At 43.0% G+C, this 288,358-nt stretch overlaps 6 protein-coding genes across 12 annotated transcripts; 3 read left to right on the top strand and 3 right to left on the bottom strand.

Moving 5' to 3' along the window:
• Window positions 1-68,697: 68,697 nt before the first annotated feature.
• LOC106565843 (prickle-like protein 2) lies at window positions 68,698-185,111 on the top strand. Of its 5 annotated transcripts, none has more exons than XM_014133429.3 (9): window positions 68,698-68,891; window positions 69,527-69,613; window positions 173,550-173,733; window positions 178,319-178,432; window positions 178,589-178,726; window positions 179,434-179,637; window positions 180,363-180,549; window positions 181,720-182,580; window positions 183,595-185,111. In XM_014133429.3, exons 3-9 carry the CDS (start codon window positions 173,602-173,604, stop codon window positions 184,515-184,517), a joined length of 2,559 nt encoding a protein of 852 aa, XP_013988904.1. In that variant the 5' UTR covers window positions 68,698-68,891; window positions 69,527-69,613; window positions 173,550-173,601; the 3' UTR covers window positions 184,518-185,111. The 5 variants fall into 5 exon arrangements, with proteins under 5 accessions (XP_013988904.1, XP_082815444.1, XP_082815443.1 ...); XM_082959318.1 differs by lacking the exons at window positions 68,698-68,891; window positions 69,527-69,613 and adding exons at window positions 110,836-110,920; window positions 111,145-111,239; XM_082959317.1 differs by lacking the exons at window positions 68,698-68,891; window positions 69,527-69,613 and adding exons at window positions 154,379-154,869; window positions 160,882-161,059.
• A 19,344-nt stretch (window positions 185,112-204,455) lies between these two features.
• slc2a9l1 (solute carrier family 2 member 9, like 1) lies at window positions 204,456-211,897 on the bottom strand. Of its 3 annotated transcripts, none has more exons than XM_014133433.3 (12): window positions 211,668-211,897; window positions 211,117-211,212; window positions 210,682-210,842; window positions 210,473-210,597; window positions 210,194-210,323; window positions 209,914-210,062; window positions 209,376-209,563; window positions 209,176-209,286; window positions 206,035-206,136; window positions 205,752-205,827; window positions 205,484-205,611; window positions 204,456-204,908 (listed from the first exon to the last, which is right to left on the bottom strand). In XM_014133433.3, exons 1-12 carry the CDS (start codon window positions 211,689-211,691, stop codon window positions 204,723-204,725), a joined length of 1,476 nt encoding a protein of 491 aa, XP_013988908.1. In that variant the 5' UTR covers window positions 211,692-211,897; the 3' UTR covers window positions 204,456-204,722. The 3 variants fall into 3 exon arrangements, with proteins under 3 accessions (XP_013988908.1, XP_045547727.1, XP_013988909.1); XM_045691771.2 differs by having other exon boundaries at window positions 211,608-211,679; XM_014133434.3 differs by lacking the exon at window positions 209,176-209,286.
• A 118-nt stretch (window positions 211,898-212,015) lies between these two features.
• LOC106565847 (26S proteasome non-ATPase regulatory subunit 6) lies at window positions 212,016-223,145 on the top strand. The gene is made up of 8 exons (XM_014133435.3): window positions 212,016-212,312; window positions 219,493-219,698; window positions 219,972-220,117; window positions 220,323-220,542; window positions 220,833-220,941; window positions 221,093-221,261; window positions 221,479-221,556; window positions 222,890-223,145. The coding sequence occupies exons 1-8, from the start codon at window positions 212,168-212,170 to the stop codon at window positions 222,984-222,986; spliced, it is 1,170 nt and encodes a 389-aa protein (XP_013988910.1). The 5' UTR covers window positions 212,016-212,167; the 3' UTR covers window positions 222,987-223,145.
• A 6-nt stretch (window positions 223,146-223,151) lies between these two features.
• atxn7 (ataxin 7) lies at window positions 223,152-257,787 on the bottom strand. The gene is made up of 13 exons (XM_014133430.3): window positions 257,291-257,787; window positions 252,780-252,879; window positions 248,906-249,121; window positions 248,674-248,742; window positions 242,572-242,676; window positions 230,796-231,054; window positions 229,876-230,156; window positions 229,546-229,628; window positions 229,126-229,394; window positions 228,817-229,015; window positions 228,480-228,601; window positions 226,318-227,341; window positions 223,152-226,109 (listed from the first exon to the last, which is right to left on the bottom strand). Exons 3-13 carry the CDS (start codon window positions 249,111-249,113, stop codon window positions 226,092-226,094), a joined length of 2,637 nt encoding a protein of 878 aa, XP_013988905.1. The 5' UTR covers window positions 249,114-249,121; window positions 252,780-252,879; window positions 257,291-257,787; the 3' UTR covers window positions 223,152-226,091.
• A 1,286-nt stretch (window positions 257,788-259,073) lies between these two features.
• On the top strand, window positions 259,074-264,819 carry thoc7 (THO complex 7). The gene is given in 8 exon segments (XM_014133626.1): window positions 259,074-259,152; window positions 259,918-260,038; window positions 260,274-260,401; window positions 260,514-260,540; window positions 260,543-260,599; window positions 260,807-260,887; window positions 264,547-264,590; window positions 264,691-264,819. Coding segments are annotated over 8 exon segments (666 nt in total).
• A 10,405-nt stretch (window positions 264,820-275,224) lies between these two features.
• LOC100136587 (Mx3 protein) lies at window positions 275,225-288,114 on the bottom strand. Its single transcript, NM_001123675.1, is given in 12 exon segments — window positions 275,225-275,963; window positions 276,313-276,558; window positions 276,709-276,785; window positions 276,975-277,133; window positions 277,309-277,450; window positions 277,671-277,793; window positions 277,893-277,971; window positions 278,112-278,310; window positions 278,397-278,535; window positions 278,660-278,814; window positions 279,019-279,156; window positions 287,774-288,114. Coding segments are annotated over 12 exon segments (1,872 nt in total). The 5' UTR covers window positions 287,964-288,114; the 3' UTR covers window positions 275,225-275,738.
• Window positions 288,115-288,358: the final 244 nt, after the last annotated feature.

Below are 288,358 nucleotides of genomic sequence, written 5' to 3'. Positions count from 1 at the left end.
TGCTTTGATTACCCAACCCGAACCCAACAGCCCCACTGAACTCACAGGCCTGGGAGTACTGGACTGTGCTGGGGGGTGCTGGTGTGGGGTGCCTGCCTGTCAGACAGAGTTAGACCTGGGCCTGCTCAATGAACCTGGATGTGAACGTGGCTGCTAACTGTGTACTGTATGCTTGGCTCACAGCGCAGCAACTACCTCTAAATGACACTACCTTCTAATATGGACTTCATCCGTTTAACTGAGGGGCCTCCGCTTCCGTCGCACATTTCTGTACGCTCCGCTTGCTTTCACAAAAAGCAAAAAACGATGCACTGTAGCAAATGTTTTTTGTGTGAATGTCAGTGAATGAATATCTCAAGTTATCAAATATCAAAGTGCTAAATGTGGGAAATGTCTATGTCCAATCTATGTTTATTTGGATTCAAACCAATTCTCATGATCTTATGCACTATCTCATGTTACGTACTGTATTTGCTAATGAAAATGTCCCTAACCTGTTGTGCACTCTGAAGCCCTGTACATGTGAGATATTGTTCTCAAGAAGAAGTAGACTGAAAAACAAATCAAGTGAATGATAAAAGTGATTTAAACTATTCCCATTAAAGTCATAAAGTATTTGACATTGTTCTGGTATTTGTAATCTGTACAACCCCTCCTCTTATAGTGCTCTGCCACCAGTGGTAAAGGATGGAAGAACCGTAAGGTGAGCTGTATGACCCGGTCATGTCGACCTGTTTCAGAGGACAATTGTAAGCACCTGACCCAGCCCAGCAAAGAGAGGAGCTGCCGGGGGCATCGCTGCCCCAAGTGGACGACAGGGAACTGGGGAGAGGTACTCTTTAAACCTGCAATAAAACACTACTGACTACCACCACGAATCACGCTCCAAGTTCAGCACTCTTTTTTTTTTACTTGCTTATTCACTGGTGGTGTGTGAGCATATGTGTGTGTGCACGTGCACTGTGAGCTGGGTATCTGAGCAATGTGGTGTCAGGGGAATTTGTATTATTCTGTACATACATCTGTGACAGTCCATATAGTATGACATATAATGTTACGTTAGGTTACATTATGAATGGAATAGCGGTCGTAAAATATAGTATGAATTATAGGATGTATATTATCATATGTCTTACCCGGTCGTATAATAGCATACGAATTGGATGATTCATAGTATTATACTTCTTTCTCTCAGATTGCTTGTTGCACTGTAACAATAAAGGAGATTTACAGGGAGAATTAACTTTGGCAGTTAGGGGAACTAACGACTATGGTTAGGAGAATTTATGTAGCAGGTTAGTTGAAATAGGTTAAGTTTTGAATAAGGGTTAGGAGAAGGGTTAGCTAAAATTACGCGACTTGAACACAAAACCTTTGGATTGGATTACGTCCACCCATCCTCCCTGACCAACCTCCCTACTTTCGTTTCTGTCTGAGGTAACTAGACCATTAGTAGGTATCATACATCTTGGAGGTGCTCAGAAATACATAAAGTATGTTTTGCATGGCTCTGAGGCCAGGCAGTGAGTTGGCATTTTTTCTACCATGCATGACTGCTCAGTAAGACGTGTCCTGTTGCACATCACATTGTGGTCTGTCTGCTAGGTTGTAGCTCATCACTCTGGCAATTTGACACGATCCCATATTGGGCTGCTATCTGGGACAGTGGGAGGGATAGTCATGCCTCCTCTTTCATCTGAGCCTGGCTGAGGTTGACTCTAGCCAGAATGAAGCTCCCTGTGCTGCTCTCCCTCCCTCCCTCCTCCCTCCCAAACGTGTCAGAGGCTCCTCTCCCTCTACCCCGCCAAAGAGACAATCCACTTACCACAACAGGCCAGACACATTCCCAACATGCACCTCCCCAGCTGGAGAGTCTGGTGCTCTTTCTCCCTCTATTCCTCTCTCTGTCTCTTTCTCATTCTCCCCCTCCTCCACTGATCAGGGGCCCAGAAGAGATACACATATGCCCTCTATCTCAGACAGCTCAATTGCATACAGCACCCTAAACAATCTTAAAACCAGGAAACAGCTGATTTCACTGAATGTACTGTACCATAATCATTTAACACCCTATGGTAGCCATGGACCATTTCACAAGATTTACAAAATGCACACATTTTTTACATCCAGAATTGGCAGATAAAAATAACTAAATACTCCACATGTTAACACCTGCCAACCTGCATTCACACATGTACCCACTTGTGAAGCCATGGTGCCCTCAAACTCAAGTTATTGTTCCACTGCATTTTTTCATTGTTCCCCTCTAATCAGGGACTGATTTAGACCTGGAACACCAGGTGTGTGTAATTAATGATCAGATAGAACAGAAACCCAGCAGGCTCCGGACCTCGTAGGGTAACGGTTGAGGACCCCTGCCATAGTGAGTAGTACCTTCATAAACAATCAGCTTTATTTTGAATGTAATTATGAAATATGATATTCAACAAATCATTAGTAATTACAAATACAGTCTTAAATGCTCTTAATCTTATGAAAATGATGACATTTCAGAGGGGAAATGTTCCTCCTTCAAGCAGGTAAGCTTATAGGAAATTTAAAAATCTGATGTTAGCTTTTTCAGTAATCACACTTGGAATTTCTTGTTTTGATAATTAAATCAATACAAATGATTGAAATATAGAGAAGATAGGTAGCATAAAGAGATGGGACTATTGGCGCTTTTAATGGTTTACATGCATTCATTTAACAAGGCAGTTTCTCACCTCTCTCGCTCTTTGAGCCTCAGGAGGGCATGGACATCTGGATGTGTTTACACACACACACACACACACACACACACACACACACACTCACACACACACACACACACACACACACACACACACACACACACACACACACACACACACACACACACACACACACACACACACACACACACTCACACTCACACTCACACTCACACTCACACACTCACACTCACACACATAATAATGAAAGGCCTTACCTTCATGTGCCGTTGGCACTTAAAATCTCCCTTGGGAAAATGCACAATTAGCAATTATTGTTGGTGCACAAAATCCAATTAAAATGTAATTACAAACACTTTCAGGATTAACAGTATTGAAAGTAACAATTTGGCTTTAAAGATGATAAGCATACACATTAAACATATAAACATTATAACATTTGCATTGTTAATGTAACTCTATGTTTCTAATGTTGTATTTTTAAATACCTAGATAGGCCTGCTGTATATGCACATGTGCAAGGTAAGCCAGGTAGTAGTGAAACATTACCCACAAACCAATATCATACTTTCTACTTACATGTTGGGATTTTCCTCCAGATGTATTTCTGTTGCGCACAGCTGTAAATGAAGTTAATAAAATGTTTTACATTTCTTGCATTTTTGAAGAAGAAAAAACATGGTCAAATCAGCAAGACATTCTACATTCAAAATATGCAATGTCCTCAAGGCAGGGGTTCAAGCTTGATTGTCTAGTGGAGATAACTCTCTCTCTCTCTCTCTCTCTCTCTCTCTCTCTCTCTCTCTCTCTCTCTCTCTCTCTCTCTCTCTCTCTCTCTCCCCCACTCTCTCTCTCTCTCTCTCTCTCCCTCTCTCTCTCTCTCTCTCTCTCTCTCTAACTGTCTTCATTCTGTAAACAGAACCTTGGTTCAACCTTACATTGTTCTTGCACATAAAATCATGTGGCTAGAGCTTTTGAACCAAATTCCTAGACCTATCCTTGTTTTGATAAGACAATATAATGTTATGCAATGATTATGATGTGTTAGCTTTAATTAGAAGTATTCCTGTTGATATTGAAGCAAATTGTAGTGAATGATGTTGAATTCAAATTATAGTGGTATAGCAGTCAAATGTCTAATAATAAGCTGTGTCCTTCAACCTGAAGCAGCATGTTGTCTAAGTCAAGATGCATTACATACACAAAGTACAAACCACAGAGGGGTCTGGTGTGAGTCAAACAAATGTCTTATAATCAACAAACAAAATGACAGAATGATTTATGCTATTTAATTAACTTTCTACATGTAGTTCCACAGGCACATGTAACTGAAGTGGTTTGCTTGATAGTGTAGTCTTGTGCAGGGACATAATCTTATTGAAGACCTAAAGACTTGCTAGCTAACCCAGGCTCAACACACGGTAAGTTAAACTAGTGTGCGAGAATGACATTATAAACTTGATGTCTTTATTGTGGAAAGTAAGGAAGGTAGGCATAGTGTAGCCATGAATCATGCCACTACCTTCCCTGCAACTGCCGCCTGAACTCAATTCAACAGAATTCCACACACAGGTCTAAAATGAGGGTAATGAACATAGAAATTAATAATGATGTTAAAGAGTTCCTCATTTGCATATTTTGTTTCAACAAGTGCACACTTGTAACGTGGGAAGTAGTTGGCTAGGCTAATTGTTCCACTGGAACAGGTGATTCGAAGATACAATTAAAACTAAAGAGAGAGAGATACACTTGTATTGCCATATACACTATATAGACAAAAGTATGTGGACACCCTTTCAAATTTGTGGATTCCTTTATAATTAGTGGATTTGGCTATTTCAGCCACACCCGTTACTGACAGGTGTATAAAGCACACAGCCATGCAATCTCCATAGACAAACATTGGCAGTAAAATGGCCTTACTGAAGAGCTCAGTGACTTTCAATGTGGCACTTCCAACAAGTCAGTTTGTCAAATTTCTGCCCTGCTAGAGCTGCCTGGGTAAACTGTAAGTGCTATTATTGTGAAGTGGAAACATCTACGAGCAACAGCGGCTTAGCCGCGAAGTGGTAGGCCACACAAGCTCACAGAACGGGACCGCTGAGTGCTAAAGCATGTAGCGCGGAAAACTTGTCTGTCCTCGGTTGCAACCCTCACTACCGAGAACTGTTCATCGGGAGCTTCATGAAATGGGTTTCCATGGCCGAGCAGCCGCAGACAAACCTGAGATCACCATGCGCAATGCCAAGTCTCCGCTGGAGTGATGTAAAGCTCGCTGCCATTGAACTCTAGAGCAATGGAAACGCGTTCTCTGGAGTGATGAATCACACTTCACCATCTGGCAGTCTGACGGACAAATCTGAGTTTGACGGATGCCAGGAGAACGCTAAGTGCCCCAATGCATAGTGCCAAATATAAAGTTTGGTGTAGGAGGAATAAAGGTCTGGGGCTGTTTTTCATGGTTCGGTCTAGGCCCCTTAGTTCCAGTGAAGGGAAACCTTAACCCTACTGCATACAATGACATTCTAGACAATTCTGTGCTTCGAACTTTGTGGCAGCAGTTTGGGGAAGGCCCTTTCCTGTTTCAGCATGACAATACCCCCATGCACAAAGTGAGGTCCATACAAAAATGGTTTGTCAAGATCGGTGTGGAAGAACTTGACTGGCCTGCACAGAGCCCTGAACTCAACCCCATCGAACACCTTTGGGATGAATTGCTACATCAACTGCGAGCCAGGCTAAATCGCCCAACATCAGTGCCCGACATCACTAATGCTCTTGTGGCTGAATGGAAGCAAGTCCCCGCAGCAATGTTCCAACATCTAGTGGAAAGCCTTCCCAGAATAGTGGAGGCTTTAATAGCCTTTAATAGTCCTTTACTAGTGGACCGATATAGCCATCTGCAGTGCCAGCAAAAACAAACTCCCTTTGGAATCAAATAACTTATTTGGTGATGGAGAAAATAGGTAGGGAGGAATGGTATCATTCACAGACATTATGACAATCAAGCAAACTTCAAACATGCAAGAGAATAGTTTTTTAATGAGTCCTACCTTCTGTCTTGTTCTGTTTCAGTACTCAGCATCAAGCAGCAATGGAGTACAAGAGCGGCCAGACCTGCCAGGTCACTGACTGCCCCTCTCTGTACTTGTGGAGCGAGGGAAAGTGGCAATCGGTAAGTGCAGCCTTGACGGCTCTCTGGATAAACTCATCCACATGTTCTCCAAAATAAAGGTCAGTTGGAGAGTGGATATTTTGTACTTCTGTTTTAAGCGAGGTGAGAGTGCAGCTGACAGACAGCGGAACCTCGAGCTGGTCCCAGAGACATTCACTGTCAGGAGGGGGCCGAGGGAGCTCTAGAGCGTGCAGAGGCGTGTGAGGAAGGATTGGAGAGCAGCGCCTGCGATAAAATCTAAGGAATCCCTCTCTATCATATTGCCCCTGCAGTGTTCAAACAGAAGCAGTGTTTTGGTAAAATCAATGGGGAAGCCAGGGGAAAAAAGGCTACAACCTATGTGTTGTGATAACTGTGTTGTTTGCTGCTTTATATCCTGTTAGTTCATACGCCACCGTGATATATAAGGCCAAGATAACAAGAAGACAACAGTCACACGGTGGGCAGAATAAATTCAACAACGTGTTTGTTTCATCACAAAACGTTGGGTTACAAATGTAACCTTGGTTCTCTGAGTAGAGTAATGGGGTGCAAAACGACCTATGGGAATTCCTTCCCGTGATGTGATTGTCATGAGTTGGCCTGTGGGTAAGGTTTATGAACACCATAAATACCTTTCTCCCTTTCCTCTCTTGACTCTACTGAAGGACTCTTGAAAAGCCTTTGTTAAACATAGAGAGTCGGGGAACATCAAAAGGTGGGGGGAAAGGAACCATATTTCGGTAATCCAACCAGTTGAAAATATGCGTTGGTACTTAATGAATATGATGTCAGTTCGGTTGTCATCTGAGACATTCTTATTAATGAGAGGACGACATAAACTGTATTGTGGAAAGTCTACACATTATAGTTATGAGATTCACATGGAATTGTTGTACAATTTAAATGTTTAAATATGAAACTCTTTGTGAAAAGATGAAATGTAATTTTAACTTCCAAATGAGAGAATTGGGTTTTCATAAAGTTAGAGCTCTGCTCAATCAGTGGCCTGCCCCTGTGAAGAGACATTGGTTATAAACTATGAAACACACCCTTCTCTCCCTCCACTATATAAGCCCTTGACGAAAATGTAACCTCCTGTTCCGAGTACGCGAGGCCTGCAGCCTCACATTAAAAGGACTCCGATAATAAGCTGTTCCGGGTACGTTAGGGCGACGGTCCGATGTCAGAAGGATTCAGATAATAAGCTGTTCCGAGGACGTGAGGACGACGGTTCCACGTTAACCTGTTGGGGGTATTGTGCAGTATTTACACGGCCGGATAAAAAACGTACCCGATTTAATCTGGTTATTACTACTGCCCAGAAACTAGAATATGCATATAATTATTGGCTTTGGATAGAAAACACCCTAAAGTTTCTAAAACTGTTTGAATGGTGTCTGTGAGTATAACAGAACTCATATGGCAGGCAAAAACCTGAGAAGATTCTGTACAGGAAGTGCCCTCTCTGACCATTCCTTGAGCTTCTTGACTCTGTTTATTGAAGACTGAGGATCTTTGCTGTAACGTGACACTTCCTACGGCTCCCATAGGCTCTCAGAAGGCGGGAAAAAGCTGAATGATGTAATTCCAGCCACTGGCTGAAAAACATTAGCGCTTTTGGCAAGTGCTCTATCAGAGGACAATGGGCTGAGGCGCGTGCACGAGTCGACCCCATGTTTTTATTTTCTTTCGTCTTTGAACCTAAACACAGATTCCCGGTCGGAATATTATCGCTTTTTTACGAGAAAAATGGCATAAAAATTGATTTTAAACAGCGGTTGACATGCTTCGAAGTACGGAAATGGAATATTTTGAATTTTTTGGTCACGAAATGCGCCTTCTTTACCATTCGGATAGTGTCTTGAACGCACGAACAAAACAGAGGATATTTGAACATAACTATGGATTATTTTGAACCAAACCAACATTTGTTATTGAAGTAGAAGTCCTGGGAGTGCATTCTGACGAAGACAGCAAAGGTAATAACATTTTTCTTATAGTAAATCTGATTTTGGTGAGTGCTAAACTTGGTGGGGGTCTAACTAGCTAGCCCTGTGATGCCGGGCTATCTACTGAGAATATTGCAAAATGTGCTTTCACCGAAAAGCTATTTTAAAATCGGACATAGCGAGTGCATAGAGGAGTTCTGTATCTATAATTCTTAAAATAATTGTTATGTTTTTTGTGAACGTTTATCGTGAGTAATTTAGTAAATTCACCGGAAGTTTGCGGGGGGTATGCTAGTACTGAACGTCACATGCTAATGTAAAAAGCTGGTTTTTGATATAAATATGAACTTGATTGAACAAAACATGCATGTATTGTATAACATAATGTCCTAGGGTTGTCATCTGATGAAGATCATCAAAGGTTAGTGCTGCATTTAGCTGTGGTTTGGGTTTATGTGACATTATATGCTAGCTTGAAAAATGGGTGTCTGATTATTTCTGGCTGGGTACTCTGCTGACATAATCTAATGTTTTGCTTTCGTTGTAAAGCCTTTTTGAAATCGGACAGTGTGGTTAGATTAACGAGAGTCTTGTCTTTAAAATGGTGTAAAATAGTCATATGTTTGAGAAATTGAAGTAATAGCATTTCTAAGGTATTTGAATAACGCGCCACGGGATTCAACTGGCTGTTGAGTAGGTGGGACGATTTCGTCCCGCCGACTCTAGAGAGGTTAAAAGGACTAACATGTTAACTACAGAACTAAGCCAACCTCAGCGTGAGCTTTGGTTGCGAATGGTATGAACTTTGAACTCTTATTCACTACAGAAGTGATACCTCCTAGCCGTTGAGTTAGCAGCTGCCACTGTAAACGTGGGCTAGGAAAGGACGGACGACAGATCCAGTCTAACACATGACGATACTACAACGTATCCAATTTACCACCAGAGACATTCTTCAGAGGACAAGGAAGATCTCTATTGGGCAACACGCCCAGCATCTACGACCAACCTACCGAAGCGCAGCTCAGAGTAAATACTTATTGCATTTTCCTTTTCCAAATGGGCGGTAATTTACAATGCATAAGATACTGTATTTATGATAGCATAGCTTCTCCCTTTGTTCCTCAGTCTTCCTGCTCTTTCACTCAAACCCAACCCCCTTTCCTTTGTGTAACCAGCCATCATGTCGGCTCCGTCCACCAGGTATTTAGGTATTTAGTAAATAAATAATTAAACCAAAGTTTGTATTGCTGATTCAACTTGTTAGCCAGGGTTCATGAACATAACCAAGAATTTACAACTTTCAGATGAGACTAAACAAGGTGAGGATTGAATATTGAATGCTGAATGCTATTGATGTAAAAGATTACTAGAGTTTATTCGGAAGATAACAGCTCTCTAAACATTCTTTCGTGGTGCCCCGACTTTCTAGTTAATTATCTACCTGATTAGCTTAATCAGGTAATATTAATTACAGATAAATGATTTTATAGAATAGCATGTCATATCATTTAATCCGGCATAGCCAAAGACACAACAGATCGAGATGCTTAATATCAAATATGTTTATAGTCACGCCACACCCTTATTGTACCCACGTAACCTGTCACTATATAAGGCGGTGTGGGGTGACATACTGTCTATTACTTCACTCGGACCCCCATGGAGGTGGAGGAACAACATAAATACTTGGTGACCCGTTACTCTACTCAGAGAAATAAGGTTACATCCATAACCCAATGTTCTCTTTCGTTTTTGTAATGAGTCACCAAACAATCTATGGGAGAGGCTGTACCAAAGAGGTAATTTGTATAACAGAGTGGGATAACTCACCATTTAACTAAATCCAGATTAGTCCCTCGGATGTCCTTGTATCCACCACAAGATGCAACAGAATATAATACCCAACAGGGTAACACAGAATTTCAACTGAGATATTCAACCGTATAAACAAGCAAGCTGAAAGCTAGAACTTAAAACAAGAGGTATAGAACATCTATCTTCCTGATGGTTGATAAGTAAGTATTACAACGTTCATGGTACGCTCACTTATCTGGGTTGAGAGAGCGTGCCGTGTCTAGAACCACAGACATAACATTGACTCTGTAGTACCTCATGAAAGTCATGGGTGTTGCCCAACTTGCAGCAGCACAGATAGTCCATGGAGGCCTCTCTGAACAGGACCCATGAAGTGGCCACACCCCTGGTGAAGTGTGCTACCAAGCTGTCTGGAGTTGGTCTACCTGCTGCAACGTATGATTTTAACACTGCATTTGTAATCCAATGTGCCAGTACCCCTGTGCTCCCCATAACACACAAAAAGCTGTTCTGTTTGATGAATAGTTGCTGTTACAGCAAGATAGGCACTCAACGCCCTAACCGGGCAAAGTGTATGCAACTCACAACTCTCCTGTGAGGAGTGAGGAGGCAGGTAAAATGCCGTTATGATTAAGGGCTGGTTAGTATGTGATGATGAAAGCACCTGAGGTAAAGCACCTAAGAATGCTGGATTTGCCTGAAGTACTGCCTTATATCCATCTTCTGCTAAAGTAAAGCATGAAGAATTGGTAGAAAGCGCATGTAATTCTCCAACAAGCTTGGCTGAAACAATAGCCAATAGAAAGGCAGTCTTGACTGAGAGCTTACAACACACAAGTGAAGACAGGGGCTTAAATGGTGGGATCAAATCAAATCACATTTTATTTGTCACATGCACCGAATACAACAGGTGTAGACCTTACAGTGAAATGCTTACTTCCAAGCCCTTAACCAAAAATGCAGTTTTAAGAAGAAAAAAAGAAAAAAAGAAAAGAGATAAGAATAACAAATAATTAAAGAGCAGCAGTACATAACAATAGCGGGGCTATATACAGGGGGTACCGGTACAAAGTCAATGTCAATGTGCGGGGGCACCGGTGTCGAGGTAATTGAGGTTATATGTATATGTAGGTTGAGTTATTAAAGTCACTATGTATAGATGATAACAACAGAGTAGCAGCGGTGTAAATGAGGGGGTGGGGGGCAATGCAAATAGTCTGGGTAGCCATTTGATTAGGTGTTCAGGAGTCTCATGGCTTGGGGGTAGAAGCTGTTTAGAAGCCTCTTGGACCTAGACTTGGCACTCCGGGACCGCTTGCCGTGCGGTAGCAGAGAGAACAGTCTATGACTAGGGTGGTTGGAGTCATAAGTGATCGTAGGACAATATCTAACTCCCATGAGGGTACTGAAGGAGCGATACTAGAGGGTACGTCCCTGGTGATGAACCCGCAATCTGTTCATGACCCATAGAGATGGCTGTCATATACACTTTCAATATAGATGGGTACTTCCCTGCAAACTGACGCGCTCTCGAGATTGATCTTCCTCAAGACCTGAGAGAGCAAGGGAATTGGTGTAAATGCATACAGCAGCCCCCTTGGCCGCCTGTGTGATAGGGCGTTGACCCCGAGTGGGCCTGTTGGAACCTTTATGGAAAACCACATAGAACAATAGGTTGAGTCTTGTGATGTGAACAGATCAGGAATGGCCGTTCCGAATTGCGCCCAGATCATCTCCACTACTGTGGGATGTATCCTCCAGTCTGAAGGAAAAGGGCCTCCTCTGGAGAGAAGGTCTGCTGTCAGATTCTCCACCCCGGCGGTGTATTGCTCTGAGGGATGTAAGGTGTCTGTTTGCCCAAAGCAGTATCTCCCTCTCTACCTGGTGCAGTGCCATTGACCTCAGTTCACCCTGGTGGTTGATGTGTGCAACCGCGGTTATGTTTTCAGTCCGTATCAGTACATGTTGTCCTCTCAGTACTGGGAGGAAGTGGAGGAGTGCAAGGTGAACCACCTGAAGTTCCAGTGCGTTGATGTGAGCTGTTGTCCATGGTGCTGACCATACACCATGAACCCCTGACTGGTCCAAGGCTGCCACCCATGTGAATTGCGCCAAGGAGCATTACACTGGGAGTTTGAAGTGCTCGGCTTCAGCATTGTATTGCTCTCCAGCAATTAATTGAAATTGTCAGTTTTTTGTGTTTGTTCCTTTCTGGGACATAGATTGTGTCTGTTGTACCAGATCTATATTGGCTGCATGTGGAGAAAGTCCAACAGTACAACATGGACTGCAGCAGTTAGGAGGCCTAGGAGACTCTGACTCTCTAGTGATGTCACCTGTTTCTCAGTTTCAATGTTGAAAGACAATTTGTCAATGATACCACTCTTTCTGGAGAGAGTGTTGCTCGCATGATTTGAGTGTCCAGTGTCAAGCCCAGGAAGTGCACACACTGAGTGGGGACCAGAGAACTCTTTTCCAAGTTCATTGTTAGTTGCAACACGGAAAGGTGATATGAGACCATGGATATGGGTGAACCAAATGCCTGGTTGTACTGACTGAAGGATGGTTTTGATTGGCAGCATTTTGAAGGGAAGTGCTGAAAGATGACGATTCAGGCACCTTAGGTCCAGGATCGGACGGAGGCCTCCGTCTTTTTTTGGCACCAGAAAATAGATTGAGTAGAAACCGCAGTTTTGTTTCACTGGTCCTATCTCTTCGATTTCATGCTTTTCCAGGAGCCAGGAGATTTCTGAGCAGTGTTTGCTTTTGAGCAGGGTTGCGAGCTGTTGTTTCCAAGACAGCCCTGAAGCGTGGGTGTCACTGAAAAAATTGTAGTACGAAGCCTTGTGTTAGAGTGCATAACACCCATTTGTTGGTCGTTTACCTTTTCCAGCTGGAAAGGGGGTGCTGGAGGAAATGGTGTTGCACTAGAAAGTAGGTTTCATCGGGACCGAGGTTCTGCATGCTGTAGTGCAGAGGGGATGCAGACTGCATATGGTGCACTTCTGCCACTACCTCTTGGACGACGCTGCACTCCACGTCTTCGGTAGGGTTGAGAGTGTCTGTTCCTCCACTCCTGAACAGGTGCAGCGTGAGTCAGAGGCTGGTTTCTTGGTATCCCAGTTGGGCCCCCGGGAGTAATGGTTTATTGACTGATGCATTCTAGGCTTTGGAATGAGGCGCTGAAGCTCCATCTGTGCATCTCTGTCCTCCTTAGACACTTGGAAAAGGTGGGCCACTGCTGGGCCAAATGTCTGGCCAGGTGATATGGGTACACCTAGGAGTGGAACCTTCTAATTGTCAGGGAGCTTGGACTGCGGTGGCACCGAGTATCACAGTGTTTCCAATGATTTCCCAACAATCTGAGCATTGCCCTGAAGGCATTGGATGAGCAGATCTGTAACTGTAGACAGTTATTTCATAGTGTCAGCATCATAGTTTGCGGAGAGGCATGCCTGCAGCTCCTTCTGATAAAAAGCCAGTATTGCTGCTGAATTGCTAAGCCTAGCAGCTGAAGAGGTGCTGTCATGTGTCGTGCGTAGGAAGCGATCAGATGCCCTGTGTCATGTAAAAAATCTTCCCAGCGGGAAATAGTTCCCAATCATTCTGATTCTGTTGTGATTGTAACATCATGTTGTAAAATTTCTCACAGCGTGAAAATCTTCCCAGCTCAATAATTAATTGCACGCACGTCTCTTTGTGTGGATGGCTGAGCTCGCGTGAATGTCTCTCTCTCATCCTACCTCAACCTCAAAAACCTGTTCTGTGGGTGCTTGCATTTGCTACATCTGCAAATCCGCACTAGCGCGCCAAAGTGCTGTGGGTTCATATGAGGAGATTTTTTGTGATTGCAAAGACTTGATAGTACATATGTGTAACCGACCAACTCGATTCGGTCTTATGTAGCAACATTTGAAATTGTGTTTTTTACATTGAATAAAAGTAGAGACTCAGAGCTAGAAAATGGTATATCATACACTACAGTTGAGGAACAATGTGAAAGTAATTCTGCTTTGAAAGTTGATAAACTTGTAACCTCACTTTTGAGAAATCTTTCCTTGAATATTTTGGTACACCTACTGGAGAGCTCTTCTTTGTCTACACCCATTCAGCATCGTTCACACTCTCTAAAGCCTTAGCCCCACCCATCTCTTTAAGGATTCACATGTGAGGCCATGTACTAAACATCCAAAGATTTCAAGACTAAAGGCTGGTTTATACTACAGGTGTGTTTGTAGTAGGGTTGATCCGAGTGTTCTGACTTAACAACAGCAGTCAAGCACCCAAGCTAACTGGCTAACTTTGGCTAGCTACTTCCAGACACAAATGAGGGAACAGCTCACTCTGACCATTTTACTCGCCCTATCAGAGCTGGTTAGGCTGTTTTTATGTTATCCAGAGCGTTGGTGAATGCAACTGTGCTGCTGGTAACAATTTAATTACGCTTTTTTGAGCTAATTCATCAGTTAATCTGTGCTCTGGCACACTCAGGCAACAGTACTACGAAATCGGAGTAGATAGACATAGCTGGTAAATTCACTCTGGCTATCAACAGTTGTCGCAGTGACATCATGAAGATTCTATTGAAATGGTTACTTGCACAGTGGAGTATTTTGTTTAGACATGTACAGTGCCTTGCGAAAGTATTCGGCCCCCTTGAACTTTTTGACCTTTTGCCACATTTCAGGCTTCAAACATAAAGATATAAAACTGTAATTTTTGTGGGACACAATTATGAAGTGGAACGAAATTTATTGGATATTTCAAACTTTTTTAACAAATAATTGGCCGTGCAAAAAAAATTTGCCGTGCAAAATTATTCAGCCCCTTTACTTTCAGTGCAGCAAACTCTCTCCAGAAGTTCAGTGAGGATCTCTGAATGATCCAATGTTGACCTAAATGACTAATGATGATAAATAGAATCCACCTGTGTGTAATCAAGTCTCCGTATAAATGCACCTGCTCTGTGATAGTCTCAGAGGTCCGTTTAAAGCGCAGAGAGCATCATGAAGAACAAGGAACACACCAGGCAGGTCCGAGATACTGTTGTGGAGAAGTTTAAAGACGGATTTGGATACAAAAAGATTTCCCAAGCTTTAAACATCCCAAGGAGCACTGTGCAAGCGATAATATTGAAATGGAAGGAGTATCAGACCACTGCAAATCTACGAAGACCCGGCCGTCCCTCTAAACTTTCAGCTCATACAAGGAGAAGACTGATCAGAGATGCAGCCAAGAGTCCCATGATCACTCTGGATGAACTGCAGAGATCTACAGCTGAGGTGGGAGACTCTGTCCATAGGACAACAATCAGTCGTATACTGCACAAATCTGGCCTTTATGGAAGAGTGGCAAGAAGAAAGCCATTTCTTAAAGATATCCATAAAAAGTGTTGTTTAAAGTTTGCCACTAGCCACCTGGGAGACACACCAAACATGTGGAAGAAGGTGCTCTGGTCAGATGAAACCAAAATCGAACTTTTTGGCAACAATGCAAAACGTTATGTTTGGCGTAAAAGCAACACAGCTCATCACCCTGAACACACCATCCCCACTGTCAAACATGGTGGTGGCAGCATCATGGTTTGGGCCTACTTTTCTTCAGCAGGGGCAGGGAAGATGGTTAAAATTGATGGGAAGATGGATGGAGCCAAATACAGGACCATTCTGGAAGAAAACCTGATGGAGTCTGCAAAAGACCTGAGACTGGGACGGAGATTTGTCTTCCAACAAGACAATGATCCAAAACATAAAGCAAAATCTACAATGGAATGGTTCACAAATAAACATATCCAGGTGTTAGAATGGCCAAGTCAAAGTCCAGACCTGAATCCAATCGAGAATCTGTGGAAAGAACTGAAAACTGCTGTTCACAAACGCTCTCCATCCAACCTCACTGAGCTCGAGCTGTTTTGCAAGGAGGAATGGGCAAAAATGTCAGTCTCTCGATGTGCAAAACTGATAGAGACATACCCCAAGCGACTTACAGCTGTAATCGCAGCAAAAGGTGGCGCTACAAAGTATTAACTTAAGGGGGATGAATAATTTTGCACGCCCAATTTTTCTGTTTTTTATTTGTTAAAAGAGTTTGAAATATCCAATAAATTTTGTTCCACTTCATGATTGTGTCCCACTTGTCGTTGATTCTTCACAAAAAAGTACAGTTTTATATCTTTATGTTTGAAGCCTGAAATGTGGCAAAAGGTCGAAAAGTTCAAGGGGGCCGAATACTTTCGCAAGGCACTGTAGCTAGCTAGTTAGGGACAGACGTTCCGCTAGCGGAATGCCTCACCAATATCAAATGGTATAAAGTGGCGCGAATTACAAATGCCTAAAAAATGCAAAAACTTCAATTTTTCAAACATATGACTATTTTACACCATTTTAAAGACAAGACTCTCCTTTATCTAACCACATTGTCCGATTTCAAAAAGGCTTTACAACGAAAGCAAAACATTAGATTATGTCAGGAGAGTACCCTCCCAAAAATAATCACACAGCCATTTTCAAAGCAAGCATATATGTCACAAAAACCAAAACCACAGCTAAATGCAGCACTAACCTTTGATGATCTTCATCAGATGACACTCCTAGGACATTATGTTATACAATACATGCATGTTTTGTTCAATCAAGTTCATATTTATATCAAAAAACAGCTTTTTACATTAGCATGTGATGTTCAGAACTAGCATAACCAACGCAAACTTACGGTGAATTTACTAAATTACTCACGATAAACGTTGACAAAAAACATAACAATTATTTTAAGAATTATAGATACAGAAACCCTTTATGCAATCGCGGTGTCAGATTTTAAAATAGCTTTTCAGTGAAAGCACATTTTGCAATATTCTGAGTACATAGCCCGACCATCACGGCTAGCTAATTTGACACCCACCAAGTTTGGCCCTCACCAAACTCAGATTTACTATAAGAAAAATTGGATTACCTTTGCTGTTCTTCATCAGAATGCACTCCCAGGACTTCTACTTCAACAACAAATGTTGTTTTGGCTCGAAATAATCCATAGTTATATCCAAATAGCTCCGTTTTGTTCGTGCGTTCAAGTCACTATCCGAAGCGTGACGTGCCAGCGCATTTCATGACAAAAAAATTCAAAATATTCCATTACCGTACTTTGAAGCATGTCAAACGCTGTTTAAAATATATTTTCATGTTATTTTTCTCATAAAATAGCGATAATATTCCAACCGGGCGACGTTGTGTTCATTCAAACACTGAAAGAAAAACATGGAGTCGTCTTGTGCATGCGCGCCTCAGTGTCATTGTTCTCAGAAGGACCACTCACAAAAACCCCTGCTGTTTTTCGCCCAGAGACTGGAGAGCTCTCATTCCACTTTCTGGCGCCTTCTGAGAGCCAATGAAAGCCTTAGAAAATGTCACGTTACAGCAGAGATGCTGTATTTTTGATAGAGATGCCCTAGAAGGAGAACAAATTGTCAGACAGGGCACTTCCTGTATAGAATCTTCTAAGGTTTTGGCCTGCCTCTTTTCCCATGGCTAAACCAACTAGGTTCGTAATTTAACAATTGTATTCATATTTACAGATGGCATACAAGTTTTTTATTAAGGCACATGAAAGTTCACATGTTCCAGAAGGCATTTCTGCCATTTTATTACATTTTTTAAAGTTTATGTTGAAATGGCTCTCCTGTGAAGTAGTGACGCGTGACATACGCCTAGTTTCTTGAAACGAGTCACATATTTGTTCAAGACGGCCATCTCAAAACAGCACCTGGGAACATCTGCTGAAGGAAATGATATACTAGGTAAGTGCTAACTTTCTATCTTTCTCAGTCACAAGTAATCACAAGCTAACATTACTTCTCCTTTGCTAGCTAGCCAATTCAATACGTATCGAGGGAATTCAGCGTTACAGCATAATACAATCACATCAAGCAGCTGAAATGACAGCAAACGGTGCATTTTCATTTCAGAACTGTGCATATTGCAGTTATTATAAATTAAGATGAGAGTGTTTGCCTTTGTTATATTTAATGTGCAGTCGTGGCCAAAAGTTTTGAGAATGACACAAATATTAATTTTCACAAAGTCTGCTACCTCAGTTTGTATGATGGCAATTTGCATATACTCCAGAATGTTATGAAGAGTGACCAGATGAATTGCAATTAATTGCAAAGTCCCTCTTTGCCATGCAAATGAACTGAATCCCCCAAAATCATTTCCACTGCATTTCAGCCCTGCCACAAAAGGACCAGCTGACATCATGTCAGTGATTCTCTCGTTAACACAGGTGTGAGTGTTGACGAGGACAAGGCTGGAGATCACTCTGTCATGTTGATTGAGTTCGAATAACAGACTGGAAGCTTCAAAAGGAGGGTGGTGCTTGGAATCATTATTCTTCCTCTGTCAACCATGGTTACCTGCAAGGAAACACATGCCGTCATCATTGCTTTGCACAAAAAGGGCTTCACAGGCAAGGATATTGCTGATAGTAAGATTGCACCTAAATCAACCATTTATCGGATCATCAAGAACTTCAAGGAGAGCGGTTCAATTGTTGTGAAGAAGGCTTCAGGGCGCCCAAGAAAGTCCAGCAAGTGCCAGGACCGTCTCCTAAAGTTGATTCAGCTGCGGGATCGGGGCACCACCAGTACAGAGCTTGCTCAGGAATGGCAGCAGGCAGGTGTGAGTGCATCTGCACGCACAGTGAGGCGAAGACATTTGGAGGATGGCCTTTGTGTCAAGAAGGGCAGCAAAGAAGCCACTTCTCTCCAGGAAAAACATCAGGGACAGACTGATATTCTGCAAAAGGTACAGGGATTGGACTGCTGAGGACTGGGGTAAAGTCATTTTCTCTGATGAATCCCCTTTCCGATTGTTTGGGGCATCCGGAAAAAAGCTTGTCCGGAGAAGACAAGGTGAGCGCTACCATCAGTCCTGTGTCATGCCAACAGTAAAGCATCCTGAGACCATTCATGTGTGGGGTTGCTTCTCAGCCAAGGTAGTGGGCTCACTCACAATTTTGCCTAAGAACACAGCCATGAATAAAGAATGGTACCAACACATCCTCCGAGAGCAACTTCTCCCAACCATCCAGGAACAGTTTGGTGACGAACAATGCCTTTTCCATCATGATGGAGCACCTTGCCATAAGGCAAAAGTGATAACTAAGTGGCTCGGAAAACAAAACATCGATATTTTGGGTCCATGGCGAGGAAACTCCCCAGACCTTAATCCCATTGAGAACTTGTGGTCAATCATCAAGAGGCGGGTGGACAAACAAAAACCCACAAATTCTGACAAACTCCAAGCATTGATTATGCAAGAATGGGCTGCCATCAGTCAGGATGTGGCCCAGAAGTTAATTGACATCCTGCCAGGGCGGATTGCAGAGGTCTTGTTAAAGAAGGGTCAACACTGCAAATATTGACTCTTTGCATCAACTTCATGTAATTGCCAATAAAAGCCTTTGACACGTATGAAATGCTTGTAATTATACTTCACTATTCCATAGTAACATCTGACAAAAATATCTAAAGACACTGAAGCAGCGAACTTTGTGGAAATTAATATTTGTGTCATTCTCAAAACTTTTGGCCACTACTGTGCTATGTTTTCACATTCTATAAGGTTGAGGAGTGCGGTGTCAACTCTACTATAACATGAAAACGCAGGCCCCTGTGATGCATCCTATCAAAGTTAGACATGCATGGTCTATCCTGTGCATCTATCTCATAAGCCCTTTTGAGAAAAGAACCGTTGCTAGTAACCAATATGCCCTAACCATGACTGACCTCTCCAGCAAATGGCTAATTGCTGAACCCTTGTAGGGCAAATCGGGAACAGAGATCACTTCAATTATCAGCAACAAACCTCTTGATTTTGGACTTGTGGACAACATTATCACTGACAGGGGAGGCGAGTTTGCAAACGATGCATGTAGTCTTACTGTCCATGATGTCAAACATTGGTCATGAAAAGTCTAACATTTTCTAATCATAACCATGCAAATGCTATGTTTTTCACTTTTTTCAGCACAACAGATCCATATATAGACACAATGTTTGCCCAGCTAGAAGCAGAAACAGAGCTAGTAGCAGAAATGGAGACCAAGTATGTGATTATACACAAAATGTGAAATGTAGTAATTCATTTAATGTCTAATGCAAACATCTCCCCTCAGACACCATGCATTAACAGTGTACATTTATCGCAATAGGTGAAAACACTTGCCGTGTGTGCATTCATATTCTGGTTGTGCAGTTGAACTAACTGTCTTGTTACCTGAAGGTATGAAATGCAGATTGACTGAATTACTTCACCACCTCTTGAAATGACTGCCCTCTCCTGATTCATAGTTAGTAATTTATTTGCGAAGGTATTTGAATCCTTATAAACTTTAAACCCGAACAGGATGTTCAGAGAAACAGCAAGGTCCTTCTTCCTCAGTGTGTGGGAGCTGATCCCGTGCATGCGTAGATCAGCTGGCTGGAGTGTTTACGGACATATTCAATCTCTCCCTATCCCAGTCTTCTGTCCCCACTTGCTTCAAGATGTCCACCATTGTTCCTGTACCCAAGAAAACAAAGGTAACTGAACTAAATGACTATCGCCCCGTAGCACTCACTTCTGTCAGCAAGAAGTGCTTTGAGAGGCTAGTTAAGGATCATATCACCTCTACCTTACCTGACACTCTAGACACACTTAAATATACCGCCCCAATAGGTCCACATACGACACAATTGCCATCGCACTGCACACTACCCTATCCCATCTGGACAAGAGGAATACCTATGTAAGAATGCTGTTCATTGACTATAGCTCAGCATCCAACACCATAGTACCCTCCAAGCTCATCATTAAGCTTGGGGTATGGTTCCGGAGTTCCAAATTGAGCAGCAGCAGCTGAAAAATAAGCTCCTACAAATATTGAAGTTTACATGGTTTTTAGAGTAAAGTACATCGGAAAAAATCAAAAGAAAACTGCAAGACTGAATAGGAGACAAAACAAGCAACAAACAAAGAAGATAGGCTTTTGAAAAAAGTTACTATTTTTCATAAAATTGTAGTTATCTTAGCTAGGTGAATTGTTTACCAGTTGCTAAGCAGTTGCTAGGGACTCTTTTGGAAGAAGCTAGCTAGCTAACAAAGAATAACAAAGAATATCTAGTTAACAGAAGAAAAGAAAGAGAAAATCAGGACAGAAGAAAAAGGATATCAAAGTGAAACAGTTCTCTAAAGACACAAGAGATAATAATACAAGAAACAACACTTCTGTACCTTGTCAACTATGTGTCTGTCTATCCCTGTTCTCTCCCCTCTGCACAGGCCATACAAACGCTTCACACCGCGTGGCCGCTGCCACTCTAACCTGGTGGTTCCAGCGCGCACGACCCACGTGGAATTCCAGGTCTCCAGCAGCCTCTGGAACTGCCGGTCTGCAGCCAATGCTACCCTCCAGTCCCTAGACTTCCTGGCGCTGACGGAAACATGGATTACCACAGATAACACTGCTACTCCTACTGCTCTCTCCTCGTCTGCCCACGTGTTCTCGCATACCCCTAGAGCATCGAGCCAGCGGGGTGGTGGCACTGGAATCCTCATCTCTCCCAAGTGGACATTCTCTCTTTCTCCCCTGACCCATCTGTCTATCTCCTCATTTGAATTCCATGCTGTCACAGTTACCAGCCCTTTCAAGCTTAACATCCTTATCATTTATCGCCCTCCAGGTTCCCTTGGAGAGTTCATCAATGAGCTTGACGCCTTGATAAGTTCCTTTCCTGAGGATGGCTCACCTCTCACAGTTCTGGGTGACTTTAACCTCCCCACGTCTACCTTTGACTCATTCCTCTCTGCCTCCTTCTTTCCACTCCTCTCCTCTTTTGACCTCACCCTCTCACCTTCCCCCCCTACTCACAAGGCAGGCAATACGCTTGACCTCATCTTTACTAGATGCTGTTCTTCCACTAATCTCATTGCAACTCCCCTCCAAATCTCCGACCACTACCTTGTATCCTTTTCCCTCTCGCTCTCATCCAACACTTCTCACTCTGCCCCTACTCGGATGGTATTGCGCCATCCCAACCTTCGCTCTCTCTCTCCCGCTACTCTCTCCTCATCCATCCTATCATCTCTTCCCTCTGCTCAAACCTTCTCCAACCTATCTCCTGATTCTGCCTCCTCAACCCTCCTCTCCTCCCTTTCTGCATCCTTTGATTTTCTCTGTCCCCTATCCTCCAGGCCGGCTCGGTCCTCCCCTCCTGCTCCGTGGCTCGACGACTCACTGCGAGCTCACAGAACAGGGCTCCGGGCAGCCGAGCGGAAATGGAGAAAAACTCGCCTCCCTGCAGACCTGGTATCCTTTCACTCCCTCCTCTCTACATTCTCCTCTTCTGTCTCTGCTGCTAAAGCCACTTTCTACCACTCTAAATTCCAAGCATCTGCCTCTAACCCTAGGAAGCTCTTTGCTACCTTCTCCTCCCTCCTGAATCCTCCCCCTCCCCCCCCCCCTCCTCCCTCTCTGCGGATGACTTCGTCAACCATTTTGAAAAGAAGGTTGACAATATCTGATCCTCGTTTGCTAAGTCAAACGACACCGCTGGTCCTGCTCACACTGCCCTACCCTGTGCTTTGACCTCTTTCTCCCCTCTCTCTCCAGATGAAATCTCGCGTCTTGTGACGGCCGGCCGCCCAACAACCTGCCCACTTGACCCTATCCCCTCCTCTCTTCTCCAGACCATTTCCGGAGACCTTCTCCCCTACCTCACCTCGCTCATCAACTCATCCTTGACCGCTGGCTACGTCCCTTCCGTCTTCAAGAGAGCGAGAGTTGCACCCCTTCTGAAAAAACCTACACTCGATCCCTCCGATGTCAAGAACTACAGACCAGTATCCCTTCTTTCTTTTTTCTCCAAAACTCTTGAACGTGCCGTCCTTGGCCAGCTCTCCTGCTATCTCTCTCAGAATGACCTTCTTGATCCTAATCAGTCAGGTTTCAAGACTGGGCATTCAACTGAGACTGCTCTTCTCTGTGTCACGGAGGCTCTCCGCACTGCTAAAGCTAACTCTCTCTCCTCTGCTCTCATCCTTCTAGACCTATCTGCTGCCTTTGATACTGTGAACCATCAGATCCTCCTCCCCACCCTCTCCGAGTTTGGCATCTCCGGCGCGGCCCACGCTTGGATTGCGTCCTACCTGACAGGTCGCTCCTACCAGGTGGCGTGGCGAGAATCTGTCTCCGCACCATGCGCTCTCACCACTGGTGTCCCCCAGGGCTCTGTTCTAGGCCCTCTCCTATTCTCGCTATACACCAAGTCACTTGGCTCTGTCATATCTTCACATGGTCTCTCCTATCATTGCTATGCAGACGACACACAATTAATCTTCTCCTTTCCCCCTTCTGATAACCAGGCGGCGAATCGCATCTCTGCATGTCTGGCAGACATATCAGTGTGGATGACGGATCACCACCTCAAGCTGAACCTCGGCAAGACGGAGCTGCTCTTCCTCCCGGGGAAGGACTGCCCGTTCCATGATCTCGCCATCACGGTTGACAACTCCCTTGTGTCCTCCTCCCAGAGTGCTAAGAACCTTGGCGTGATCCTGGACAACACCCTGTCGTTCTCCACTAACATCAAGGCGGTGACCCGATTCTGTAGGTTCATGCTCTACAACATTCGTAGAGTACGACCCTGCCTCACACAGGAAGCGGCGCAGGTCCTAATCCAGGCACTTGTCATCTCCCGTCTGGATTACTGCAACTCGCTGTTGGCTGGGCTCCCTGCCTGTGCCATTAAACCCCTACAACTCATCCAGAACGCCGCAGCCCGTCTGGTGTTCAACCTTCCCAAGTTCTCTCACGTCACCCCGCTCCTCCGCTCTCTCCACTGGCTTCCAGTTGAAGCTCGCATCCGCTACAAGACCATGGTGCTTGCCTACGGAGCTGTTAGGGGAACGGCACCTCCATACCTTCAGGCTCTGATCAGGCCCTACACCCAAACAAGGGCACTGCGTTCATCCACCTCTGGCCTGCTGGCCCCCCTACCTCTGAGGAAGCACGGTTCCCGCTCAGCCCAGTCCAAACTGTTCGCTGCTCTGGCACCCCAATGGTGGAACAAGCTCCCTCACGACGCCAGGACAGCGGAGTCAATCACCACCTTCCGGAGACACCTGAAACCCCACCTCTTTAAGGAATACCTGGGATAGGATAAAGTAATCCTTCTAACCCCCCCCCCCCCCTCCTTAAAAGATTTAGATGCACTATTGTAAAGTGGTTGTTCCACTGGATATCATAAGGTGAATGCACCAATTTGTAAGTCGCTCTGGATAAGAGTGTCTGCTAAATGACTTAAATGTAAATGTAAATGTCTGAACCCCACCCTATGCAACTGGGTCCTGGACTTCCTGACGGGCCGCCTCCAGGTGGTGAAGGTAGGTAACAACACCTCCACTTCGCTGTTTCACTGCCTGGTACGGCAACTGCACCGCCCGCAATCACAGGGCTCTCCAGAGGGTGGTGCGGTCTGCCCAACCCATCACTGGGGGAAAACTACCTGCCCTCCAGGACTCCTACAGCACCCGATGTCACAGGAAGGCCAAGAAGATAATGAAGGACAACAGACTGAAAAACAGCTTCTATCTCCAGGCCATCAGACTGTTAAATAGCCATCACTAATCGGCTTCCACACGGTTAAGTAACCCTGCACCTTAGAGGCTGCTGTCCTATATACATATACTTGAAATCACTGACCACTTTAATAATGGAAAACTAGTCACTTTAATAATGTTTACATATTTTTGCTTTACTTATCTCATATGAATATACTGTATTCTATTCTATTGTATTTTAGTCAAGGCCACTCCGACATTGCTCATCCTAATATTTATATATTCCTTAATTCCATTCTTTTAATTTTAGGTTTGTGTGTATTGTTGTACTGTTGTGAATTGTTTGATATTACTGCACTGTTGGAGCTAGAAACAAAAGCATTTTGCTACACCTGCAATAACATCTGCTAAACATGTGTATGTGACCAATAACATTTGATTTGATCCTGAGGAAGGGTACCATCCTTTTTGTGCGTGTCCACATGATATATGTGACACTTTGAAGGCTTAAGACTAATTTCCATGTCATTCAAAATGGCTGGCGCATGAAGTCTCATGAGATACGGTTGTATTTAATATATTCAACAGGTCTTCGATGGTGCGTCCAAGCAGATCAGAGTGTATGACTCAAAGGGCTCCCGCCAAGGCATCGGGTAAGAGGGTCTGGACTTGTTGAGGTACCTCAACCCTCTCCATATGTCAATTCCAAAGCACATGGGAAATTGTGGTTGTAGTATATTAACCCTTGGATAGAGTTAAATTGAAATGTTTCTTACAGAAGAAATATAAAAAGCATATGCATAACCATGGTAGCAACTGAAAGGGAACAGTTTGGAGATTATGGGAAAATTATTAGACCAAAGGTGACACGACAATAGCAGGAGCAGAAATATTTAAAAAATCTGAAAATACTCTGAATACAATGAGTAACGTGATAAGAATATGGGGTAGGTGCAACATTAAAAAAACAAAGGAGTGTTAGAGTGAGAGGACTAACTGATGTCTAAGTGACCACACCTCTACCAAGTGTGCACAGTTCCTAAGTAATTTCAATGCACTTTTATGACTCAAATAAGAGTTTTTAACTATAAGTGATTTTTTGAGCTCTCCTAGCTTTGCCATTGAGGAACTAGAGCAAGCACACATGTAGTTGTTTTGTTTGGAACACAACTCTGCATCCTCGCCAGCACACAATTACTGTTGTTTCCGCAATCGAGAAACAGTCCATTATAAATCGCAATCTGGGTCAGATAGGCATCATTTGAAAGCTTGTCCTATTGCCAACATGACTAGCGAAGTTATAAAATACTATATTAGTATTAGGCTTTCACAATGCAATTCAGGGAAATGGTTCATTTTGGTGCTCATAGAAATTAGTCATTATGTGTGCATTCAGGTGTGTGTGCCACGGTGACTTTTCTTCACAATAGACAAACAGGCTAATTCTGTTCAGAATAACCCAAGGTATGGCGCCATGTCATCTTGTAACTGTATATCAAACATACTGATCATAAACGATGACACTGTGTATGATATGAGTTTTATGATATGGAAATCTGCACATTTGGATTCATGGGTGTTTTGCTTGCTTGTATGACATCATAGTTGTATTTAGAATCCTCTGTCATGTCCTGACTATAGTAAGATGTTCTTTTCTATGGTAGAGTAGGTCAGGGCGTGACAGGGGTGTTTTGTGTTTTTCTGTTTTGTATTTCTATGTTGTGGGTTCTAGTTTTCTATTTCTATGTTGTTGTTTTATGGATAATCTCCAATTAGAGGCAGCTGGTCCTCCTTGTCTCTAATTGGAGATCATACTTAAGTAGGGTTTTTTTCCACTTGTGTTTGTGAGTAGTTGTCTTCTGTTTAGTTTTCTGTACCTGACAGAACTGTGCGCTTTCGTTTTCTCTTTGTTATTTTTTCTTTAGTGCTCTGAGTTAAAATAAATATTCATCATGAGCAATCAACACGCTGCGCTTTGGTCCCCTCTTTACGACAGCCGTTACAGAACTACCCACCACAACTGGATCAAGCAGCGTGCCTGGGAGGAGATGGATACATGGTCTCTAGAGGAGTGGCGAGAGAGGATAGACTGGACTTGGGGCCAAGTATTGGACAGATTCAGAAGCCTGCCGTGAAAGCACGAGAGGCTACAGAAAAACCAAGAACATTTATTTTTTTTGGGGGGGGGGGGGCCAAATGGAGCAGTTGGCGGAGCCGAGGAGTAAACCAGAGCCAATCCGGGAGAAGAGGGAAAATTTGGAGAAGAGAGAAATGGGAGAGTTGTTGAGTTGGTGGAGGACGCACGGGTTTTTCCCAAAGGAACGTGTCGTCAGTTTTGTGCCACCTGAGTCAGCTCCCCGTACTCGTCCTGAGAAGTGTGTGGAAGTTCCGGAACAAGTGATACCGGCTATACACACCAGGTCTCCAGTACGTCTCAGCAGCCCGGAACCTCCTGAGGCGGCGGCCTGCAGCCCGGAACCTCCTGAGGCGGCGGCCTGCAGCCCGGAACCTCCTGAGGCGGCGGCCTGCAGCCCGGAATCTCCGACGATGATCTACAGTCAGGTTCCTCCTCCGACGATCCACGGTCCGGTGGTACTGAAGCAGAGGGATCAGCGGGTGGAGCGGGGGTTACGCCCCGGAGCCGCCTCCTCTGCTGGAGGATCTGCTGGAGGATAAGGTTATGTGGAGTGCACTAGAGCCGCCATAGACAGGAGTTACCCACCCTACACTCCCTTTTGTTTTTTGGGGGGTGGGGGGTTGTTGTGTTTAGGTGCGGTCGGAGTCCGCACCTTTGGGGGGGGTACTGTCACGTCCTGACCATAGTAAGATGTTATTTTCTATGGTAGAGTAGGTCAGGGCGTGACAGGGGGTGTTTTGTGTTTTTCTATGTTTTGTATTTCTATGTTTTGGGTTCTAGTTTTCTATTTCTATGTTGTTTTTTTGGGATGATCTCCAATTAGAGGCAGCTGGTCCTTGTTGTCTCTAATTGGAGATCATACTTAAGTAGGGTTTTTTTCCACCTGTGTTTGTGGGTAGTTTTCTGTACCTGACAGAACTGTGCGCTTTCTTTTTGTCTTTGATATTTTTTCTTAAAATAAATATTCATCATGAGCAATCAACACGCTGCTCTTTGCTCCCCTCTCTACAACAGCCGTTACATCCTCATATGGCACATTATTTAAGTGTCAGCCATTGTTGCCATTAGTGCTAGTTTGACCACCAGAGGGCATCTTTGAGAAGCATTTGACAGTCTTTAATATGGCTGTACTAGAGAATTTAAAACCTTTTTTGTAAGAACATAGTGTATGGGATTGATTTTAAGAAATGTTGCTTAATTCATTTGATTAATATTATGGTGTTTCTAAAACAAAACCCTCATGGCGCTGTACAACGTGACCGGTCGGGAGTAGGCTACAGTACTAAGAGCAAAATAATCCTAACATATCTACACCCTAATTGTAGTCTAACCAATACCCAAATGGAGATTCAGTGAAAATAAAAATCTCATTGATTTATCAAGACCAGTCCCCATGCTTGTCTCAGAGCAGTGCGAAACATTGCTGAAATAGTTGACCACACGTGGGTAGGCTATTGCTTCATATCCTATTGCTTCTATCTTCAATATGCTTTAAATTCCACAATGTCACAAATAACTGAACACACACAATTCTTAAAACTCTGAGAAAGGTAATAGGAGGTGATCTGCACTGCATATTAAACGGACATTCTTATTGCTATATTCGACGCGTATAGCTTTTGTATGGAGATGCGGGGATCCGAGCTCAGGCAAGAGCCGAAGCCAGAACCCCACGCCGTAGGGAAGGGGTTCTCAGAGTCATAGATACTCCCTTCTGTTTACCCGTGCTTCATTGGTCTGTTTGCTTGAGGGCCCTCCGATCTGCACTTGTTAGATGACCCTCCGACCTGCAACCGTTTTCTACTGTTATATATGTGTTCCCTTTCTTGTGTATCTTATTGCCCATTTTACTATCATCCTGGGCGTATAGATCTAGACAATCCTTCATCAGATTAACCGCAACATGTCGGCTAAAGCGATTTAATCCATGAATGCATTTGAAAGTTTTTAATATTGTGATAGTGAAGAGCAAAATTCCTCTCAAGATAATTAACATTACAGTTACACCAACTGGTAGGCTAATCACACAAAGTTACCCCTCTACATATACATTTATTTACTGAAATCTCTAAATTAAAATACTGGCAGATCCATAAAATGTCATTGTACAGTAGTAGATCTAATTCAATTTAGAGGATTCTAAATTAATATCTAAGGGCCTTTTTACACTTATAATGCAGGGTTAATAAAAAAAACTGTTTTAAATGTATGTTTTTTTAGTAGTCTTGCTTGTCTCAGAGCAGTGCAAAACGGTGCTGAAATAGTTGACAACACGCGAGTAGGCTACTGCTTGTTGGGGGGGGGGGTTTCACACAGTAGCCGGGCTATTAAAGGTTAAACAGATCGTCTCTCGGAACTCATTAACATGCGTTACTGTGTGTGTTTCGATATTCTCTCTCTCTCTCTCTTATGCACTTGCTGTCTTGACCTCTGAATGCTTGGCTATGAAAAGCCAGCTAACATTTACTCCTACACTCTAAAATTAAAAGGTTCCTGGAGTATCCTTTAGGGGTTCTTCAAATTGAAACTGTGGGGGAACTCATAAGTTATTCGAAGAACCCTTGAAAGAGGTTCTTCGAATAACCCCTTAATGGTTCCTCTAAGAACCTTTTGGGGCACATTTTTTAAACTCCACCCTCCATTATAAAAAAATATTTTACTAATAATAATATTGACAATATTGATTTAAATAATTCATTGTTTATTGAGTGGCACCACAAATGTGAATTAATATTTACAAAACAATTTACCAAACAAAACACATTACAAAATTGCAACATTTCTGCAGACATGTCAGATCATAATAAATAATACATTTACTTTGTATAGTGCTTTTCATTACAATTTCCAGCGAGACTATTCAAGCCATCGACTCACTGATGGTTGAAGACGATGTGCGATCGGCAAATGCAGTCTGGAATCTGCTGGCATCACAGCACACCATCAACATCGCTCTAATCATGGTCAGAAGGCAGTTGAAGAAACTTGAGTGGACTAATGGAAAGGCTCTGTAAGACATATTATATATATATATTTTTTTATTTAACCTTTATTTAACCAGGCAAGTCCGTTAAGAACAAATTCTTATTGACAATGATGGCCTGCCCCGGCAAAACCCAGATGACACTGGGCCAATTGTGCGCCGCCCTTTGGGACTCCCAATCACGGCCGGATGTGATACAGCCTGGATTCGAACCTGGGACTGGAGTGATGCCTCTTGCACTGGAATGCAGTGCCTTAGCAGTGCCTGCTGCGCCACTCGGGGGCCATGACCAATATGACCAATATATATATAATTTAACCTATATATATATATACTTTTTTTCAGAACATTAACCGTGTGTTCTCTTGTTTTGTACTGTTCTGTAGTTTAGACCCAGTGATTCATCTGACAAAGAACTTTGCGTCCTGCAGGCCCAGGCATGGATCAAAGCTGGCGAGAGTATTTTATCATTATTCTACGAACAAAATCATGAAGATGTTGATGAAGAAGCCACATTTGCCTCGGGATCCATCCCAGTTGGTATTCTGTGGAACCATGTGTTTTTCGGTGTGGCCCGTTATCCAGCCCTTTGTCCACTGATCTTCACGGATGGTTGTCAGCATGGTTTTATGCTCTGTAAAACACATTCACGTTGTTAGTACACAATTATCGATTTTATTACACATTATGCCTACACATTGATAGGCTATATACATTTATTTTAAATGCACTGACACCAAAATATTTTCAAGTCTTCTGGTGGTTACAGTCCTAACCCTGGAACGGGTAGCACCAAAATAAATAAATAAAAGACCTACAACATCTAGGCCTACATTATATATTAAAAATATACACTGCTCAAAAAAATAAAGGGAACACTTAAACAACACAATGTAACTCCAAGTCAATCACACTTGTGAAATGTGAAATCAAACTGTCCACTTAGGAAGCAACACTGACTGACAATAAAGTTCACATGCTGTTGTGCAAATGGAATAGACAACAGGTGGAAATTATAGGCAATTAGCAAGACACCCCCAATAAAGGAGTGGTTCTGCAGGTGGTGACCACAGACCACTTCTCAGTTCCTATGCTTCCTGGCTGATGTTTTGGTCACTTTTGAATGTTGGCGGTGCTTTCAAATCAAATCAAATCAAATTTATTTATATAGCCCTTCGTACATCAGCTGATATCTCAAAGTGCTGTACAGAAACCCAGCCTAAAACCCCAAACAGCAAGCAAAGCATGTGAAAGAAGCACGGTGGCTAGGAAAAACTCCCTAGGAAAAACTCCCTAGAAAGGCCAAAAACCTAGGAAGAAACCTAGAGAGGAACCAGGCTATGAGGGGTGGCCAGTCCTCTTCTGGCTGTGCAGGGTGGATATTATAACAGAACTTGGTCAAGATGTTAAAATGTTCATAAATGACCAGCATGGTCAAATAATAATAATCATAGTAGTTGTCGAGGGTGCAACAAGCACGTCCGGTGAACAGGTCAGGGTTCCATAGCCGCAGGCAGAACAGTTGAAACTGGAGCAGCAGCACGGCCAGGTGGACTGGGGACAGCAAGGAGTCATCATACCAGGTAGTCCTGAGGCATGGTCCTAGGGCTCAGGTCCTCCGAGAGAAAGACAGAAAGAGAGAAAGAGAGAATTAGAGAGAGCATATTTAAATTCACACAGGACACTGGATAAGACAAGAGAAATACTCCAGATGTAACAGACTGACCCTAGCCCCCCGACACATAAACTACTGCAGCATAAATACTGGAGGCTGAGACAGGAGGGATCAGAAGACACTGTGGCCCCATCCGATGATACCCCCGGACAGGGCCAAACAGGCAGGATATAACCCCACCCACTTTGCCAAAGCACAGCCCCCACACCACTAGAGGGATGTCTCCAACCACCAACTTACCGTCCTAAGACAAGGCCGAGTATAGCCCACAACGATCTCCGCCATGGCACAACCCAAGGGGGGGCGCCAACCCAGACAGGAAGACCACGTCAGTGACTCAACCCACTCAAGTGACGCACCCCTCCCATGGACGGCATGGAAGAACACCAGTAAGCCAGTGACTCAGCCCCTGTAAAAGGGTTAGAGGCAGAGAATCCCAGTGGAAAGAGGGGAACCGGCAAGGCAGAGACAGCAAGGGCGGTTCGTTGCTCCAGCCTTTCCGTTCACCTTCACACTCCTGGGCCAGACTATACTTAATCATAGGACCTACTGAAGAGATAAGTCTTCAGTAAAGACTTAAAAGTTGAGACTGAGTCTGCGTCTCTCACATTGGTAGTCAGACCATTCCATAAAAATGGAGCTCTATAGGAGAAAGCCCTACCGTTTGCTTAGAAATTCTAGGGACAATTAGGAGGCCTGCGTCTTGTGACCGTAGCGTACGTGTAGGTATGTATGGCAGGACCAAATCGGAAAGATAGGTAGGAGCAAGCCCATGTAATGCTTTGTAGGTTAGCAGTAAAACCTTGAAATCACCCCTTGCCTTAACAGGAAGCCAGTGTAGGGAGGCTAGCACTGGAGTAATATGATCAAATTTTTGGGTTCTAGTCAGGATTCTAGCAGCCGTATTTAGCACTAACTGAAGTTTGTTTAGTGCTTTATCCGGGTAGCCGGAAAGTAGAGCATTGCAGTAGTCCAGCCTAGAAGTAACAAAAGCATGGATTAATTTTTCTGCATCATTTTTGGACAGAAAGTTTCTGATTTTTGCAATGTTACGTAGATGGAAAAAAGCTGTCCTTGAAACAGTTTTGATATGTTCTTCAAAAGAGAGATCAGGGTCCAGAGTAACGCCGAGGTCCTTCACAGTTTTATTTGAGACGACTGTACAACCATCCAGATTAATTGTCAGATTCAACAGAAGATCTCTTTGTTTCTTGGGACCTAGAACAAGCATCTCTGTTTTGTCCGAGTTTAAAAGTAGAAAGTTTGCAGCCATCCACTTCTTTATGTCTGAAACACAGGCTTCTAGCGAGGGCAATTTTGGGGCTTCACCATGTTTCATTGAAATGTACAGCTGTGTGTCATCCGCATAGCAGTAAAATTTAACATCACTCTAGTGGTAGCATGAGACGGAGTCTACAACCCACACAAGTGGCTCAGGTAGTGCAGCTCGTCCAGGATGGCACATCAATGCCAGCTGTGGCAAGAAGGTTTGCTGTGTCTGTCAGCGTAGTGTCCAGAGCATGGAGGCGCTACCAGGAGACAGGCCAGTACATCAGGAGACATGGAGGAGGCCGTAGGAGGGCAACAACCCAGCAGCAGGACCGCTACCTCCGCCTTTGTGCAAGGAGGAGCAGGAGAAGCACTGCCAGAGCCCTGCAAAATGACCTCCAGCAGGCCACAAATGTGCATGTGTCTGCTCAAACGGTCAGAAACAGACTCCATGAGGGCGGTATGAGGGCCCGACGTCCACAGGTGGGGGTTGTGCTTACAGCCCAACACCGTGCAGGACATTTGGCATTTGCCAGAGAACACCAAGATTGGCAAATTCGCTACTGGCGCCCTGTGCTCTTCACAGATGAAAGCAGGTTCACACTGAGCACATGTGACAGATGTGACAGAGTCTGGAGACGCCGTGGAGAATGTTCTGCTGGCTGCAACATCCTCCAGCATGACCGGTTTGGCGGTGGGTCAGTCATGGTGTGGGGTGGTATTTCTTTGGGGGGCCGCACAGCCCTCCATGTGCTCGCCAGAGGTAGCCTGACTGCCATTAGGTACCGAGATGAGCTCCTCAGACCCCTTGTGAGACCATATGCTGGTGCGGTTGGCCCTGGGTTCCTCCTAATGCAAGACAATGCTAGACCTCATGTGGCTGGAGTGTGTCAGCAGTTCCTGCAAGAGGAAGGCATTCATGCTATGGACTGGCCCGCCCGTTCCCCAGACTTGAATCCCAGTGAGCAGTTGTTCCACTGGATATTATAAGGTGAATGCACCAATTTGTAAGTCGCTCTGGATAAGAGCGTCTGCTAAATGACTAAAATGTAAAATGTAAATGATATATTCTTATATACTGTACAATGAGGAATTCAACTACAAAATACTAGTCAAAATACTAGTCTTCTCCAATTTTTTAACCATTGCCCCCACCCACAAGGTGTATAAACAACAATAAATAAGAATAAAATAAGATAATAGATACAAAACAAAAATGTGAAGAACATAAATCAATCAACTCTAATTAGCACATGTAGGACAGTATGCAAGTGTGTGTGCATGGACTTTGCAGATGTACTTCTCACATGTGCAGCACATAATGTTTGTTTTACAGTTCTTCTTTGGAGGTTAGAATTGGCATCTCCTCCTCTTGCCTGCCCCAATTGCAGCCTCAGGTGGATCAGGACAAGATTCAGCCACCTGAACAGCTTTCACAAGCGCTGCAGAGGCTGCTGTGTGCGCGAGGCTCTCCCTTCTTTGAATGTGTGGGGTTACAAGTGCCTTTCCCAGCTGCTCCAGGAACACCCTCCTCTTGTTTCTGCTTATCGGGAATTCAGGTAGGGTTGATCTTGTTCCATATCATGTAGGCATTGTATGAGGACACATCACTGATGTTATGGAAGATGACCAGGGGCCAGCGGGCAGTCATCCTCCTGCAGCTGTAAGTTCCTGTCACGACTTCCACCGAAGGTGGCTCCTCTCCCTGTTCGGGCAGTGCTCGGCGGTCGTCGTCGCCGGCCTACTAGCTGCCACCGATCCCATTTTCCCTTTCATTTAGTTCTGTCTGGTTTTACACACCTGTGTCTTGTTTTGTTGATTTCGGTGGCTTTATATTTCCCCGCAGCAGGTTAGGCTGTGTGCGGGATTATTTTGCTGTATGCAACATGTAAGGGGTTCGTGCCTGCACCACGGGCGTTGTTAGTTGTTTGTACGGTATGTGTTACCGTGGACATTTTGCTTGTAGGCATTACGGAGTTGAGGTTTCTCCCCTGTATGTGTCGTTGTGTTTTTTCGGATCTGCCAAAATAAACGGTGGATTTTCCTGGAACCCTTCTGCTCTCCTGCTGCTGATTCCACACACCCCCCTCCATAGAGAGGCTCCGTTACTGGTCCAATCACCTTGTCCAGGTTGTCCACGCCTCCTTTGTTGTGGTTGTAGTCCAGGATGATGGCTGGCTTCCTGTCCTCACGATCACTGATCTCAGCCGTTTTGTGCAGTGTGCTCAGAAGGACCACATTCTTGTTCCTCTTTGGGAGGTAAGAAACTAGTGGTGGTGGGGGTGAAGGCAAACTTTGATGAGAAGGCCTCTCTACCCTTTGTTGTGAGGAGTGCAGGTGGGAGCTCAGGCTTGTTCTTTCTAACTGTGCCAACCATGGTGATCTTCCTCTTCAGGAGATGCTGGCTGAGTTCATAAGAGGTGAATAAATTGTCACACGTGACATTGCGCCCCCTCAGTCCAACTGTCACATCAAGCACAACACGCATCCCCTGGTTCTTCTTCGGGCCTCCACTGGTCGGCTTCCCTATGTAGACTTGTATCTTCCAAGCATAGCTGGATTGTGCGTCACAGGCCACCCATATCTTGATGCCATACTTTGCTGGCTTGCTGGGGATATACTGCCGGAAAGGACAGCAACCTTTTGACAAAAGAGATTACTATCAGTAATTAGTATCAGTGTCACAGAAAACAATCACATAACTCAATGATATTACAACAATACATAATACAATTAACAGTGAAAATCACTTACATTACAGATATGAAAATAAAAATGTACCTCTGAATGGAACCAGTTGCTCATTCACTGTTACTTCCGGCCCAGGGTTGAAGAGGTATGGCAGATGCTCCATCCACTTCTCCCAGACCTCTCTTCTGGTCGCCAGTTTGTCTCTCACACGTCTTGCAGGTCTTGTCTCACGGTTATCAAATCGTAGCATTCTTGAGAAAGTGTGAAAGACTTTCAGTGGCATCGTGGCACATAAAATCGCCCTTCCACTCTCTGCATTCCAGAGACCACATGTAGCCTTGCCTCGGGACCTATACACACCCTCTAAGATTGGCAGCCCTACTGTATGTAGGCACGCAGGTCAATCTCGTCCATCCTTTTCCAGTTGTCTCCATATTTACGGAAACCCTCCAAATCTGTCATCTCCAAGATGATTTTTTCGATGGCTGGTGTGATGAACATGTAAAATGTTGAGGCAATGTCCTGGGCATGGGCAACTGCATGTCTTGTGGGCCCTGGGGTCATCCTTATGATATTTTGTGCTGTAATTCTGCCTTGGTTGTCATATGGTGACAAGACCATGTTATTTTGCTGTTCTTTGAGAAAAATGTCTCTCTTTCAGCTTGGGGAATTTGTTCTTCATCTGAAGATGATGCATCGTGCTCTGGGTTCTATTTTTCCCCATCTTCTTCTTCAGATACCTCCTCCTCTTCTAAATCATTGTTCTCTTGTTCCTCCTGGACATCTGAAAAAATCTGATCTACGACCTGTTGGGCACTGAAACATGCACTCATGGCTTCAGCAAAGAGAGAACTGGGGGGACTGTCATCTGCAGCACCTTTATAGCCTCTGACTGCATTCTCATTAGTAAACAATGCTTTCAAGAAATATTTATTTTGTCTGAAATTGTTTTTATTTTGTCTGTGAACTTGAGTCATGTGTGGGGTCGTGGAGGAGAGATGCTGCACACACACAAGAAAGTTCAATCAGAGTTCAATCAGTAGCAAACATAATCTCAATTTCTCATTGTGTGTGTGTGAGTGTGTGTGTGTGTTTGTGTGTTTGTGTGTGTGTGCGCATGTGTGTGTGCATGTGTGTGTGTGTTTTTGTTTTTTGTGGTGTGTAAATGATTTTATAACTGCCGGCTTATATGACCCTAAGACAATCTTTATACCCATGTGGTGTACAGCTTTCTGCCCTCCGAATTCATAAATAGGCCCATGTGCACCTTTATCAGATGAACTGCAACATGTCACCTAAAGAGATTTAATTCATGAATGCATAAAATCAACTGTCAGCCTTTAAATGCTTTATTATCCAAATGGGACCCAAAGGCATAATCCGTGCTCTAACTCCCCCTTGCGGTGGTCTGGAGCAATGAAGCAGTGACACAGGGTACCGTACTCAACCACAAATGACCTCTAAGTCCCGCAGCATAATCTCAAAACTTTAGTTGAGCAACCACTGTACCACAGCATTCTGCAGCGATACGCCATCCAATCTGGTTTTTGCTTAGTGGGACTATCATTTGTTTTTCAACAGGACAATGACCCAACACACTTCCAGGCTGTGTAAGGGCTATTTGACCGAGAAGGGGAGTGATGGAGTGCTGCATCAGATGACCTGGCCTCCAAAATCACCAGACCTCAACCCATTTGAGATGGTTTGGGATGAGTTGGACTGCAGAGTGAAGGAAAAGCAGTCAACAAGTGCTCGGCATATGTGGGGACTCCTTCAAGACTGTTGGAAAAGCATTCCAGATGAAGCTGGTTGAGAGAATGCCAAGAGTGTGCAAAGCTGTCATCAAGGCAAAGGGTGGCTACTTTGAAGAACCTTTTTTTTAACGCTTTTGGTTACTACTTGATTCCATATGTGTTATTTCATAGTTATGATGTCTTCACTATTATTCCACAATTATAGAACATAGTAAAAATAAAGAAAAACCATTGAATGAGTATGTGGTTCCAAACTTTTGACTGGTGCTGTACATTGTGTTCAACTGTAATCATCCTCAGTGTGGTTAGGTAGGTTTAACCTAAAACGTATAATTCCTATATCGTATTGAAGCCCATGTATCTAGCTAGATATCTATCAAATCGTTTTCAAAGGGAAAGATGCACATCCCTATTAACATGTATGCTTTTTATTTTGTATGTATGCCACCATCATATTGTAACACCAGCAAATCGTTATTACGGTATGTCTCGCTCATCATGTCAAGTAAATAGGATTTCATAACTGTTTTGCTTTCTTATAAGATAGCCTATATTTCTTATTGTCTTCTTACTGTTTAGGGGTCTGCTTCTTGTTACGTTGTTTGCACTTATTCTTAGCTTAAAGTAGCCTACAGCTTTGTTTACTTATATAATAATAAAGTCAGGCATGCACTGTATACTCTAATCATTCAATGCACATGTATCAAATTCATCCCACGCAGGGCTGAGTGCCTGCGTGTTTTCAGCCTAACCCCTGGCCTAGTGTATGTGGGGTTTTGGTTCTTCCTTTCAATTAAGACATAGACAACCAGGTGAATGGAGTTCCTTACTAATTAGTGACCTTAATTCCTCAATCAAGTACAAGGGAGGAGCAAAAACCCGCAGACACTCGGCTCTCCGTGTAATGAGTTTGACACACCTGATTTAACCTCTATGGGCTAGGTGGGACGCTTGCGTCCCACCTACTCAACAGCCAGTGTAATCCCGTGGCGCGTTATTCAAATACCTTAGAAATGCAAAACCTTCAATTTTTCAAACATATGACTATTTTACACCATTTTAAAGATAAGACTCTCGTTAATCTAACCACACTGTCCGATTTCAAAAAGGCTTTACAACGAAAGCAAAACATTACATTATGTCAGCAGAGTACCCAGCCAGAAATAATCAGACACCCATTTTTCAAGCTAGCATATAATGTCACATAAACCCAAACCACAGCTAAATGCAGCACTAACCTTTGATGATCTTCATCAGATGACAACCCTAGGACATTATGTTATACAATACATGCATGTTTTGTTCAATCAAGTTCATATTTATATCAAAAACCAGCTTTTTACATTAGCATGTGACTAGCATGTGACTAGCATTCCGACCAAACACTGCCGGTGAATTTACTAAATTACTCACGATAAACGTTCACAAAAAGCATAACAATTATTTTAAGAATTATAGATACAGAACTCCTCTATGCACTCGATATGTCCGATTTTAAAATAGCTTTTCGGTGAAAGCACATTTTGCAATATTCTCAGTAGATAGCCCTGCATCACAGGGCTAGCTATTTAGACACCCAGCAAGTTTAGCACTCATCAAAGTCAGATTTACTATAAGAAAAATGTTATTACCTTTGCTGTCTTCGTCAGAATGCACTCCCAGGACTTCTACTTCAATAACAAATGTTGGTTTGGTCCAAAATAATCCATCGTTATATCCAAACAGCGGCGTTTTGTTCGTGCGTTCAAGACACTATCCGAAAGGGTAAATAAGGGTTACGAGCATGGCGCAATTCGTGACAAAAGATTTCTAAATATTCCATTACCGTACTTCGAAGCATGTCAACCGCTATTTAAAATCAATTTTTATGCCATTTTTCTCATAAAAAAGCGATAATATTCCGACCGGGAATCTGCGTTTAGGTAAACAGACAAAAGAAAAGAAAGCATTCGGTCGACTCGGGCACGCGCCTAAGCCCATAGTACTCTGTGCGGCCACTTGCCAAAAGCGATAAAGTGTTTCAGCCAGAGCCTGCCTCGATATCCTTCAGCTTTTTCCCGGGCTCTGAGAGCCTATGGGAGCCGTAGGAAGTGTCACGTTATTGCAAAGATCCTCAGTCTTCAATAAAAAGAGCCAAGATAAAACACACCTTGTCAGACAGGCCACTTCCTGCATGGAATCTTCTCAGGTTTTGGCCTGCCATTTGAGTTCTGTTATACTCACAGACACCATTCAAACAGTTTTAGAAACTTTAGGGTGTTTTCTATCCAAAGCCAATAATTATATGCATATTCTAGTTACTGGGCAGGAGTAGTAACCAGATTAAATAGGGTACGTTTTTTATCCGGCTGTGTCAATACTGCCCCCTATCCCTAACAGGTTAATGGAAATAAACAACATTTCAGCACCTTCTTCAGCAAGGGTTGAGGAAACCACATAGGCTGCGTTTACACAGGCAGCACCAATTCTGATTGTTTTCCTATTAATTGGTCTGTTGCCCAATTATTGTTTATGCCAATAGTTCAGAATTGGGTTGCCTGTGTAAAAACAGCCATAGTGCTGAGCCTTGGTTAATTCTATTATCCTAAATGGTTGGAAGTATACAGAAATGTATTACTTTATTTTTGTTGGTCAGCATCTCAATTTGGTGGGGGGCATATCTACTCATTTGATTAGCTTTTTAATTAATTGAAGCGCTGATCCCGTAACCGGGATCAACATCCAGCGAAAAATCAGAGCGCCAAATTCATAACCAAATCTAATAAATTCTGTTTCTCAAACATAGGACTATTTTACACCGTTTTATAGATACACTTCTCCTGAATCGAACCATGTTGTCCGATTTCAAAAAGGCTTTACAGCGAAAGCAAAACATTACATAATGTTAGGAGAGTACATCGACACAATAGCCACACCGCCATTTTCCGACCAACCACATGCATCACAAATAACCAAAACACAGCTAAATGAAGCACTAACCTTTGACAATCTTCATCAGATGACACTCCTAGGACATCATGTTACACAATACATGCATTCTTTTCTTCGATAAAGTTCATATTTATATATAAAAACAGCATTTTACATCGGCGAATGATGTTCAGAAAATATTTTCCCTCAAATGCTTCCGGTGAATCAGCGCTACAATTTACAAAATTACTATTCGAAAACATTGGTAAAATATAATATTGTCATTCAAAGAATTATAGATTAACAACTCGTGAATGCAACCACATTGCCAGATTTAAAAATAACTTTACTGGGAAATCACACTTTGCAATAAACGAAGTGCTATGCTCAGAAAAATAGGCTAGGCGATACAGGTTAGCGCCATCTTGGAACCATCTAAAATCAAATATACTATTGTAAATATTCCCTTACCTTTGATTATCTTCATCAGAAGGCACTTCCAGGAATCCCAGGTCCACAACAAATGTAGTTTTGTTCGAAAAAGTTAATAATTTATGTCCCAATAGCTTCTTGTTAGCGCGTTCTGGAGGCTACTCATAATGTACGAGGCGCGCGAGACTTGTCGTCATGAATGTGCAAATTTTTTTAATTTACGTTCGTTCAAACATGTCAAAAGTTGTATAACATAAATCTTTAGGGCCTTTTTCAATCAGAGCTTCAATAATATTCAAGGCGGACGATTGCATTGTCTTACTAAACGCTTCGGAACGAGAGAGTACCCACGGGCATGCGCATCATAGTAGTAATGGCCCTCCCCCTATGACAAACTTTCCAGGCCTCTCGTTCGGTCAGTTTTTACAGGAGAAGACTCAAACCACTTTGTAAAGACTGTTGACATATAGTGGAAGCCTTAGAATAGTGCTAAATGAATCCTAACTCACGGTGAGTTTCATAGCCAAAGGCTTGAAAGTGATTCCACAAATCAGATTTCCACTTCCTGTTAGGATTTGTCTCAGGGTTTTGACTGCCATATGAGTTCTGTTATATTCACAGACACCATTTAAACTGTTTTAGAAACTTTAGAGTGTTTTCTATCCAAATCTACTAATTATATGCATATCCTAGCTTCTGAGTTTGAGTAGGAGTCCGTTTAAAATGGGCACGTATTCTTTTCAAAATTCGCAATAGCGCCCCCTGGCCTTAACGTGCGTCAAGAGGTTTTAAAGTGTAAAATACCTGCTATAAGACAGCAGCTCAATGAAATGTGACTTGTTTATGCACGTTTTACATCTATTGCTTTTGGTCTGATATCTGCCAGGGGGAGGATGATAGTTTTCTTTTGGATAGCCTGTAATATCTCTTCCTCTTATACCCTGAAATAAAATCTGTTCACTCAAATATTTCACTGTCAATTTCTGTTATCAATCTATGAATTAAGCATATGGCCATACATGCCATCAAGGACTTGCTTTCTCCTTGGAAATATTCTGGTGACAAACTTAGAAGACACACTCGCAACACAGTTGAGTCTTCAGTTCCACATTATGACAGTAGAGGCCACTCAAGTGAAAAAAGACAGCAAAAACAGATTATTTTGGAGAAATTTCAGTGCCATGGGTTAGTTATATAAATCTTTGGTAATAGTGTTGATAGTTGATTTGGCTTTATCGCTAATTAACATTGCATTTATTTGCAGTGCTGCCAATTACTTTCTACTCAAGGATTGCTCCAGCAGAGGCTACTGTTGGCTTTAGGTAATGTGAGAGGCGGTGGGTAAAGTTATAAGCTAGTTGTGAACACAAGCTAGTTGTTCTAGCTAGCTAGCGTAGCCTAGCATGTGATGCACGGAATGCAGATAGCTAGCTCAATACATTTGGTTATCAAAAGTAACTAGTGGAGATGTGAAATTATTGTTTATACTTTAGCTAAAACCTAGCTTTTATATTTGTTTATTTAGCTATACAAACAAACTAAAACTGCACACCTCTGAGAACATGCCATCTCGACCAACTAACAGCTAATAATGGAGAGGGGGGTGTGAGAGATCCACACGAGCTCAGCCATCCACAGAAGAGACGCGCGTGCAATTATTGACTGGGAACATTTTCTCGCTGTGCACATTTTTATAACATGATGTCACAATTGTGATGTGGTGAGGCTGGACTCAGGTGCAGAGAAGAGACCAGACAAGGAATCAGTGGCTAAGGATAAACATAAATACTTTACTGAGAAACAGTAGCAGCAGAATCAATGTACACTAGAAAAACACTCGAGACCTCACTCAGGAAACAACCGCACACGGTATACAATTCAAGCTTCTGTAAAGGACCACAGAAAACACACCTCTTTTAACAGGGACACCATCACAAAATAATAAGACACACGTGAGTCCAATAAAAGTTTCTAGGGCAGTCTCTGCCACCCTCTTGTGCCAAGAGGAACTATGACAACAATCACAACACAATCAGAATGATTGGGAACTATTTCATGCTGGGAAGATTATTACATGACACCCTGCATTGTTTGTTATGCAGCTTTAGGTCTGAACTGTGATGGAGAGAAGAACAAGAGAAGCAAAGTATTTGTCCATATGGGATAAATGGCCAAATCCATTCTCATCTGCACCATGAACTGTAGCTAAGCGAGTGCATATGCTTGGCATGGCAGGGGTTCTGTCAGTTGGTGTGCTCCAAGTGCATTGCTCACGCACAAGGTCTTCGAACAACAGAATGGATGTCTCAGTCTTTGAATAACTTAGTTCATCAAACTTGGATGTGGATGTGGCAGTAGATGCATGCTCCATATTGAGGTTCCTGCTTGCACTCTCAAAAATTTCAGACAAGGATATTTTCTGGTCGACCGTCACTGCCAGGCTGGCAAGCTGGGACTGGAAGATGCTAGAGCTGTGGTACATAGCATCATCAGAGTACTCATAGACTTTGTCATAAGAGTGGGAGGCTCTTGTGGACAGTACGTCAGTGTCATCTGATTCAACATCCACGCTCCGTTCAGAGGTAGGGGTTGGGTTTGGTACCGGCGGGGGAAGCCTGGCCAGGATGTTCTCGAGGGCAGACTCAAGGGTTTCCATACGACTGTCCAGTGACTTAATCTCCTTTCGTATCTCTCTAAATTTGTGCCATGCAAGGACGAGCGATGGCGTTTATTTGGCGGTGGATCATGAAGGGAGTGAGTCCCATCATTTGACCTGGTACATTTGGAATGATCATTGGACTGTGTGGCAGACTCATCTGATGAGAATCCGGAGGCTCCGCACCCAAAGCGCTCAAGTCAAGATTTCAACTCTCGGTTTGAATTTCTGACAGTGAGAGCAACAGCTGCTATACTGTACAAAATGTGTCCTCATCTAAGGCTGGGAGTTGTTTTTAAAACTGTTGACATGGGTGGAATGACATCCTATGTACAGCACACAAGTGTGTTCCAAGAAAAAGCTAAAGAAATATAGATTTTTGTCTCTATATGTTTCGGCGTATGCTTCAAATGCCTTGATATCAGCTTCAAATGCTTCGGGAGAATGTTATACTTACCGTTGGCTCCGATCCATAGTGCTTTGGGGTCGAGACTCCCGCCTAAATATGTGTCAAGGTGGGCCTCCCGAGTGGCGCAGTGGTCTAAGGCTGTGCCACTAGAGAACCTGGTTCAAGTCCAGGCTCTGTCACAGCTGGCAGCAAACGGGAGTAAAAAAAAAAGTAAAATATAAAAAAAGATGTACCAATGTTTGAAACTCACACCTATATGAAGCTATCTGGCAGGCACAGTCAAGTGTGGACTGTCAGTATCGGTGTTGGTGGACTCAGAGATGGAAATGCCTGACAAAAAGCAATAAACTTTCGCTAGAATGGGCCGGCACAATAACAAGAGCGAGGGGGAGTAGATTAGATAAAATCAACTACTCACTGCACCTCCTCGGGGGTGTGAAGAAAAGACAGTATGTCACTCCACACTGCCAGTTATGGTGACAGGTCATATGGGTACAGTAAGGGTGTGGCGTGACTGTAACATCTTTGATATTAAGCATCTCAATCACATCATGTGAAGGGGAAGGAGATCCCATAGGTTTCTTGGCGACCTGTTACGAAAACAAAAGAGAACCAGAGAGCAACATCTATCCGGTGAAGTCCACAAAGCATATTGCATGTAACAAACAGCATGGTCAAGCAAATGAATGTTTCTGCCATTTTTGGACTACTAAACAACTACTGATTTAGAACCACAGAGATTTACCGCAAGTCGCAACAACAACAAAAAACAGAAGCTGCCTTAGCTAATGTCATTCCAGCACCATTTCAACTTCAACATCATCAAATCACCTATGCTTAGTGACAACTAAAAGATACCAAAAACAATTTAGTCCATTCCACCTAAGCTAAATATCATGTGGCTGTCGATGATACTGATTTCTGTGTGTGTGTGTGTGTGTGTGTGTGTGTGTGTGTGTGTGTGTGTGTGTGTGTGTGTGTGTGTGTGTGTGTGCATGTGTGTGTGTGTGTGTGTTTGTACTAATACCTACCGTCCTCCTCTCTTTCATGTTGCCAAAATTCTCTGACTGTCATGCAGTTACCTACACACTTTTAGTTTTTGTTGTCCTCAACTAGGCTACCTGACTAAAGGGCTTGCTAACTAGCATAACTTACTTTCATTGGCAATGATGAGCCAGCTAACTAGTTAACGTTAACTTACTACATCTAGCGACATATTGAACTTCCATCCTCTCAGGCCAGAGGCACAATGTATGAATTTATGGATGGATCAGAATCACCGTTATAATCACCAAGTCCAAATCCATATCTCCATCCATGGCTAATTTAGGAAAGGGATGATTTTAGCTCGCTAGCTAGCCACCGGAGGACAACGACATAACGACATACAACAATTCAGAGTTTTTTTGTCAATGACGTTTTGCTTTTGATGTGATGTGATTGATGTGAAGCCAAATCCAAATTAGCTTCCCTTCACACGTTTTTTGGGGGTGTGCTAGGAACATTCACAGTTGTGCTCACTGAGTTTAGCTCAACGCTGATTGGCTATTCTTTTATAATAAAAAAAAAATATTAAGGGAGGCCAAATGCTCGCTGCCTTCGTTTGCTATTGAATTCAACGCTACTGGCGGCAACAATGTCATACTCTTTTTGACCAGACAGCATCAGATAGATTAGCCACACATACTGAGACAGAGGGGCACTGTTTTGCTCACTCTGATGCTTTCTCCAGTGGGATACATTCAGCCACTTGCGAATTGAAGGACAATTATGAAACACAGAGAGGTGAAAGACACGTTATTATAATTATTTTTTATTTTTTATTATTGGTCTAATTTTTGGGGAAGGCTGTCTTCCCTTGGCATTCATGAATACACACCACTGGATTCCAATCCTTTACAAATACTGTAGGCCTATATAGTGAATATGAGCGAGAGAGACATACTCTAAAGAAAATGTTTATTGAACATGAAATCTTGACCCAATCTGACCTCATCAACACATTTCTTTGGGTAGCCAAAAGCTCTGATCAACAGGCTATCATACACACTGTTATCAGTCTATGTTGGTTGGGTTTTGTCTTTAAAGGATGCATTAAAGTAGTATTTTTTTTATTTATGTTCAGGAAGCCTTAAATCTAGGTCAACAAGCAGCATGAAATCACTGCACTTAGATGAGAGTGTAGCCTAATTAGTAGAGAGAAAATACCGCCTTGGCACCCCTCAAGCTGCAAACAGCTGAAGGTAATTATGGCAGTTAACCTCATGCTGCTGTTGGACGTTTGGCGGGTCAAATTGCCTCACTGAAAGTTCCGGAGGCTGGAACTCCTCATGCCTCTAGTCCGTTTAGCCACTGCGGTACCAGTGCACCAAATCTGGAACCAACAAGACCCTGAACAGCTTCTACCCCCAAGCCTGAGACTGCTAAATTAAATGTACTGTTAGATTAATGCACTGATACTATGAGTGGGTATTATCTTTAGAGTTAGGGATCTAGCTAATGTATTTTGAGTCTTTTAGTTTTTTTAATTGTTATTTCACCTTTATATTAACCAGGTAGGCCAGTTGAGAACAAGTTCTCATTTACAACTGCGACCTGGCCAAGATAAAGCAAAGCAGTGCGACACAAACAACAACACAGAGTTACACATGGAATAAACAAACATACAGTCAATAACACAATAGAAAAAAAACATCTATACTCAGTGTGTGCAAATGGCATGAGGAGGTAAGGCAATAAATAGGCCATAGTAGCAAAGTAATTACAATTTAGCAAATTAACACTGGAGTGATAGATGTGCAGATGATGATGTGCAAGTAGAAATACTGGTGTGCAAAAGACCAAAAAATTAAATGAAAACAATATGGGGATGAGGTAGGTAGATTAGATGGGCTATTTACAGATGGGCTGTGTACAGCTGCAGCGATCGGTTAGCTGCTCAGATAGCTGATGTTTAAAGTTAGTGAGGGAGATATAAGTCTCCAACTTCAGCGAGTTTTGCAATTCCTTCCAGTCATTGGCAGCAGAGAACTGGAAGGAAAGGCGGCCAAAGTAGGTGTTGGCTTTGGGTATGACCAGTGAGATATACCTGCTGGAGGGTGTGCTACGGGTGGGTGTTGTTATCGTGACCAGTGAGCTGAGATAAGGCGGAGCTTTACCTAGCATAGACTTATAGATGACCTGGAGCCAGTGGGTCTGGCGACGAATATGTAGCAAGTGCCAGCCAACGAGAGCATACAGGTTGCACTGGTGGGTGGTATATGGGGCTTTGGTGACAAACGGATGGCACTGTGATAGACTGCATCCAGTTTGCTGAGTAGAGTGTTGGAGGCTATTTTGTAGATGACATCGCCGAAGTCGAGGATCGGTAGGATAGTCAGTTTTACGAGGGTATGTTTGGCTAATTCTCCACCTGATTAAGTCTCCACTTAAGTCTCTACTTAATCAGGTTGTGAATTAGCCCCAAATACATTTTCTTATGATATTAGAGCACATTAAGATGCATAAAGACTTTAACTTTATATTGTAGGAAAAGGACCCCTAAGTAAGCATTTCACTGTTAGTCTACACCTGTTGTTTACAAAGCATGTGACAAATAAAATGTGATTTGATTTGCTATATCTCATAGTCACTTCATGCAGATCTGAAAGTATTGGAAAGGTAGCTCCAACTTGTGCTCTGATAGCTACACACATGTACATTTGTACCATATGCCCTGTCCTTTCAGGTCTAATGCCTTTGTGAGCTGAGCTAGTTCATCGACCAGCTGTTATATTGCCTTCCTCCTTTGTCAGTTAACCTGAAAGCTTGCGGAAAGGTTTTTAGTGGCAGTCTGTTCTTTGTTTTTCTCACCGTAGATTAACATAACATAGATTAACATAACATAGATTAACATAACATAGGCTATGCCACTCATTCTAATAGCTAGGAGTTCTAATATTTCATACTATAAGCAAGTTCCTCTGTCCATTTGTCCAATATAGTTGTATAGGCTACTTGGTGCTGTTAAAGTTATAATGTTATAGTTGTCATAATGTTATAATTGTTATAATAACACTTTTAGAATGGTTTTACATTAGCCCAAACCCATCAGCGTGCTATGACAGGCTAAATTCCACTAAGGCACAGCAAGGCTGCTCAGCTCACAATAACAATTCCAGGTATTTCATTTGTTTGACAGCGTTGGACGCATAAGGTAGATGAAGACCAGCTGGAGTGCAGTTGTAAGAGCTGAACGTTTTCTGACGCAAGGCAAGGCCTCTCAAGCCCTTCCAAAGAACATCTAAACTTGGATTACCACCATAACACTGTCCAACAGCGTCACAACACTTTTATTTATTTAACCTTTATTTAACTAGGCAAGTCACTTGAGTTACTACGTACATACACTGAATGTACAAACATTAAGAACACCTTACTAATATTGGGTTGCACCTCCTTTTGCCCTCAGAACTGCCTCAATTTGAGTCGCATGGACTCTACAAGGTGTCGAAAGTGTTCAACAGGGATGCTGGCCCATGTTGACTCCAATGCTTCCCACAGTTGTGTCAAGTTGGCTGTATGTCCTTTGGGTGGTGGACCATTATTGATACACATGGAAAACTGTTGAGCAGGAAAAACCCAGCAGCATTGCAGTTCTTGACACACTCAAACCAGTGCACCTGGCACCTACTACCATACCCCGTTCAAAGGCACTTAAATAGTTTGTCTTGCCCATTCGCCCTCTGAATGGCACACATACACAAACCATGTCTCAATTGTCGCAAGGCTTAAAAATCCTTCTTTAACCTGTCTCCTCCCCTTCATCTACACTGATTGAAGTGGATTTAACAAATGGCATCAATAAGGGATCATAGCTTTCACCTGTATTCACCTGGTCAGTCTATGTGGTCAGTCTACTCTTAAAATAACGGTTCAATTTGGTTCCAGGTTCTGTTAATGTTACTTGAAAAATGTCCTTATTTTCCTGTTTTCGGTTCTGTTCCCTGAACCGTTCCAGCCCCTGATTTTAACAAGTACATTTCTTTTTCCATTCTGAAGTTGCTACCCAAGCGGGCTGGTCATTAGTTATTTTCTCATGTTTTAGATGAATGAGACTGAGGGGAACTTCTTTAGACTGTCTGTCTGTCTGTCTGTCTGTCTGTCTGTCTGTCTGTCTGTCTGTCTGTCTGTCTGTCTGTCTGTCTGTCTGTCTGTCTGTCTGTCTGTCTGTCTGTCTGTCTGTCTGTCTGTCTGGCTGTCTGTCTGTCTGTCTGGCTGGCTGGCTGGCTGGCTGGCTGGCTGGCTGGCTGGCTGGCTGGCTGGCTGGCTGGCTGGCTGTCCATTTGAGAACCAGGCCAACCCAGGTCAGGCTTAGAAATAGCATGTCATCTTGAAGAGGTTTTAAATTACATCTCTGGGCGAGTTCCCTCACCCCTTCTTCCTCCTTCCTGTGCTTCCCCAGCTCCTCTTCCTCCTCAGGTCTTCTGTGCAGGAATGCAGACTGACAAGCCATGGGAGTACATCACCCTGACGACCTGAGAGGGAGAGAACTACTCTGAAGTATTTGGCTTCAGGTAAAACAAGCTATGGGGCTGTGGATTACTTCATTTATCATCATGTAACTGTCAAAAGTGCAGAGGACAAATTTCATATGAACTTGATTGAGACAGTATGTTTGCTCTTTTCCTTTCTAGACTGATAGACCCCACACAGTGTCCTGTTACAAGGGCAATGAGAGGGGACTGTGAGTGTAGTAGAGACTACACCGCTGCTGGCCTCTCCACCTTCACAAGTGTATGACCTCAGCAAGATGCACATCATCAGTGAGTAGGTCAATTCAGCAAGGCCATGTAGACTACCCTACCAATTATAGTCAATTATTGCAACACACACACACACACACACGCACACACACACACACACACACACACACACACACACACACACACACACACACACACACACACACACACACACACACACACACACACACACACACACACACACACTACATCATAGTTAATTACGCTAACTTGAATGTAGCGTAGTGTCAGAGTACCATGATTGACTCCCACAACATGCTGTGAAATAAGAGCCTCTTCTTCTCTCCTCCTTATCCCCCTCCTCACAGAGACATTTCATTAAGTCCAAGCAGAGTGGGGTTAATGGGATCAAGATGTCTTTTAGGATCATTTAGGAGCACACAATTAAAGGGCCTGGGGGGATCAGTTTAAATTGCACTAAGTAGATGGAATTATACTGATATTGCCATTATGGTGACCCTAAAAGCAAGGTTTGATTTAGGTTATGTGAAAGTGTACTCATTTTGGAAGATGCACGTTGTTATTTTGCTGGTATATGAGTTTTCATACCCATGCTGGCCAGTCAAAAAGATTGAGCTATGTTCCAGATTCATTTTTACGAAGCCTTTGTCGTGTCTACTAATATGTTCTGCCATTGTTTTTCTCTCTTGTCATTCAGCTACAGAGTTCCCTTCGCCACAGCTGGAGACGGCTACACTGCCCCCTGGTGTCCACAGGTAAGAACTAGGTTGTGAGTTCTGAGGTTAGGACTTAAGACTTCTATTGACCTCACAAATCTAGGTTAATCTTGTTTTCTAGATGTGTCTTTGACAGTGTGTCTGATAGTATTGTCACGATACCAGAATTGCAATACTATGATACCAGATTTTCCTTGGCAAATTAGAAAACACAAAACAGACTTCACTCCATGGTCCTTTAAAACGTACTTTTGTAAAATATTGTGTGTTATAGCTTGAAAAATAAACAAATTTGACTATGAGTGAAAACATAAAGCAGTTTTTTCTAACATTAGGACTGTTTTCCTCAAGAAATTGAGTCTGCTTCATATTTTGTTTCCTTTGCTTCCTTACTTCCTACTGGTATCAAATCAAATACATTTTTATTTGTCACATGCGCCGAATCCAACAAGTGTAGACTGTGTAGATAATGGCAGACTGCTAAATGCTTACTTACGTGCCCTTTCCCAAAAATGCAGTTAAAAAATATGAATTTTAACAAATAGATCAAAATAAAATAGTAACACAATAATTGAAGTACTTTGTACATGTAGGTAGGGGATGTTTAATTAACTGTTGAGTAGGTTTTATGGTTTTTGGGTAGAGACTGTTCAGGAGCCTTTTGGTCCCAGACTTGGCACTCCGGTATCGCTTGCCGTGCGGAAGCAGAGAGGGCAGACTGTGACTTGGGTGGCTGGAGGCTTTGACAATTTTTAGGGCCTTCCTCTGGTATAGAGGTCTTGGATGAAAGGGAGCTCGGCCCCAGTGATGTACTGGACCGTACACACTACTCTCTGTAGCCCCTTGTGGTCGGATGTGTATCGTGACAACACTAGTGTCTGACCATCTAACTGTGCTGTTGAGTTCAATGTGTGCTAAGTTCCAGCAGAACCTCATGCTCAAGAGGTTAGTGAGGTGCTGAGTGTGGTGATACTGTTAACAAAGAGAGCAGGAGTGTTTTCTGTGAGTGGGGACCGAGCAGAGCAGACACACATGTCCTGAGGACAGAGGGGCTTGTCTGTCTGAGGGGAGATTTGGACACACTCCCTGCCTGGGCCAGTCTCTGCAGATCCTATTCGCCTGTGAGAGGAGGCGGCTGGCTGGCACACAGACACACACACACACTCTCCACTCTCTCCCCTCACCACTGATGCTGTGTGTGAGACTGTAATAACCCCATGTCTCTCTGCATGATGTTGTGCAATGTCTGCCTCTCATCTGGGGTCTATCAGAGACAGGGGAGTGTGTGAGGGAGTGCACCTGTATATGGCTGTGGAGGGTATCTGTATACAGTGCCTTCAGAAAGTATTCACACCACTTGACTTTTTCCACATTTTGTTGTGCTACAGCCTGAATTTAAAATGGATTACATTTAGATGTTGTGTCACCGGTTTACACAGAATACCCCAAATTGTCAAAGTGGAATTATGTTTTTAGAATTTTTTGCTAATTAATTAAAAATGAAAAGCTGAAATTTCTTGAGTCAATAAGTATTTAATCCCTTTGCTATGGTGAGCCTAAATCATTTCAGGATTAAAAATGTGTTTAACAAGTCACATAATAAGTTGCATGGACTCACTCCGTGTGCAATAATAGTGTCATCTCTGTACCCCACACATACAATTATCTGTAAGGTCCCTCAGTCGACCAGTTAATTTCAAATACAGATTCAACCACAAAGACCAAGGAGGTTTTCCAATGCCTCACAAAGAAGGACAACTATTGGTAGATAGTTAAAATAAAAAAAGGCAGACATTGAATTCCCTTTGAGCATGCTGAAATTATTAATCACACTTTGGATGGTGTATCAATACACCCAGTCACTACAAAGATGTGGGCTTCCAAGTGGCGCAGTGGTCTGCATCTCAGTGCTAGAGGTGTCACTACATAGAACCTGGTTCAAATCCAGACTGTATTACAACCGGCCGTGATTGGGAGTCTCATAGGGCGGCGCACAATTGGCCCAGGGCTGTCTGAGTTTGGCCGGTCTAGGCCGTCATTGTAAATAGGAATGTGTTTTTAGCTGACTTGCCTAGTTAAATAAAGGTTACTTTTTTTTTTTTTTTAAGATACTAGGGAGATTTTCAGGATGAAAAGAAACGTAATAGAGCTAAGCACAGGAAAAATCATATAGGAAAACATTGTTGAATCTGCTTTCCAACCGACACTGGGAGACAAATTCACCTTTCAGCAGGACAATAACCTAAAACACAAGGCAAAATATACTGGAATTGCTTACCAAGACGACATTGAATTTTCCTGAGTGGCCTAGTTACAGTTTTGACTTAAATCGGCTTGAAAATCTATGGCAAGACTTGAAAATGGCTGTCTAGCAATGATCAACAACCAAGTAGACAGAGCTTGAAGAATTTTTTCAGTTATAATGTGCAAATATTGTACAATCCAGGTGTGCATAGCTCTTTGAGACTTACCCAGAAAGACTGACAGCTGTAATCGCTGCCAAAGCTGATTCTGACATGTTTTGACTCAGGGGGTGTGAATACTTATGTAACTGAGATATTTCATTATTTCATTTTCAGTACATTAGCAGAAATGTCTAAAAACATTTTTTCACTTTGTCATTATGGGGTATTGTGTGTAAATGGGTGAGGAAACAAATCAATTGAATCCATTTTGAATTCAGGCTGTAACACAACAAAATGTGCAAGTGGTATGAATACTTTCTGAAGGCACCGTACGTGTGTACTGTCCATGCATGTATGTTTCTATGTGTACACACGTGTGTGTGTGTGTGTGTGTGTGTGTGTGTGTGTGTGTGTGTGTGTGTGTGTGTGTGTGTGTGTGTGTGTGTGTGTGTGTGTGAGCTTCAGCCAGTGCCAGTGCATGGGTTCTATCTGTATATGTGTGTATATGCCACCTTTCCCACAGTCCCAGCCAGCTCCCAATGTGCGGCACATATGATAAGTCTCCACCAGAGTGTCGCAGACTGCAGCCCACCACAAGGGAAAGCCAGTAAAACAGGAAGAAACATCCTTCAAAGACACCATTTCACCCACTTTCCCCCCACTTTCCCTCCCCTCTTGATGCTGCTTTTCAACTGTAACTCCAGTGTTACGCTAGCCTTATGTTAAACTGGGGACATTGTGTTTCCATAGGTAGGGCTGACAGTGAGGACTTGTGAAGAGCAGAATCAACAACCTCTGCATATACAAAACAGTTGCTTTGTAAGAATGTGTTAAAGTTCACAGTTAACCATTGTTATGTAAATGCAGGCTGAAAAGTACCAGTGTCCTGGCTTTGGCCCCAAGTGAGAGCAGGTTCGCTGGAGCCATGGCCCAGTGAGACACGGGTGCCAACCCATGTAAATGTAATTTTTTCAATCATTTCAGGAGATGTGGCTGAGGCCATGTGTTTCCAATGACCGAAAAAGACCCCAATGAAAACTATTGCAGCAAAACATGTTGGTTTTGATAGGCTAATAAATACATATTTCATTGGACTCCAAGAGTTATTGAACATGTTTTTAATTTCCATTAACACAACACACCTTATAATCAGAAAACGTATGCACACATTTACAGTAGTAATACACTACTCACCATGCTCTGTTAACTTGACAAATACTTCTGCTTCCATAAGAGAGTTCCAAGAGACAACCTCTGTTTATAGCTGATTGTGCTGTAAAGAGTCTGGTATATGTCGCTGGGTTTTGGCGGGGCATATATAATCTGGGCTTTGATGAAACTTAAAAGCAGCTGCGGCATGTAATTGAACTACTCTCTACTGCTCCCTGCTGTTGGCCTTATGGGGGAGGCGCTGAAAGGGTTGTAAAATTCTGGGAACTTTCAATAAACTCCCTGGTTTTCCAGTAATCCTGGTTGGAGACATCCGGATTTCCAGGTTATTCCCTCCTGATTCCGCGAATCCTCCAACCGTGATTTCGGGGAAATCAGGGAATTTATTTAAAGTTCTCAGAATTTTGCAACCCTAGTGCTGATATCTCCCCCGCCCTCTATCTCTCTATCTCTCTCGTCTCTCGTTCCTCTTCCTTCCTTCCTTCCTTCCTTCCTTCCTTCCTTCCTTCCTTCCTTCCTTCCTTCCTTCCTTCCTTCCTTCCTTCCTTCCTTCCTTCCTTCCTTCCTTCCTTCCTTCCTTCCTTCCTTCCTTCCTTCCTTCCTTCCTTCCTTCCTTCCTTCCTCCCTCCCTGTGTCCTCAGGGTCGATTCAGCATCAACCTCTCAGCAACAGGCTTCCAGCTAGCTGAGGAAACCAAGTGGATCTCCCAAGGAAACTATGTAGCTGCTGATATACACAAATCCCAGGCAAGAACATGATGCACATCACATAGCCTGATGCTAGGTCACTTATGATGGCGAGTTTTCATCTGAGATTTACCCCAGTGTTTTACCCAACAGGCTTTTCACATTCCTGATTTCAGACAACTTCATTCTCCACTTTCCCTCCTTCCCTCCTTTCTTCTCTCTCCCTCTTTCCATCCATCCATCCATCCATCCATCCATCCATCCATCCATCCATCCATCCATCCATCCATCCATCCATCCCATCCATCCATCCTTCCTTCCTTCCTTCCTTCCTTCCTTCCTTCCTTCCTTCCTTCCTTCCTTCCTTCCTTCCTTCCTTCCTTCCTTCCTTCCTTCCTTCCTTCCTTCCTTCCTTCCTTCCTTCCTTCCTTCCTTCCTTCCCCTCCCTCCCTCCCTCCCTCCCTCTTGGCTCCAGAGGGTTCTCTGCTCTGGGCATTGGCCCAAGTGGGCTCTGTATCCCAGAATCCTCTGGTGCCTTAAGTGCCTGGAGAGACCGGAGCCTTATTGGGCAGCTGCACGGTGAAGTGGGCCCTCCTGGTTTTGTAATGGAGATCAGGCTGAGGACACTGAATCTGACTCAAAGCCAGTGGAGCTCTGGACACTCAAGGCTGGTTAACTGAATACCGGTTGTTTTAAGTCAAGTGCGGTGGAGGGCACTCACAATAAGTGTTGTCAAACTACAGAGGAGGTGCCACTCCTTTCATTCCGTGGGATAGATTTCTGTTGCATTTTATTATCCTGTGTATTAAGCTGAAAGTGTTCCACATCATTGCTTATGCAAATGCTATAAGATTACTGTGCATTTACTCTACCTTAGAACATCTACTCATTCAAGGGTTTTTCATTATTTTACTATTTTCTACGTTGTAGAATAATAGTGAAGACATCAAAACTATGAAAAAACACATGGAATCATGTAGTAAACTAAAAAAAATGTAACAAATCAAAATACAGTTTATATCTGAGATTCTTCAAATAGCCACTGTTTGCCTTGATGACAGCTTTGCACACACTTGGCATTCTCTCAACAAGCTTCATGAGGTAGTCACCTGGAATGCATTTCAATGAACATGTGTGCCTTCTTAAAAGTTAATTTATGGGGGGGTTATACAGAAGATAGCCCTATTTGGTAAAAGACCAAGTCTATATTATGGCAAGAACAGCTCAAATAAGCAAAGAGAAACAACAGTCCACCGTTACTTTAAGACATGAAGGTCAGTCAATACAGAACATTTCAAGTTTCTTCAAGTGCAGTCGCAAAAACCATCAAGCGCTATGATGAAACTGTCTCTCATGAGGACCGCCACAGCAATGGATGACCCAGAATCACCTCTGCTGCGAAGGATAAGTTCAATAGAGTTACCAGCCTCAGAAATTGTAGCACAAATAAATGCTTCACAGAGTTCAAGTCATCAACATCAACTGTTCAGAGGAGACTGCCTGAATCAGGACTTCATGGTCGAATTGCTGCAAAGAAACCACTACTATAGGACACCAATAAGAAGAAGAGACTTGCTTGGGCCAAGAAACATGAACAATGGACATTAGACCGGTGGAAATTTGTCCTTTGGTCTGGAGTCCAAATTTGAGATTTTTGGTTCCAACCGCCGTGTCTTTGTGAGACGCGGTGTGGGTGAATGGATGATCTCCGCATGTGTATTTCCCACCGTAAAGCATGGAGGAGGAGATGTTATGGTATGGAGGTGCTTTGCTGGTGACACTGTCTGTGATTTATTTAGAATTTAAGGCACACCTAACCAGCATGGCTACCACAGCATTCTGCAGTGATACGCCATCCCATCTAGTTTCAGCTTAGTGGGACTATCATTTGTTTTTCAACAGGACAATGACCCAACACACCTCCAGGCTGTGTAAGAGCTATTTTACCAAGAAGGAGAGTGATGGAGTGTTGCATCAGATGACCTGGCCTCCACAATCCCCCGACCTCAACCAAATTGAGATGGTTTGAGATGAGTCGGACCGCAGAGTGAAGGAAAAGCAGCCAACAAGTGCTCAGCATATGTGGGAACTCCTTCAAGACTGTTGGAAAAGCATTCCAGGTGAAGCTGGTTGAGAGAATGCCAAGAGTGTGCAAAGCTGTCATCAAGGCAAAGGGTGGCTATTTGAAGAATCTGAAATATAAAATATATTTTGATTTGTTTAACACTTTTTTGGTTACTACATGATTCCATATGTGTTATTTCATAGTTTTGATGTCGTCACTATTATTGTACAATGTAGAAAATAGTAAAAATTAAGAAAAACCCTTGAATGAGTAGGTGTTCTAAAACTTTGGACCGGTAGTGTATATGTAATTCATTCAGCGGCCCCATTTTACAGTTTGGTTTAATACCTTTATAACGTTGTGACAGAGAGCCTCACAAAAGGCCAGAGCCTAAAACCACCTTCAACAGGGTTTTTTTCTTCTCATGGCCAGTTGTAAAAGAGATGGCATGGTAGATGAGTGGATACATCATGATTTGTGTTACTGTTACTAAACTATGCTGTATCCTGTTTATTATAGCAGTGTAAACATTGTTCCTTGTTTGTCCACAGGATGGAAGCAGAGTAACATGAATGTGTCGGGGTTACTGTGGGAAATGCACTCCGTCTTCTGGCTCTGGTCTGCTCATCACAGTGGCCTAAACTGACCGTTTAACTGTGTGTATATTACTAACTATTCTTTAGAAATATATATAATGTTATATAATGTTTTATCTCTCCAATCTATTATTATATGTACCACTATTTCCATCCAAGCATGAAACATGTCACCTGTATTGTGTTTGTATCCATAGTACACTCTTAGAAAAAAGGTTTCCAAAAGGGTTTTACCGGCTCACCCCATAGGAGAACCCTTTTGGGCAACAGGTAAAACCCTTCTTGGTTCCAGGTAATAACCCTTTGGGCTCCCTCTGTGGAAAAGGTTCTACATGGAACCAGGGGCGGAAATCCCGGGGGGGACGGGGGGGACACGACCCCCCCATCCTGGGAAAAATATGATTTGTCCCCCCCAATATATCACTGAAACATAACTATGTAATTTAAATAATATTAATAATACACAGTGAAAGCAATTGTGCTGATTATAGACACTTAATAGCGCGTTTTTAAGTTTCAAAAGATTGCGACCCCCCCCCACCTTTTGCCTCACAATGGTTTGATCCACTGCCAGTTCCTTAGTTGGCAAGGTAACAGAGGGGTGGTATCCACTGTCTGAAAGGCACTCAATGAACGTAACTGACGTGAGGTTAATCCAGTCAATCGTGCACACACACTAGCTGAATATGCAGAGCTAGCGGGCAAATATTAACTATTAAGCTAGCTAGTAATTATTCAATTTATGTGGCCTCGTCAAAGATGGAAACTTTGCTATCGTCAATTTATTCCAAGATCAGCATGCAGATGATGTAAGTTAGTGCTTCAAAGTCCCTGTGATAAGGTTAGCGATAAACTGAAGTCCAAACTGAACAGAACTACACTCTCTTCTACCATTGTCTTAAATATATTTAATGGTCTCGTTGCAAAAGCTAAATTGTCGCAAGGGAACTTTTATTTATTTATTTTATTTCACCTTTATTTAACCCGGGTAGCAAAGATTATAGCAAACACCACTGAAACGGAATTGGTGCTCGCTAGCTTTGCAAATTCAGCTATTGTTGGAAGCCAGCCAATATGAAACAAACTATTAAAATTACAAAAGGTTGCAGCATATGTTGTGTAAATGGTGAACTCATACAGCTGTCAACTCTTGTCATTTTAATCCGTTTCACATTTGCTAGCTACCTTTTAGATCGAAGCCCAAATAGAATGATAAAAGATAAGATGATAGAAGCCCATCTCCTACTGTAAATAACCTACACACTGTGTGTGTGTGTAGCCAGCCAGCCAGGTAGAAAAATGGCAGAAAAATAAAAGACGGACATCAGAGTATTTTTCAGTACACCAAAACGCAAAGTAAGAACCCTAGTAGCCTAATATCTCAAAGACTAGTTGATAAAATGTTCATAAGAAAGAAATTCAATTCTAATGGAAATGTTTCACAATGATGTCATTAGGCAGAGCAGGCAACAGATGGCACACAGACAGCAGAGTTGGGGACAGATATACAGGGACAGACTGGCAGAGACAGGGAGTCTCAGGTAAGTTTGTCGAGTTTTTGTTTGGCAACATTATGAAAGGTTCTCAATTTTTTTGACTTGTAAAATAGGAACATAATTGGAAAATGCCATGGATACCCCCACTCTCAACTTAAACTGGTGACTGAACTAAGATTTGTCAAAGGCAATGGTATTGCTGTTGTGATTAGTTGTGTAGTTTTGGGTACCGGTAGTTAGGAGTACGGCAAACCTTATTTCTTTGGTTCCTCAATATACATTTACCATATTACAATGTAGGCTATGTGTTACAGCACTACTTTTGGTGTCCCCCTCAGGAATTGCTCTTGAGAAAATGTAATGTAATTGTCCCCTCCAAAGTTGATATCAGATTTTCGCCCCTGCATGGAACACAAAATGGTTCTACCTGGAACCAAAAGGGTTCTACCTGAAACAAATAGGGTTCTTCAAAAGGTTATTCTATGGGGACAGCCTAAGAACCCTTTTTGGTTCTAGATACCACCTTTTTTTCTAAGTGTATGTGGTTTTGGCATCCCTCTGTATTGGCATCACTCCCTTTCTTCACAGCTCTCTTCAGCTGCTCTTCAAGCCAAGATATCCAACCTCTCAGTGGTGCTAAAGTAACGAGGGTTCCATCCTCCAAATGACCTCTATTCCCTCCAATGTGTAAATATGTCAATATAACAGGTGTAAGTACTGTACATAACATGGTAAATGACTTATTTATTATACAATATACTCAATATTTATTTTTACATTGTAAGATCATTTTAGAATTGTGTTTTTTTTTTTCTCCAACAAACACCACACAGTGTACTGTATTTACTGTGTACCTATCCACATCCCTTCACAATACACTACAACAGGGGTATTCAACTCTTACCCTACGAGGTCCGGAGCCTGCTGGTTTTCTGTTCTACTTGATAACTAATTGCACACACCTGGTGTCGCAGGTTTAAATCAGTCCCTGATTAGAGGGGAACAATGAAAAAACGCAGTCGAACTGGCTTCGAGGTCAAGAGTTGAGATTGAAGGCACTAGAACAAAAGAAATGTGCCTTAGAAATATGAATCATCATATTCAGTCCTGTGTACTGTAGCTGCTTTGTGTTTCTTGCAGTGTTTTTTCTCTCATATTATGGCAGTGTTACGGCCTGGCTCTTCTTTCTCTAATGAGGCAGAAGAAGACTGTCAGTTTTGGGTATGTGTATGAATGTGTACACACTTTGTGTATACTCTCTCTCTTACACTCTTAGCTGTATTACAGTCTCTGCATCCTTCAGCCCTGTTTTTCCTATGCTCTGTGGTGTCACTGTCCAAGCTAGTTAAGTGGCTGAGTGTTTATGGAGCAGTGTAGTAAGTGCTATGTTCCTACCTGTGCTGTAGTTCATGTAATGGCCATTTAGGCTGGTCTAATTACCTGGTCTAAAGCAGCACACACAGTCACCAGCAGTGAGCAGTAGGATGGTACATTAGTCATGTGCCCTTCCAAATGGGGGAGACAGCCCTGCACGGCTTTGGCACAAAGGCGGTGTAGTGAAGCATAGCAAGACAGGCTGATCTGGTGCTGCCGAGGCTATCACAGGCAGCTGCTGCGGACGCAGACTCAGCCAGGTGTTACTACCACAGAGGAACAACCCTGAGGTGAGCCAGATGCAGAGAAGAATGGGAGAGAGTAGGTTAAAGATATAGCTATCCTTTTAAAGTTGAGGTCTCAACTGAGAGAGTTGATGCCTTAAACGTCTTAGTTATCCAAATGCTGCCTGTAGGAGCTGCTTACTGTACTGTACCTCCACTCAAACAACTTCCATTTGTTTCTCATCCTTTATTTAATTTCCTTTCAACAGTCTATCCAGATTTATTTCCATAATTCTCTATTTCCATATGATGTTATGGATATGTTGTCATTCCAGTGTTCATATGGGTGTTTTCACAATCAGGTTACTTTCTGTTTGAAGGTGTTTGCTTATGTGACCTATGCCTTCCATCAGATTTTTGATAGATTTTTATAGAAAATGAATGACAAAAATAAGAAAAACAATAATAATTGAGGGACAGATTTTGAGGACGAAGCCATACTTGCCATATTAGCCTTTTTATAAATGATACCTTGAGAATATCAGCAGGATATTTTCATGACTGTGCACCTATACTTCGTCATGTTTCCATCTAACCTTCAGCTAAATAGGAATTCCACACCATTATATCTGATAGCCATTCAAATTGAGTTAAAAAAAATCTTATTAGTTCCTATTTAATTAAATTCAAATGTTCAATGTTAATGTTAAATGTTTTATTGTCCAAATCTTCCAGTCAGAAGAGATTGATTCTTTAGTCTGACTGTTAATATCTGACGATCCAGATTCTACATGTATTCTCAGGTTTTTAAAATGAACTGATTATTTTAACAATATGCAGTATATTTATGTAACAATTTATATATCTTATTCCACATGTGCCACATTGTTTACGTTTTTGGTAGTTTTAAATTAACTTAAAAGTATTATAATAAAAAATGATATACATGCATTTGTTTAATTTGCTTAAGTTGTGATAGTATTTATTATTCTTTTCAATGTACATAGGCTTAAATCATAAATTATTGTAACGCAGTTATGCCCTAAAGAAAACATACCTCTTTATAAGATGGTCCAGGCAAACCATTTCACCCAGCAGATGTTTATATTTATATGTGTGTCATGTCTGCATAATATGTGAAATAGTTTTAATGCTGCGATATGAAATGTCTGAATTATGTATGAGATGAGATAATAGAATCAGAGGAAATAAAATGACTGACACAGCCCATCCTTGTCTATGAGCACATCTTACGCTAATACATAATTTTCATACACAAACCTTGATGTATCACACTATGAAGTCTAATATCAAATCAAATGTTATTTGTCACATGCTTAGTAAACAATAGGTGTAGAACAACGGTGAAATGTTTACTCATGATCCTTCCTAACAATGCAGAGAGAAAGAAAATAGAGAAATAATAGAAACATAATAACACATAATAATAGCAGTAATAATAGCTATGATCTTGCTATGAATAGACAAGAGAGAAGACATGCCTCTGCCATAAAGCGCTCATTGCTTTCATGATGGTCACTTTAACATTATTGCACTTTCCCCGCCATACCATAAAGAACAGATTTACGCTGTGCATATGTTTCTATGAACCCTCCCCCCCATCTTTGTTTGTCTATGGGGGTCTGCTCTAGACACTCACCTGGTCCTCCAGGTGTAATTACTGGTTGGTAGGTTTTTCTAAGATGTGCAGTACAGTGACCATGTGCTGTTGACTGTCTGTCATACTGTAGCTTACTAACCATACATGAAAGGGACTTGGGAATACAAAGCCAATGCTATGACCATGGGGTGCCATGAAAATGCATTCAAATAAGTTGTGTGCTGAGGCTCCATCTAATTTGTACAAGCCAACAATACACCAAATCTCAGGTGTAATGTAGGGAGCTTGTGGATTCTTTTACAGTGAGGGAAAAAAGTATTTGATCCCCTGCTGATTTTGTATGTTTGCCGACTGACAAAGAAATGATCAGTCTATAATTTCAATGGTAGGTTTATTTGAACAGTGAGACAGAATAACAACAAAAAAATCCAGAAAAATACATGTCAAAAATGTTATAAATTGATTTGCATTTTAATGAGGGAAAAAAGTATTTGACCCCCTCTCAATCAGAAAGATTTCTAGCTCCCAGGTGTCTTTTATACAGGTAACGAGCTGAGATTAGGAGCACACTCTTAAAGGGAGTGCTCCTAATCTCAGCTTGTTACCTGTATAAAAGACACCTGTCCACAGAAGCAATCAATCAATCAGATTCCAAACTCTCCACCATGGCCAAGACCAAAGAGCTCTCCAAGGATATCAGGGACAAGATTGTAGACCTACACAAGGCTGGAATGGGCTACAAGACCATCGCCAAGCAGCTTGGTGAGAAGGTGACAACAGTTGGTGCGATTATTCGCAAATGGAAGAAACACAAAAGAACTGTCAATCTCCCTCGGCCTGGGGCTCCATGCAAGATCTCACCTCGTGGAGTTGCAATGATCATGAGAACGGTGAGGAATCAGCCTAGAACTACACAGGAGGACCTTGTTAATGATCTCAAGGCAGCTGGGACCATAGTCACCAAGAAAACAATTGGTAACACACTACGCCGTGGACTGAAATCCTGCAGCGCCCGCAAGGTCCCCCTGCTCAAGAAAGCACATATACATGCCCGTCTGAAGTTTGCCAATGAACATCTGAATGATTCAGAGGACAACTGGGTGAAAGTGTTGTGGTCAGATGAGACCAAAATGGAGCTCTTTGGCATCAACTCAACTCGCCGTGTTTGGAGGAGGAGGAATGCTGCCTATGACCCCAACAACACCATCCCCACCGTCAAACATGGAGGTGGAAACATTATGCATTGGGGGTGTTTTTCTGCTAAGGGGACATGACAACTTCACCGCATCAAAGGGACGATGGACGGGGCCATGTACCGTCAAATCTTGGATGAGAACCTCCTTCCCTCAGCCAGGGCATTGAAAATGGGTCATGGATGGGTATTCCAGCATGACAATGACACAAAACACATGGCGAAGGCAACAAAGGGGCGAAGGCAACAAAGGAGTGGCTCAAGAAGAAGCACATTAAGGTCCTTGAGTGGCCTAGCCAGTCTCCAGACCTTAATCCCATAGAAAATCTGTGGAGGGAGCTGAAGGTTCGAGTTGCCAAACGTCAGCCTCGAAACCTTAATGTCTTAGAGAAGATCTGCAAAGAATAGTGGGACAAAATCCCTCCTGAGCTGTGTGCAAATGTGGTGGCTAACTACAAGAAACATCTGACCTCTGTGATAGCCAACAAGGGTTTTGCCAACAAGTACTAAGTCATGTTTTGCAGAGGGGTTAAATACTTATTTCCCTCATTAAAATGCAAATCATTTTATAACATTTTTGACATGCGTTTTTCTGGATTTTTTGTTGTTATTCTGTCTCTCACTGTTCAAATAAACCTACCATTAAAATTATAGACTGATCATTTCTTTGTCAGTGGGCAAACGTACAAAATCAGCAGGGGATCAAATACCTTTTTCCCTCACTGTAGCTGTTAGTTGTCAACAGATCCAGCGGGCTCTATTAAATGCAAGAGAGTTTCTACAGTAGCATAGAAGTGAGGAGGGAAAGAGGGAGAGAGAAAGTCATCATTCTACCAAGCAGAAGGATCTGACAGTGCCATGCCACAATACCTTGTGTTTCAACAGAGCTGTTGAAATGACATGACAGATTTCATGCTCACAGGGAAATTATTCTTGGTAGGTAGTGTCATGATGTGGCCCTTTCTGAGTGTAGATCGTGGCATCCCCCTCTCTCTCTCACTTTCTCCTACACCCAGGTTCTGTTATCTCAGGCCATGAATTCCTGGCGGAGACTCTCTCCCCCAGGCCATGCAGAAAGAACGATACAGAGAGGACAAAGGATTTCACATGGCAAACTCCTAAATCTCCATAATGGGAATTTGAAACAAAATGTCCACTTGTGGGAATGGTCCGTGGACACTTAAGGAACTGGTATGATGAGTGTGTTTCATTTGGTGATCTCAGAGAGGACAGGAAACACACATAACTATATCTCTGAATGTGTACATTTCTAAATCATGAGGTTTGCATCTAATTATTGTATAAAATGAATGAGTAAAGATGAAACAATTTGTGAAATGATGTCATGTGATGTTAAACCTTTAATGTGAGAGAATTGTATTCCCTTTAAAGTTTAACTAAGTCATTGGCCCGCCCCCGTGAGCACAGACATGATCTGGCGTCATGAACCGCCCTTTCCTAGTGTTACAAATAAAAACCCCTCTTGAGGAAATGTTCTTCAGACCACAAAAACCTCAGTGTAAGCTAAGGGTGCAATGGTTGTTGAATTCTTAACCATACCACGTGGAGCATTGGCTACACGGGTGGAAATGGTTAAACTCTGAGACTATCGATCCCTACAGAATAAGAGCAAATCTTAGATACTAATTACTAGTCTGCAGCTAGAAATAATGTCAACCTGGGATGCCAAGACAGACAACCGCCGAAAGATCTATTCTATGAGAACATTTCTGAATGGTACTCTGAAGTATCCATTCTAACCACGAAAGACTTTGATCTTCAGGGAAGCAGAGAGAGATGATGAACTGACTCTCCGCAGAAGGACCGGATTCCAACAGAAATCACGACGACACACTGGGCGTAAATATATATTGATTGCAATTATTCCTGAATGAGTGAGCGTTCATGGGCAAAGGATTAGCATTTCAATTAATATAATTATCAACTGTATAGTGATTTCTTTTGTCTTTCCCGCATGTTCTCAGTCCACACGCACTTCCCTTTGTCCACCAAGCCGTCATATCGGCTTAGCCCACTAGGGAACCTCCCCTATCATTTTCTTAGTAACATATCTACTGTGTTGTTTGTTTATGTCACCGTAGTCGTAATGTAGAGATGACCAAGGCGCAGCGGGAATATGAATGCTCATCTTTATATTTTATTAGATAAAGTGAACATGGGAAAAAAAACAAGAAATGCAGAAAACACGACAGGAGACAGTTTTGCAGGCTATGACAACTAGCAGTGCAAAATCAACTACCCACAAAACCCCAGGTGAAAACAAGCTCCTAATATATGACTCTCAATCAGGAACAACGAAGTACAGCTGTTCCTGATCGAGAGCCACACAGACAACAAAGAAATACACAAACCGGAAAACCCCTAGACAACCAAAAACCAGAACATACACCCAAACCCCGGAACACATAAATATAACACCCCTCTACACTACACATAACCCCCGGACCACATAAAACAAATACCCTCTGCCACGTCCTGACCAAACTACAATTACAAATAATCCCTAATACTGGTCAGGACGTGACAGTTTATGCATTTCTGTGATTATTTAGTTAGTTAGTAAATAAATGATTAAGACAATTAGTGTATGGATGATTCATAGTAAAGGCTGGGTTCGTGCAGATAACCAACAATTTACGACGTTTGGAATGAGACTAACGTGAGGTAAAGAATAATTCATTAATTAGAAGACTAATTGATCAGATATTAAAATATCTGAAGAGTTATATTAGGAAAATTATAACTTTGTAATCTGAATATTTTCCTTGGTGACCCGACTTCCTAGTGAATTACATTTACATGATTAGTTTAATCACATAAAAATAATTACAGAGAATTGATTTGATAAAATAACAGACTTCACTTTTAATGATGCCAAAGACACGACAGTAGCCTACAGTAGATATTGCACTCAATGTAATAAAATGAAACCATTTGTTTTAGTGTCCAGACAGTTTGTGATGTGCCACTTCTGTAGGTATGTTGTGGGTCTAACATACAAGGATGGTTCCCTGACCATGTCATTATCTAAACAAAACCACTGGTCTTTGGCAGAGTATCATTCCTCAGAGAGATAACATCCAATGTACTGTAGCAGCCCACATTGACCAGACGTATGGACATTCCCCCAGACCTCAGGTTAAATTAAACAGCCCATTCAATCTCATGTTTTCCAATGTAGGAAGTAGGTCCTCTGTAATATGTTATGGTCATTGGTTCAGCACTAACATGATGCCACAAAAATAGATTACTTTACCTGTAATGGTTATGAGCATTTTATTGATTGTTTTAAAAGCATGTGTAGCTATGTTGCTTAGAACGACACCTCTGCCAGTAGAATGAGTGTGTGTGTGTGTGTGTGTGTGTGCGTGCGTGCGTGCGTGCGTGCGTGCGTGTGTGTGTGTGCGTGCGCACCCTCCAACTCACCTGGTATGGTTACTGTTTACCATCTCCATGGATCCCTCCTCACGTAGGCATGTTCTGTTTAACAACCTGTAAGTCTACGGAGCCCAGGTGCTAGGATCCCACTGTCATTCACAGCTCCAACTTCAATTATCACTGTCAAAAGGAGAAGATCGAACAACTACTCTGACACCTACAAGGTAAACTGGGTCATTTTTTAAATAGGTGAACTTGTTTCTCCAATCACTTTCTAATATGCTTATGAGTTACAATCTCTCAGTGGACACTTATCTACTGTTTTATTTGCATCCTTATCACATGGAATCTGTTTTCATGAGTAGTTATATGAGGTGCTCATATGTTTTGACTTGAGCTCAATCTAACCTTATCAGCAATTCATACACAACCGCTGTTCACATGCTCACTCATATCCTCTGGCAATACTCAATCTGGAACAGACTGCTAAATAAGTGGGTTGATATAGTTATCCAGGTAAAGTGTTTAGCCCAGGGTTAGAGCAGCCGCAGTGTCCCACCTGAACTGTTGCCTCCTCCCCTTCGGGCGAGTTCAGCGTCACTGCACCCTGTATCACCAACCAGAGCCCTGTGCCATGCTAACGAAGTGGTAACAGACAGAAAACCCCTTTGTGTGTTTGCTACTAAAGCCACCTTAGTATGCAGTATTCCATTGGAAAGCTTTGACATTTCCCCCTGCAGCAGTGCAGAGAGAGTTACCTCTGAATTATGCAGTAGAGCAAGTTTAGCTGTTTCCTTCATCTAACCTCGTGGAGCTGTGCTGACGGCATGTTCATATTTTTTTAGAGCACATTTAAGGCTGGGAGTGGTTGGAGTCCCCTGTCAGTGTGGAATATGTGTTTTGTGTGTATTAAGTATAGATTACACGGTTTCATATCATCATCTTGTACTGGAGTGAATATTTAGAATGAATTTCTATTCTTATTCCATGTTTGTATTTTTTATTTTGAACTACAGTTTATATCTAACCATCGTGTAAAATCAGGTGTGGGGGGGTGTATGGTTGTCTGTGTCTGTATCTGTACCTGTGCTTGCATCTGTGTCTGTCTACGTCTGTCTACGTCTGGCCTGTGTGTGCTCAAATCAGACATATTCCCAGATCTTCCCACACAGGTTAAAGCAGTGACCTCAGTCCTTATAGGTCCTGGGGCTCTACTGTACATTCCCAACACATGTGCCCTTTATCCTAAGGACATTTTATTTCTGAACACTGAAAATTGTGAGGTAAAAATTCATGGCATGCCCTGGGAAAAATAAGTATGGGGGAAAAAATATGATTTTCCTTTGATTTGAAACATAGCCCTAATAATTTGTGACCATTGGTATAATACTTGTCCATGTGTCTTTTTGAAGAATATACAGGTGGCTACTATTAGACACCTCAGCCATGATGATCCTCAACCCTGTTTTTAGATGACATCAGGATTATCATAAACCCAGCGGCAGATAAAACACCTTGTAGAACAGCCCCCACCACCATCACCACTACCCTGGGTAATTACACACAGCTTTGAACTGACACTAGGTTTCATTAGCCTGTGTGTGTGTGTGTGTGTGTGTGTGTGTGTGTGTGTGTGTGCGTGCGTGCGTGCGTGCGTGCGTGCGTGCGTGCGACAGGGGTTAAGTTATTCCTCTGCAGGACTCTCTCTCACTCAATCTCTCACCCCCTCTTTCTCTCTCTCTTTCGATGTCTCTCTGTCTGTATAGAGCCTGCTGATGTGGAACATTGTGGATGTTTTAGTCCACAGGTGTGGGGAGGTCTGAAGGTCAAAGCTTTCACCCAGAAACAGTAGACAGCGCTGACTATCTTTATTTTATCATCTGTGCCTCAGTGCTGCTTCTTCATAGTAGTGCAACCTTGTTCCAGATTCAAAAGTGTTGAAAACAGATGTCTGAACATTGTGGGAAGTGACCAAGCTAAGCACATAGAAATGTAGTAAATTGAGTGGTACATGAGCATGTTGAAGGTAGAGAAAAGCCAAGAGGGAATTCAAGGAGTTGTATAATATATTAGGCAGTAATACCATCCTTTGAATGAATTGTAAGAGAAATAAATTGCCCAGTAAAGTGAATAGAGCCCTGAGCATGGAGATTATTGCAGAGATATTCTTAACGTGGCTCTGCTCTCTGTGAAGAATTCTCCTTTGAGAGGAAAGGCCTTGGGACTCAAAGCTCTCTTGAGTGCATTGAGTCTGTCCGCCTGTCTGTCTTGGTAATGCGGCAAAGCTTTTCTCTGGTGGTAAATGGCAAGCACTTGTTGAAGAGCCAACCTTGCCTGCTATACCTCACAGGAAATTGAAATGGGAAATTCCAGAGTGGGAGGAAAAAGTTGGACACTTCATCAAACAAATGGGGGTAAAATGTATAATTTCTGACCAAATGTGACTTGGAGAGAATACAGTAAAGTGAGTCCTCAGTTCTGTGTTTGAAAAGGGGAGTTTCTTGGGTTGGCTTGGTTACAGTCTGATGGTAAAACATTAGCATAGGAAAACTCATGATGGATTCAAAGGCAATGTCAAAGTTTTCCAACAGTAGGCCTATATAATAGAAAAATACTCTCTGACAACTCACTTGTAATGTCACTTATATTTTGATTCTATGTAGCCTAATGAACGTAGTGAGTATGGATAACACTTTACTTTTAGAAATGTAATTAATAACGACAGTGTAAAGTGTTACTTGCAATATTTAGCTGTCAAGATTAATATAGTCTGCGGAATTTGCGACTTCTATAGGAGGCAATAAGGTAGAGCTGGAGTATCCGGAAACCGCGCTTCTTCATTGATGAATGAAACGCGAGGGCAGGGCTCTCTGTTTGTTTGAGGAAAGTCGAGCGCCACGATTTGTTTACGAAGGTGCGCGGACGCTCTTCAAGTGTACCTTTTGCTTTATTGGTCTCCGTTCTCATCCCACTGTCCCGGAACAAGACTGGCGTGTTCACTCGCAGCTCCAAGAAGAGAGCGTCCAGTAGAACGGTGAGTGATGCAAGTTGTCGTTTTTCATAGGATCTCACGTTTTTGCAGAAATGTAGTAAAACAATGTTGCATGACAACGGCATCAGTGTAGTTACCAGTTTCCACAAACACTGTGCTGTGTAAATGCAGTCTGTGGACTGTGTTTCTCAATCGGCAAAGCAGTGCATTCCTCTTTGCGCCGTTTCCCTGGGGAACTTACATCTGCTCGGGAAAGATAACGCATCCACCAGTACAAATCAAAGACGAATTAATTCACATTAATTGGCCCGTTGATGAATAGTTGGTTTGTATTCTACGCCAATACGCATACTTTGTCAAACCTTTCCTAGAGACTTCTGTATTTATGAACTCATAGAAAGAGGCACAGAAATCTAACTTTTTTTCAACATATTTTCTCTTTATCAGTGATATTTTGGGGGAATTTGGCCCAGGTCATATACGGGAGTAGGCCTAATGCACCTGGATTTATGTCATTGTAATGTCTCAATATTCCGATCCCTTTCGAGATCATCTGTAAACCTACTCTGTCCCAATGTGAATTGTTGTCATGTGAGAGACAGCATACTGTATGTGTTTGAGGAAGAGATGTGTGATACAAGGAGGTATCATAGATTGGTTCTTCTCTCTGTCACTAGCTGAACACCCTTGAGGAATCAGAGAGTGAACAGCTGTGTAACGTGTGTTGGAGACCAGTGACCAGGCTTCACTTTGCACCAATGGAGGTAGGGACCCTCTATCTGTCTCCTTCTCTCTTTATACACTTACCCTTACTTTTGCAGGGCGTCTCTCTACTCCCTCCCTGCCAAAAACTTCAGTCAGTATCAGTTAAAAGATTCAGTGGTGGTAGTTGGTAAGGTGGAATAGTGCTTGCTCCTTGTTTGAGAAAACATCCTGAGGAAACTCTGAATACATACTGCTCTTGAATAGTATAGACCATATCTCTATTCCAGTTTGAGCCATTGGATACTTCCTTCTCTGCTAGAACACTGGTCTGGAGGACACCTGTGGGTTACTGAAGCCCTCATGTGTTAAGGTTTTTAATGGACTCAGCCATGCATATCAGAGTCAGCAAGGCATTGTTCATGATCTGTGTGCCCTAACATAAGTTGACTTTAAGAAAGCCATTCATGCAGTATGGGATATTTTAAGCAGTCATTCTACACACACTCTCCACTTGTATTTGTTTTAGAGTGAAAGGAATGAGCGTTGGGTAGTCTTTTATATGCCGCACTTATAAGCTGTATTGTGTTTAGGTATGATTCACTATGAGGCTATATATTAAGACAACATGAATTTTCCAGAACTGTTTAAAATAGTTGAACTGTGTGTGTGCAAAGTGTATTACAAGAGTTATTACTAAAACTGGGTGTGACAAGCAAAAGCTCTATTCAGTGTTAAATCAGGGCACTCATCGATTATTGAAAGCAATAACATTTACCTCTACATGATGGTTTCATTTCTTGGAAGAAAAAGTAGACATCTCTCTTTGTGACACGTCCTCTCTATCAGCAATGTAAGCAGCCCTAATGAAGGCCAAGCCTGGTCTGTCTGTAAAAGAGGGTCCACAATGAGAGAGGTCTCCATTCTGTAAACTATTACAGGGCAACAGCCAACCTCTGGAATGTGCCTTTAATTGCCTGTGTTCGGAGTGCCACAATAAAAGTAAACCTTTTCCCGACAAACCAACCCAACAGCAGACGTTTCTTACAGACGGCCTTGAAAACTCTGCTTTGTGTGTAGAAGCTAGAACAGTACGGGGGAACTTTATGGCTACAAACATCACTGAACTCCTTTGTTCCTTCCTAAAAGAAAACACTCCAACCAGTCTCTTCCTCTCTGGTTCTCAGCAAAGCATGTTTTCATGCCGATTGATATAGATATGGGTGTTTTATTTTGAATGTGGACTTTAGCTGACCTCAGTGTTGGATATTAGGTAATCGGAGAAGGCAGGTGCGTACATAGTATATACAGTACTGTAGCTAGGCTACTATATAACCCTGCTGTTTATTAACTAAGAGTGACAAAACTACTAAGTCAACACAGGGACCTGCAAGACTGCCAAAATCAGACCTTGAATTGTCTCCCTGAGGAATTATTGATGATGGTCATGGTGTATGTGGGATGGGACTGGGCTATTAAAATAAAATAAATACATCTAAATCTGGTTCTCTATAACAGCCTTAAAACAGCCAGTGTTGCTGATGTCAGACATAGTTCCACAACAGCACCCTCTTTGATGACATGCACTGTGTGAGTCTGGAGGAAAGCCAAGGAGGTTGGGAAAGCCAGGCCATTTAAGAACTGGGTTGAACTCTCAGAAATGAATAACTAACAGTAAAAAGGACTGGGCTAAGTAAGCGCTGAGATGCACACCCCCTTACCATTCCCTACAATTTAACGTGTGTATCTCCAGAATTCTCAAAAATATTGATGCTTTTCTAAATATTCAGGAGCTTGAGATTTCAGGAAGAGTTTGCGCCAGTTTTTTTCTTCTTTCCTTCTTCCGTGCTATAAAGAAGCTTCCGCTAAGCTGGTGTCCTGGAGTTTTATGCCTACTCTTCCGCAGTGGTTTTATTGTGTTGGCTGGTCCCATTCATGCCCTATTGAAGGCCCAGTCAAGTGCCATCCATTTTAAATGACTCAGGTCTACTACTGACCAGATTCTTCACCGACCACTGTTGAGCTTTCATCCAACCAATCACATTCAGTCTGGCTTCTGAAAAAGATTGACTAAAGGAAAACTCCAATAAAAATGTGTCACTTTTGTATAACATGATTTGTTCTCAGAAAAGCAATGTATGCAAACAGTAATATATTATGGGTTACTGTGAACTACAGTCTAATGAATAGACTACAGGAGGAATAGACTACAGGAGGAATAGACTACAGGAGGAATAGACTGCTGTATGCCTAGTTGGATTGATTCAGGGGATTAGTTTGATTTGCCTCTGGCTTCAGAACAATTCAATCTGTCCATCATTTCAATAATGCCAATATATTCTGATGAAGAGTAGCTGCACATTACTAACCCTACTGCAAGTGTGTCAGAGAGCCAGTGTAGCTGTGTAACCAGAGTTGGCAGCTCTAGGCAGGGTAGGTTAGGATAGGGGAAGACAGGAGTGGATTTAACTTGCACAACGCGCTCCTTTGAATTATTAATGCTAGCCGTTGGCTTGATTGATTTTCTTTGTGCTAATGAGACTCATTACAGAGCTTATTAACATGAGCACTGTGTGAGAGCAGATATCTGATCAGCCTGATCGTGTGACTCACTTAACTCTCCACGGTGTGTTTTACAGCTGCGTTCAATAACTCACCTAACACTGCCAAGGCATGTTGGCGCACCCCTGCCAATGATAATGGTGCTTGAATGTTAACACTTGACCAGTAGTTAACACAAGGGCAGGTTATAGTAATTTTACTGTGACTCCTGGAAAATGTTCCCATTTGCAGTAATTTCTTCTTGCCCGTACCTTAATTCACATGGTACAGTAGGTTAGCAGTACTGTTTGGAAAAAGCCTGCTCTTATATGCACCACTGGCCTAAGCTGAAACCCAAGTTGGAGTAAAATCAGAGGAGAGGGGATATGGAGGGTGTTTGGGTTTGAGTTTTAACCCGGCCTCAGTGAGCGCCCTGAAAGCCCACTGACGTCTGTCCTCACAGTAACCCGATCTGATCTGCATAACACAGACCCACCTTGCTATTCATCATGTTAACAAGTAGCCCAGTCAAATAAAACTGTCAGCCTGGTTTGACATATGAATGCCCCTTTAAAAAGGACCCTCTCGTTTTAGTTCCGAAGAGGCCACAGCACTACGAAGGCGAGGAGGGGGGGGGGGGAACCTGGTGGCCACCACCACACAATAGGCCTGTTGGATTTACCATGATTCCTCTCTTCTCTGTAGTCTCAGTATTGGCATGGAGATAGATGCCAACCTCCAGTGAAAGCCCTGAAGAGGTTTACTGGTAATTATTGGACCAAATCCCTATCTCCTCCACTCCACTCCCTGTGTCCTTTGAAGTGGAAAGCAGCAACATCTGTGCCGCGTGGTAACACTCATTTAGGTCAGGAGGCAAATGAGATGTTGTGGCGGCTTTTTATTGTGTAAATTTAATGTTTTGTCTTTGTCGTTTAAGAGGATCCAATTTTAAACGCCTGTGTTTTGACAGCGCCGAAGGGTTTTTGCTCAGCAATAATACAAACCCAGAGAACTCTTTAACCCTGAAATTAATCATAGTTTGACCTTTACAGATCCACTGACAGGTTTGGGAGCCTATCCTCCCTCTTTTTTCCCCTCCCTTTCTATCTCTCTTACTCACTCTCTTACTCTCTTACTCTCTGTCTCTCTCTGCATCAAAGGCTGGGTCAAGATCAGTTGCTTCTCTGAAAGCTTCTCTATGGGCTCAAGAGGGAGAGGCTGTCTTTGATTGGCTGTAATTCATTTTTTTTAAACTTTCCATTAGATATGGTGGTCACGGAAACAGGGAAGCATGTGGTAGCCCGCTGAGACACCGAGGGCCAATCAGACGGCTCGTGAATTCCAATGGAGTGGCATGTTTAAAAGTTGAGATGAGCCAGAGTTAGCTGCATCTAAAAGTCACCCCATGTGACGCGAACAGAGGTCATTGTGGAAGGACCCCTCCCCAGATAAGAGCCTGTTTTATTAGTTCAGTGTCTCTCCTATCCAGCGCTCTCCTTTTGATCCCCAGTCATATTGAAATATTGTGTTGTAAGCGCTGGTCTTTATGGTCTTTCTGTGTTTGTCTACCTGGAGAGGGGAAATTATATCTTGAGTCTGGATGAGATCCATGTAGTAATGATGCTGCTATCTATGACACCTCTGTAACAGATGCTGAACGCTGCTCAGGGAGATGAAATTTGTGTGTGTGTCTTCTGTTACAAGGGTGTCATCATTTAAGCTAACGATTACATGACGGATGTGTTTGTATTCTTATTTGTACTATGGTAATCTGATGACTGTGTTGTGACCTAGTGGAAACGTCATAAAATAGGCCTACCTGATTACTTCTTATCCCTTACGCAAGCTCACTGGCTCAGGTAACTCTGAGGGCCCAAAATATGTTATACAATGTTGCAAGAAGCTTCAGGCCAGACCCAACTTGATACAGTGTTTCAAGTTCGTTGCAGACAGGCCGTGTATAACTATACATAGTTAGCAATGGAAATAGAAGTTACTTTTTAGGTTTGTTTAGATTGAATTTTGATTAACCACGTGACAGTGATTTTGAGATACGAAGACTTTATTATAATAATGAAATTAAACCGTTCTAGAAATGTACATATGAAAACCATAACTGGCACGCAGATCGGTAGAAATGGTAAGATAAATTGGCATTACACATGAAAGTTTGCTGACTCCTCATGTAGCCTATTACCGGCAACTTCAGGAGAGTAAGGCAGAATCTGCGAAAACCAGTAGGAGCAAGAGGATAGTCGGGTCAGGTAAAAAAATAAATATGATCTTGATCTCTGGCTCCCTCTTGAGTCATTTGAGTGTTATTTCATCAAACAGTGAGCATAAAGCATCAGACAAGCTCAATGCATACAGTGCCTTGACTTTTTCCACATTTTGTTAGGTTAAAGCCTTATTCTAAAACATATTTTTTTATTATCTACACCCCATAATGACAAAGCAGAAATGTTTGCTAATTTATTAAAAATAAAAACCAGAAATATCACATTTACAAAAGTATTCAAACCCTTTATTCAGTACTTTGTTGAAGCACCTTTGGCAGCAATTACAGCTTAGAGTCTTCTTGGGTATGACGCTACAAGCTTGGCACACCTGTATTTGGGGAGTTTCTGCCATTCTTCTCTGCAGATTCTCTCAATCTCTGTCAGGTTGGAGGGGGCGTTGCTGCACAGCTATTTTTAGGTCTCTCCAGATATGTTAGATCGGGTTCATGTCCGGGCTCTGGCTGGGCCACTCAAGGACATTCATAGACTTCTCCCGAAACCACTCCTGCATTGTTTTGGCTGTGTGCATAGGGTCGTTGTCCTGTTGGAGGGTGAACCTTCACCCCAGTCTGAGGTCCTGAGCGCTCTGGAGCAGGTTTTCATCAAGGATCTCTTTATACTTTGCTCCGTTTGTCTTTGCCTCAATCCCGAATAGTCTCCCAGTCCCTGCCACTAAAAAACAACCCCACAGCATGATGCTGCCACCACCATGCTTCACCATAGGGATGGTGCCAGGTTTCCTCTAGATGTGATGCTTGGCAATCAGGCCAAATAATTTAATCTTGGTTTCATCAGACCAGAGAATCTGATTGGTGGAGTGCAGCAGAGATGGTTGCCCTTCTGGAAGGTTCTCCCATCTCCACAGAGGAACTCTGGAGCTCTGTCAGAGTGACCATTGGGTTCTTGGTCACCTACCTGACGAAGGCCCTTCTCCCCCAATTGCTCAGTTTGGTCGGGCGGCCAGCTCTAGGAAGAGTCTTGGTGGTTCCAAACTTCTCCCATTTAAGAATGATCCAGGCCACTGTGTTCTGGCGGACAGTCAATGCTGCGGAAATGTTTTGGTACCCTTCACAGATCTGTGCCTCGACACAATCCAGTCTCGGGTTCTACGGACAATTCCTGTCAACTGTGGGACCTTATATAGACAGGTGTTTGCCTTTCCAAATCATGTCAATTAATTTAATTTACCACAGGTGGACTCCAAGTTGAAGAAACATCTCAAGGATGATCAATGGAAACAGGATGCACCTGAGCTCAATTTCAAAGTCTCATAGCAAAGAGGCTGAATACTTATGTAAATATGGTATTTCTGTTTTTGTTTTTTTATTTAGTCTATTTTAGAATAAGGCTGTAATGTAAACACATAGGGTGTGTCTATATGACATTGTAAAAAAAAAATGTTCTTAACTGACTTGCCTAGTTAAATAGATTTTTTTTAAAATTTAAGACATGATTTAAAATTTAGACCAATTGGGGACAGCCCTAAAACCCAGACAGCTTTTAGGGAAACACTTGTGATCTCTCGTTGGGTTAAGCCACGGAAGAAGAGTAGCCAGAAATTAAAGTTTAATGTTTCTGCATTGGTACCATCATCAGATTCCTAATGACGTCTCAATTTAATTATTTGCCAACAGGGACAGTTTCGTGGCGAACAAGACACACTAATTTGCCATTGGACAAATATGGTAAGATGAACACATAGGCCTAGCTATCTGTCCATTCCTTAGCCTGTAATTTCAGTAATTTGTGTGGTGTTAAAATAATATTCCGCTAATGTGAAAAATTATGTAGAATTGCATCAAATGTTTATAAAAGGCCATTTTTTCTCGGACCTGCAATACGATGATAGATTCATACAATGTTTTTACTGTAAATGTTATCTTTCCACCCCTATTCTTGTCCACAGTGGTCTGCAAACCCACAACCTTCTGGCCCGCAGCCCTGTGCACTATCAAAATTCCTGCGTTGCCATGTAATGCTTACAGGATGAAGAACAGTTTATAAAACTGTATATCTAAGGCTCAGTTCTGTCCAAGAAGTGTGGGTAAACGGTAGACTTGTTTTCTGCTATCCACTTTGTTTTAATTATTATTTAGGGTATAAAGGAGGGTCACTTGTTTAGTTTTTTTTCAAGCGTTCAGGGAGGGTTTAGGTCCAATATATTTTGCTGATGGGAGGGCCATCCATGTAACCCTTATTATAAATAATGTTTACTCCCTAACATTAATTCAATATTTGAAGTCATTAGTGTATGCTGTGCAAATTTTAACTATACTATAATTGTGGTAGTGTATAAGGCTTCACATTCCTACAACCCATCTACTTGTGCATCTTGTTCTCTAAACAGCCATAAAGCCAAATTGAAGTGCTGTTGATTAAAGTCTTGGCCCGGGCAGACAACATAAGTCGTCTCTCTACCCTGACTTTGACGCTGTGGAGTGGCCGTGTGCCAGTGCCAGAAAACCCACATAATCAGAGAGCCCAGAAGTCACAAGCCAAAACAGGCTCTCTTTGTGTTGACTCGGCATTGTGATGACTTGCATTTTGAGTAGGTGCTTTTCATTCTGGGACCTTCAAAACCTTTTATTCAGTGTTGGGGGTAACTTTCCTCGTTTTCTGATTCTATGGGACTAAATCTTGTTTTAAGCTCTGAGGAGCCTTGTTCTCCACCTTCACTTAGTTGTTTGTGTTTACTGTCTCAGTGCTGAAACGCTTTTGTTTTTCCACAGGGAATCGAACATGTCTCATACAGACTAGACTGGAGTACATATCCTTTGTCCTAAAGGGCAAAAATGGAACAGTCACCTAGCTTTTATTATTGTGTTATCATTTCTTAATAGTGATCTGCAATTACATCATGTTTTTAACAACCAGGAGAGATGGTCCTCATGGCACTGTGTGTGTTCCACAGCTGATTCCTGAACGAAAACATATCGTAATCTTGTGCCAGACTGGGGGTATCCCCATCTATTTTCCTATACTGTTATTAGAGGTCATACTGAACAGGTGCCAAGCACTCTGGGTATTGGACAGAGACAGATAGGCATCACAAAATCCCTCTTTGACCCAGAGAGAGACTGGAGAAGAGGATGAAGTCAGACTCACTAGATAGTGATGTAGACCAGCTTATCTACAGTATGTAGGAGAGAGGGAGAGGGCAAGTGAATCCCAATGTCTGGAGAAGTGCATTTGGTATTCTGAATCAATTTGTAACTTTGACTGTCATTGTTAGTGTAACTTTACATTCCTGTAGGAAAACATTCGTCCTCGTGATTTTGTTCGTTTTGCATACAAACCTTGTGGTTGCTGTTTACATGTTTGTTCCACTCAGAAATTAGGAAAATAAATGGATCAATGCACTCTCCCCCTTGATGTGAATAAACCCTGGATTTGCCTGAGAGCTCCATCCCCAGTAATTTCTAACCATGAAGGCAGTGTTCTTCTCTGCTTTAGAATCTAGAGGACTTATTCAGCCTACATCTCCACTGGTGCTGATCCTGGCTTAATGAACTGTCACCTGGAATAAAGGGGGGAGTCTCGCAGCCGTCAGCCCCACACTGACTTCACTATGTACCACAGCCAACAATTTCCACCCGCCAACACTTGTTAGTGTTTGCACTGTTCATTCATGTCACTTTACATGTTCTTTCCCGTTAACATCAGGAGATGCAGTCATTACCTCTGTGTCCCTTAGGCCAGGGTCAGAGGCCAGCGCTGACACACTGTCACACACACTGGCTAAGATACCGCCACAGCTGTGTGTCTGGTGTATCCAACTTCATCTCTGTCCCCTCACCTAATTACCAGCCCCTCTCCACTTCCCGTGACTATTGGCATGTTCAGCAGTCTAACTTTTACCTTCTGTTCATCTACAGTCCCCTTACTCTGCGCTGGTGAACTCAGATGAGTCCTTTTATGCAGGATGATGAGTTTGCTGTTACACCACCTAGTTGTTATTTAAAGTATTAGGATAGATTTCAGCTCTAGCCCAGAGTCACCAGCAGAGGTCAGTGTTTGTATCTGATGTTATCGCCTGGCATTTTCATCATCAATATGGCCAGAAAGTTAGTTTCTCACTGTCGATTCTATTTAAAAAAAAAAATGTATCCATATAATGTGTGTATATAATCAACATAACAAACAAATCAGAAGAGTGGCCCAAGTCAGGTGGCTAAATGACAAAACAATAGACATTTTCACACTTTCACTTAAATGTTTCCCTCTGGGATGGAAAATTATGGCATTTCCTATTTTCATTATGTTACTGAATCCCATTGGAGCAGTATTCATTTGTTTAGTCACAAAAAATGGATTTGATGACACAACAGTCAGTGTTAATGTATTTGATTGGTTTATTGATTTAGTCAACTGACTGGATATTGGTTGCCTTTAGTAGCATATTGAGCTGCAAGCATGACCAAGGTAGAATTCAATCTAACCAACACAGTGGTATATCACATTGTTTAAATGTTAAATCATATTTGAAGTGGTGTAATAAATGACTGTTTATAAGATAAAATGAACATGTTCTGGTGTGTAGGTTTGCTTGTATCTGGCCCAAGATGTCTTGCGGGCTGTGTTGCATCTATTCCCTCATGCTCAGGCTTTTCATATTGCGTATTCTGCATCATCTGAGGAGTGGGCGAAGTGTTATTTTGGTCCCCATCACATCCACAGCTCACAATGACTCAAAGCACACAGCAGAATCCATGAGTGACGCAGTCGCAGATATCGTCAAAGCTCAACAACAAAACAGAGGAGGATTATTATAGAGACCAGAAAGATCCTTCATCACCGGTCAACATTTTATGATGTCCCAAAGATTCTATTCTGTGCGTACAGAAGCCTTTTTCTCTTGGCTATGCATATTGAGGTGTTTAAGTGTCCATACTTTGTGTGTGTGTCTATTAATAGAAGATGCTAGTGAGCCCTGTGTTTCACAGATGAAAGAGTAGCCGCTCTGCCCTTCTGGACTCTGCTTATCATTCCATCTGAAAGGAGAGGGAGAGGTCAGGAAGTTGCCTCTAATAGGAGGTCTGAGGCACTGCCAGCTTCCTGTGATCAGAGAAGGGACAACGTACGGCTTCCAGAGATCCTGAACACCCCAACACAAATACGCACATCCTCTCCTTCACAACCTCACACACAAACACACATTCAAAATTCTATTTACCCTAACCCTAAATCTATTTACCCTAACCATAACTCTTACCTTAACCCCTAACCCTAAACCTATTTACCCTAACCTTAACCCCTAACCCTAAACCTATTTACCCTACCCATAACCCTACCTTAACCCGTAACCCTAAACCTATTTACCCTAACCATAACCCTACCTTAACCCCTAAACCTAACCACTAACCCCTAATCCTAATTGTAACCCTAAACATAACAACCTAACCCCTAAGCTTAAAATAGCCTTTTTCCCTCATGGGGGTGTGGGAAATGTCCCCACAAGGGAGAATTTGACTATCTTTGTGGGGACCATTTGGGGATTTTAGGTTCCCACAAGAATAGTGTAACCAGTGTATCTCCGTTTGATAGTAATGGCACCACTGGGCACTGTAATGGTCTTCTACCTGAAACTTGAGAAAACATGAAACTTTTAAGACTATTCTACACCATGTTCATGGATGTAACATGTCTAAAAGGCTGTGTGTGTACGTGCATGTGTGCCTGCGGTAGCGAGAGGGAGATGGGAGGCAGCGCTAAGAATATTTCAGAATGAGCATCATGTGGGGTTAATTTAGTAGGCCTTACCAATATCACCCTATTAAATCCTCCATTCCTAGAGGAGAATTATTGCACAAGAAACCAGAACTCTTGCGCCAGCAACTCCGTATAGCACTGCATATCTGAATACAACACAGATGCTCTCTCTGTAGGGACACGTTTATTTGTGTAAATTGACTAATTGCCAAGTAGATGTGTGTGAGTGACTGCTGGTGTCTGTTGGTGCCTTGACAACTGGCCAGCCCAGAATAACATAGCCATTACCATTATTAGGGTGACAATGGTCAGAGAGCCAACAGGCAGGGCCTTTACAACACAACCAGATTAACAGCTAGAGGAAGGAAGTCAGTAGGAGAGAGAGGAAAAATAGCTATTTTGTGAATTGAATTGGCTTTGGACTCCAGTGACCTTGTTTTGTTCTATTCATCTGCTTAGTCATACTACACGTCTGAGAACAGCTCAGTTTTGCTGTTCAGCGTTAGCTTGGTCCAGCTCACTGCATTGCTGTAAAGTTGAGGCTGAGTGAGGAACTTGGATTGAGTTCATGTAGATAAGCTTCAACGAACCTTGACCTTCTTTTTTAAGATAAGCCAGACAGTTCTAAGAATGAAGCACTTTGTGAGGGATAGTGTATGTTTCATTTCAAGTAATTGACATCAGGTAAGGGCACCCTCCTAAAATGTGTCATTGACTCTGCAGAATCAAATCAAATCAAATTTGATTGGTCCCATACACACATATAGCAGATGTTTTTGCGGGTGTAGCAAAATGCTTGTGTTCCTAGCTCCAACAGTGCAATAATATCTAACAATGAAAAGCAGACCCTTTATTGGTCTGTTGAGGGGTTGATAGTTTGGTATGTAAATAAATGACCCACAGTTTGTCTGGACTGTCTCAGTGTAGCAGAGTCACATAGAGTTATTGAACTCATAAAGTATGCCTTGCAATTGAAAAGTTTAGGACCTTGTGTCTTGTGAAATAGGAGACTATATAACTAACAAGTCAAGGCCATTTTTCATGTTTAGGCCACTCAGTGATTTATCTCTCAACCTGATATCCTTGTAGTTTGAGCTAGCAGGGAGCGTTCTTCTTTCACTCAGTTTGAAGTTGAAAGTGTTCAAATTAGCTTTGACTATTCACAAGATGTCATATCTAACGACCAGAATCTATCAGTCCATGGCATCACAGGTTATTGTAAGTTCAGTACCACCACACTGCCACTGACCCAGGAGAGTGATGTGGTGAATATGCAGGTTGTCATGTGTTAAAGTTAACCAGGAGAATACTGCAGGCTCACTGGGGACTGAGACATCATTGCACATTATGGAGGAGGGATTACACATGGTAGGTGTGAAATCATCACTCTCAAACCACACTCTCGCAGGATCCTGATGTGGTGTCACTAATGTGGAACAGCACTTTCTATGCTTTTGGCAGTTTCAAACAAACCAACAATCTGACAACTGTCTGTTTGGCATTCTGTCACGAATAGAACAAACCATACAGAATCACATTGGGGAGGGATTTACCCTCTTTATCGAGTTGACGCTCAGACAAAACCTAGATAATGACTTTATTTAAGTGACAGCTTGCATTTAAAGCCCACACCAGAGAACAGAACACCCTGATCCAGCGAATCAAAAGACTGTTGTATCAATGTCAGAGGTCAGCTTTTAACTAACATCCATTTCCCCTCCATAATCCTCTGCTCTGTGGTCTTCTCACACACAGGACAGTGGACAGAGAGGCAGGCCAAGCCAGGGGGACTCTGTTTACATTTCACCAGGCTGGATCCTGTCAGACACATGCAATGTTGTGAATGTTCCATAGTTGTCTAGTGTACCTATAATCCAGTGGTATGCTTCACGATAACTACTTCAGCTACAAAGCAAGTGACGAACATGGCGTTCTGTTCAGTAAAGTATTGGAAAACCATCCCGATCTCCATTCTCCTGATCATACAGTAAAAATCCAATGTTATAACAAACAAATACCGAATGATACTGACAATATTTTACTGCACGATACAGTATGAAAAGCATTGACACTTATTTGTGCTTTACGCTAGTTTAAACCTTGTTATTCAAAATGTCTCTACCTTTCCACTAAATCTTCATCAGACTTTCTTCTATACGGTAGAGGTGAAGTGTTTCCTCAAGCTGTCAACACCTAGACTGCTGAATGTTCAGACTAATAGTTCCCTGGTCTCTGGGTCTGTGCTCGTGAGTCACGGCTCTGTGCTGCATACTTTTAGAGTTAGGTTAGCTTTACCTCAGTTAAACCCCTCTCTGTAAAGCAAGCCTCAGTCTATATCATCACGCACACATTCCTTTCTGTAGACTGGATCTTGCTCATTTAGGGCAGAGATCAAAGGCTCACATATTTAACAGTCTTTTTGGGGTGTAATTTCTTTCTCGTTTGATTCTAACGAGCAGGCCTGGTCTTATTTATTTATTTACTCAAATCCTCCTCTTCCTCTTTTTGCCTCTTTAATGTCTGCTGATTGAAGCCAAATAGACATATAATGAATGCTGTATACAAGTATGCTGAGTAAAATGTAAACTGTTTAGGTAACAGGGGTGACGCCTTAGCCATAAAAAGGCATTTTGTGACCTATGACTTGGGAATCCACTGTCATGTCACTGTCATGTCGTGTTGAGAAACATCACCTATAAACGGTGACTTAACCTCAGCCGGCCCGTATGGGTTTCACAGTGCAGTTCACCAAGCTCTGTTGCTGCATCTGGCCATCTGGTTTGAATCAGAATCTCTGTTTGCTTGTCTCCTAATGTGTTTTACTAGGGAGGCTGACTATGATGACTCTGGATACAGAGCAATGATGCATGTGTAAATGTTCCTGCACTGGAATCCACTCTGGGCTGAGCGGTCCAAAATATTTCCTTTCACTCCAGATGGACACAAAAGAGTGAAAGTTCTATGTTTAAATGTAGGGTCATTATGGGTTGTGTTGGCAGAAGAGGTGTCTGTATATTGGAGAAGGATAGGCATGGGGTCTGACATCGTCCTGCTCCACTCCTGTCCGAGGTGTTCTCTTTGTCACTCTGACAGGTGGGGTTCGGTGGCATGTGTGTGTCATCATAGGGTGGGGTACAGATGTTAATATTAATTTGATCTGCCTGTTGCAGGAGAACTTCTAGTGTATTTGAGGTTTAAAAAGGCTTCTGAAGTTTGTATTTTCCCATTATGAAATTTCAGACTTGATTTTCCCTTATGAAAAAGGAATCAACCCCTACAAAAATGTCCATTGATTATAATCCACATAATAATTCACATTTCCTGTTGCTGCAGGATTATTTTCCTGCAGCAAACTGGCTCAAATGAAGATCTTACATCTGTACAGGCTGGGGGTGTGAGCAGGTGCTCAATGACTGATCTCGTCCTATGACAGAAGGACGTCCAAAGGTTTGTGTGTGTGTTCCTCCATATTAGGAGGGGGTTTCCATATCTTAATTGTTAAAGAGTTGATGGTTGACACAGGTCTTCTGTCAGCTTGTGTATCTATCCATTCATATGGTCCAATTCAGTGTGTTTTGATGGATGTCTATGGGAGCCCCAGAGAGTCTGTCTGGCCTGTAGGGACTGTTGGCCTGGGCATGAATGTCTGTGTTGTGTAAATGTGAAGCTGGTCCTCCTGAGAGAAACAGTGGCCTTATCTGTGTCTCAAAGTTGACCTTTTATTATTACATCTAAAATAAATTCATCTCAATCAACTGATGGCTGAGACTGCAATGTCCCAGTAGACACACACACACACACACACACACACACACACACACACACTACACATACACATACACAGAGACTGTGTCTTTGTTCCAGGGGTCCAGGTTTGTAAGGGTAGCAGAGAAATCGGCTAGTGACTGTTAAGGCCTCAGCCTCCGCCTACGTCAGCGAGGGACATCATGTGACAGACATCATATCATGTGAAGCCTCAGTTATGCAGACCACGAGCAAAAGATGATTTCTCGCTCCCTTCTATTTCAATCTCTCTTGCTCACTATCCCTCCCCTCCTCTTCCTCTCTCTCTCTTGCTTCCTGTTCCTCTATCTCCCTCCCCTCCCTCTTCTTCTCTGGGTCTCTCACCTTCTCTTCATCTGGTAAGTCAGGCACGTCCTGTATGTAGATTGGAGCCACAGCCTCTCTCAATGCAGACTCAGCCTCTGCCCTGTTTGAATTGTAAATGCTCAACCCTTTTACAGTGAATAATGCATTTGGACTACAAGAAGAATGTTTAATGTGTATATGTGCGTGTGTGTGTGCACTTTGTTAGTGCCTATAGGCCAGAAGGTGCAGGTTTTGAATGGAATAAACCCCGGCCTTCTCTTCTACTGTGACTCACTGTGACAATTCCTTCTTTTACTAACAAGGATCAATATTTGTCAGTCAACGGAGTCTTTAAAAACGATGGCTTTTGTGTGTGTGTGTGTGTGTGCGTGTACAGTTGAAGTCGGAAGTTTACATGTTTTTCAACCACTCCACAAATTTCTTGTTAACAAACTATAGTTTTGGCAAGTCGGTTAGGACATCTACTTTGTGCATGACACAAGTAATTTTTCCAACAATTGTTTTCAGACAGATTATTTCACTTATAATTCACTGTATCACATTTCCAGTGGGTTAGAAGTTTATATACACTAAGTTCACTGTGCCTTTAAACAGCTTGGAAAATTCCAGAAAATGATGTCATGGCTTTAGAAGCTTCTGATAGGCTAATTGACATCATTTGAGTCAATTGGAGGTGTGCCTGTGGATGCATTTCAAGGCCTACCATCAAACTCAGTGCCTCTTTGCTTGATATCATGGGAAAATCTAAAGAAATCAGCCAAGACCTCAGAAAAAAATTGTAGACCTCCACAAGTCTGGTTCATCCTTGGGAGCAATTTCCAAACACCTGAAGGTACCATGTTCATCTGTACAAACAATAGTACGCAAGTATAAACACCATGGGACCACGCAGCCATCATGCTGCTCAGGAAGGAGACGCATTCTGTCTCCTAGAGATGAAGGTACTTTGGTGCAAAAAGTGCAAATCAATCCCAGAACAACAGCAAAGGACCTTGTGAAGATGCTGGAGGAAACGGGTTCAAAAGTATCTATATCCACAGTTAAACGAGTCCTATATCGACATAAGCTGAAGGGCCGCTCAGCAAGGAAGAAGCCACTGCTCCAAAACCGCCATAAAAAGGCCAGACCACGGTTTGCAACTGCACATGGGGACAAAGATTGTACTTTTTGGAGAAATTGCCTCTTGTCTGAGGTAACAAAAATATAACTTTTTGGCTATAATGACCATCTTTATGTTTGGAGGAAAAAGTGGGATGCTTGCAAACTGAAGAACACCATCCCAACCGTGAAGCACAGGGGTGGCAACATCAGGCTTTGCTGCAGGAGGGACTGGTGCACTTCACAAAATAGATGGCATCATGAGGAATGAAAAATTATGTGGATATATTGAAGCAACATCTCAGGACATCAGTCAAGAAGTTAAAGCTTGGTCGCAAATGGGTTCCAAATGGACAATGACCCCAAGCATACTTCCAAAGTTGTGGCAAAATGGCTTTGGGACAACAAAGTCAAGGTATTGGAGTGGCCATCACAAAGCCCTGACCTCAATCCTATAGAACATTTGTAGACAGAACTGAAAAAGCGTGTGCGAGCAAGGAGGCCTTACAAACCTGTCTCAGTTACACCAGCTCTGTCAGGAGGAATGGGCCGCAATTCACCCAACTTATTGTGGGAAGCTTGTGGAAGGCTACCTGAAACGTTTGACCCAAGTTAAACAATTTAAAGGCAATGCTACCAAATACGAATTGAGTGTATGTAAACTTCTGACCCACTGGGAATGTGATGAAAGAAATAAAGCTGAAATAAATGAATCTCTACTATTATTCTGACATTTCACATTCTTAAAATAAAGTGGTGATTCTAATTGACCTAAAACAGTGGATATTTACTAGGATTAAATGTCAGGAATTGTGAAAAACTGAGTTTAAATGTATTTGGCGAAGGTGTATGTAAACTTCCGACTTCAACTGTATATGTGTGCACGCCTCATTGGCTTAGCCATAGAAGAAACCAGTGCATATATTACCCCGAGGCGATGGACTGTCGCGGCTGATTTTAATGGTGTGAGACAATTGAGTGGTCGGTGGACAGGCTTTCCGCCCAAAGACAAAGAGTCTGTCTTTACACCCTGGCCCAGTACAGGCACCCTCATCACTGAGACAGTCATCAGGCCTGGCCTGCTAGAATTGGATTTGGAGCAGCCAGCACCTGTGAACTCCAGTAGGTTCTAATAATGAGGGAGAGACCAATATACCACAGTCCTTCTGTATTGGAAATGGGCCCCGAAGGGCCACAATCATAATATTATTTCAGAGGGGCTTCTCAGGGGTTTGTGTTCAGGCAGACAGCTATAAGTGATCTTTAGGGTCTTTAGCCAAGCCAGTCAGTGAAGTCAGTGAAGTCAGTGTGCTTGGCTAAGAACCGCTGGGATTTCAAAGACACAGTACTGCGTCATGGCAGCTATTACAAAAGTAAAAAGAAACAAAATGTTCCTACACATAGCTTTTGCTCCCATACAACCTTGTTAGAATGGTTTGGTCTGTGTTTTTCTGTTACCTAGCACCTTAGTTCAAAATTATGGGGCGTATGACAATGTTGATTTCAAAACCATTACAAAAGTGTAATAATTGACTCCTCTATTCCTAAAAGGTTGTTTCCTAGCTTTTCACCCACCTATTGTTGAGGCCTTTTGTACTTGCACAATACCTGGGTGGGAGCTATTCATTTGTACATCCTTCAGTCTGACGTTTGTATTGATTGACCTGGGTATAATTCTCAGCAAGCCAGGTTGTTGTGGTGGCCTGTGTGTGTTTATAGTCAAGCCTCTAGTGCTGTTGATCAAGCCAGCGGAGACTGTTGGATATCTATGCTCTCTGCACCCTGGAATTGATGTCTTTCTGAAGAGGCCTCTCTCTCCTCTGAGTTCAGAGCTGTGGATCCACCCGCTACATCAGACGCCTTCTGTGTCAGACCACAGATTATCAGGCTATTTTCAGACTCGCCATGATTCCCCCCTCTCCCCTGTTCAAAGGCTTCTCCCTCCCTGTGCCTCCCTTCCTTCCTGGTGTGATAATGCTCTCCAATTGAGGGGGATCAAAATATTTGTAATCTTAAAGAGCTACAAATAAAAAAAATTCTGAAATCTCTGAGGTAGATTTTCAGGCTTTTGGTTGTGTAATAAGGGGTTCCATAGCTTGGGTAGATCAGATTTGGTGTTTGGTTATGATTTGAAATCATATGTATAGGTGATAAGCCTCTGCTGATCCCAGATCCTTGTTTTTTGAACATGAGTGTATGATTAGGGTCCTCTAAACAAAAGGTTACATGAAGAGAGTTCTTCATTGTATTTGGGTGGGTTTCTTTTACTAGTCACTCTTCAGATTTTGCCTTTCTCTCTCTACACATGCGCACACGCACATACTAGGTTGCATATAGTTCAATAATGCATGAGTAGCTTGGTGATTGCGCTGGAGAGCTGTGCTTAACTTAAACTCGACTGTGACAGAGTTTGCAGTAATCCTTTGCCCACCATCTGTTGTTTGACCTCCTCCTGGTCAACATAGAGCGGATGAGGAACCAGCTCTGATAGGCCCCGTCTGACTGGCTGTCTCTGTCTGTCCGTCAGTGTGTGACTATCAGTCAGTGAATCAGCTGAGCTGGGACCAGGAGTGAGGTGTCATTAGTAGGCCTTGTTTTGGGTTAATAGGGTCAAGCACTAGTCAAAGGTCCACATGTGGAAGCTATTTTGGTGTGAGTGTGTGTTTGGAGGGGGGGGGGGGGCACATACTCAGGTTTCAAAGTAGACACACTGTAGCAATGGATGTAGGATGTGATGTTTAGTGTTGTGTTTGGGAGAAATTATTAGTTATCTGAAATCATGGTGGAAACGGACTTCATTCAGTCTCTGCATGCTCTTAACGGATAGCTTGCAGGACAACAGATCATTTTACATAGGCCTAAACCATTTGACATGTTTGAAAAGTCATTACCTATTTCGATTTGTAATTGACAATCGTCTCGTTGGCCTGCTGGGTAATGGCTACCAAGTTCAGTAATCAGAAGTCAGTATGAGGCTGTAGGACCCTACAGTGAGCCCCTGTCCAGCGCCCTGTGGCCTTCACTTCCCAGTCTAATGACAGCACACTCATATCAAGACCAGGCATCGCTCTGCTTACTAATACCAATCAGATGCCTCTACAGCCCAGTCCAGGTCCAGACCTACTCAATGGCCAATCAGACACATTCATGTAGCCATGCTCGCTCTTTCCCCACTGAGCCTGAGCAGTGTGTGTTTGACTCACATCAGATGGAAGGAGGTCATTACGAGCCGCATTCTTGGTCTTATTGTTGGTGGATTAGTGGGGTCTTAGTTAACTTGTTCTCTGTGGTTATTTTAAGTAGAAAACATTTGAATCCATTAGAGGCAGACTGAATAGTACTTTTCATACTTTGACTGAGGGAGACATTTCTACATAGAGATTTATCATACTGGGAAAGATTTTCTACATCTAACACATCTCAACCTTGTTTTATTCCAAAATGGTTGGATAACATCTTTCCTAGGGGGTTCTGTGGAGAAAGGTTAAGGTGTCGTGAAAGAGATTCTCTGGCAGGCTTCTGCACTGCATGGGCCTTATAGTGTTGGATATGCTATGTGCTTTTCAGAGTTCCACTCCTGTGCCATCACACACACACACACACACACACACGCGCACACACACACACGCACTAGTATCACAAATGCACACAATGCGCCGAGCTGGAAGTCAGGCTAACTTTATTTTTTTTGCATTTTGGCAGGCCCAGCCTTGTGGATCTTTCCAAGCTCTCACAGAGATGGTAATGAATGAAAAACTAGTCCATTCCTAATACCTCTGTCCTAAAACCTCATTAGGACACAGTGAAGGATATGAAGGGTACAGTCTGGGGATGTATACAGAGCTTTCTCCGACGTCAGCATTGTTCAAATCCAGGAGTTAAGGAGCATCGAAGCCACGAGCTCTGCTCAACAGACTGAACTACTTAGTGATTTGTGTTGCGACTAATGTATCTCCCATATGCTGCTGCTCTGGCAGGGTTTGTGAGCAGCAGCATAAGCCAACGGTGTGCACCCCTCACTTCTGTAAAAGTTTACCTTCCAAGTGGCTAATATAAAACGGCTCCACCACATGGACTGTGTATTTGTGTTAACACAATGTTGGTGTGAGTGTAAGTACAGTGTAGGTTGGCTGTTCTCCTTCACCAGTCATAAACTGATTATATTGGGTGTAATGACCCAGGTGGGCTGCATCAGCCATTTCCCGCTCTGAGCTTCCTCTCTGGTCCGATGGGCTGCCTGGAGTGTGAGAGCAGGCAGCCCGGTGTGAAACCTGGGAGAAACAGGGCAGATAGCCTGGGTGAGGCTGGTGAAACAGGGAGGCTGGGTGTGATCTAGGTAAGAGGCAGATGCCAAGTGGACGGTGTTAGCTTTATTTAATGTCATCTTTAATTAGTCCACCTGGCTCAGAGGAGATGCAGTCTGTCAAGAACAGAACCCACCGCACTGCCACAGTCAGTCGGCTTTGAACTGAAGGAAATGGACTCTGACTGCAGGTCCAAGGGAGCAGAACCTAAATCATCGTTGAAAGTTTGAAAAGCTGGTGCTCTGGATATTTCGCAACCTTAACCCTTAACTTTAGCTACTTCCTGAAGAAAAGATTGGCTTTGCTGGTGTGTGTGCGTGTGCATGCATTCGTGTTTGCGCTTCCGTGTGTGTGTCTATATGCACATTTATGTGTGTAAATTGGCTGCTTACAGCAGAGTCTGGGTAAGTCTCCATGGGAAGGGGTATTTATGATGACCTGTTGCATGATCAACAGAAGGAATCATTATCTCACCAGGCCAACACTTTGAAGTTGTGCCCCCTTTCTGTTTATCTCTCGCTCACATTGATTTGCATCTGCTAGTTGCTAACCTTTGTAGTGCAAAAAGAAAGCCAAGTTCACTTCCAGCTAATGAGCTCCCATTTCCCAAAATGTTTATATTTTTTAGGAACGAGGCAGGCTTTTTTCAGGTGAAAAATATGCAGTGCTAGTGTATTTTGTGAAATGGGGCCATCGTATTTAAGAGTTTATTAGTCTGTAACTTTGTGTCATCATGGACTACTGTTTAGAGAGAGCTGTGCTGCGGTACTTGGCCTGTGACATCAGTCTATGGCTGTCTGAGCTCTGAAATAGACTTTCAATAAAGTGTCATCCTTCCTTTGTGTGTGAAATGTGGGGCCAAATAGCTATGTCTATTGATGATTTCTGTTCAGATAGAGAGTATAGCCAGGGGTTAGCAGAGATGGGCAGATTAAGAGAGTGAAGGTGAGAAAGAAGGTCTGTGAGGGGGAGAAAGAGAGGCCGAGAGAGGGAGCAAGGCAGGGTTTCTACACTAACTTTTTCCACTGGTGGCACTGCTGCTACCAACTTATTCAGTTTGTTGCATCAGCACATGATTTGATCTCAACAATTTTTTTACAAAAACATCTGTAATTGATAATGAACTGGCCTATGTCCCGTAATGTGCATGCATTCCAAACAGAACCAGTCTAATAATGACTAGCCATATTTTAAATTAGCATGCCCTATTTGGATAGGTTTAATGTGACAGCAAAGAAAATACACTGTTAAAATAAAGTTCAAAATATTTTATTGCAGAATTTAAAGTGCCATGTGTTCTTTTCTGCGAAAAGGGCAGAATTTGAAAATATTATACTGACACCAAAATGCAGAAGGTGGGGAGAAGGACTGTTCCCCACGTTTTTTTCAGGTTTTCGCTCTCAAAATCACATAAAAAAAAGAAAAGAAAACAACTGAAGTGGATGTTCTAAGTCCACAACAACCTGTTGGGGCTAAGGGGCAGTATTTGCACGGCCGGATAAAAAACGTACGCGATTTAAACTGGTTACTACTCTTGCCCAGAAACGAAAATATGCATATAATTAGTAGATTTGGATAGTAAACACTCTAAAGTTTCTAAAACTGTTTGAATGGTGTCTGTGAGTATAACAGAACTCATATGGCAGGCCAAAACCTGAGAAGATTCCATACAGGAAGTGCCCTGTCTGACAATTTCTTGTCCTTCTGTTGCATCTCTATCGAAAATACAGCATCTCTGCTGTAACATGACATTTTCTAAGGCTTCCATTGGCTCTCAGAAGGCGCCAGAAAGGGGAATGACGTGTCTCCTGTCTCTGGGCGAAGAACAGCAGGAGAGTTTGTGAGTGGTCAGGCTGGGAACCAGTGACACTGGAGATGCGCATTCATGAGAATTCTCCATTTTTTTCTTTCAGCCTTTGAATGAATACAAACTCCTCAAAAATCCCAAAACTTCCATTTTTCAAACATATCACTATTTTAAACCATTTTAAAGACAAGACTCTCCTTTATCTAACCACATTGTCCGATTTCAAAAAGGCTTTACAACGAAAGCAAAACATTAGATTATGTCAGGAGAGTACCCAGCCAGAAATAATCACACACCCATTTTTCAAGCTAACATATATAATGTCACAAAAACCAAAACCACAGCTAAATGCAGCACTAACCTTTGATCTTCATCAGATGACACTCCTAGGACATTATGTTATACAATACATGCATGTTTTGTTCAATCAAGTTCATATTTATATCAAAAAACAGCTTTTTACATTAGCATGTGACGTTCAGAACTAGCATACCCACCGAAACTTCCAGTGAATTTACTAAATTACTCACGATAAACGTTCACAAAAAACATAACAATTATTTTAAGAATTATAGATACAGAACTCCTTTATGCAATGTCAGATTTTAAAATAACTTTTCGGTGAAAACACATTTTGCAATATTCTGAGTAGATAGCCCGGCCATCATGGCTAGCTATTTTGACACCCACCAAGTTTGGCACTCACCAAACTCAGATTTACTATAAGAAAAATTGGATTACCTTTGCTGTTCTTCGTCAGAATGCACTCCCAGGACTTCTAGTTTACACCCAATGTTGTTTTGGTTCCAAATAATCCATAGTTATATCCAAATAGCGGCGTTTTGTTCTTGCGTTCAAGACACTATCCGTAGGGTGACGCGCGCCGGCGCGTATCGTGACAAAAAATTTCAAAATATTCCATTCCCGTACTTCGAAGCATGTCAAACGCTGTTTAAAATCCATTTTTATGCGATTTTTCTCATAAAATAGCGATAATATTCCGACCGGGAGACGTCGTTTTCGTTCAAAGACTGAAAATGTAAAATGGACTCTTCACGTGCACGCGTGCGCCCGTTTCATTGTTCTCAGATCGACCACTATCCACATGCGCTACTGTTTTTCGCTCAGGGACTGCAGAGTCATCATTCCCCGTTCTGGCGCCTTCTGAGAGCCTATGGGAGCCTTAGAAAATGTCACGTTACAGCAGAGATCCTCTATTTTCCATAAAGAGGCTATAGAAGGCCAAGAAATGGTCAGAGAGGGCACTTCCTGTATGCAATCTTCTCAGGTTTTGGCCTGCCATATGAGTTCTGTTATACTCACAGACACCATTCAAACAGTTTTAGAAACTTTAGGGCGTTTTCTATTCCAATCAAACAATTATATGCATATTCTCGTTTCTGGGCAGGAGTAATAACCAGGTTAAATCGGGTACGTTTTTTATCCGGCCGTGAAAATACTGCCCCCTATCCTAAACAGGTTAAACTGTAACTCGGCCACTCAGGAACATTCACTGCCTTCTTGGTAAGCAACTTCAATGTTGATTTGGCCTTGTGTTTTAGGTTATTGTCCTGCTGAAAAGTGAATTCACCTCCAAGTGTCTGGTGGAAAGCAGACTGAACCAGATTTTTTCCTAGGATTTTTCCTGTGTTTAGCTCCATTCTGTTTCTTTTTTATCCTGAAAAACTCCCCAGTCCTTAACAATTACAAGCATACCCATAACATTATGCAGCCACCACTATACTTGAAAATATGGAGAGTGGTACTCAGTAATGTGTTTTATTTGCCCCAAACATACCACAAAAGTGAATTTCTTTGCCAATTTCTTTGCAGTATTACTTTAGTGCCTTGTTGCAAACAGGATGTATGTTTTGGAATATTTTTATTCTGTACAAGCTTCCTTGTTTTTACTCTGTCAATTAGATTAGTATTGTTGAGTAACTACAATGTTGTTCATCCATCCTCAGCTTTCTCCTGTCACAGCCATTAAACTATGTAACTGTGTCACCATTGGCCTCATGGTGAAATCCCTGTGGGGTTTCCATCCTCTAAGGCAATTGAGTTAGGAAGGACGCCTGTATCTTTGTAGTGACTGGGTATATTGATACACCATCCAAAGTGTAATCAATAACTTCACCCTGCTCAAAGGGATATTCAATGTCTGTTTTGTTTTTTTAACCTTTTCATCCACCGATAGGTGTCCGTCTTTGTGAGACATTGGAAAACCTCCCTGGTCTTCGTGGTTGAATCTGTGTTTGAAATTCACTGTTCGACTGAGGGAACTTACAGATAATTGTATGTGTGGGGTACAGAGATGAGGTAGTCATTCAAAAATCATGTTAAACACTATTATTGCATACAATGTGAGTCCATGCAACTTATTATGACTTGTTAATAAGCACATTTTACTCCTCAATGTAGTTAGGCTTAAAATAACAAAGAGGTTGAATACTTTTTGAATCTAGTCATTTCAGCTTTTCATTTTTATTAATTTGTAAAAATGCCTAAAAACATAATGATGAGGTATTGCTTGTATGCCAGTGACCAACAAATCTCAATTCAATCCATTTTAAATTCGGGCTGTAACAAAATGTGGAAAAAGTCAATGGGTGTGAATACATTCTGAAGGTGCTGTAACTTCAATTACTTTTTATGGATGGAAACGCCTAGAGGAAATGTCTGATTTTCAAGGTAGGTTTTTCCATGATGACCTCGCACATCGCAAATATTCAACTGTGACTTTGAACTTTTTAAATACCTGTTTTGCATACCCATTCTTGCCTTAGCATTTACTGGTATATATCATAACTTGGAACATCATTTCTACCGCTTCCCTATCCTTACCGCTGTCGGTCTTCACTCCACGCAACAACCAGCTGTTTGAGAGCAGCGAGCTCTCTGTCTATTATCATTTCTATAGGCTATATATGTGCAGCGCGTGTGATAAATAATCAACAAAATGAACGAACAGCTTCGGGGATCCATCTGTTTTTTTTATATTCAATTATATAGCCTATATTAAAAATTGCATTATTACAATATTTTTTTCACTGGCGGCTGGCCCAGAGGTTTTCCAAAACCTCTCCTGTACGTCGATGTGTATCGCACTGCCAATCAAACAGTCACAAATTTGACTGTTTTGATCGCAGTATGGAACCCTGGAGCAAGAAGGAGGCAGGGAAGACATTGAGCCTGAGAAGGAATGAGGCAGAGCGGTGAATCTATGCTGAATGCTTGTTTCCATGGTACAGACGTGATTCAGGAATCAGGAACAGTACAATGACAGCTATCTAACCTGACCCCATGTGCCCCCTCTCGCTCATCCCTTTTCACCACTCCTGTCTGCTCCTGTCCATTCATACTCATCAGGCAGGCAGAAAACAGATGCAGTATTTAACATGAGAAAGCATAGATTTATCTTCCAAGATAGCTATACTTTGTGCTACATTGTGGGTTTCAGCAGTATCACTTGTCTGGTGTGTACAGTATAAACTGTCAAGATGTGGAGAAAAGACTAGTCTGTGATCTAAACAGCACAAAAGGAGAAGCGAGATAAGACGGTAGTGTTTTCCGTCACCTGATACTGTATTTTTAGCTTCCATGAATGTGCAGAACAATATAAATATCTAATGAACTATTCATTCCACTCATCCATTTTTCCAATCATCAAATCATTCAAGTCATATGTAAAACTCCCTTAGGGCAGGACAAAGCTTTGTTTCATCCCTGCCTCCCTCTCTCTCTGTCTCTCTCTGTCTGTGTGTTTAAACTTTTATCCAATGTTCAAACATCAGATGCTCTGTGTACTTTTATAAGGCTCTGTAGGGTCTGATCGGGCAGACCTAGTCCTAATGTTAGGGTGAAAATGATTAGACACAGAGGTCCATTCGTTTATCAGCTAGATCACTACAGCCTTCCTCAAGACATTAAGGGTTAAACAAGTGATGTGTGGGTAAGAGAGAAGGAAAGACAGAGGGAATTAGAGTGAGTGAGAAGATGGAGTGATCTGGAGATGAGAAAGTAAAGTAAGGATAATCCTACCTAATATTATTTTCTCTCCCTCTGGATTTTCACTTGTTTGACTCACCTTTTCTGTCTCCAGAAATGTATCTTGCTCCCCTCACATGTTTTTGTAGTTTTTGGATAGCTTCAGTACGCACTGTGCTACCAGCACATACTGTACTGTAGAAGGACCTAGCCAGAGAGGCAGAATTCCAAATCTAAAATGAATCATTCCCTGAATTTGTTTCTCCCCACGTTCAACCTTCACCAGGGTGGTGATAACAGATTATACTTTTTAATAAGATTTTTCTGCCACTAGGGAATCAGCAGCTCATCTGAGAGAGTTAGAACCCCTGAACCATGAACAGCCAGACCTGGACCCAGATAGGACACACCAGCACTGAGGGAAAGTGGGAGAGAGTGGCATGTGTGTGCTTGCATGCGTGCGTTCGTTCGTGCGTGAGCGATCACTATCCCCCAGGTCCATAGAGAGATGCCTCACGTCAGCTCACTTGGTGGTGTCTCGCCTGCTGTCTGTCATCCCACAGCTGACATATAAGACAGACATTACAGATATGGGCGCCTATTTGAGAGGGTCCTTATACGAGTGTACCTACAGTGTGCATGCATAATGAGATAGTGATATTGTTTTTGTTTCCTGTATCGAATATTTGTCTTGAAATATTAGACTACACATCATTAAACAAAATACATCCTATTGTTTTGGTGTTAATGGTTATGTAGTCATGTAGAGCAGATTTTTGTTCCGCAGCCAGTCAAATCCCTCATGTCTTTGAGGACCAGCTCTTCAATTGATTACACATATTCCTATTCCATCTTCCATCCAGCCCTCTCCTTTCAAACTGACTTGTACAGGTCAGCACCATCACATCGTAATAGCTGATCTGACAACCACTTATTGTGCCAAGTTCTTTAAATACGCCAGAAAGTAAAATAGCAATTTAATAGCCTTTCATTGGAGAAGTGATTGAATTGTAGGGAGAAGGGGCTGGTTGGCTGGCTGGTGTAATTGTGAAAGAGGGATAGATGGCTACAGTAGCCAGGTCACATTACAATGAAGTGACCCCACCCTGTTGATGCTGCTATTGCTTATTATTAAATAATTCCGAGGTCTCCGCTTTGTGTTCTTTTTTACGTTCATGTGTGTTGGGGCCTGCTGTCCTGCTCCTCACTTCACAGACAAAGGTAGCCTTTGAGCGCCTGCTTTCCAGGGCCCACTGATCATCCCTTTGTTCCTCTCCTACATGCCTGCCCCAAAGACCAGAGGGAAGGTCTATGGCCTTGCTCTAGCTCTCTCCCTAACTCCTTTTCTCCGTCTGTTTGTTCTCTCTCTCAAAGAAAAGGATGTTCGGCTGAAAGGATGTTTGGCTTCCTTGGAGAGTCTGATATATGACATCTGTCTGTGTGAAATTGGATTCTAGCCATCCCATGTGGCACATGTAAATGCTTCACCGGTATTTCTCTGTTCTGTGCGGAGGGGTGGCGGGGAGCAGTATGATAGGCGTGAGGAGGACCGTGCTTTTTGGAGAGATAAAAATTGCTCATGCGTAACTGGGAGAGGAGCTGACACTGGCTTCATGAAGTTTACACGTTGCTGTCAGGGAGCTTATTGCCTTTTTCCATCCTTCTGATAGTGTGTAAAACGGCTCTGTCTTCCTCTGGAGTGTAATTTCGCCCTCTGCTTCCTGTCCAGTTCAGCTTTTAGCCTCACTAATGGCTCTCCCTCATTGCTTACATCTTAGCAGTTCTCTGTCAAAAGAGAGATCTGTTTTTTTTTCTAGGGTTTTTTGTCCTTACCGGCCTACTGTGATCTCATTTTCTATTTTTTTTAGCTTCTTATTTTCCCTAATTTGATACCCTCTTCTTTAAACAGTCACTGCATTATGCGCAGGTTGACATTTTATTGTCATGAGTCTTGTCCTGGAGGCAGAACTGAGCGATTTTCCCCTTAGTTAGGCCAGCTGCAAAGTCAAAATTGGCTACATTGTAAAAATGTATTTAAGGTTAGGGTTAGGCATTAGGGTTAACAGTGTGGTTAAGGTTAGGGTTAGGCATTAGGGTTAGCAGTGTAGTTAAGGTTAGGGTTAGCAGTGTGGTTAAGGTTAGGTTTGAAATGAGATTTTATGACTTTGTGACTGTGCCAGCTTGTGACCACTCTGCAGAGCTGCCTCAAGAACAAGATTCATGACAAAGAATGCTAACCTGTGCATTATGCATGCACAGAAAGTGAATCATAGTAAATTAAATATTTATAAGATACACAGTGGCCCCCAAGGAAAGTATCATTTTGTGCTGTCTGATTGGGTTAGTAGACAGGCTCTATAGACTGAGCATGTGAGGATGTGAGGAAGGGAGAGATGATGTGAAAATGAAAAGAGAAAGATGTGGAGACAAAGATAGAGGATGAAATGTTTAGGGAGAGAAGCATGAAGGAGGATGAGAGGAAGAGTGAGTGGTAACATCAGGGACTCTTCTGGACACTGTCAATAGAGCCAATATCTGCTGATTGATAGTGTCATCGTGTCACACAGTGCCGCTCCCCAGTGACCGGGGGGAGGGGGGGGGTTGTAGAGAGGCGAAGCTGTCGTTGGGCTGGGGCCACGCGTGGGTCTGGGTACACTCTGGTGATCCTGGATGAGAGAGCCACTGGCCCTGCTGCCACATTGTGAAATTCATGTTAAGAGAATTTTATATGGGACTGTTTATGGTCGCGACCACTTGCATTTGTTCGGGCCACTTTTGAGGGAGGCAATGTGTTTTAGATGAGAGGAGGAAGGGAAGGAGGGAGCATGTGTTTTGCATCATTGTAGATGGGGTTTGGAGAGTTTGGTTTGGCTGTTCTCAGATGTGCTTGCTGATGAGCAAAAAAGCATTTCATGTGTTGTTTATACCCCCAGGACTTCAGAAGAAAATACATTGTTAGGATTCGCGAGGCAGTGGTCTTTACCACAGCTCATCACACGCTCTCTGGCTGCCAAACTAAGGCATCTCAAATGTGTGGAAGACACATAAGCAAAAATCATCTTTCCATATTCTGTATTTTATTGCCGCCCCACTCCAGTGAAATAAGCTTGGTCGTTCTCCCAGTGGGTCTTGTTGATTTGTGACCTTTCAGAGGCCTCTTATCCTTGTCCTTTCATCATGACTCTCAGTGGAGACGTGTACATTATTAGAGCATTGTTCATAGAAGACTTACCGTCATCATCCCCCTTAACACAGAGAGAGATAATCCAAACACACTAACTAGAGTTTGCTTACTTAGTGCATAACCCATTCACTGCTGTAGGTTAGAGAGGTTAGGGAGGGGTAGCTAGATTATGTGTCTCTGGATCTGACCTCAGTGTGGTTGAAGACCTTCTGAGAGCCACTGTCTCTAACAACCTCTCTGACTGAATCCCATGATGTACATTAAAGGATGCAGCAGAGATGAGGCAGTAAATGGATCATGCTCAATGCCCACCCTGTGAATGTGTAGCAGATGGACGGTCTATAATCAGTGGCAGCAGAGGTCTAGAGCTGTAGCTCAGCCGTGATGGGCTGGCTGACTGACTGGCTGACTGCATTCTGTGGTTCTGCAGTCAGTATCTCCCTCCCGCCGAGGACGACTTACAGATGCTGCTGGCTGCCGGGAACTGACTCAGGAGTCCCAGCCCCATGACCCTCTCCCCTCCTGTTCACTGTGGGGAGAACACTCCCAACTCGATGGATAGATCAGGGTTCTAACAGGACTTTTAATTTCCTTTGGTGACCACAGATCTGAAAGAGTGCTACACTTGAGAGAACAGTATTCTGGAGCTTCATCTACATAGTTATGGAGCTATCCATCTGGAATAGCTTTGACCTATCCTTTCCAGTGAAACGTGTGGCCAGTAGACAGGGGGCATGAGATGAGACACCCAGGCTGTATCATCACTGTCTGTTTATGGAGTAAGGTTAGGATGAGGTCAAGGCTCCCTCAATCTCTCTCTATCACTCTCTCTGTCTCCTCCACTAACTGAAATGACAAAATGATAAACTTTCATCAACATAATAACAATCACTGCTACAATGCACACGGTCCCCAGAATCGACCAGTTCGTTATATTGTTTTAAACAGACACTGATTTCTCTATGCGACTCCCCGCCTCTGTGCTGAGTGTGATTGACAGGTGTGGCGATTACTGTGTATACCTCATTAGATTGTGTGTACTGTGAGCTCTCTTTCTCTGTCGGGAGGGGAGTGGCTCAGTCGGCCAGTGGTTAATAAAGACACACTGACTGACAAGTCTGGGACAGAGGCTGCCTCTTTACTGTCACAGACTGTGTGTGTGCGCGCGTCCAACTATCCCTGGAGAGAGGACATGTCTGGAGAGGAGGAGTAGATGGACGGAGGAGACTAAGAAGGGTGGAGGGAGGGATGAGAGGATGGACTTGAGCCTTCTGTAGCAGTGGCTTGATCCCCAGCTCTGATCCCAGTCCCCGGAGTCTGTGTTCTGGAACGTCTAAACCGCAGCCTGGCATTTTCATTGGCTTTCTGGAGAGGCAAACAGCTGGGCATTGTGAAACTAAGTGGCAGGAACACCACTGGAACTCAGAGGACTTTAACCCCTTGAGCCCTGCACTACAGGGCGGACTTATCGCCTTTACATACAGTGGTTTATCTATATACAGTATGACTCTTTACCTCAGGGGTTCTAGTGTGGAGTTTCCCCAGGTTGACCTCTGTCATTTCAACCTCTCTCATCTCCCTTCGTTCTGAAAATAAACAGATCGGAAACAGCTGTCAGAGACATCTGTCTTCTCTCTGACCTCGGCTAACTTTGTTCTGCAGTCATATTGTAGATCTCAGTCTCCCCATCTCGCTCTATCTCTCTCTATATCTCTCTTTATCTCTCTTTATCTCTCTTTATCTCTCTCTCTCTCTGTCTCTCTCTATATCTCTCTTTATCTCTCTCTCTTTGTGTCTCTCAGTGGATTGCATGAAACTTGTTCCAAAGTTTCAGTGTTGGTTTAACCTTGCTCTCTCCTCATCTGACATTTTGGCTGACTTTCAGCACCCTCCCGCATTGCCTTCCACCCCCAGTATTACCCAGACGCAATGGATACCAGAGGGCCTGCCAAAGGGCTCACTGCCAGGGCAGTGCAGAGAGGAGGGGATTGGTCTCTCTCTCCTCTCCTTTCTTCACCTCACCCCTCTCTCTCTATCTTGGCTGACGGTCAGCCTGTGGTCTAAAGGCGTACTAGGAGAATGCAGAATGGCTAGGCGAAGTGTACGTCTGTGCCACGCCTACTCCCTTAAAAGACTTTCCCTTGAATATACAAGGAAAAAGCAGCAATAGTACTTTTTGTCTCTCAGAACTAACCTAAGATAATTCATTTTGTTGTTTTTGCCAAGGAGGTCTTAGTCGCACAATTTTACATCTAACTAAGATGTTTGGTGCAGTATTTCTTAAGTGAAAACATTTGCATGAAAACAAACGAACAAACACTTAATTGAAGAATCCCTACTGTTGATCAATCACTGACAAAGGGGCGTAGACTTCAGTTACCAAACTTGGGCTTGCCTTAGCAAAGAAATTGTGTGCACAAACAGCCGAAACAAACCTTGCCGGAGACCTAAAGGAACAAAAACGTCACAATGTTTTCATAATATATGCTCTAAATGTTTCGGATGGGAAGCATGAGGACGCCTTAGGCCTCTCCTCTGGGGTCTGAAAGGCTAACCTAGGCATGGTAATGTGCCAGTGAGCTGACAGTCCGAGCCCATAATTGGCCCAGTGTGGATAGCCTGGATCAGAGCTTCCATCCTTAGCACACTCCTTGCTGTGGTTAGGCTCTGCATCAGGATAGTCTCAGACAGGGTTGTGCTCTATATGAGCTCCTAATACTCTACTACGGTCTAGACTCATGCTTATACTGTAGGCTGAAGGATTGGGGTTCTTTTGATACTCTATTGTACCATGTCACTCTGTCTGCCAGCTGTCTCTCTAATGGCTTCAGAATCAGAGAAGAAAGCAGATTCCCAGCAAGAGACGGATGCAGAGTTCTTAATCATGATTATTCTCTGTTAGGTGTATGAGATGTCAAAGCCCATTTTCTGCGTGACACATTTACTTTGTGGAGGTGAGAGATGGCTTTAATAGCTACAGCCGTGTTATTGTATTATATTCGTCTTTGCTCTCTCTTTTCACTATTGATTCAGATATGTAGGCACTAACTATCTTGTACCAGCTCTACATTTCTTCTGTCACCATTGATTACCTTTGCCAAGTTGCCAACCCACAATTCTTTGGTGCACTATGGGTATATCAAAGACTCTTCATGAGTAGTCTGTGACATTTTTTATAATTTGCATTACATTGTACCATGCTGTTTATTTTTGCATTTTATAATAGATAGTCATGTCTTTTTTTCAAGTCCCCTTATAAGGCAGATTGCGCATGAGTATCTCAGAACAGCTTGTGATAAACACACACTCTCCTTTCACTTGGGCAGTTAGCTGCCTCTACCACTCTACAGTATGTGTGTGCTGTTGGCCCATGTTCCCCTTTCTCAGTGAGACTGTGCAATTGATTGATCACTTAATTTAGTCCTGAGGGGCAGACAACGAGTTAACCTCTCTGTGGGCAGGGGGATGGGTGATGGAGGGATGTGGTGGAGGAGGGGAGAGTCACGTCTTTAGCATTTCCTCTGCATGACCACATACACTAACCTTGTTGCAATTAAAAGCAAAAAAATATGTTTTCAGTGAGAAGTAGGCATTGTTCTGAAATTCACATGAGCAACACAATGCGTACTTCACCCATGCTCTACCAAGGTTTTCCAGCCTACAGTCTATTGTACTTCCAACAATGTGTAGGCATGTTGCTTAGGATTCAAACCTTCTCAAACAGCCTAATTCATACTCTTAGAGGAGATTCTCCAACAATAATGTGATTTATACCAGATACAAGGTAATGTATAGCATTCTTCCCACCCCACACTAAGACATTACCCCACTCCCACTACCATCTCAAGCTTTTTTTTTTATTATATGAAAGCAAGCTTTAATTTTATACTTACAACACCATCAGGCTTGATTGAATGAGCTGTTTTGTCTTGTAGTAATGTGGTGCCTGCCTGTATTTCCTTAAATATTTATTTTAACAATACATGTAATTGAAAAATACATATTTTTCATAACACATTTTTGGGTCAGTAGGTACCCAACATAACAGGAGGTGGTGTATTTGACACAGTCACTCATAAAGATATAGAGGTCTATAAAGCCTCTCTGCATTCCTCATTTCTGTAACCATTAGCTTACCAGAGTAATATTTTTCAAACATGGTCCTGTTTTATCAATTGCTGTGCTGAACAATGGACAGTTCATTACCTCTGTCATATGACTATGTAGCAGCTTAAAGTTATGTGTGTATTTGTTAGTGTTGTGTTCGAGACCGATCCAAGACCGGAGCAAATCTAGTCAGAGTCAAGACCAAGACCAGAGGGGGGTGAGACCGAGTCCAGACCGGGAGGCGGACGAGGGATCCGAGACCAGAAAAATGTCCAATTCATGGTGGCAATTTTGTCAAATTGCCACCATAACAGAGTTCAAAATATCCAGTATTTCTGTGTTCATATTTCAGAACAATGTATGGATTCTTTAGACATTCAGAATGGTGTAAAACAAATGTAAGCCGAGGGCACATAGAGACAGTCTACAAATTATTACTAACCCAAACACAGTGGGGAACAATGAGGGCCTTCTATGCCATCAGAGAAGGGTTAAGGATTTATAAAATATTATTATTATTATTCTTTTCAATGATGTTCTGATTTTAATCTCTTCAGAAGCTAGATAGAAGGCATCTGCCATTCAACTATATTAAGGGAACATTTTTGAGTGACAGTGTAATCAACCAGTCACTTTTTGACTTGAAATGGGTGGGACTGTTTTCACAAAAACGTAAAAACACTGCGCAATAGTGAGCAGTAGTTTCCCCACGGTCTAGACATCCCCATTATCCCCTAGCTTTTGTTGTAGGCTAGTTTGCAGCGGCTCCAGCAGGTGAATCGAAGAGAATGTTGTTGCTAATTTGTTAGCTTCTCCCTTTGTAAGAATAACTTTCAACAGCAAGAGTGTTGGTGGAATAGTTTTTTTATCTTTGAAAATAACTTGCATGTGTCACACCCTGATCGGTTTCACCTGTCTTTATGATTGTCTCCACCCCCCTCCAGTGGTCGCCCATCTTCCCCATTATCCCCTGTGTATTTATACCGGTGTTCTCTGTTTGTCTGCCAGTTTGTCTTGTTTGTCAAGTCATCAGCGTTTTTTGTATCAGCTCCTGCTTTTCCCCAGTCTCTCTTTTCCCGTCCTCCTGGTTTTGCCCCTTGCCTGTCCTGACCCTGAGCCCACCCGCCTGACCGCTCTGCCTGCCCCTGACCCTGAGCCTGCCTGCCGTCCTTTACCCTGTTGCTGTAATAAACATTGTTACTTTATGTAATTAACATTTACATACTTGCATAATTAGTAAAGATTATATTTATATACAACAACAAAAAATCTGGTGTTTGTCAAACAGTGTTATTATATTTCAGTATTATGTGATATATATATATATATAAGTGCAATTTTGGGATTCAAACTCAAAATTGAATGAATGTCAACTCTATATCTGATATGGTACAGGTGTCTAGTTTTTTTAAGCCCATAACCATGTGTGTGAGGTGTATACTGTACTTTTGTTTCTTAGTATATTTGTTTAAGACTACCAAGAATACCTCTGTGTGATCCTGATTTAGCCCACTGCAGTAAAATGTTCATGTTTCAGGAATGGAGTGTATATATTTGGCCTGGCGAAGCGGTTTTATGCGCTGACTGAGTGGAAGCTGATAATTCTGAGTCTGTTTTACTCCGCTGGTCTTTAGAAGAAATGACGAGTCCTCCCTTTCCGAGACCGACTCAAGACCAAGTAAAAATGTATCCGACACCGAAACAAGACCGAGACACTCAATGTGGTTTCAAGACCAGACCCAAGACCAAGACTGGTCTCAAGTGCTACAACACTGGTATTTGTATTTATTTTTGCAATAAAGATGATGACGCTACAATAATACACATTTACAATCGGCCTATATCTAAAAATACATACAGCCTAATGATATATACCGTTCAAATGTTTGGGGTCACTTAGAAATGTCTTTGTTTTTGTGCTAACATAATTGCAAAAGGGTTTTCTAATGATCAATTAGCCTTTTAAAATGATAAACTTGGATTAGCTAACACAACGTGCCATTGGAACACAGGAGTGATAGTTGCTGATAATAGGCCTCTGTACGCCTATGTAGATATTCCATAAAAAAATCTGCGGTTTCCAGCTACAATAGTAATTTACAACATTAACAATGTCTGCACTATATTTCTGATCAATTTTATGTTATTTTAATGGACAGAAAATGTGCTTTTCTTTCAAAAAGAAGGACAATTCTAAGTGACCCCAAAAACATTTGTGTGTGTGTGTTATTTTAATCGCAGGACACTATTGTCAGTTATCCCTCTGAAGAGTATGAATTCAGCTGTTTGAATCCTAAGCAATCTGCCTACACATTGTTGGAAGTACAATAGACCAACATAGCTACTGTAGTAGGTCAAAGCTGTGTGTTGGTAGAGCATGGGTGAAGTACGCATTGTGGTGCTCATCTGAATTTTCTTTTTCAGACCAACGTAGTTTTTTGTTTTTCATTTCCATGGTTTTTACATCTGAAGGTGATTATACAACATTATAATACAGCTAAACAAAGCAATACAAGTAAAGTAAAAGTACACAATAATGACAAATGGCAACAGAAATAATGTAGTTATTTGTATTTATTCAATATTGACAGCTGTTTTTCCAGAGGGAAGTGAAAAAACTGAAATCCATTTACGCCAATATGGAGTAAACTGGACATTTGTTCCCTGATCTCTTAACAAGACAATCAAGAAAGCTCCAGTAAAATACACAAAATAATCATCTACCCATTAACTATTTACATGGAAATGTACTTTAAAGTTTACTGAAGAAACGCCTAGTACTACATTACCTGTAAACAATAGTGAATTAGTATAAAATTGTACAATTTACAATCAAACGTATATTCATCAGATATAGTAAACTTTATACATAGAATTCAAGGATGGCCACAATTGGTCTTGAAGAGCTCCAGGGTTATGCAGGCTTTCTTGTTCATGCCCAGTTTTAACAAACCTGATTCTCGATGAACAGCTGAGGTCTTGATGAACAGTTAGTAGAATCAGGTCTGGTAGCACTGGGCTTGAACAAAAAAGCCTGTATAACCCTGTGGCTAGTCAATAGCAATTTGGTAACTCCTAAAACAAACAAATGACAAACTGCTGAGAAGCACCTGTAAAATACAAAGTCATTAGACAAGTACAAAACACTTTTAAGAATACGTACTTACAAATCTGACAATGGATAGGTGCTCTAAATCCTTTAGCTGCAAACGTTCTCAGTAATGCTGTACACTGCTGTCTAACTCCAGTAAAAGAGCACACATTCCCACATTTATAAATGGTAGTATAAATATAACAAACAGATGGGAGTACTCACAGGTTTGGAATAGAACATGCATAAGTACTACTGATAGTGTGCATGTGAATAAGCGTAAGTCATTTGTCAGCTCCACATAGGCCCGCTTGACAAATGTCATGCTTCTCAAATGACAGAAGGTGGTGCCTGAAAAGGAGAAACATTTACAACCTGTACAACTTATCACGTGCATTTGTACCGTAGGGATGGCGTGCATCTGACAGATGAGGACAACGACCACTTCCTTGAGAGTTTGAGAACTGGTCTCTCCACTGTTCTCTCCTCCATGGTAGCAAGACGCCACAATAGTACTAGTACACATCACACTCTCTGACCCTTGCCACTCAATGATGCCCAACGAACCCAAAGGCTCTTTTAAGAGACACCAAGTAAATAACAATAAGCACACACCGTTGGTGTGTGTATCGGGAAATGGAGGTGGGGAGGGGGTCAAAATATCCCCTCCGGTAGGCAAACACAGGACCTTCAAATCCCAGGGCTGTGAAGCTAACCATTATAGAGGGTCAACTTGACACTAATTAAACGGACAGTCTGATGATGACAGTCTGGCGATGACAATGTTTTTGTTAACATTCAATCAGTACTGAGTACATTTTTCTCTTGCTTGGTTAAAAACCAAATAGTCAAACAGTTGATGTGTTGAAAATGGTTTCATTTTATTACATAGCTAACCAAGTTATCAGTCATGACATTTTCTATTGACTGTGCACAGATTGCGAAAAGAACCCCAGATCATTATGATGTTGTTTTACCTGGATGCTTTGTGGATGCTTTTTGGGAAGACATTGTAAAGTAACTTGACACTGTGTTGATCAGTCAGTGCAAATTTGGATTATAATGACAAGAAAAAATTGTGTTGAGGAAGGAAGGAGCGTACTGAATTAATGCACATGGTAAGGGACTGAATTTGCTCTGGATCTTCTAACAGCGACACATCTGTTCTGCTGTGTGCATGTATTATAAATTTGAAGTGTGACAGTTTTCCCAGAGTTTGGTGTATATAACTGGCTATAACTTCAGCCAAGGACATTCATGAGCTTATTTGTTTGTGCCCTGACTACACGCAAGTGTCCAGGTCAGCAGTTTTCTGAAAGCCACATGAAAAACTTTCCATAGCAAAATATACCTAGCTAGCTACCTTCTGCTTCACATCCAACTGGTGTTAGCTTGGCCATAGTACAACACTGGGGCCAAGCTTCCTGCCATCCAGGACCCTAGTCATAGACTGTTCTCTCTGCTACCGCACGGCAATCGGTACCGGAACGCCAAGTCTAGGTCCAAGAGGCTATTAAACAGCTTCTACCCCCAAGCCATAAGACTCCTGAACATCTAGTCAAATGGCTACCCAGACTATTTGCAGTGCCCCCCTTGGCCCACTTTACACCACTGCAACTCTCTGTTGTCATCTATGCATAGTCACTTTAATAACGCTACCTACATGTACATATTACCTCAACTAACCGGTGCCCCCGCACATTGATTCTGTACCGGTACCCCCCTGTATATAGTCTCGCTATTGTTATTTTACTGCTACTCTTTAATTACTTGTTACTTTTATCTCTTATTCTTATCCGTATTTAGGGGTTAGGGGCTCGTAAGTAAGCATTTCATTGTAATGTCTATACCTGTTGTATTCGATGCATGTGACCAATAAAATTTGATTTGAGCTATCTATCTACAGCTGCTAGCCTTCTACTGCTAGCTGCGCAGCAACTGAGTTATACCCAGTTTTAGAATTATAAGATCCGGCTGAAAAGATGTTAGCGTTGTCAGAAATGCTACAAGAAGGTAGCACATCGTTGGTTTATATTGGGCAGAAATGTGCACGTGATAGCGGTAAATTGTGAATTTAATAAAAACTGTTGCACCTACAAACTTATTCAGTCCAATGGATCTAAGTCTAATTACTGGTCACTGTATGAGTGCTGTAGCCATGTTTTAATCCAACGTCTAGAATTTGAGCTAGGTTCGGGAAACAAAAAAAATCTGGTGTAGTGGCTCTCGGTAAAGGCCGGACGGATCATCACGAGAGGTGGGGAGAGTGTTGTGTACCTCCAGTCAAGTTGATTTGCGAATTCCACATTGATGTTATATTGGCTTAGATATGATGGCAGGGAGAATTGAATTTAACATTGAGCTTCAACCAATGCATACTATCGTGTGGCTCGACTATATTACGAACACCAGTTAAGACATCAACACAGCTGCCAGTATTTTCCAAAATTGAGTCTTTACTAGTGATCCTAAGCTTGTTTTGGACATTAGGTATTTCTCAGTGTCATGCATAAATTATGATCCACTCTAGCAGGCAGCTCTCCATAGTAGCAAAAAATAGCAACATCTGAGACATTTATTGAGGGTGAGTGTGGCTTGTTGCCTAGTACTGGGCTAATATACAGTACATTAATGTTAAGTGGCATACACACATGTCGCTGGGGAATGTTCATCGCTGTTCACCCTGGCATCATACTCTGTGTGCGTGTGCGCCCGCACATGAGGGTGATAATAGTCGTAAAGAGAACACTGGCACTAGTTGTCAGGTATGAGTGCGTGTTACTCTCCTGGCGTGATTCCTTGTCCTCCACCACAGAAATCCATATGGATTTATGGGAATGAATCACAGTAGTTGTACAGTGTAGAGCGCTGCTGTAGAACCAATCATATTCTACCCACAGCACACTACTGACAGGTCCAGAAACCTCACTCTGGCTCTACTGATAAAAGGCTCTGCTTTAACCTGTACTCACATGCTCTACAGGTCCTGTTCCTATATTTATTGGTCATGTGATTGGCATGGGGAGAGGGGGTGGCGGAAGAGGGGGCAGTTTGGGGAGAGAAGATGTTTAGGTTTGGCATGGAGAGGCCTATGGTAAGGTGAGGTTACACTCCATTTAAGATGTATGTACAGTTGAAGTCGGAAGTTTACATACACCTTAGCCAAATACATTTAAACTCAGTTTTTCACAATTCCTGACATTTAATCCTCGTAAAAATTCCCTGTCTTAGGTCAGTTAGAATCACCACTTTATTTTAAGAATGTGAAATGTCAGAATAATAGTAGAGAGTGATTTATTTCAGCCTTTATTTCTTTCATCACATTCCCGGTGGGTCAGAAGTTTACATACACTCAATTAGAATTTGGTAGCATCGCCTTTAAATTGTTTAACTTGGGTCAAAAGTTTCGGGTAGCCTTCCACAAGCTTCCCACAATAAGTTGGGTGAATTTTGGCCCATTCCTCCTGACAGAGCTGGTGAAACTGAGTCAGGTTTGTAGGCCTCCTTGCTCACACACGCTTTTTCAGTTCTGCCCACAAATGTTCTATAGGATTGAGGTCAGGGCTTTGTAATGGTCACTCCAATTCCTTGACTTTGTTGTCCTTAAGCCATTTTGCCACAACTTTGGAAGTATGCTTGGGTTCATTGTCCATTTGGAAGACCAATTTGCGACCAAGCTTTAACTTCCTGACTGATGTCTTGAGATGTTGCTTCAATATATCCACATAATTTTCATTCCTCATGCTGCCATTTATTTTGTGAAGTGCACCTGTCCCTCCTGCAGCAAAGCACCCCCACAACATGATGTTGCCACCCCTGTCCTTCACAGTTGGGATGGTGTTCTTCAGCTTGCAAGCCTCCCCCTTTATCCTCCAAACATAACAATGGTCATTATTGCCAAACAGTTGTATTTTTGCTTCCTCAGACCAGAGGACATTTCTCCAAAAGTACGATCTTTGTCACCATGTGCAGTTGCAAGCCGTAGTCTGTCTTTTTTATGGTGACTTCTTCCTTGCTGAGCGCCCTTTCAGGTTATGTCGATATAGGACTCATTTTACTGTGGATATAGATACTTTTGTACCTGTTTCCTCCAGCATCTTCACAGGGTCCTTTACTGTTGTTCTGGGATTGATTTGCACTTTTCGCACCAAAGTATGTTTATCTCTAGGAGAAAGAACGCGTCTCCTTCCTGAGCGATATGATGGCCATGGTGTTAATACTTGCATACTATTGTTTGTACAGCTGAACGTGGTACCTTCAGGCATTTGGAAATTGCTCCCAAGGATGAACCAAACTTGTGGAGGTCTACAATTTTTTTTCTGAGGTCTTGGCTGATTTCTTTTGATTTTCCCATGATGTTAAGCAAAGAGGCACTGAGTTTGAAGGTAGGCCTTGAAATACATCCACAGGTACACCTCCAATTGACTCAAATTATGTCAATTAGCTTATCAGAAGCTTCTATAGCCATGACCTAATTTTCTGTAATTTTCCAAGCTGTTTAAAGGCACAGTCAACTTAGTGTATATAAACTTCTGACCCACTGGAATTGTGATACAGTGAGTTATAAGTGAAATACTCTGTGTGTAAACAATTGTTGGAAAAATGACTTGTGTCATGCACAATGTAGATGTCCTAACCGACTTGCCAAAACTATAGTTTGCTAACAAGAATTTTGTGGATTTGTTGAAAAACGAGTTTTAATGACTCCAACCTAAGTGTATGTAAACTTCCGACTTCAACTGTAGCTCTCTTTAGTTAAACCAATAGAGCGTTACTAGCTGAACATCACATAAGATCTGGCTCTACAGAAAGTATTATAGCAGATGTTTCCATCCAGTTCAGTACTGTGCAGGCAGATGTGTGGAAGTAGAGGTGGATTCGAGTGAAAAGATGCTGGCAGTAGCAGTACCCAGTTTCTCCACTCTGCTACCGCTGCAGTCTTTTCAGTAGGTAGAGGAGAGTCTAACATACCACAATCAAACCTGAAGTTAACCTTCTAAGGTCCTTTTATATTGCACAACATGTTGATTCATCCTCTTTTCCCTAGCTTTCCACTGTGGCAATCTAACCTCCATGCTAACTGGGGGTCCTGGCTAAGGAGCCTGCCTGCTCAGCTCCTAGCTTGGTGATCAGCCCTGATAACATTCCTCTGGTGAGCAGCTCTTTCCTTCTCTCTCTCCCTCCTCCTCTCACTCCATGCATCCATATGGTTGATCCACTGGTTGCAGTCTAGTGAAGTCTTCCCCTTCAGGTCAGCAACACACAAGGCAATCATCTCCATGTCAGTCTCTCTCTCTCACCCTTCTCTCCCGGTTGCTCATCTGAGAGAGGAACAGACTTTTTCAATTACATAAACGTTAAAAGTGTTTTCTTCAGGCTATCGTGCTGCAGTGATTATCCTCTGAGAGCCTCTGTCATTTGACTGTATGATCCCCTGTCCCTGCACTGCTCAGCCAGCTGGAGGGGAAGTGGTGAGTAACTTTTACATATTAATTCAACACTGTAGCAAACATGCCATTTCACACACACACACACACACAAACTGACAGCCATGGAATCTCTGCCTGGATACACTCATGTTAGTTTCCTAGCTTTTCTCTCTGTTATGTCTAATACCTTTAGTGATTGACTGACTTGTGTTTCTTTAGGCAAATGTGTGCACAACTGGTATTTTAGGTTATTTGGAAATACATGTCTGTGTCTCTATAAGCCTTTTGTTGTCATGACATTTTGTGGGATTCAGATTTGTGTGTGTGTGTGTGTGTGTGTTACAGTCATGTATGAAAGGCTTGTGACATGTGTGATGTAAACATCTTTTGAAGCATGTCCTTTCATTCTCTTAGCACTGCTCTGTAGAGCCTGCCAGGTAAGGTGTTGGGAGTGGGTAGCTTTATCTTTAGAGTGAGAGCTGGAAAAGAGTGAAAGGGGGAATACAGTAAAAAAAGGGAGGCAAAAAAAAGGAGGAAACAGCGGGAAGAAAGAGAAAAAGAGAGGGAGAGAAGGGAAAAGGCAGTGTAAAAGCAGTCTCCTGTCATCTCAGCTGTTGTGATTTAAGTGGACTGACAGCACACAAATCTCCCTGCATCTCACAGCTGTGTGACATACCTTCCTCTTTTATTTTTAACTCCACTTATATGGGGCTAGAGCAGGGACAGGGAGCAGACTATTGTCTCAGCAATGTGGACAAGGTGTGTGAGTGTATTAGGGTTGTGCGTTAAGGTTGTGTGTAGTTGGCTGTGAATATCAGGGTAGTCTAGGCATTTATATCAAAAGCTTTTGGTGTGTGTTATGCTTCAAATCATGTCAGATATGACAAGTTAAAGTACAGTTTATATCTGAGATATACACTGCTGGGTCGGCCGTCTTTATTGGCTGTGTGAGTGTCTATAAATCGCGAGGTACATTCCACATAGATGTGCTGCACTCAATGTTTATGGCACCCGGGTGTGAGTGGCTGGCGCAGGCCTAGTAGGGAGAAGAATAGGGTTTGACACATAACAGGCTGTGGCTTCCTGAACACGCCCTTTCTGTCCCCAAAATGGTCTCCATGTTGACTGATTTAGAGCCAGTGGTTAAACCAGGAAAAATAGAACAGATATTTTGATTGAAAGTGGTATCAACTGGGGCAGATGTAAAACTGTCAGCTAGATAGGAATCTTGGAAAGTTAATCCCATTTTGGGTTCCAACTGGCCATTTGAACCTTTACTTAGAGCTACACACTGAAGGCTAGTGCTGACTGCATCAATCCACACAGACCCAGGACAAACAGCCTCCTTTCAATACAATACCCCCAGGAAGAGGGCTCTGCTGAGTGCAGAGGAGGGGAAGATTAAAGGAGGGAGAGAGAGTGAAAGACAATGGGCTGGATGGATGTGGTGTGTTGATCTTTAGAGGCTCTCCAGGTGGTGAGTGTGCCCATTGATTTAAAGAGTGGGTGTGCTGCCAGCCCCATTTCCTGCTCTAATGCTGTATACTGATCAATGTCCCGGGCACAGCTCGCCATGAGTCAGACCAGCGGGGAGATTTAATCTTTAATCATATTTAATCTCAGACACTTTGGTTTAATGCTGCCAATCATCCATCTTGAGTCTGTTACTGTTGTAGCTCTTCCTGTTCTAGTATAACAACATAACCAAATATCACGCCAGTCAACTGTCCACTGACAAGAGTTTGAACAATGGCGACATGAGCGACATTGATATGGAAACAGAGCCGGGGACCCCTCAGTGAGCTCACAATGCAGACTGCCTCTGTGGTGATGTCACAGTGTAGGCCTACATCTTGTAACTGGGGAAAATAGAGAAGCGTGCGCCAACATCAACATGAACAAATTCATTCCATCTATACACGGAATTTCAAATAATTGCATCTGAGTGACATTTAGTATGTTTATATTACACATGTCCAACATAAGTTTTATTAGATTTTCTTTGTGTGGTAAGCCAAAAGTATCTTTGTCTCCAGTATTTGGCTCGACACCCACCACACTTGAATCTGCCAGAGAGCCAAGAAAGCGGGCTGACTAACCAGCCTGCCACTCAGTACTTCCAAGCCTGCCATCTGATAGCACAGGCCAGGGAGGTGACTGCACTCTGGACCTGTCTGTCAAACACAAGGCCTTCCTTCAACAACTCTAGAGAGGGGGGAGAGAGAGAGGATAAAGCAGCTTGAATTTGATTTGAGAGGGTGGAAGAGGGGGAGTGAGGGAGAGATAAATGTAAAGAGGCTGGGGGTATGGGGTGGGAGAGGACAAGGGAGGCGCTGAATGAGAGGGATAAGAGTGAGGTGCAGAGAGAGAGGGCTGAGTGAGAGATGGGGGGGGGAAGGAGAAAGAAAGAAGGGATACTGAAACGATGAGGCCAGATTGAGGGGAAAGGAGTGGAGGCACAGAAGGAAAAGTGGGAGAGAAAGAAAGGAGGGATAAAGAGAGTGAGACCCTCTGTCTATGTGCCATCCAAACCACCCCTCTCCTCTCATCTCTCTGTCATGGATCTAACCAGAACACATTTTTCTATTCCCTCTACTCACCCAGTCCTCTCATTTTCAGATTGTTTCCTCGCTAAACCAGACTATGTTTCATAGAATTAAACACACTATCATAAAATCTCATGGAAATCATGTCAAATCCAACTAGCTCCAATGCCATTACAATAGGGCTTTCTCTGCTGAGGGCTTCTTTCATACAGAATAGTCTTAGCAGATTTCCCCCCAGGGGAATGTAAATGTGAGATGGTTGGCTCAGAACTCAAGACCTTCATCCCCTCTACTTCTACCTTGTTGACTGAAACGTCTTTATAGTTGTGCTGACAGAGATGAAACTGAAATCTGCCAGTGCTGCCTTTTCTACAGAGGATGGTCACGTCCGTCTGTTGTGACTTAGATAGACTGCTAGTTGATAGACTGCATTGCTCACGCATATGCGGGCACGCACAGACTCACTCACTCACAAACTCACGCATGCGCGCACACACCCACAAATGATCTCTCTTTGTCTGAGCGATAGTGTAGATAATCAGTCATTGAAGAAGCCTTAGATGATGCAGATATTTAGCTATCTCCATCAGCCATCTCTTTACATTCTGGTGAAAGTGGTTTGTAAATCGTTAATTTGGTAAGGCCTTACTCCTGACCGTGGGTTCATTAGAGAACATGAAAGGCTAGATTGGAGTTTCATTGGAGAGAGAGCAGCCTCTGATCTCTCTGCTTGAGTTAATGAAAAGATGAGACACACAACTGAGCCATTGTGTTAAAGCTCTGTTAATTGGGTTTAACTCCCAACCATCATTCTTTGTGTTTCCGTCATGTTTGCTTAGGGGACAGAATACTAGTTGCCAAGCACACCACTCCTAACGCTCACCAGTTTACATTGGAAAGTAGACTAAATGAACAGTTTGGTGGTTGTGATTCTGCTCCTAGAATATTTCAAGCATCTGCATTTCCTATTTCTGTCTTGATTCCACACAGATTGGCCTATAACCTGGAATGACTGGATGATGGGTGCTCATTTGTCAGACTGTGACAGGCCTGCTTTAGCAGAATGCTTTGGGCAAATGAGTCCTGGGGTCATGTGTTAATGTTGTTGTGTCATATGTCAGGTCACATTGAGCAAATCCCAAAGGCATGGCGTATATCTTCCTTTCCCTATCTGGCCTGGAACATGGTGGTGGTTAGCCACCTAGAGCTGTGGGACTGCGGAGATGCAATCCATGTTTACAAAATAACTGTCAGTGTGACCAGTGTCAGAGAGAGAGCCACTTGGTTTCATTCGGGAACAAATGTGTAAAGGAGTTCTATTTTCTGTCTTCAGAGAATGTAAAGGAGTTCTATTAATTTTCTACCATTGGCTTTGCTGTCTGACATCAACACGCATCAGACATGGCTGTTTTAAAGGTTTCTATATAGCACACACCACATGCCAAAGAGCAGTGGGTCAGGGCTCTGTTGAGAGGAGGGAGGAAAATAGCATGCCATGAATTCAGATGTCACGTTAAGTGGGGCTTGCTTCTTTACCAGAAGGTCAAATTGCGATCAGCCACGCCACAACACACTTTATGACAGCACTGTGGAGTAGCAACCCCTAGGCATTTAACTCTGCTGCTACGGATCCTGGGAAGTTGCATCTGTCTCTTAGGAGAAGCAGCATCACAGCAGACCCAGGCTCGTTACGGTCGTTATATTTCTCCTTTTATCTTCTGTTTATAATGTCAAGCTTCCCTAAGTTAAATACAGGACCAGAGGGACTAATGATGTTCATCTAGAGCGACTGAGCCCTAATTGGACAGAATGCCATCCATATGTTATTGCAGGTAGTGGTGGTTGCCACCCCTGTGGTCCTAAAGCTTACAAGCAGGGCTCTTGGGAGGAGGGGGGAGGTAAAAGGTGTGGGTGGGAGGCAGGGTTTTTATGAGATGGTTGGTTTATATGGAGGCAGAACTTGGGGCTCTGTAGACACCCAGGTCTCTGTGCACTGACTGCATTGCAGATGGCTTCAGTGTGCAACGTTCCTTAAGGTGTGTATATATACATGCACAGAAGACTGGAGATCCAGGAAAGCACAGACTTCAGAGTGCCACCCACCAGGTGCTGTTGATGCTCACTGTGCTCCCCATCCCTCTTCCACGTGTCACCCACAGGACGCATGAGTTTGTGGACGTCACCAGGTGCCAATGATACCACCCTCAGGCTTCCAATACACACACACACACACTGAACATGCATCAGTGACTCCCCATATTTCCCAATTGTCACGCGATGCTCACAGAGGACAGATGAGGCAAGCAGAGTGCAGAGGGCACCCACTGGCACGGAGAGCAGCAGGAGGAGGAGGAAAGGGGGAGTGCCGGAGTGAAAACAGCCTGACAGGTTTAGGATTATTGGGTTAACAGAGAGGGGGAACGTTGTGGGAGCTAGGAGAGGCATTTAGAGACAGAAAGAGGAATAGGAGATACTTAGTCAGTTGCACAGCTGAATGTATTCAACCAAAATGTGTCTTCCATATTTAACCCAACCACCCTGAATCAGAAAGGTGTGGGAGGCTGCCTTAATCAACATCCATGTCATCGGCACCCAGGAAGCAGTTGTTGTTGGGGGTTAACTGCCTTGCTCAAGGGCAGAACAACAGATTTCTACACCTTGCCGACTCGGGGATTCAAACCAGCAGCCTTTCGGTTACTGACCCAACACTCTTAACCGCTAGTCTACCTTCCGTCCCCACAGCCAAAAGACCGGATAGGTGGAGGGAAGTAACTACATTAAAGGGGAGAAATAGGGAGTTAAGTATGCGAGGGAGAAGAAAGAAAGAGGGACAAAGATTTAGGGAGGGAGGTAAGTAGAAAAGGAGAGAGAGTGGGAGTGAGGAGCGCTGCCAAGATGTCCCATGGGTGATAAATGAGGCCATAATGAAGTATCTGTGCTCGTCTCCCTCTGGCTGGAGAAAACTGCAGCCTTCGCACAGAGCAGGCCTCGCTGTATCACGCCATGGAGAAACACATACAGACACACACAGCTCTCATCTGCATCAAGTGTGCTCTGATTCTCTCCATATATATTTACATTTTATTTTATTTTGTCATTTAGCAGACACTCTTATCCAGAGCAACTTACAGTAGTGAATGCATACATTTCATACATTTTTTTCCCCCCATACTGGTCCCCCATGGGAATCGAACCCACAACCCTGGCGTTGCAAACACCATGCTTTACCAACTGAGCCACACGGGATCACGTGCGGCGCGTGTGGCTCATATACAGGGTGAGTCCTACCTGGCCCTGGCAGGGTGGGTTACTTTGTGCAGGCCATTGTTCAGTGTGACAGGGCTAGGGTTGCAAAGGGAGGGTATTTTACTGGAAACTTTACCAGTAAACTACCAGAATTCTGGTATCTTTCAAGGATTTTATGTAATCTATCACAAAACATCTAGTGACCCTTTTTGTGTACCTTAGATTATCACAGGTGTCTGTAATTATCTCTGGCCTTATCACATGTAAAATATATTAAATAATTAAATAAGATGATTTTAAAATAAAAAATTGAATGAAAAAGCTGTAAAACATGATCAACTAATTGAATACCTTTGGTGCTTAATATGAGGGTTTCAGCATGAATATCCTTTATATTGTTTTTGCTATGTCAATATGTATTTGTAGTCAATGTTTTGGCGTCAAACTGGTGGCATTTGTGAAAAAAAGTAATTAGTTGGATGAGTTGCAGAAGTAATTGAAAATAATGTAATTGTTGATTAGATGCTTTTTTCATTCATTGGGCTATTTTCTCTAGAACCAGATCTACTAAAACTAATGGACAATATGGAATCAGATAAAAAAAAAAAAAAATACTTTTATATAAATACATTTTTTTAAAGCTGCAATATAACTTTTTGGGTGACCTGACAAAATTCACATCGAAATTTGAGTTATAGATCTGTCATTCTTATTGAAAGCAAGTCTAAGAAGCTGTAGATCTATTTTATGTGCACTATTTCTATGCTTCCCGTGCTTAAGTTTTTGCTTCTTTTACTTTGTTTTGTAAGCCAGCTTCAAACAGCTGAAAATGCAATATTTTTGCTTATGGAAAGTGTATTTCACAGCGATTTAGATGGTACAATGATTCTCTACACTAGACTTGCATGTTTTGTCACATAAACTGAAATTAGGAGAACTATTAGAATTTTTGCAACCAGGAAATGGCGGAACAATTTCTGCGCAGTGCATCTTTAAAAGTTATTCAAGTATTTACTGATGATTCCGGTAACTTTGGTACCTTTGCAACCCTAGACAGTGCTGTGATGTCGAAGGTAGTGTGGTTTTTTCAAAGGGAATGATGGAAGAGAACACATGTTAATACCTCTCTGGAGGAAACAATGGGGGTTCTTCTGTGGCTTGTTGTGGCACTTTCTCACTGAGATGTTATTCTGTTAATCCTCAAGATGTATAACAATGAATCTTAAGTGTGCAAAAAACGTTAGTAAGGCATTTTTGTAAGATGACAGTGAAATAACAACAGTGTGTATGGGAGAGAGGGATCGAGAAAGAGAGACAGAGGGAGGGATTGGGAGAGGGAGAGAGAAGAAATAAAGAGAAAGGAAGCAAGAGAATTTTTAAAAGACCAGATGATAGATAATATCATGATAGACGATGAGACAGAGAGTCAGCAGCATTCTATGAGATTAAAGCATGAAAACCTCACGCAGCAGCCAAAGCAAACCTTTCTCCTGCACCTGAGGTGTGGCCGTTTGGCTAGTGAAGGTGTAACCCTTAGTGTCAGCACCTAGCCCCAGAAATAGAACCCTCCTGTGAATTCCATACGCCAGTGTCAATCAGTATGGTTTGGGCCAGGGTGTGTGTGATGGGATGGGGGGAGTGTTTGTTAATTAAGTTGCCTATCTGGACCCAGGTCACGATGCCAACACAGCACTGACGTGTTGGGAGACATGGCCCTCTGCCTTCCTTAGGATGAGGAGCTGCAGGAGGTGTGTGTGTGTGTGTGTGTGTGTGTGTGTGTGTGTGTGTGTGTGTGGCTGCTGTTACATGGGATCTGTCTCTTAGCCTGCACGTGTCACTTGATTGACACAAAGCGTCTCTGTCTTCTTACCTCCTATTGTTGGAGCCTTTTCCTTTAACATAATGGCATTCTGTCATCTATTCCATAGAAGGCCTGAACATGTTTGAGTCAGAGGAACTTTTTGTAGTGGTTGTGTAGTGCGATTTGGGTTGTTCATTGGATTTGTCCTGATGTTCTTTATTTATTTATTTGTGCACTTGTTTGACATTTCACTGCATTGTTAGGAGCTAGTAACAAGCATTTCGCTGCAGCCGCTATAAAATCTGCTAAACTGTGTACGCAGAAAATACATTTTGATTTGATTTGATTTAGAGGGAGGAGATTTTAGGTTTGCAGTGACTGTGTGGGCCGAGGCTTTCTCACTTTCATCCCAGTGGAAAAGGGGAGAGGAGAAACTTTCACTGGAAAGTAGCACAAGGATAATGTGTGTGTGCATGTGTGTTTACAGTACATGTATGTATACATGTGCATTCAGATATAGGATCTTAATTTGATCACTTTTTTGCTGAGAATTGTTCATCACAGAAGGAAATGCAAACTTGTAATGTATTAGATGTTTAGAAAGGCTTCTAAAGTTTGTAATTTACACTTTAAAATTTCAGACTTGATTTGCCATAACAAAAACTGTATCAGCCCCTACAAAAAACGTCCATTAGTTATAATCCACATAATAATTCACATTTCCTGTTGCTGCAGGATTCTTTTCCTGCTGTAGCAAACTTGCTCAAATTAAGATCATACATCTGTACGTGTGTTTTTTGTGTGTCCTACATACATTAGTGAGGAGTGTGCAGTGTTGGTGTGATTTTTCCCAGTGTGCCACTAATGTAAAGACCATATGGAGCAGGCAGCCAGCAGTCCGGGCCATGCCCACTCCTACATGCCTAGCTGGTGCACGATTCAGGGTCTCTCTCACCCTGCCACCTCATCAACCACCTAGCCACCCACCCTCCATGCCACTGCACCCCTCTAAGAGATATATGGCAGGGACTCAGGGTATAAAGTGGTCCTCACCCAGAATGCTAACCATTCTTGGCATATAGTTGTAAACACACATACATTACATGCATACCGCATTCCCATAGGCTTCCCTGTTCCCTGTAGGGCACCTGAATATGAGTTTGTTCCTGCTGAGGAATGACCTCATTTCCCCACATGCACCAGAGAGCACTAAGCAGCTCCCAGTTTGTGACTTCCCCTGACTTTCATCTATCTGAAGCCTTTAGGAGCAGACCTGTTATAGTATGGATACACCCAGCAACACTCTACCTTTTAGTTATTTGAGTTATTTCCTTCTGATACCACAGTGTGGGTAAAACAGTTTTACTCTAACTTGCCATGTTTAGCAATGGCAAGATAGTAAATTTATGTGACTGTGCGAGGGATCCAGTACTGTAGATTGACTATGTGTTCTTTGGTAGCATGTTCAATATGGGTCTGTTTTCAAATATCTCTAGGAAGTGTCTCTAGCCCAGCCCAGCCATCCCCGTGTAGCCGAGGCCCAGCAGAACCAGGCTATGACCTGCCTTATCGTGATGGGGGTCATAGTGGTGATGGCGGTACACTCATAGAAAAAAAGGTGCTGTCTCGAACCAAAAAGGGTTCTTCGGCTGTCCCCATAGGAGAAACCTTTAAAGAACCCCTTTTGGTCCCAGGTAGAACCCTTTTGGTCCCAGGTAGAACCCTTTTGGTCCCAGGTAGAACCCTTTTGGATTCCATGTAGAACCCTTTCCACAGAGGGTTCCACATGGAACCCAAAATAGTTCTACCTGGAACCAAAAAGGGCACTACGTGGAACCAAAAACAGTTATCCTATGGGGACAGCCGCAGAACCCTTTTTCTAAGAGTGTAGAGATGATGGGGGTATATGTGCTTTGACTCACCATGAAGTAGACCAGGGATAGGCAACTTTGATGGAGGTGGAGGCCACAAGAAATCTGAAATCATCATGAGGGTCCACGGTACCCACAGCCACACAGAGCCAGCCCTGGCCTTTTGGGGGCCCTATTCACTGCATCTATACAGTGTATTTGACAATAAAATATTGTATTCTAACTCAACAGTAAGTTGAGACCCTGACTGAGTTCCTACAAATGGGGGCTACATGGTCACCTGTTGCCCATCCCTGAAGTAGAGCAACACAAACAAGCTCCAGCCTGGTGAACTCAGCCTTTAGCATTCAGCAGTCTCTCTCTCACTCTCTAATTCTCTTGCTCTCCATTTCCCCTCTCCTCTCCACTTCGGGGACAAGGAAAATGGTTTCATGGGGTCATTTCAAGAAGTCTGTGATCCGTCTCTCCTCCTAATTGTTTTCCCAAATCCTGAGTGGGCAGGGTTTAGGACAGAAGGGTGGAATGCAGGGGAAGGTTATTACACACTTGAACCTCTGTCTTCAGCCCAATATGCTGCTACGTTACACAGAGCCAGATCGGCCTAAGATACTGGCTGGGTAATGGAGGATGCATAATGGAGGATGCATACAGTGTGTGGTTGATGTATGTTTCCGTGTGTTGAGAGGGAGAAATGGGGAGAGAGAGAAAAAAACAAACGAGAGAGATGTAGAAAAAGAGATGGAGATAATCAAAGAAAAGGGGGAAGCATATAGAAACCAAGAAAGAGACTGACATAAAGTGAAAGAAAGAAACAGTGCATACCGTAGAAAAAGAGAGATGGACCAAGAAAGAAAGAAGCGAGAGATGGCTGGCATTGTAAAGGTCAATGTTTGTGTGACCGTGTTAAGAACTGGTGAGGCTGAGGATAATTATAATGTGTCTGAGCTCAACACTTTCCTACACAGTCCACACACTTGTGGGAAGACTGCCTGTCCATCAAACACTAGAGGGTCCAGTGTGAAATGAATAACAGGGCAGAGTATACACACACAGACAAAAATGCACATACAATACACAGCAGATGCATGTACACACATAAATTACAACCCCAATCCCTCGTCTTCTCACTAAAGCAATTCCACCATAATCTGTCACATATTTGCACATATTTCTGCACTTGATGCGTTTGTTATATTGCAGCATAATATCCTGTCTATGTTCCTATTCTTTATATTTAAAATTCTCAATCAGTCTCATAACTCAAAGTATCTTTGATCTGAACTTCCCAACCGGAGTATTAAAAGCCTATTAGTGAATAGTGCTGAAACTGTTGTTTTTGGGAGGTGTGTGTGTGTGTGTGTGCCTGTGCGTGCATGTGTGTGTGTACATGTGTGTGTGTGCAGTGAGTGTGGCCTTGCTCGCCCCTGCGGTATTGTTTTGCTGGACTTGCTAAGCATTTATGAGGTAATTGAGGTTGGCTGGTGCTGCAGAGCTAGTGATAAGGCCTGTCTCCAGACCCATTATTAATGTTCCACGCTTCACTGGGGCTCCAGAGGGGCCCACAGACCTGCAAGCAGCCTAATTGGAAGAACTGGATCTGTTTAGGGAGAATTCTGATGACTTTCAGAACTAAGTGTGTGTGTGTGTGTGTGTGTGTGTGTGTGTGTGTGTGTGTGTGCGTGTGTGTGTGTGTGTGTGTTGCATGTGGGTGTGTTTGGCAGATTGAGCCCCATTATTTGATCTCTTACTGTATGTTGTATTTGGGAAAAACACATTACACAGCTGAACAACACCCCTGGAAATTCCCACAGCCTGAAGAACATAAAATAGGAAAGCTGCCAATATCATTATTTAAAATTTTCCGGATGTTGTATTGCAAATGTATTTATTTCCAACTTCCACATCAGCCACCACTAAGAAATATGAGGTGACATGAAGCTGTGAAGTAGTAACTGCCTTTCCTTTACATCGGGTCCCAGGGAGAGACCACTGTTTGCTCTGGTTCAATGTTAGTGTGTGGTGAAAAATAGCTTTTCCTCTCCCCCATCTCTGACCCCATGGAGACTGTAGCCACGACGACCCTGTGGTGTCTGTCTGTGTCTGCGTCATAAAACAGCACGTAAAGAGAGGCCCTCCTTTGAATCTGGACAATGACCTCAAACGTGTCGCTCTCTGAAACACCCCTTTGCCGTTGTGGTGGTCGAAAAAACTTCCTGCACATTGGTTTAGGTGTGTGTGTGAGTGTGTGTCGGGAGGTAAAAACTTTTTTTGCCATGGAGATGGGAGGGGGGGCTATAGGGAGTGTGGGTTGGGTTTGGTTTTGAGTGTTGGTCTTTAAAATTCCTTCCTGCCTGAGCTCTGATGTCATCGGTGGACGTCCCCCACCCCCCACAGACAGCACTGCATGAGGCTGAAAACTGTTCCGCCCACAAACACTCAGAGAAAATAGAAAACACATTTATGCTATTAATGAATCGCTTCGACCGCAAAACCATCTTTCCCCCTACACGCAAACACAGACCGATATACCCAGTAACCTCTCTTTCTGTTTGTGAATCACTTCTTAAGCGGTTGGGGGAACCTTTTGGTGTGCCACAGCAAAGAAATCAATCATGTGCAACCAGCAGTACACAATGGCTGACCCCCCTAAGAGACGGCAATAGCACAGCGTGATTCTGTTTGGCTACAAGTCAATATGTTGAAAATGTGCCCCATCGGTTTTCTTATTTTGTCGCTCAGCTGTTTTTCCCAGAATAAAGGTCTTCCATTTGCAGGTGATTATGCCTGTCCCCAGTGTCATCGCTGTGTGTCAGAACTGTGTGGTTCCCTGCTGGTCTGCGGACAGGACTATTCCCTTCCTAACGAAGGACACTGAGCTGGAACCACGTTAATGTGATGCCTCGCCTTAAATCATGTTCCAGGCTTTGTCATGTCGTGTAATCATCTGCTCTATTCTCTCACTCACACACACACACACACCTCCCCCAAATCTCACATAACCCAAATCTGTCACATTCCACATAACCTGTTTAGGATAGGGGGAAGTATTTTCACGGCCGGATGAAAAAACGTACCCGATTTAAACTGGTTACTACTCTTGCCCAGAAACAAGAATATGCATATTATTAGTAGATTTGGATAGAAAACACTCTGAAGTTTCTAAAACTGTTTGAATGGTGTCTGTGAGTATAACATAACTCATATGGCAGGCAAAAACCTGAGAAAATTCCAAGCAGGATGTGGAAAGTTTGAGAATTGTAGTTCTTCTTTTGATTCTCTATCGAAACTACAGTATCTGTGGGGTTATGTTGCACTTTCTAAGGCTTCCATTGGCTGTCTAAAGCCTTCAGAAAGTGGATTGAGCCTTCTCCTGTCTCTGGGCAGAGTATAGTAGCTCAGTTTCTGAGTGGTCTGCCTGAGGACAAAGGGATTGGATATGAGCGTTCCTGCGAGCACCCTGTTTTTTCTTTTTCTCCTTGAATGAATACACTATTATCCGGTTGGAATATTATTGCAGTTTTATGATAAAAATACCATAAAAAAATTGATTTTAAACAGCGTTTGACATGCTTCTAAGTACGGTAATGGAAGATTTTGACTTTTTGTGTCTCGAAATGCGCTTTCGAGGTATTTGGACATAAATATGGATTATTTGGAACAAAAACTAAATTTCTTGTGGAAGTAGCAGTCCTGGGAGTGTATTTTGACGAAGATCAGCAGAGGTAATACAATATTTCGAATACTAATTCTGAGTTTAGTTTGCCCCGAACTTGGCAGGTGTCTGAATTGCCGTGATGGCTGAGCTATGTACTCAGAATATTGAAAAATGTGCTTTCGCCGAAAAGCTATTTTAAAATCTGACACAGCGATTGCATAAAGGAGTTCTGTATCTATAATTCTTAAAATAATTGTTATGTATTTTGTCAACGTTTATGATGAGTATTTTTGTAAATTCACCGGAAGTTTTTGGTGGGAATACATTTTCTGAACATCACGCGCCAATGTAAAAAGCTGTTTTTGGATATAAATATGAACTTGATTGAACAAAACATACATGTATTGTATAACATAATGTCCTAGGAGTGTCATCTGATGAAGATCATCAAAGGTTAGTGCTTCATTTAGCTGTGTTTTGGGTTTTATTTACATATATGCTTGCTTGGAAAATGGCTGTGTGGTTATTTTGGTCTATGTACTCTCCTAACATAATCTAATGTTTTGCTTTCGCTGTAAAGCCTTTTTGAAATCGGACAATGTGGTTTGATTAACAAGAGTCTTATCTTTAAAATGGTGTAAAATAGTTGATTGTTTGAGAAAATTGAATTGTGGTATTTTAGTTGGTTTTGTATTTCGCGATTCCATTGGCTGTTGGCTAGGGGTTCCGCTAGCGGAACGTCTGTCCACAACACAAAGATGCTACAACATGGGTGTGTGTTGTATTATTGTATCACACAGCCAAAGCCTCCTCTTCTAAGTAAGAACAAAAAAACAGACACTATCATCCACACCATCCCTTTTGTGCTGCTGAGTTTTTGTTCTCTAAAGTTCATTGTAATGTTCTCAGTCATTTCTCATCACATTTGTGTGGTGTGACACTGGTACAGTAAAAGCTGTCCCTGTCAAGCTGCTGTGTATGTCCCTGTCACAGAGAGAGAGCCTTCAAATGGGAAGACAGGCAGGACACAGTGACAGTGGTGAGTCACTGCTGGGTGTTAATGTCACCTCCAGGCAATTAGCTGCCTCTCAGTGTGATACAGGGATCAGACAATGAAAGAGAATGAATCACCACTGAGACACAGAATGAATCACCACCTAATTACCCTCCCTTAGTCCGTACCACACTGCATCGATCCCGTCACATTCTGATTCTTGCACTGTTTTATTAGACTGATTTATGGGCTGTTTAGTCCACGGGCATTTGCTTGGTTGTTATGGTACATTATGGTTGATGTAGTGCTTTAGCTGGCCATATGTATTCAGCTGGGTACATTCGGAGGTAGAGAGCTTTTCTCAAGGACACAGCAGAAATACCTGACCTTGATGTGGGTACCAGGAAAGCCCAGCCCCTTAGTCTCATATCCACACTTCTGCTTTCTCTCCCTGTATTTTGTTGATTTTCTTTAACCCTTCAACGTCCATATTCTATGGAGGACAACTTTATTTTTTATCTGTGCAATTTGTATGTACAATCAGCACAAAATAGTATCAGTGTGAAACAGTACGCAAATGTATGCACTCACTACTGTAAGTCGCTCTGGATAAGAGCGTCTGCTAAATGACTCAAATGCAAATGTAATTGATACACAGTATGATGCATCTCTTTGAATCCCCCTACCCCTATTGCTGTGGGATAGGACTTTCTCTAAGCCCAGCCTACACCTGTCACCCATCAGTGACTGTCCCTCTGGGTGTGTGTTGTGCTGTAGTTACAGTATGTCCTGGGCTGAGGTTTGGCTGAACCGTGGACTGTGGTCTGGTTCCACCCACCACAGGGACACCAGATGTGGTGGGCTCACCTCACAGGCCAACCAGTGGCTGGTTAGAGACCGACTACACACACACTAGCAGGTATATGACGTAAACACATTTTTTTCAGTGAGCTTTGCGTATACTCACTTCTTAATCCCTACTGATGCGTATCAAAGTAGTGTAGTAAAATATATAATCATGATTTATTTTCACATACACTGGATAGTTGCCGTGAAATGTGTTGTTTGACAGGGCCAGCGATAGTAGTATGGAGCCCCTGGAGCAAATTAGAGCGAAGTGCCTTGCTCAAGGGCACATCAACAGATTTTTCACCTTGTCAGCGCAGGTATTTCAACCAGTGACGTTTGGGTTACTGGCCCAATGCTCTAACCACTAAGCTACCTGTCGCTCTAGGTACACACTGTATCAATTATGTAGAACAATAAAGAAATGATGCACAAAGTAGTCTACACAAATGCAAAGCACATGAAATATATTAATGTGAAATGCACACAGTCTAGTTTCAGCAGTATACCATCTGTCAGGCAGCAAGAGCATGCTGCTCTCATCTGGTTGTCGCATATGGAGCAGCTCACAGAAAAACGACATCGGTAGCTGGTAGGGTAGGTAGGAAAGACGTTTCAACTTATGAGATCTACCAGTAAATGCTAACTAAGGCAACAATGGGTAAGTAAACCAGGTATTGAAAAGTGTGGTCCGGATTCTTGGTTAGTAAGCTATTTGTGATGGGCAGTTCAGTCATCATGCACTGTTTAAATGAACATTTCTAAAGGCTTTCCACAAAAAACTTCCCAATTAAATGTTGATTACAAAGTAGGCCTACCTGACATAATAATATCATGTTGGTTTGTATCAGTTGGGGGGGGGGGGGGGGGGGGGGTATTTGTTTTGCAAACTCTGCCAACACGTACTACACCAGCTCCAACTGGTGGCCATGGGTGAATTTATTTGCCCCCCTAAGTTTTCTGAGCAAAAAAAAATCTAATTATAATAATAATATAATAATTATAATAATTTAAAAAAGAAAAAAACAATTAATTGTTGGACATAAAAGATTGTAGAAACCAGCACAAAGTGATTTTAATTTTGGAAAGCTGTTCCAAAGTATTCCCACACATAATAGAGAGATGTGTCATTGTATACAAATGTCAGCAAGGTTTGAAATTATTACGTTTTAGTCAAATACATTGTTGTACAGTACAGAAACACCACTAGCCAAATGGTCTCTTGCTAGGCGCTCAACTGAATAAAAATAAAAAATCCCATACCTCATTGTTTCCTGATATGGTTTAAGCACTGCTGTGGACTTAGAACATCCATTTTCTTAATTTTTTTCTATAACAAAAGTGTGATATTAAGATTGAACCTGAAAATAACAATTTTTCACACGTGGCGCCTTCGTCAGGCAGGCTGTTTAGGATTTTGGGCAAAAAGAAACTATACCCACTTCTCCAGGCACCACTAAACCCCTGCACACTAGACATGGCCCCAGAGGAGCAACTGCACTAAACACAGACTGGGGTTCCCTCTAAGCTGCGAGCGCACGCCAGCTCCCCAGGATTGCCGCGCAAAAATATTAGCCAAATGAAAGAAGCACGAGATTGAATTTCACTCAACTTTCTGGAGCAGTGGTCACCAACCGTTCGATTGCGATCGACTGGTCGATCTCCAAGGCATTTCTAGTCGATCGCCAACCATTTATGTAAAGAAAATTGTGTTCCTATTTCTTGGTGGTAGGTACACCCGATTCAACTGCCCTGTGAACCAGTTAGGCGAACTGTTGCCATCAACACTTTGTATTCAACACTTTTATAAGCCATAAAATGCGCGTTCTTCCAATTTCCACTCAGCGCTACAATAAGCAGTGCAGCAGTAATGAATGAGAAGGAAAGTGTATCTATATGCTTGCACTGTTAACACTGGCAAAGTTTCCCTTTACTGTGGCAATTGTGATCGAATCAACGTAATATTAGCCACTTTCAATGCAACATACTGAAACCAAAAAAAAATATGCAAGAGATTTTATTGTAGGCAGAACACATCAGAGTAGGATTCTATTGCATTGACATGCACTTCTCAGCCATACTCAAGTCTACACAGACCGGTGTGGCATTAACTATCAGAGATGCAGTAGGCCTATAAAAAAAAACATCCTGCTCCCCTCCTCTCTACCTAGCTTTCCCTCACAGTCCCTTCAGTTTCCCTTGAGTCCCATTAGTTTGGCTGTTCAGCCTACCTTAGTTATCCCTCAGCCATCATAGCCCTGCCATTCCCAACCAATCAGAGCGCTTGGAAAGGCGCACCTGGACTCTGCACCCACCCACTCAGGCCAGAGTGTTATCGGAAGAAAGAAGATGCACATTTCTGAGGACAATTTTTATTGTGGACAGTAACAAGAATATCTGAATGTGGTGCGTGCATCAAAATAAACAGAATTCATTTGAATTATCATAAGTACTATTCCACCAAGATTCACTCCCTGTCAAGATTCATGTTATATGACAAAAGTGTGTATGTGTGTTGGTGAAGAGGAAAATTAAGTAAAAACCCTGAAAAGAGAAGCAACAGCATTGTTCTTACCAGACATCCTGTGGAGGGTCAGAACCCAAATCACAGTCAGTATAATTGTACTTTCGGGTGAGGGCATTCACAGCTGTCCGCTCAGACGGGTGGTCACATACCAGCCAACCATTTTTACAAGGGCTATATGCAAATAGACCTTTGCCATATATGGATCTGTGCCATTTACTTTAAACTGGACTGTGTTTACAGCATGAGCGGTTGTGAGTAGATGCAGTTGTTTTGAAATCAAAGCGAGAGCTGCATGTAGACACGTACACATGTTGTTCATATCCTTTGCTGGTTTGTGAGTTATTAGCCCTGTTATAGAGCATTTGTAGTCAGTAATAGGGGAGTGATGGCTTCCTACAGGAGCACAAAACGTATACATTTCTAGATATCTTTGAAAAGTGAGTCAGGTAAAGAGCTTTTTTGTCTCTTAAAGGGAAAGTGTTATATTTTGAGACCGACTTGAATAAGATAAGTAGCCAATAGGCAGAGTTTAGCATAATTTGTCTGATTCTATATAATAATGGTATGGGAATAAGAATGTATTTTATTTTGCATCAAACAGCGTAAAAACATTTTCAGTCACCTTCTTGTCTGAAGGACAAGTGGATAAACAGGTTAATGGCAAGCCCTGCTTTTTTTCACATTTTTCATGGAATGTAGGCCTAAATTGAACATGTAACATTAGCTGCTACTGTAGGCTGAATGATAGAACAGCTATTTACATTTTAAAATGTTATGGGATGCATTTTCTCCATTGTTTTTGATGGTAGGCCACTCCGATAGGCCTACATTATGACCAAATAGCCACAGTAGCCTACATGGCCACTATTAAAACTGTAACTTAAAGCAGGTACAGCCTCAGTGTTCACAGTAAACGCGCGCTGGAAGTTGCACAGAATTTTCACAATGTTCAAGTTTGCGCTCAGCAGACCTGAAATTTGCTCCTTGCCCAACATTTTTTTGAGGGAACATTGGTTGAGAGTGAGGTTTACAGAAAATAATGCTGTCTGTTTTAAGTTGAAAGTTAATCAATGTCATTGACTTCTTTGACTGCCTGTATGTGACACATTGAACTTGGCTTCCTATCATATACTGTAGGTTATCGTGACTTTTGATCATCGGTGCGTTTCTTAGGTCTGTCCATACAAATTGTCCTTGTAGTCCATAAAGTTTACTTTGGCTTTGTCTGTGTTTTTATTTTATTTACAATATGTACATAAACTCAGCAAAAAAAGAAACGTCCCTTTTTCAGGACCCTGTCTTTCAAAGATAATTCATAAAAATCCAAATAACTTTACAGATCTTCATTGTAAAGGGTTTAAACACTGTTTCCAATGCTTGTTCAATGAACCATAAACAATTAATGAACATGCACCTGTGGAACGGTCGTTAAGACACTAACTGCTTACAGATGGAAGGAAATTAAGGTCACAGTTATGAAGACTTAGGACACGAAAGAGGCCTTTCTACTGACTTTGAAAAACACCAAAAGAAAGATGCCCAGGGTCCCTGCTCATCTGCGTGAACGTGCCTTAGGCATGCTGCAAGGAGGCATGAGGATTGCAGATGTGGCCAGGGCATTAAATTGCAATGTCTGTACTGTGAGATGCCTAAGACAGCGATACAGGGAGACAGGACGGACAGCTGATCGTTCTCGCAGTGACAGACCACGTGTTAACAATACCTGCACAGGATCGGTACATCCGAACATCACACCTGCGGGACAGGTACAGGATGGCAACAACAACTCCCCGAGTTACAACAGGAACGCACAATCCCTCCATCAGTGCTCAGACTGTCCGCAATAGGCTGAGAGAGGCTGGACTGAGGGCTTGTAGGCCTGTTGTAAGGCAGGTCCTCACCAGACATCACCGGCAACAACATCGCCTATGGGCACAAACCCACCGTCGCTGGATCAGACAGGACTGGCAAAAAGTGCTCTTCACTGACGAGTCGCGGTTTTGTCTCAGCATGGGTGATGGTCTGATTCACGTTTATCGTCGAAGGAATAAGCGTTACACCGAGGCCTGTACTCTGGAGCGGGATCGATTTGGAGGTGGAGGGTCCGTCATGGTCTGGGGCGGTGTGTCACAGCATCATTGGACTGAGCTTGTTGTCATTGCCTGCAATCTCAACGCTGTGCGTTACAGGGAAGACATCCTCCTCCCTCATGTGGTACCCTTCCTGCAGGCTCATCCTTATATGACCCTCCAGCATGACAATGCCACCAGCCATACTGCTCGTTTTGTGCTGAGTTAGTGAGCCCATGGAGGGTTTCCCCAAGTTTAAGAGATGTGTTTGTGGTTCGACACAGGATCTATAAAGTTTACCCAGCTTGCCAGCCAAGGGGGTGCCACATTTCACCCCTCTGCTCTAAAATGGTAATTTGCAGCTGAGAATGCTGGGAGTGTGAAGGGGCTTGTTATGGAATCCCTGCTTGGTTGGTTTCTCTCAGTCTCTCTCTCGCTCTTGCTCTCGCTCTCTCTCGCTCTCTCTCGCTCTCTGTCTCGCTCTCTGTCTCGCTCTCTGTCTCGCTCTCTGTCTCGCTCTCTGTCTCGCTCTCTCGTTCAATTCAATTTAAGGGCTTTATTGGCATGGGAAACATATGTTTACATTGCCAAAACAAGTGAAATAGATAATAAGCAAATGTGAAATTAACAACAACAAAAGATTACACTCACAAAAGTTCCAAAATAACAAAGACATTTCAAATGTCATTATGTGCAAATACTTAAAGTACAAAGGGAAAATAAATCAACTTAAGTATGGGTTGTATTTACAATGGTGGTTGTTCTTCACTGATTGCCCTTTTGTGGCAAGAGGTATCACACGTCTCGCTGCTGTGAAGGCACACTGTGGTATTTCACCCAATAGATATGGGAGTTTTTCAAAATTGGGTTTGTTTTTGAAGTCTTTGTGGGTCTGTGTAATCTGAGGAAAATATGTGTCTCTAATATGGTCACACATTTGGCAGGAGGTTAGGAAGTGCAGCTCAGTTTCCACCTCATTTTGTGGGCAGTGTGCACATACTGTAGCCTGTCTTCTCTTGAGAGCCAGGTCTGCCTATGGCGGCCTTTCTCAATAGCAAGGCTATGCTCACTGAGTCTGTACATAGTCAAAGCTTTTCTTAAGTTTGGGTCAGTCACAGTGGTCAGGTATTATTCCACTCTGTACTCTCTGTTTAGGGCCAAATAGCATTCTAGTTTGCTCAGTTTTTTTGTTGATTCTTTCCAAGTAATTATATTTTTGTTTTCTCGTGATTTGGTTGGGTCTAATTGTGTTGCTGTCCTGGTTTTGTGAACAGAGCCCCAGGACCAGCTTGCTTAGGGGACTCTTCTCCAAGTCTATCTCTCTGTAGGTGATGGCTTTGTTATGGAAGGTTTGTGAATCGCTCCCTTTTAGGTGGTTGAAGAATTTAACGACTCTTTTCTGGATTTTGATAATTAGTGGGTATCGGCCTAATTCTGCTCTACATGCATTATTTGGTGTTTTACATTGTACACAGAGGATATTTTTGCATATTTTGAATGCAGAGTCTCAATTTGGTGTTGGTCCCATTTTGTGAATTCTTGCTTGGTGATCGGACCCCAGACCTCACAACCATAAAGGGAAATGGGTTCTATAACTGATTCAAGTATGTTTTGCCAGATCCTAATTGGTATGTTGAATTTTATGTTCCTTTTGATGGCATAGAAGCCCTTCTTGCCTTGTTAACAACTTTGTGGAAGTTACCTGTGGTGCTAATATTTAGGCCGAGGTATGTATCATTTCTTGTGTGCTCTAGGGCAACGGTGTCTAGATTGAATTTGTATTTGTGGTCCTGGCAAATTGACCTTTTTTGTAACACCATTATTTTTGTCTTACTGTGATTTACTATCAGGTCCCAGGTCTGACAGAATCTGTGCAAAACATCTAGGTGCTGCTGTAGGCCCTCCTTGGTTCAGGACAGCAGCACCAGATCCTCAGCAAACAGTAGACATTTGACTTTAGATTCTAGTAGGGTGAGGCCAGGTGCTGCAGACTGTTCTGGTGCCTTCGCCAATTCGTTGATATGAATGTTGAAGAGGGTGGGGCTTAAGCTGCATCCCTGTCACACCCCATGGCCCTGTGGAAGGAAATTGTGTGTTTTTTGCCAATTTTAACCACACACTTGTTGTTTGTGTACATGGATTTTATAATGTCATATGTTTTTCCCCCAACACCACTTTCCTTCAATTTGTATAGCAGACGCTCATGCCAAATTGAGTCAAAAGTTTTTTTGAAATCAACAAAGCATGAAAAGACTTTGCTTTTGTTTTGGTTTGTTTCATTGTGTGCAGGGGGAATATGTGGTCTGTCGTACGGTAATTTGGTAAAAAGCCAATTTGACATTTGCTCAGTATATTGTTTTCGCTCAGGAAATGTATGAGTCTGCTGTTAATGATAATGCAGAGAATTTTCCCAAGGTTGCTGTTGACGCATATTCCACGGTAGTTATTGGGGTCAAATTTGTCTCCACTTTTGTGGATTGGGGTGATCAGTCCTTGGTTCCAAATATTGGGGAAGATGCCAGAGCTAAGGATGACGTTAAAGAGTTTTTAAGTATAGCCAATTGGAATGTGTGGTCTGTATATGTTATCATTTCATTTAGGATACCATCAACACCACAGGCCTTATTTAGGTTGGAGGGTTTGTATTTTGTCCTGTAGTTCATTGAATGTAATTGGAGAATCCAGTGGGTTCTGGTAGTCTTTAATAGTTGATTCTAAGATTTGTATTTGATCATGTATATGTTTTTGCTGTTTGTTCTTTGTTATAGGGCCAAAAAGATTGGAAAAGTGGTTTATCCATACATCTCTGTTTTAGATAGAACTCTTTATGTTGTTGTTTGTTTAGTGTTTTCCAATTTTCCCAGAAGTGGTTAGAGTCTATGGATTCTTCAACTACATTGAGCTGATTTCTGACGTGCTGTTCCCCCTTTTTCCGTAGTGTATTTCTGTATTGTTTTAGTGATTCACCATAGTGAAGGTGTAGGCTCAGGTTTTCTGGGTCTCTATGTTTTTGGTTGGATAGGCTTCTCAATTTCTTTCTTAGGTTTTTTTGCATTCTTCATTGAACCATTTTTCATTGTTGTTCATTTTCTTAGGTTTTCTGCTTTACATTTTTTTATTTGATAGGGAAGCTGAGAGGTCAAATATATTTAGGTTTACACCTTCACTGTTACAGTGAAACATTTTGTCCAGGAAGTTATCTAAAAAGGATTGAATTTGTTGTTGCCTAATTGTTTTTAGTAGGTTTCCACACTACTTTCCTTCCTGTCTTAATATTATTCAGTTCCTTTGGCTTTGATGCCTCATTATTGAGTATTGCTCTGGTCAAGTAGACCATGATTTTGCTGTGATCTGATAGGGGTGTCGGTGGGCTCACTGTGAACGCTTTGAAAGACTCTGTGTTGAGGTCAGTGATAAAGTAGTCTACAGTACTACTGCCAAGAGATGAGCTATAGGTCTACCTACCATAGGAGTCCCCTCGAAGCATACCATTGACTATACCCAGCGTGCGACAGAGCTGCAGGAGTTGTGACCCGTTTTTGTTGATTCAAATCAAATCAAATGTTGTCGTAGTTGTTTCTAGTGGGGCATATAGGGGAGGGAATGCTGTCACCTTCAGGTAGGTGTTTGTCCCCTTGGGTGCAGAGGGTGTCAGGTTCTTGTCCAGTTCTGGCATTTAGGTCGCCACAGACTAGTACATGTCCCTGGGTCTGGAAATGATTGATTTCCCCCTCCAGGATGGAGAAGCTGTCTTCATTATTATTATTATATATATTTTTTAAATGTAACCTTTTATTTAACTAGGCAACGTATGGGGATTCTAGTGGGGGGATATAGCTAGCACACAGGAAGACATTTTTCTCTGTTGAGAATTTCTAACCAAATGTAAAATGTTCTTGTTTTGACTAATTTAATAGTGAGTTAGGTCTGCTCTATACCAAATTAGCATACCCCCTGAGTCCCTTCCCTGTTTCACACCTGGTAGTTTGGTGAATGGGACTACCAGCTCTCTGTAACCTAGAGGGCAACTAGTGGGTCCATCTCCTCTATACCATGTTTCTTGTAGGATGACAATGTCTGTATTTCTGATTTCTTTGGTGAAGTCCAGGTTCCTGCTCTTTGGCCTAAAGGCAGATGACCTCAGGCCTTGGATATTCCAGGATGAGATAGTGAAGGCTTTGCGTTTCATAAAGTGTCCAATGTTGTTAATCGTGTGGTTTGGCCTCATACCAGTAAGTGTGAGCAGAGCCTGCAGAGCATCTGGTACATGCCATTGGCTTGAGCTAGTATAAAAGTGGGGGTTGGGCCTGTTTGCCTGCTCACTGCCTGGTCGTATGTGTGACTTTCATGTTGAGGCCCTCTTTACAGGAGTGGGGGGAATGGGGTGGGCAGGAGCAGCATAGGTCTGATCTGAGGGGGCCTATATGGGGTGTGGACATGGTTGGTTTGGGGGGGTATTGATTGGTTGCGATGCGGTGCTGTGGTCTGGATGTAGGTAGGCGATGTCCTTTAGGGTGCTAGCGAAGGTGGGCACTGCTGCCTTGTATAGGTGGACCTGGTCGTAAATGCTGTTCAAGTCCAGGGTAGAGTGGTGGGCCAGGTAAACATTTGGTTTTGAGGCACAGTCACGGGAAATACTTGCGTTTACCTGCTGTATGGTAGCAGGGTGGAAGTCTTTTCATGGTAGCAGGGTGGATAACCACTTGTGCGTTGGGGAAAGTAGAACAAGCTTTTTCAATCATTCCCTTGAGTGCTGTGGCCACCGTTTCCTGCTGTGCTCTCAAGTTGTTTGTGTGCATTACGTGGCTGGGTGACCCTAGTTGGTCCTCAGACAGAAGGTCTAGGGCGCGCTGGGTGTTTGGACACCAGAGTTTAGACACTGTGTGTTTGGGAAAAAATGTATTTTCTTCTATATAGTTCATAAGGAGTACAATCTGTGGTTTGTGTTTGTCTTCAGTGGGTGTAGGGGGAGGGGTTGTCAGGGGGCTGTCGTGTCTTTGGCATCATTAAAATGAAGACTGTTATTTTGTCAAATCAATTCTCTGTAATTATTATTACGTGATTATTCTAATCATGTAAAGATAATTAACTAGGAAGTCGGGGCACCAAGGAAAATATTCAGATTGCAAAGTTATAATTTTCCTAATACAACTTTTCAGATATTTTAATATCTGATCAATTAGTCTTCTAATTAAATAATTATTCTTTACCTCACGTTAGTCTCATTCCAAATGTCGTAAGTTGTTGGTTATCTGCACGAACCCAGTCTTCACTATTAATCATCCATACATCAATTGTCTCAATCATTTATTTATTAACTAACTAAATAATCACAGAAATGCATAAACATACCAAACAAAGTAGATATGGTTACAAGGAAATGATAGGGGATGTGCCCTAGTGGGTGAAACCGACATGGCGGCTTGGTAGACAAAGGGACTGAGAAGGGCGCGAAAGACAAAAGACACTACACGGTTGATAATTATAACAATTGAAATGCTAATCCTTCTCACATGAACGCTCACTCATTCGGGAATAATTGCAATCAATATATATATTTACGCTCAGTGTGTCGTCGTGAACTCTGTTGGAATCGTCCTTCTTTCTGTTGTAAGTTCATCAGCCTGTCTTTCGTGGTTAGAATGGGTACTTCAGAGTCCCATTCAGAAATGTCCTTATAGATAGATGTTTCGGCGGTTGTCGGTCCTCGCATTCACGGGTACATAATTTCTAGCTGCAGACTAGTAATTAGTATCGAAGAGCAGCTCTTATTCTGTCGGATCGATAGTCTCAGAGTTTAACCACGTGGTATGGTTAAGAATTCAGCAATGAGGAATGCATGGTCTCTACTCAAACCTTAGCCCTCTCTGTAATCGAGGTAAGCTGGTCTCAAGGGAAATTTCCCAGGTGGGGGTTATATCCAGAAGAGTAGGAAAGGGCTGTCCCATGACGCTAGATCAATGTCTGTGCTCATGGATGGGCCTATGACTTAGTTAAACTCCAAAGGGAATTGGAGTTTCCTTCATTAAACAGTTTAAAATCACATTACATAAATTCACAAATAGTGGAAATCTTTCTGATTGAGAGGGGGTCAAATACTTATTTCCCTCATTAAAATGCAAATCATTTTTATAACATTTTTGACATGCGTTTTTCTGGATTTCTTTGTTGTTATTCTGTCGCTCACTGTTCAAATAAACCTACCATTAAAATGATAGAGTGATAATTTCTTTGTCAGTGGGCAAACATACAAAATAAGCAGGGGATTAAATACTTTTTTCCCTCACTGTATTGATTGGAAATGGTTAAGGAAATGGACGTCCTCCCCTATGTCCACATGAAAGACTAAAGGCTCTGCGTTTTATGAGTAATCAATAGAGTTTAAGGTGAGATGAAACAGTGGGCTGATCAGGTCCGTGGCCTTAGGGGACACAGAGGGACCAGGCTTGGTCAGGCCAGCTGAATACTAATATACCTCTGATCAAAGGGCACATTAATGCCAGGTATAATCTCAATTCAATTCAAAGGGCTTTATTGGCATGGCAACCATATGTTTACATTGCCAAAGCAAGTGAAATGAACAAAAGTGAAATAAACAATAAAATATTATTAGTTTTTTATTTCACCTTTATTTAACCAGGTAGGCTAGTTGAGAACAAGTTCTCATTTGCAACTGCGACCTGGTCAAGATAAAGCATAGCAATTCGACACAGACAACAACACTGAGTTACACATGAAATAAACAAAACATACAGTCAATAATACAGTAGAAAAAAGAAAACAAAAAAGTCTATATACAGTGAGTGCAAATGAGGTAAGATAAGGGAGTTAAGGCAATAAATAGGCCATGGTGGCGAAGTAATTACAATATAGCAATTAAACACTGGAATGGTAGATGTGGAGAAGATGAGTGTCGAAGTAGAGATACTGGGGTGCAAAGGAGCAATATAAATAAATAAATAAATACAGTATGGGGATGAGGTAGATAGATGGGCTGTTTACAGATGGGCTATGTACAGGTGCAGTGATCTGTGAGCTGCTCTGACAGCTGGTGCTTAAAGCTAGTGAGGGAGATTTGAGTCTCCAGCTTCAGTGACTTTTGCAGTTCGTTCCAGTCATTGGCAGCAGAGAACTGGAAGGAAAGGCGACCGAAGGAGGAATTGGCTTTGGGGGTGACAAGTGAGATATACCTGAGTATGAAGCGAGGGCCAGTGAGTGCCAACCAACGAGAGCGTACAGGTCGCAGTGGTGGGTAGTATATGGGGCTTTGGTGACAAAACGGATGGAACTGTGGTAGACTGCATCCAATTTGTTGAGTAGAGTGTTGGAGGCTATTTTATAGATGACATTGCCGAAGTCGAGGATCGGTAGGATGGTCAGTTTTAGGAGGGTATGTTCGGCAGCATGAGTGAAGGATGCTTTGTTGCGATGTAGGAAGCCAATTCTAGATTTAATTTTGGATTGGAGATGCTTAATGTGAGTCTGGAAGGAGAGTTTACAGTCTAACCAGACACCTAGGTATTTGTAGTTGTCCACGTATTCTTAGTCAGAGCCGTCCAGAGTAGTGATGCTGGATGGGCGGGCAGGTGCGGGCAGTGATCGATTGAATAGCATGCATTTAGTTTTACTTGCATTTAAGAGCAGTTGGAGGCCACGGAAGGAGAGTTGTATGGCATTGAAGCTCGTCTGGAGGTTAGTTAACACAGTGTCCAAAGAGGGGCCAGAAGTATACAGAATGGTGTCGTCTGCGTAGAGGTGGATCAGAGAATCACCAGCAGCAAGAGCGACATCATTGATCTATACAGAGAAGAGAGTCGGCCCGAGAATTGAACCCTGTGGCACCCCCATAGAGACTGCCAGAGGTCCGGACAACAGGCCCTCCGATTTGACACACTGAACTCTATCAGAGACGTAGTTGGTAAACCAGGCGAGGCAATCATTTGAGAAACCAAGGCTGTCGAGTCTGCCAATAAGAATGTGGTGAGTGACAGTGTCGAAAGCCTTGGCCAGGTCGATGAATACGGCTGCACAGTAATGTCTCTTATTGATGGCGGTTATGATGTCGTTTAGGACCTTGAGCGTGGCTGAGGTGCACCCATGACCAGCTCTGTAACCAGATTGCATAGCAGAGAAGGTGCGGTGGGATTCGAAATGGTCCCTAATCTGTTTGTTGACTTGGCTTTCGAAGACCTTAGAAAGACTGGGTAGGATAGATATAGGTCTGTAGCAGTTTGGGTCTAGAGTGTCACCCCCTTTGAAGAGGGGGATGACCGCGGCAGCTTTCCAATCTTTGGGAATCTCAGACAATACGAAAGAGAGGTTGAACAGGCTAGTAATAGGGGTTGCAACAATTTTGGCAGATAATTTTAGAAAGAGAGGGTCCAGATTGTCTAGCCCGGCTGATTTGTATGGTCCAGATTTTGCAGCTCTTTCAGAACATCAGCTATCTGGATTTGGGTGAAGGAAAAATGGTGGGGGCTTTGGCGGGTTGTTGTGGAGGGTGCCGAGCAGTTGACCGCGGTAGGGGTAGCCAGGTGGAAAGTATGGCCAGCCATAGAGAAATGCTTATTGAAATTCTCAATTATAGTGGATTTATCGGTGGTAACAGTGTTTCCTAGCCTCAGAGCAGTGGGCAGCTGGGAGGAGGTGCTCGTATTCTCCAAGGACTTTACAGTGTCACAGAACTTTTTTGAGTTTGTACTACAGGATGCAAATTTCTGTTTGAAAAAGCTAGTCTTAGCTTTCCTAACTGCCTGTGTATATTTGTTCCTAACTTCCCTGAAAAGTTGCATATCACGGGGGCTATTCGATGCTAATGCAGAACGCCACAGGATGTTTTTGTGCTGGTCAAGGGCAGACAGGTCTGGAGTGAACCAAGGACTATATCTAGGACTATATCTGACGGGATGAGGTCAATGTCATTCCCGGATACCCCGGCCAGGTCGATTAGAAAGGCCTGCTCGCAGAAGTGTTTTAGGGAGCGTTTGACAGTGATGATGGGTGGTCATTTGGTCGCAGACCCATTACGGATGCAGGCAATGAGGCAGTGATTGCTGAGATTTTGATTGAAAACAGCAGAGGTGTATTTGGAGGGCGAGTTAGTTAGGATGATATCTATGAGGGTGCCCGTGTTTACAGATTTGGGGTTGTACCTGGTTGGTTCATTGATAATTTGGTGTTGAGGGCACAGCTGGGGGCAGAGGGTGGTCTATAGCAAGCGGCAACAGTGAGAGACTTGTTTCTGGAAAGGTGAATTTTTAGAAGTAGAAGCTGTAGTAGAATTGTTTGGGTACAGACCTGGATAGTAAGACAGAACTCTGCAGGTTATCTTTGCAGTAGATTGCAACACCGCCCCCTTTGGCAGTTCTATCTTGGCGGAAAATGTTGTAGTTAGGGATGGAGATTTCAGGGTTTTTGGTGTTTTTTCTAAGCCAGGATTCAGACATGACTAAAACATCCGGGTTGGCAGAGTGTGCTAAAGCAGTGAGTAAAACAAACTTAGGGAGTAGGCTTCTAATGTTAACCTCTTGGGGCTAGGTGGGACGCTAGCGTGCCACCCGTGGTGCACTCCATCAACAGCAGGTGCATTTCAAGAGCGGCAAATTTGAATCCAAATAAATGTCAAAATTCAAATTTTTCAAAAATACAACTATGTTACACCATTTGAAAGATAAACATCTCCTTAATCTAACCACGTTTTACGATTTCAAAAAGGTTTTACGGCGAAAGCATAAATTTAGAGTATGTTAGGACAGTACATTTACAAGAGTTGTGTGTAATGTTTTGTCAAGTCAAAGACAGGGTCACCAAAACCATAAAACCAGCTAAAATGATGCACTAACCTTTTACAATCTCCATCAGATGACACTCCTAGGACATTATGTTAGACAATGCATGCATTTTTAGTTCTATCAAGTTGATATTTATATCCAAAAACAGCGTTTTACTATGGCATTGATGTTGAGGAAATCGTTTCCCTCCAATAACCGGCAGTCAAGTCAGCGTCACAAATTAAATAATTAAAATTAGAAAATATTGGTAAAATATTATATTGTCATTTAAAGAATTATAGATTTACATCTTTTGAACGCAATCAACTTGCCAGATTTAAAAATAACCTTACTGGGAAATCACACTTTGCAATAATCTGAGCACTGTGCCCAGAAAAATACGCGTTGCGATACAGACTAGACGTCATGTTGGGGAGATCTAAAATCGAAAATACTATGTAAATAATCCATTACCTTTGATTCTCTTCATCAGATGTCACTTCCAGGTATCACAGGTCCATAACGAATGTAGTTTTGTTCAAAAAAGCTCATCATTTATGTCCAAAAATCTCCGTCTCGTTAGCACATGATGTAAGCCAGCCGGACTTCTCGTCATGAACGAGGGGAAAAAATATATTTCCGTTCGTTCAAACATGTCAAACGTTGTATAGCATAAATCATTAGGGCCTTTTTTAACCAGAACATGAATAATATTCAAGGTGGACGAATGCATACTCTTTTATAACGTATTGGAACGAGGGTACCCAACATGAAGTAGCGCGCCAGGTGTCTAATGGGACATCACCGTTCCATGGCTCTTGTTCGGTCAGATCTCCCTCCAGAAGACTCAAAACACTTTGTAAAGGCTGGTGACATCTAGTGGAAGCAATAGGAAGTGCCAAAATATTCCTAAACCCCTGTGTTTTTCAATGGGATAGGTTTAAAGTCAATACAACACATCAGGTATCCACTTCCTGTCAGAAAATGTCTCAGGGTTTTGCCTGCCAAATGAGTTCTGTTATACTCACAGACACCATTCAAACAGTTTTGGAAACTTTAGAGTGTTTTCTATCCATATATAATAAGTATATGCATATTCTAGTTACTGGGTAGGATTAGTAACCAGATTAAATCGGGTACATTTTTTTTATCCAGACGTGCAAATGCTGCCCCCTAGACCCAACAGGTTAACATGCATGAAACCAAGGCTTTTACGGTTACAGAAGTCAACAAATGACAGCACCTGGGGAGTGGGAGTGGAGCTAGGCACTGCAGGACCTGGATTAACCTCTACATCATCAGAGGAACAGAGGAGAAGTAGGATAAGGGTACGGCTAAAGGCTATACGAACTGGCCGTCTAGCACGTTCGGAACAGAGAGTAAAAGGCGCAGGTTTCTGGGAACGATAGCATAGATTCAAGGCATAGTGTACAGACAAACGTAAGGTAAGATGTGAGTACATTGGAGGTAAACCTAGGCATTGAGTAATGATGAGAGAGATATAGTCTCTAGAGACCTTTAAACCAGGTGATGTCATCGCGTATGTAGGAGGTGGAACAACATGGTTGGTTAAGGCATATTGAGCAGGGTTAGAGGCTATACAGTGAAATAAGACAGTAATGGACGAGGCATATTGATATTAGAGAGAGGCATGCTTAGCCAAGTGAACATATGGGTCCAGTGAGTGGTTGGGCTGGCTGGGGACATGGCGATTCAGACAGTTAGCAGGCCGGTGCTAACAAGCTAGCAGTTAGTAGGCTGGGGCTAACAAGCTAGCAGTTAGCAGACCGGGGCTAGCAAGCTAGCAGTTAGCAGACCGGGTTAGCAAGCAAGCAGCTAGCAGACCGGGGCAAGCAAGCTAGCAGTTAGCAGACCGGGACAAGCAAGCTAGCAGTTAGCAGACCGGGGCAAGCAAGCTAGCAGTTAGTAGACCGGGGCTAGCAAGTTAGCAGAAGGGCCTTTGGGGGACGTTGCGATGGAAGTAAGTCTGTTTTTGCCTCTTCGTGCAGTGACGTCGATAGACCAGTTGTGGATTAGTAGCTCTAGGTAGCTAGCAGGCCGCGGTTAGCAGAATGGGCCTTCAGCGGACGCCGCACCTGAGGGGCCTGTTGGAATCCTCAGGCAGATTATGTCAGTATTCCAGTCGTAGAGGATCGGCGGGGTTTCGTGCCCCGTACCGGCAGTAGAAGGGGTCTGGATATTGTAGCCCAGGAGTGGGCTTCAGTGGTAGCCCAAGAGCCCTAGCCGTTATGCTCTGGTTTGAGTCACGTTGTACGAACTGGCGAGAGCTTTCCGAGCTAAAGGTTAGTTGATGACCGCTAGCAGTGGTTTTCTGACTGATAGCTGGTAGGTAGTTAGCTGGCTAGCTTCAGTTGAGGGATTCCAGATCCGAAGAAAATAGAAATACTTTAGAAAAGAAAAACAGATCCACGCCACATTGGGTGAGGCGGGTTGCAGGAGAGTATTTAGAAGTTGAGGTTTAGGAAAATATTTTAAAAAGATATGTGAAGAAAAAGATAGAAAAAGATATATACAAGGGACACGACACGACAGGACAAAGACATCTGACTGCTACGCCATCTTGGATTTTCATTTAACAGTGTTAAAACGATGTGCAAATAGTTAAAGTACCGAAGGGAAAATAAATAAACTTAAATATTGGCTGTATTTACAGTGGTGTTTGTTCTTCACTGGTTGACATTTTCTTGTGACAACACTGTGGTAATTCACCCAATAGATATGGGAGTTAATCAGAATTGGATTTGTTTTCAAAATCTTTGTTGGTCTGTGTAATCTGAGGGAAATATGTGTCTCTAATATGGTCACACATTTGGCAGGAGGTTAGGAAGTGCAATTCAGTTTCCACCTCATTTTGTGGGCACTGTGCACATAGCCTGTCTTCTCTTGAGAGCCAGGTCTGCCTATGGTCTGCCTACGGCGGCCTCTCTCAATAGCAAGGCTATGCTCACTGAGTCTGTACATAGTCCAAAGCTTTCCTTACTCTCTACCTGGAGGTGTCAGCACAGCAGAGGGCCCCAGGGCCGACAGGAAGTCATTTTGACTGAGGGTGGTGATTTAGTGATGGCCAAGGGTTTTAGGACGTTTTTTTTTTTTTTTTTGTACTTATGATGCACTGTGAGACAGAGAGGAACTCTCATTGGTTGGTCCGTGTCAGTGACCTCACCCCTCCAGCCCCTGGTGTCACTGTGTAGATGATTGGCCTCCCTCTCAAAGCAGTAGGGGACATACAGAAGTCTTATAATGAGAAAACCAGAATGATCTGTCAAAGGAAGGTTTCAATAATGTGATGAGAAACTCGATGGGAAAATGTATTCTAATTACTTGTAGCCAGCCAAATCCCAACTCCTGGTGGCACCATGTCAGATGAATGACTTCTCTTCCACTGCTTTTTCTCTTCAACTCACTCTCTTTCCCTCTTCCCCTCTCGCTTTCCCTCTCCCCCTCTCTCGCTAACTCTCTCTCTTCTCTCTCTCATTAGTTCCCTCTGTATGTCTCTCTTTCTCTCTCTCTCTCTCCCTCTCGCAGTCTCTCTCTCTCCCTCTCGCTGTCTCTCTCTCTCTCTCCCTCTCGCAGTTTCTCTCGCAGTCTGTTTTCTCTGTCCTCCTCGTCCTCTTTAAAGCTGGGTGGGCAGGCTGAGGGTGATTCAACTGGACTCCAGGCAGCGCTGTCTTCTGGCTGGCAGACCAGTAGCACTGCAGCCTGTATCATAGCAGCAGGCTTTACTCTGCCCACTAGTACACTGGCCTACATACCAGAGCCGGCACCAAGCACATTTTTCTTCAATTCAATACAAGGATTCATTCAATTGGATTTGGAATTCAGGCTGATTTTCCCGTAATGTAAAAGGGGCTTTTTGAAATCAGACTGCCGTGTCCAATTCCAATCCATTAAATGTTCTTATTTTGTAGTTTATCCCAAGCTCTTCTAGAAAAGCATTGCACAATAAGAAAACAAATGATATGTGTAGTGAAGCTGATGGAAATTCGTAATATTCTCAGCTGGTCATGTGTATGTTTTATTTCTGATTGTGTGTATGTGAGTGTGTTTCTGTATAAAGTGACTGGTGGGAGCTGCAGATGCTAGGCATAGCAACAGAGGTGAGAAGGAATCATTTGCAGTAGTTAAACATTCCACCCGCAAGTAAATGGTCAACAAGTTGAAAGGGTCAAGGGGCCTTTAGGGGAGATCTAAAGATGATTGAAGTCTTCAGAAGGAAAATCACATGAACCTAAAACAGACCTCAACTGACATTCACTCGCTAGGTTATATTTTTCTAATGATTGCACATATACACTGTGTAAAACTAGCGTGTAACTGAGAATGGGTGGAGCTTGAAACATTAGATTCATAACGTAGGCTTATGTAAAATGTGACAGCATTGCTATCTGATTTTCCTGGTCAATATTCCCACATCATACTGAACAGTCTATTTCTTGCCGTTGATGTATGTGTTGCTATTTTAGAGAAACCCACACATGGATAGTTGGGAGTCAGAAATGGCAACCGTAAGCAGCAAAATCACAGCCCACCAGTCCTTCAGAAATGTCAGCCTAGCTAAATGTCTGCTATTTTACATCTTAGTACATTCACACCCACAAAAAGTAAACTACGTAAAGTTAACTCAGTATTGTACAGACATCTATTTATTTGTGTGTGCGCATGCGTGTTCTTTGAGATTTCACAGTATCTGGCTTGGTGGCACAGTCCTTCCAGGCTGTGGATTAAAACAGTGGGTTCATTGACAATACACTCTCTCATCCTCCCCTACCCCTAGGCACTGTTACCAACCAACCAACCCCATCCCAAACCCACTATTCCTCCAGTCTCCATCACAGGGGCTGCTTTGAGTAATCTCCATGCATAGTCACTGGCATTGTGCAGTGGAGGGAGCTGGAGAGGGCCTAGCAGGCAGTGGTCAAAAGCTGAAAGAGTGCTACCCATATGTGGGTCACAGTGCTCTGTGGCTTCAGGAAGGCAGGGGGGTGTTTGTTCTCTCTCTGCCGTGCAACCCTGGCTGGGCACACAGAGGACTATCTGTGCCTGGAGAAGCAAAGGAGCGCCGGCGCCTGCTGGGAGATAAACGCGCTGTGAAAAGCGTGCTAAGAGCGTGGAGGAGTGTGAAAGGGGCAGGACACAGGATATGCTTTAGAATAGCCGACCTTGCCTTCCCCCTCCACACACACATGGATGGTGGTGTTCGCAGTTCAAATAAACAGGGGCGAATGGCAGGCCGGGATGATATAAACAGCCTTGTGCCTGGGTCATTTAGTTACTCTCAGGGTGTTGCTCTCTCACTGATTTCTAATGGGCCAAAGTCTACACAAGGGGAAGTAATAGAAGCTACAGTGAGTAGCAGGGAAAGACAGATGGAAGAGTAGCAGTAACTGCAGTCTTCTGCTCTGTGGAAGGTGGTGGAGGGGCTCCTGAGTGTCTTAATCCAACAAAAGTTAGAGGCATTGTCTGCAACTGTTCGAGTGTGAGTGTGCGTGCGTGTATTTGTGTGTTCTGCTGAGTTTTCATGATTACACAGTACACGTGGATGCTGAATGAGTCATCTATTTCTTAGTTCTATCTCAGCCCTTCTCCAATCAGTCCTTGCGTTGCTAACGCCCTGAGTCTCAACATAACACATACTAGGCTTGGGCAATATACTGTTTATACCTTATACTGGGACATTCTGAAATACAAAAATCTTTAAAAAATATATATATATGTATATAGATATTTGGGGTGGGGGCTCCGGGGGGGGGGGGGGGGGGCACTGCTTATAACTATAAGTATAGAAGTATTAGAAATCTTAGATGTGAACTAAATTATATCCACCTCAGGGCTCCAGCTATGCATTTGGTTTGCTAACTTGCTAGCTAAGTGGCTAGATGTCAAGATCAAGCTTGTTGGTTACAGCAGAGACATTCAATCCCCTCCTGGATCAAGATCCCTAATGCCTAAATTGTTTTGTGTGTGCGTGTGCATGTGTACAGTTGAAGTTGGAAGTTAACATACACTTAGGTTGGAGTCATTAAAACGACTTTTTCAACCACTCCACAAATTTCTTTTAAACAAACTATAGTTTTGGCAAGTCGGTTAGGACATCTACTTTGTGCATAACACAAGTCATTTTCCAACAATTGTTTACCAACAGATAATTCACTTATAATTCATTGTATCACAATTCCAGTGGGTCAGAAGTTTACATACACTCAGTTGACTGTACCTTGAAACAGCTTGCAAAATCCCAGAAAATTATGGCTTTAGAAGCTTCTGATAGGCTAATTGACATCATTTGAGTCAATTGGAGGTGTACCTGTGGATGTATTTCAAGGCCTACCTTCAAACTCAGTGCCTCTATGCTTAACATCATGGGAAAATCTAAAGAAATCAGCCAAGACCTCAGAAGAAAAATGGTAGACCCCCACAAGTCTGGTTCATCCTTGGGAGCAATTTCCAAACACCTGAAGGTACCACGTTCATCTGTACAAACAATAGTACGCAAGTATAAACACCATGGGACCACGCAGCCGTCATACCGCTCAGGAAGGAGGCGCATTCTGTCTCCTAGAGATGAACGTACTTTGGTGCGAAAAGTACAAATCAATCCCAGATCAACAGCAAAGGACCTTGTGAAGATGCTGGAGGAAACGGGTACAAAAGTATCTATATCCACAGTAAAATGAGTCCTATATCGACATAACCTGAATGACCGCTCAGCAAGGAAGAAGCCACTGCTACAAAACCGCCATAAAAAAGCCTGACTACAGTTTGCAACTGCACATGGGGACAAAGATTGTACTTTTTGGAGAAATGTACTTTGGTCTGATGAAACAATAATAGAACTGTTTGGCTATAATGACCATCGTTATGTTTGGAGGAAAAAGTGGGAGGCTTGCAAGCCGAAGAAACCATCCCAACCATGAAGCACGGGAGTGGCAGCATCATGTTGTGGGGGTGCTTTGCTGCAGGAGGGACTGGTGCACTTCACAAAATAGATGACATCATGAGGACTGAAAATTATGTCGATATATTGAAGCAACATCTCAAGACATCAGTCAGGAAGTTAAAGCTTGGTCGCAAATGGGTCTTCCAAATGGACAATGACCCAAAGCATACTTCCACAGTTGTGGCAAAATGGCTTAAGGACAACAAAGTCAAGGTATTGGAGTGTCCATCACAAAGCCCTGACCTCAATCCTATAGAAAATGTGTGGGCAGAACTGAAAAGGCGTGTGTGAGCAAGGAGGCCTACAAACCTGACTCAGTTACACCAGCTCTGTCAGGAGGAATGGGACAGAATTCACCCAACTTATTGTGGGAAGCTTGTGGAAGGCTACCCGAAACATTTGACCCAAGTTAAACAATTTAAAGGCAATGCTACCAAATACTAATTGAGTGTATGTAAACTTCTGACCCACTGGGAATGTGATGAAAGAAATAAAAGCTGAAATAAATCATTCTCTCTACTATTATTCTGACATTTCACATTCTTAAAATAAAGTGGTGATCCTGACTGACCTAAAACAGGGAGTTTTTACTAGGATTAAATGTCAGGAATTGTGAAAAACTCAGTTTAAATGTATTTAGCTAACGTGTATGTAAACTTCCAACTTTAACTGTGTGTGTGTGTGTGTGTGTGTGTGTGTGTGTGTGTGTGTGTGTGTGTGTGTGTGTGTGTGTGTGTGTGTGTGTGTGTGTGTGTGTGTGTGTGTGTGTGTGTGTGTGAAATAGCACCCCCTGTTTGCACATTCGTTAATATCGTATACCCCGGTATTGTATGGAAGTGGTATGAAAATCTGGATAAAGCCCTACCCTGACACATACTCTATTGATCCTAGAATGCCAATCCCTCTTCAGTTACCAATCCATAATTGCCACCGGAGCTGGGCAAGACAGCCCCTGTGGAGAAAGCAGCGGTGGTCATATCGACATGGAGCGTGTGTCATCACAGCTCGTTGCAGGGAATCTGATAATGAAATGGACCTTGGGTGGAATAAATGGCCTGACCAAAGTGAACTGGGGTTGTTTTTGTAGTTGGTGAATTGGATGGGTGGTTGTTTTATTTCAGGGTGGGTTGAGATGAAACACTGTTGATTGGATGAGGACACCCCTCACAGAACCTCTGTTGTGTGGTCAGGAAATAATCTGCTTTATATTTCTATTGGCCACTTAGATAAGCTCTGAAATCAGATTCAGTGTATTAAATCCCCCTTTTCTCCTTCTCCAATGCCATCTGTTCATATCAGACAACTCTATTCAATCCTGACTCTACACATATTCGCTTTTACTTTATTCTGAAAAACCTCATCAATTAAATGAATTTTAATCCAAAATAGCCTGTAGTACTAAAAGCATAATTCCCCTGTGAGATAGTTATGTAAGTGAAACGCTTTAGGGTTATTGAGGTGAAAGGGGGAGGGTGGAAATGGATTGGTGAGTAAGCCGGTCTGTTTTCCTATTCCTGTGTAGGTCTACATAGAGTTAAGATGGGCTTGACGGTAGCAGACTGGCTCTACTAATGCTGCAAGATATGGGCCTGTATGAAAGCTTCTAACCAATCATATTTTGACAACAGCAACCGATCAAACTGACTGGAGCTTGGTGTTTGTAATAGGCATGTTGCAGGCTGAAAGAACTGATCAGATTTTTCAAAGGTGCTATTCTCTGTTGCAAATCGCAGAGGTATTTAAAGCATGAGCTAATGGAAATATTTCTTCCTACAGATGAATAAAAGAGCATCCTGGTTTTCTCTAGGTCTCTCTCTCTCGCACTCTCTCTCTCGCACTCTCACTCCTGTAACAGGAAGCTATATCAGTCCATCCTGGGCTCTGATTCACGCCCTCCCTGATCCCTAACCCTGATACATTTACCAGACTGTGTGTGTGTGTGTGTGGCTGCTGTTGCATGAGTTGTAAGCCGTCATTGTAAATAAGAATTTGTTCTTAACTGACTTGCCTAGTTAAATAAAGGTTCAGAAAATAAAAGTGAGTGAAAGCAAGAGACGTTTTTGGTATTTTTTGCCAGTACACATTAATTGCTACTTGTCGTCCTAAGTTTGGCACAAATTACATCTGACAGATTTAAAATGTAATTTGTAAAAGCTTAGTAAGCATGACTTATGTTCTGTTTTCTTAGTCTACTCCATTTTCTTATTCGTGCAACAAGGAGGAAAAGTCTCTTCTAGACAGTTGTCTGAGGAATGTTCTGCCATGTCCTTGAATTGTGTTGATAACAAATTGCAAATCAAACGGAGCTGTAAGTGGACATAAGCAGAGCACTGTGCTCCCTCCTGGTCCTGGACTAGAATGGACAGACAGAACCACTCAATCAGACCCACCACTGTTTGACTGATCCTTCTCTCCTTCCAGCCAGTCTTTCTCAAACTAAATATTTAAACATGGCATACTTGAGCAAGGGTTTATTTAACTAAAAGTTTGGATGGCTCAAGTTTAAACCGTTACAGGAGCCTCTGGAGAAACTGGAGCACTACCCAAGTGATTGGCTTAAATAGAAGAAGATAATCACACGGCTGTGTTTAAATCACTGGGCCGACCGACCTGAGGATTTTTACTCTCTCTCTATTGATGTTCAACATGAAAACAAGTCTACGTCTCTGTCCTAGACCACATATTGTGTTCAATTTTGCATCTTCTATTTCTCTCAAGTTGTATGCATTATCAGCATGTACTGTTGTTCTGCATACCTGGCTGTGGTGTTGTAGAGTATGTCTGAGGCTTTAGTATACTGTCCACTATGGGTATTGTGTGGTGTAATGCGCTCAAACCGAATGAGGCAATAATGTATCAAGCTGCTGGTGTTGTTGCACTGCTGTGGTCACCCTAATGAGGGTGATCATATCCTTTATTAATGAACATCTGGTCACTCCTCCGCATGGCAACTGTGGCGACTGCAGGGAGAAAGCAGAGGGCTGCGGAGCTCTAAGGAGGAGAGAGTTCTAGAATAGAACTCTGTGTGGTGTTCCAGAACCCTGCAGTCTGACTGAATGGGAGCGATCATCCATTGAGGTACTGACACCCACATGGCCGACATGACTATGGATTATTCCTCCCGCTGGTGGATGAATGGGAGCTTAGTCATGAAACTGCCCTTGGATGTTTGGTGTGGGAGGTTTAGACAGCAGGTGGTTCACTGAAGAGGCCTTTTTTAATTTTCCTATTTCACGTTGATGTAAAACCATTTCTTTCTACATTTTTCATGTTTATCAGTCGACATTTCCCTGTGCATCTACGCATACCTTTATTAAGTCCCACCCCTTTTTCAACCAGAGGAAAGTGTGACCCAGTTATGTTTTCAATCAGAATCCGCATGTAGGACTGGGAAAACTCACAGAGAGACAGGGGTAGAGTAGAGTACTGTGGACTGAGGAACGTGCTCCACAGCCCCTGAAAGCTAGGCTTCCTGTGGCTTGAGATGGATGGGGCCCTAGCTACACGTTTCTCCATGCTGAAGACCTCTTGTTTTAAGTGGGCCAGCAGGGGCAGAAATAGCCTACCCATCAGGAGCCTCTCCTCAAGATCACTCCAGAGCCGAGGGCCCCACCATGAATGGAGTTGGAGCAGGACAACACACTCTCTCCCTGTGGCCTAATGACTTCCACAGCCTGGCTATAGCAGGGCCACTAGACAGATGGAGAGGAGAGCAGTTAACGAACCCCCAAGAAAATTAGAATTTCAACAAACTGGCTAAACTTTTCTCTCCCCCTATAAAAATACAATTACACCCCTCAAACCGTGTAGAATTAATCCATTTAACATTCAACATGGAGTGTGTAATAGTCACTTATCTGCTGTGAACACTATTGTAGAAGTGCTCTTGAGCTTTGTATCCATCCACAGCCTCAGACCCTCTACTCTAAGGACAGAGTACATGGGTAAACCCGCTGGAAGAGACTTCTAAAAGCGGTAGCAGAGATTTGGGGAATTACTCCAACCCCCTAAATCCCTATCTGAGGCTGTAAATATGTCTAGTCTGGGGGAAAGGAAGTTGGATCAATCTAACTTGCTTGTTGGTCCCAACTGCTTTGATGCAAGCCCAGCCCAGTCACTAAAAAGGAATGTAGTTATCTATACACACCAGAAAATGAATGTTCTTTCTTTATTTCTCTCTCTCTCTTGCTCTCTCTGTTGCTCTCTCTCTCTCTCTATTTTCTTTCTCCTCTTGCTCTCTCTCTCCCTCTCTCCTTCTCTCTCTCAATCTCTTTTCTCTATCTCTCTTCTCTCTTGCTCTCTCTTCTCTCCTTAGTGATCAGCTGTTGGGGTGAGATTCAGCTGCCTTGGTGTTGACTCAGTGATAGTCATCATCACCATTTCCCACATGAAAGGAGAGAAGAGGGTGGTGTTACATGAAATTGTGGGTCAACTCAGGCCATTGGATCCATTGCTCTTTCCTATAGTGACAGATTCTTTTCGTTGTTGTTACTTTAGTTCGTTCCTTGGTAAGGTTTATATAATATTGGTGTATGATAAGATCCTCTCAGGAAGTGCAACTATAAAACATATTTGACATGGCTTGTTCATCCCTCGGGGCAGTAAGTATACACTATCGTTCATCTTGTGCTTTGATCCTACATGCTTTGGAAGGGAGTAAACCTGTACTCCTCGACTAAAATGACCATGCAGAGGCACTGCATGCCTACAGTAAAGTAAATGTTATCTGTGGCATGTTCCCCAAGCTGGCCTCATATTTTTATTAGAGCATTAAAGCAGTTACAGGCCCTGGATAAGTTTATTGAGAAAGTGGAGAGCCCATATGAAGTTAGCAACAGTCCCCAGACCAGCTGATCCATTCTGCGGCTATGAGGAGTGGGGACGCTGTCACTTACAGTTCCTCATAAAATCATGTGGAAAGGCCTTAAGTTCAGGATGAGGGGTAATTGATACTCTTGTGTGTGGGGCTAAAAGACGTGCAGACCAGGGAGAAGCGGTCTGCCACGTGTGAAGAGGGAATCCAAGCCAGACACAGCATTGGGAGCAAAAGCTGTAGGCTGACTCAAGGAGGTAAAGGAGAACAGAAAGAAGACTGCGTCTTCCTCAAACTGTGGAGGTCGTTCAGAGCCACCGGCTGGTTTTACCAGCTTCACAAACTGTTTATACAGCGTTCAACCACTGTTTCAAAGAGTTCTGTTGTTTTGTTTTTTTAACTTTCCTTTTTGGCTCTTGGCTAAAGCAGTGCAGAGGCTTTTGAGGAAAAATAAACACATCTTGATTTAATTATGAACTCCCCCTCATTGCACCGTTTCCCCTTTGAAATCAACCACATTCAATGCAAGACAAATAAGCAAATTAGCAGCAGCAGTCAGACATTGTTAAACACTCCTAACACTGATTCTGGAAAGGAGCTCAGATGGCATTACAGGCTTAGAGCCATGCAAGTGTTTGTAAATTACAACTAACCAAAATAGCCAAGATAGAATGAATCTAGTAGAAAACAATCAGCCTGTTTATTTAGTCACTTTTAATTGCAGGTTGAGTCCACAAATAAACCGATCAATACCAAATCACATCCGAAATGGAAGAATTCATGTTGATTGACTTTCCATAGTTAAAGATGCACTCCGGGATCTAAAGCCTAACCAATTTGAAACATATAGCACAAATTGGATTTGGAACATATCACACAAATTGCTAAATGTGTATGATATAATATAAATGGCAAAACTCGTAACATATCACACTAAATGGATGACGTAGTACACAATTGGATACACAATTACACAAAAAAACGGGTACCACTTTTGGCTTGTGAGCACCACTTTCAAAACTACTGAGTGAAATTATACAAAAGTTAGAGAGTACATCCTTAAGTCAAATTAATATTTTGGTTTGCAACTTGACACACTGATTTCATTCCAAAAGTGTAACTATTCATGTTGGTCCCAAACCGACAGACCCCTAGGACCCAGTTTATAGTTCTGACAACTGATAGGCTTATACTGTATGTCAATGGTTCTACATTTGGAAGTTGTTTTATGATGGAAGTACAAGGTCAATATGAATTGTTTTGTCACAAAACTATGTTCCAATTGCCTAGTGTTCAATAACTGTCTTGCCTGTCTCCATTCCCTCATGCTCACTGTTGTGGAAGAGCTGAAAGGTGAAAGCTATTGTTCACCTCTGTGGTTTTTAATTGTAATTTTATTTAACTAGGCAAGTCAGTTAAGAACACATTCTTATTTTCAATGACAGCCTAGGAACAGTGGGTTAACTGCCTTGTTCAGGGGCAGAACGACAGATTTGTACCTTGTCAGCTCAGGGATTCAAACTTGCAACCTTTCAGTTACTAGTCCAATGCTCTAACACTAGCGGTACAGAGTCAATGTGCGGGCCACCAGTTAGTCAAGGTAATTGAGGTCATATGTACATGCAGGTAGAGGTAAAATGACTGCATATATAATAAACAGAGAGTAGCAGCAGTGTAAAAATGGAAGGGGGGGGGGGCAATGCAAATAGTCTGGGTAGCCGTTTGGTTAGCTGTTTAGGAGTCTTATGGCTTGGGGGGTAGAAGTTGTTAGAAGGCTTTTGGACCTAGACTTGGCGCTCCGGTACTGCTTGCCGTGCAGTAGCAGAGAGAAGTCTTATGACTAGGGTGGCTGGAGTCTTTGGCAATCCCTCCAATACCGCACGGTCCTTCTATTCCCTTTCTCGCTCTCTAGCTGGCTGACCTGGGGCAGTTGATTCAGGGAAATTGTTTAATTTGCATGCAAATGACTCCAAAACACCAGTTATTCACGCCACTAATTATACCAGTGTTGGGACGGTGACTTGCTGACATCACGGATGGTCATTAGCATTCGGGAGGGGAGGGGCGGTGGTCCTGGCAAGGACAGGCTCCTCCGTTATTCAGCCAGTCACTCAGCGCGAGCAAGTCCCCTGCTCAGCGCTCCTTAAGCGCATACAGTAAAGGAGTCCCTATGGATCGTTTTTCAACTTTCTAGCTTTCTGTTGCTGCCTCCGTAAATTATTGTTTTGGATTCGATCGAAACGTAACCTACGAAGTTAAGGCTATTGCATTATCTCAATGTAGGTGGACTAAATGTAGGGGTATTTGTGTTTAACCGCTTATTGGGTTTTGTGTCGCTTTACCAATCCTTGCGCTTGGTGAATGTGTTTGCAGAACAGCTTGACAAAAAGGCTCGCAGAGCGAAGAGGACAGTAGCCTAGAGGAACAGATTGCGCCTTCGCACTGACCAGAGAGTGAGAGTGCAGTGTCGCAGGAATAGTAGACTATGAAAAGGCTTGCAATGAGGAAAGTGTGGTTGAAAGCTATTATCACCGGGTGCATAGCCATGCTCTCCCTCACACCTACTTGGTAATAAGGTAAGCATTGACTACATTTTACCGTTTGGGCTCCGTTATTTTGTATCAATCTGTTATTTACACAGCTGACACGGCTATCTTTGCGCGCTGTTGTGTCCGGACCATCAAGACAGGATCTATTTCAGGGTTTAAACTGTGGCTAAGTTTACTCAACATTGCCAGTTTGAGTGAACTTTTACTGCCGTTGAAAGGTCGTGTTTAAAAGGGGTTTGATATTTCCTGACTGCAAGATGTGTGCTACAATGTAGCCTATGTGGCTCATTCGTGGTGTGCTCGATTTAAACTCAACCCTATCAACATCAATGAGGTATGAGTTGAAATGTATTTGAACGACTAGGTAGGCCTATTCATGATTTAGAACTAGGCAAACATATTTACATTGCAACTACTAAGCAATTACACTGATTATTCTGTAATATTTTTTTTTATTTGAACGTTACATTATTTTTGCTCGCACGCAATAGTTGCACTAATAGTCTCACTAATCTTCACCTTACTGACTCATAGGCTATCCTCTGTAATGGATGTGTTGTTATCCATTTTCTCTTTCTACTCTTCGTGGCGCGGCGGTCAAGCTAACTAGTTTTTTTCAGTGGGATTAGTCTTTGTTGTGTTGCCTCTATGGTCTGGACCTGGCCGGCCGCGGGATTGATTGAGTCAGGATAGGTCATTTGGGATTAGCATATGAACGGATTTGGGGGAATAATGAATAATGGGACACTCCAGCAGCTGGCCCGAGACTCCAGGGGTAATGGAGATATCAGGCTGCATTGCTCTGAAACAGACATTTAGACTACAGGTAGCCTCGGCTCATAGGCAACCAACCATTTTATCAGTCTTGATGTGCAAAATAATGTCAGGTCGGTTTTTGACCATCCCCTTTCAACACCATGAAATTGTTTAATCTGGTCCACTGTTTTAAGCCATGTTTAGACTAGTTGTGTTTGTCAGCATTTCAAACTTGCTGATCGTTTGCACAGATCGGTTCCCCAATGACAGTTAGACAATATCTCATGAGAACAGCATAGCTACTGTTCCATATAGGGACTGAGGTCTCAGGAGCCTGAAAACCTGCCCCCATGTGACATACCATGCATCTGTCCCAGTAGCAGTTACCGAACAAGTAACACTTATGAATAAGTAACATGATCATCTGGTATAAAGCTGCCATCCTCAGTTAGATGTTACATAAATATCTAGTCCTCTCTCACTTCCTGCACTTCTGACACTAAACCTTTCCAAATTCCATAAAGATGCAGTGTCGTGAGATGAAGTACATTCTGCGATAAAGTGTCCAGTCAATGTATATCTTATGGAGTGTGTGTGTTGGACAATACTTATTTATTGCAGTAGGTGGGTGCAGGCCTAATCTCCATTAGATTGAACATATTGGATTGAGTCGCCAGTAATTAGCTACTAATAAACACCTTTTTTTGTTTGATTCCTCTTTGGTATGTAGTGCAATCCAGTTTAACACTGATTAAAGCTGAACATGTCTGCTTCAATAAATTACCAAATTAGGACAAATTAAGACTAAATGCCCATCTGATCTCAGAACAAAAGGCATTTAAAAAAAATAGAGAAATAATCTGTTCCCCTATTTTCCCTGCCTGTCCAGAGAAAACAAAAGAAGCAGAAATAATAGAAATGTGGCTGCTGCCTGCCTCCAGCTGTTCCTCTGAACCTCTTCTCTCCTTCTCCTCTCCTCTGAGCTGCCATTTAAACATGCTGTCTGGAATGATGACACGGAAAAGCAGCAGCGGTTCTGGGAGCTGCTCTGGAATTAGTCTGGAATGGGGTTCCTTTCGGATACCACATCAAGCCCACTCAGCTCCATGGCTGTTTTTCAGGAAGGCAAGGGTTGTGGATGTGATGAACACTTTAGAGGAGGTGTTTAAGAGCCTGGATGACACCTTGCCCTATGGCAAATGAACCTGTTAATATTGGGTTAGTTAAATGAATGGCACCACCACTCAACCCAACCTCTTGAGATGTCCCTGAGTTGGCAGAGGATTTGTACCAGTCCATAGGTGGCTATTAAGAGTTCCACAGTGGTGAGTAATACTGAAAACAAAACAATAGGTATCTCTAGTCTAGTAAGAACTTGTCTGTGTGTGGGTCAGTCATTTCTTGGGCGTTAGGTTCACCAGTGGACAGAGTCTTTACGGTTGGTGTGTCTACTGACTGACTGTGCAGTGTGTCAGACTGTAGCTGTTTAACTTGGCTGTTGCCAGGGTGATGTAGAGGAGCAATGCAATGATTAACACTGTGGTGGTGAATGATTGTCTGCTTACATCACAGTCTCAGGGATTACTGTCCACTCAGATACCTTCCAGTCATTAGAAGCTTCCTGCAGTGTTCTGCTCTGGCCATGGAAGGCTTTATCTGCCCCAGGAGAGGAAAGGCCAGTCTACTTAATTTACTTCATTTCCCTACCTTTTACTTTGTGGAGTTTTTTTTAGAAGGCGTTAGTTAAGTACTTGACTTGTATTGAAGTCATGTAGATGACCAGTGTAACATGGGGTAGTGTTTCAGAATAGAAATCCCAGTGATGTGCACCTTGTTGTAAATCAGGGGCTTAGGCCCTGGGCATATCTCTGCCAATCCTGATGCAGGGAGATCAGATGTTTGGAAGGTGAATCACTGGATGATGGCCCCATACATCTGGAGAGAGACAGGCTCACGGGTCCCACGGGACTCAACCCTCGTGCTCCCATGTCCAGTTCAAAGACAATGAGAACAATTGGGTTGGTGTTTGTAAGGTCTCTGTCTGTATCATTTTAAAACAGAGACACTCTACTCTAACCAGGAATGCAGTGTGAAACACTCTCTTCCATGCCCAATGTACTCCTCCAGGCTATATTTAAACCCCTATCTCCATGCCTGTTCTCCATCCAAAGGCAGACTGAGCCCCTAGCATGAAAAGTAGTGGGAGATGTGTGTGTAATGTTTTTTTCTATTTTATTTGTCATGTTTTTGTACCCTCTCTCCTGTGTTCTAACGTATGTTTGTGTGTGTGTGCATATATGTGCATACTGTAAAATTATTAAGTAACTGGTTCCACTGGTTCTACTTTTCGGTCAAAGTGTTACCTGAACTTAACATTTTTAGTTGGCACAAACTGCAACTTGAGAGAACTTCAGCATAAATTAAGTTAACTTAAAATGATGTGTTTGCTCAACTTGACTCACATTTCTAATCCAAGATGGCATAGCAGTCAGACATCCTTTGTCCTCGTCTTGTCGTGGCCCGTATATATATATTTACATCTTTTCTTCACATATCTTTTTATATTTTTTTCTCTCTAAAAACTCAACTTCAAAACATTCTCCTGCAACCCGCCTCACCAATTTAAAAAAAACTAGTATTTACCTCAAATCTGAAATCCACAACAGAAACTAGCCAGAAGTTAGCCAGTTCACTAGCTAATGTTAGAACTCAGCTAAACACGGTTGGCGGTCATCAGCTATCCCTTAGCTCGAAAAGCTATTGCCAGTTTTGTACAACGCGACTCAGACCAGAGCATACCGGACCTATTTTCTCTCCATATCCCCGGATTTCTGCCGCAAGCTCTGGACATTTACACGTGGATCTTGCAGCTAGCTAGCTGCTATCCGAGTGACTATTGGCTAACGTTGGTCCCGGAGCTAACATCAATTATTCCGGAGCTAGCCAGCTGAAGAGTTCCATCAGCCACTCCTGGGCTACAGTCACCTATCCGGACCCATTTTACTGCCGATGCGGAGCCCCATCGGGCCTTCACACTGGACTACCGACGTTATCTGCCCGAGGGAGTTATCCAACTGGCCCCTCCGTCGCGACGTAACCTGAACGCCCATCTGCAGCCAGCTAATCATTAGCTGTCTTATCGGCTGCTATCTGAATAGGTCTATCGGCCAATTTTCTTGGGCCACTATAACTATAACTATTTTGCCAATTGGATTGGTCCCCTCTACCACACGGAACCCCACTAATCTACTGACGGAAACGCACAAGGTGGCTAATAACAGACCATCTTCTGCCAACTTGCTACGCATGGCCCGGCTAGCTGTCTGAATCGCCGTGACCGCAACCGACCTCACTACTCACTGGACCCTTTTGATAACCTGGCCAAGCATGCCTCTCCTTAACCTCTCTAGGGGAGGTGGGACGAAATCGTCCCACACTATTCAACAGCCAGTGAGAAATCAAAGCGCCAAATTTAAAACCACAAAATGTCATAATTCAAAGTTCTCAAACATAGGACTATTTTACACCATTTTATAGATACACTTCTCCTGAATCGAACCACGTTGTCCGATTTCCAAAAGGCTTTACAGCGAAAGCAAAACATTAGATTATGTTAGGAGAGTACATAGACACAAATAATCACACAGCCATTTTCCAAGCAAGCATATATGTCACATAAACCCAAACCACAGCTAAATGCAGCACTAACCTTTGATCTTCATCAGATGACACTCCTAGGACATTATGTTATACAATACATGCATGTTTTGTTCAATCAAGTTCATATTTATATCAAAACACAGCTTTTTACATTAGCATGTGATGTTCAGAACTAGCATACCCACCGAAAACATCCGGTGAATTTACTAAATTACTCAAGATAAACGTTGACAAAATACATAACAATTATTTTTTAAATTATAGATACAGAACTCCTTTATGCAATCGCGGTGTCAGATTTTAAAATAGCTTTTCGGCGAAAGCACATTTTGCAATATTCTGAGTACATAGCTCGGCCATCACAGGCTAGCTAATTTGACACCCACCAAGTTTGGGGCTCACTAAACTCAGAATTACTATTAGAAAAATTGGATTACCTTTGCTGTTCTTCGTCAGAATGCACTCCCAGGACTTCTACTTCAACAACAAATGCTGTTTTGGTTCCAAATAATCCATAGTTATATCCAAATACCTCCGTTTTGTTCGTGCGTTCAGGTCACTAGCCGAAGGGTGACGCACGAGCGCATTTCGTGACCCAAAAATTCTAAATATTCCATTACTGTACTTAGAAGAATGTCAAATGCTGGCAACGCTGTATTCATTCAAAGACTGAAAGAAAAAAATGGAGAAGTCTCATGACCGCGCATCTCCAGTCTCACTGTCCCTAGGCTGACCACTTACAAACTCTGCTGCTGTACTTTGCCCAGAGACAGCAGACACCCCATTCCACTTTCTGGCGGCTTTAAAGAGCCAATGGAAGCCTTATAAAGTGTCACGTTACAGTACAGATGCTGTAATGTCGATAGAGATCCAACAGAAGGACAACAAATTGTCAGACAGGGCACTTCCTGCATGGAATCTTCTCAGGTTTTGGCCTGCCATATGAGTTCTGTTATACTCACAGACACCATTCAAACAGTTTTAGAAACTTTAGAGTGTTTTTATATGCTTATTCTAGTTTCTGGGCAGGAGTAGTAACCAGATTAAATAGGGTACGTTTTGTATCCGGCCGTGAAAATACTGCCCCCTATCCCAAAGAAGTTAATGTCAATATGCCTTCTCCATTGCTCTTCTGGTTAGTGTTTATTGGCTTATTTCACTGTAGAGCCTCTAGCCCTGCTCATTATACCTTATCCAACCTCTCAGTTCCACCACCCACACATGCGATGACATCACCTGGTTTCAATGATGTTTCTAGAGACAATATCTTTCTCATCATCACTCAATGCCTAGGTTTACCTCCACTGTATTCACATCCTACCATACCTTTGTCTGTACATTATACCTTGAAGCTATTTTATCGCCCCCAGAAACCTGCTCCTTTTACTCTCTGTTCCGGACATCCTAGATGACCAATTCTCATAGCTTTTAGCCGTACCCTTATCCTACTCCTCCTCTGTTCCTCTGGCGATGTAGAGGTGAATCCAGACCCTGCAGGGCCTAGCTCCACTCCTATTCCCCAGGCGCTCTCTTTTGATGACTTCTGTAACCGTAATAGCCTTGGTTTCATGCATGTTAACATTAGAAGCCTCCTCCCTAAATTTGTTTTATTCACTGCTTTAGCACACTCTGCCAACCCGGATGTCCTAGCCGTGTCTGAATCCTGGCTTAGGAAGACCACCAAAAACTCTGAAATCTCCATCCCTAACTACAACATTTTCAGACAAGATAGAACGGCCAAAGGGGGCGGTGTTGCAATCTACTGCAGAGATAGCCTGCAGAGTTCTGTCCTACTATCCAGGTCTGTACCCAAATAATTTGAACTTCTACTTTTCTAAAAATAAGTCTCTCACTGTTGCCGCCTGCTATAGACCACCCTCTGCCCCCAGCTGTGCTCTGGACACCATATGTGGACTGATTGCCCCCCATCTATCTTCAGAGCTCGTGCTGCTAGGTGACCTAAACTGGGACATGCTGAATAACCTCTTACATCTAGACGTTCCGCTAGCGGAACACCTGCTCCAATATCCAATGATGGGCGTGGCGCGAAATACAAACTCCTCGAAAATCCGAAAACTTCAATTTTTCAAACATATGACTATTTTACACCATTTTAAAGACAATACTCTCCTTTATCTAACCACACTGTCCGATTTCAAAAAGGCTTTACAGCGAAAGCAAAACATTAGATTATGTCAGCAGAGTACCCAGCCAGAAATAATCAGACACCCATTTTTCAAGCTAGCATATAATGTCACAAAAAACAAAACCACAGCTAAATGCAGCACTAACCTTTGATGATCTTCATCAGATGACACTCATAGGACATTATGTTATACAATACATGCATGTTTTGTTCAATCAAATTCATATTTATATCAAAAACCAGCTTTTTACATTAGCATGTGACGTTCAGAACTAGCATTCCCACCGAACACTTCCGGTGAATTTACTAAATTACTCACGATAAACGTTCACAAAAAACATAACAATTATTTTAAGAATTATAGATACAGAACTCCTTTATGCAATCGCGGTGTCCGATTTTAAAATAGCTTTTCGGTGAAAGCACATTTTGCAATATTCTGAGTAGATAGCTCGCCATCACGGGCTAGCTATTTTGACACCCACCAAGTTTGGTACTCACTTACCTTTGCTGTTCTTCGTCAGAATGCACTCCCAGGACTTCTACTTCAATAACAAATGTTGGTTTGGTTCCAAATAATCCATAGTTATATCCAAATAGCGGCGTTTTGTTGTGCGTTCAAGACACTATCCGAAGGGTAACGAAGGGTGACGCGCCCGGCGCCCTTCGTGACAAAAAAATTCAAAATATTCCATTCCCGTACTTCGAAGCATGTCAAACGCTGTTTAAAATCAATTTTTATGCGATTTTTCTCGTAAAAAAAGCGATAATATTCCGACCGGGAGTCGTTGTTTTCGTTCAAAGACTGAAAATGTCAACATGGAGTCGTCTCGTGCACGCGCGCGCCAGTCTCATTGTTCTCAGATCGACCACTTACCAAATGCGCTACTGTTTTTCAGCCATGGCCTGCAAAGTCATCATTCAACGTTCTGGCGCCTTCTGAGAGCCTATGGGAGCGTTAGAAAATGTCACGTTACAGCAGAGATCCCCTGTTTTGGATAGAGATGACAAAGAAGGCCAAGAAATGATCAGAGAGGGCGCTTCCTGTTTGGAATCTTCTCAGGTTTTGGCCTGCCAAATGAGTTCTGTTATACTCACAGACACCATTCAAACAGTTTTATAAACGTTGGAGTGTTTTCTATCCAAAGCTAATAATTATATGCATATTCTAGTTTCTGGGCAGGAGTAATAATCAGATTAAATCGGGTACATTTTTTATCCGGCCGTGAAAATACTGCCCCCTATCCATAACAAGTTAACACCCCAGCCATCCTACAATCTAAGCATGATGCCCTCAATCTCACACAAATTATCAATGAACCTACCCGGTACCACCCCAAATCCGTAAACACGGGCAACCTCATAGATATCATCCTAACCAACTTGCCCTCTAAATACACCTCTGCTGTTTTCAACCAAGATCTCAGCGATCACTGCCTCATTGCCTGCATCCGTAATGGGTCAGCGATCTAACGACCTCCACTCATCACTGTCAAACGCTCCCTGAAACACTTCAGCGAGCAGGCCTTTCTACTCGACCTGGCCTGGGTATCCTGGAAGGATATTGACCTCATCCCTTCAGTAGAGGATGCCTGGTTATTTTTTTTAAATGCCTTCCTCACCATCTTAAATAAGCGTGCCCCATTCAAGAAATTTAGAACCAGGAACAGATATAGTCATTGGTTCTCTCCAGACCTGACTGCCCTTAACCAACACAAAAACATCCTGTGGTGTTCTGCATTAGCATCGAACAGCCCCTTCATATGTAACTTTTCAGGGAAGTTAGAAACCAATATACACAGGCAGTTAGAAAAGCCAAGGCTAGCTTTTTCAAGCAGAAATTTACTTCCTGCAACACAAACTCAAAAAAGTTCTGGGACACTGTAAAGTCCTTGGAGAATAAGAGCACCTCCTCCCAGCTGCCTACTGCACTGAGGATAGGAAACTCTGTCACCACCGATAAATCCACTATAATTGAGAATTTCAATTAGCATTTTTCTACGGCTGGCCATGCTTTCCACCTGGCTACCCCTACCCCGGTCAACAGCACTGCACCCCCCACAGCAACTCGCCCAAGCCTTCCCCATTTCTCCTTCTCCCAAATCCAGTCAGCTGATGTTCTGAAAGAGCTGCAAAATCTGGACCCCTACAAATCAGCCAGGCTAGACAATCTGGACCCTTTCTTTCTAAAATTATCTGCCGAAATTGTTGCAACCCCTATTACTAGCCTGTTCAACCTCTCTTTCGTGTCGTCTGAGGTTCCCAAAGATTGGAAAGCAGCTGCGGACATCCCACTCTTCAAAGGGGGGGACACTCTTGACCCAAACTGCTACAGACCTATATCTATCCTACCCTGCCTCTCTAAAGTCTTCGAAAGCCAAGTTAATAAACAGATTACCGACCGTTTCAAATCCCACCGCACCTTCTCTGCTATGCAATCTGGTTACAGAGCTGGTCATGGGTGCACCTCAGCCACGCTCAAGGTCCTAAACGATATCTTAACTGCCATCAATAAGAAACAATACTGTGTAGCTGTATTCATTGACATGGCCAAGGCTTTCGACTCTGTCAATCACCACATCCTCATCAGCAGACTCAACAGCCTTGGTTTCTCAAATGATTGCCTCGCCTGGTTCACCAACTACTTCTCTGATAGAGTTCAGTGTGTCAAATCGGAGGGCCTGTTGTCCGGGCCACTGGCAGTCTCTATGGGTGTGCCACAGGGTTCAATTCTTGGGCCGACTCTCTTCTCTGTATACATCAATGGTGCCGCTCTTGCTGCTGGTGAGTCTCTGATCCACCTTTACGGAGACGACACCATTCTGTATACTTCTGGCCCTTCTTTGGACACTGTGTTAACTACCCTCCAGACGAGCTTCAATGCCATACAACTCTCCTTCCGTGGCCTCCAACTGCTCTTAAATACAAGTAAAACTAAATGCATGCTCTTCAACCGTTTCGCTGCCTGCACCTGCCCGCCCGTCCAGCATCACTACTCTGGATGGTACTGACTTAGAATATGTGGACAACTACAAATACCTAGGTGTCTGGTTTGACTGTAAACTCTCCTTCCAGACTCACATCAAACATCTCCAATCCAAAGTTAAATTTAGAATTGACTTCCTACATCGCAACAAAGCATCTTTCACTCATGCTGCCAAACATACCCTCGTAAAACTGACCATCCTACTGATCCTCGACTTCGGCTATGCATTTACAAAATAGCCTCCAATACCCTACTCAATAAATTGGATGCAGTCTATCACCAAAACCCATATACTACCCACCACTGCGACCTGTACGCTCTCGTTGGCTGGCCCTCGCTTCATACTCGTCGCCAAACCCACTGGCTCCAGGTCATCTGCAAGACCCTGCTAGGTAAAGTTCCCCCTTATCTCAGCTCGCTGGTCACCATAGCAGCACCCACCTGTAGCACGCGCTCCAGCAGGTATATCTCTCTGGTCACCCCCAAAGCCAATTCCTCCTTCGGCCGCCTCTCCTTCCAGTTCTCTGCTGCCAATGACTGAAACGAACTACAAAAATCTCATACCTCGAAACACTTATCTCCCTCACTAGCTTTAAGCACCAGCTGTCAGAGCAGCTCACAGATTACTGCACCTGTACATAGCCCATCTATAATTTAGCCCAAACAACTACCTCTTCCCCTACTGTATTTATTTATTTATTTACTTTGCTCCTTTGCACCCCATTATTTATATTTCTACTTTGCACTATCTTCCACTGCAAATCTACCATTCCAGTGTTTTACTTGCTATATTGTATTTACTTCGCCACCATGGCCTTTTTTGCCTTTACCTCCCTTATCTCACCTCATTTGCTCACTTTGTATATAGACTTATTTTTCTACTATATTATTGACTGTATGTTTGTTTTACTCCATGTGTAACTCTGTGTTGTTGTATGTGTCAAATTCCTTGCTTTATCTTTGTAACGTGCATCGCCTGGTGACGAGGAAGCGGACCAAAACGCAGCTGGGAGCGAACACATGTTTATTCAACACACTGGAATTAAACATGTACACAAAATCAAGAAAAATGCAGATACGTTACGTGCTCAAACAAAGAGACAACACCCCACAAACAGCGTGGGGAAAACAGCAACTTAAATGTGATCCCAATCAGAGACAATTAGCGACAGCTGTCTCTGATTGGGAATCGACAGAACCCAACATAGAAATAAACCCACCTAGAGCCTACACAAGGCTAAAACGTAAACCAAACACAAACCAATGAAAAATACCTAACCTGACACACCCTGACCCAATATACCCGAGTTCACCTGGTCAGGGCGTGACAATCTTGGCCAGGTCGCAATTGTAAATGAGAACTTGTTCTCAACTTGCCTACCTGGTTAAATAAAGGTGAAATAAAAAAATATATGTTCATTCAACTAGATATTATTATTTGGGTGTCTTCACAAAAAAATGGCTGTGGAACAAGTTACACACATAGACGGTGCTTTGACATACAATGTTTTCAACTTACATATTTGACCAGCATGATTACATTGTGCATGTATACAGTAATTAATATTCAACACGTCCTCACCTGGGATCTTCCTGCTTCGCCACCATGTCTGTGTCAATTATCAGTTTAACTGACTATTGATTTGATTGACTTATTTCAGCAATTTAAAGGTTTTCTGTATAGTTGTCTAATGTTAGTGGGGCATGTTACTCTGCGTTAATGTTAATCCCTAATCACTATGATAAATACAATTGTTTTGCTTGAGTGTACTTTTAACAGAACTAAGATTTACTTTGTAAATAGTGCCATACATGCGCTCAAACGTATTCAGTTGGCCTTGCTGTTATGATTTATGTGGCGGATAGGTGGTTGGTTCGGGTCCATGTTTTGACCTTGTGGGAGATCTGTAAACGTGCCCTTGGGCAGGGCGTTGACCCTGGTTGCTTCTGTGGGTCGCTCTGGAAGGGAGTCTGTTTGATGACTGAATGTAATGTAAATGTTCACTGCAAGTTGATTGTATGTTTTAATGTTCAATCAAAATAAAAAATAAACACTTTGATTGAAAAGTTGAGGAAACTAAAAAGACTGGAATCAGTAAATTAATAATAATTAGTTGAAACAACTCGATTTTTTTGTACGGTGTGTGTACGTACATGTGTCTCCTCTTAATCCCACATCCATTAGTAATGATGGAGAACTGCTGTATTGTAATGAGAGGACTCTGTAGCCCCAGGCTAGGTGTCCTACCGCTAGGATGGGCTGTTTAATTCTCCCCTCCTGTACGGACGGGCTGGTTGTCAGAGAGCTGATGACTTAGTCTGCAAACCAAGGCCTGGCTCCATGTACTACTTACCGCCTCCATCAATATTCATAGATGAGTTGTCTTGGCATTTCAGTATTCATTCATATGTTGATTTAATATTCATGCAGAAGCCAATCGCCTCCAGGAGATCAGGTAGATTGCCCTTGCCCAAGGGTAGTGAAGAAGCACAGATTTATTTAGTGGTCCCCAGCCATGCATCACTAGTTTATTTAACCAGTGCTTGACTTGGACAGGTGCTCACCGGAGCTGAGTACCGGCACCTCAACTTTCTACTGCTTGAGCTCCTATTCCTTTTATAGAACATTAGCTCAAAAGTATTGTGGAGCTCATGCACCTACATGTAAACAATACTGGCATCCAAAATGAATACCAGTCCCTATTTCAGTCCAGATCAAGCACTGTATGTGACACGCAGGTTAAAATATCAAAACCAACTGTTAACTAATTATATTAATTTGGGGGCAGGTTGAAACATTCATGAAACATTCATGGACATTTAGCCAGCTAGCTGTTGCTCTCCTCGTTTGTCTTTCAAGCATCCATGTGGGTTTGTATCTTCCTGATATCCAATAAGGAGGGGACTTGCATAATCAAGTTCTATTTTAGGGCTTGGCTACACAGACACTCGTTCAGGTGCGCGAGCGGTGTGGGAGAAAGGATTGAATAACTTGTGTAAATGTATTTTGCAACGCTCACACACGCAACGTGGCCGGTGAGGTTTGCATGTAAGAGTCTCTCTGTCTCTTTCTTTCCGTCAAAGAAGTCTAAGCCCTGTTCCTTATCCTGTGCTGCCCACCGGGCGTCTGTCTGTGTAATGGGATGGAGTACCCTGCCCTGAACCTTAGACATGTCACTAGCCGGATACCACCCGGTACTCTACTCTGCACCTTAGAGACTGCTGCCCTATGTACATAGTCATTGGACACTGGTCACTTGAATAATATTTACATACTGTTTTACCCACTTTATATGTATATATTGTATTCTAGTATATACTGTATTGCCTTCAGAAAGGATTCACACCCTTTGACTTTTTCCACATTTTGTTGTGTTACTGTCACGTCCTGACCAGTAAAGGGTTTATTTGTTATTGTAGTTTGGTCAGGACGTGGCAGGGGGTGTTTGTTTTATGTGTTTTGGCGTTTGTGGTTAATGTTCTATGTTAGTATATTTCTATGTTCATTCTAGTCTTTCTATTTCTATGTGTAGTTTATTGGGTTGACCTTCAATTGGAGGCAGCTGTTCCTCGTTGCCTCTAATTGAAGGTCCTATTTAGTAGGGGTGTTTTTTCATGGGTTTTTGTGGGTAGTTGTTCCTTGTGTAGCTGTGTGCCTTTCTGGACTGTTTTGCCTCGTTGTTTTTGTTTAAGTATTTATTTTGGTTTTCTTCACAATAAAGAAGATGAGCATACACATTCCAGCTGCGCCTTGGTCCCATCTTTATGACGAACGTGACAGTTACTGCCTGAATTTAAAATGTTAGATTTTGTGTCAATGGCCTACACACAATACCCCATAATGTCAAGGGGTAATTTACAAATTAAAAGCTGAAATGTCTTGAGTCAATAAGTAATCAACCCCTTTTATGGCAATCCTAAATAATTTCAAGAGTAAAAATGTGCTTAACAAGTCACATAATACGTTGCATGGACCCACTCCGTGTGCAATAATAATGTTTAACATATGATTTTTCAATGACTACCTCATTTCTGTACCCCACACACAATTATCTGTAAAGTCCCTCAGTAAAGTCCAGCAGTGAATACAGATTCAACCACAAAGACCAGGGAGATTTTCCAATGCCTTTCAAAAGGGCACCTTTTGGTAGATGGGTACAAGTAAAAACATCTTACATTGAATATCCCTTTGAGCATGATGAAGTTATTAATTATACTTTGGATGGTGTATCAATGTTCCCAGTCACTACAAAGATACAGGCATCCTTCCTAACTCGACGAAGAGGAAGGACACCTCTCAGGGATTTCACCATTAGGCCAATGGTGACTTTAAAACAGTATCATAGTTTAATTGTTGTGATAGAAGAAAACTGTGGATGGATCAACAACATTGTAGTTACTCCACAATACTAACCTAAATGACAGAGTGAAAGGAAGAAAGCATGTACAGAATAAAAATATTCCAAAACATACATCCTGTTTGCAACAAAGAACTTAAGTAATACTGCAAAAAAAACAATACAGCACATTACTGAGTACTACTCTCCATATTTTCAAACATAGTGATGGCTGCATTATGTTATGGGTATGCTTGTAATCGACTTAAAAAATAAATGGAATGGAGCCAAGGTTCAGTCTGCTTTCCACCAGACACTGGGAGATGAATTCACCTTTCAACAGGACAATACCCTAAAACACAAAGCCAAATCAACACTGGAGTTGCTTACCAAAAAGACAGTGAATGTTCCTTAGTGGCTGAGTTAGTTTTTACTTAAATCTACTTTGAAATCTATGGAAAAACCTGAAAATGGTTGTCTAGCAATGATTAGGAACTAATTTGCCAGAGCTTGAAGAATTTGAAAAGAAAAATGGGAAAAAGTTGCACAATCTAGGTGTGGAAAGCTCTTAGAGACTCACCCAGAAGGTGTCACAGCTGTAATCGCTGCCAAAGGTGTTTCTACAAAGTATTGACTCGCCAAATGATTGATTAAAACACACTGTTTTGCAATGAAAGTCTACAGTAGCCTCAACAGCGCTCTCTGGGGTAGAACCATGGTGTAGCCAGAGGACAGCTAGCTTCCATCCTCCTCCGTGTACATTGACTTCAATACAAAATCTAGGAAGCTCATGGTTCTTGCCCCCTTCCATAGACTTACACTGGAGTCATGACAACTTATGGAGGACGTCCTCCAACCTATCAGAGCTCTTGCAGTATGAACTGAGAGCAAGAGAGAGAGATTTACATGCACTCAATTAGTATTTGGTAGCATTGCCTTTAAATTGTTTAACTTGGGTCAAATGTTTTGGGTAGCCTTCCACAAGCTTCCCACAATAAGTTGGGTGAATTGCGGCCCATTCCTCCTGACAGAGCTGGTGTAACTGAGTCAGGTTTCTAGGCCTCCTTGCTCGCACACGCTTTTTCAGTTCTGCCCACACATTTTCTATAGGATTGAGGTCAGGGCTTTGTAATGGCCACTCCAATACCTTGACTTTGTTGTCCTTAAGCCATTTTGTCACAACTGTGGAAGTATGCTTGGGGTCATTGTCCATTTGGAAGACCCATTTGCGACCAAGCTTTAACTTCCTGACCGATGTCTTGTAATGTTGCTTCAATATATCCACAATTTTCATCCCTCATGATGCCATCTATTTTGTGAAGTGCACCAGTCCCTCCTGCAGCAAAGCACCCCCACAACATGATGCTGCCACCCCCATGCTTTATGGTTGGGATGGAGTTCTTTGGCTTGAAAGCCTCCCCCTTTTTCCTCCAAACATAACGATGGTCATTATGGCCAAACAATTCTATTTTTATTTCATCAGACCAGAGGACATTTCTCCAAAAAGTACGATCTTTGTCCCCATGTGCAGTTGCAAACCATAGTCTGGCTTTTTTATGGCGGTTTTGGAGCAGTGGCTTCTTTCTTGCTGAGCGGCCTTTCAGGTTATGTCCATATTTGACTCGTTTTACTTTGGATATAGATACCTTTGTACCTGTTTCTTCCAGCATCTTCACAAGGTCCTTTGCTGTTGTTCTGGGATTGATTTGCACTTTTTGCACCAAAGTACAGAATGTGTCTCCTTCCTGAGCAGTATGACGGCTGGTCCCATGGTGTTTATACTTGCGTACTATTGTTTGTACAGATGAACGTGGTACCTTCAGGCATTTGGAAATTGCTCCCAATGATAAACCAGACTTGTGGAGGTCTACAATTTTTTTTCTGAGGTCTTGGCTGATTTCTTTTGATTTTCCCATGATGTCAAGTAGAGGCACTGAGTTTGAAGGTATGCCTTGAAATACATCCACAGGTACACCTCCAATTGACTCAAATGATGTCAATTAGCCTATCAGAAGCTTCTAAAGCCATGGCATAATTTTCTGGAATTTTCCAAGCTGTTTAAAGGCACAGTCAACTTAGTGTATGTACATTTCTGACCCACTGGAATTGTGATACAGTGAAATAATCTGTCTTTAAACAATTGTTGGAACAATTACTTGTGTCATTCACAAAGTAGATGTCCTAACCAACTTGCCAAAACTATAGTTTGTTAACAAGAAATTTGTGGAGTGGTTGAAAAATGAGTTTTAATGACTCCAACCTAAGTGTATGTAAACTTCCGACTTCAACTGTGTGTTCTGAGCAAGGAACTTAAACGTTAGCTTTTTTACATGGCACATATTGCACTTTTACTTTCTTCTCCAACACTGTGTTTTTGCATTATTTAAACAAAATGATACGTTTCATTATTTATTTTAGACTAAGCCGATTTTATTTATCTATTATATTAAGTTAAAATAAAAGTGTTTATTCAGTATTGTTGTAATTGTCATTATTACAAATATATAAATCGGCCGATTTAATCGGCATCGGCGGTTTTTTCGGGTCCTCCAATAATTGGTATCGGCATTGAAAAATCATAATCGGTTGACCTCTAGTTACAACGATGTTGGCTGTGTGTAGCAGTTAGCGGTTATGGTATGAAGGTTTGGCTTGTTTTTTTTTTGCCTGGGCACAGACAGCTGTTGTATTGTGCACTGAAGTACGCAAGCAAAGGGAAAAGGTGAGAGGATGAGAAGGTGCGAGAATGAATTATACAACAAGCAAATTATCGTGCTGTTTGTATGAGGCTGCTATGAAAGTGAACTGTGTTTGTGGTGATCATGGGTGTATTCCTTCCACCGATTCTGTAGAAAAATGATTCTTAAACGGAACGAAGGGGATAAACATACCTGAATTTGTCCAATAGAAACTCTCATTTGCAACTGTTGGACTAATTACACCCTAGATTAGCTAGATGCAGGCAATAGTGTGCAAGGTGGTATTGAATGTGTCACTGTCTGTCACCTTGATTACAAAAAAATGTATCTTGATTTGTGCCCCTACGTTGTAAACTTTCATTTTATAGGCTAGGCTATAGCAACATCATGATGGGTATAGGAAAATGTTTAGTATCATGTAGTAGCTTAAACCTATCGATGTTACATTGAACAGGGTGAAGAAATATGAATGACAGTCATCCAATGTGCTGTAATAGAAAAAAGGCCATGTTCATTAAAAAAAATCATCCTCCCTCATCTTAAACGGCACCAACCGCCACTGCTATACACCATTTACACACATTTATATTCCAGACTCTGTTCCGGAAGCTCATTTCCTGCAATTCTAACCATTTTGCCATGGTGTTTTGTACTGTGTATTTAAATATGTCGAGAAATAATTCTTGACATTGCTCATTGTAATATTTCTACTGTTTTAGTTACACCGTTTATTCACACCGCATATTTATTTATATACTGGATTCTTGACATAGCTCACTCTAATATATCTACTCCTGTACATATCATTCTTAGTATATCTTGTGTAGGTTCATCTGGTGTATATACGTATAGGCTGCATTTGGATTACTGTTACTGTGCTATTTGGCTTGTTAATTGGATTAGTTACAACATTTCTTGATAAAAAATAATTTGTAATTTTATTTTGTGTGTGTGTGATTATTTGTGTAATTATTTGACATTTCACTGCATTGTTAGGAGCTAGTAACAAGCATTTCCTTGCACCCGCTATAACATCTGCTAAACTGTGTACGTGACCAATAAACTTTTGATTTGTTTTTGATTGGCTGCCTGAGGGGCAGCAGAAGTCAGTGGATATGACCCGCGGGCCTCCCTCTGTCCAATGGTTACAGGGTCTGCTGCCTGGACAGAGTTTCACTGTGTGTGTGTGTGTGTGTGTGTGTGTGTGTGTGTGTGTGTGTAGCCTAGTTCACAACTTTAGTTTATTCTGTTTTAAAGGGTGAGGGTGAAAAAAGGCTCTAGTCACATGTACTATACCTAAATTGGAAAGGACATAAAAACGGAATCGCCACACTCTTACAAACATTTGCAATCCTTGTTCTGTATGCGAACAAACGGATACCTTGTGTGGGTGTGTTAATCTGTTGCATGGTTCTTGATTAATGAGAACAGATTTTTATCCTGTCTGAGCATCTGAAACAGCTTGACGCTAACCTTGTAAAGACAGGAGGAGAAATGTGTATTTACAGTACTGCTTTCCATCACTGTCAGTAGCTCGGCGAATCATTTCCCTAACCTGTTTGTCATTATGTCCTCACTGGCGTTACCTAGAGGATTGTGGGAGCTAGAATGTCTCTGAGATCCTGCTCTCTTGGTAAAACATGTGAACCCTGACCCTTGAACTGTGTGGAGTTTAGATTTCACATGCTTTATTGCCATGGAGATTAGATTTCACGTGCTTTGTTGCCATGGAGATTAGATTTCACGTGCTTTGTTGCTTTGCAATGGAAACCCCTCAAAACAAATATGGACATCGAGAGAGGTCTGAACTCAACCCACATTTTGCCATACGTACAAGGCATAAGTCCTGGTTGGTTGCTGAAAGTGTTTTATATCACTAAGCTTTGACTATGGATAACAGTTTCTCACTGTTATTCTTCCTGAAGAAAAGACATGTCCACTCAATGTTAGCTTTGGTATCTTATCACTGACCTCAGCTCGCTGTCGCTGTGTCCTGTAGAAAGATCTGTGTCCACTGTAAGCTTTGATAACTGACTTCTGCTTTGTCCCTGTGTCCTGTAGGAACATCTGTGTCCACTGTAAGCTTTGATAACTGACTTCTGCTTTGTCCCTGTGTCCTGTAGGAACATCTGTGTCCACTGTAAGTGCCGCTGTGAGGAGCATGTGGTGACGGCCATGCCTCTGGAGATGGAGAAGACCATCACTAAGCTGATGTACGACTTCCAGAGGAACTCCACCTCAGATGACGACTCAGGCTGCGCACTGGAGGAGTACGCATGGGTGCCCCCGGGGCTCAAACCTGAACAGGTATGATAGACGCACGCACGCCCACACACACACCGGTTTGCTTTCACTATTCCATCTCCTCTGTGTTGGATTAAAGTTGAACTTGCCATCTTATATTGCGTGTGTGGTGTTCAAGTAAGCTGATAGGTTTACAAGGATTATATGATGCCAGTGGTTGAATGAATATCTCATTAATTCTGCTTGCAAACTGTTTACTCGTGATTTCACAAGCCCGTTGTTGACTCTGTTAAGCTGGGATATGCAGAAATATATTACATGCCCTGTGAGCGTCCAAGAAACCATCTTTACAAGGCTCTTGTGTACCGAAGGTGTGCGTGTGTGTGTGTGTGCTTGTTATTGGACAATAAAACCTTTTATAGGTGTGAGTTTCATTTTCTTGATGAACTGAAAGGAAGCCTTATTGCTTGTGCAATCGGGTGGTCAATACTCTGTTAACTAGTCTCCCATTTCAGTCGCCCAAGGCTGAGCACCGCCATTTTTCATCCCCAATGGTCACATGTGACCTCCAGTCAATTATGCCCCCCTTTAAAAGCAGCTCAACACCAGCCTGCCAAAATGGAGACGGCAAGGATAGACTGACTGATAGATTTCTAAAGCAGTAGGGCAATAAGACTGGGCGTGTTGCAGTTATAGGATTGGCTTTGCATTGAGGGAATAGGCTATATTTTACAGGATTTACTGCTGGTTACATTTGTACATTGAGTGTCCAGGTATACGGTTTAGCTTTTCCCAACCTGACATGCAAGTCAGTCGAGTCATAGAAATATGTTTTCAACGCCCAACCCCAGCCCTGCCCAGTCACAGAGAGAGAGAGAGATGATGAATACCAGTTAATCTGTAGAATCTGAGCTATAGGTTTAGGTTTCTCCTCAGGGACCCAGTCCCACTGCTCTGTCAGGAAGAGGAGCATCCTATTCACTCTCAACTGGTGTCAAGTCACCATTCTGTAACATATTTTCCACAAAGACTGTGGGAACCATTCCATCAAACAGTGTTTCCGGGATAACTAAACATGTTCTCCCCTTGCTCTGCAATGATGTGAATGCCTGGATTCATGTATGTAGCTAAATTGTATTGGTAATTTGAAACTGAAGGAATCTCGACTGCATTTCAACTACAAGAGACATGTTCATATTTATTCTTATTTTTATAAGACTGCCATTATTGACTGTGCTGAGAAGTTATTGGGTCTGGCCTCAGGAAGGTCCAGCCAATATACACTCTCTCCCTTGATGTCAGAGCTAATAAAATGTCAGGACATTGCCAGGATACAGGGAAGTTCAGGCCAAATATGTTACTAAGCAGCCGTTACTGATGTCTCTCTGCTGTTGGAAAGGCAGTCTGTCTCCTGTTGCTTTTACCTTGTGTCACAAGAGACGAGGAAGAATCTGCTTGCTCATCCAAGAGGAAATTAAACCAAAAAGCTTTGACTATTTCATTGTTTTTGTAGCTATAAAGACAATGTCTTCACTCACGTTGAAGGAAATGGCAGCCTGTTACCGTTCATTGTACTTTGGAATGGCAGTCCTTCCGTCTTGACCTGACGAAGATCCGTTTCGGATCATATTGTTGTCAATAAAGTGGCGATTTGGGAGCTTTAACAGTGTGCGGGCCTTCTTGTTCTTTACCAGTCCTTCCTTCCTACCCATGCGTGATGGGCTGTTGCAATGGTGTTTTGTTAAAGTATGGTATGTCCAATAAACACTCACTGTTGCATGTTTCAGGACTGGTCTTTGATTGTGTCCTAAACCCTGGCAGTCTTGCCAGTGAACAGCGATGAAAAACAGGTGTGTGGGGAGGACTCTGTTCTGTTGGTTTCCAAAATAAACCCCAAAACCCTGCCATTTGATTTACACTTTAAAAGTAATACATTCTCTGTACAATTGGAAAGCAGATTTAATCTGAGTACATTTAGTTTCCATGCCCCTGATTACTATTATTATCCTAATCTGCTCCTCCTAACTGGCTCTGGGGAGTGTGGGTGTGTGTCCTGCTCCACACATCTCTACCACAGTGTGTGTGTTGGGCCTCGAGTGTATAGGCCAGTTGTTGTTGTTGGACGTGTGTTCAGTGATTTCTCAGGGCTTAGTCTCCGTGGGTGTGTGTCTGTGTGTTCAGTGATTTATCAGTGCTTGACCACAGTTGTTGTTTCATGAAATATGCAAGGATGCCTGAGCCGCTTCTGTGATTCCCTGTCCCTTGCCGACACGAGCCAAGCCAACCAAAACACAACCAGAGGAATTGAGTCGCACTTAAAGCAGAACAAACTTATAAAAGGGGGACTTTTCACCCTGGACATGCATAAAAGTTAAAAGACTAACCCACAATAAACATGCACCTCGTTTTATTTCCAAGAATCACAGACTATTTCCAGCTGTCATAGAACATGTTGTAGTGGGTTTGGGTATTCATTTCGACATCAGAGATTATAGATAATCCAGAGGCTATATATACATGCACACACACACACACACACACACACACACACACACACACACTCATTCATTCATTCATTCATTCATTCATTCATTCATTCATTCATTCATACATACATACGCTGAATGTACCAAGCATTAAGAACATCTTCCTAATATTGAATTTCAACCCCTTTTGCCCTCAGAACAGCCTCAATTTGTTGGGGCATGGACTACAAGGTACCAAAAGAGGTCCACGGGGATGCTGGCCCATGTTGACTCCAAGTCAAGCACACAGCGTTGTACGAGGTCTTCAGTTTCATGGCAATTTCTCGCATGGAATAGCCTTCATTTCTCAGAACAAGAATAGACTGACGAGTTTCAGAAGAAAGTTCTTTGTTTCTGGCCATTTTGAGCCTGTAATCGAACCCACAAGTGCTGATGCTCCAGATACTCAACTAGTCTAAAGAAGGCCAATTTTATTGCTTCTTTAATAAATAAATTTAAAAAAAAACTTTTCAGCTGTGCTAACATAATTGCTAAAGGGTTTTCTAATGATTAATTAGCCTTTTAAAATGATAAACTTGGATTAGCTAACACAACGTGCCATTGGAACACAGGAGTGATGGTTGCTGATAATGGGCGCCTGTACGCCTATGTAGATATTCCATAAAAAATCTGCCATTTCTTGCTACAATAGTCATTTACAACATTAACAATGTCTACACTGTATTTCTGATCAATTTGATGTTATTTTAATGGACAAAAAAATTGCTTCTCTTTCAAAAACAAGGACATTTCTAAGTGACCCAACTTTTGAACGGTAGTGTATATATTTGTATTTAATAAATGCAGAAGACTTTCTTACAGGGCTATCCTTATTGTTGTGGTAGCAGGCCCTTTGTACCGCACCCAAGGACAAAGCTGATAGGTTCCAGTCCAAAGATCAATTTATTGGGTAGATAGGCTATTAAAATGGGCTTGCCTGTGACTTTGTGTTCAGCACATATAGATTGCCTCTCCTGTATCTCTGGCCCCCTTCTCTCTCGCTCTCTCTCTTTTGCCTTCTTTTGCTCCATCCTCTGGTGCTCGATGCTCCTGACATCACCGCAATTGAAGACCGTTGGCCCCCATTCTGTTCTGCCCCCCTGTTACTCTATAATGGAAAGACTGTAATACATTTCACCAAAATGACGTTCATTGTTGGCCGGCATAATGTAAAGAATGTAGCAGTCATTTTGAATAGTGGGATTAGTATTAATCCTCTGTCTGACACAAACACTGTTCATTCATGCTGTGTGTGTGTGTGTGTGTGTGTGTGTGTGTGTGTGTGTGTGTGTGTGTGTGTGTGTGTGTGTGTGTGTGTGTGTGTGTGTGTGTGTGTGTGTGTGTGTGTGTGTGTGTGTGTGTGTGTGTGTGTGTGTGTGTGTGTGATGGCGAGGGGTAATGCATTGCATTCTCTTGTCAACATGCGGGGAGGGAGTAAAAGGCCAGATTCCATTAATACTGCATTGGAGGGTCATAAATCAAAGTGATTGTAAATGTGTGTGTGTCCTTGTGTGTATGTACTGCATGTATGTGTGTTCTTGTGGTAGGGTTAGGGTCACACTGCAGATTTAAATGTTCTCCTTTCTCAAATAGCCTACATGATTCCAAAATATGTTAATTTGCTACTTGTAGGCTAATCTTTGTACCATGTCACTGGTATTTTTTTATTTTTTTTATTTCACCTTTATTTAACCAGATAGGCCAGTTGAGAACAAGTTCTCATTTACAACTGTGACCTGGCCAAGGTAAAGCAAAGCAGAGCGACAAAAACAACACAGAGTTACACATGGAATAAACAAACGTACAGTCAATAACACAATAGAAAAAGTCTATATACAGTGTGTACAAATGAAGTAAGGAGGTAAGGCAATAAATAGGCCATAGTGGTGAAATAATTACAATTTAGCAATTTACACTGGAGTGATAGATGTGCAGATGAGGATGTGCAAGTAGAAATACTGGTGTGCAAAAGAGCAGAAAATGAAAAACAAATATGGTGATAAGGTAGGTAGTTGGTTGGAAGGGTTATTTACAGATGGGCTGTGTACAGCTGCAGCGATGGGTTAGCTGCTCTGACAGCTGACCGTAGTGGTGGCCTGACCAGTGTGTTTCTCTCCCGTCAGGTTCATCACTACTACAGTTCCCTGCCTGAGGACAAGGTGCCCTATGTAAACAGCCCAGGAGAGAAGCACCGCATCAAACAGCTCCTCCATCAGCTGCCCCCCCACGACAATGAGGTGAGACCCCCTGTCCCACGGGCCCCCGGATACACAGACGTTGGAAAGGGGTCATTTGTCACTGTGACATTGTAACGTGTGTCTCTAATTACAACAAACTACAGAGTTTGTGTTTCTCTGCTGCCATTTTTTGAACAATCTGTGTGTGTTTTCCAGGTACGTTACTGTAACACTCTGGACGATGAGGAGAAGGGGGAGCTCAAACTCTTCAGTAACCAACGGAAACGAGAGAATCTGGGCCGCGGCAGTGTGAGACCGTTTCCTGTGACGATGACCGGAGTGATCTGTGAGCAGGTACACTGACTCCTGCGAGACTGGACTGGTGCACACACAGGCACTCACATGATGACTAGGGCAGAGGCAGGACAGTCATTTGGTAGACATTACACATCGGTGGCCATCGTTGGTGAGATGAGATAGAAATACATGTATAGTCACATCACTATGAGGGATCTCTCACAAGAAAGAAAAAAACTTTAGCAGGTTATCAAAGGAAATAACTATGAAGGTGAAGGACATGCACATCTCTTTTGTGGTAGAATCTGACAGAATCTTAAGTACCCAGTGACATTTCTCACTTTTATTGTGATTCACCACGTGAAGAGCTCAGCTGACATTTAAAAGCAGCTCATATAATGGAGCCTCACATTCAAGTCATGACCCTGTCTTTCACCAATGGTAGACTTGAGGGTCTTGTGTTTCCCCGACTGTTAGATAACCTGATTGTAACTTTCTCCTCTCCCTCTTTCTCCCACCCCTCTAAATCTCTGCTGCACTCCCTGACCGTTCTCTCTTTGTCACTCTGTCTCCTTCACTCCATCTCCATCTCCTCCTTTCTCTTCTCCCTACCATCTCTCACTGTCTACCCCCACTCATTCCCACTCCCTGTACCTTTCTTCTCCTCTAATCTTCCTCTCCCCTGCCTATCCTCTCCCTCCTCCCTTTTTTCTCCCCTCCCCCATCTCTCTCCTCCCCCATCTTTGTCTCTGACCGTCTCTCAGTGTGGGGGGCAGATAAACGGAGGTGACATTGCAGTGTTTGCGTCGCGGGCGGGCCACGGCGTGTGTTGGCACCCTGGCTGCTTCGTGTGCAGCATGTGTGATGAGCTGCTGGTGGACCTCATCTACTTCTACCAGGAAGGGAAGATCTACTGTGGTCGGCACCACGCAGAGAGACTCAAACCACGCTGCTCCGCCTGTGACGAAGTGAGAGCAGACCCCGCTAAACACACCCACCGGCAAACAAACACACATACAGTATACCCACGCAGTCACAATCCTCTCTGATACTAAACCTTTCATAGGCCTTCCAAGCAAATATTATATTGAATACTATGACACTAACTGGGCTCCCGAGTGGTGCAGCGGTCTAAGGCACTTCATCTCAGTGCTAGAGGTATCACTACAGACCCTGGTTCGATTCCAGGCTGTATCACAACCGGCCATGATTGGGAGTCCCATAGAGCGGCGCACAATTGGCCCAGCGTCGTCTGGGTTAGGATTTGGCCGGGGTAGGCCATCATTGTAAATAAGAATTTGTTCTTATCTGACTTGCCTAGTTAAATAAAGGTTAAATAAAAAAACATTTTTTTAAAACTGCCATGCAAAACACAATAGATGATTTAGAGATGGGTAAACAGAAGAGACCTATATGGTGTTGTCTTGAAATACACTGCTATAATATGGGAATAATTAAGCATTGTTTTCAATTAGATCTCCATACACATGATCCCAAAGAGTGGATTGCAAAAGTGGTGTAATACAGTGTCTGTCAGTATGCGGGAGGGAGAGGTCTACAGCAGCAGGCAGCGAGGCCTTGATGTCTTTGTCCTGTCATTCTCTGTAATTGGGTGAGCAGGGCCTTGCCTCAGAGAAAAAGCAGCATGATAAATGATACCTTCCCCATCCCTCTTCCCTCTCTCCGTCTGTAGATCATCTTTGCGGACGAGTGCACGGAGGCAGAGGGCAGGCACTGGCACATGAAGCACTTCTGCTGTTTCGAGTGTGAGACGGTGCTGGGCGGCCAGCGGTACATCATGAAGGAGGGCCGGCCCTACTGCTGCAGCTGTTTTGAGTCCCTCTATGCAGAGTACTGTGACTCCTGTGGGGAGCACATTGGTATGCCACACACCCAACCCATCCATCAGAGCCAACACAGGGTCCTAGGTCCAATACATGAACCCTACTCTTGAGCGCTAGAGCACTGGCATACGCAAAGCTAGACCATTTCACTGACGCTATTTCAGCTGAAGGATTTATGTAATGGTAATAGAGAACAGAGGAATGACCTGGATTTAGCTTGGGGAAACATTTTAGGGAGAAATTTGCAACGGTGCAGAGATTATCTGCTTTTAGCTGAGAGTAACCGTGGGTAGGACTTAATGCAACACTGGCATGCAGATACCATATTGTCCTTAAATACAGACTATGTAAACTTAAGACCTTTTTCAAAAAAGGGGAAAAAGATCAGTGGGTGAAATCAATACAATTTCAAATGTATTCAGCAGATACATGTTTCACACATTTTCACAAGATCATTTTCTGTAGGTTAACCAAACCTGTTCTGAGTAGGAAAACTGTTTATTTCGGAGGGTAAACCCAGCACCGTATCACCAATTGGCCCAGTGCAAGCTCTGTGTGCCTCTCAGTCCAGAGAGCTGCTGGCTTATCCCTCAACAGGATCCCCAGCTGTGGTCTGGCATGGCCCTCAACAGACAGACATGCAGCTCTGTAATTATTTGTTATACAGGATAAAGAAAGTATTTGAGTAAAACTGATTATAAATTGAAACCATCAGAAAACATGTTGAAACCAGATGGCAGCCATTAGCCTAGGACCATTCTCCCCGGCAATTCCAAACATACTTAAAATGCAATGTGTTTATACAGTGCCAGGCATGGTACATGAGTTTACCCTAAACTCAGCTAGGTGTCGTAGCCCCAAGGCCTTTGTTCACTCAAGTTTACTTATAATTTCCTACTGCAGTTTTTACTTAAAAGAATTCCAGTTTAGGGATGATATCGTTTTCTTTTGATTCGGATATGAGTTCTCCCTCTAGAATATTTAGCTCATGTTTTGTATTTGATTAGCCTCAATTTGCCTAGCTGCTTGTAGCACTTTCTCTTTCACATTCCCCAGCAACAGTATTTCTGCAATGATTAGTCTTGAGGGTTTTCTGTTGCAAGCATTGACCCTAAGCATTACAGAGCAAAATAGTAAAATGTATTGGGACCTTTTCATGGACATTTTGGCTTATATGCTAACAAGTCTTTCCGCTCTCTCCCGCAGGCATTGACCAGGGCCAGATGACGTATGACGGGCAGCACTGGCACGCCACAGAGGGCTGTTTCTGCTGTGCCCGCTGTAAGTGCTCCCTCCTAGGTCGCCCCTTCCTGCCCAAACAGGGACAAATCTTCTGCTCACGCTCCTGCAGCCTTGGAGGTGAGCCTAACGGGTCAGACTCCTCAGACTCCGCCTTCCAGAGCACACGCTCCACTCGAGAGCCCCACCGCAGCTCCAAGGCTGGGAAGAACGGGGGTCAGGCGGGGAGGTTTTCGGGCGAGGTGGACCCTCTCTCCTTACAGATGGACCTGCTGAGTCTGTCCAGCCAGACGCCCAGTCTGACCCGTGAGCCGCCTGCATGGCAAAGCCAGGGACAGGGAGGCGACACGTACCCCTACGAGGGCCGATCAGACCACACAGCAACACCCACTCCACTCCAGCTGCTCAGCCAATGCAACGTCAGGACTGCTTATAACTCTACCTCCCCCGGGCAGGGCAGCCAACCAAACCCCAGGTCCAAGGAGACGGGTGTCCCCAAGAGGCCGCTCATCTCAGCCGTGAAGGGCCACTCTATGAATGAGAACTGGTTCCACAAGGACTCAGTCAACTACTACCCCCCCAAACTGAAACCCCAGCAAAGCATTGACGTACCCCACAGCTCCTCAGCCCACAATGGCTTCTCTGACAAGCGTTCAGTCAGTCTGCATGTGTTCCAGAGGGAGAACCAGAGGGACAGGGAGGTGGGGCCTCCCCAGATGGGGCGCAGCAGGAACCCCATCAGTGCACTTAGCTTCACGGAGCAGCTCACTCCCCTAGAGCAGACACCCAGGGGTTCTATGGAGTCACTCACCCTGTCCAACGCTACAGGTAACTCATTCAAAATTCACCATCATGTGAAGATGAATTCATGTGATTATATTTGAAGCAATATATTTTACTGCTCAGGACATTTTATTTCTCACAGAATACTGCAACCCATCTGGGGCTAACGAAACAACTATCGTTCACATAAGAGTGTAATGTCTATTATATCAATGGCTATAACCTACTACTCTCTTGATGTAGTAATGATATTCAGGGGAGTGCCAATTAGTCCGACAAATTGAGTGTCGTAACGAATATGGGCAATTTTCTGGATACGATTATGATTCAAGTATTTTTTGTCATTATCGGTGATCAGGAGACAAAAAATATGCCAACAAGCATCTTTCTCATGTCAGTCAAACACAGAGTTTCTAAACCATACGGTACTCTCTTTGAGTCAGTCATGTGCATGCTCTAAATAACTCAACTGGCTAGTTTTCCTGTCTGTAAAGAGAAGGGCGGGCGGTACATTGATTCTGCTGCTCTGATTTGGATAGAGTGAAGCTGTATTTCTCCATCCACTCGCTCCATAATTTCCCTCGATCACTTTTTCTCACATGTTTTCAGTCTGATCATTTAGATTTCTGCTGCTACTATGATAAATCACATGGCGAAGACGTTTGCTATCAAGCTATCAATGTGCATAATATCTAACAAGTGGGGCAAGGGTAGGGTAAAATATGAAATGCTAATGCACATTCTGACTGAGTGACAGCAAACTTGGCTGCCCACTGCAAGTTGAGGACACACACACACCCACCCCTCTGCGCACTGCTCCTAATCTGCAGCTTTCTTGCAGTGAGAACATGCAAGGAGGTATTTTGTCCACATCTATTTGGGTATATTAAACACTTCCGTTTTTCCTATCACGAGTACCATCCGATCCGACTATCAACTGTCAACTTACGGATACGATTAGGAATACGAGTATAGCAATGTCAGCACACTCCTAATGATCATAATGAGGACAACTGATGAAGTTGACCACTGACTAATCCCTCTGTTCTCTCTCTGAAGGAACGTCAGCAGACGGAGGAGGGAAGCGCCAGGAGCACCTGTCTCGTTTCTCCATGCCCGACCTGAGCAAAGACTCTGGCATGAACGTGTCAGAGAAGAGCAACATGGGCACCCTCAACTCCTCTGTCCAGTTCCACAGTTCTGAGTCTCTGCGCAGCCTGACCTCAGGCCAGCCCTACATGGATCTGGAGCCCCCGGTGCAGGTGCAGTATCCTCTGCAGTACTGTGAGCCCCCAGGCCTGGGCATGGGGATGGGCCGCTTGCCCCCCGGCTTCACCTACCAGGAGGAGGACAGGGTCAGCCTGGTGAGCAGCGCTAATGCTGCACGCCTCCCGCCCATCAGCGAGCGCACCCGGAGACAAGGAGAGGGCCTGGGCATGGCTGCCCCTGAAGACATTCCTCAGCGCCGTAGACACCACCACCACCGGTCCCGTCGCTCCAGACGCTCCCGCTCGGAGAATGCCCTGCACCTGGCCGCTGAGCGCAGGGAGAGGCCCCAGCTGAGAGTCAGAGAGGACTATGACCAATTCCCCCCTCCCCGGGGCACCAGGGACCTGTTTGGGGGTGCAAGGGGGAGGTACAGGGGGCCGGAGCCATTCAGGCAGTGCCCTCGCACCACCTCTGACCTCACCCTGCAGAACCCGGGTGCCCACCGCCGCCTCGCCGGGCCCTACTCCTGGGACGACTATGAGGATGAGGACGAGTGGTGCTCCACCTGCTCTTCATCGTCTGAGTCAGAGGACGAGGGCTACTTCCTGGGAGAGCCCATCCCCAGGCCCGTGCAGCTCAGGTACCTGAGCAGTCAGGAGCTCCTCCACAAGTACAGCTCCACGGGGGTGGGTGGAACGCACCAAATGAGCGGCAGAGGGGGACAGCTGCACACCCGGAAACGCCGGAAAAGCAAGAATTGCATAATCTCTTAACATTCGCCACATGGCAAGAGTCAAGAGAATGTGCCCTCCCTCCCCAGTATACACTAACATAGTTCATCTGTTCAGAAAAGAAAACAGACACACCTCTGAAGTTGAGTATTGTGAGGTTGACAATGTTTGATATGCAGTTGGGTAAACCGTTGACAGCATGTTTTGCATGTTTATCCATTTAATGTTTCAGAATAAGTTATCCTGAGTACTGATTATATTTCTCTGACTCTCACTCTGCGTTCTGCTTGTCTGTCACCATGTTTATCAAAGACAATGTGCAATCGTAATAATAATGTAATTTCCATTCAGCAACAGTAAGGTACAGTCAGTTTAGTAAGGTCCAGCTATTTCATGCAATGTGATTTAGGTGTATACCATTATACTCAAGTTTATAGGCTGTATATAACTAAATTAATTAATTCACTAAATTAAGGAAGTAATGTAAATAGTATGTAAATGATGTCCCACATATTTTTATATTTTGTATAGAATCATTTATGTATTGAATATCTATAATGTAGAAATAGAAACCGCATGCCTGTTAATGTACTGATGTTGTCCTGCATTGGAATAAAATAGCATTTCAGAGAGAGATTGACAGGTGTCCGTTCCCTCACTGGAGACTGGTGGGTTCATGTGAAGCTATGTCTACCACTGAACAGTCACGCTCACCATCTGCTCAATGCTAAAATGAATGAGAACATGGCAAAAGCACTGATTAAAAAGTCACCTCTCCGTAAATGTCATTACCCCCATGAGGTCATGAGTCAAGTGTTACAAATATTGTGATTAATGGGCCTTTGCGGCACTGTTTGCAAACAGATGTCTGTGAGCTCTAGCTGAGCTAATCATAAACCCAGATAAGTTATGTGCTGCTGATACAGCTCCATGGATTAACGCATTAAAAGCTATGCTGATGGGATTCATATGGTCTTCAGTGAAGCGCAGTTTGTAACTCACAAGCTATCTCCTCACTTAATACAACCTTTACATCCAAAATGACAGGAGTAGTTTACTTCTCTCTTGTCGTTTAATTCTCCCGTTTTCTACATTTACACTTAGACAAGAGATCAAGGTTAAGTTTGTGTTTGAAAGGTGAAGTATCAGGGCAATAAATTGGATTGTGTCAGCGTGGTCAGAGGATTACGCTAGCTAGGTCTCGGGCCCTCGTAATCTGTGTCCACTCCACACCCTCCCTTCTGCTGCAGGTCTCAAAACTAGGTATTTAACTACACTCTCTAGATTAAAAGTGATTGAAGACCAATGCTACTGACATGTTGGGGCCATTAGTATGTGTTTATGTAGATTCCTTTAGAGGCCATGTCTTTCATTGTTCTTATGTCTTGCTGTGGTCAAATAACAAAGGGCGAGAAAGGAGTTCTCATTTTGTTGACTGTTATGACCAAAACAGCTGTTTTACTGAGCCCCTAGGCCACTGCCATTAAGTCATACCCGCAGAGATGCACATTGTCACCAAAGAAATGAGTAGTGGAAAAAACAACCCCCTCTTTTGTCACCAGTCATCTGTGTATTAATCTAACGGAACACGTTTCAAAACTCATCAGAGCACACAGCCTTACTTCATCAACCCAACAAATATATTTATTCATTTCGTTTACATATCTTCTCATCCCTGCAGGCCTTTACCCAAGGACAGAGGGGTTGTGCAGTCAGTGTGTGTCAATGGTGTGTCACTGAGAGCAAGTGTCTTTTCCATGTGCTTAATTAAAGCTGAGATGAGAGGCACCACAGATTGTAAGCCAAATGCTTTCTGGGCTGCACCGTAGAGGAGTAGATAATCCCTGAGTTGTGTTGATGCAGGACAGTGGTCTGGTCCACTGGGGGCCAGCTGACTCCAGGAAGATTACACAGGAGAGAACAAACATCCCATATATGGCTCTGGGAAAGGGGGATACCTAGTCAGTTGTCCAACTGAATGTGTTCAAGAGCAATGCGTTTTCCGCATTTAACCCAACCCCTCTGAATCAGAGAGGTGCGCTGCCTTAATCAATGTCCATGGCACCCAGTGAACGGCGGGTTAACAGGCTTGCTCAGGCAGAACGACAGATTTTTACCATGTCAGCTCGGGGATTTGATCCAGCAACATTTCCGTTATTGGCCCAACGCTCTAACCACTAGGCTACCCTCTGGTAATAGCATCTTTGTTATTTGTCTCACTGAATGTTGTGGTCCATGTATTTACACAGTACATTCTTATGGGAATGTGGTTTGAATACTTCTATACTTGTGTTTGTCATATGGAGTTTGTATGGGGCTTGTGAAAAGCACTGAATGTGTCGAAGTATGTAACATTCAAAGCATGCCAACCTGAAAACAGCTTGTCTTTCAATTTCCATTTTAATTGCAGAATGGAGTTGATCATGCCTAAGCTAATGACGATCACATATTTCAAATGAATCTAAACTGCTGCAGGTCAACAGAGTGAAAAGAAGTGTGATTGACCACCTGTTACTGAGGAGACTGCTAACAAAGGCATGTGTGTTATAAACTCAGCAAAAAAAGAAAAGTCCTCTCACTGTCAACTGCGTTTATTTTCAGGAAACTTAACATGTGTACATATTTGTATGAACATAACAAGATTCAAAACCTGGGACATAAACTGAACAAGTTCCACAGACATGTGACTAACAGAAATTGAATAATGTGTCCCTGAACAAAGGGGGGGTCAAAAGTAACAGTCAGTATCTGGTGTGGCCACCAGCTGCATTAAGTACTGCAGTGCATATCCTCCTCATGGACTGCACTAGATTTGCCAGTTCTTGCTATGAGATGTTACCCTACTCTTCCACCAAGGCACCTGCAAGTTCCCGGACATTTCTGGGGGGAATGGCCCTAGCCCTCACCCTCTGATCCAACAGGTCCCAGACGTGCTCAATGGGATTGAGATCCGGGCTCTTCACTGGCCATGTTAGAACACTGACATCCCTGTCTTGCAGGAAATCACGCACAAAACGAGCAGTATGGCTGGTGGCATTGTCATGCTGGAAGGATGAGCCTGCAGGAAGGGTACCACATGAGGAGGTTGTCTTCCCTGTAACGCACAGCATTGAGATTTCCTGCAATGACAACAAGCTCAGTCCGATGATGCTGTGACACACCGCCCCAGACCATGACGGACCCTCCACCTCCAAATCGATCCCACTCCAGAGTACAGGCCTCGATGTAACTCTCATTCCTTCGACAATAAACGCAAATCTGACCATCACCTCTGGTGAGACAAAACCGCGACTCGTCAGTGAAGAGCACTTTTTGCCAATCCTGTCTGATCCAGTGACGGTGGGTTTGTGCCCATAGGCAACGTTGTTGCCGGTGATGTCTGGTGAGGACCTGCCTTACAACAGGCCTACAACCCCTCAGTCCAGCATCTTTCAGGCTATTGCTGACAGTCTGAGCACTGATGGAGGGATTGTGCGTTCATGGTGTACCTCGGGCAGTTGTTATTGCCATCCTGTACCTGTCCCGCAGGTGTGATGTTCGGATGTACCGATCCTGTGCAGGTGTTGTTACACGTGGTCTGCCACTGCGAGGACAATCAACTGTCCGTCCCGTCTCCCTGTAGCGCTGTCTTAGGCGTCTCACAGTACGGACATTGCAATTTATTGTCCTGGCCACATCTGCAGTCCTCATGCCTCCTTGCAGCATGCCTAAGGCATGTTCACGCAGATGAGCAGGGACCCTGGGCAACTTTCTTTTGGTGTTTTTCAGTCAGTAGAAAGGCCTTTTTAGTGTCTTAAGTTTTCATAACTGTGACCTTAATTGCCTACCGTCTGTAAGCAGTTAGTGTCTTAACGACCGTTCCACAGGTGCATGTTCATTAATTGTTTAAGGTTCATTGAACAAGCATGGGAAACAGTGTTTAAACCCTTTACAGTGAAGATCTGTGAAGTTATTTGGATTTTTACAAATTATCTTTGAAAGACAGGGTCCTGAAAAAGGGCCGTTTCTTTTTTTGCTGAATTTATCTGTTTGTCCTTCTGACTGACTGTCTCTCGTGGCCAGTTTAGGGCTCATGAAGAGCATTCAGATGATTCTAAATAGAAAGTCTGTAGCATGTGACTGCCAATTAACTAATGTTCCTGACATTCCATTGGCCCAGGCATGCACAGAACTCAGTCATGTGATGACGCTGAAGTTAGCAGACAGGGATTCATAGGATGAAACACAGAGAGAGTCTGAAATCCAGAGGCTGTTCCTGTATCATGACCATGACTGAATAAAACTACCACGTTGTCCAGCGGTTAACACAGAACACATCTTTCTATTGTAGTGTGTCAGAGACTGTTCTGGGAACACTAAGCTCTGTCTTGGTTAACTGGGAGGTATGCACATCATGGGTAGTGGCCAGATGGAAGGCTATCAGCTGTCGCGTCTTTGGCTATGCCGGGTTAAGTGATATGACATGCTATTCTATAAAATCCTTTCTCTGTAATTAATGTTACCTGATTGAGCTAATCATGTAAATGTAATTAACTAGAAAGTCAGGGCACCACGAAAGAGTGTTTATAGAGCTGTTATCTTCCGAATAAACTCTGAAAGACCTAGTAATATTTTCCATCAATAGCAGTCAATATTAATCGTCACCTTATTTCAGTCTCATCTGAAAGTTGTAAATTCTTGGTTATCTTCACGAACCCTGGCTAACAAGTTGAATCAGCAATACAAAATTGGGTTTCATTATTTATTTACTAAATACCTAACTAATCACACAGAATTACATATACACAGAATGCAAATTATGTCATACAGAAAACATCCCTGGTGGACGGAACCTGTATGATGGCTTGTTACACAAAGGGAGGGGGTTGGGCTTGAATGAAAGAGCGGGAGACTGAGGAACAAAGGGAGAAGCTGTGCTATTGTAAATACAGTATCTATTATGCATTCTAAATTACCGGCCATTTGGAAAAGGAAAATGCAATAAATATTTACTCTGAGCTGCGCTTCGGTAGGTTGGTCATAGATGCTGGCCGTGTTGGCCAACAGAGATCTTCCTGTCCTCGGAAGAATGTCTCTGGTGGTAAATTGGATACGTTGTAGTATCTTCATTGTGTGTTAGACTGGATATGTCGTCCGTCCTTTCCTAGCCCAACGTTTACAGCTGCTGTTGCTAACTAAATGGCTAAATGGCTAGAAGGTCTCACTTCTTTAGTGAATAAGTGTTCAATGTTCATACCATTCACAACCAAAGCTCACGCTGAGGTTGGCTTAGTTCAATAGTTGACATGTTAGTCCTTTTTAACGAATGGACCGTCGTCCTATCGTCCTCGGAACGCGAGGTTACATTTTCGTCAAGGGCTTATATAGTGGAGGGAGAGAAGGGTGTGTTTCATAGTTTATAACCCATGTCTCTTCACAGGGGCGGGCCACTGATTGAGCAGGGCTCTAACCTTATGAAAACCCAATTCTCTCATTTGGAAGTTAAAATTACATTTAATCTTTTCACAAATAGTTTCATATTCAAACATTTAATTTGCACAACAATTCCATGTGAATCTGATAACTATGCTGTACTTCGCTCCGCGGGTAATATTACATTTCATTACATTACATTACAACGGAACGATTTGATTCGATTAGCTAGCTTGCTAGCTACATAGTTGTCTTTGCTGTCTTTGTATCAAGGATAAAGGTGTAGCTTTGAGAAACTAACAAGGTTAGCTAGCCAGCTGTATTAGTTCGCAGCAACGTTTTCCAAACGGCGTCAACACCACAACACCACAGCCACTGCTAGCTAGCCAACTTTACCAACTAGCAGTACTGTAGAAACTAAATACATTACAACGGAACGTTTTGATTAGTGTAATGTTAGCTAGCTACATAGTTGTCTTTGTATCAAAGATAAAGGTAAACGCAGCCATTGCTAGCTAGCCAACTCTACCAGCTAGCAGTACTGTATCATTTTTAGTCAATAAGATTTTTGCAACGTAAGCTTAACTTTCTGAACTTTCGAGATGTGTAGTCCACTTGTGTAGCTAGCAGGACTGACTTTGTGTTAGCTAGCCAACGTTTAATTACTTCTGCGTTATGAAAGGAACTAGACACGGACACAAATGATCCATTGGTAGTTTGTTGTAACCAAGTATTGGTGCTAACCGTGTGTTATTGGATGCTAGCATGCTAGTTAGCTACGGCGTGATAGGATACGGTGCACTGGGTGGGTTTCACGGAAGAATACTGTACCAAGTTATCTAGCTGAATAAACTAAGTTTGAGCCTATTCCTAGAAACATTGAACCACTGTAGTTTACATCAATTATAATTTCTAAAGTGGAAGTTGAAAAAGTTATATTTGAGTGTTTCAGTGAATGGTTAGTGAGGGAGGCCCTGCTCTCTCGCTTCCCCAGTTGTTTAGTTAATTTTAATTCCAATCTCCTTTGCATTTGCGTAGCCTCTCCTGTAGCCTGTCAACTATGTGTCTGTCTATCCCTGTTCTCTCCTCTCTGCACAGGCCACACAAACGCTTCACACCGCGTGGCCGCTGCCACTCTAACCTGGTGGTCCCAGCGCGCACGACCCACGTGGAGTTCTAGGTCTCCGGCAGCCTCTGGAACTGCCGGTCTGCGGCCAACAAGGCAGAGTTCATCTCAGCCTATGCTACCCTCCATTCCCTCGACTTCTTGGCGCTGACGGAAACATGGATTACCACAGAAAACACTGCTACTCCAACTGCTCTCTCCTCGTCTGACCACGTGTTCTCGCATACCCCGAGAGCATCTGGTCAGCGGGGTGGTGGCACTGGAATCTTCCTCTCTCCCAAGTGGAGATTCTCTCTTTCTCCCCTGACCCATCTGTCTATCTCCTCCTTTGAATTCCATGCTGTCAAAGTCACTAGCCCATTCAAGCTTAACTTCTTTGGGATAGGAGGCAGTATTTTCACGGCCGGAAGAAAAACGAACCTGATTTAATCTGGTTACTACTCCTGCCCAGAAACTAGAATATGCATATAATTAGTGGATTTGGATAGAAAACACTCTAAAGTTTCTAAAACTGTTTGAATGGTGTCTGTGAGTACAACATAACTCATATGGCAGGCCAAAACCTGAGAAGATTCCATACAGGAAGTGCCCTGTCTGACAATTTGTTGTCCTTCTGTTGCATCTCTATCGACATTACAGCATCTGTGCTGTAACGTGACACTTTCTAAGGCTTCCATTGGCTCTCTAAAGCCGCCAGTGGAATGGGGTATCTGCTGTCTCTGGGCAAAGTACAGCAGCTCTGGGGATAGCTCCCTCACGACGCCAGGACAGCGGAGTCAATCACCACCTTCCGGAGACACCTGAAACCCCACCTCTTCAAGGAATACCTGGGATAGGATAAAGTAATCCTTCTAACCCCCCCCTTAAAAGATTTAGATGCACTATTGTAAAGTGGTTGTTCCACTGGATATTATAGGTGAATGCACCAATTTGTAAGTCGCTCTGGATAAGAGCGTCTGCTAAATGACTAAAATGTACAAAAAAAAAATGTAAAAATGGATAGTGAAACTGGAGATGCGCGGTCACGAGACTTCTCCATTTTTTTCTTTCAGCCTTTGAATGAATACAACATTGCCCGGTTGGAATATTATCGCTATTTTACGAGAAAAATAGCATAAAATTTGATTTTAAACAGCGTTTGACATGCTTCTAAGTACGGTAATGGAATATTTTGAAATCTTTTGTCACGAAATGCGCTCTACCCTTCGGATAGTGACCTGAACGCATGAATAAAACGGAGGTATTTGGATATAACTATGGATTATTTGGAACCAAAACAGCATTTGTTGTTGAAGTAGAAGTCCTGGGAGTGCATTCTGACGAAGAACAGCAAAGGTAATCCAATTTTTCTAATAGTAATTCTGAGTTTAGTGAGCCCCAAACTTGGTGGGTGTCAAATTAGCTAGCCTGTGATGGCCGAGCTATGGACTCAGAATATTGCAAAATGTGCTTTCACCGAAAAGCTATTTTAAAATCTGACACCGCGATTGCATAAAGGAGTTCTGTATCTATAATTTTTAAAATAAATGTTATGTATTTTGTCAACGTTTATCATGAGTAATTTAGTAAATTCACCGGATGTTTTCGGTGGGTATGCTAGTTCTGAAAATCACATGCTAATGTAAAAAGCTGTTTTTTGCTATAAATATGAACTTGATTGAATAAAACATGCATGTATTGTATAACATAATGTCCTAGGAGTGTCATCTGATGAAGATCATCAAAGGTTAGTGCTGCATTTAGCTGTGGTTTTGGTTTATGTGACATATATGCTTGCTTGGAAAATGGCTATGTGATTATTTGTGTCTATGTACTCTCCTAACATAATCTAATGTTTTGCTTTCGCTGTAAAGCCTTTTTGAAATCGGACAATGTGGTTAGATTAACGAGAGTCTTATCTTTAAAATGGTGTAAAATAGTTGATTGTTTGAGAAAATTGAATTGTGGTATTTTAGTTGGTTTTGTATTTCGCGCCGTGCAATGCCATTGGCTGTTGGCTAGGGGTTCCGCAGGAGGAACGGGGTTCCGCTAGCGGAACTTCTGTCCTCAACAGATTAACATCCTTATCATTTATCACCCTCCAGGTTCCCTTGGAGAGTTCCTCAATGAGCTTGACGCCTTGATAAGTTCCTTTCCTGAGGATGGCTCACCCCTCACAGTTCTGGGTGACTTTCACCTCCCTACGTCTACCTTTGACTCATTTCTCTCTGCCTCCTTCTTTCCACTCCTCTCCTCTTTTGACCTCACCCTCTCACCGTCCCCCCTACTCACAAGGCAGGCAGTACGCTTGACCTCATCTTTACTAGATGCTGTTCTTCTACTAATTTCACTGCAACTCCCCTCCAAGTCTCCGACCACTACCTTGTATCCTTTTCCCTCTCGCTCTCCTTCAACACTACTCACTCTGCCCCTACTCAGATGGTATTGCGCCGTCGCAACCTTCGCTCTCTTGCTACTCTCTCCTCTTCCATCCATCATCTCTTCCCTCTGCTCAAGCCTTCTCCAACCAATCTCCTGATTCTGCTTCCTCAACCCTCCTCTCCTCCCTTTCCGCATCCTTGACGACTCATTGCAAGCTCACAGAACAGGGCTCCAGGCAGCCGAGTGGAAATGGAGGAAAACTAGCCTCCCTGCAGACCTGGCATCTTTTCACTCCCTCCTCTCTACATTTTCTTCCTCTGTTTCTGCTGCTAAAGCCACTTTCTACCACTCTAAATTCCAAGCATCTGCCTCTAACCCTAGGAAGCTCTTTGCCACCTTCTCCTCCCTCCTGAATCCTCCTCCCCCTCCCCCCCCCTCCTCCCTCTCTGCGGATGACTTCGTCAACCATTTTGAAAAGAAGGTTGACGACATCCGATCCTCGTTTGTTCAGTCAAACGACACCGCTGGTCCTGCTCACATTGCCCTACCCTATGCTTTGACCTCTTTCTCCCCTCTCTCTCCAGAAAAAACCTTGCGACTTGTGACAGCCAGCCGCCCAACAACCTGCCCGCTTGACCCCATCCCCTCCTCTCTTCTCCAAACCATTTCCGGAGACCTTCCCCCCTACCTCACCTCGCTCATCAACTCATCCTTGACCGTTGGCTACGTCCCTTCCGTCTTCAAGAGAGCGAGAGTTGCACCCCTTCTCAAAAAACCTACACTCGATCCCTCCGATGTCAACAACTACAGACCAGTATCCCTTCTTTCTTTTCTCTCCAAAACTCTTGAGCGTGCCGTCCTTGCCCAGCTCTCTTGCTATCGCTCTCAGAATGACCTTCTTGATCCAAATCAGTCAGGTTTCAAGACTGGTCATTCAACTGAGACTGCTCTTCTTTGTGTCACGGAGGCTCTCCGCACTGCTAAAGCTAACTCTCTCTCCTCTGCTCTCATCCTTCTAGACCTATCTGCTGCCTTGATACTGTGAACCATCAGATCCTCCTCTCCACCCTCCCCGAGTTGGGCATCTCCGGCGCGGCTCACTCTTGGATTGCGTCCTGACAGGTCGCTCCTACCAGGTGGCATGGCGAGAATCCGTCTCCGCACCACGTGCTCTCACCACTGATGTCCCCCAGGGCTCAGTTCTAGGCCCTCTCCTATTCTCGCTATACACCAAGTCACTTGGCTCTGTCATATCCTCACATGGTCTCTCCTATCATTGCTACACAGACGACACACAATTCATCTTCTCCTTTCCCCCTTCTGATAACCAGGTGGCGAATCGCATCTCTGCATGTCTGGCAGACATATCAGTGTGGATGACGGATCACCACCTCAAGCTGAACCTCGGCAAGACGGAGCTGCTCTTCCTCCCGGGGAAGGACTGCCCATTCCATGATCTCGCCATCAACTCCATTGTGTCCTCCTCCCAGAGTGCTAAGAGCCTTGGCGTGACCCTGGACAACACCCTGTCGTTCTCCGCTAACATCAAGGCGGTGACCCAATCCTGTAGGTTCATGCTCTACAACATTCGCAGAGTACGACCCTGCCTTACACAGGAAGCGGCGCAGGTCCTAATCCAGGCACTTGTCATCTCCCGTCTGAATTACTGCAACTCGCTGCTGGAGGGGCTCCCTGCCTGTGCCATTAAACCCCTACAACTCATCCAGAACGTCGCAGCCTGTCTGGTGTTCAACCTTCCCAAGTTCTCTCACGTCACCCCGCTCCTCCGCACACTCCACTGGCTTCCAGTTGAAGCTCGCATCTGCTACAAGACCATGGTGCTTGCCTACGGAGCTGTGAAGGGAACGGCACCTCTGTACCTTCAGGCTCTGATCAGTCCCTACACCCAAAGAAGGGCACTGCGTTCATCCACCTCTGGCCTGCTCGCCTCCCTACCTCTGCGGAAGCACAGTTCCCGCTCAGCCCAGTCAAAACTGTTCACTGCTCTGGCACCCCAATGGTGGAACAAGCTCCCTCACGACGCCAGGACAGCGGAGTCAATCACCACCTTCCGGAGACACCTGAAACCCCACCTCTTTAAGGAATACCTGAGATAGGATAAAGTAATCCATCTAACCCCCCCCCCCCCCCCCACACACAAAAAAAAGATATAGATGTACTATTGTAAAGTGGTTGTTCCACTGGATATCATAAGGTGAATGCACCAATTTGTAAGTCGCTCTGGATAAGAGCGTCTGCTAAATGACGTAAATGTAAATGTAAACTTGAATGTGTAGACTTTCCCAGATACAGTTTATGTCGTCCTGTCATCAGTCATAATGTCTCAGATGACAACCGAACAGACATCCTATTCATTAAGTACCAACACATATTTTCAACTGGTTCTATTACCAAAATATTGTTCCTTTCCCCCCACTTGTTTGATGTTCCCAGACTCTCTATGTTTAACAAAGGCTATTCAATAGTCCTTCAGTAGAGTCAGAGAGAGAGGGAAGGGAGAAAGGTATTTATGGGGGGGTCATAAACCTTACCCACAGGCCAACGTCATGACACAGCTGAGACATAAAGACGCATAATTCTCCTGTCTGCTGAGATCCCTGAGGAAGGTCAGAAGCTATTAAGTGATCTTCAAGGCCAGCACAGAGAAGGCGCCTATCTGATGTATGTAGAGAGTACGGCACCAAAACGACACCAAATTACAGCTCCACTCAGAGGGGACTGAAATAGCCTGATTCAGTTATTTAGCTGGTGAATAGAAGATGCGTGACAGGAATGGCTGAGGCTTTTACTGGCCGTCTCCCCCTCGTCGTGTGTCCAATTACCATGGTAAGAAATCACCATAACAACACAGTCAGTCCACACACACCAAACACACACAAACTGCACAGCGATAAAAGTAGCCTCATACCTGACCTTTGATAGTAGCTGACATTGAGATTGATGAATCAATATAGAATTAAATGATTTTGTTAGCTGAGAAGAGATAAACAATTAAAGGCTGAACTGCAATTTGTCAACCTCAGATGTAGATGATATTGATACAGAGAGATTTGCAGGCTTTCTCTATATTCCACTGACTAAAGCTGGATGTTTTTGGATAATTGGCCAATATGACCCATAATCCTGACTCTGTGGTTCAGGAACAAGGAGGGGATTTCATTCTCTGATGACCACCCAGAGTCCTTTCCTAAACAACAGGACCCGCTCCCTCACAAAGTTGTGCATGAGTGCCTTTGGCTGTCCTGAGCCTGACCCCTCTCCTGAGGATGTTGTGTTAATACAAGGTGACAGTCAGTAACCCCTCTATCTGGTATTAACTCCATCTGCTATACCTCAACTCACTGGGCATCCCCCCCACCCCGTACTGCTTTAACTCTTAGCCAGTTTCAGATCAAAAACTGGGGGACATACTGGACCCACATCTCATTCCAGCTGCCCACCTACATGCAAAGGTGAGAAATTGTGAAGTGTCCCATGAATTAAGTGAATTATACCAAAAGTGTTAGTCAAGGTCATAGCAGGTAAGAATTGGACCTTCACTCAACTCAACTCATTAACCTAAGCTTAGCTCCAACCCAGTCCTCATCCTCATCCCTTGCCTTAAACTGTCCTCCATCCACAGCCTTCTTTAACTCTAACTTTAATCCAGGTTTTAAAAAGGCTCAGTGCAATTCTGTGTGTTATATCATACTGTACAACAGCTGATGAAACTAACACTGTAAAATTGTGAAAACATTTGATCAGTGTTATTTCCTGATAGTTGCTGGTTGAAAATACCATGTACACAGGACCTTCAAGTTTCACGTTTTATTTGTGAAATGCGTGACTTGCAAGCCTTTCCCAACAGTGTAGTATTCAATATAAAAATAGTCAAACAAAACATGAGAAATAAGAAAGGAAGAAAACAACTGGAGAATGTAAGCTATACACAGGTACCAATTTTACAATTTGCAGGGATACTGAGGTAGTTGAGGTAGAACTTTTTGAACTACTTACTACTGTTTAGCTACTTTGCAACTACTTAGCCTGTTAGCTAACCCTTCCCCTAACCCTTTTAGCTAACCCTCCCCTAACCCTAACCTTAACCCTTTCAGATAACACTTCCCCTAACCTTAACCCTTTAACGTAACTAAACTTAGCCCTAACCTTAACCCTAAGAGCCACCTTTTGCAGCAATTACAGCTGCAAGTTTTTGGGGGTATGTCTCTATAAGCTTGGCACATCTAGCCACTCAGATTTTTGCCCATTCTTCAAGGCAAAACTGCTGCAGCTCCTTCAAGTTGGATGGGTTCCGCTGATGTACAGCAATTCTAAGTCATACCACAGATTCTCAATTGGATTGAGGTCTGGGCTTTGACTAGGCCATTCCAAGACATTTAAATGTTTCTCCTTAAACCACTCGTGTTGCTTTAAATCTCTGGAAGACTGAAACAGGTTTCCCTCAAGAATTTCCCTGTATTTAGCACCAACCATCATTCCTTCAATTCTGACCAGTTTCCCAGTCCTGTCGATCGAAAAACATCCCCACAGCATGATGCTGCCACCACCATGTTTCACTGGGGATGGTATTCTCGGGGTGATGAGAGGTGTTGGGTTTGCGCCAGACATAGCGTTTTCCTTGATGGCCAAACAGCTCAAATTTAGTCTCATCTGACCAGAGTACCTTCTTCCATATGTTTGGGGAGTCTCCCACATGTATTTTGGCGAACACCAAAAGTGTTTGCTTATTTTTTTCTTTAAGCAATGGCTTTTTTTCTGGCCACTCTTCCGTAAAGCCGAGCTCTGTGGAGTGTGCGGCTTGAAGTGGTCCTATGGACAGCTCCTTCAGGGTTATCTTTGGTCTCTTTGTTGCCTCTCTGATTAATGCCCTCCTTGCCTGGTCCATGAGTTTTGGTGGGCGGTCCTCTCTTGGCAGGTTTGTTGTGGTGCCATATTCTTTAAAAATGTTTATAATGGATTTAATGGTGCTCCGTGGGATGTTCAAAGTTTCTGATATTTTTTTATATCACAACCCTGATCTGTACTTCTCCACAACGTTATCCCTGACCTGGTTGGAGAGCTCCTTGGTCTTCATGGAGAGCCCCTTGCTTAGTGGTGTTGCAGACTCTGGGGCCTTTCATAACAGGTGTGTATATACTGAGATCATGTGACACTTAGATTACACACAGGTGGACTTTATTTAACTAATTATGTGACTTCTGAAGGTAATTTGTTGCACCTGATCTTATTTAGGGCCTTCATAGCAAAGGGGTGAATACATATGCACGCACCACTTTTCCGTTTAAAATTTTTTGAAACAAGTAATTTTTTTCATTGCACTTCACCAATTTGGGCTATTTTGTGAAATACAAAATAAAAATAGATTTAAATTACAGGTTGTAATGCAACAAAATAGGAAAAACGCCAAGGGGGATGAATACTTTTGCAAGGCACTGTAACATATCATTCGTAACATATCATGCAGCATTTCCCTTCATAATGTGTTGTTTCCTGATCTGCCATATCCACAGTGAAACTGTGCCAGCTTGGGGCTGGGTAGTAATCCACAAATTAAACGACTGGGAGACATCTCATGGTAATGGAGAGTGGCACACCGGGTATCTTTATACCGCCACGATCGAGGGCTCCGTCTGGTTCATGGTGTCACGTCCCCAGGCCCTCTGGCAGTAACTCATTAATGAGCCCCAGGTCCCAGAGGGGGTCCCATCTGTGTGCCACCTGCACTAAATCACCACAACCAAAATCTCTCTATCTTGCTTTCTCTCTTTAATAACCCTCTCTCTTTCTCTCGCTCTCTCTCTTTCACTCTCTCTCACCCCCCCTCTCTCTCTTTCCCAGCATAATGGGTTGACCACTTTAGCCCTCAGATCTAAATGAGGCAGAGAGTGTCGGTGATGTTTTCCTTCCAGGACATACTTTTCTTTATTCATCACCAGGCTGGCACTCATTAGAGTGATTCATACAAGGTTGCCATTGCGTTGTTTGATCCTATCCCAGGTTATGGTTTTAAATCCTCTTTAAACTGTTATTGCACAATGCAAACATGTATGAGTGTATAAAACATTAGGAACACCTGCTCTTTCCATGATATAGACTGACCAGGTGAATCAAGGTGAAAGCTATGATCCCTTATTCATGTCACCTGCAAAATCCACTTCAATCAGTGTAGATGAATGGGAGGAGACAGGTTAAAGAAGGATTTTTAAGCCTTGAGACAATTGAGACATGGCTTTTGTGTGCAATTCAGAGGGTGGATAGGCAAAGATTTTAGTTCCTTTGAATGGGGTATGGTAGAAGTGCCAGGCGCACCGATTTGAAGGTGTCAAGAACTGCAACGCTGTTGGGTTTTTCATGCACAACAGTTTCCCGTGTGTATCAAGAATGGTCCACCACCCAAAGGACATCCAGCCAACTTGACACAACTGTGGGAAGCATTCAAGTCAACATGGGCCTGCATCATTTTGTTTATTTTTTTGCATTGTTTGTAACGCATTTTGTAGATAATGTTGCTGCTACCGTCTCTTATGACCGAAAAGAGCTTCTGGACATCAGAACAGCGATTACTCATCTCAAACTGGATGAAGATTTTTTCTTTAATGAGTCCGACGTTAAGGATATACTGCTTTGTCGAGACCAGGCCCAAATGCCATTCATCCGTGTGAAGAAAAGATTGAGAAAAAGGGGGAGGAGGGCGGGGTGCCTTGTGAGAATTCCCCAGCGAGTAGGTAAACCACCACTACCCTCCGTATTATTGGTCAACATGCAATCATTGGAAAATAAGCTGGACAATCTACGATTAAGACTATCCTACCAACGGGACATTAAAAACTGTAATATATGTTATGTTTCACCGAGTTGTGGCTGGACGATGACACAGATAATATAGAGCTGGCTGGATTTTCCGTGCATCAGCAGGACAGAGCAGCTACGTCTGGTAAGACGAGGGGCGGGGGTGTGTGTCCATTTGTCAATAACTGCTGGTGCGAGATGTCTAATATTGAAGAAGTCTCGAGGTACTACTTGCCTGAGGAAGAAAACCTCATGATAAGCTGTAGACCACACTATCTACCAAGAGATTTCTCATCTATATTATTCATAGCCATCTATTTACCACCACAAACCAATGCTGGCACTAAGGCCGCACTCAACGAGCTGTATAAGGCCATAAGCAAACAAGAAAATGCTCATCCAGAAGTGGCACTCTTAGTGGCCGGGGACTAATGCAGGCAAACTTAAATCTGTTTTACCTCATTTCTACCAGCATGTCATGTGCAACCAGAGGGGGAAAAAAACTCTAGACCACCTTTACTCCACACACAGAGACGCATACAAAGCTCTCCCTCGCCCTCCATTTGGCAAATCTATACTCCTGCTTACAAGAAAAAACTAAAGCAGGAAGTACCAGTGACTCGCTCAATACAGAAGTGGTCATATGATGCGGATGCTACGCTACAGGACTGTTTTGCCAACACAGACTGGAATATGCTCCAGGATTTATCTAATGGCATTGAGGAGTATACCACCTCAGTCACCGGCTTCATCAATAAGTGCATCGATGACGTCGCCCCCACAACACTGAAGCATGCATGAGAGCACCAGCTGTTCCGGACAACTGTGTGATCACGCTCTCCATAGCCAATGTGAGCAAGACCTTTAAACAGGTCAACAATCACAAAGCCGCGGGGCCAGATGGATTGCCTGGACGTGTACTCAAAGCACGCGCAGACCAACTGGCAAGTGTCTTCACTAACATTTTCAACCTCTCCCTGACCAAGTCTGTAATACCTACATGTTTCAAGCAGACCAACATAGTCCCTGTGCCCAAGAAAGCGAAGGTAACTTGCCTAAATGACTACTACCCCGTAGCACTCACATCCGTAGCCACGAAGTGCTTTGAAAGACTGGTTATGGCTCACATCAACACCCTCATTCCGGAAACCCTAGACCCACTCCAATTCACATACCGCCCCAACAGATCCACAGATTACGCAATCTAAATCGCACACCACAATGCCTTTTCCCACCTTGACAAAATGAACACCTACTTGAGAATGCTGTTCATTGACTTCACTGAAAAGAGTTGGCATGGGTCCGCAGATCCTCAAAAAGTTCTACAGCTGCACCATCGAGAGCATCCTGACCGGTTGCATCACCGCCTGATATGGCAACTGCTCGGCATCTGACCGTAAGGCGCTACAGAGGGTAGTGCGTACGGCCCAGTACATCACTGAGGCCAAGCTTTCTGCCATCCAAGACCTATATTCTAGGCGGTGTCAGATGAAGGCCCAAAAAATTGCCAAAGACTCCAGTCACTTAAGTCATAGACTGTTCTCTCTGCTACCGCATGGCAAGCGGTACCGGAGCGCAAAGTCTAGGTCCAAAAGGCTCCTAAACAGCTTCTACCCCCAAGTCATAAGACTGCTGAACAATTAATCAAATGCCCCCCCCCCCCCTGTTTTGCACTGCTGCTACTCCTTCCTACATGTACAAATTACCTCAACTAACTTGTACCCCCGCACATTGACTCGGTACCGGTACCCCCTGTATATAGCCTCATTATTGTTATGTAATTTTCTTGTTACTTTTGATTTGATTTATTTTTACTTTAGTCTATTTAGTAAATATTTTTTAACTCTATTTCTTGAACTGCATTGTTGGTTAAGGGCTTGTAAAAAACATTTTACGGTATTCACGGTATTCAGCGCATGTGACAAATAACATTGAATTTGATTTGATCCCCGTGGAACACTTTCGACACCTTGTAGTCCATACCCCAACGAATTGAGGCTGTTCTGAGGGAAAAAGGTTTTCGTAATGTTTTGCACACTCAGTGTATATCAGTGTGGCCAGGAGGTTGCAGTCATATACTGTAGATCTAAACTAGGTCATTTTATGGAACTACCATGAATGCCTTGTAAGTTTTGTTTGCGATATTGTTCCTGAGTGCTCAACATGACGTAGCAGGGAAAACAGTAAATGACAGAGATTGGCCCACATTTCCCCTCTGTGTCCCTGAGGAACAGCTACTGGAGCTAGCTTTTCCACTATGTGCAGAGGCAGGAGTTTATTGAAGCCAGTAAAAGTCCTAAAAATACCACCAGACATTTTAAAATGTATCTTTCACAGTATGATCTTGTACAGTGTTTTTGGGATAATATTATATTTTTCACTTCAGCAAAATGGTTCTTTAGTGATCATATGAACTGACCTTAATGGTTCTCCTTTAAATAAATTTTATTTTGTTGTATTGTGACACATTGAGAAGCAGTATCAGTCAACCAAACCTATTTTTTACACTGATTCCCTCAAAAGATGTTAGTATGAATGTACACTGAACAAAAATATAAACGCAACATGTAAAGTGTTGGTCCCATGTTTCATGAGCTGAAATAAAAGATCCCAGAAATGTTCCATAAGCACAAAAAGCTTATTTCTCTAACATTTTGTGCACAAATTTGTTTACATCCCTGTTACTGAGCATTTCTCCTTTGCTATCCACCTGACAGGTGTAGCATATCAAGAAGCTGGGGAGAAGAAAAAGCCACTCTAAAATGTGCAGTTCTGTCACACAATACAATGCCACAGATGTCTCAAGTTTTGAGGGAGTGTGCAATTGGCATGCTGACTGCAGTTTGGCATTGTAACCAACTTCAGTGGGCAAATGCTCACCTTCAATGGCCACTGACACGCTGGAGAACTATGCTCTTCATGGATGAATCCCGGTTTCGACAGTACACGGCAGATGGCAGACAGCGTGTATGGCGTCGTGTGGGCAAGTGGTTTGCTGATGTCAACATTGTGAACAAAGTGCCCCATGGTGGGGTTATGGTATGGGTAGGCATAAGCTACGGACAATGAACACAATTGCATTTTATCGATGGCAATATGAATGCTGTGAATACCGTGACGAGATCCTGAATCCCATTGTCGTGCCATTCATCAGCCGCCATCACCTCATGTTTCAGCATGACAATGCATGGCCCCATGCTGCAAGGATCTGTACACAATTCTTTGAAGGTATCTGTGACCAACAGATGCATATCTGTATTCCAAATCATGTGAAATCCATAGATTACGGCCCAATGAACTTATTAAACTGACTGATTTCCTTTATATGAACTGTAACTCAGTAAAATCTTTGAAATCGTTGCATGTTGCGTTTAGATTTTTGTTCAGTATATTACTGTGCCACCATGCCTTGAATGAAGTTGTTTTCACAATGCAGATTTTCTCTGCCATCTGTTGAGAACTTGGTGTCACTACAGCACAATAAATAAACCAATATGGTCTATCACGACTGCTCAATTTTGTCATATTTAAGCATTCATCTTCCCAAGATCAATCTACTATTATTTACAGTTGAATATACCACATTGCACTTGTCATGAATATTGTTTGGTCTAAGTCCAACCCTTTATTTGAAACATATGCTCACACGGAAATACCTACTATACTGTATGTGTCCATGATATTTACCTCAGTCAGCATTTTCCATTAAAGTGTAAATTGGCCAGGCAGGCAGGTCTGTGAGGAGAAACGGTTAGGCGTCACTATGGTACCTCTAGTTAATCCCCTCTAGAGAACGCACAACAGTGGGACGCCGAGGAAACATCTCACCCATCTAAGATAACGTCAATCACTCCCCATCCCTGAATGGGAGCTGTGCACCTAGCGCCTTTAACTGCAAATGAAGACCCAGTGCCCGGCAGCAGCTGGCAGCCAGTGATAAGGGGGAGCCCCTCAAAGAGCCAGCAGGTTCACAACCATACTGGAAAAGTCAATTCCATCAAAGACCCACCGCATCATTATGGGAGCCAGTTCTCAAAGAGCCAGCTAAGAGGCTGAGGGAGTCCCCCACGTGGGCCATGGGCATCTGTTAACTGTACAGGGTTCTTACTAATGAGTCTGTAAGAAGTCAGACTTGGGGAGGATTTTATGTGGTATGAGATATAATGAAAGATAAAGAGTACATTTTGTCCTAGAAAATGTATAATATGAACCTTCTCAGGAAAACAGACCAGACCATATATGGCTGGTAAAAAAGGTTGGAAACAAGTAAATGAAAGATTATTTGAAAAGTAATTTTATTATAAATCAATAGGTCTCAAAGTCATTCAGATGCATAAAACAATGTTATATATACACACACCTGCATTGCTTGCTGTTTGGGGTTTTAGGCTGGGTTTCTGTACAGCACTTTGAGATATCAGCTAATCTAAGAAGGGCTATATAAATACATTTGATTTGATATGCTGTGAGTGCACATTGTATGAAGATATGATACAACTCAGAGTGGGATAAATCTGTTAATTTGCTATCAACAGTTTTCATAACCTTGTCTCCAGGGTCTTGTCATCTGAGGGGGGGTTTTCACACAGTGTGATGTTTTTAAACTCCTCTGAGATCTCCAGGAGGGTTTTCCCCTTGGTCTCCGGCAGGTAGAAGAAGATGTAAAATGACGCCAACAGACACATGCAGGCAAACAGCACGAAGCTGAATGATTTTAGCAGCTCCTGTGGCACAGAGAAGAGGCAAGCAGGTGAGTTCCTATAGTTATAATAACCAGGGGAACAACTTGGACAGTTGGCTGAGAGCCTGTGATTAAATAGTCCTGTCCTATTGTTCTACTCATGGCTACAAGAAATCTTTGTTTCATTTTATATAATTCCACTTATGTCTAAATTAGAGCTCAGCTGTTTTACACAGACTGGCTGAGACAAAGGTAATACTGAGATAATAAAGAAAAGTTTTAATTGCAGTGTCTCAATGTAATGTTCAAAGTATGGAATTACTGTATGCCTGGTATCTCTGGGGTATCAAACTGTCATAGTGAAGAACAATGTGCTTTGTGCTCAGGAAATGTCATTGTATCTCAATTGGTAACTTTGAAAGAATTATAAAACTTTGCAAGCATTATAAAAGCATAATACAACACTTCATTCCAAAATTACATTTACATTTTAGTCATTTAGCAGACGCTCTTATCCAGAGCGACTTACAGTAGTGAATGCATACATTTCATTTCATGCATTTTTTTTTTTGTACTGGCCCCCGTGGGAATCGAACCCAAAATGGTCTATAGACTTACGATAAGAAAAGGGAAAACTAGTCCCAGCACAGCAAAGCCAAGCCAGCGCAGGATCCCAGTAAACACAAACGCTGCAGGCCGGCACGATTGGATAAAGATCTCATGTGTGAGAGACGGCAACACTCCAGCTAGGAATAGCACAGGCAACAGGAAAAGATGCATCAGATCAATCACCACTGATGGTCACGGCAATGTAATGTTGGTATTTTGTCTATACTTTGTTATTGTATTATTACTAATCCATTCTGTGGTTTGATATTAAACATACCTGGGCCTCCTCCATAAAAAATGACAAAGAGGAATATCAAGCCAACAGTGCTGTATGGAATCCAGAAGCTGTAATCCTATAACAATATTGTTAGAACAGAATAAATTATATTTTATTGTATGTTTTCCATGCACATGGAACAACCACCACTGTTGCTGGGGAAGTCGTGACCAAGGGGATTTGGGACACATTCTAATGTGATACACATCCATATATCATCACTTAGGTCCTCTTACTGTATATTTGTAACAATGCAGGAGAGTTGAAAGGTCAAGGGGCTCACCTTTAGATTGAGAGTGATGGTGATTAATATCATGATGGCAGACATGGCCCCAAAGCCCCCCCAGAGTAGCGCTCTCCTCCCCACACTCTCGATCAGCAGGCCCTAGGGATGAACGCACACAACAGAACTTATCCGGAACCTTCCCCATCCATCACTCCCTCCTTCCCGCCGCATGGCAGAGCCAGAGGAGCTCAGACATTATTTACTGTTTGGAGCTCAGGAGGGGCATTCACATCTTAGTGACAAATATGTTCAACCTGTAGCAGAGCTTCTGTACGGTAGGCACGGGGGGTGGATTCCTGCACGGGGACAGTGTTTCTTCCTGTATGGTCACTCTCCTACTGTTCACTGATTACTTTTGCTTATTAGTCCTTATCACAGTTGCCTAATGACCACTTAACGAGTGACATTTTCACATTAATTAAAAAGGGCTCTACTTTAAACCTTTTTAGCCTAGGTCAGGGGTGGGCAAACCTTTTGGCTCAAGGGCCACATTAAGTTTATGAAACCAAGTGAAGGGCCACATACTATATGCGTGACAAAACATGTGAAGACTATTCATTTTCAAATTGACACGCATCTACTAGTGTACTGTTGGTGTACATATGCTTGCAGAACAATTCTACCCTTGTACCATCTCTACCCTTGTTTTTTGTGAGCAAATATTTCACAAAATGTATATAATTTATAACATGACAGTCAAACACACACACAGATCCTGCATCTCTACCCTTGTAAAGTACAGTCACACTTTGTCACAATATGCAAACTTTAAAAAATATATATATTATATTATATGTCTGGAGACATGCAAAATGTAACAGCAGATGTGTAAAAAAAAAAAAATATTCAAAAGTGTGAGTGAAACATATGGTAAGAGCATCTGTTTAATTTGGAATGGTCTGTTTTTGAAAGCATGTTAAGGAACACATCTCCATTGTGAGCCATATTTACAGTTATCCAATCATTTCAGTCCAAATCTGACTGAATAAGTGTCAATTGTCAGATGTATGGGGACAAATAACCTGTATCCAAGAAAATTGCTGGATAATTCTCACTGCATAACCATCACCATGAAAAAGCATTATCCTTGCCTACCCCAGTCACAGTTATTTTAGTCATAATGAGAACAATGGGTCTGGTCACCTCTCTTGGCAAGGGCATCAAAGTCTGGTGTCATCTTTGTTGTAGAGATTCAGAACAGCTGACAATGGTCATTTGTTAAATTTGACCTGTTTTTGTTGTAATTCATGACTGAGAACATTTGTTCACACACATGTGGACCCGAATAAAACAAGCATCCTTTGGGCGTGTTTTTTAATGTTTGGAAACTTTGTTTCATTCAGTGAGCCATAGAACTGGACTATTGTTGCTGTTTTGTACTTCTCCTTCAAAGCACTATCACATTGGATGTCGATGTGTCCGGTGGTGCTTTCTCACTGTCGAAAGTGCTACTGTATGTCTCAGTGTGGGCGCGTTCAGTACGGCCAGTGTCAGAAAATGAGCGAGAGACCGGCTGCTCATTTGTCTGGAGAACAACATAAGTTTGGCTTTGAATGCTTTCACATTGGAATACAGTTCATGCACAAAAACACAATTCCCGTGCAGTTTCACATTTAGATCGTTCAGATGCCCCAATATGTCCACACCGAAAGCAAAGTCACCCAGCCAGTCTGTCTTTCAACTCGGAGAAGTCATCAGCTTTACCAACCGTATCAAGGAACATACATATGTCCCCTCTCAGTTCCCACACACGGCAAAATACTTTCCCAGGCTTAGCTAGAGCACATTTGAATGATACAACAAGTCCTGGTGCTCTACCTCTGTGTCATTGAGCAGCTGCACGAACTGACGATGGTTAAGCCCCCTTGCCCGTATAAAGTTGACAAGTTTTATAACCACTTTGACAACATTCTCCAGCTTTAACACTTTTACACAGGGCTTCCTGATGAATAATACAGTGAAGAAATATCAATTCCTCAGAGTTTCTTATTTTACTTGGTCTTGTAATCTTTTTAGTAGGCCAATGTTTTTACAGGTTAGATTTGGTGATCTATCTGTTGTGATGTTTGTCAGTTTGCTCCATGGTAGATACATGTTTTCCAAGCTGGCAGACATCCTGTCATATAAATCAGAGCCCCTGGTTGTTCCCATCATTGATTCCATCGCAAGAAGTTCCTCTGTTATTTCAAAGTTCTCATTTATTCCTTTGACAAAAATGTAAAGTTGAGAGGTATCTGATGTCAGTACTCTCATCCAGTGCTATAGAAAAAAGATTGACGCTATCTGCTTTTTTCTTCAACTCTGAGATTAGCTCCTCACCCATCACTTCCACGCGCTTGGTGATGGTTCTGCGTGATAAGCTAATTTTCTCAAAATTGGCTTTTACTCTCAGGACAAAGTATATCAGCAGTCTCCACCATACACTCGTTCACAAACTCCGCTTCACCAAAAGGCTTGCTATGCTTTGTGATTTTATGTGCCAGTACTTAGTCTTGAGTAGAGCACCGTTTAGTAAACATATTTTCTTGAGCTTTTAAGTTTGTGGCAAGTTTTGAGGCATTCCTTGACTTTTCCTGAGAGGACAGATTGCTAGCGTAGTTAGCATGCTTGCTTGAAAAATTCTGATTGAGATTATATTCCTTAAAAACGGCAACACTTTCTTGGCATATCAGACATACCGCTTTATGTCCAATATTAGTAAAACAGTATTTTGCTGTCCATTCTTCTTTAAAACACACAACATTCAGAGTCCCACTTTTCAAATTTTCGCAGCACTCATTTTGTCAAAAGTCATCAAGCAATGAATTGGCTATGATGACTGAGCGCATTCTGAATCTGACTGTAGGCCCAAATTCAGAGTGAGCTGCCAGGCTACAGCGCCATCTATTGGAGGTTGTTTGTATATCGTGGAATGAGTCATTTTAGGCCAAAAATCTTAAATATAATAATATTTAATACATTTAAAATAATGTCTTGCGGGCCAGATGGAAGTGCCGGCGGGCTGGATACAGCCCGCGGGCCGTACTTTGCCCCCCCATTGCCCTAGGTACATAGTAATGACCATGCTTTGTAGAAGTTACAGAGGGGTATTGTAGTGTACCCCCTATAGTGTAGCCCATGTTCCCCAGCAGCACTCACACAGGTGATGGAGGTGAGAACCTCAGACACTCCAACACCCAGAGTCAAATAGCGGATCTTATCCAGGGGGATGCCTGCCTCCTTGAATATGTCAAAGGAGAACACACTGATCTGAGGGTGGAGGGAAGAAGAGGAGTAGGATGTAGAATGTACAGTAGTAGGTACAGTATGAGATAAAAGACAGAGGGGGCTGTGCTTACTGCGGTGATGCCAGAGAACTGGATGCAGCCGTACATCACCACCATGGTGATGAGCTGCCATCGTACGCTCCTGTCTCTCAGCAGCTCCAGGAGACTCTTCGAGGTCTCGCCCTTTATGGCAGCCTGCTCCAACACCATCTCCGTCATCTCCAGCTTGTACTCACCCCTGCCCCACAGACTCTGCAGAGCTGACACACACACACACACACACACACACACACACACACACACACACACACACACACACACACACACACACACACACACACACACTTTCTGAATAGGATACAACAAGTAACTAAAGTCTCCTCAGCTGTATAGACTTTGAGCCCAGCTATACAGGCATTGGCCAATCTGTCAGCTATGTGTAATAATATAGGTTTATGTATTTAGATGCAGTGTAATGTAGTACTGTACATAATTTCTACATATGCACAGACAGAACTCAATGTTCTGAGTATGATTGTTGCTACTTAGGATGGATCCCTTTGGACATCAAGAATTTCAATCTCGGTGACTATGAGGAAACACAAACTACCTTTTTTGCATGCCTCTGTATTTCCCTTTTCTATCAATAAGTATCTTGGGGCCTCAGGGAAGAAGGGCAGTGTTAGCAGCTGTACCACGGAGAAACATGTTGAAACACACAGGAGGATGTTCCAGCTATCCTCACGACCAAGAATCTCCCTGAGAAAGTTGAGATAAAGCATCAAGTCAGAGCATATTTCAGGATATCCAATTTGGCACACATTGATAACCATAAGTTTAATGTGATACTGGATGTTTTTGTCTTTTGAAATTCAGAATGAGCACTGTACCTTAGTCCAAAAAATTGTCCTGACAGTTTACCAATGGAGATGAAGGTAGCAAATGTTAGTGTTACCATGCCCCTTATCTTTTTGGGTGAACTCTCACCCAGGTATATTGCATGGATATTCGCTCCTAAACCTGAGATTCACAAACAAGAATTAAAAAAATCTATGCTATCAACACTAAGATATAAGGCCATTTCGTGATTTTATTTTACCATGGCTAAATGATCCATAGATTAAACTAATCTGCATGAAATGAAAGGTGCAACATCACATTGGTAGGACCTGCAGTGAATCCAAACAGAAACCGAGCAATCAGGATCATCTCAAAGGAGTTTGCCCCCCTACTGGTGAACATGATCACTGCAGCAACAATGCTGACAACATTGTTCCATATCATGGCTCTCTTCCTGAAGAAGAAATTAAGAGAAGTTTGAATGAAAAAGTAACTTAAATTGAGATAAATACAGATGATAAAAATCTGTGCAACTCACCTGCCAAACCTCCCAGCAATGCACCTGACACTCATAGAGCCCAGGAGACCCCCCACAGCATACATCGACACTATAGCTGACCAGAGGAGTTTGACTGTCTGTGCCGGTGGGGTTTCCTCATATCGCCCAATCCAACTGCTATTGATGAAGCTCCAGATGTACTGCAAGCAGACAGACATGGTTATGGAAACAGACATTCTCCAACCCTGGTGAAGTAGGCTAGGTGTTCATTTGAGCAGAATTGAATATGCAGATTTAACTTGTGTGAGATGAAAACAAGATATTAATAAACCTTGAACACCATGTTATATTTCCTAGGTATTTCTTGCCATGGGAAAAGTAGAGTGTCAATTCCACACTCATCCAAACATATTTAGTATCATGCTTTTTAATAAAAATTAGTGTGTGGGGAATCAATGTGCTGATGTCTCTTACTGGTGAAGGGGAACTGATGACAGTAACATGGAACCCATTTTGAAAAGATCCACCAATACCCAAAATGATTATGAAGACTAGAGCATTACCACGGGTCTGGAATGGAGAACATAAACGGGTAAACATTTTACAATGAAAGTTATAGGTCGACACATATTTAATGTCAATGAAGTATATAATCTCAATCAATAATGCATCTTAAAATTATTCTTAAAACGCTTTTTAAAAACATTGACACAGAGAAGGCATGGATAGACTACTATGTAACCTCTTGCTTCTCTTCCCTGTTTAGCTGAGTCATTGTGCTCATAGATTTGTCTAATTTGTACCTATTGTGATTTTATAACCCTTTCATACAGCAATTAATTATGTTAAAACGTGTTGTTCATAATAAGAACCTCATTTCTTAATAGACTTTTACATTTTTCAACAGTAACATTTTTGCTTATGTTACCTTTGGATCAAATAACAGGAAACGGACTAATACTTACTCATTAAGATATGAAAAAGTGTATCCCGTTTCAATAATAATAATAATAAAGGTTGCCTACCAGGCGCCTCAACAATGTCTCCATTCTGTATATCTTGATAGTTCCATGTAACACAATTATATCCACATGTCCACCTGACAGTTGCTCTGTTAGACATTTTCAGGAATAAGATTAATATTTTACATCTCAGAGGGAAAGGTAAGCCTTTCACCCACTGAGTCGCTGTCACAGTAGGCCTACTCGTCTCTGTAGAAAGTAAAAAAGCATATAAACCATTTGGCAACATGTGTTTAATCTGAGTGAAAAATTGTGTACTTTGACGTCAATTAAATTGGCATACTCCGTGTGCTCGGCGGACATTCCCTTATTAGCCAAACGAGGGCAGCACCATCTGAACTTGTCACCCCTGACGTTCTCGCTGTAGCGGAAGTAGCAGACCAGTGTTATCCGTAGTCATCGTTAGCTAGCTAGCCGAAGATTCCTCCCCCTTACCTTGTTGTCCCAGAGAATATATATCTGCTATTTAGGCAAGTCATTACTTTAATTTTATATTTGCCAACATGCCGTTGGAAAATCTGGAAGAAGAGGGTCTGCCTAAAAACCCTGATCTTAGGATAGCACAGCTGAAATTTTTGCTCACGATGGATGGTCACCGACAAGATGCTAAAGTGAAAACCGAGCTCATGGACTCAATCAAAGAAAACGGTGAGTAGCTGACGTTAGCCAGTAAGTGCCGGTACTGGCAAAGTAGCAGGCTACTGGCAAGCTAATAAACCGAAAATAGTAACGTTAGTTATATATTTTGTTTACAACAGATAACTAAGTGGCCTAGCAAGTCATGCTAGCTAGCGTACTCGTACCTTGAAAAACAGTGTTGAAATTGCTAATGTTAGCTAGCTCCGGTAGTTAGCTAACTCGCCTAGCACATTTGTCGCTAGCGAGTAGACTTGCTAACTAACGCGTTTACACGGGTAGTTAACTATTTACACTACACTGAACAAACATATATAAACGCAACATGTAAAGTATTGGTGTCATGAGTTGAAAATAAAATGTCCAATATACACAACATTTATGAAACTACAATTTTGTGCACAACATTACATCCCTGTTACTGAACATTTCTCATTTGCCAAGATAATCCACCCACCTGACAGGTGTGGCATATCAAGAAGCTGATTAAATAGCATGATCATTACACAGGTGTACCTTGTGCTGGGGACAGTAAAAGGCCAATCTAAAATGTGCTGTTTTGTCACACTTCCACAGATGTCTCAAGTTTTGAGGGAGCGTGCAATTGGCATGCTGACTGCAGGAATGTTAAACCAGAGCTGTTGCCAGAAAATGTTATGTTAATTTCTCTACCATAACCCCCTCCTACGTCGCTTTAGAGAATTTGGAAGTAAGTCCAACTGGCCTCACAAACGCAGACCACGCCAGCCCAGAACTTCCACATCTGGCTTCTTCACCTGCGGGATCGTCTGAAACCAGCCACCCCGACAGCTGATGAAACTGGGTTTGCACAAACAAAGAATTTCTTTACAAACTGTCAGAAACCGTCTCAGGGAAGTGCATCTGCATGCTTGTTGTCCTCAACAGGGTCTTGAACTAACTGCAGTTCGGTGTCGTAACCGACTTCAGTAGGCAAATGCGCACCTTCGATGGCCACTGGCAGACTGGAGAAGTGTGCTCGTCACGGATGAATCCCGGTTTCAACTAGACCAGACAGATGCCGTAGTGTGGGCAGGTGGTTTTCTGATATCAACGTTGTGAACAGAGTGCCCCATGGTGGGGTTATGGTATGGGCGGGCATAAGCTACTGACAATGAAACAATTGCATTTTATCAATGACAATTTGAATGCACAGATATACCGTGTCGAGATCTTGAGGCCCATTATCGTGTCATTCATCCATCATCACCTCATGTTTCAGCAGGATAATGCATGGCCACATGTCGCAAGGATCTGTACACAATTCCTGGAAGCTGAAAATGTCCCATTTCTTCCATGGCCTGTATACTCGCCAGACATGTCACCACCCATTGAGCATGTTTGGGATGTTCTGGGTTGCCGTGTACGACAGCGTGTTCCAGTTCTAACTTCGTACAGCCATTGAAGAGGAGTGGGACAGCAGGCCACAGTCAATAGCCTGATCAACTCTATGCGACGGAGATGTCACATTGCATGAGGCAAATGGTGGTCACAGATTTTGTTTTAAGTATCTGTGACCAACAGATCTGTATTCCCAGGCGTGAAGTCCATAGATGGGGCCTAATGAATTTCTTTCAATTCACTTATTGCCTTATATGGACTGGAACTCAGTAAAATCTTTGAAATTGTTGCATGTTATATTTTTGTTCAGTGTCGTTAGCATCACTGTCAGACATAAACCTTGCCAGAAGATACCGACCCTAACATTATGCTTGTTTCCGCTGAGCTGCACTGGGGTTGGAACGCAATCATGGTTACATTAAGACACCATGGAGTCAGCGTAAGATATGGGTCATAAAACGTACCTCAATGCAGGGATGGATATCAAATCAAAATCAAATTTACTTACATCAGCTGATATCTCAAAGTGCTGTACAGAAACCCAGCCTAAAACCCCAAACAGCAAGTAATGCAGGTGTAGAAGCATGGTGGCTAGGAAAAACTCCTAGAAAGGCCAAAACCTAGGAGAAACCTAGAGAGGAACCAGGCTATGAGGGGTGGCTAGTCCTTCTGGCTGTGCCGGGTGGAGATTATAACAGAACATGGCCAAGATGTTCATAAATGACCAGCATGGTCAAATAATAATAATCACAGTTGTCGAGGGAGCAACAAGTCAGCACCTCAAGAGTAAATGTCAGTTGGCTTTTCATAGCCGATCATTGAGAGTATCTCTACCGCTCCTGCTGTCTCTAGAGAGTTGAAAACAGCAGGTCTGGGACAGGTAGCACATCCGGTGAACAGGTCAGGGTTCCATAGCCGCAGGCAGAACAGTTGAAACTGGAGCAGCAGCACGGCCAGGTGGACTGGGGACAGCAAGGAGTCATCATGTCAGGTAGTCCTGAGGCATGGTCCTAGGGCTCAGGTCCTCCGAAAGAGAGAATTAGAGAGAGCATACTTACATTCACACAGGACACCAGATAAGACAGGAGAATTACTCCAGATATAACAGACTGACCTAGCCCCCGACACATAAACTACTGCAGCATAAATACTGGAGGCTGAGACAGGAGGGGTCAGGAAACACTGTGGCCCCATCCGATGATAGCCCCGGACAGGGCCAAACAGGCAGGATATAACCCCCCACACTTTGCCAAAGCACAGCCCCCACACCACTAGAGGGAAATCTTCATCCACCAACTTACCATCCTGAGACAAGGCTGAGTATAGCCCACAAAGATCTCCGCCACGGCACAACCCAAGGGGGGGCGCCAACCCAGACAGGAAGACCACGTCAGTGACTCAACCCACTCAAGTGACGCACCCCTCCTAGGGACGGCATGGAAGAACACCAGTAAGCCAGTGACTCAGCCCCTGTAATAGGGTTAGAGGCAGAGAATCCCAGTGAAGAGAGGGGAACCGGCCAGGCAGAGACAGCAAGGGCGGTTCGTTGCTCCAGAGCCTTTCCGTTCACCTTCACACTCCTGGGCCAGACTACACTCAATCATAGGACCTACTGAAGAGATGAGTCTTCAGTAAAGACTTAAAGGTTGAGACCGAGTCTGCGTCTCTCACATGGGTAGGCAGACCATTCCATAAAAATGGAGCTCTATAGGAGAAAGCCCTGCCTCCAGCTGTTTGCTTAAAAATTCTAGGGACAATTAGGAGGCCTGCGTCTTGTGACCGTAGTGTACGTGTAGGTATGTACGGCAGGACCAAATCGGAAAGATAGGTAGGCGCAAGACCATGTAATGCTTTGTAAGTTAGCAGTAAAACCTTGAAATCAGCCCTTGCCTTAACAGGAAGCCAGTGTAGGGAGGCTAGCACTGGAGTAATATGATCACATTTTTTGGTTCCAGTCAGGATTCTAGCAGCCGTATTTAGCACTAACTGAAGTTTATTTAGTGCTTTATCCGGGTAGCCGGAAAGTAGAGCATTGCAGTAGTCCAACCTAGAAGTAACAAGTATGGATAAATTTTTCAGCATCAGTTTTGGACAGAAAGTTTCTGATTTTTGCAATGTTATGTAGATGGAAAAAAGCTGTCCTTGAAACAGTCTTGATATGTTCTTCAAAAGAGAGATCAGGGTCCAGAGTATTATTTGAGACGACTGTACAACCATCAAGATTAATTGTCAGATTCAACAGAAGATCTCTTTGTTTCTTGGGACCTAGAACAAGCATCTCTGTTTTGTCCGAGTTTAAAAGTAGAAAGTTTGCACCCATCCACTTCCTTATGTCTGAAACACAGGCTTCTAGCGAGGGCAATTTTGGGGCTTCACCATGTTTCATTGAAATGTACAGCTGTGTGTCATCCGCATAGCAGTGAAATTTAACGTTATGTTTTGGAATGACATCCCCAACAGGTAAAATATATAGTGAAAACAATAGTGGTCCTAAAACGGAACCTTGAGGAACACCGACATTTACAGTTGATTCGTCAGAGGACAAAGCATTCACAGAGACAAACTGATATCTCTCCGACAGATAAGATCAAAACCAGGTCAGAAGTTGTCCGTGTAGACCAATTTGGGTTTCCAATCTCTCCAAAAGAATGTGGCGATCGATGGTATCAAAAGCAGCACTAAGATCTAGGAGCACAAGGACAGATGCAGAGCCTCGGTCTGATGTCATTGAAAGGTAATTTACCACCTTCACAAGTGCAGTCTCAGTGCTATGATGGGGTCTAAAACCAGACTGAAGCATTTCGTATACATTGTTTGTCTTTAGGAAGGCAGTGAGTTCCTGCGCAACAGCTTTTTCAATTTTTTTTTTGGAGGAATGGGAGATTCGATATTGGCCGATAGTTTAAAAAAATATTTTCTGGGTCAAGATTTGGCTTTTTCAAGAGAGGCTTTATTACTGCCACTTTTAGTGAGTTTGGTACACATCTGGTGGATAGAGAGCCGTTTTTTTATGTTCAACATAGGAGAGCCAAGCACAGGAAGCAGCTCTTTCAGTCGTTTATTTGGAATAAGGTCCAGTTTGCAGCTTGAAGGTTTAGAGGCCATGATTATTTTCATCATTGTGTCAAGAGATGTAGTACTAAAACACTTTAGTGTCTCCCTTGACCCTAAGTCCTGGCAGAATTGTGCAGACTCAGGACAACGGAGCTTTGGAGGAATATGCAGATCTAAAGACTAGTCTGTAATTTGCTTTCTAATGATCATGATCTTTTCCTCAAAGAAGTTTATGAATTTATTACTGCTGAAGTGAAAGCCATCCTCTCTTGGGGAATGCTGCTTTTTAGTTAGCTTTGCGACAGTATCAAAAATAAATTTGGGATTGTTCTTATTTTCCTCAATTAAGTTGGAAAAATAGGATGATCGAGCAGCAGTGAGGGCTCTTCGATATTGCACGGTACTGTCTTTCCAAGCTAGTCGGGAGACTTCCAGTTTGGTGTGGCGCCATTTCCGTTCCAATTTTCTGGAAGCTTGCTTCAGAGCTCGTGTATTTTCTGTATACCAGGGAGCTAGTTTCTTATGACAAATGTTTTTAGGGGTGCAACTGCATCTAGGGTATTGCGCAAGGTTAAATTGAGTTCCTCAGTTAGGTGGTTAACTGATTTTTGTCCTCTGTCGTCCTTGGGTAGGCAGAGGGAGTCTGGAAGGGCATCAAGGAATCTTTGGGTTGTCTGAGAATTTAAAGCACGACTTTTGATGCTCCTTGGTTGGGGTCTGAGCAGATTATTTGTTGCGATTGCAAATGTAATAAAATAGTGGTCCAATAGTCCAGGATTATGGGGGAAAACATTAAGATCCACAACATTTATTCCACGGGACAAAACTAGGTCCAGTGTATGACTGTGGCAGTGAGTAGGTCCAGAGACATGTTGGACAAAACCCACTGAGTCGATGATGGCTCCGAAAGCCTTTTGGAGTGGGTCTGTAGATGTTCCATGTGAATATTAAAGTTACCAAAAATTAGAATATTATCTGCTATGACTACAATGCCCGATAGGAATTCAGGGAACTCAGTGAGGAACGCTGTATATGGCCCAGGAGGCCTATAAACAGTAGCTATAAAAAGTGATTGAGTAGGCTGCATAGATTTCATGTAAATTGAAATTTGCTATCTTAAATGTTAGCAACACCTCCGCCTTTGCGGGATGCACGGGGGATATTGTCACTAGTGTAACGAGGAGGTGAGGCCTCATTTAACACAGTAAATTCATCAGGCTTAAGCCATGTTTCAGTCAGGCCAATCACATCAAGATTATGATCAGTGATTAGTTAATTGACTATAACTGCCTTTGAAGTGAGGGATCTAACATTAAGTAACCCTATTTTGAGATATCACAATGTCTTTCAATAATGTCAGGAATGGAGGAGGTCTTTATTGCAGTGAGATTGCTAAAGCGAACACCGCCATGTTTAGTTTTGCCCAACCTAGGTCGAGGCACAGACACGGTCCCAATGGGGATAGCTGAGCTGAATACACTGACTGTGCTAGTGGCAGACTACACTAAGCTGGCAGGCTGGCTAACAGCCTGCTGCCTGGCCTGCACCCTATTTCATTGTGGAGCTAGGGGAGTTAGAGCCCTGCTATGTTCGTAGATAAGATGAGAGCACCCCTCCAGCTAGGATGGAGTCCGTCACTCCTCAACAGGCCAGGCTTGGTCCTGTTTGTGGGTGAGTCCCAGAAAGAGGGCCAATTATCTACAAATTCTATCTTTTGGGAGGGGCAGAAAACAGTTTTCAACCAGCGATTGAGTTGTGAGACTGCTGTAGAGCTCATCACTCCCCCTAACTGGGAGGAGGCCAGAGACAATTACTCGATGCCGACACATCTTTCTAGCTGATTTACACGCTGAAGCTATGTTGCGCTTGGTGACCTCTGACTGTTTCATCCTAACATCGTTGGTGCCGACGTGGATAACAATATCTCAATACTCTCTACACTCGCCAGTTTTAGGTTACAGACGCTGTTTCATCCTTTCCTACACTGAAATTACCCTTGCCTAACGATTGCGTCTGAAGCTGGGCTTGCAGCAGAGCTATCCTCGCCGTAAGGCGATCGTTCTCCTGTATATTATGAGTACAACGACTGCAATTAGAAGGCATCATGTTAATGTTACTTAGCTTCGGCTGTGGGAGGTCCTGACGAACCATGTCCAGATAAAACGTCCGCAATGAAAAAGTTGAATGAAAAAAGTTGAGTGAGGGAAAAACGAAAAATATAAACGGTAAAAAGTAAAAACCGTAAAGTTGTCAGGTAGCAAAGTAAGGTTAGCAACAAAAACGTACAACAGCACGTAAACAAGTCTACAAGTTGTGACCGGAAATAACGTGAAATCCCCAAGTAATGACAGATACAGTACAAGATCCAGTACTTCAGATTTTACCTTTATCCACACTGCTCCATTAAATTGAATACTGATAGCAGTATGGAGAAAGGTACATTTGGAGTACAGTGGCATATCACATCCCTGCATTGAGGTATGTTTTCTGAACCAATGATTGCATTCCGACCCCAGTGCAGCTCAGTGTAAACAAGCCTAACTGTAGAGTCAGTATCTTCTGGCAAACATAAACCTATCCATATCAAACTGCTACCTGGTCAGTTAGCTAGTTGCTAACTAGTTAGATACTCAATAAATTAAATTAGCTAGCTAGCTAACCAGACACATATTGAAGAAAAATGGCTAGCTAGCTAGAATGTTGCCAAAGGTTACAACTGTCAAGTTGAAGCTAGCTAGCTTGTCACTAACGTGATAGCTGATGAATTGCCTCGTTACAGATATGGCACCTTACTACGAGAGCCTGTGTAAAGACCTGAAGTGGCAGCTTGACACAAGCCTGCTGAGTAAGATGAAGAAGGCCAACGAGGACGAGCTGAAACGCCTGGATGATGTCCTGGAAGATGCCGAGAAGAACCTCGGGGAGAGTGAAATTCGAGATGCAATGATGGCTAGAGCTGAATATCTCATCAGAATTGGGAATAAGGTGCTTTTGCATTCATAAGCTGTTACATTCAGAGTAGAGGCCAATGAATCAGAAGTCATGTTAAGTGTTATCAGTCATAGTGCCACGGTTGCACAGTGAACCGTATACAATATACACACAGTATCATGCTATACATACAGAAACAGCAAGAATCTGTCCCAGAAATCCCCATTCCAACTTCGCCATGCATGTAGGTCATTAGCTTAACCAAATAACCCATCAACTTCACATCACCAATATCTTAACTCTTTTTCTTGCTGTGTAATTCCACAGGAGGAAGCGTTGACTGCCTTCAGGAAGACCTTTGATAAGACTGTGGCCCTGGGACATCGGCTAGACATTGTGTTCTACCTGCTAAGGATTGGACTATTCTACATGGACAGTGACCTCATCACGCGTAACACTGAGAAAGCCAAAAGGTAGTTTGGCTAAAAGGCACTGCTTCTCTCTGCATTCACTATTCTATGATGACATGTCATTAAGGGCCTTCACTAACTATTCTAACTATTCTAAGTCTCATGTGTTAACTGGCACGGTTTAGATTTCATAGCAGCCAGCAACATTTTGCCTGCCGTGGCATCGTATTGACTCGTTTCAATGTCCTCCTTGTTTGTGGCTGCACAGCCTTATTGAGGAGGGGGGTGACTGGGACAGGAGGAACCGTCTGAAGGTGTACCAGGGCCTGTACTGTGTGGCCATCCGTGACTTTAAACAGGCTGCTGAGCTCTTCCTGGACACGGTGTCCACCTTCACCTCCTACGAGCTCATGGACTACAAGACCTTTGTCACATACACCGTCTACGTCTGCATGATTGCCCAGAAGAGGCCCGACCTCAGAGAAAAGGTTGGTAGCAGGAGAGGAAGATTCTGAACCCACGGTGGTGGTGTTGTCAACAGGGCATCAATGTGCTTACGTAATTCTAGAGTTGGTAGTTTTGCAGACTTCGTACTTACCCTGACAGACACTAAGACAAGTATGGTTGCAGAAAACCTGAATTTGTTTATACAATTATTTCTACATGTCAGAACATGTACATTTATACTTGTTTTGATAAGTAAGGACAAATGTTTTATACAACTGGCAGATTTCCAGTTCTGTCATGACTATATCCTGTTGACTGTGTTCTCTTTCAGGTGATAAAGGGAGCAGAGATTTTGGAGGTGCTGCACAGTCTCCCTGCTGTCCGCCAGTACCTCTTCTCACTATACGAGTGTCGCTACTCCGTTTTCTTCCAGTCACTGGGTGAGACACCCCTTTTGCTCTCCCCTCATTTAGGCTTGTAAATAGTAAAGCTGAAGAGAATGAATGTCCGCAGCCAGTGAGTGGACATGCATGTTTCACTATCCCCATTTCCTTAGTTGTAAACCTGTTTGTCTCTGTCCCCTCTTTGCAGCCACAGTGGAGCAGGATATGAAGAAGGACTGGCTGTTTGCCCCTCATTACCGTTACTATGTGAGAGAGATGCGTATCCATGCCTACAGCCAGCTCCTGGAGTCCTACCGTTCACTCACCCTGGGCTACATGGCTGAGGCCTTTGGAGTCAGCACAGAGTTCATTGACCAGTGAGTCTCACTTCTAGCTCTTGTTCCATACCCACAATGCCGATTAGTGCTCCATTGTCTTACGTCAGACAGCGCGACGACTTCATCTGCACTGATGGTTGAGGACTGCGAGTCGCATAGGAATGATGCCACCTGTCAGAAGATAATTGGTGCTCTTGATTATACTGATACAGAAAAGGTACTGTGATAACTTAATTTGTTTTTTCTTCGTTCTCAGGGAACTCTCACGATTCATAGCTGCTGGTCGCCTCCATTGCAAAATCGACAAAGTAAACGAGATAGTGGAAACAAACAGGTAAGAATTAGTACCAGTCAAAAGTTGACAACTATTCATTCAAGGGTATTTCTTTATTTGTACTATTTTTCTACATTGTAGAATAATAGTGAAGACCAACTATGAAATAACACATGGAATCATGTTAAACAAATCAAAATATATTTTAGATTCTTCAAAATAGCCACCCTTTGCCTTGATGACAGCTTTGCACACGCTTGGCATTCTCTCAACCATCTTCACCTGGAATGCTTTTCCAAAATTCTTGGAGTTCCCACATATGCTCAGCACTTGTTGGCTGCTTTTCCTTCATTCTGCGGTCCAACTCAATTGGGTTGAGGTCAGGTGATTGGATTCAGTCATCTGATGCAGCACTCCATCATTCTCCATGGTCAAATAGTTCTTACACAGCCTGGAGGTGTGTTTTGGGTCACTGTTGAAAAACAAATGATAGTCCCACTAAGCGCAAACTAGATTAGATGGTGTATCGCTGCAGAATGCTGTGGTAGCCTTGCTGGTTAAGTGTGCCTTGAATTCTAAATAAATCAGACTGTCACCACCACTTCCATGCTTCATGGTGGGAACCACACATGCAGAGATCATCCGTTCACCTACTCTGCGTCTCACAAAGACACGGCGGGTTGGAACCAGAAATCTCAAATTTGGACTCAGACCAAAGGACAGGTTTCCACCGGTCTAATGTCCACTGCTCGTGTTTCTTGGCCCAAGCAAGTCTCTTATTGGTGTGGTTTCTTCGCAGCAATTTGACCATAAAGGCCTGATTCACCCAGTCTCCTCTGAACAGTTGATGTTGAAATGTGTCTGTTACATTTATTTGGGCTGCAATTTGTGAGGCTGGTAACTTTAATGAACTTATCCTCTGCAGCGGTTTTTATAGCGCTTAACTAGAGTTCTTGAAATTTTCCGTATTGACTGACCTTCATGTTTTTAAAATAATGGACTGTCGTTTCTCTTTGCTTATTTGAGCTGTTCTTGCCATATGGACTTGGTCTTTTACCAAATAGGGCTATCTTCTGTATACAATCACCACCTTGTCACAAATGCATTAATTTGTGTAATGTCTTTCCTTAAGACACACCTGTTAATTGAAATGCATTCCAGGTGACTACCTCATGAAGCTGGTTAAGAGAATGCCAAGTGTGGCTACTTTGAAGAATCTAAAATATTTGTTTTAACTTTTGGTTACTGTGCGATTCCATAGTTTTGATATCTTCACTAAATAGTCAACCCTTGAATGAGTAGGTGTCCAAACTTGACTGGTACTCTACATGTAAAACAATTGATTTCTATATTACAAGTGGCAGAGCTCAGGGTTGTATTTTCTTTCCTCCAGACCTGATAGTAAGAACTGGCAGTACCAGGAGACCATCAAGAAAGGGGACTTGCTGCTCAACCGTGTCCAGAAGTTGTCTCGAGTTATCAACATGTAAAATGGATGGCAGTGTTCTTTGGGAGGGAGAGCTGGATTTCTGTATTGTACCAGTATCCAAACAAATAGTTTGTCTGAAGAATTGACCCTCGTGTATATAAAATTCTTTTTGGTGACTTCATTTTCCTTTGATACAGAAATAAAATCAGTAAAGAAGCGACGCAAGTTTTCTGTATAAATAGCTGTATAAATTATTTATTTACAGAAACCTGTTACAAAACAAATAGAATATACAATCTTCTTTAAATATTAAGTAAATCTAACCTACCATGTTTGTTCATGAATTACATAGCAGCCAATACAAGTCCAGCTGATCAAATGATTCTGATAATGTATACAAAAACTACGCACGCTCTTACTGAGGATATTTTCCTCCCGCAAGCTGTGTTGTCTCACTTTCACATTCCAAGTCTGTGGTACTTGATAAACATCTTTGCAAAGTTTCCATCACATGAAAACAAGGTTAGCGTTTTCAGTGGAGGTTGAGGGTAAACAAAACACTTTACTGAACCTGCTACAAGCAATTCATAATTGACCAGGAAGCTTCAACACCCCCTGGTCTGCACCCAATCTGGAAAACATAGATAAAGTTAACGCCAAGGTTTCATACCAGCTAGTTGACAAGCCTTTTTTTTTTTTTTTTTACCACATTTAGGGTTCATAGGCAGATTTTAAAAGCGAGCTCCTAAAACACTGAACATTCAAGTAAGGTTAAAAAAAAACTGTCCTCAAACAGTGTGAAACAAATTCAGGCACTTTCTTAATTTCAGCATTTTGAAAAGCTGAAAAATAAATGTCCTTAATGCTGAGCTTCAAATTATGTTTGGCAACAATGATGCAAGCAGTTGCACTGTTTATCATGATTGCTTAAGTCCCTTCAGCCTTAAAGGAAAGTTTCAATGATGAAATGTTGAAGTCTACATCTACAGAGGTCGTGTTTACACAGGCAACCCAATTCTTTTTTTTCTTTAATTGGTCTTTTGACTAGATCAGCTCTGAAAAAAGATCTGTTATTGGAGAAAAATCTAATCAGAATTGGGCTGCCTGTGTAAACATGAATGCAGCCAAAGTAGTTGAGTGAATTCATAGAAATCGCTTAGACAACTGGCACAGCTTTCAGCCTGCGGGGCATTTCAGAATCAGGCTATTTGGGTCACAAAATTCTAATCATTTTTTGATTGAGGCAACTTGAAAAAAGTAAAAAGCACAAGTGAGACCTTAGAGTTCAAACAAAACATATTGTCTATCACACAAACACATGCTACAGTGGAAACACTTCACCTTTTAAAGGATCCCAGTACATGATTCATGAGATGCTTCAACCTCTAGTTATAGGCCTATTGCGTTAGACTTGGCAGTGAACCACTTCAAATAAGTTAAGTTCTTAAACGTGTTATTTCAATTACTAAATAAATAATCTCAATTGTACCAAAACATTTTGTATAAGAAAATGCCTGTGCAAAAATACATATTTCAATATGTACAATTCGTTAACAAAATATGTATTCTGAAATAGGGATACTTCGATGTTTGTTCAATACATACAAGAAAAAGCTAAAGTAAGATACAAAACACTCAGCTACTCTGCTGCCTGACATCAGTGGAGTTTACGAAATTTACAGGAGTTACAAAAAAGTAGTAACTTACTCTGAAGCCATCTCCATGAATCTCACACCTCCCAAGGAGCATCATCTCAGACAGAGGGAAGTATTGCCAGTTTAAGACTTCATGCTTGACGAAGGACATACAAGTGTGATGTCAGTCATTACAAACTCCTCTACTCACAAACAACACAGTATTGTGACATTACTAAAGGTACCGGAATGGAAACTAATAGCCATAGCTGGGATAGTGGTTACAGACTATGGTGGGAGAAACAGATGGCTGCCTTTGGCTAGCTTTTGGGGCAAATAAGCACAACTTAAATGTCCTAAAGCAAGTAGTGGGTCTGTATTTGTTTAGTGCTGTTCACAGTTAGGGCTAGGTCTACTGTGGCTGTTCATTAGTAAAATGTTAATAATTGTAGGAATTACGACTTTGAGCTTGGGACTATAAGGTAAAATCTGCATTTTTGTTCAAATGTAGTTATTGACAGCCTTGTTCTGTTCAATGTTCTCTACCTATATAGTACTTGAAATACCCCAATTCATGTTCATTTCAAAAGAATACAATATAAAAACTGCTTAGTTTTAAAGCTAATTATCTCAATCATATTTTTTCAGATAGAACCTTCTAGTCCCAAGAGCAGTAGTCCCTCTTTCACAACCATTCAATCAAATTGTCACATCAGGCATCCTTTTTCACAATTGACCTTTTCCCCCCTAATCTCCAGACTTCTGTAGTTAAATTCAGTGAAAACATGATAAGAAACATAAAAAAGTAACACTTGCATAATTGTTTGGGTCATGTGTGGATCTGCTCATGTCGTTATCTCTGGCTACTGTACATAACATGGCGGTATCTACACACACGCCACAATGATTCAAACCAACAAAATGTGATTGAAGTTATGTAAGTGACAGTTTGTCTTCCTGCCCTCTCTGTTCAAGGCTTCTGAGTTCAGGCCTGCAGGTGTAAGTTTCAATTTCCAGTAGTCCAGTAGAATCTGACGTAACAAAGTCAAACACTCTCACTCACTCACACACACACACACACACACACGGAAGAGATCGTCAGATACCAACAGATTGCGGCTTGTTGGCTCTCCAGTCACTCCCAGTGGCTCTGCATCATGATGGTGGGTGGGCGGTGCCATGGCTGTTGTGCCAGCCCTTCACCCTCCCTCTGTACCTCTGGAACTTCAACATGGAGATCAAAGGGCAGGAAGGCTGCAACTCCCTCCTCTCCTCCCCCTAGGAAGACCTACCTCAGGACAACACTGACTGACAGGGGGCCAGGTGAGACCCACCCCAGGGCTAACGCCTGCCACCTCCACATGGCTTTAGGAGAAATAGTTCCACTATAGACCAGATCACCTCCACCCTGAGGATCATGGGAAGCTGAGAGTAAGGCATTAGAAGGCCTCGTGCAGTCCAGAGCAGTGTACAGGTTGCCCCTTTATCATCCGCCCCTCGGTTCCATACAGAGGACACAGCCACTGCTGTCGTCAGGGGCGGGCCTTTGGCTGGGGAGAGAGAGTGGCAGGGTTTTTAAATGATAGATTACATTGGAGATTTTTAGTTTATGTTTTGTCTAACGTCAATATATGTACATATGTTGAAGCCAGATAAATCCTAACTCCACAGTAAATTTCCCAACAGATAAAGAGATTGACTGGTTGATGACAGGACGCATTAGCAGCCAGTGTGAGAGGCTGTGGGGGTCCAACCCACCTGATGGATGAGGGAGTTGTTGGGGAGCCCTGGGCCTCCTGGGATTGTGCGTCCATGTTTGCCGTGGATGTTGTTGATTGCTGGAGACTTGGCCACTTTGGGCCTGCCTGGTCCACCTCCACTGTTGACGGAGCTGGCAGCGGGGGAGCCCTTGCGTTTCTTCCCCTCCAGGCGGCCATCAGTGTGGGCATGGCTGAACCTGCTGTGGTGCTCTGAGGCCTGGTGGACAAAAGGCCCCAGGGAGAGGGTGGAGTCACTGCTGTTCATCACAACACTCATCCTTTTGATGGACTCGGCCGGGCTGCCCGAGGGGGGTCCTCTGACCCCGGGCCCCGACACCCCCGCTGGCCCCGAGGGCTCTGCCTTCAGACTGAGGGAGTTGGTCCTGGCATTGGGGCCACAGTTAAGTCCCACACTGTGGACACCGCTGTGAGATGAGGGGACTAGTGGGGCGTGGTGGGATGTGCTCCCTGAGCTGCCACTGTTTACCGTGCAGTTCTTCTTGAAGGAGAAAGAGGAGGAAGAGGTGGGGTTGGAAGAGGACTCTGAGGAGTAGGTGGTAGCATGAGACGATGTGAGGAGGGAGCTGTTCTTCTTCTTCTTCCCCGAGCTGAGGCTAGTGCTGCCCCCGCTGGTGGAGTTGGTTATGGCGGCTGTGGAGGAAGACTCCCGGGGTCTGAAGGACTTGCCACTGGATCTGGACTTGAGCGGTCGTCCTGAAGCCAGAGTGGTGACCGAGGAGTGGGCTGAAGGCATCTGGGGCGACGAAGACACTTGTCTGGCCTGTGCTGCGCTGTAGGCAGGGTGGTCAGCCGTGCCCTGGGAGGCACGAGCGTTTAAGGTGGTCCCGTACGAGAGCACAGACTTGCTGTCGTAGGACTGGGTGTAGGGGGGCGGAGGGGGCGCAGAGGAGGGGCTGAGGAAGCCTGAGGCAGGGGTGCTACCGTGGGATGAGGACAGGGAGTTTGTGCTTGTCCTGTGGGCCGGCGCAGGGGAGGAGTTCTCCAAGGCCAAAGGGATTTTCCTATAACACAAACAGACCACAATGTGCATTCCCATCAGTAACATTTACACATAGGAGAGGAGTCAGCACAAGACCGTCCTGGATAGAAACTGGAACTGCTTTACACAGAGAGGAGTCGGCACAGGACAGTCCTGGAGAGACATGGGAACTGCTTTACACACAGAGAGGAGTCAGCACAGGACCGTCCTGGAGAGACATGGGAACTGCTTTACACAGAGAGGAGTCGGCACAGGACCGTCCTGGAGAGACATGGGAACTGCTTTACACAGAGAGGAGTCGGCACAGGACCGTCCTGGAGAGACATGAGAACTGCTTTACACAGAGAGGAGTCAGCACAGGACAGTCCTGGAGAGACATGGGAACTGCTTTACACACAGAGAGGAGTCGGCACAGGACCGTCCTGGAGAGACATGAGAACTGCTTTACACACAGAGAGGAGTCAGCACAGGACCGTCCTGGAGAGACATGAGAACTGCTTTACACACAGAGAGGAGTCAGCACAGGACCGTCCTGGAGAGACATGGGGTATAATACAAAGCAGGATCAATGTCAGCTAACTTGCCTAAATGTTCTGAAATATCTTTGAAACAAATAAAAGTTGAGCTTGAAATGGGCATGGTCTCATTGACTCAACAACCAAAAACAAATATCTAAGTTTAGCTTTCTTAATTAACCAGAAAATCAATAGTTATTTATGGATGTTCATCAAAATTAGCAGGCCAACTCATTGATCCTGCTTTGTGGTATACCCCTCTGGTGTCCCTAATTAGGAGAGTATGAAAACCAGAAGTGTTCCGGCCCTCCAGAACCGGAGATAAATAGCCTAATGGTGTCCCATACAGCACTAGATCTCCCTTCACCACCCGGTGTCGTGGAAATATTCTGTCAATATTTCTCAAATACCGGAGCCTGTGAGTTCAATTAGACTTTATTACAAAGTGGTTCATGAACCAGCTCGGCTTTTATTACTTTGTAATAAAGTCTAATTGAACTCACAGGCTCCGGTATTTGAGAAATATTGACAGAATATTTCCACGACACCGGCAACACTATTGCTCCCTGCCTCAGTGACTTTGCAATAGGTTTGTGGATTAGGTAGGTATTATGGAACGCTGGTCTAATGAATGTACAGACTTACTTCCACATCTGAGTGTTGACGTGCTTGTCCATCATGGCAGTAAGAGCACATCGCATTCGATCCCAGCGCCGGTCAAACGAGTAGCAGCTACTCCCAAATAGTCGACTTCCAAAGGTGCAGTACTGAGCAGCAGGGAGGGAAACAGTTAACAAACTGGACGGTAAAAGCTGCCACTCAATGGAGGTTGGTACTGTTTATAGAGCCATTAAAAACAGGTTGAAGACTGATTTTTCATGCATCTGGCTATGCTTTTGTTTCATTGTTGCTGTGGTGTGAATTTAAGGGCTAAATAAATGTAGAGCATATTCCTGTAAGAGTTAAATATAAAGTGACTTACAGCTGCCGGCCGTGGTTGGTAACCTGAATAGTGACAGTCCAGTTTGTCTGTGCCTTCCTCCCTTTCCTCGTTCTCCCCCTCATCACTGGACAGGCAGGAGACCCCGTCGGGGGCGGGCGTAGAGTGGTGGGGCGACTCGTGGACCAACGAGGGGTCTCCCAGGATACCGCCACCTCCGTGAGAGATACTGCTGTTCAGTCTGAGAGCAGAGGAAACAGTGATTTAGGGATGCAGGTACTGGCTGTACCACATTGCAAAAAGTAGTTGTTGGATGTTGGGTACCCAGGAAGAGTACATGGAGTGACTCACCGTGGAAGACCAGGATTTTGAGGTTTGGGTTTGCCGAGCACCAAAGGCTTGGTGGCGTCGGCGGCTCTGTTGCCTTGAGCGACCTGGTGGGGGTCGTGGTGGGGGGCGAGCCGGGAGGGGGAGGGGTGGGGGTCCCTGAGAGGGGGGATCTGCTGGGGGTGGGTGTGCTGCAGCTCCCGTTCCCGGGCTTTGCTCTTGTGCTCAGTTAACAGTGTGTCAAAGCGCTTCCTCCGGCCCAGCACTGCCCTCCGCTGGCTTAGGGAATGTGTCTGAGGGAGGGAGAAGGCCAAAGGGTATGTTAGGTCAGGATGAGCGGCACTCAGAGTCTGGAGGCTGCTTAAAGACCTAGGAAATGTGACAAGGAATATTTCCTAACCACACAGAACAGAGAGAAGGGGGGCAGAAGAGAGGGCTTGGTACCTTGCATGTTAGGGATCGTGTGCATGGCTTCCGAGCTGTCATATCCAGGACCCCACAGTGGATATCTGGATTAAACTCTCGTTCTGATGGAAGAGAGAACAAGAAAGAGAGCGAGAAAGAGAGAGCAAGAAAGAGAGCGAGAAAGAGAGAGCGAGAACAAGAAAAGGAAGAGAGAGCGATAGCAGAAAAACAGTATTCAGTTAGTGGCATTTCTGGGATAAAAGGTTTTACTGTTTGGCTATGACATGTCAGTGCTTGGATAAATTACTGATTTTCTAAATCTATTGCACCAAACCATATTACAGACAATTCCTTATCATCTCCTCTCACCTGACAGTCTCTTGTGGAGGTGTTGTCTGTTACTGGAGCTGTTGTCCTGCTTCTTGTCCAGGGCAGAGAGGGAGATGTGGCCCTTGCCGTTGGGGATCTGGCCAGGGGCCAGCAAGGGAGCCTTTGGTATGGAGGGACAGTTAAGGCCTGGCTTCAGGGGTGATGAGGAGCTCACAGTGCTGCTGGAGGACGACGCCGTGGCGGCCAAGGGAGCCTGCACCAGCTTGGCCCACACATCCACCTTCAGACGCATCTTCTCCACTTTGACCGCAGGGGTCAGGCTGGAAGAGAGAGATGGACAGATGGAGTGAGGGATGGCGGGAGTTTATCTATAGCAGCAAATCAAAGATCTCAGAGAAATCATTTCATTTCAACAGAACAGGTTTAGGTAGAGTTTGAAGTGTGTTTAAATCCCCAAGTAGAAAGCCAACATGTTTTGAGTGGAGTTTGATAAAGGATCTCTTTTTAACACTCTTTAAGGGGCTCATTCAAATGGAGGGTAGCACGGGGAGATGTCAGTCAGAGCTAGACTTCTGAGGAGCAGGGAGGGGAGGACTTGAAGTGAGAGAAGTAAACATAAAGCAGGGCTATCAGAGGTGGGGGGATGAAGTTCAACATGACAACACGTTTTTCTTGGGTTCAACAAGGGCTCCCGAGTGGCGCAGCTATCTAAGGCACTGCATCTCAGTGCAAGAGGTGTCACTACAGTCCCTGGTTCGAATCCAGGCTGTATCACATCCGGCCGTGATTGAGAGTCCCATAGGGCGGCGCACAATTGGCCCAGTGTCGTCCGGGTTTGGCCGGGGTAGGCTGTCATTGTAAATAAGAATTTGTCCCTAACGGACTGCCTAGTTAAATAAAAATGAACTTAAAAAAGAATAAAAGCTAATGGTTCAGCAGCTAGGTTAGGCATGGCTTACATTTTGTCATTGAGCTCCCTGAAGAGAGGTAAGTGAGGTCTCTGCTGGATGCCTGGCAGCTTCTCTTTGGCTGGTTTGAGGATTTTGGAGTTGGACGAGGCGCTGGTCCCACTGGAGGAGCGGCCCATGGCCCCTCCACTGACCCCCCCGGCCCCGGGACCAGCCCCACTGCCCCTGCTCCGAGACAGAGCAGACAGGGAGAAGGCTGACGAGGGGGCCGAGGTGGAGGGGGGCTTGCTGGCCGAGCTGTGTCTTCTCTCTAGGGGTCAGTGGAAAAGCAGGTTAGGGATGAACTACAGTCCACACAGAGACATGACCAACAAGCATCGACACAGGCACATAAATCAGAAGGTAGTAACTAGTGTTCCATTTTTTTCTTGAAACAGGCCTTTGGACAGGTACATTTTTGCAATAAATGTGCATGGAATCAATGTGTGAATAAACACTAGTATAAGTGGGTAATAATGTACTAAACACAAAGTCAAAAATGGGTAGTTTTAAAAACAAAGACTGTAAAGCCTTGCTGATCCAGGCCAATTCACCTGAAATAAAAATACTGGTCAGGAGCGTGATTTCCTGTCTGAAACAGAATGGAACGGTTAGGCTTAAAATAACTGATACAAGAAAATACTGACACCAGAAGAAAAAAAATGTAACTAGGAGGAAAAAGAGCTGCTTAACTGGACAAAAGGGAAAATCCGCATTGCAGTATTTAGCCTAAACACTTATTTCTAATGTTATCGAGCACTCACTCCACAAACTAACACAATCTGAACAAGCACACTACACGAGAACTTGAAAGTAAAACAGACAGTAAGAGAAAATGAAAGCTATACAGCAAGAGAGGAAGAAAGCATGTGAGAGAATGCGAGAGGTATAGCTCTTCAGGCCGAAGCAGCTGAAGGCCGTTCCAGTCATGAGAGGGTTAATCTGACCATTTTACAGCCAGATAAGACAGACTGCACTACCTCCTCCCAACCAGTAGAGCAGCACAACAAACATGTTTCATCTTCTATCCATGGAGAAAAGTGTGTCAGAAAGAAGGAGACATAAGCCTACAGACATAAAGACAGAAACAGACAATCAGTGAATGAGAGGGCAGATAACAAGAGAATGGAGCGAGAGGATGAGAGCAATAGATAAAGAGAGCAGATCAGAGCAGGATTAGTGGGAAATAGTCTGCCTGGCTGGCTCGTGGTGGCGTGGCGAGTTAAAACGAAACTCCAACTAACCTTCTGCTAAGCCCATGCAGGTCTGGGCTGCATGCCGAGGCTGTCTCAGTGGGAGAGCAGCAGTAGAGCAGGGCAGAACGCACAGCTGCCACTCCCAGCCCCACACCACCCCAGCTAGCTAACAGAGCAACGCCTCCAGGCCCAGGCCCTTCTTCTCCCTCTGCTGTGACAAAGCCCCTCTCTGTGCCAAGCTGGAGCTTCACACCTCTTCCACCCTCCTACCCATGACCCACTGCCTTCCTGCTAACAGGATAGCACCCAACAGCCTCTCGCCAACCTCCCCCAACCCATAGCTGCCACTCAGTCCAAGGCAGACGTCGCTGCATAACCCACACTCAAGCGCGAGCAGGCTTCCCCAGCATGACGTTCCCACAACGCCTGCCAAATGCTGAGAGCCAGCCAGCCAGCGAGAGAGGTCCTGGCAGACCAATAGAACAGGAAAACAGAGACCGAGGAGAGGAGCAGCATTACAGTCTATTCTCACACTGGCAAATAACAGTAGTCTCTCTAGAGGGCCGGGGAATCCCTGGCTACAGAGGAGACAGGCTTGCTGGGGTACATTTTGGAAAGTGGGCCACAGCATAGGTCTACAGCACTCAGTGTAGGCTACACAAAGCAGCTAGGGCCAATCAAAATGATTTACATGGTCCTGTGCAGGCCTGCTCTCCTCAGAACATACTATAGCTCTGCTTGTGCTGATCCCAGATCTGTAGTCTCACAGTCAGTCACTGCTGAGTACTAGCATATAGCTGTGAGGAGAGGATCTTTGTTCAGCGACCGGATTAATAAATGAATGAATAAAAGAGGAGCGGAGCTGCCTGCCTAGTGCCTGTTTAAACTCCAGTGTGTCACTCCTGCCCACAGCACCAGGCTAGCTGCTCCCTGTACTATACCCAGGGGCTCCACTGTTCAAACAGCATATGGATGGGCTTCAAGCAATACAGGAGAATGAGGTGAGACAGTCTAGATGGGAGAATCACAGTGCATTGGCCTTCAGCAGACTCCCTCAGCTAATGGCCTTCCTACCAGCAGCAACACTGTGGCTTCATGGAGTGAAAGTCATGTACAACTACACAGACTACATCCAGGGCAGAAAAGGGAGGGTCCCTCTGTGGTACCTTGCAGAGATGAGCTCATTATTTTAATAGAAGTTCACTAGTGTTTCACTGACCAGACAAGTTCAGTCGGCTTCAGATAGGAACTGTTGAGTCCTGCATTAACACACGGTACACTGGAAAACCAATGAATGAACAGGCCTACTATGGAACTTCATAATGCCGAGCCTATCAAATCAGTGAGATTATGCAGATGAGACTGACAGGCAGTCTGTGGTACCAGCGTGTGACCCATCTGAATCAATGTTATTGCACAACATTGAAGGTGGAAGTCCTGTTAATCAACTACACTGAAGTAGTCAGGTGCAACCACACCAGCACTAAGCTAACCTCAATGTATGTGGAAAGTACAAACTTCTGTATTTGCTACTCTATTCACATTTGCTATTAGTCCATGATTGTTGTGACTCTTGCCACATGACCAATGAGTGTCACCAATGACACCTGTCTCCCTCTTGTGGCCAATCCTGATCACTGCATAACCAGCAACAATCAGTGATGAAATATTACAGGCTTAGCTGTTTGTTTCTGTCCCAAAGGAAATGTTGAATAAAACACTGCACTGTAAAAGGAGAGTAGTGATTCCACTGAAGCCCCGTGGCCTTGACTGGTCAATTTAAATAGTATGGATCCCAATGTCCACGCTAACATAAAACAAATCTAATTTTATTTGTCACATGTGCTGAATACAACAGGTATAGATAGACCTTACAGTGAATGCTTACAAGCCCTTAACCAACATTGCCGTTTAGAAAAATAAGTAAAAAAATAGATAAGTAAAACATAAAAAATGCAAATAAATAATTCAAGAGCAGCAGTAAAATAACAATAGCGAGGCTATATAAAGGGGTACCGGTACAGAGTCAATGTGAAGGCCCCCTTCAGGTTAGTCGAGGAAATATGTACATGTAGGCATCGTTAAAGGGGGGGGGGGCAATGTTCAGGAGTCTCATGGCTTGGGGGTAGAAGCTGTTAAGAAGCCTTTTTGGACCTAGACTAAGTGCTCCGGTACCGCTTGCCATGCGGTAGCGGAGTACAGTCTATGACTAGGGTGGCTGGAGTCTGACAATTTTTAGGGCCTTCCTCTGACACCGTCTGGTATAGAGGTCCTGGATGGCAGGACTCTTAGCCCCAGTGATGTACTGGGCCATACGCACTACCCTCTGTAGTGCCTTGCGGTCGGAGGCCGAGCAGTTGCCATACCAGGCAGTGATGCAACCAGTCAGGATGCTCTCAATGGCGCAGCTGTAGAACTTTGAGGACCCATGCCAAACCTTTACAGTCTCCTGAGGAGAAATAGATTTTTCAGGCCCTCTTCACGACTGTCTTGGTGTGTTTGAACATGATAGTTTGTTGGTGATGTGGACACCAAGGAACTTGGTGCTCTCAACCTGCTCCACTACAGCCCCATCGTTGAGACTGGGAGCGTGCTCATTCCTCCTTTTCCTGTAGTCCACAATCATCTCCTTTGTCTTGATCACGTTGAGGGAGAGGTTGTTATCCTGGCACCACACAGCCAGGTCTCTGACCTCCTCCCTATAGGCTGTCACACTGTTGTGTCATCGGCAAATTTAATGATGGTGGAGTCGTGCAGTCATAAGTGAACAGGGAGTACAGGAGGGGCCCCCGTGTTGAGGATCAGCGTGGCTGATGTGTTGTTACCTACCCTTACCACCTGGGGGCGGCCCGTCAGGAAGTCCAGGATCCAGTTGCAGAGGGAGGTGTTAATTCCCAGGGTCCTCAGCTTAGTGATGAGCTTTGAGGGCACTATGGTGTTATTAATATGTGAAGTAATGTGTGCATTAGTGTTGTCACGACACCATACCAGGCCAAGCATCATGACACCAAGTAGTATTGCAATACCAGAGTGGAAAAATATTCAGGGTGGCCTAATGTCCCGTTTGCCCCCCCGACGCTTGTTCTAGTTTTCTAAATGTTATGCGCATGTGCTAAAACCTGTCACTGATATTCACACTTCTACTCAATACAACAAATTGCATTTAACTTCACACTGTAGTCATTGCCAAAAGTTGAGAATGACACACATATAAATTGTCAAAGTCTGCTGCCTCACTTTGTATGATGGCAATTTGCATATACTCCAGAATGTTATGAAGAGTGATCAGATGAATTGCAATTAATTGCAAAGTCCCTCTTTGCCATGCAAATGAACTGAATCCCCCAAAAAACATTTCCACTGCATTTCAGCCCTGCCACAAAAGGACCAGCTGACATGTCAGTGATTCTCTCATTAACACAGGTGTGAGTGTTGACGAGGACAAGGCTGGAGATCACTCTGTCATGCTGATTGAGTTCGAATAACTGACTGGAAGCTTCAAAAGGAGGGTGGTGCTTGGAATCAGTTGTTCCTCTGTCAACCATGGTTACCTGCAAGGAAACACGTGCCGTCATCATTGCTTTGCACAAAATGGGCTTCACAGGCAAGGATATTGCTGCCAGCAAGATTGCACCTAAATCAACCATTTCTAGGATCATCAAGAACTTCAAGGAGAGCGGTTCAATTGTTGTGAAGAAGGCTTCAGGGCGCCCAAAAAAGTCCAGCAAGCGCCAGGACCATCTCCTAAAGTTGATTCAGCTGCGGGATCGGGGCACCACCAGTACAGAGATTGCTCAGGAATGGAAGCAGGCAGGTGTGAGTGCATCTGCACGCACAGTGAGGCAATGACTTTTGGAGGATGGCCTGGTGTCAAGAAGGGCAGCAAAGAAGCCACTTCTCTCCAGGAAAAACATCAGGGACAGACTGATATTCTGCAAAAGGTACAGGGATTGGACTGCTGAGGACTGGGCTAAAGTCATTTTCTCTGATGAATCCCCTTTCCGATTGTTTGGAGCATCCGGAAAAAAGCTTGTCCGGAGAAGACAAGGTGAGCGCTACCATCAGTCCTTGTCATGCCAACAGTAAAGCATCCTGAGACCATTCATGTGTGGGGTTGCTTCTCAGCCAAGGGAGTGGGCTCACTCACAATTTTGCCCAAGAACACAGCCGTGAATAAAGAATGGTACCAACACATCCTCCGAGAGCAACTTCTCCCAACCATCCAGGAACAGTTTGGTGACGAACAATGCCTTTTCCAGCATGATGGAGCACCTTGCCATAAGGCAAAAGTGATAACTAAGTGGCTCGGGGAACAAAACATCGATATTTTGGGTCCATGGCCAGGAAACTCCCCAGACCTTAATCCCATTGAGAACTTGTGGTCAATCTTCAAGAGGCGTGTGGACAAACAAAAACCCACAAATTCTGACAAACTCCAAGCATTGATTATGCAAGAATGGGCTGCCATCAGTCAGGATGTGGCCCAGAAGTTAATAGACAGCATGCCAGGGCGGATTGCAGAGGTCTTGAAAAAGGGTCAACACTACAAATATTAACTCTTTGCATCAACTTCATGTAATTGTCAATAAAAGCCTTTGAGACTTATGAAATGCTTGTAATTTTACTTCAGTATCTAAAGACACTGAAGCAACAGACTTCGTGGAAATTAATATTTGTGTCCTTCAAAACTTTTGGCCACGACTGTATAATAGAATACGGCATATTTGCAAAGGCCTGGGAGGAAGGAACATACATGCATAATGATCTGCATGTCATTGTGGCAGTAAGGGGAAAACACTGCATGAAACCTCTTCAGTTAACACACAGACACACACCAAACACATGCACACTGCCCCCAAATGTAAAAACATTAGGTACCAACCAGGATGTAAAGAACACCAGAAAGTAGTGATGCACCGATATGACATTTTTGGCCGATACCGATATCTTATATTTTCCTTGCCAAAAAGAAAACAATACCGATAATAAAAATTTTAGCGGCCTTTTAAGCATTCTAGTACAGTTAAATAGTTAACACACACACACACACACACACTGTTCTAAGGCACTGAATCTCAGTGCAAGAGGAGTCACTACAGTCCCTGGTTCGAATCCAGGATGTATCACATCCGGCTGTGATTGGGAGTCCCATAGGGCGGGGCACAATTGGCCCAGTGTCGTCCGGGTTTGGCGTCATTATAAATAAGAATTTGTTCTTAACTGACTTGCCTAGTAAAATAATGTTTACACACACACGCCAAAAAGTTTTTTTTGCCAATTACGCATGTCCCCATTACTAGTAAAACAAAATCAAAACCTATTTCTTTCACTTACTTGCTGTGCTGTTTCATGGGTTCATTTGTTCAGTCGGTTAATTCTCTTACAGGATTTCATCATACATGTCAAGCAGTGAAGTTTCAGCTCTGTCTGTGGCGCCTCTTCCTCACTGTGTCCGTTTCCATCTTGTCCAGCTGTGTCTAACATTTCACGTAAACCCTGTTTATTGTCTGCATCGAAGTAGCGGTCCTTGTACATAGTATCGAGCATGGTGGTAAAGAGAACGCCACCGAATCGCTTTGTTGAGCAGGCGTTTCAATGCCGTGACGGAGGGTATCACGTCTGCTGCAGGCGCAGTTGATGAGCTTATTTCTCGAGTCAGTTGTTCGAATGGAGCTAGCTAGTATGTTCATATTTCCACGTTTCAAACATGTTCTCAAATGCCATTGAAATGGCAGCAGCGGTATGACAACCAGCACATTCATGAGCATGCAATATAACTTTCCTCAGTACGAAATCCTCGATGATCCACTGTGCTGTCAGACTCAGCATGCTCATGGGGTTGATATCAGTGGTCCAAATGTCAGTCTTGAAGCTAATAGCAGTGCGTTTAATGTTTTTTAAATGTTTGTTTTTTTAGCAGTGACTCGATTACTGTGCAACTCCGGTAGGGCAACATCTGAAAAATAGCGCACTTGGCAGTGTGTACCGGTGCTCAACCAGTCGGTGAAAGCCAACGTCACCCACGACGGAGAACTGTTGATTGTCAAGGCAATAAATTCCATTATCTTGGCGTTAATGGACTTCGCCATGGAGTTGTCGCTGAAATTTTCTTACTCTTTCAAATGACCGCTCAACTTGTTGACTGCTCGATCCACACAGCAGACATTGTGGGCTAGGTTAGGAATGCTGTGTTGCACGTGTAGCGCTAAATTTTAAAGTGCCGCCATTACGTCATGTACCTACGTTATATAGGTATGCATGTCAGCTCTGACATCGGTTTTGCACATCAGTGTTAAACTAGACATCGGGCCGATGTTGGCATTTTTAGATATACACTGAACAAAAATATAAACGCAACATGTAAAGTGTTGGTCTCATTGTCATGAGCTGAAATAAAAGATCCCAGAAATGTTCCATATGCAAAGAAAGCGAAGTCCTCTCAAATTTTGTGCACACATTGGTTTACATCCCTTTCAGTGAGCATTTATCCTCTGCCAAGATAATCCATCCATCAGCTAATTTAACAGCATGATCATTACACAGGTGCACCTTGTGCTGGGGACAATAAAAGGTTACTAAAATGTGCAGTTTTGTCACACAGCACAATGCCACAGACTTCATGTTTTGAAGGAGTGTGCAATTGGCATGCTGACTGATAATTTAATTTCTACCATAAGCCACCTCTAACATCGTTTTAGAGAATTTAGCAGTATGTCCAACTGGTCTCACAACCGCAGACCACGTGTATGGTGTCGTGTGGGTGAGCGGTTTGCTGATGTGAAATTTGTGAACACAGTGCCCCATGGTGGCGATGGGGTTATGGTATGGGCAGGCATAAACTACGGACAAAATTGCATTTTATTGATGGTAATTTGAATGCACAGAAATACTGCGACGGGACCCTGAGGTCCATTGTGATGCCATTTGTTTTTTAGGCAACTGTGACCAACAGATGTGCATCTGTATTCCCAGTTATGGGAAATCCATAGGTTAGGGCCTAATGAATTTATTTCAATTGACTGATTTCCATATGAACTGGAACTCAGTAAAATCTTTTAAATTGTTGCATGTTGGGTTTATATTTTTGTTCAGTATAGTTTAGGCTTACATTAGGCCTATATAAATCGTACCTTTGAAGCACATCTCACGAGTAGCAGACCCTTTTCCTTTCTAACTGTGCCAATCAAATTTGTCGAGAACTACTGTCAAGTTACCAGGTTACTAGCTAGCTAGGTAACATGACTTCACAACATTGTTATCAAAGCAATAATTAGTGGCCCAGGGTTAGTTCAAAACAGCCAGTGGCATAGTGTGAAATTTTATCAACTATTTTTTCCCCCCCATTTGAGCTAGAGACAAGTTGTTTTCTTTGCTGTAAAGTTGCAAGCTGTTTTTCCTCTCTAGCACTGCTGGGTGACATCGAACTTGCAAAGCCTACTTAAACTGCCTTGTGCAGGTGAGTGATGGCTGGAAGGGGATGCGCTGCCACACATGATATGCGCATGAAAGTGAAGTGGACAGTATTGGACCGGTGCATATAAAGAGACTAGTTTCTGTTGCTTACATTTTTTATTATTACATTTATAAGCCAAACTGAATTTATAAACATTTTATAAGATGTGCCAGCCAGTGGGTTCTTTAGATCAGTATGGCCCAAAAAAATGTATAGTATCATATGAAACGGTACTATACAGTATTCAAAAATGTTGGTATCTTAAGTATCATGACATTTTGGTACCGTGATATTACCGTGGTACCAGTATACAGCGCAACACTAGTGTGCATATTGGGACACAGATGGACTTAAGTGACCAGCCCAGAGTAGAAATGGAAGGAAGTGCCATTCGTTTTCAGACACCTAAAGGAAGGGAATAAAGGCCAGAGGCTTACCAGGTTTACACTATAAAACTGGAGATATCAAATCAAATTTTACTTGCCACATGTGCCGAATACAACAGGTGTAGACCTTACAGCGAAATGCTTACTTACAAGCCAACAATGTAGTTTTAAGAAGAAAATAAATAAAAGTACCAAATAATTAAACAGCAGCAGTACGGGTACAGAGTCAATGTGTGTGGGCACTGGTTAGTTGAAGTAATATGTACATTTAGGTAGAGTTATTAAAGAGACTACGCATAGATAACAGAGTAGCAGCAGCGTAAAGGGGTGCAAATAGTCTGGGTAGCCATTTGATTAGATGTTCAGGAGTCTTATGGCTTGGGGGTAGAAGCTGTTTAGAAGCCTCTTGGACCTAGACTTGGCGCTCCGGTACTGTTTACCGTGCGGTAGCAGAGAGAACAGTCTATGACTAGGGTGGCTGGAGTCTGACAATTTTTAAGGCCTTCCTCTGACACCGCCTGGTATAGAGGTCCTGGATGGCACGACCTCTATACCAGATATATCAAGTGAATATTCCAATTAAAGTTTAAAAAGCAAACTGCTTGCATGACATTTTACAAACTAATTTGTTCTAAAGACTGAAGGATCCATACTAAAGCTACTAAAAGCATGCCTGAAGCATTACAACGCCATTCCTCTGCATGAGGACATTGATATGTCCAACAAAGTGCCTTCAGAAAGTATTCACACCCCTTAACTTTTTCCACATTTTGCTGTGGTATAGCTTGAACTTAAAATTGAGATTTGCTGGGCACTGGCCTACACACAAAAAAACAATGTCAAACTGAAACAGTTTGATTTTTTTTGCTTGTTAAAAATGAAAAGCTGAAATGTCTTGAGTCAATAAGTATTCAACCCCTTTCTTATGGCAAGGCTAAATAAGTTCAGGAGTAGGAATTGACTTAACAGGTCACATAAGTGGCATGGACTCTCACTGTGTGCAATAATAGTGTTTTAGTGATTTCCTACATTTTTTATAGTGATTTTTTAGATGGCTACCTTATCTCTGTACCCCACACATACAAATATCTGTAAAGTCCCTCAGTCGAGAAGTGAATTTCAAACAAAGATTCAACCACAAAGACCAAGGAGGTTTAGCAATGCCTCGCAAAGAACAGCACCTATTGGTAAGATGGGTAAAAAAAAAAAAACTGCATTATTAAGTTATTAATTACTCTTTTGCTGGAGTATCAATACACCCAGTCACTACAAAGATACAGGAATCTTTCAAATCTACACTGGAGTTGATAACCAAGAAGACAGTGAATGTTTCTGAGTGGCTGAGTTACAGTTTTTACTTAAATCTACTTGAAAATCTATGACAAGACCTGAAAATTGTTGTCTAGCAGTGATCAACAACCAATTTGACAAAGCTTGAAGAATTTTGAAAAGAATAAAATGGGCAAATGTTCCACAATCCAGGCGTGGAAAGCTTAGAGACTTACCCAGAAAGACTCACAGCTGTAATCTCTGCCAAAGGTGCTTCTACAAAGTATTGACTCTGGGGTGTGAATACTTATGTAAATGAGATATTTCTGTATTTCATTTTCAATAAATTAGAAAAACATGTTGTTTTCACAGGCTATTGTGTAGATGGGTGAGAAAATACATCTATTTAATCCATTTTGAATTAAGGCTGTAACGCAACAAAATGTAGAATAAGTCAAGGAGTATGAATACTTTCTGAAGGCACTGTGTTATTAAAACACAAATTCTTCAAGAATTACACACAACAGTTTAGACTAGGCCATTTCACCAAAAAAAGTAATCCTTCAATGAAACAGCTCAATGAACAGATAATACCTTGCTCTTCTTAACTAGGAGGTATCAATTATAACTGTAGGGGAAGGTAGGCCTATACATTTTACAGACTAAAATCTATTTTAAAAGGTCTCCAAACTTTAACCTAAAGCACACCTGGAATAAATAGATTATTCATGCGAACGAATTAGCCAGAGGGAGAGAGAGTTTACACCACATTATCTAACCCTCTGCCTCACAGGTGCTCACTTTGTCTGTGGAGAGAGCAGTTCTCTTAATAATTGCACTGAAGCACATGGGTGTGTGTGTGTGTGTGTGTGTGTGTGTGTGTGTGTGTGTGAGCACAGAGGGTTCACCAAGCTGGTTTTAACGAGATACACAGCAAAGCGATCTCTTGATTGTAAAATCCATAATTCATCAATTCTTCCCAGCGTGCCAGCCAAAAAAACAGTTTAAGAACTCACACAGCAGAGAGGGAAAAACATACTCCTTTACTCTTTGTAGTACTTTTAAGACCTCTTCAGACATCTCAGGGACAGCTTAACATGCTAAAACAATAACTTAGACTGCACTCACACTGAGATGCGTGGACTCGGAGGAGCACATCAAATATTAACAGGAGAATTGTAAACAAGTCTTAGGCGGTGGAAATCAAAAGCCTGAGCACTCCTTTCTCATGTTACGTTATAGAGAGTGCAGAGGTGGAGAATGGGAGGGGTGCTTTAATCCTTTCGAATGTGATAGTGTCTGAACATGCGTGCACACGCACTCTATAGTTGTGTCACTCTGACAGAGATTAGTGCCGAGCAGGTTTCCCCAATGCATAAATCTAGAATATGCTCTCCCTGCCCAAACCCTTCAGAAGAGCTATAAAACAAAAAAACGATTAAACCCGACCCTGGATCAGCTCGGTTTGTGTGTGTGAGACTTACCGTAGTGCGCTTGGAAGGCCTGGGGCTTCACCACCTGGCTGCAGTGGCTGCACATCACCAGGTAGAAGTCGTCCTGTGCTGGACACTGGCCAAATATGGGCATGTCTGTGGTTCCATGGAGGGGGGGGGAACACAGATGAACAGGATAAAGACAACCAGTATCTATTGAAAACTGTAGGGAGGTAGACACAGGAAGTTTCTGAATGAAACATTTGAAACCATGCAGTGTTATAGACGGAGGGAGATAAAGCCTAGGCAACTAAGCATTCAATACTCTAGGATAATTATGGTTAATTCAGGTGTGAGAACAATCATTCCAGACAAACACTGATTGCACACTTGTAAAGGTTACACACACACACAAAGAGGGTACCAGCCCCATTTCACAGTACAGGAAACAACCTAGTGATAAGAACAAGGAGATGACCGAGTCAGCACTCCAAAGGTTAACTGCTGCAGAAACACAGTGACAGGCTACCCACACGCTACACACCTAAGGGGTGAAGCAGGCAGGATAACTACAGCCAGTGTCAGAGCCTGTGAATGATATGTGACTTCAAATAAACAAGAGGTTGGAGAGCAACTGAGGCAGAGACCGTACCTGCAAATATTCAAATAAACTAAATCCTCCAGGCAAAAAATAACACCTTCATTCACAGGAATGCATATTATTATCTTATGTGACCAGAATAACTACATTAACAGTGGAATGCAGTTAAAGTTAAAATGTTCAACCTTGGTCAGTCATTGCATTAGTTAAATGCTTAACAGAGCTAATTGGTTGGTGGGTTCATTGATGTGCTCAACACCACCAGTAGAAGCTGTTATGAAGCCTCTTGGACCTAGACTTGGCACTCCGGTACCGCTTGCCGTGCGGTGCGGTAGCAGAGAGAACAGTCTATGACTAGGGTGGCTGGAGTCTGAAAATGTTTAGGGCCTTCCTCTGACAACAAATATTGTTGTATGGTGGTATTATACACTTTTTGTTTGTAGATATGTAGTGGTGTAATAATGTGATATGATGTACTGTTTTATCTTTTGTTGTATGTGTGATGTAAGCGCCTTAATGTGTTTGGACCCCAGGAAGAGTTAATAGGGATCCATAATACATACAAATACAAGACTCACTCCTTTTTTGGTGAAAGCTCCATCATGGAAATCAGACGGGCACACTGGGAGACAAGGAGAGATCAACATTTACCCTCACAAGGAGAACAACAAAGAGCTAATGAAGGGGCTAATTAAGAGATCACCCAGAGTGCCCGCCCACACGCCGTAGCAGACACGGCCCTCCAACACACGGCTGAGGACACTTGAAACGTCACCAACGTTTCCGAGGCTCTGGCTATTCAAGTCCACACAAAAGCCTACCTGTGCTCTTAGAAAAGTCATTTGCTGCTGTGGACGGGGGAATTAACACGCTGACCCGTACTAAACACAGGGTTAGTGACTGGTCTAACTGGTCTCTTAAATGAGCACCAGCTGAATCACCAGTCCACTCTGCATTCAGGACATTGGCAGTGGCACTGCACTATTGAAACATCCAACATTAAAAAAGTGGTGAAACTCCATGTGCCATTTCATTCCCCATTTTCTTGTGTGGTATGGAGATGAGAAGGAAAGAAAGAGTAGAGTGCAGTTAATTTCACCTTCCTCTTCAATGGCAGTGATGAATGATCTAGGTAGAGTAGTAGCAGATATTGGAGGCTCACAGCACAGAGGCTGGCTGCACACAGACACAGGGCAGCAAACTCTGACCTCTAGCCACTACGTTTCCCAGCTTCCCCTTCTCAGTCTGCTATATCAGTCACATGGGTGAAGGGGAATCAGAGAGATATCATGGGAGTGAATGAACACAGGCGCAGATCAGAAGAGAGAATCCTTCAGTCACGTTCCAATTATGGCTCTTGTGAGCGTGTCATGTCTGGATCGTGTCCGTGTATGTGTAGAAATGGCTGTTCCACCAGGGAGACATGTGGTGAGTCATGGTAGAGGTGTAGTCATCCACAGGGTAAGCCATAATACCCCGCACTTCACAGGGCTGGGCCTGAATGTCAATGTGCTGAGACAAAGAGAAGAAAACACACTCCAGACCTGAGGAGGATGTAGAAGTTTGTGGACCAACTGTGATGTAAAACACAGGAGAGGGGCTATGGGTTTGGAAATGGTGATTGGAGCCAACTAAGGACATACATCCTACCATCACCCGTCCTGTACTCATCTCCTTCCCTTCAAGACCACTGACCTGTTATCAATAGGTGAGGCTGTGGTGAAAAACCTACTCAGTGCTTGTACCTATCCATGGTCATGAGGTAGAGAATGAAGAAAGAAGGCATTAGTCGTAGTAGCCTAGAGTTTAGAGAGGCGAACCAGCAGCCGAAAGGTTGCTGGTTCAAGCCCCGGACAACAAAAATTGGAATGGAACTCAACGGGCAGCTAGAAGCTTGCTGGTCTTTGATCCCATGTACCATCTCCTGCCATGGAGCCCTTCGGGAAGGGACTTAAATCCTCACAATTTCTCTCCATCCAGGGGCGCTGCATTGCAGCTGACCCTGTGCCTCACAACGTGTATGTGTGTACCTCAAGGGTGCTGGGAAAGGCAGAAGATACATTTCTGTTCTAACCAAAGGACAACTAAGTTGTATTCTATTGATGTTTTTAGGACACGATCAGCTCTCCCATTTTCTTACGAGCAGTTTCTTGCACTTACAGCCAGTCGAAAAGTATTCAGACCCCTTCCCTTTTTCCACATTTTGTTGTTACAGGCTTATTCTAAAATGTATTAAAATAAAGTCTTCACACAATACCCTATAATGATAAAGTGAAAACAGGTTAAGAAATGTTTTCAAATGTATTAAAAAAAAGTGAAATACCTTTACATAAGTACTAAGACTCTTTGCTATGAGACTCGAAATTGAGTTCAGGTGCATCCTGTTTCCATTGATCATCCTTGAGATGTTTCTACAACTTGGAGTCCACCTGTGGTAAATTCAATTGATTGGACATGATTTGGAAAGGCACACACCTGTCTATAAAGGTCCCACAGTTGACAGTGCATGTCAGAGCAAAAATCAAGCCATAAAGGTCGAAGGAATTGCCCATAGAGCTCCAAGACAGGATTGTATCGAGGCCCAGATCTGGGGAAGGGTACCAAGAAAATGTCTGCAGCATTGAAGGTCCCCAAGCACACAGTGGCCTCCATCATTCTTAAACGTAAGCAGTTTGGAACCACCAAGACTCTTCCTAGAGCTGGCCGCCCAGCCAAACTGAGCAATTGGGGGAGAAGGGCCAGGGTTAGGGTGGTGGCTAAGAACCCGATGGTCACTGACAGAGCTCCAGAGTTCCTCTGGGGAGATGGGAGAAGCTTCCAGAAGCCACTCCTCAGTAAAAGGCACATGACAGCCCACTTGGATTTAGCCAAAAGACACCTAAAGGACCTAAGATTCTCTGGTCTGATGAAACCAAGATTGAACTCTTTGGCCTGAATGCCAAGCGTCAAGTCTGGAGAAAACCTGGCACCATCCCTACGGTGAAGCATGGTGGTGGCAGCATCATGCTGTGGGGATGTTTTTCAGCAGCAGGGACTGGGAGACTAGTCAGGATCGAGGAAAAGATGAACAGAGCAAAGTACAGAGAGATCCTTGAAGAAAAACTTGCTCCAGAGTCTCAAGACCTCAGACTAGGGCGAAGGTTCACCTTCCAAAAGGAAAACGACCCTAAGCACACAGCCAAGACAATACAGGAGTGGTTTTGGGACAAGTCTCTGAATGTCCTTGAGTGGCCTAGCCAGAGCCCCGACTTGAAACCGGTCTCTGGAGAGACCTGAAAATAGCTGTGCAGCAACACTCCCCCATCCAACCTGAGAGCTTGAGAGGATCTGCAGAGAAGAATGGGAGAACCTCCTCAAATACAGGTGTGCCAAGCTTGTAGCGTCACACCCAAGAAGACTCGAGGCTGTAATCGCTGCCAAAGGTACTTCAACAAAGTAAAGGGTCTGAATGAGATATCAGTTTTTTAATACAGTTGCAAAAATATATAAAAACCTGTTTTTTCTGTCATTATGGGATATTGTGTGTAGATTGATCAGGGAGGAAGAAAAACAATTTAATACATTTTAGAATAAGGCCTTAACGTAACAAAATGTGGAAAAAGTCAAGGAGTTTGAATAATTTCTGAATGCACTTTATATAATCCCATTGAATCCTGCAGGTCACACCAGCAGCATACCACCCTGCCTACCACTGCTGGCGTGCCTCTGATGCTAAGCAGGGTTGATCCTGGATGGGAGACCAGATGCAGCTGGAAGTGGTGTTGTAGAGCTAGCAGGGGGCATGCTGGTCTTAAGATCTAATTCAAATGCCCCAGGACAGTGAAGGGGACATATCCCTGCATAGGGTACCGTATTTAGGATGAGATGTTAAACTGCTGTCCTGGCTCTCTGTGGTCATTCAAAATCTCATGGCACAAGTAGGGGTTTTAACACAGGTGTCCTGGCTAAATTCCCAAATTGGCCACCTAATCACCCTCCCTCATTCCTAAATGGCATATATCAGTCCTCACCATGCTAGCTGATGTGTCGTTAGTGTTCTGGCACAAAAGGGTTCACCCAGGTGGGTGTCACAGTGGTGGATAAGGTGAGTTTCCCCCTTACTATATAAATGCTTTGAGTACCTCAGTTGGTAGAAAGGCGCTATACAAATCCAATCCATTATTATTACACAAACTAGAAAAATCTGAACATCTGGTTATTGTTCATGTCACATTCTCATGTTACATTTTAGTCATTTAGCAGACGCTACCATCCAGAGCGACTTACAGTAGTGAGTGCATACATTTCATACATTTCCCCCCCCCCCCGTACTGGTCCCCCGTGGGAATCGAACCCACAACCCTGGCATTGCAAACACCATGCTCTACCAACTGAGCCACACGGGACCCATGTCACTAGCAAATATTTCCATTTTCAAAAATAAGTGATATCTGTCTGTTTAGGTTCATTTCAAATTGTTCCGGAACCCTAACTGCCTGACAAACAGGGCCCAGATTGAGGCCTTCAGAAGTTCATACATGTAGCTGGTGCTGTTTCAGTGTCGACACCTTACTGTGAAACACAGCCGTCGGTGGCATTTATTATCAGTCTGCTAGTGTGTTGATATGTCTATGTTTAATCCCAGCCCGTCCCGCTGGAGGATTTTTTACTCTTGGTAGGCCGTCATCGTAAATAACAATGTGTTCTTAACTGACTTGCCTAGTTAAATAACGGTTCAATAAAATACGGATCGACTAACTCTTTCATATTAGCACCAAACGTATCAAAACCATTCAAATTTGCATTCTCACTAATATGCAATTGTATTCCAACCTTTGTCTTCTCCATTTGTATAGCATGGTAATTACACATTTCATGCCAGTCTTTATCACTTACACCAACCCATTGAATAATTCAGTTATAAAACATAGCATCCAAAAACAGTAAGGCCATACTTTGTTAATATTGTAAATATAGAGCTCTTTGATTGTGCTTATAAAAATGTTCTCAACAAATATGTGAGAGTGTGTAGTAGTTTAGTAGCACTATAAATATTCAACTGACATAGGAAAGTCAGAGGTTTCAAGCAATTTCCATCAAGAGTAGCAGTTATTCTGAATGACAGACTCATTGCTCCCATTTTAACTGTGAAAGTGCTGTCACCACACTGAGTGTGCCCCTCCCCTAACAGTGCACATCGGGGCTTTTCAGGTGGGCACAATGATACAGAAATGATAGTGTAAAACAGACATAATGATCTGTTGTGTATAATAAACAAGCATGTCAGCTTTATCACATTACATTCGTGTCTTTCTACCCCACTGAATAAGCCCTGGCTGGTTGTTAGTAGTGGTGTGCACCTACTTAGGAACAGAGGATAGAAGTCCCCTCTTCAAGATGTCAACTACTGGCCATAGATTCCAGGGCAATATCATTGATTGATCAGACTTGCGTTGTCACAGGTCAATCTGGTGCACTTGTTCAACAGAACAACCAGATTTCAGCTGGTGCATGTGAAGTGTGTGCAACCCACCAAAACACTCATTGGCTCTGACAAAAGAGAGAACACTCACCATCTCTGCACAATCGCATGGCTTCTCGATTTTTCCCGAACTCCTTCAAACTTTCCTCCGATTCAGCACCTAAAATTAGGCAATCGAATACACAGACACATAAATAGTTGCACTTGCTTCTGCTGTTGCTACCAGTAGCGTGTCTTCATATTCCCAAAACTGCACGCAATCGAAAAAAGCTAACGATCATATCTCGACTCTACACACACATCCAGTACGCACGAGCACTCACCGTCGTTGCCTTTGGGTATGGCAGCATCGACCCAGTTGCTCCAAGACTGTCCCAACATCATTTCTGGACTAGGCAGGGATCTGCGCTCCGCAACAGTCGCCATTGCTGTGGAGCCTTCTCCCCGCTGGATCTGCTGCTGTTGCTGCTTTAGCTGCCTGGCCGCTCTGCGCTGCTCCCCCCTGACGTCATCATCGGCCCTTTCCGACATTCTTTCCGCTACAATGTAACACAACAGCAGTCAGCGTTGAGGTGGTGTTCTCAGGATTCCTTCATTGATCGACTCGGGCAAATGCATGTTTCGATAAGACTAATCCCTTTGATGTATTCAGAAGCTATAGGGAGTCACACTCCAATTAAATCGCATTTTTTTTGGACGGGAGCATGATGTGTGTGCGAGGCCACATACAGTCTGGGCAATCACAGATACAACTTTAAAGGAGGGACATAACTTCACCTCCCTGAGCGCAAGAAACGTGGGAAATCCAGGTCACTTACAGGGGGTGTTAAAACGTAACTGCATTAGTTAAATACTATAGGCAAGCGTATCAATTTAAAATCATGCAGTCCCACATCAACTTAAATGTAGCCTACGCCAAATTGATACAGTTCACATTGTAGGCATTCGGGGGTTTTGTATCGAAAAAGCGGTTTTGTGAAAGAACTAACCAAATTATAGGGACCCCAAAAAATGTTTATAATGCCCTAATATTGGGAAAATGAATTTGTCACTTCATGACAGCCAGAATATCACTCGCTCTCAACTTCAGAATCGAAGGAACAGTTCATTTATATAAAAACGCTTATTAAAGTGCAACACTTATGACCGGGATTTTTTTTATTGTCGACGGGTGGGGGAGGAGATACATTAATGTTATACTAAACTTTTTTAAAGCGCGACTGCTTTCCAGTAAATCGATTCATATATCTCTCACAACCTTTTGCGTCAGTGCCATGTGGCGCATTGACGATCTAGGACCACTTTTATTCACAAAACATGCAGAAAGAAAGCTATGGGACTGAGTTACTTTCTAAAAAACTTCATTCAGATGTAGTTCTATAAGAGTTAAATAAAGCCTAACAAAAATGAATGTTTAATGTCTTCAAGTTTGTAGAAATGAAACATTTCCTAAAGGAATGATCCCTTACTTTCAAATGGGATTCTGAATTACATGGAGTGAGTGGGATGAGCCAGGATGTCTTCAGATATTATCTCATGTTTGCAACTCAGCACTACATCACAACACAAAATACTGTTGGGCAGAATCAATATGTAACAGATAGTTAATAAGTGGTAAAATCCTACACAACCATTATCATCATTTTTCAATATTGCTTACCAGTAGTAACCATACCTCCACTGCCATTACAATAAGCATACAATGGGTCAACTAACAAGGGGGCAGAGACTAGCCCTATAAATGACAACTAATCAGTGCACAAATTACTAGGTTATATGACAGAGAGCAAAAACCCTCCCCTCAAGCTAACTTGTGGGCATGTTAAGAGTCTAGACCACGTGTCAACCTCATTCCACGGAGAGCCGAGTGTCTGCGACTTTTCGCTCCTCCCTTGTACTTGATTGATGAATTAAGGTCACTAATTAGTAAAGAACTCCCCTCACCTGGTTGTCTAGGTCTTAACTGAAATGTGTGTGGGGGGGGGAAAACAGCAGACACTCAGCCCTCTATGGAATTAGTTTAACACCCCTGGTCTAGAGACATGTTAACATTTTTTGGCATATTCATTTCCAGACACATTTTCTAAAATATAGAAACTTTGCATCTTATGGTTATAGGGATGCTTGTGGATCCAAAAACGAAAATGTCATACAAGACACACATTAATGCAGCTATCAAAGCATACATAGATAAGGATACTATGCCTAACTAAATACATGCAAACAGCACCCTGGCTCTATACCATATACACTCACATTCCTCTGTATTGTGCTACAGTGCAACTTTTCTTTTTAAAAGGAGAACGAACTTCTGAACCTCTTCCGTATTTGTATTTATGTGTGAATGGATAGGAGCAGAGGTATGGAGACAGAGGGATCTGGGTTTTGGTGAATGTATATAGTTCCAAAGGTGAGTTTTACCACTAGGCCAGACTCAGTGCAGCCTATTACAAAAACAAAGTCATTGTTTACATGTGTATACTAATCAATTCTAAAATCAACATATTACTTGGCAAATTTCTGCATCTAACAGACTGACATAAGAATAATGTTGGGATTCTTTGAAATGACAAATTATAAATATTACACTTCCATGGTGGTCTATGCAGCTGTTATACCATATGTATTTAGGCCTCCTGCTTATGTGACCAACAGGTCTTCTGTGCTTCAGAAGGCCTTGGGCTCGTTTGAGGGCTAAGGCTAAAGCAACTGACTGTAGGCAAAAGTGGAGGAGTGAAGTCGGGGGAGGTGATGAGCATCTGCGATAGCTGAAAGTCTGACACCGATGTGGTTTTCCAACAGCAAGGCTCAATGCAACATGGCAGTGTTGCCATTGTTTATAAAAAATATATATTTATAGGGTTGTCAAACATGTCTCCGACCCCCATATCACACACTCACAAACTGAAAATATACACCGAGTGTACAAAACACCATGACATACTGACCAGGTGAAAGCTATGATCCCTTACTGATGTCACCTGTTAAATCCACTTCAAATCAGTGTAGATGAAGGGGAGAAGACAAATTAAAAGAAGGATTTTTAAACCTTGAGACATGGATTGTGTATGTGTGAATGGGCAAGAGAAAATATTTCAGTGCCTTTGAACGGGGTATGGTAGCAGGTGCCAGGTGCAACGATTTGAGTGTGTCAAGAACTGCAAAGCTGCTGGGTATTTCACACACAACAGTTTCCCATATGTATCAAAAATGCTCCACCAACCAAAGGACATCCAGCCAACTTGACAACTGTGGGAAGCATTGGAGTCAACATAGGCCAGCATCCCTGTGAAACGCTTTCGACACCTTGTAGAGTCCATGCCATGACGAATTGAGGCTGTTCTGAGGGCAAAAAGGGTGCAACTCAATATTAGGAAGGTATACACAGTGTGTGTGTACATTGTACAATGAATTGGTGCGACAGCCTCAAATATCACATTCATTTGTACATATCCACTGTATAGACAAATCGTGGCAAAGTTGGTTCCTGTCAATCAGGTCTTTGGTTATGTTCCTGTTGGTAAAAAAACACCTTAATGATTGGTTGACAATAGCGCCTCCCACAATGCAGGTGATGGCTGTTTGTGAAGCTCAACTGCAGAAACTTGCAGTCGACAGCAGTCAAAACTTCATGACCTTTGATAGCATGGTTTTTGTAAAGTTCATGCAGTCGACATGTAGGAGCAAGTTGGACAATTTTTTAATCCCCACAATGCAACACACTTTGACGACTTGACAGAAGTGATCCACTCAAACGGGCCAACTGACTCAGGGAGCCAACGCAGCTCGAGGTATCAAACATACCTCCATTACACTTCACCCCACTTTGACTTCTTCCTCCTTCTCACAGAGACCCATTGGGGTCATTGAACTAATGTGACCCACAGGGCTCAAACCCAGGTCTATGGTGCAGCAGAAGAGCACATTAGCTTACTAAGTCAAAGCCCAACTCTTCAGGACTCAGGCTAGGTTACTCATATGTAAGTTTGGTCATCAAACCACTTCCGTTACACTTATTAATGAAGTATCAATATCTTAGAGATTTTGTAATGAAATGGCAGCTGAAAAACTGCAGTCCTGAGAGAAGAGTCTGACTGTAGCCATGTCGCAGGACTGTGGAGAGAGCCTCAAAACTGGAACCAGTGATGGTTAGAATTTCAGTAGAAAAACAGATCATTGTGCTCGCTGAACCCTTACCTTGTCAAATGTGGAAAAGGGAACTCAATCGTGACTGGATCAGTAGAACCTCATCAGTTTGGGTGATCGCTGGTCGCCCCACACAAGTTGTGGAAGGAATCTGGGTGAGAGAAAGAGACGGGAGGAAAAAGTTAGTATCAGCTTCATTGTTTTGATACCGTAATCACGGTTTAGGGAATTATGGGGTTGTTTGTCTGGAAGATAACACCACCTCCCATTCTCCTGGTGAATCTGGAGCTTTCACGCTAGCACGAGCTACTTATGGAGCTCCTCGCCGCAGCAGAGTAATCCAATCCAATAAGCACTATCCCTGGTTAACCACTCCAGAGCCCTGCAGTTTGCAGCCCAATCATCCCTTTAAAGATTATATTTTGTTTTAAAGAACTTTAAACCATTGGTTTTACCATTGTAGGCTTCTCATCAATTCAACACGATGTGAATAATGACAACAGTATCACAAAGATAGAGATTATATAGGTGAATATGAAGCCCTTTATGAGATGTATTGCCCCGTTTGCTACAGTGACAAGAATGTGGAGGAATTTCTATAACAGGCGTTGGTATGAGGGGATCAAATTGTCTTGTGCCAGAGTTGCATACAGTATAGAGTAGCTTATGCCTAGGCTATCATACAACAAAACTGTTGCTTGCTAATAGAGTTGCATTTCAATGAAGCTTAGCTTAATCAAAAAGATGTGCACGTGGGACGATAAACAGAATAATCCATACCGAGCACTTCACGCAGGCATTTTGCTGATATCGTTCATTATGATACGTAGCCTATACTAGAGAAATGTGAAGTTTGAAATGAAATAAGTTTGATAATATGGGTGATTGTCGTCATCAATTGCCCCATTAACAATCACACTAGTAGTAGTTTAAAGGGTAATAAAAAAACGGTGGTGCACATTAACGTTAAAAATCATTCTATTTATCGTTATGGCATCAATCCAGGCAATTTATCACAACATGGATTTTTGTCCATATAGTCCAGCTCTAGTACACATCCTTACATCACTAAATACAATAGGCCGTGGCTACATATTTTATTTAACCAGGTAGGCAAGTTGAGAACAAGTTCTCAACCACTGATGCGTCATGACTTCAACTAGCCTAGGCCTACAAGGCAACATAATGTAGACTACATTAGAGGACTTAAGCCTAGTTAATGCAAAAGCCACATTTCCAAATTGTACAACTAGCAAGTAATCTATTGAAATTCTGACACCAAAAATGTGTCTGGGTTCTTTATTTACCCATCAGCTAGCATTAGCTGCATTATATGCAAACTAATAGTGAAAGAGTTACCTGTTAATTTGCTAAAACAATTACTAATCAAGAGCATTAGCTAGGTAGTAGGTTAAATGTATTATTTGAGTGAACTACATTTGTGTTAAAATAATCAAAACGATTTACATTAGCAGAAAAAAAGGATTAGACCAATTGTATACAATGTCTTTATGCTACATTTGGTTTGTCAGTTACTCAAAATCCAATGCACTTTGGTCATACAAATTATTGTTCATATGAATGACAACAGTGGCACATAGACACTCTTGCATGGTTCTTTGGAGGGTATTTCACTGCTCAACACCAATGTTCTCCGCACAAAACACATTTAACATTGTAAAAATAATAAAGGCATAGTTTAGACTCCATTGAGACAAACCCAGAAGTCACATCATACTTATTCGAATCACATTTCATTTGTCACATGCGCCGAACACTAGGCCGTACGCACAAACCTCTAATGCTCCTTACGGTCAGATGCCGAGAAGTTGCCATACCAGGCAGTGATGCAACCGGTCAGGATGCTTTCGATGGTACAGCTGTATAACCTTGAGGATCTGAGGACCCATGCCAAATCTTTTCAGTCTCCTGAAGGGAAAAGGTGTTGTCGTGCCCTTTTCACGACTGTCTTGGTATGTTTGGATCATGATAGTTTGTTGGTGATATGGACACCAAGGAACTTGAAACTCTTGACCCGCTCCACTACAGCCCCCTCGATGTTAAGGGGGGCCTGTTCGGCCCTCCTTTTCCTGTAGTCCAATGTGTCTTGCTCACGTTGAGGGAGAGTTTGCTGTCCTGGCACCACACTGCCAGGTCTCTGATCTCCTCCCTATAGGCTGTCTCGTCGTTGTCGGTGATCAGGCCTACCACTGTTATGTCGTCAGCAAACTTAATGGTGTTGGAGTCGTGCCTGGCCACACAGTTGTGGGTGTGCAGGGAGTACAGGAGGGAATTAAGCACGCACCCCTGAGGGGCCCCAGTGTTGAGGATCAGCGTGTCAGATGTGTTGTTGCCTACCTGTTGGGGCGGTATGCAAATTGTAGTGGGTCTAGGGTTTCCAGGATGATGGTGTTGATGTGAGCCATGACCAGCCTTTCAAAGCACTTCATGGCTACAGACGTGAGTGCTACGGGGCAGTAGTCATTTAGGCAAGTTACCGTTGCTTTCTTGGGCACAGGGACTATGGTGGTCTGCTTGAAACATGTAGATATTACACACTCGGTCAGGAAGAGGTTGAAAATATCAGTGAAGACAGTTGCCAGTTGGTCTGCACATGCTCCGAGTAGACATCCTGGTAATCCGTCTGGCCCCGCGGCCTTGTGAAAGTAGAAGGTCTTGCTCACATCGGCTACGGAGAGCGTGATCACAGTCGTCCGGAACAGCTTTGTGCTCTCATGCACGCTTCAGTGTTGCTTGCCTCAAAGCGAGCATAAAAGGCATCTGGTAGGCTCGTGTCACTGGGCAGCTCGCGGCTGTGCTTCCCTTTGTAGTCTAATCGTTTGCAAGCCCTACCACAGCCTTCGAGCATCAGAGCTGGTGTAGTAGGATTCAATCTTAGTCCTGTATTGACGCTTTGCCTGTTTGATGGTTCGGCTGAGGGCATAGCGGGATTTCTTATAAGCGTCCGGATTAGTATCCCGCTCCTTGAAAAAGTGGCAGCTCTCGCCTTTAGATCGGTGCGGATGTTGCCTGTAATCCATGGCTTCTTGTTGAGATATGTACATACGGTCACGGTGGGGACGTCGTCATCGATGCACTTATTGATGAAGCCGGTGACTGGGGTGGTGTACTCCTCAATGCCATTGGATGAATCTCGGAACATATTCCAGTCTGTGCTAGCAAAATAGTACTGTAGTCTCTTTGTGTTAAAAAGGTGGTCTAGAGTTTTTTTCCTAGACCACCTTTAGGCCGTTATTGTAAATAAGAATTAGTTCTTAACTGACTTGCCTAGTTACATAAAAATAAAACCTAATCGGGTCTAATGGTGGCCCTGTGCCTTCCGGGATGATCCTTGGGATGTTCCCCCCATTGAAGTTGAAATTTAAAAGTTTAAGGCATGGTTTCTCAAACTTGGTCTTCAGGGACCACAAGGGGTACACGTTTTGGTTTTTGCCCTACCACTACACAGCTGATTCAAATAATCATCAAGCTTTGATATGTAAAAAAAAAAAAAATCTAAAATAAAATTAAATGTTTAACTACGCAAGTCAGTTAAGAACAAATTCTTATTTACAATGACGACCTACCCCAGCCAAACCCGGGCCAATCGTGCACCGCCCTATGGGACTTCCAATCACTGCCGGATGTGACACAGCCTGGATTCGAACCATGGACTGTAGTGACGCCTGCATCACTAATAGAAAGGCATCCGGTAGTACTCCTGTATTCTGTCTAGGCTTGGGCGGTATATGGAAATAACCACGGGATAGGTTTTTTTTTTTGTTAGGCCAAACCCTAACAACGCTGGGCCAATTGTGCGCCGCCCTATGGGACTCCCAATTCCGGCCGGTTGTGATACAGTCTGGAATCGAACCAGAGTCTCAAGTAACACCTCTACCACTGAGATGCAGTGCCTTAGACCGCTGCGCCACTGGGGAGCCCAAGTGATCATTTGAATCAGCTGTGTAGTGTTGATGGCAAAAACAAAAACGTGCACCCCTTGGGGTCCCGAGGACCGAGTTGGGGAAACACTGGGTTAAGGTTGGGTTAGGGACGTCCCAAGGATCCCGAATAACACTGACCATCTCACGCTCGCGCATGAGCAGGCCGTCAAAGACGATATAAAGACAAGACGTTTTTGACTAAGATGAAAACGTGTCAGTTTATCACTTTTACGAGGTTGGCGTAATAACATGTTCAACTACTTAAGACAATGTCTCGAATATAGCTAGTGCCTTTAGATTTCGAGAAAAATTAACTACTAAGGAAAAGAAATTCTCCGTTTTTCACTCATTAACTTCTCAAACACCAAACCCCGGCATGGTCTGCTTGGTCTGTTTCGCAAGCGTTCCCGGAAGTCTCGCGATGTTGCGCCTCTGGTTTAGAAACTCTGTGCCCATATCACCAAACTGTAGATAATTTCGCAGTCAATCGAGGAGTGGCTAGCTAGCTATCATTAGCGCTAACTCAAGTAAGCTAGCTAGCTGGCCAGCCATATCTTCCAATGAACCTGGCAGAAGTCATTAACAGCCGACATAGAAACATGATGTATTTGCACTTACCAAGGTCCTGGACGTTGGGGATGCAAATGTGACGGCAGACAGATACAAATCTGTTGAATGTGGCGGATATTAAAGTATGGAGATCGTGCAGAAAGAACGAATGCAATGCTCACTGACTGTGGAGGTCTTTACCAGGTGCTTCCATGTCTGTTTACCAAACTGCATTCTGGGATGCAGACGTCACAATTTTTTACAGTCTATACTTCACGCACGCATGTCGCTGCCGTGCCAGCTAACTGTTTTACCCGTTCTTTTATTCCACAATGGGTTTCCCAGAGCTGAAACTGGTAGCATTTGGTGTCTTGCCATAGGGGCCAAGTAACAAGTTTCAGCAAAATACACTCCCCGTAATCGTGAACGAAGACGAGTAGTTTCACGAGATTCTCATGCTGTCAAAATTAACACGAGCTGGTCTTTTGACCAATCCGTGCCCTTTTTTTTCAGAGGCGGGGTATTTCCAGTAGCGCTGGGCTGCGTTCAGTCAGAGATACTTTTAAGGAGATGGGAAACTCCATTGGAATCGTATTAACGCCCTTGTGTACGTTGCCCATGCAGCGTCAATGGGCCGCGCGGTGCATTATGGGTGATTATAGTACAACGCTAGCACCACAGAGTTTCTAAACCCAAAGACGCAACATTGCGAGACTTCCGAGAACATTTTGACCATGGAGACCAGGCCAGGGTTTGGGGTTTGAGAAATCAATGAGGGAAGTGAACATTTCTTCCTTAGCTGTTAATTTTCTCGAAATCTAAAGGCACAACCTAGGTTTGAGACAATGTCTTAGGTAGTTGAGGATGTTAACAACAAGTTTATATTGAATGAGTGGGTTTGAGTTGATAGCGTGCACATGCGCAGTTTGACGCAAACGACCGGTAGAGCTGATTACGTATATATGCGCATGCGTTTAGCTAACCAACGTCGCCATCAAGCGTGACTCGGGATTTCCATTGGAGAAGCAGTTTCTGCCTATCGTCATACTGTACTCTCTTTGATAGTACTTCCATAGATTTATTTTATTAACTAGGCAAGTCAGTTAAGAACAAATTCTTATTTTCATTAACGGCCTAGGAACAGTGGGTTAACTGCCTTGTTCAGGGGCAGAACAACAGATTTGTACTATGTCAGTTCGGGGATTCGAACTTGCAACCTTTCGGTTACTAGTCCAACGCTCTAACCACTAGACTACCCAGATCTAAAAGGATAGGGACAACTGGGCCAAAAATCTGTCTTCTCCAGCAGGTGGTGTTGTTTCGTTTCTTTCGCTCACCAAGCGAGGAGTTTTTGTATGGAGGTCAATGAGAGAGTCAAATTTGGTCTACAAAAAATGTACTGGCTTATTTTCTATGTGAGGTTTATTTGATCAAATATACGTTTTGTAATGCTTAGGTTGTTACGAGTGTACTGGTGTAAGTAGGACACGTGACACCCCGGCAACTTTGAGAAAAAACACTATATTGGAGTCATGACATGTGGCTAGTAGCATAGCATCTCTCTCGATTAAATACAGACGGTTGACGTCAACACCCTCATCGAATATAAAATAACGAAATGTATCCACCAATCCAAAGAGAGGAATAGGTGGGAGCTTGTCTTGTCATTATAGCCACATATCTGATTACTTCAAGGAATGAATGTGAGCACAAATTTCATGAACAAGAAGCTCAATATTACAAACCTTTTCCAGGATTTGAGATAATTAACTTGTCCTCTGTAATATTGTATAGCTTTGAAATCGTGACATTACGTACTTTCGAGGAAAATAGACAGGTTTGAGGACTGCACATGCGGGGGTTTGGAGCAAGACGACCGTTAGACCTGATGACGCGTTTCTACGCATTAGCTTTGCTGGAATCGCCTACAAGTGAGATCGGGGATTTCTATTGGAGAAGCAGTTTTAGCCTAACAATCTTCATACTGTACTGTCTGGTTCTACTAGGTTTTTATCAAAGATTTGTATAACTAACCCTTAGCTCATTGTTCTATCTCTATATTTATGTTCTGAATGCAGCCCTTTTTATTTCCTTTAACAATAAAGTTAAATTAAAAGAGCAAATTTACCTGGACAAATGGGTGCTGTAACTGATGGAGATTGTTCATTGTTTGATATTACCCAATTAGCTAGCAAACTGATGTGTTATTGAGTTTGGGTTCTTAATCATACTACCTCTCTAAATAGTTCTGTGTATTTGAAGTGGCCACTTTAATCTCATTTTGAAGGCATCAGCTACATTGAATAACTGGATACAGTACATGTATTGTTAACTATGCTAGCTAGCTAAAATACCACCCTGTGGTGCCATTTAGCCAACTTAGTTAACTAGCTTGCTAGTGAACTATTGTGTACATTATTTATTCATGAGTGATGATAGTTGCTAGCTACATCTCTTGTGTTTAGCTACATAATTTTACACAAGCTTGACAGATCTTTTGAGTTCGTCATCATGAACAACCGGTGTGAATGTGTTAGCTAGTAGATCAAGCTTTGATTATTTGATTCTGCTGTGTAGTGCAAGGGCAAAAACCAAAACGTGCACCCATGGAGGGCCCCAGGACCACGTCTGGGAAACCCTCCTCTAGGAGGTGGTCAAAGTGCTCATTGGTAACATTGCTTACTTATCCATTACAGACAAAGTTATTTGGAAACATCTTCTCATTGATGGAGACGGAGCTGGAGACAACCAAAGTATCAATGTTCTTTTGAAGAACTTTACTAAATGGTGCAATTCAACTGGGTTGCCTGAAGAAGGGTACATGTGACTGCTCTGCCCTGTGTGATAAGCCGTTGTTGCTACTAGCTAACTAGCTATCGCCAATCATTGCCTATTGTAGCTACATCAAAAGCAGGAGAGATTGATTTGACTAATGAAACATTTTCTCTTGGTCTTGACAAGCTTATATATGGCTAATACTGTTTCATTCAAGTTTACATCAACTGTCATGTAAACTATCTTAAAGTAAAATTATAATTATTCCTCTTTGCAGATTTACACAGTACCAGAGGATGTTGGGTACATAGGCACAATGTCAATTCTCAATGGGGAAGACCTTGCTGGTGTATGACATGAACCTCTGGTAAATGGAAAGCTATGAGAAAATATACACTGACATAAGTGAGAGAAATGAGACTGGCGTCTCAGTCCATTACACTACATTCTACTGTCAACCCATACCTTAGTCAAAACTTGTAGTCACACCCTATTTGATTATCTTTTTTCTCTTTAGAACAAAACATAACATCAGCACATGATACAAATCAGAATGACAAAAGGAGATCCAGAGGGCAAAGAGAATCCAAAATAATTAGCAATGTGAGGTTGATCGGGTACACTTCAAGATGTATTAAAGTGCAAGATGGCTATAAAAGTTTTTGGGGAAATTATCTATTGAGGTTTTTCACTTGTACAGTTATTGGTTAGTCTTGTGTCAATACTGTTAGTACAGAGATCTGGTACAGTACTGTTCAGGATAGAGTAGAATCAAATGTTCTTTGTGTGCTTTAATTTAGCATTTTCTAGAATATGATGCACTGGCAAAGGTCATCCAGAAACATCCAGATCACCATGGAACTTTAAAGTGAGTTAACTTCCTCTTTTCTCGCCACATTTTAATGTAGGCAGCCAACATCTTCATCTACGCAGATACAATGCATTCGGAAAACATTCAGACCCCTTCACTTTTTCCACATTTTGTTACCTTACCATCTTATTCTAAAATTGATTAAAATATACAAATTCCTCATCAATCTACACACAATACCCCATAATGACAAAGCGAAAACAGGTTTGTAAAATAAATACTTATTTACATACTGTAAGTGTTCAGATCCTTTGCTATGAGTCTCGAAATTGAGCTCAGGTGCATCCGGTTTCCATTGATCATCCTTGAGATGTTTCTACAACTTGATTGGAGTCTACCTGTGGTAAATTACATTGATTGGACATGATTTGGAAAGGCACACATATAAGGTCCCACAGTTGACAGTGCATGTCAGAGCAGAAACCAAGCCATGAGGTCAAAGGAATTGTCTGTAGAGCTCCAAAGACAAGATTGTGTCCTAAAGGACTCTAATCATGAGAAACAAGATTTTCTGACCTGATGAAACCAAGATTGAACTCTTTGTCTTGAATGCCAAGCATCAAGTCTGGAGGAAACCTGGCACCATCCCTATGGTGAAGCATGGTGGTTGTAGCATCATGCTTTGGGAATGTTTTTCAGTGGCAAGGACTAGAGACTAGTCAGGATCGAGGGAAAGATGATCGGAGCAAAGTACAGAGAGATCCTTGATGAAAACCAGCTCCAGAGCTCTCAGGACCTAAGACTGGGGCGAAGGGTTACTTTCCAACAGGACAATAACCCTAATCACACAGCCAAGACAGTGCAGGAGTGGCTTTGCGACAAGTCTCTGAATGTCCTTGAGTGGCCCAACCAGAGCAAAAATTGTAGTGTCAAACCCACGAAGACTCGAGGCTGTAATCACTGCCAAAGCGTGCCACCTGGCCAACATCCGGTGAAATTGCAGAGCGTGAATTTCAAATTACAGAAATATAAATATTTAACATTCATGAAAATACAAGTATTATACATCAAAATTAAGCTTAACTTCTTGGTAATCCAGCCGCTGTGTCAGATTTCAAAAAGGCTTTACGGCGAAAGCACACCATGCGATTATCTGAAGACAGCGCCCCGCATACAAAAACATGAAAAACATTTTTCAACCAGGCAGGTGCGACACAAAAGTCAGAAATAGCTATATAATAAATGCCTTACCTTTGACGATCTTCTTCTGTTGGCACTCCAAAAGGTCCCAGTTACATCACAAATTGTCCTTTTGTTCGATAAAGTCCTTCTTTATATCCATAAAAACTCAGTTTAGCTGGCGCGCTTCATTCAATAATCCACCGGTTTCCCTCCTTCAAAATGCATACAAAATGAATCCCAAACGTTACCAATAAACAAATCCAAACAAGTCAAACAACAGTTATAATCAAACCTCAGGTACCCTAATACGTAAATAAACAATAAAATTTAAGACGGAGAATAGTATGTTCATTACCGGAGATAAATAATAAAGAACGCGCTTTCAGCCACGCGCATAGAAACACTACAGCCAAAATGGGAACCACTTAGAAAAACTACAACTTGTAGCTCATTTTTCCAAAAACCAGCCTGAAACTCTTTCTAAAGACTGTTGACATCTAGTGGAAGCCCTAGGAACTGCAATCTGGGAGGACTTCACCTCATAATAAACATGAAAGCCATTGGAAACAGTGGAAGGCTGAATTATAATTTTGTTTTTGGATGGTTTGTCCTCGGAGTTTCGCCTGCCATATCAGTTCTGTTATACACAGACATCATTTTAACAGTTTTAGAAACTTTAGAGTTTTCTATCCAAATCTACCAATTATATGCATATTCTGGCTTCTGTGCCTGAGTAACAGGCAGTTTACTTTGGGCACACTTTTCATCCAGACGTGAAAATACTGCCCCCTACCCAAGAGAGGTTTTAAGTAAATGTGATATTTAATTTTTTTTTTTTTTAAATATACAGTACTGTGCAAAAGTTTTAGGCAGGTGTGAAATGCTGTAAAGTAAGAATGCTTTTAAAAAAAATAGACATGTTAATAGATTATGTTTTTCAATTAACTAAATGCAAAGTGAGTGAACAGGAGAAAAATCTGATCAAATCTATATTTGGTGTGACCACCCTTTGCCTTCAAAACAGCATAAATTCTTGTAGGTACACTTGTACAAAGTCAGGGATTTTGTAGGCATGTAGTCAGATGTATGATTAAACAATTATACCAAACAGGTGCTAATGATCATCAATTCATTTGTAGGTTGAAACACAATCATAAACAGAAACAGCTGCGTAGGAGGAATAAAACTGGGTGAGGAATGGCCAAACTCAGCTAACAAGGTGAGGTTGCTGAAGACCGTTTCCTGTCAAAAGTCATACACCATGGTAAGACTGAGTACAGCAACAAGACACAAGGTAGTTATACTGCATCAGCAAGGTCTCTCCCAGGCAGAAATGTCAAGGAAGACAGGGGTTTCCAGATGTGCTGTCTTAGCTCTTTTGAAGAAGCAAAAAGAAACGGGAAACGTTGAGGACCGTAGGCACAGTAGTCGGCCAAGGAAACTTACTGCAGCAGATGAAAGACACATCATGCTTACTTCCCTTCGCAATCGGAAGATGTCCAGCAGTGCCATCAGCTCAGAATTGGCAGAAAACAGTGGGACCCTGGTACACCCATCTACTGTCCAGAGAAGTCTGGTCAGAAGTGGCCTTCATGGAAGACTTGCAACCAAAAAGCCATACCTCCGACGTGGAAACAAGGCCAAGCGACTCAGCTATGCATGAAAACACAGGAACTGGGGTGCAGAAAAATGGCAGCAGGTGCTCTGGACTGATGAGTCAACATTGGAAATATTTGTCTGTAGCAGAAGGCAGTTTGTTCGCAGAAGGGCTGGAGAGCAGTACACGAATGAGTGTCTGCAAGCAACAGTTAAGCATGGGGGGCAGGTTCCTTGCAGGTTTGGGGCTACATTTCTGCAAACAGAGTTGGGGATTTGGTCAGAATTAATGGTCTCGTCAATGCTGAGAAGTACAGGCAGATACTTATCCATCATGCATCAGGGAGGCATCTGATTGGCCCCAAATTTATTCTGCGGCATGGCGACCCCAAACATACAGCAAAAGTCATTAAGAACTATCTTCAGCGTAAAGAAGAACAATGAGTCCTGGAAATAATGGTATGGCCCTCACAGAGCCCAGACCTCAACATAGAGTCTGTCTGGGATTACATGAAGAGAGAGAAGCACCTGAGGCTGCCTAAATCCACACAACTGTGGTTAGTTCTCCAAGATGTTTGGGCCAACCTACCCTCTGAGTTCCTTCAAAAACTGTGTGCAAGTGGACCTAGAAGAATTGATGCTGTTTTGAAGGCAAAGGGTGGTAACACAAAAAATCTACATCAAATCAATATTTCTTCTGTTCACTCACTTTGCATTTTGTTAATTGACAAATATAAACTATTAACATGTCTTTTTTTTAAAGCATTCTTACTTTACAGCATTTTTTCACACCTGCCTAAATCTTTTGCACAGTACTGTACATTTGCAACAATTTCTGAACCTCTTTTTGATTTGTCATTATGGGGTATTGTATGTAGATTGATAGGGGGAAAAAACAATTTAATCCATTTTAGAATAAGGCTGTAAAGTAAAAAAATGTGTACACTTTTTTTCTTGACAGAGCTTCAGCAGCTGTCCCACATCAAAGAGAATGTGGGAAATAAGGTAGGCTTTTTTCCTGCTTGTGTTTTGTTTAATTTATATATTTTAATAAATTATATATTTTTATCGCGTTATCTTAATATATTGTCTGAGTCTCCCTCAGCTGGAGTTGAGGAAGAAACAGTTCCATGTGCTCCTCTGTACCATCCAGGAACTACAACAGACACTGGAGAGTAGATATCAACTGATGACGACTGTAGCCAGGAACTACAGCACACTAGAGCGTAAGTAAACAGATGACTGTAGCAAGACACTGAAGAGTAAGTATTAACAGATGACTGTATCTGTTGTGGTCTGCTATGGCAAGATGTGCTATGAGTTGATTCTGGACTGGGTTGTCGGTCAGTGATTGTGATCTACCCCTCTGCAATGATGTTTATGTATTTTGATTTCAGAGAAAAATGACACTCAGGAAAGTTCCATGGAGAATGAATGCACGTCAGCCGTCAATGTAATGAAGAGTTATGTACTCTTAGATAATGTTTCATTTGAGTTTGTCCTAAGTTGACTTTTGTTTTTATATTACCTGTATGTATTTTCGATGAATGTTGTCAATTGCTCTTGTACTTTGTCTTCATTAGAATGTCATAGTCTGGTTAGGGTTATTTATAATTAAGCTGTCACTGGGTGGGAGTGTAGCTAGGGGTTATTGTTTTCCATCCATTTAGCACAGAATCTGCTATATTCACCTTGTTGCTAACATGACTATGGTTTGAGAATCCTCTCACAACTGTACACACCAGCACTCACCACATATTTTGGGTTTTCATTAAAGGTCCAATGCAGCTGTTATCTCAATATCAAATAATTTCTGGTTAACATTTAAGTACCTTACTATCACAAATATATATATATACTGCTAAAAAAAAGAACGGGAACACTTAAACAACACATCCTAGATCTGAATGAAAGAAATAATCTTATTGAATACTTTTTTCTTTACATAGTTGAATGTGCTGACAACAAAATCACACAAAAATAATCAATGGAAATCCAATTTATCAACCCATGGAGGTCTGGATTTGGAGTCACACTCAAAATTTAAGTGGAAAACCACACTACAGGCTGATCCAACTTTGATGTAATGTCCTTAAAACAAGTCAAAATGAGGCTCAGTAGTGTGTGGCCTCCACGTGCCTGTATGACCTCCCTACAACGCCTGGGTATGCTCCTGATGAGGTGGCGGATGGTCTCCTGAGGGATCTCCTCCCAGACCTGGACTAAAGCATCCGCCAACTCCTGGACAGTCTGTGGTGCAACGTGGCGTTGGTGGATGGAGCAAGACATGATGTCCCAAATGTGCTCAATTGGATTCAGGTCTGGGAAACGGGCGGGCCAGTCCATAGCATCAATGCCTTCCTCTTGCAGGAACTGCTGACACACTCCAGCTACATGAGGTCTCGCATTGTCTTGCATTAGGAGGAACCCAGGGCCAACCACACCAGCATATGGTCTCACAAGGGGTCTGAGGATCTCATCTCGGTACCTAATGGCAGTCAGGCTACCTCTGGCGAGCACATGGAGGGCTGTGCGGCCCCCCAAAGAAATGCCACCCCACACCATGACTGACCCACAGCCAAACCGGTCATGCTGGAGGATGTTGCAGGCAGCAGAACGTTCTCCACGGCGTCTCCAGACTCTGTCACGTCTGTCACATGTGCTCAGTGTGAATCTGCTTTCATCTGTGAAGAGCACAGGGCGCCAGTGGCGAATTTGCCAATCTTGGTGTTCTCTGGCAAATGCCAAACGTCCTGCACGGTGTTGGGCTGTAAGCACAACCCCCACCTGTGGACGTCGGGCCCTCATACCACCCTCATGGAGTCTGTTTCTGACCGTTTGAGCAGACACATGCACATTTGTGGCCTGCTGGAGGTCATTTTGCAGGGCTCTGGCAGTGCTTCTCCTGTTCCTCCTTGCACAAAGGCGGAGGTAGCGGTCCTGCTGCTGGGTTGTTGCCCTCCTACGGCCTCCTCCATGTCTCCTGATGTACTGGCCTGTCTCCTGGTAGCGCCTCCATGCTCTGGACACTACGCTGACAGACACAGCAAACCTTCTTGCCACAGCTCGCATTGATGTGCCATCCTGGATGAGCTGCACTACCTGAGCCACTTGTGTGGGTTGTAGACTCCGTCTCATGCTACCACTAGAGTGAAAGCACCACCAGCATTCAAAAGTGACCAAAACATCAGCCAGGAAGCATAGGAACTGAGAAGTGGTCTGTGGTCCCCACCTGCAGAACCACTCCTTTATTGGGGGTGTCTTGCTAATTGCCTATAATTTCCACCTGTTGTCTATTCCATTTGCACAACAGCATGTCAAATTTATTGTTAATCAGTGTTGCTTCCTAAGTGGACAGTTTGATTTCACAAAAGTGTGATTGACTTGGAGTTACATTGTGTTGTTTAAGTGTTCCCTTTATTTTTTTGAGCAGTGTATATATCTTTTTTTTAGGGGATAGATCAGCTATGAAATTAGCATAGTGGAAGACTATAAAATAACATATTTGGAAATATGCCCCTACCCCCCTTTCCCCTAGTTTGAGGACTTGGTGTAAAAAAAAGTTGATTTCCCAATCATACTCGATTCCAGGTCTATCATTCAATAAACCAATCACTCTAATCTTAATTCCTACCCTTGGATGTCCACAGACTAACCCATTTTTCCCAGTACACTACCATTTTCTTTTTTCCTTTTGCAATACATTGTTATATTTTCCTGTGATGTCTTACAAGCAGTGGCGACCCGTCATCCAGAGCAAGAGGGGCAGAGCCTGTTTTGTTATTTTGGCATTTATACGTGTCACATATTAGTTTGCAAAGAATGTAAAAAATAATTGAGTTAAAGCCACATACAAACATGGTCTCTTTTTTGTTGCTTTCTTGAGTAAGGCAGCTCCAAAATGCAGGTGTTTCAGCCTAGCTCAGTGCTTTTTGTGATGGGGCAGCCTGCGGAAAATACGGAGTGTAGGGGTTGGTTCTCTAGTTGCGCCGGGATTGGCTCAGTGTTCTGTCACTCATGGGGACGCAAGCAAAATTCAAGCCACATGGTTGCTGCCATAAAGCTATATTAGAAGTGCCCATCCAAGGGGGCTCAAGGTCATTGGCCACAGAAAGAAAATGGCAAATCACGTTATATCTACCGCAGCTTTGATTGGACTGATTCTGTCAACATCATACTTTCAAAATCATAGCTAGCAAGCTAGCAGTCATCATCATGAATCAAGTCGACCATCTACTGGCAAATCCTTTTCAATCCTGTTCAAATTATGAAGAGAAATTATAGATGAAATGTATCGGTGCTCATCGGCCATTGGACATAAACATCACACAAGTTGGAAATCGCAAATTTAACAATGAGTGGTTTGGAAGGAATCAGTGGCTAACTGCAAGCATTTGGTATTTTATTAGGATCCCCATTAGCTGTTGCAAAAGCAGCAGCTACTCTTCCTGGGGTCCACACAAAACACTAAACACAATACAGAATGACATAATACAGAACATCAATAGACAAGAACAACTCAAAGACAGAACTACATAAACTCAGAAAAAAAAGAAACATCCTCTCACTGTCAACTGCGTTTATTTTCAGCAAACTTAACATGTGTAAGAATTTGTATGAACATCACAAGATTCAACAACTGAGACATAAACTGAACAAGTCCCACAGACATGTGACAAACAGAAACTGAATAATATGTCCCTGAACAAAGGGGGGGGGAGGGTCAAAATCAAAAGTAACAGTCAGTATCTGGTGTGGACACCAGCTGCATTAAGTACTGTAGTGCATCTCCTCCTCATGGACTGCACCAGATTTGCCAGTTCTTGCTGTGAGATGTTACCCCACTCGTCCACCAAGGCACCTGCAAGTTCCCGGACATTTCTGGGTGGAATGGCCCTAGGGCTCACCCTTCGATCCCCCTTGAGATCTGGGCTCTTCGCTGGCCATTGCAGAACACTGACATTCCTGTCTTGCAGAAAATCATGCACAGAACGAGCAGTAGGGCTGGTGGCATTGTCATGCTGCAGGTTGAGCCTGCAGGAAGGGTACCACAAGAGGGAGGAGGATGTCTTCCCTGTAACGCACAACAAGCTCAGTCCGATGATGCTATGACACACCGCCCCAGACCATGACGGACCCTCCATCTCCAAATCCATCTCGCTCCAGAGTACAGGCCTCGGTGTAATGCTCATTCCTTCGACGATAAATATGAATCCGACCATCACCCCTGGTGAGACAAAACTGCGACTCGTCAGTGAAGAGCACTTTTTGCCAGTCCTGTCTGGTCCAGCGACGGTGGATTTGTGCCGGTGATGTCTGGTGAGGACCTGCCTTACAACAGGCCTACAAGCCCTCAGTCCAGCTTCTCTCAGCCTATTGCGGACAGTCTGAGCACTGATTGCGGGATTGTGCGTTTCTGGTGTAACTTGGGCAGTTGTTGTTGCCATCCTGTACCTGTCCCGCAGGTGTGATGTTCGGATGTGCCGATCCTGTGCAGGTGTTGTTACACACGGTCTGCCACTGCGAGGACGATCAGCTGTCCGTCCTGTCTCCTTGCAGCGTGGCTAAGGCACGTTCACACAGATGAGCAGGGACCCTGGACATCTTTCTTTTGGTGTTTTTCAGAGTCAATAGAAAGGCCTCTTTAGTGTCCTAAGTTTTCATGACTGTGACTTTAATTGCCTACCGTCAGTAAGCTGTTAGTGTCTTAACGTCCGTTCCACAGGTGCATGTTCATTAATTGTTTATGGTTCAAGCATGGGAAACAGTGTTAAAACCCTTTACAATGAAGATTTGTGAAGTTATTTGGATTATCTTTGAAAGACAGGGTCCTGAAAAAGGGATGTTTCTTTTTTCTGCTGAGTTTACTATTTTTTTTTAAAGGCACATGTAGCCTACATTTCAATGCATACACACAAACTATCTAGGTCAGATAGGGGAGAGACGTTGTGCCGCGAGGTGTTGCTTTATCTGTTTTTTGAAACCAGGTTTGATGTTTATTTGAGCAATATGAGATGGAAGGAGTAACTACAAGCCCATTAGTATACTACATGTGGTGTCGAAGGTTGCTGAAATGTGTGTAGCAGAGCAACTGATTGCCCACCTCAACAACAGCCCCTTCACATTACACTCCATGCAGTTTGGCTTCAGAGCATAAGACTCCACAGCAACGGCCAACTGCTTTTTTTCTGGAAAATGTGAAGTCCAAGATGAACAAAGGCGGCGTTGTTGGGGCTTTATTTCTAGACCTAAGGAAAGCTTTTGATACTGTTAACCATGAGGTACTCATCACAAAATTGTTCAAGTTCAACTTTTCCCCCGATGCCTTGAGATGGATGAAATCATACCTTGAAGGCAGAACCCAGTGTGTCAGAGTGAGCAATGAGCTGTCGCCCACTCTAAGCTATGATGTAGGCGTGCCCCAATGTTTAATACTGGGGCCCCTCCTGATCAGCCTGTACATTAATGATCTGCCTTCTGTCTGTACTGGGTCTGAAGTTCAAATGTATGCAGATGATACAGTGATATACTGTACACTACCATTCAAAAGTTTGGGGTCACTTAGAAATGTCCTTGTTTTTGAAAGAAAATCACATTTTTGTCCATTAAAATAACATCAAATTGATTAGAAATACAGTGTAGAGATTGTTAATGTTGTAAATGACTATTGTAGCTGGAAACAGCTGATTTTTAATGGAATATCTACATAGGCGTAGAGAGGCCCATTATCAGCAACCATCACTCCTGTGTTCCAATGGCACGTTGTGTTAGCTAATCCAAGTTTACAATTTTACAAGGCTAATTGATCATTAGAAAACACTTTTGCAATTATGTTAGCACAGCTGAAAACTGTTCTGATTAAAGAAGCAATAAAACTAGGAATTAAGAACAAATTCTTATTTTCAATGACAGCCTAGGAACAGTGGGTTAACTGTCTTGTTCAGGGGCAGAATGACAGATTTGTACCATGTTAGCTCGCAGATTCGAACTTGCAACCTTTCTGTTACTAGGCCAACACTCTAACCACTAGGCTACGCTGCCACCCATATTTGGAGCATCAGCGTTTGTGGGTTCAATTACAGGCTCAAAATGGCCAGAAACAAAGAACTTTCTTCTGAAACTGGTCAGTCTATTCTTGTTCTGAGAAATGAAGGATATTCCATGCAGGAAATTGCCAAGAACCTGAAGATCTCGTACAACGCTGTGTACTACTCCCTTCACAGAACAGGGCAAACTGTCTCTAACCAGAATAGAAAGAGGAGTGGGAGGCCCCGGTGCACAACTGAGAAAGAGGACAAGTACATTAGAGTGTCTAGTTTGAGAAACAGACACCTCACAAGACCTCAACTGGCAGCTTCATTAAATAGTACCCGCAAAACACCAGTCTCAACATCAACAGTGAAGATGCGACTCCTGGATGCTGGCCTTCTAGGCAGAGTTCCTCTGTCCAGTGTCTGTGTTCTTTTGCCTATCTTAATATTTTATTTTTATTGGCCAGTCTGAGATGTGGCTTTTTCTTTGCCCCACCTCTGGATTACCGACCTCTGCCTGACCTGATCCTGATCCCGAGCCTGCCTGCCGTCCTGTTCCTTTGCCCCTGTTGCTGTAATAAACGTTGTTACTTAGACACGGTCTGGTTCTGGGTCTTACCTTGATTCCTGATACCTCCATGCTTCACGGTGGGAACCACAGATGCGCAGATCATCCATTCACCTACTCTGCATCTCACAAAGACAGAGGTTGGAACCAAAAATCTCTCATTTGGACTCAGCAGACCAAAGGACAGATTAACACCAGTCTAATGTCCATTGCTCGTGTTTCTTAGCCCAATCAAGTGTCTTCTTCTTATTGCTATCCTTTAGTAGTGGTTTCTTTGCAGCAATTTGACCATGAAGGCCTGATTCACGCAGTCTCCTCTGAACAGTTGATGTTTGTCTGTTACTTGAACTCTGTGAAGCATTTATTTGGGCTGCAATCTGAGGCTGGTAACCCTAATGAATTTATCATCTACAGCAGAGGTAACTCTGGGTCTACCTTTCCTGTGGCGGTCCTCGTGAGAGCCAGTTATATCATAGCGCTTGATGGATTTTGCGACTGGACTTGAAGAAACTTTAAAAGTTCTTCAAATGTTCCATATTGACTGACCTTCATGTCTTAAAGTAATGATGGACTGTCATTTCTCTTTGCTTATTTGAGCTGTTCTTGCCAAAATGGAGACTTGGTCTTTTACCAAATACGGCTATCTTCTGTATACCAGCCCTACCTTGTCACAATACAACTGACTGGCTCCAAGAAAGAAAAACATTAGACAAATTAAGTTTTATCAAAGCACACCTGTTAATTGAAATGCATTCCAGGTGAAGACCTCATGAAGCTGGTTGAGAGAATGCCAAGAGTGTGCAAAGCTGTCATCAAGGCAAAGGGTGGCTACTTTGAAGAATCTCAAATATAAAATATATTTTGATATGTTTAACAGTTGTTTGGTTACTACATGATTCCATATTTGTTATTTCATAGTTATGATGTATTCACTATTATTCTACAATGTAGAATATAGTACAAATAAAGAAAAACCCTTGAATGTGTAGGTGTATTCAAACTTTTGTCTGGTACTGTACATGTGTAACCTTCAAGCTGCATACTGGACCCTATTCCAACTAAACTACTGAAAGAGCTGCTTCCTGTGCTTGGCCCTCCTATCCACCGGATGTGTACCAAACTCACTAAAAGTGGCAGTAATAAAGCCTCTCTTGAAAAAGCCAAATCTTGACCCAGAAATTATAAAAAACTATCGGCCTATATCGAATCTTCCATTCCTCTCAAAAATGTTAGAAAAAGCTGTTGCACAGCAACTCACTGCCTTCCTGAAGACAAACAATGTATACGAAATACTTCAGTCTGGTTTTAGACCCCATCATAGCACTGAGACTGCACTTGTGAAGCTGGTAAATGACCTTTTAATGACGTCAGACCGAGGCTCTGCATCTGTCCTCGTGCTCCTAGATCTTAGTGCTGCTTTTGATACCATCGATCACCACATTCTTTTGGAGAGATTGGAAACCCAAATTGGTCTACATGGACAAGTTCTGGCCTGGTTTAGATCTTATCTGTCGGAAATATATCAGTTTGTCTCTGTGAATGGTTTGTCCTCTGACAAATCAACTGTAAATTTCGGTGTTCCTCAAGGTTCCGTTTTAGGACCACTATATATTTTACCTCTTGGGAATGTCATTCGAAAACATAACGTTAAATTTCACTGCTATGTGGATGACACACAGCTGTACATTTCAATGAAACATGGTGAAGCCCCAACATTGCCCTTGCTAGAAGCCTGTGTTTCAGACATAAGGAAGTGGATGGCTGCAAACTTTCTACTTTTAAACTCGGACAAAACAGAGATGCTTGTTCTAGGTCCCAAGAAACAAAGAGATCTTCTGTTGAATCTGACAATTAATCTGGATGGTTGTACAGTTGTCTCAAATAAAACTGTGAAGGACCTCTGCGTTACTCTGGACCCTGATCTCTCTTTTGAAGAACATATCAAGACTGTTTCAAGGACAGCTTTTTTCCATCTACGTAACATTGCAAAAATCAGAAACTTTCTGTCCAAAAATGATACTGAAAAATTAATCCATGCTTTTGTTACTTCTAGGTTGGACTACTGCAATGCTCTACTTTCCGGCTACCAGGATAAAGCACTAAATAAACTTCAGTTAGTGCTAAATACGGCTGCTAGAATCCTGACTAGAACCAAAAAATGTGATCATATTACTCCAGTGCTAGCCTCCCTACATTGGCTTCCTGTTAAGGCAAGGGCTGATTTCAAGGTTTTACTGCTAACCTACAAAGCATTACATGGGCTTGCTCCTACCTATCTTTCCGATTTGGTCCTGCCGTACATACCTACACGTACGCTACGGTCACAAGACTGTCCCTAGAATTTCTAAGCAAACAGCTGGCTAAGCAAACAAACAGGGCTTTCTCCTATAGAGCTCCATTTTTATGGAATGATCTGCCTACCCATGTGAGAGACACAGACTCAGTCTCAACATTTAAGTCTTTACTGAAGACTCATCTCTTCAGTAGGTCCTATGATTAAGTGTAGTCTGGCCCAGGAGTGTGAAAGTGAACGGAAAGGCTCTGGAGCAACGAACCGCCCTTGCTGTATCTGCGTGGCCAGTTCCCCTCTCTCCACTGGGATTCTCTGCCTCTAACCCTATTACAGGGGCTGAGTCACTGGCTTACTGGTGTTCCTCCATGCCGTCCCTAGGAGGGGTGCGTCACTTGAGTGGGTTGAGTCACTGACATAGACTTCCTGTCTGGGTTGGCGCCCCCCCTTGGGTTGTGCCGTTGCGGAGATCTTTGTGGGCTATACTCGGCCTTGTCTCAGAATGGTAAGTTGGTGGTTGGAGGTATTCCCATAGTGGTGTGGGGGCTGTGCTTTGGCAAAGTGGGTGGGGTTATATCCTGCCTGTTTGGCCCTGTCCGGGGGTATCATCGGATGGGGCCACAGTGTCTCCTGACCCCTCCTGTCTCAGCCTCCAGTATTTATGCTGCAGTAGTTTATGTGTCGGGGGGCTAGGGTCAGTCTGTTACATCTGGAGTATTTCTCTTGTCTTATCCGGTGTCCTGTGTGAATTTAAATATGCTCTCTCTAATTCTCTCTTTCTTTCTCTCTCTCAGAGGACCTGAGCCCTAGGACCATGCCTCAGGACTACCTGGCATGATGACTCCTTGCTGTCCCCTGTCCACCTGGCCGTGCTGCTGTTCCAGTTTCAACTGTTCTGCCTGCGGCTATGGAACCCTGACCTGTTCACCGGACGTGCTACCTGCCCCAGACCTGCTGTTTTCAACTCTCTAGAGACAGCAGGAGCGATAGAGATACTCTCAAAGATCGGCTATGAAAAAGCCAACTGACATTTACTCTTGAGATGCTGACTTGTTGCACCCTCGACAACTACTATGATTATTATTATTTGACCATGCTGGTCATTTATGAACATTTGAACATCTTGGCCATGTTCTGTTATAATCTCCACCCGGCACAGCCAGAAGAGGACTGGCCACCCCTCATAGCCTGGTTCCTCTAGGTTTCTTCCTAGGTTTTGGCCTTTCTAGGGAGTTTTTCCTAGCCACCGTGCTTCTACACCTGCATTGCTTGCTGTTTGGGGTTTTAGGCTGGGTTTCTATACAGCACTTTGAGATATCAGCTGATATAAGAAGGGCTATATAAATACATTTGATTTGATTTGATTTCAGTTTTGAGGAGAACATTTCGCTACAACGTTTACTTCCTGTATTCAGGGTATGTGACCAATAAACTTTGATTTGATTTGATGACAGCCAGGGACTAATTTTGAAAATATACTGGGCAGGGGTGCAGCCTTGGGTGGGCCTCTACCCACTAGGGAGCCAGGCCCAGTCAATCAGAATGTGTTTTTCCCCACAAAAGGGCTTTATTACAGACAGAAACACTCCTCAGCACTCGACTCATTTTCCTTTAATGGGTACAAAACGACGGGTGAGTCATGGCGTCATTCCTAGGCTAGACCAGTAGATGGACCTGTTTCACCAGAACATTTCTACTTCAGATTGAGAGGTCTCATATAGAGTGCAATAAAATTTGACAGTTCAACATGTTTTTTTTTCTTCACACATTTTTAATTTGGCTTAAATGTTTTTAAATAAATTATAAAAATATACAACTTGGTTTAACATAGATCGACCCAAACTGTGAGGCCATTAGTTGATGTTCAGTGGTCCATAGGCCCACCATCCAGACATGTTAAAAAGGTGACACCATAACAATAAAAAGTGTCTTTGCAGAAATATAAACCACAAGTTATACATTGCCTATCAATAAAATAATTGCACTTTCTTCTCTGTTCCCAAATGTTATCAGGCAGGTTCCCACTCCACCTGACAGGCTAGCTGCTTGCGTTCATCAGGCATTTGAGTTTAATATTATCAACAAAAAAGGATAACAAAGAACTTGATTGCATAGTAACTTCTATTTAATTTACTATGTAATGAACTGAGATCACAGAATCTACCCCAAACCCCACTGCAACACACCCGTAGGTCTACTTCCATTGACCAATCCATCTGGCATTAGTCAAGACCATCCTAAATGTTAACAAGCAGCTGTCCATACTAGAACTCCACTAGGTAGCTGCGTGCCTTCATCAGACGTTTGAGCTTGCTCTGCAGTGAAGCCCTCTTGCTGCCGATGTCGAAGTCCTCCTTCAGCAGCTGCTCGATGTTGTCCTTCTCCTGCAGAGTCTGAAGCATCTCCCTCTGCAGCTGGGAAGCAAACTCCTGCAGAACCAGGTAGCGGATCACCATGGGGATCTGATCAGCCAAACGCTGACTGGCAATCTGGCAAAGATAAAGAGACAGACAAGACAAAACACCTATTATTAAAATGACAGACATCAATAGATATAGTGATCTAAAATCCCTTTTGTCCAATTCAAGTTTTAGTCCCCTGACAATGGTTGGTTCACACACACTCTGAATTGTATAATGTTATAGTACATTTACATGCACCAATATAATCTAGCTTTCAGGGAATTGGTGAAGAAATTAGTTTAAGAGTCAGCAGTTCCATTCAATCTCTGAGTTAGTGCCCTCTCATCCCTAGTCTGAAGAGCTAGTGGAAATACAGGTAGGTTCTTGTTTAGGGTGTTAGGCCAGCATCTAAGATGGTGATTTACACAGTACTTACCGAGTAATAGGACTTGAGGTGCAGCATCATCTCCTGTAGGGTGGCATGGTTGTCTGTGCAAAAGATCGTACTCCTTATTTCAGAAAATGGTTTGTCTTCATCCTCCTCCTCCTCCCTCTTCCTCTCACTCAGACTGTGGCTGTAGGTGCTGTCCTGTGTGTACACTATCAGCTCCATCTTGAACTGAGTCCTCAACATGGACTCAGCTGTAGACTCATTCACCTGCTTAATGGCCTCAATCTTTGTCTGTAGTTAACAAAACACAACTCAGTCAATCAACAGGAGATAAATGTAGTTGGTGCATGTCAGCCATCTCATTCACATACAGGTTGATGACCAACTGTGGGAATATCAGGGATAAATGGTGACATTAATATTGCATGGTGTGAGATATACCTTCGCGGATTTCAGGAGGTTAGGAAATCCAATGAAGCTGCTCTGAGCCAGCAGTAAGAACACCTTCCTAACGGCATCTAGAGAAGGGAAGAAACACCATAACATCACTGTGACACTGGACTCAAAGATAGATTACATTCTTGGATGGAAAATATACATAAATCATATTGGCTTCATATTTTGGCAAATAGGCTCCCATATTAAATAAAAACACTAACTGGGTTTTAGTATAGGTAAAAAAGAACCTTCTCAAACATATACTATACCTGAAATCTCCTTCAGCTTCTTGACTGCTGGTTCCTCCAGTTGTTTGATCTGGTCTTTCACCATCACCTCAAAGGTCTTGTAGTTGATGAACCCTGGGAGCTCCCTTCCACGGTACGTCTTCTCATAATCAGCCACTTCTCCCTCGATCCTCTGGTTAACTGTAATATACAAAGGATGTCACTGTTGCATTACATTAAATAAGCAAGTGTATAAGCCTTCCATGCTGAATACAAATTTGGTACAGAAATCTCAATTCATATAGCTATTATTTGTTATCTAGCTCGCTGAAATGAGCCACTGTTTTCGATGGGTGTGTGATAATAGTACACTGACAGTTTTCTCCAGAGTGTTCCAGGTGTAACTTCCATTTCCCAAACTCTTTTCTGAGTGTGGAAAAGACGTTGAGACGAACTCCGTTTTTCAGCTCCTCCCCAGTGCTCAGGTTAATGGCATCATGGGTGAATGCAGTCACTTTCTGAAACACAGACAAATAAGTTGTTAGATACATGGAGAGGGATAGATGGATAGAAAGAGAAACAGCTATGGATATAAAATGTTATCAACTTTCAAATTATTTCCAGAATTGTCCAATTTTGCTAACAAAGACTAAAATGGCTGTTGTGAGTTTGTGTCAAGGCCAGAGCTGACTGAAGGAGAGGGTAACTAAATCATCTGTTGCAGGCTGGGGGGCTCACATCGATCAGGAAGTACATCCTTTCTGCCGAGTCCTCAGGTGGCCCGGTACCATATCTTTCCAGCTCGGCATGTGTCTCTGCCAGCTTTGCCTCAATCTGCTCTTCTAGACGAGGCAGGGATTTCTAAAGGGCACAACGCAGAGTCATGGCTTATGGCAACAGTCACTCAGTAACAAATGTATAGGATGTTGTGCAGTAACATGTAATGGAAGAAGAATATACCTCGATATGATGCACCAGTTCAATAGTTAATTTCTCTGCCAGTTTAGGGATGGTGGCATGGCCCTCATCATATAGTGTGCTGCAGAAATGATAGCATTTATTTTTCTCACAACTTCACAAATAGTTTGGTTACCACACAGGTACAAACTTTATTGAAAAATCTATAAAATAGATCGTATTGTATCAAATCTGAGGCACACATCAGCCAAGAGGACCAACCTGAGATGAGCGTGCTCTTTGAAGAAAGCCTTCTCCCTCTCTGTGGCCTCGGTCAGTGAGACTCGCTCCATGATCTCCTTCTGGCCCCTGCACTTGACTATCATGTAGCCCTTAGTCAGGTGGATAACCTCATTATGAACTATGTCCACCACCGTCTCTTCTGTGCCTTTGTCTACCAGGTCAGGCTTGGTCAGGATGCCTGTTCAATGGGAAACACACACAAGTCTAACTCATTAAAGTCAACATGGTCGATAATAGTTTAGTAAATAATCAAAGGGGGAATACCTAATGTCCTTTCCCCTTCAGGGTCCACCTCTTGTGCCATCTTCAAAGCCTCTGTGGTTGCAATGTCAACGTTGCATGGCACAACCACCAAATTGATTGTTTCTTGCTTCATGATGAATTTCCGTATCAGTCTCTTAATCTGAAAATGTCAAACATTATTATACATAACATGTTGTGGGGGGACTTGGTTTCTGTTCTAAAACTGGGGTTAAAAATGCACAGTGTTTTCCCACTAACATTGGGGGTGTGGTGGAAGGGTATACCTGTTCACCAATGTTCTCAGGTTGACCCTTGACAGCTACCCGGGCGATGCCTGGCAGGTCGATGAGTGTGAGGTCTGGGACGTCAGGGGAGCCAATCTCCAAGCTGATGAGGTCATCACTGATACCCACCCCCACACCTGCCATTTCATCCTGGGCTGGAGGGAGGAATAAGAATACAGAACACCGTTGCTAAAAACCACCAGGGTTCCAACAGCACAATAGTAAAGTGGATCAAGTTATCTTTTTATTGGCATTTAGGTATTTAATACTTATGGGTGTGCTCTCTTATGGAGTAGAGAACATAGATAAGACTTTAGGGACTTTCATCTTTGCCATGATCAGCAGACCAATGACCACACCTTCACGAATTTTCTTCTCCACATCAGAGGGATCCTCAATCTCCTCCTCATGGTCTTGGTAGCTGATTTTTCCGTGCCATTCCTCTCCTTCTTTCTTCCTCTTCATCTTCAGCTCGAGAGGGCATCGTGTTACAATACCTGTCAGAGTTGACAGAGGAGGAGGAGTTAGAGAGAGTGGGATCAAATGAAACTGTACAAAAGCCCATACATCAACTAAAGCAACCAGAAATAAATTACTTTTAATGAAAATTAAATTGTCCAATATTTAATTACCAAGTGAAATTAGAGATCAAATGATAATGAAATCAATATAGGCAATATAGGCTTCTTCAACCTATTTGAGACTGATATTTATAAATAAACAAGGCAACAGTAAACATGTCGTCTCCCACAAATGACGCAACCATACAGATACGAACCCTGTTTAGGGTAAGTGGTGGGATTGGGGTAAGGATACGAACATGGTTTAGGGTAAGGGTTTGGGTTAGGTGGTCAAGTGGCATCTCTAACAATGAAAATAAATGTCTTCAAAAATGGAAAGCAGTTAGCCTGGGTACTAGTATCTTTAGGTAATCCACTCCCTGTTCTCCATGTCATGCACTGAGGCATAATAAGAACTAGAGACTGCCTCCACGATGGCAAAGCTTTGTTTTCAATGTAATCTACTCACATTCACATACACTGTTTCGTGGTTGCTGCCATCTTTCTTACTGGGATTAAGAAGCCTGCGCACTAGCACTCAGTGCACACTGAACAGACAGCAGTATCGAGCGAACATTCTCCAGCAACTCTGTCAGAGCATGTGGACAGCTAAACAAGCCGACCAGCACTTCCCCGGGCTAGCTGGGGTCATGATCTCAGAGCATGAATATTACATGTTAATATCCTAATAACCCCTTTAGTCGTCATCGCTGCGTGCTCTGCACCCTGTATGCACTGAGTGTTAGTGCGCATGTGATGTTGGTCCTTATAAACCGGATGCAACCCGGGTATAGAGGGTCCATGAATCGGCCTATGCAAACTTGAGTAGATTACCTTGAAAACAACAAGCGGACGCAGTCTCCAGTTCTTATTATACCTCAGTGGAGGAGGCAAGATCAGTGGGACCAATGATGTGTATAAACCCACAATGACTGACAGAGGGTGCTGTATTGAAGTTACCACGCAGCCATCTTGCTACTTCTCCTCCATGGTAAAAAAAGATTTTGGAAACTATAGAAATTCATTTATTCATGTCTACATTCATTTTTGACACGTTTATTCTATTACAGACACCTTAATGCATACTTTAAATTATATTATGTGAGCTAAACATACAAATCTAAAATTAAAAAAAAGAGAAAAACATTTAAAGTATATATATATATATATATATATATATACATTTAAAGTATATATATATATATATATATACTTTAAATGTTTTTCTCTTTTTTTTAATTTTAGATTTGTATGTTTAGCTCACATAATATAATTTAAAGTATGCATTAAGGTGTCTGTAATAGAATAAACGTGTCAAAAATGAATGTAGACATGAATAAATGAATTTCTATAGTTTCCAAAATCTTTTTTTACCATGGAGGAGAAGTAGCAAGATGGCTGCGTGGTAACTTCAATACAGCACCCTCTGTCAGTCATTGTGGGTTTATACACATCATTGGTCCCACTGATCTTGCCTCCTCCACTGAGGTATAATAAGAACTGGAGACTGCGTCCGCTTGTTGTATATCATGTTTTTATCAATTTTTTATTTTAGATTTGTATGTTTAGCTCACATAATATATTTTAAAAGTATATATATATATATTTACATACTTTAAGGAAAATTATTTTATATATTTTTATTTTAGATATGTATGTTTTGCTCACATAATATAACTTAAAAGTTTGAAGGTCAGTCAATCTGGAAAATGTCAAGATCTTTGAAAGTTTCTTCAAGTGCAGTCACAAAAACCATAAAGTGCTAAAATGAAATTGGCTCTCATGAGGACCGGCACAGGAAAGAAAGACCGATAGTTACCTCTGCTGCAGAGGATAAATTCATTAGAAACTGCAGCCCAAATAAATGCTTCAAAGAGTTCAAGTAAAAGACACATCTTAACACCAACTGTTCAGAGGAGACTGCGTGGAACAGGCCTTCATGGTCGAATTGCTGCAAAGAAACCACTACTTAAAGACACCAATAAAAAGAAGCGCCAAGAAACACTAGCAATGGACATGAGGTCGGTGGAAATCTGTCCTTTGGTCTGATAAGTCCAAATTTGAGACACAGAGTAGGCGAACGGATGATCTCCGCATATGTGGTTCCCACCGTGAAGCATGGAGGAAGAGGTGTGATGGTCCTTTGCTAGTGACACTGTCTGTGACTTATTTACAATTCAAGGCACACTTAACCAGCATAGCTACCACCACATTCTGCAGCATTACGCCATCCTATCTGGTTTGGGCTTAGTAGGACTCTCATTTGTTTTTCAACAGGACAATGACCCAACACACCTCCAGGCTGTGTAAGGGCTACTTGACCAAGAATGGGACTGATGGAGTGCTGCATCAGAAGACCTGGCCTCCATAATCACCCTACCTCAACCCAATTGAGATGGTTTTGGATGTGTTGGACCGCAGAGTGAAGGAAAAGCAGCCAACAAGTGCTCAGCATATGTGGGGACTCCTTCAAGACTGTTGGAAAAGTATTACAGGTGAAGCTGGTTGATAGAATGCCAAGAGTGTGCAAAGCTGTCATCAAGGCAAAGGGTGTCTACTTTCATTTGAATCTGAAATATAAAATATATTTTGATTTGTTTAACACTTTTTTGGTTACTACATGATTCCGTATGTGTTATTTCATAGTTTTGATGTCTTCACTATTATTCTACAATGTTGAAAATAGTATAAATAAAGAAAAACCTTTTTTTACTAATGCTACAGTCCCACTACTATTGTTTTTTTTTACATGAAATTTTGTCCTTGAAACATTTCATTGAAATACTGGAAATACTGTAGAATTCCATTCATTCCTATGGAGGAGTGCCAATATGGCTGACTGACCAGTGGCTTCAAGCCTCTCAATGGCCAATAGGCTACATGGCATCAGCAATCCAAAGTTTATATACATTATTGGGTGGGACCATTTTCTATTTGTATTTATTATGGACCTCATGGCACCAGCAAAATTAAGGCAGTTACTTCTAGCCAAGAGGGCAGATATGCGTGTGATGGGTGCAACTCCAAAATAAAGTTTTTTTTCTTAAAGTTGCCGGGATATCATGTGTCCTACTTATCAGTACACTCCTAACAATCTATGCACACAAAAACGTATATTCTATCAAATAAGCCACACATACTGATTAAGCCATTCCATTTTTGTTAACCACATTTCAACACTTTCTCATTTACCTCTATACAAAAACGCCACCTACTGGAGAAGACAGATTTTGGGCCGAGGCATCCCTCTTGCCTCGCCTCTTCCTCTCTGGTGACTCACACATTTCAATGAATTACTATATTAATAATTATAATTATATTTATAATAATATAATAATAATATAGAATATAATAAATATAATTACAACTTTCGAACGGACACCGATCCACAAAATCAAACAGACAACGATCTACATTCCCCTCCTTATCATAGAGAACAATAATCATGATCTCAGTTTCATGAACTATCCAGCATGGTCTCATATTTACATTTTAGCAGACACTCTTATTCAGAGAAATGTACAGTAGCAAGTGCATACTTTTTAATAGATTTTTCTAGGATGCACAATATATCGGTGAACATATCGGAATTAGCCGATATTAGCTAAAAATGTCAACATCGGTATCGGCAGATGTCTAGTTTAACGCTGATGTGCAAAACCGATGTCAAAGCTGATGTGCATACCTATATAACGTAGGTACATGACGTAATGATGCCACGTAAAATTTAGCGCTACACGTGCAACCAGCATTCCTAAACTAGTCCACACTGTCTGCTGTGTGGATCAAGCAGTCATTTGAAAGAGTAACAAAATTTCAGCGAGACAACTCAAAAGGCGAAATCCATTAAAGCCAAGATAATGGAATTCATTGCCCTTGACAATCAACCGTTCTCTGTGGTGGGGGGGATGTTGGCTTTCGCCAACTGGTCGAGCACCGGTACACACTACCAAGTGCGCTATTTTTCAGATGTTGCCCTACTGGAGTTACACAGCAATAGTGTCAATGCTATTAGCTTCACAACATACATACTATGGGACGCCATTTGGGTCTTTGCGTGTCAGAAAATATACAGTAGCACTGTCAAAGCTGTACAAAAAAGTTTGCAAACAAGCAAACACCGGCCACGAACAATGTGTTTACAATACCACGTTGGTAATAAAGCATCATTTGTTCGACCGCAACTTCTGGGGTAGCTAGCTTTAGCTTGGTATTACCTAACGTTAGCTAGCACCAATACAACCAGCCTGAAAACAATGACCAGTAGAAACTGTAGTCATTTTCATTATTCTTAGCAATGGTTTAGGAATCCTTGTGTAAGTATTAGCTAGGTTGCCACTTGTTGTTCGCCTATTGAAACTGAACTTCAGTTCATGAAAATAAATAGCTATCCAGCTACTTAACCCTGTTAAAAGCAGCCAGCTAGCTTCATCTGGCTAGTCAGGCTCAACCAGACCGGGTTATGTGTTGTGAAGGTAACCACAATAAGGATTAGGCACAATAGTGGAATTTGCGGTTTGCCTTCAAAATAAAATGATGTCATTGACAGTGATGCAAATGAATTCAAATAGTAGAATTATGCCATAACTTTATTTTGAAGGCTAACCGCAAAGTCCACTATTGTGGCTAATCCTTAATTGAGGCTAGCTACACATAGATGGGTCCGATGGGTCAAATAAGAACTGTTAGGGTGATTTTAGATGATGACACCTAGCTATATAGTTAGCTAGCTAACTATATAGCTACTGAAACAGATTATGTCGTTTTGCTATGTTTTTGGGGAAGAACATTGTTTGCATCCATGAGCTAGCTAGCTTTTTTTTAATGACCAGCACTGTAGGTGCGCAAGACAATTTTACCAGCAATGTAGCATACGTATCGATGAATCGTTGTGACATATGAAATATGAGTGATAGTGTAATCAATGTGTAATAACTACGTAAAACAATTATGAACGCGTTAAGTTATTATGTGACGTGTAGTCATATTCAGGTCCTGATTGGTCAACAAGCTTATATCACACGTCAAATAGTGTTAAATAGTACCTTTTTTGACACGCAAAGACCCAAATGGCGTCCCATACCAAAGACCCAAACGGCATTCCATATAAATCCTGGTTGAGAATGAAATGACTGAACAAATGAACAATGAACAGCACAGCAAGTAAGTGAAAGAAATAGGTTTTGATTATGTTTTACTGGTAATGGGGACATACGTAAATGCCAATAAAATAACTTTTTGGTCAGTGTGGTGTGTGTGTGTGTGTGTAACCTTTATTTAACTAGGCAAGTCAGTTAAGAACAAATTCTTATTTACAATTACGGCCTACCCGGCCAAACCCGGACGACGCTGGACCAATTGTGCACTGCCCTATGGGACTCCCAATCACGGCCGGATATGATACAGCCTGGATTCGAATCAGGGACTGTAGTGACGCCTCTTGCACTGAGATGCAGTGCTTTAGACTGCTGTGTCCGTGTGTGTGTTAACTATTTAACTCTACCAGAATGCTTTAAGGCTGCTAAAATGTCAAATATCGGTTATCGGTGTCGTTTTTTTTGGCAAGGAAAATATCGGAATCAGCCAAAAATGTAATTATCGGTGCATCACAATTTTTTTCGTACTGGTCCCCCGTAGGAATCAAACCCACAAACCTGCCGATAAAAGTACTATGCTCTACCAACTGTGCCACACAGGACTATATAGTAGCTAAACTACATAGTAAAGGTAAATCCGGGTCACTCAAATTAGTATGATATCAAATCAAATTGAATTTGTCACATGTGCAGAATACAACAGGTGTAGACCTTACCGTGAAATGCTTACTTACAAGCCCTTAATCAACAATGCAGTTCAAGAAATAGAGTAAATAAAATATTTACTAAATAAACTAAAGTAAATAAAAATCGAATCAATGAAAAAGTAACACAAGAAATGTACATGACAATAACGAGGCTATATACAAGGGGTACCGATACCGAGTCAATGTGGGGGGTACAGGTGAGTTGAGGAAATTGTGACGTTTGGCATGGTTACACAAGACAGAAGGTAACAGATAAGTAACTTTTTGGGCAACCTGACCAAATTTACATTGAAATGTGAGTTATAGTTCTGTCATTCTCATTGAAAGCAAGTCTAAGAAGCAATAGATCTGTTCAAAGTGCACTATTTCTATGCTTCCCGTTTTTGCATCTTTTACTTTCGGTTTTGTACACCAGCTTCAAACAGCTGAAAATACAATATTTTGGGATATTGTAAAGATATTTCACAGTTGTTTAGATGGTTCAATGATTCTCTACACCATACATTGCTTGTTTTGTCACAAACTGAAATTAGGCAAACTTAGAATTTTAGCAGCCAGTAAATGGCGGAGCGCTTTCTGCATATTTCACCTGTAAGTCAAAAACAATAGGGAGGTTGGTCAGGGTGGAATTCGTAACATACTGTATGAATTGCAATTCGTAAGATAAACTATATATACAAAAGAATGTGGACACCCGTTCAAATTAGTGGATTTGGCTATTTCAACCACACCCATTGCTGACAGGTGTATAAAATCAAGCAAAAAGCCATGCAATCTCCATAGACAAACATTGGCAGTAAAATGGACTTACTGAAGAGCTCAGTGACTTTCAATGTGGCAACGTTATAGGATGCCACCTTTCCAACAAGTCAGTTCGTCAATTTTCTGCCCTGCTAGAGCTGCACCAGTCAACTGTAACTACTGCTATTGTGAAGTGGAAATGTCTAGGAACATCTGTCCTCGGTTGCAATGCTCACTACCGAGTTCCAAACTGCCTCTGGAAGCAAAGTCAGCACAATACCTCTTCATCAGAAGCTTTATGATATGGGTTTCCATGGCTGAGCAGGCGCACACAAGCCTAAGATCACCATGAATAATGCCAAACGTCGATTGGAGTGGTGTAAAGCTCGCCGCCATTGGACTCTGGAGCAGTGAAAACGCATTCTCTGGAGTGATGAATCACACTTCACCATATGGCAGTCCGACAGACGAATATGGGTTTGACGGATGCCAGGATAACGCTGCCTGCCCCAATTCATAGTGCCAACTGTAAAGTTTGGTGGAGGAGGAATAATGGTCTGGGACTGTTTTTCATGGTTCAGGCTAGGCCCCTTAGTTCCAGTGAAGGGAAATCTTAATGCTACAGCATACAATGACATTGTAGACGACTCTGTGGCAAGTTTGGGCATGACAAATAAATTAAATGAAATCCAACTTGAGATACTCCAATAGTGTCCTGAAGTCTGCAGTTTCTGTGTGCACGGCCTGTAGGTCCAGGTTGCGGGCCGACTGTTTTCTATACTCAGTATTGCCAACCCAGACAGTATTTCCTGAGACATTGTGCATTATATGTCGATACATTTAGTCTTGAATGATGCATGCCAAGATATACCAGAGATAAAGAACTGTTGATATTGATATTGCAACCACACAACTCAGACGCCGGTTCGACAGTATGAATGAAGGCTGGGCTGCAGCGAAATCGCCAACAGCTTTTTTGTTCAAGCCCTTAACAACTTGGCTGCTAAAGATGATAACCTGCTTGCATCTGTTAATTTATTGGCTGTCCAGTATCCAGACGACCTGTCCCGAGAGCTTCCTATAAGGTTAATCGCTTTCCACAAGGTGTTGAGGCCGGTGTTGTGCCGAAAATCTCCCCCCTGCCAGAATCCCCCCCTTCACGTGAACGCGCACATATTCAATTCTTCATTGCTGCGACTTGCTTGCTAGTTGAGATTTCTGCTCTTCACTCCGTTATCGGTTTAGCCTACATTTCACTGATCTTAGTAGCAGAAAGCATTTTCTATCTGTGTCCTTCAAGGCAGCTGTCAATGATCACGTTAGGCTGCGTTTCACTTACTTTTCTATGGTGGTTTGATCGCAGGGGAGGCACTAGTAATGTTTGCAGTTTTCGGTTTGGCTATTTGTTTCAAGTGTATTAGTCTATAAATACATCTCTTTGACACAATTCATCATCACTCCCATGTCTTATTCGACTAGTAGTTGTTCCGAAATGTTTATTGCTTTCCTACATATTACTCCCTCTATGTTTACAACACCGTCAATGAAGTAGAATGAGATGCATAACTAATGTTGCAGAACTGCTGTAGTCTATTTGAAGCACAACTCCCCTCCGCCCAGTTTTCCTGATGTTGCTACGGCAATCAAACTGTTTATACCATCCCTGAAACTGTCGCTTCTACTAAGAGATCGTTTTCTCTTCTAAAACTAAGAAGAATTAGGCTAAGTAAGCTCCACTCATTGCACTGGCGCCATCTTAGCTTTGATCACGGCATTTATTCAAGGCTATACCCATATACTTTAAATCAGTATTTTTTTTATTTTTCAGTCACATTCCCGAAGCACAAGAAACAAACACTTAGAATCCTAGTACATAAGGTTGTTAATGACTTTTTGGAGTGTTACTGTAAAAATGATTTATTAAATACATTAAAAAAAACACATCGATAAGCGGGGGTGTCAGGTACGCCAGTGCGTCTATCCATGAGTCCAGGTCTAATTATCACTCACCACTACCCCTTGGCAAAGCCACCCCAGATAGCGCCTCCAGCACTGAGCTCTTCCCTGAACTCTGGTCCCCTATCACCGCGATGGCTGGCAGCGCAAGGTCCTTCTCTACGCCAAGGGAGCGCAGGGAGTCGATGAGGTCGATACAGGGCCGCACCTTCTCTTCGTAATGTTGGTTCAGCGTGTTATTCATTGTGTATTATTATTTAGTGATAAACTTAAATAAAAAGCAAGATGTTCTGTTATCTGATGCCCACTGCGGATGTTGAAAGGATATGAAATTATTGGCAATGCATATATTTCAAAAGTAGTCTATTCCCTCCTCCAGCTCCAGTACCTTCTCCGAGAGGGGGAGTGTTTACTCGACTCGTTTTTGTAACAACCGGTTTTGTAAAACAGAGGGCGTATCATTCCTGGGAATCGAATCTTACACGGTGTGTTTCACTTTCATGTCTCAATTGAAAGTTAGTGCTGAAGCTGGATGCTGCCATAGGATGCGGTGAGGCTATAGGGCAGGATTCCCCAACAACGTCTCCTATGGGCACAAACCCACCGTCGCTGGACCAGACAGGACTGGCAAAAAGTGCT

The sequence above is a fragment of the Salmo salar genome, chromosome 12 (genome assembly GCF_965601325.2).
Source record: "Salmo salar chromosome 12, fSalSal1, whole genome shotgun sequence".
Lineage (NCBI taxonomy): Eukaryota > Metazoa > Chordata > Actinopteri > Salmoniformes > Salmonidae > Salmo > Salmo salar.
This window is presented reverse-complemented; position numbering and strand designations above follow the sequence as displayed.

Bases quoted from the DNA above. Each gene is read 5' to 3' on its own strand.
- slc2a9l1 (XM_014133433.3), bottom strand. From the start codon at position 211,691: ATGGAGACATTGTTGAGGCGCCTG. The intron at 206,137-209,175 runs GTGAGTGCTGCT...GTTCATCCCTAG, and splicing joins TTCTCACCTCCATCACCTGT to GGCCTGCTGATCGAGAGTGT. The intron at 205,612-205,751 runs GTATGTTTAATA...TGCTATTCCTAG, and splicing joins TTTTTATGGAGGAGGCCCAG to CTGGAGTGTTGCCGTCTCTC.
- LOC106565847 (XM_014133435.3), top strand. From the start codon at position 212,168: ATGCCGTTGGAAAATCTGGAAGAAGAGGGTCTGCCTAAAAACCCTGAT. The intron at 220,942-221,092 runs GTGAGACACCCC...CCCTCTTTGCAG, and splicing joins CGTTTTCTTCCAGTCACTGG to CCACAGTGGAGCAGGATATG. The intron at 221,557-222,889 runs GTAAGAATTAGT...TCTTTCCTCCAG, and splicing joins GAGATAGTGGAAACAAACAG to ACCTGATAGTAAGAACTGGC.
- atxn7 (XM_014133430.3), bottom strand. From the start codon at position 249,113: ATGTCGGAAAGGGCCGATGATGACGTCAGGGGGGAGCAGCGCAGAGCG. The intron at 248,743-248,905 runs GTGAGTGCTCGT...GCCTAATTTTAG, and splicing joins CATACCCAAAGGCAACGACG to GTGCTGAATCGGAGGAAAGT. The intron at 229,629-229,875 runs GTGAGAGGAGAT...CTCTTCCATCAG, and splicing joins CCTCCACAAGAGACTGTCAG to AACGAGAGTTTAATCCAGAT.
- LOC106565843 (XM_014133429.3), top strand. From the start codon at position 173,602: ATGCCTCTGGAGATGGAGAAGACCATCACTAAGCTGATGTACGACTTC. The intron at 173,734-178,318 runs GTATGATAGACG...CTCTCCCGTCAG, and splicing joins CGGGGCTCAAACCTGAACAG to GTTCATCACTACTACAGTTC. The intron at 180,550-181,719 runs GTATGCCACACA...TCTCTCCCGCAG, and splicing joins CTCCTGTGGGGAGCACATTG to GCATTGACCAGGGCCAGATG.